The sequence below is a fragment of the Sturnus vulgaris genome, chromosome Z, assembly GCF_052056855.1.
Source record: "Sturnus vulgaris isolate bStuVul1 chromosome Z, bStuVul1.hap1, whole genome shotgun sequence".
Lineage (NCBI taxonomy): Eukaryota > Metazoa > Chordata > Aves > Passeriformes > Sturnidae > Sturnus > Sturnus vulgaris.
The window spans coordinates 20,323,534-20,611,891 of NC_142283.1; the positions used below are offsets into that span (position 1 = coordinate 20,323,534).

The 288,358-nt window shown below is 37.8% G+C and overlaps 3 protein-coding genes and 1 long non-coding RNA gene across 6 annotated transcripts; all 4 read right to left on the reverse strand.

The window, feature by feature from the left end:
• Positions 1-1,594: 1,594 nt before the first annotated feature.
• On the reverse strand, positions 1,595-3,062 carry LOC148219728 (uncharacterized). Its single transcript, XR_015799702.1, has 2 exons — positions 2,940-3,062; positions 1,595-2,865 (listed from the first exon to the last, which is right to left on the reverse strand). It is a non-coding gene; the product is annotated as an uncharacterized LOC148219728 (long non-coding RNA).
• A 9,230-nt stretch (positions 3,063-12,292) lies between these two features.
• Positions 12,293-124,593, reverse strand: LOC148219729 (uncharacterized). Of its 3 annotated transcripts, XR_015799409.1 has the most exons (11): positions 124,332-124,593; positions 103,814-103,921; positions 102,830-102,930; positions 94,887-94,980; positions 65,422-65,593; positions 64,398-64,496; positions 46,024-46,184; positions 20,395-22,775; positions 19,377-19,481; positions 19,164-19,237; positions 12,293-17,778 (listed from the first exon to the last, which is right to left on the reverse strand). XR_015799409.1 is itself a non-coding variant. In XM_088156327.1 (10 exons), exons 4-7 carry the CDS (start codon positions 94,893-94,895, stop codon positions 46,099-46,101), a joined length of 366 nt encoding a protein of 121 aa, XP_088012453.1. In that variant the 5' UTR covers positions 94,896-94,980; positions 102,830-102,930; positions 103,814-103,921; positions 124,332-124,593; the 3' UTR covers positions 18,828-19,237; positions 19,377-19,481; positions 20,395-22,775; positions 46,024-46,098. The 3 variants fall into 3 exon arrangements, 1 of the variants encoding a protein (XP_088012453.1); XR_015799408.1 differs by lacking the exon at positions 12,293-17,778 and having other exon boundaries at positions 18,828-19,237; positions 124,454-124,593; XM_088156327.1 differs by lacking the exon at positions 12,293-17,778 and having other exon boundaries at positions 18,828-19,237.
• A 133,650-nt stretch (positions 124,594-258,243) lies between these two features.
• LOC106851981 (inositol 1,4,5-trisphosphate receptor-interacting protein-like 1) lies at positions 258,244-259,878 on the reverse strand. Its single transcript, XM_088156997.1, has 2 exons — positions 259,573-259,878; positions 258,244-259,482 (listed from the first exon to the last, which is right to left on the reverse strand). Exons 1-2 carry the CDS (start codon positions 259,876-259,878, stop codon positions 258,244-258,246), a joined length of 1,545 nt encoding a protein of 514 aa, XP_088013123.1.
• Positions 259,879-264,048: 4,170 nt separating this feature from the next.
• LOC148219730 (inositol 1,4,5-trisphosphate receptor-interacting protein-like 1) lies at positions 264,049-265,683 on the reverse strand. The gene is made up of 2 exons (XM_088156998.1): positions 265,378-265,683; positions 264,049-265,287 (listed from the first exon to the last, which is right to left on the reverse strand). The coding sequence occupies exons 1-2, from the start codon at positions 265,681-265,683 to the stop codon at positions 264,049-264,051; spliced, it is 1,545 nt and encodes a 514-aa protein (XP_088013124.1).
• Positions 265,684-288,358: the final 22,675 nt, after the last annotated feature.

Genomic DNA, 288,358 nt, shown 5'->3' on the forward strand with positions numbered 1-288,358 from the left:
ATAAGGTGTATTAATCACAAACATTGCACAGTAGAAAAGAAATCTTGGACTGCCACAGAAAATTTTGTCTACGGGCAAGAGAGCACTGACATCCATGGGATTAATAATTCATGTATTTTATCTCATTCAGGGCATTTCAGAAAGTCCATTATACTATACTTTCTGTATAGTCAGTAAATTTTGTAGCTCTTAAAACCCGTGAAATGAAAAATAGGCTCGAAAAGCCATAACACTATCAATACATTAATATTTATGTAGGTTTTTTTTCATGACAAACATTCCAAAGTGCTCTCCAGTCAAAGAAAATGAAATAAAGCATGAACAGAATGCAGATGACTGTAAGTCAAAAGGTCACTGAAACAGACAAATAAAATGAATCTGTTTGACCAAGGGACTGACCAAGTTCACCCAGTTAACACTTGGAAATTCTATGTTCTTTTCTAAGTGCTGTCTAGCCAAGTTTTAGGAATATTATCTCCAGAAGCAGAAAATAATCAAAACAACCTTAATAAATAAGGAGGGCATGTTGAGACCATTTCAATCTAGACAGAAAAGGTGTTATTTCAAATAAGTACTGAGCATGCATCATACTTCCTTCCCTGGTCAGACATTTATACAACTGATATAGCTAATAGGTTTTCAGTTCTTTAAAAGTGAAAAATAAAAAAAATATGTGGGAAGTATTTTTTTCACCCATAGTGGAAAATCATTGATATATATTAAGCTAATTTCTTTACCCTGTTACAGTCATTCATGAGGGAAAAATAAATGTAGAGGACAAGTGTTCTGTAATGCATAATTACTGATTCCCTAGCAGTAGCTTGTTTTCAGGTAATTTTCATCCTTCAGTCTTTTAAAGAGGATTGTGTTCCGTTATAAGATATCTTCAGATCTGATTAATTTCTCCACTGAATGATAAAGCTCATGAAGGAAGAGAAGATACAAATTTGGGACAAGTGAACACAAGAAAATTGAGAATATTTCATTAGATGAGATTAGAAGAATGAGCTGTTTTTCCTAGTTGGCAATACCACATTACAAAAAAGTTAAGTGGGATGTTGCATCTTCCTATTATTTAAATACTTACAGAGTAGAATCTGGGGGTTCTATGGCTGTTGAGGGTTGTAGTTGGCTTTTAGGAGCTAATTGCAGCTTTTAGGAGCTAGTTGCAAAAAAAAATAATTTAAAAAGTGATGCACTAATGAAATTGTTTGGTATGTTATTTTACCCACAGGGTAAAAAAAAACCCTGTTTTTTAATGGAATTAATAGAGTAGTAGAGAAAATTGTGTTTATGTTAATGGCTTTGTGTTTACACATTTTTGAAAGGGAAAAAGAAAAGAAAAAGAGAAGAAAAAGAAAAGAAAAAGAAAAGAAAGAGAAAACCTACAGACTTGTCTACTTGTATTTAGCTACTTCCAGGCATGTTTTCTGTTTTTAACTGGAACAGAAACATTTAATTTTTCTGTACCTATCTGTTATTAGTATTGAACTCTATTACCAATATAACTCGACTTTGTTTGAGTGGTTAGTAGACTTATTCAGCAAGTTCAGAAGATCCAACTGAAATTCACAGGGGAACAAGAGTCACTCACTTTAATTGAGAATATTTTAATGGTTCTTCAGCTACACATGGGCTCACACTAGTTTTCTAGTCCAGATGATGCAATACAGACTTTATAGCTTTCACAAGATCGTCAGAAAAAACACTAAATGTAATTTCTTTTGAACTGATGAAGACATATATTTGACACCCATAGACATTTTTTTTTCCTGTCACACTTTCCATCATGCAGAGTTTGTTAAAGTACCCAGAAAAGTACCTAGACTATGCAGTTTATCTGTGAAGAGTTTTAGAAACACTTTGATTTTGGTTAAAGTAGTATTTTCACTCATTCTTATCAGGATATCTTTATTTTTACAAAAATTATCTATAGAAGCTGTGCAATATAAGGACCATTTGGTACATTAGAATTTTAATATAGGTCTCAGCAGCACTATAAAACACATGCTGAATATTTCCTCTACTAGATGTATGGTTTATTGAAGTAACCCTTGCATCTGAGACCATTCAAAAGACTGAATGCTTTGGTTAGCCATGGTGAGTCAGACAGGAAACAGACAACCTTTACATTAAAAAAAAAAAAGTATATTTTTTTTACATAAAAACAAAATGTAATCTTTTTTAGAGAAAAGTAAATATTTTTTTTGAAATTGCTTTATACACGTAACAAAAAAGCCAAGAACTTTTTCTCAATAAATTTTAAATTACATGTGATCTCAGAGTGTCAAAGTTCTATATGAGGAGTTTTGTTTCATGCTTATAATTAGAAAACAATCTGAAATCTAGGAATAAGCTGTTAGTAGAAATGCTAATGAAAAATAATATATAATCTCTGATCTGGGCACTGCAAAACAGTAGTTATTGTGTTATATATATAGCAATAGCAATACAGCAATAGATAGGAGAACAGGTATTATCAGTAATACAGACTTGGGGCCAAGAGTAGAGCATGAAGAAAAATGAGGAAACTACCCCTTTTTAACACTTTGAAAAGACTTTGTCTCTATTCAACATTCATGCTTTTTTTGTGTTACAATGTAAAGATTTGACTTTATTTTTTTAGGAATGCAAAGTGCAAAAATTGCACCCAAAATTAGGAGGAAGAAAAATAAAAAACTGAGTCCATTGGCACAACACATTTTCCAAACTTTGGATTCCTAAAATTCTTTTATGAAGAGAATTATCCAGACCAAAAATGCTTCATCTTTAAGAAAGAGATGCTTAAAGGTGTCAATTTCAGAAGTGGCAGCTTCCCAGAATCCACAGAATGAGCCAGGAACCTCAGAATTGTTTCCCTACATGCTGAAAAGGAGTATACAATCATGTTAGCTTATATGAAGACTTGTAATTCCACCAATCTTCCAAGTTCCAGGTACCTGTCAAGAGGTTTGAAGTAACTCCTCCATCTGTTGAGGATCCAGAACTTGCATGATTTTTCAACTGTAAAGGAGAATTAATTTTTTTAGAATACTGATTGCTAGAGGAGACGTGGTTCTCACCTTTCTGCTAGTAATCTTGGTCCAGAGCACGTATTCAGGAAGTACTTTTAATCTCAGGCTGCTGGCTTTCAAATACACATCCTTTTGAAAAAATTCCCTTACTCCACACTTCTCCATCAGGACAGAAGAAGGGTAGAGAAGGTCTCCTCCTGTCTTGTACAAGTTTTGTAAGAGGGAATAGAAAGTTAATTCAGCTGTAATGGAAGTACAAGTAGAAATGGCAGAGTTTAGATAATTCCCAAGGGGAAGTTAAACTGAAAAAAAAAATAAAAAAAAGAAGTAAGACTTAACGAATGTCTCCTTCTAGGAAAATTTATGGAGTTTTTCACTCAGTGATTGTGTAACTTAAAGTGAAAAAATAGTCCTGGAGTAAAACCTTCAATTTAATGAAAATTTTACCTGAAGTCCTGAAACAAAAACTACAGTATATTGATATTCTTTTATTTGCTCTTTTACCCAAGTAAGCCAAAGTTTCTATTCTATGGAACTCTTAAAAGTGCTTTCCTGAGTCATAGAATCACAGAATAGGTTGGGTTAAAAGGGATCTTAAAGACCATACGGTTCCAAACCACCCACAATGGGAGGAACACCTCTCACTAGACCAGGTGGTTCAGATCCCCATCCCATTTGACCTTGAACACTCCAGGGATGGGGCAGCCACAACATCTCTGAGCAATCTGTTCCAGTGCCTCACCTCCTTCACAAGAAACTTCTTCCTTAGATCTAATCTAAACGTTTTCTCTTTCAGATTGAAGCTGTTCCCCCTTGGTCTGCCACGACATACACTTGTAAAAAGTCCTTCTTCAGGAGAAGGAGCCTTCCCTTCCCTTCTTCCCTTCCCTTCCCTTCCCTTCCCTTCCCTTCCCTTCCCTTCCCTTCCCTTCCCTTCCCTTCCCTTCCCTTCCCTTCCCTTCCCTTCCCTTCCCTTCCCTTCCCTTCCCTTCCCTTCCCTTCCCTTCCCTTCCCTTCCTTCCTTTCCAATCCCAATGCTCACAAAAGTCTTTAATCATAAGATAAAATCTTCATCCATCTAATCATGTTGGTGGCCTCCTTTGTACTCTCTCCAACAGTTCCATGTTCTTCCTGTACTAAGACCCCAGAGCTGGATGCAGGGTTCCAGATGGGCTCTCACCAGAGCAAAGGGTCAGAATCCCCTCCCTGCCCTGCTGCCCACACTGCTTTGGATGCAGCCCAGGACACGTTTGGCTTTCTGGGCTGTGAGTGCTCATGGCTGGGTCATGTCCAGCCTCTCACCCACCAGCACCCCTGAGTCCTTCCAGCAGGGCTGCTCTCAGTGCCTTCATGGCCCAGCCTGGACTGATAACAGGGGCTGCCCAAGCCAGGTACAGCACCTTGCACTTGTTGAATCTCAAGAGGTTCCCATGGGCTCACTCCTTGAGCTTGTCTAGGTCCCTCTGGAAGGCGTCCTGTTCTCCAGGAGTGTCACTGTGTTGCGGCGCATGTTTGTTTTATTTTATTCAGTTTATTGTTATAAAGGTTTGTTCCTATGTACCCCTCTGTTTTCCCCCAGTTGGTTTGTCCCTAAGTTGTATCCACCCCTAAAACTACCTTGTTTGGCATTCCCTGCCCCTTGCCCATCATTGTAACTCTGCCCCTTGCTCCAGTTCCTTCCTGGTCCATCATTGCAACCCCACCCCTTGTTCCAATCCATTCCCTGTCCATCATTGTAACCCTGCCCCTTGTTTCAGCACTTTCCTTGTCAGTCCCAGCCTGGGCCAATCCCTTGCTGCTCTGCCCCTTTGGAAATCCCCTGATACTGGATGCTGCATTGGCCCATGTGACCCTTTGTTTTGGTTTAATTTTGTTTCCCGGCCAACGCACCAAATAATGTCTTTGTTTTGATTTGCCAATTTAAATAAACTCATTTTTCTGTTGTGAGAGAGAACCAGGAGCAAAAAAGCAAGGCAGGCCTAAAACTTAAGAGAGTATAAAAAAAGAAATTTATTAACTACACAAACAAAGAGAGGGAAAAAACCAAATTCAGAATAAGAATTTTTTCAGACGACTCCTTCCTTCTCTCTCCCAACCTGCATAACAACAAAACAAACATACAACAAATACTTCGGTCAGTTCGTAACTTAGTCTTTTCAGTTCACTTCTGGAGAGAGAAGCCTCCTCTTGTTGAAACTTAGGGATTTTTTTCCACAAGAAGGAAGAAAACAGTCCTCTCGTGGTTTCATTTTTCACAATTTGCACCCACCTGGGAACCTGCAATCGTGACGCTCCTCCCAGCTCCACAGCCTTCCCAGAGCTGTGCATGTGGCCATGTCTGTCTCATGGGGTATTACTTTTAAGAATGAAATGTTCCACAGCAAAGGTTCTCTTCATTTCTTTTCTCTCTGTTCATGCTTCATCCTCAGAAAACTGAGATCACCTTCTTTCCTCGGGGCAAAAGATTCTCAATACAGGTGCTTTTTGGTCAAATCATCCATCAAATGGAACATCTCCATCCCCCCATGTCTTTCTCCATGGTTTATAGGAATATCAGTACATCAGTTCATCCCTACAATCTGACAAAAGGATTTTCAGCCATCCTGACAGCGTTTCCTCATTCTCTTTTCATCTACAAAACTTAGCTCTTGCATTACTGACTTCAGAAATCTTCTTATTCCCTTTCATATTCAAAGGAAAGGCTGGAGGTTTTGCAAATCTTATCTGAGCACTAAAGAGTTAAAGTTTAACACAACTACAAGAGTTGGGCCAGGCTCAGGCCGTGCTGGGGAGGGCGGCTGAGGTGTCACTCAGCCTTTCTGGGGCTGGGCAGCAGCCCCACACTGCTCATGGCCACCCCTGCTCCCAGACAGGGCCCGGCTGCCTCCCCCAGGCCGTGCGGGGGCTGGGCAGGCCTGGCCTTTCTGACAGCAGCGGGAACCGGCCCCCCCACACCAGAGCCGCAGGCCTGTGGAGGAGGAAGCCATGGAGGTCTTATCAACCCTTTCCTCCTCCCGGCCATCAGGTCCCCTCCTTGCAAATGGGGCCCAAGCGGCCTCCTGAGCCTCCCCCCCGCATGGGGGAGGGGGAAGCTCGGGTTGATATTACCTGCTTGGCCACCAGAAAGACAAAAAGAGACTCAGTTCCGGATTACTTCCTTCAAAATGGGTGTTCATGGAGCGAACTAACTTTCTCTAATGGGTTGTTGAAGGTGCCCCAACCCCCACAGAGGAAGCTCCTTTAGAGAGAACTTCTCTCTGAGTTTCTTCTTCCCAAGTCAACCCATCACACCCTTTCTCCTCCCCCTGCTCCCCACATTGGTTGTAACCCTGTAAGACCCTGCCCTCCAGTCCTCCCCAAAGGATTCCCTACTGGTCAGTTGTCTGTACCCACCCCCTGATCTGCCCCCATGTTTAATCCCAAGCACACCCATGTTTAGGGCTTTTTGCCTCTTTTTCCTCCAAGCCCCATAAAGTGTTTGGAGCCTCAGAAGCAGAAAGCCTCCCTCACCTCCTTTACCCAATTCTGGACATATGCCACATTGAAAAGCCATGGGGTCTTAAGGTTCTGCCTCTGGGAAATCTTACCCTGGGGCAGTTCCCCACACCTGGCACAGGACCAGTGTGCTCCTAAAGAGCTAGCATGGGCTCCTATAGGCTGTGTCATCACTGCATACTCGGGTGATGTCAACTGCAAAAGTAATATGGTAGACTTTGATGAGATCTACTTAGCAAATGTTTAAATGCAGAATCCACACTCTCAAGCTGAACAAAGTGAATGAAAATAGGAGTTTAAGGGTAGGATGTTCCCACTAGGAAAATACCAGCTCATGCCACTTACTCAAGAACCATTTCTTCAGAGTAACTGAGCCCTTCTGCTGCACCACCTTTCTATAGAACATTGACTTGTTCATTGCTGTAGGCTATGTGTGCTATGGTATATCTCAGTGAGCATGCACTGCTTTTCAAGAGTGGACCCAAACACATCCTTGAGGCCAAAATGGGTTAACTGCCATGTTCAGCCACATCCAATAGCAGTGTGATCAACCTGATTATGCATTGGTTAATGGTTAGTGGAAAACACTGGAAATTACTCACTTCCTGCTGAGAAATGCATTCAGGCATGTTCAAACTGTGAGTATTTAAAGTTATATGTGAATAGTAGAAGGGAAAATAATCTTTTTTATTCCTCAGTTTATCAAGACTGATCTATCTCACAGTAAAGAGCTGCAGGTTCCAGATTTTCTTGGAAGTTTTTCCATATTTGCTCTAGGAATAGATTCCTCCAGGAGGAATCCAAAAGGCTCCAAACCTGGCTCTGGAAATTAAAGAAAACAAAGCAAGGTGTTACTTGCTTTGGTAAAGAGTGCTTCTGGGAATTATTGAAAAAGTCTGCTTAATTTTCACAGAGACAAACTGGGAAGTCCCTTCCATTTTTGGAAATACCTGATTATTTCGCAATATCATCTGGAATTGATCTCACGCTCGTTAAAATAATGAATATATTGAAGACATGAACAGCTATTAGTGAAGTATACATCTATTCCTTGTAAGAAATAAAAGAGTAGGAGAGATACAACCTTTATAATGTACACAAAAATATCCAGCTGCCCACCTGTTCCGTTTGGAGGGACGTGAATTGCAGAATTATTGTTAAAAGTTGGCCTGGAGGGACTGGATAGAACAAAGGAAGTTTTAGAATCAGGAGACTCCCTGCTTACCAGTTAATAAGTTATAGTTTAGTGATTGCTCCACCAGCATCAGAGCACAGTAGGTGAGGTACTGACCTATTAATTTGCCTCTTAGCATGAAGCCTGAGCACACCTGAGCAGTAGATGAGAACAAACCCGAAATTCTTTACTCAGAGCCGTTCACTCCTAATTTCATATCTGTACCTTACATTTCATATCTGTACCTCATTTGGAATTTGAATGCAGAATAAAAAGACATCTTCTGCTGCAATAATATGAATGTCTGAGGAAGTAGCCTGCTGCAAAAGGCGTATGGTAATGGACAGCCTTCAGCAGTGGTGAGATTTCCAGGAGGTCAGTCAATCTGATTTCATCATCTCCAGCTTTTAACTCTGTGAAAGAGATGTAAACTCTTAATATGGAAGGAACAAGCCTTTTAAGTTTCTCAGCTTGTGTCTGTCTTGGTCTGAAGTCAATTTACAAACTCCATTACATTCAGTAGATACTGGACTGGGACCATAAAATTTAATTTTAATGGTTAAACTAGCTGCTTCAAAGTGATCACTTACTACATTATCTGTTAAAAGTTAAAAAGTTCCTTGTAAAGGGAGAGAAATGTGCTCCTTTTATGATTAGGCAGATTCATAAAGATCCTTATAAAAAGAGAATCTTTTATAAATGGAAAAAAAAGCAGAAAAGTCCAGTCAGCAATGTATATATTTTAGATAAAGCTCTTTAAACTCATTTTTAGACTAAACACTTTGTGCTGCCCTCCAGCTAACTGCTCTAGAGATGAAAGACCCCATTACAATCTAGTCTCTTTTGTCTTTGAAAGTACAAGAGTCCACCCTCTTTGTTAGTAGACTTAAACCAAAACAAAAAAGATAGAAATCAAAACACAGGACTACACAAATAACACATATTTTTCAACGTAGTGCATTCCTTATACTTAGTTTTTGTTTTTTGTTTTGTTTTGTTATTTTTAAAGAAAATGCCCTCTTCTTGTAGTGCAGACGACTATTGTGAAATGAGCCCAAAGCTCCAGAGTAATCTTTTTCAAAAGTCGTTGAAAAAGCCTTTGTGATTTCCCTTGACTATTGATCTATGTCCCTCTACTGACTTAAGACTAATACATATTAACAGGATTCGAAAGAGATTTTTTTGAAATGCAGGTGCAAAATGTTTAACATAACCTTGAGTTTTATTGCAAAAGACACCTAGTTCTGGGGCAAAACATATTTTCATGTATAAGCGATCCCCAAACCCCCCTTTTTCCTCAGACCTTTTAGTCATAAAAAATTCAGGGGTAAAGAATGCTTTCAAAACTCCCTGTGGCAGAGTAAACTAGAGCTGAACCTTCACGTGATTATTCCAGAGTGAGTCATTTAAGCATGGGACTGCTTCATAAACTTCAGGGACTTAATTTGCATGTGAATATTGATTCCTCTCACACAAACAGTTCATCCTTTCATGTTGCTTTTGCATGAATTTGCCCTCCAGAGAATTGATTTTTTTTCCATGCTTCAGCCGGGTGCTTCTGTTGCCCCAGTCAAAAACACTTCTCCTCAGTGAATCAAATGGAGCAATGAGAATGTGTAGATAACCCCCAGTTCCTCCTCTCAAGCATAAACAATTCACATTTCCTTCCAAGGAAAGACTGAACATTTGACCTCTCTTTTAAATCAGCAGATAACCAAAAGCAGTTGTATGTGTGTGGGGGTATAGATAGTCGTCAAACAATCTAAATTACCAAAAGTATTTAGGTGCAGTATTTCCTAAGTAAATCAGATCTCAAAGTAGTCTTTCATCATTCAAACAGGGGTTATATTTTGGTTCTTGTAATTCAATCTGGGGCTGTGTGTACCAGCTGCAAATAAAACTTACTGTGTATGAGTTTGACCCCACAGCCTCTACTTAGATGAGGAAGTAGTATGAATTTCCTACAGAAAACCCCAGAAGAGACAGCACAATTTTAGCCCATTTGCACAGGGGTGCTGCATGGGTTATAGAGCCATGAACCACAGAACCAGTCTCATACCTTGAAAAGTCAGTGAGCAATAAAGCCACCTGGAATCATCTCAACAGACCTTTCACCAAAGCTGACACTACAGTATTTGGTGAACTATAGATTGGTTGTCACAGAAATACAGTGCTTCCACATATCTCCTCAACTTTAATAGTACACTATGTTTCTGTTTTAATAGCATAGCAGAACACAGAAATGCCTTCCTCATTCTATCATACATTTATTTTACTGCAGCAATATTCTCTGTGTTAGATTGCAGTTGTATGAGATGCTGTGATAATAAAATAATTAGAGACATCATATTACCAGGACCAAGTCACATACAAAGAAAGATATATGGGAAAATTCAGTCACTTGCCAAGCAGTTCTGTTAACAGAAGGCTGGGATATGGCTGTTTCATAACAAAACTGAGATATATCAATTAAATTGTATGTAGGATGCATGGAAAAATAATGATCTCTATCCTAAGTTATACATTCATTGTTAATGTTTCACCTGTACCTTTTTCATGAAACCCAAAGTTCACGATGTTTAGAATAGTGTCGTAACATTTTTGATAATAGTGTCTATAAAATAAGTAAGAATGGCCAGGAAAAAGGATTGTTCTCAGCTTCTAAATCAGCTGATAGTGAACAGTATTTTGGCACAATAACACACCTTTTAAGATTTAGATTTCTTAAGGAAAATATTAGTAATATCCTATGGAAAGTTTTCATACTGTTTATAGTGTATTTGTTTTGGAGATCAGATCGAGAGATGTACAACTGTAAAAAATATGAACAACAAGTATTCATTGTTACCATTTGACAGGAGGATTTTTTTTCCCCTGCTTTTGACCTTTAACAATCTCCTAAACAACCAGTGTTTGACTTTATTTTTTGCTAAAAAAATTATAGGTTAGATTGTGAGCTAGGAAAAAATACCATTCTTCTCTGTATAGGATATGTTCATAATAAAATTGCCAATAAATCCCATCATATGATGAGGGTACAATAAATTACCCTGAATTCTCTATCACTGGTTATGAGGTTACTTACCTTTCTATTACAACTCTTTTGGGCATTTCTCCTGATTGGAATATATGGTTATGTGTGTTGTACTTGTTCTTCAGTGACATATGGAATGTATATGAGTGAGGTTAGATTGTAGAGACACCAGGTTCAGTTCAAGCAGCAATCTTGTCTGAATAAATGTTAATCTAATAGTGTTCACCGTGAGTACATTCAACAGTCCTTCCTACCTCTCAAACCTGAAGTAATCACTGTGTTCATTTTTGGCATATTTAATGTTTACAATATCATAGATTGACATTTATCTGACAGCTCCTGTATCATTTCCAAATGGCTTTCCTTATTTGCTAGTGACATTTCAGCTATTGATTTGAAATTCTATCACAATATTAAATTACTAATTGCTTCAAAATTTCCTGTAAACCTTAAGCTTAACTGAAAGGCATCATCATGTCTTATTTAAGAATAGTATTTTAGAAATATTATTGCTGCTTGCCTAATTAAGCAGACAGATATGGGACCAGTAAAAACCTGTTTTTCTACTGCAGTATTCTCCTAATGACAACTCTTCATTAAAATAAAGAAAAAGGATAAAACTCTATATACTCCAAATTATCTGGTCTGGAATTTTAATTGTGCTTCCTATTGCCTGGGGATTAAGAAATTTCAGACTAAATCCTCAAGAGGTTGTGAACAATTTCACAGTTTGAAAACTGCCATCCTAAGTGATGCATAAATTCATTTGTATCAGCCAAACATTTCTCACTTTCTATAAAGACTAATTTGGAGTCTAAAAACCATGTGCTTATTATGGACATCAGTAAAAGAGAATTTATTCCTCCTAATGTGTACAGGATGAAAGTAAAATCTGGATGGCATTTTGGACGTGAAGTAAGAGACCTCACGTAAAATCATATTCCCATGGCATTAATTCTAGATTAGAAAGGGTCGTCTGAGTAGTTCTTAAACTTAGCACTTTTCATATCTTGGCTTGTGATTTTTAGCATTTTAAATGCCAGCATACAGGTCGCAAGGACTTATTTGAAACTAGGTAATTTTGTGTCAACATTGACAGGTTAAAGTCTGAGATGAAAGACAATGATTTATCTTTGTGCTTTTCTCTGTGCTTTGGTACACATTTGAAAGGAAAGAGAATGTAATCATGAAAAAGTTGGGAAGTAACAAGGCAGATGTTATCCTTTCTAAATCAAATACCTTCAAGTAGTGAGACACAGTTTTAGGAAATTCAGCTGCTTCTTTCAACATGAAACAGCTGGGAAGTTTTCATAGTGTTAGGCATTACAAATGGATGTCCTAAAGATTATTTTTGTTTATTTTTTGTTTACATGTGTAAGCAGAAGAATTTCCATGATAAATCCAAAAAATGGTTCAACCAGTTTTATATTTCAAGGGAATAAGAAACTCAACTTTCTTTTTTCTAGACTATTAATACAGCAAGGAGTATGTGTATCTTTCATGACACACAGATAGAAGAAATCCAACCATTTCTATACTATTAATCATGACTTATCAATTATCTGATTTGCTCCACATTTTTTCTCTGGCTGATGGAGAGCAGGCTAAGGAGGTGAGAAGATGAGGACCCAGAGCTGACAGAGCAATACCAGCACACTTTTCGACTTGGTTAACACTCATCTGCCATGCCACTGTCACTTCAGCGGGTAAGGTGAACAAGAGCTCTGGCTGTGGGGCTGAAAGAACATTTGTTTCCACCCCCTGGGTGTGACTTACACAAACAAGAACCTCAGTAATATGCTATCAAGGCTACCCTTAACTCTAAATACCTCATACCATCTCATGACCATTCAATTTCACCTATTTGGAAAAGAATGATTGATGATGAATTGTCTTCTTTCTCCGTATTTCATTAGTATCAATCTGTGGATTTTAAAGCGTACTACAGTTAGAAATAACATTGGCATGTTAGAGATGACATGCCAATTCCTGAAAGCATTATATTAATTCTCCAGGGAATGTGACTGCAATTTTCTTCCATTTTCAGCAGTTTTATCAGCTCAAATGCAAGATGGTTCCTTCTCCTGTGCTGGTGTTTTCTCTCCCTTGGCCCATTTAGGGCTTGAAATTTTAAGTCTTCATTTCTCCAGTTTATGATTTTAATGCTATTAGGAAATTACTTTTTTTGCCCAAACCTACATTCTGGGAGTGAATCCAGGCTATTGGCATGTTCACAGTAAATGCAGAATATGATAGTAAATAGGAAAAATAATATTAATTCTCTTCCATGTTGATATTCAGGAACAGTTTTTCCTACATTTACTAGCGAGAATGACATTTACCTGAATTTAATATGCTACCTCTTTTTTTCATTTTTTTTATCCAAGTGCAATGCAGCTAGAATTGCCCAAAGAGAAAAGTAGAAGTAATTGAGAAAAATGCATACAGACACATATACCCGTGTTTTAATTGAATCTAAAAAGCAATCCTGTTCTGCAGTTCATTTTCTGATTGTTTTCACATCAGGGTAGCAAGCATAAATTTGTGCTGCATCTGCCCTGACACTTAAAAAATAACAGCTTTCACACATCAGTTCTTTTAACCCATTAATGTTTAAGTCACTACACTATAAATTCTCTGGTTTTATGTCTGCCTTCTAACATTCCTAACTTTCTATGTGTTCAAGCTTTTATTGTTCTAAGGATGAGCACTCCAGGTAGGCAGATTATAGGAGCTCCCTGGCAGTGCCCTGTTCTGTATTCTTCCTATACAAGACAGTATTAAGAGTGAGATATGACGCTCTAAAGATGAGGGATTCAGGCACCGTATGTCCCTGCAGCAGTCAGGCACAACAGGATGCTCTGGCACAACGTCAGAGAGAGAATCCTGCTGTGCCTCAGTTCTGGAGGACATGGCTGAGGTTTCACCCTTATCTGTGAGCTACCTGCTGCTTACACTCTTCTGTCACTGTTTTGCTCCTCATTACTGCACTTTCTCAATCAAATATTGACACTCTACCTGAATTAATCCCCACAATTTTTTTTTCATGGCAGGGTGTTATGAAAGAAGCCAGGCTTCTTCCTGAAAGCCACCCGGCTTTTTGAAACAGAGTAAAGACTTTCTCGTAGAAAGTAGCACTCGTTTATTAAATACAGCTACAGAAGACGGGAGACCCGGGATAAGCCCGGTCCCCGCGCAGCAAGTCGGAGAGAAACAATTCCGTGTGCCTCGGCCTCAGGCACACGGAGTGCTCCCTTGGACCCGAGTTCCGCAGGAGAGCCAAACACAACTGTCCAACAACCCCCTGGGTCCAGGATTGGTGGTGTTTGGATCTTCACAGCGACTGGTCCGTTTTGGGGGCTCTTATTGGTCTTTAACAACATTAATTCCTGTCCAAGCCTTTCTTCAGGGCGTGGAGAGATTACACAGGCCCTCTTACCAAGCCTCGCTCGCGGTGCTGGTGTCACTGTGCAGATTCACTCTCCCCATGTTACCGGCCCCTCACACCTCATCCTGGACCTCCTCCCTTTAAAACTCTTAATATTAAGGTAACTTATTATAACATTGCAATTAACTTCAAGAACAATTAACTTCTTCCTAAAGCCACAACAGGGCAACAATTAACTTAGAAAATTAACAACCTTACCAAATTTTACCCATAACAAGGGCACACTTCTAACTTTTGAAGAATGAAACCAAAGAAACACTGACTGGAAATAGAGACAAATGAGTTTATTGAAAATTTTACTTTGCCAAGTGCAAAATAAATGGCCATTGTAGAAAAGACGCATGAAGAGAGTTCTTTGCAGAAAAATCTGCTCAAAGACCTTTGTCAGTGATCAGTCACTGAAGAATGAATGCCCTTATTCACTGACAAGAGGTAAGATTTATTTTATTATTGTTGTTAAAAAGATGGAGTTAGGGAGAAATTGCTGCATTTCAATCAATCAATTTAATCTCTTTCTTCAGTGATGTCTCATGTATGATCTTTCAAGAGAAGGAAATACCCTTTCTCTAATTGTCACATATATTGTAATAATGCTTCATGAATGCTCACCAGGAGAAATGCCATTTCAAGACTCTGATATTTTATTACTTTTAAAATCCCTAGTATTATTACATGTGAAAAAATATTGAAGTCTCTTCTATTTAAATAACCTTATGGCTGTCTAAGAGGGTGACTTTAATGCTTAAGCATGCATACACATTTATTTGTGGTTAAGATAAACATACAATAGCCTTATTAAACAAAAATAGTTCAGTGTAGTTTAATCTAGTTCTACTTAGCCTGCTACCAAGTCAATATCCATTAGTGATATCTGCCCTGTTTCAGATATGTTAATTTCATCATATAAACTCTTTGTTCTTTGACGCTGCCCACCTCTGTCCACTCACGCTGGACTGGCATGGCGAGCTCGTGAGGCGGGGGAAGCGCCAAGAGCCTTACTCACTTCCAGGGCCTCCGAGAGCCCGGAATGTGAGTAAGGCTCAGGGCCTTTCCTGCAGCTACCAGCGTCTGAGGAGAGGCGAAGAGGCAGAGAGGGTCCAGGCACAATAAACCAATGAGGGGAGACATAGGCACGGTTCCATCTACAAGGTCCAACCACTAACAAAGGACATGTAACTGGCATGGAACTCTCTAGAACAAAAGGTGAGGCCGGGGGGGATTGGCAACTTATGGGGCTGGGACTGGGGTGATGGACAGGGAAGGGTCTGGAAAAGTGGGAGGGGTTTAGGGGTGATTGGCAGGTCTGAGGCTGGGAGGAGGGCAACTTGGAATGCACCAACAGGGGGGTACAACACTGGAATAAACCATTATGAAATAGGGGAAAACAAAGGTAAAAGAAGAAGAAATCGTGCACCACAACAGTTCTTGAAAAACATAGTCACAGTAAATGGTTTTATAGTTTGTTTTGGGTTTGTTTTTTTAGAAAAAAAAATGCTTCTGAAAACAGCTGATTACTAAGGTTCAATTAAATATAATTTAGTATAGCTGTTATAATTTAGTTTTATAAGACTTTTCTACTTCAAATTTAATTCCCTCTTTTCAGACCAGGAAAAACCTCGTTTGAAATAGCAATCTCCATCTAAAGAAACAATTTTAGAACAAACATATAAAAGCCTGGAAAGAAATACTCCACATGGAAATTCTGAGAGAACAACTACAGGATCACAGAAGCAAACTTCTTAATGTCTGGAGTTTCATAAAAATGAATTACTGGGTCAAAACTGAACTGAGGGTAACTAGCTGATGCCTGCATTGTCACGAGGCAGTGATAATTCCTGTCTCACAGCTGCTGACAAAGCTTCTACTGAAGTCATTAAAGCCTGTGTGTGCAGTGGGAATTCTCCTGGATATACACTGTAGGCTTCAGCCCTCAGTCTGTCATGCACAACGAGATCATCAGGTCTCAGGCAGAAGAATGACACACATCTGTATATAAGCATGAGTCTCTCAGTCAAAAACAACTGCATAGTTGGTAAAAAATCTTCCATCTAGTTAGGAGAGTGTCTATAAAAGTATTTTTAAATTAGTTTGTTTTTTTCCTAATATCCTGGAACCCCTCTGGCTTTCACATCAAATACATGTCAGGATAATTGGCATTATTATAAAAAAGGACATGAATATTTTAAATTGAAGAAAAGATGAAATGTTAATATTTTGAAGATATGCAAACCACCAGCATGGTTTGTGAATACTTACTTTCTATTTTTATAATTATTCTTTATTATCAAAGTCTATGAAATTCCTATAACAATAATTTCATCCTAAAAGGGTTGCAAGTAGTAAGTTGTAAATTAAGAACTTCTCTATAAAGCTTTTATTATGATTCATCCTTCTAATCAACTTGTGCAAAATGTGTTCAAAATCTTTGGTTTTTTTTAAATGCAAAATTTAAAAGAAAGATGTTTATTGTCTCAATTTCCGTTCTTCAGAGTCTGATTTTGAGTTACAGACTTCCATGCAATGCAGTGTAACAAATTCCAATGCCTTCAGATACATTAATTCAGAACGTTATTCAGAGATTTTTCCATGTACAAATTTAGCACCATAATGCTTTTCCCTAAGCTGGAGAAGATTTGAATGAAAAAATGTTAAATTTCTGCAGGCAATACAAAGTTCTTACTAATGAAGGTATGCACAGTCAGTCAGCTGAGCTTTGTGTTCCCTAAGCTCTTTCAGCTTTTCAGATGAACCTCTTTAAAATTTCATCTTAAGACAGAATGAGTTCATAATCAATAGCAAATTCATAATTTCTAACCAAATATTATCTTAACCATTCATTCTAAAATGCATATGCTTAAATACTTCCAGTAAATCTAACACAAATTACAAGGAATCCCCCAAAAGATAAAAAGACAAAGACATTTTGCAAATGGTTGTATAATTTTAGTACTTACTTGATTTTTAGTTAGGGTTCAACTTTAACAGAAAACATTTTTTTATTTTGAAAATTCACTGTTGAAATACATCAGTGTGGTTCCCAGATGTAATCCTGAATCTTGTGTTAATGACCTTGGGCATTCAAGTGTTTTAGCAACCTGATCCAACAATTTCCATGCAAAATGTGATTTGAAAGCAAATACTAAAGACTTTGGGAAATACCAAGAGAAAGAAACACTTTATTTACTGAAGACTTTAGGCATATATCACTGATTTCAGACCACTGCATAAGAGTCACAGCAAGCTTTTATAAAAACAGTGGGAGAATGCATTTTCAGATCTCTTTATTTGCGTATGTTTGTTGGTGGGAGATGATTTGTTTTAGCCATAGTCTTAATTGCCATATTAATTAGATTAAATAGGGATGAGTCACAACATCCCAAATTAGAACCAAATCAAATAATTTAAAAATTATTGTACATAGATCTTCAGATCTGGGCTGTTTTTCTGGATGCTGCAGCAATAATGATCAAGTAAAAATCAAACATATTTTCTTCTTGGTTAAGACTTGAAGTTCAGGACTGCAGATCTAAATTTTACCAGAACTCTTTGAATATTGGTACTTTTCCCTTTTGATGTAGTTCATATCCTAGAGTCTGAACCCGTGCTTTTCTTTCTAAGAAAAAAAAGGTGATATTATGCTGGATCTTATTAATTCAATTAGAGTCAGCAAGGAAGAACGCAAAACATATTTTTATGTATATGGTTAAACTCTGCTGTGTACAGTGTGCATAGAGTGAAAGTAACTGTCAATATGCCAAACTCATCTTAGCATGACAAGTTCTTGATGATGTCTCATGGCTCTCAAGTTTGCTATTGGACTTCAGAGCTTGTGAAATTTTCATTTATTCCCAGTCAATTTATGTGTAAAGGTCCATCTACATGTTTGGTGATTTTCTAGCATCAAGTAATTTGCTTCACCCAGAAAACATGAGCTACACTTTTAAGTCCAGACAAGTCCTGTCACTGCTATAAAGCAGAAGACAAATCTTCATGGCAATCACTGTCCATCAGCTTCCCCAAGAACTTTAAATAATTACTTCTGACTGTTTTGTAGTTTTTGTAGGTTGCATATAGTTTGTTTACTGCTATATAAGCGAAATCACCATGTTTCTTGCATTGCATTCTTAGAAATTACTACAAAGTATGGAATGTATCAATCCTTCATCAGGTCTTTCAGGAAATTAAAATGGGCAGCAAAGTCTCGTTCTCCTTGGTGATTATTACTGGACTTTATTACCACTCAAAAGGAATTTTTTTAATCACCTCAATAAGTGAATACTTTGGGGAGGGGTAGTTTTTATGTTTTTAATTTCTGAATATGCAGATGAGAGCAAAATATTTACCAGGGAATATGAAGCTCAAGATAGGTAGAATAAAGTACACTAATCTCTGGAATATCTCCAGGACCAAAGCTGGCCACTTGGCTCATATGAACAAATGGGTAGGAAAGAGAATAATTCCTTTATATACTAAGCTCTCTCTCTCTCTCTCTCTCTCTCTCTCTCTCTCTCTATATATATATATATAAGCTAATTTTGGCTTTGTGATTAACTGAATTGTTTGGGGAGTGAAAGATACTCCTCCTCAGGACTTGCTCCTGATAACTTTGTAATCCCATGCTATAATAAAGACAAGACACTAGAGTCCTGCACAGGTGAGAGCTCAGACGTCATAAGTGAAGTTTTATCATGCTAAAGTAGCAATAACATACACAAAAAAGACTTTGTAGAGCTCAGTATTTTAAGCTGTCTATATAAAAATAACACAATTGTTCAATATTAATATCAATAATTCAATATCAATAGTAACAGCATGCTCAGTCTAATGTGTGAAGGCCAAATCAAATCAAATCAAATCAAATCCCATCCACAGAAGTAAAAGACTAGTGAATCATTGAAAGACTCATCTTCCTTCTCTCATTCACCCATCTTGCATCCTTTCAGATCTGTTTTGGCGGATCACAAGCTCCTTGGCTGCTTGGTTGGCATGCTGACTTACCAGGATGAAACTCAAGCTTGGAAGCTGACAGTAGTTCATCCCAGGGAGTTGATTGTTTCATTTTAGTGTGAAATCTGACAGGGAAAAAGATTCTTGTCTTTAGTGCAGAAAGCATTATGGGATTGGAACTTGGCTGTTTTAAGTCTTTGCATGTACTAGGCTGCAGAATTTGGTAAGAATTTCATTAAGCTCTCTTAAGACTTGAAGACTCACCAGGCTTAAAAATTCTCTGTTTAGCTGAGACTTTCAAGGTTTTCACAGCTTCATTAATTTTAATCACCTTTTATTTATCTGGTCACACTCCGGGCAAAATCAAGCCTGTTAGTCAAACAGAAGTAAATTTTATTCCTGGCTATGGCCCATTCAAGTGTTAAATGACACCATTAAATATCAAAGATACGGTTTTTAAGCATGCAGTATTACACTCATGAAACTTAAAGACTTAAAATGTAATCTTCTTCACCAAGTGCCTACCAACAGATAAATACTCTGCAAAAGGATTAGCTTTGAGTTTTTCATAGTGATGAAGGAAGAAAAAATATTAATGTATAAAAATGTTGAGGCAAAATAAATACCATGTAATCTTCTTTTGGTGGTGTATATCCACCATTTACACAAAATTAAGAAAAAAATAGTTACCCCGGTTTTGTCTTGTAAAAGGATTGACAAAAAAATCTGAGAGGGGAAAGAGTCTCAGATGACACATTGTTACTTGAGTGTAAGAGAGGTGGGTTCTGACCAGGTTATTCTGCAAAAGTACAAGGCCTGTTGGTGTTAGAATTACAGTCAATTATATCTATCTGTAGATAGCATGATTTGATCCTGTCACAGCAGAAAAAATAATTTTTTTTCCTGCTCAGGCACTTGTATGTAATAATCGTATTTTGTATTGAATTTTTAAACACTCACTCACTGTTCAGAATAAATTGAAATTATCTTAAGCAAAATCATGTAAACAATAAACATAGATGATATAGAAAAATATAGAAAGTGTATGTGAATAAATCAGTAACCAAAAAATAGGTAAAAGTTCTAAAAAAATAACATCCAATCACATCTTGTTACAAGATAGGAATGTTGGCTTATGAATCAAATCACATTTCTCTTAATTCTTAATGTGTTTGTCCATGTATTCATATACAAATTTATGTAAAAGTATTCATCATGCTCGCAATAAGCATTTTTCCTTCAGAAAAAGACATTATGATTTATTGTCTTCAAAGGTATTTACCTTTGGATGGATATTTTGTCTTACTGGATGGATAAAGTCAGGTTTCTCTTAGACAAACGCTAGTCTTGATAGTAACTAAAAGGAGAAATTATCATCTGTATTAACGTATTAACATATACATTCTAGGAACTTGGTTTATTATATTCATTGAAAAGCAATTATTAACTTAATCTCTTAATCAGTTACAACTGGAAGCATTTCTTGTGCAACATGTTTAACAATGTGTTTACAAAAACAGCCTCATGGTACCAAAAGAGACCTGTTTAATGAGAGGTGATCCATAGGCAGGCAGAATTGAGGTGCGTTTAGCAACAGGTTTTGGAGAGTAATGTACTTCAGTAATAAAGTTGAAGACATATAAATCATCTTGGAATGAAATTATTAAGAAAAATTAAAATACCTGTGCATTTCAGTTTCCCCAATTTAGGAATAGTGCATTGCAGTTATCCCCAAGTTAAGAATATTCTTACCTCCTCTATCTTCTAATATATCATACCTTATCATTAACTTTTAATTCCACTGTGTACTTAAAAAAGAATGAAAAAAGCTTTAGATATTAAAAGGATTAGTTCAAATATTTCTGTGATTTTCAATATGAATTGAATGATAAAATTTGGTAATGTTTCAAGGGCATCTAATACTTTATTCAGATTAAGAATACTTTCACTTAAGATCAAGGAAGCAAAAAGGGCATACGAAAAACAGGAAAACAGAGTCAGCTCAGGAAGACTAGAAGGCTGTTGTGAAATTATTAAGAGAAAATTAGACAGTCCAAAGTCCATATAACTTAATCTGAGCATGTGTGTGAAAGACAATAAAAAGTATACTTGCAAATACATCAGCAGCAAGTCGAGGGAGGGCCAAGGAGAATCTCTGCCTTTTGCTGGACATGGCAGAAACATAGAGAAAAAGGATGAGAAAAAGGCTGAGATACTTAATTCCTTCTTTTCCCTACTTTAACAGTAGGCTCAGTTGTCACCAAGGTACCCAGCCCCTGAGCTGAAAGACAGAGACAGGGAGCAGAATGAGGCCCCCATAATCCATGAGGGAATGGTCAGCGACATGGACACAAGTCCGTGTGGCTGGGCGGCATCTCCCCATGAGTACTGGGGAGGCAGTGGTGGAGCTTGTCGAGCCACTTTCAATCATTTACCACCAGTCCTGCATAACTGGAGAGGTCCCAAGTGACTAAAAGCTGGTAAATGTGATGGGAAGGGCCAGAAGGAGGATGTCTGCATGACTTCAGTGCTGGGGAAGGTCACGGAGCTGATCACCTGAGTATGATCACATACAGAACAACCAAGGGATCAGACCCAGGCAGGTCTTTCTCGGCCAACCTGGTGTCCTTCTACAACAAGATAATCTGGTTAGTGCGACAGAGACAGGCTATGGACATGTTAGTCTGGACATCAGTAAAGCCCTTAATAGTGTCCCACAGAATTCTGAAGAACACTGGTAGCCAAAGGCTTGGATGGGTACACTGTTTTCTGAGTTAAAAACTGGCTGGATGGCCAGACCCAGAGAGTGGAGGTGAATGGAGCTGGATCCAGTTGGAGGCCAGGCACCAGTGGTGCTCCCAAGTGCCCTGTCCTAGAGCTGGCTCTGTTTAGTGTATTGATAATATGGATGATGAGATGGAGTGTCCCCTCAGTCAATTTTCAGATGACACTGAGTTGGGCAGGAATGTCTGCTGGAGGGCAGGAAGGCTCTGCAGAGGAATCTGGACAGGCTGGTTTGATGGACCAAGGCCAGTGGTGAGACTTTAAATAAGGCAAAGTACTGGGTCCTTTTCCTGGGCCTCAACAACCCCTGGCAGCACTACAGGGAAGAGTGTCTGGAAAGCTGCCTGGTGGAAAAGGACTGGGGGTGCTGGTTGATAATGGCTCAACATCAGCCAGGGTATGCTGAGGTGGGCAAGGGCAACCTGGCTTGGGTCAGAAATAGGGTGGCCACCAGGACTAGGACAGTGACCATCCCCCTGCACTGGGCACCTAAGGATGCACCTTGAGTGCTCTGTCCAGTTTTTGGCCCCACACTGAAAGAAAGACATTGAGGTGCTGGAGCAAGTCTAGAGAAGGGCAACAGATCTGGGGAACAGTCAGGAGCACAGGTCAAATGAGGAGGGGCTGAGGGAGCTGGGAGTGTTTATCCTGGAGAAAAGGAGGCTCAGGTGTAACCTTACTGCTTTCTGCTACTACATGAAAGGAGGGTGTGGCAGGTGGGTGTTGTCCTTTTCTTACAGGTATCCCATGACAGGACAAGAGGAAATGGCTTCAAGTTGTGCCAGCAGAAATTTAGCTGGGGTATCAGGAAATGTTTCTTGACTGAACAGTTGTAGAATATTGGAACAGGCTTCCCATGAAGTGTTGGAGTTACCATTCCTGGAAATGTAAATAAAAAATGTTAAAAGGTTAAAAACTTGACATGGTTTAGAAGGGGACATGGCGCTAGGTTGACAGTAAGATTTGGTGACCTGGAAGTCTGTTCCAGCCTTCGTGACTCTATGGTTATAAATACTGAGATAGCGCAGTTAGGAGCTCAAGGACCAAGCCTTTGTAATTCAATTTATCAAACTTTTTTGGATCACATGACCAAATATTCTGGTGTTTAATGTTTGACTGGAAATGCATGTAATAATTTTTTTTGTTAACACTGGTAAAGTCTATAAAGAATGGATAAATATTATTGATATCTCAGTAGATAATTTGCATAAATAACACATTGTAAATAATAAATGCATATAACATTTGAAATTTACTTTTTCTTGATATATTAATTAGATTACAGTTGCCTGCCTTATATAAAAATTCTATTTCCAATTCTATATTATTATAATACTTGCAATTTTGCTGATCTACAGACCAAAGCTATTTTATGGAGAAAATTAATGGATAATTCTGAATAATTAATATATTAGGGATATTGTGATCTCTTTTTAAACATTGAACAATAGCACAGAATACTGGGCTCTTTGAAAGAAGCTGAGCAAGTAAAAAAATAAACATAATTTGTTTTTCATGTTAGGAAAAGTTGATGCGACTCACCTTCACCACCCTGCTCTGACTTGCCCAGCTAGCCCTGAAGGTGAGCCCAGCGCTGAGAGTGGGCTGACTCCCAGCTTCTCCGGAGCAGGAGTCCAGCTAGGGCTCTCTGCCCTTATCGCGGCTGTATCCACACACGAGGGGAGGCAAAGGAACGAGGAGGAGACCTTTTCAGGTGCCAAGGAGAGATTTAGTGGAAGGGTGAAGGAAGGCAACTCGACGGGAGTGAAGGGAGCCCAAAAAGGCAAGGACCAGAGACGAGCAGCCACTTATATAAGGGACCTCCCCCGGGAGAGGGTACAATGTATTAATCAATTGGGAGAAGTCACGGGTGTAACATGAGGTGGGGCGACATCTTCACATAACCAATAGCAAATCATAGACCGAGAGGGGAATGACTGATATAGAACCAGCTAGAACAATGGGAAGGGCCAGGAGGGATTGACAACGGTTTGGGCTGGGATCAGGGTGAAGGACAGGGAAGATTCTGGAATGGTAGGCGGGGCTTAGGGTGATGGGCAAGGGCAGGAGCGGGAAAGGGAGAAACCATTTCATATCAACATAGGGGCATAACAGAGGGAAAAAACATTACAACCAGGGAATAACACAACTGATTATTGTTATGAATGATGTTCTATTTTTCCCAATTTATCAAGCAACAAGATTAAATTTAATAGTAAGTTTTTAATAGTAACAAAATGAATACAATCAAAGTATTGGAGATGACAATTAAAGTATTGGAGATGAAACAATCAAAGTGCATATATTTAAGAATATACAAAATTTGGCAGTAAGTAATTTAGTATAATTGAGGTTCGTATAAAGCATAAGCAAAACCGACCGGGGAGGGGCCCCCCTCCGACCGGGGATACGGGGAGTGGCTCGCCATTCCTCACGTATCAAAGCATCCAGGCTAACAATCCCACTTATATACTGTAGGCTACAGAAGTTTCTAGAAAGCTCCTCCTAGTTTCTATTCCTAAGATCTACGTAACTATACTGCACGGCGCATGCTCTACTAATGGGTTGGGGGTCTCTTATCCTTTTAAGGGTCTTATTTCCGGTGAAGGCCCATCATCACCTTCAGTGACCGAGGTGTGACCTGCAGGTAGCGCAGGCGCCCTGTGTGACTGAGCAGATGTTTTCCATAACATGATTTTAATTAAGTCCCATGCTTGTGATCATTCCATTTTTGACAGCTTCAAGGTTGAAGCTATATTTCTAGATGCCGCTTATCAGACCTTTGTCCTTCGACTATTCTTATCTGACTTTCTTCCAACCTCCTTCTTCGACTCCCAACATCTGTAAGATGTCTTTTATCCTGTCTCACCCATCTCCCCCTTCTCACTCGGTAACAATTGTCTTCTATTGATCTAAATACAATTTTGTTAATATAGTTACAACTTAATTAGCACGAATCACATTTATCACAATTCCCCCATTTCTCTTTTTGATTATATTGATTCGTGCTCTAAAAAGTTGCTACTTCGTATTGTCTATGTTTCTTTATACTAACTTTTAATTTTTTTTTTTTTTAACATTTTTCATGTGGCATCTAGCTCTTCACACTTTTTCTCAAATTTGGTTAACATTTCTCATGCCAGGGTATTCTCTTTGCATTCAGTCACTATTTTCTCGATTTTTCTTCTTCGAGTGCAAGTGGATTGTGCTTTCAGTACCATCAAGGAGTTTATTTTTCCTTTTGTTGTTAATTCTGGATCTATAGGTATGGCTGTAAGTTGCATTCCTTGAATTACTGAGTGTATTAGTCTGATTAGACATGGTATCATGCAAGGCAGAAACAATAGACCTATAACAAAACACAATAGCATGAATCCTAATTTTTTCCACCACACACCCTCAAAAAGATTATTCCACCAGTCAGCTTTCAGGATAGAATTCCATTTTTGAACTGGTACATGTGCCACTTTTTCGCCAGCAAGTTTGGTGATGGCTTCCCCGTGGTCATCCATTTCCACACAGCACTCAGATTCATTATACCTCCTACAAACTTCTCTTTCTTCTGCCAACAGATAGTCTAGGGCAATTCTGTTTTGATATACAAATGCTCGCATTTGTGAATGCTGTTTGGCCAACAACTTTAAAGCGTCTGCTGTGTGGTTTGAGACGACTTCTACTACGGCCTGGAGCCTTATCAACCGGTTTAATAGGTAAATTGGAGTTCTATACCCCCAAGACCCATCCTGAGCCCAAGTAGCAGGTTCATAGTATGCTATAATTCTTTCTGCAGGCCATTCTTCATCTTTCCATTTTTGGTTTCCTCCCGCCATTGGAAAGTCGAGATTTAGTTCTTTTTTTTTTTTTCTTTCTAAGGTTTCATAAAGTGGTGTTCCTAGTACATCGCCCTTAGACCTTGGTATGACAAAGAAGGAGGGTCGTATAATCCCTAAGGTACAAGTTCCCTCCCATTTTCGGGGTAGTTCACTATGCTCGTTGCCCACAAATCCAATATATTCCATCAGGGGCTTTCCATCTTTCTTTTGTATTTTCTGGTTGTTCCCAATAAGATTTCAAGTCTTTTATGGATTGGTAGGGGTTAGCTCCAGAACTGTTATGCCAGCACAAATTAGTTTGATTATTCCACTCGCAATTCATTTCTTTTGCTATTCCCCAATATCCAGTAGGACTCTTGGGTCGCCAGGTCTTTGTGTTATTGTCTGAATTTACTACTAAAGTAGATAGGCAAGGAGTATATCCTACCACTTCAGTGTATTTTCTCCCTTCCCGAGTTATACAAACTGTTCCAATGACTTGATGACTCAGGACCCAGCCTTCAGGCCATTTTAGGGTCTTAGAAATTTGTGTATGATTCCATTTTAAAAATTGTTCTGGAGCCAAACCCTCACCTCTCCATGGCCATCTTTCAGCCATCCTAAGTCCTCCACAAACAAAACATTTAGATAACCCTAATTCGGTGGCAATTTCTTGCATCAGATCTACAAACAAATTTTTGTTTGAAGTTGGCAAATCCCAGTTGCTATAGTGCTGTTTTAATTGTTTATACAGCTCATCCAGTTCTTCTAACTCTTTCTTTTTGATTATTTCCCTATCCTTCATTGTTTCTTTTTGTTTTCCAATTAGTTTTTTCTTTGACCCTTTTTCTTTTTCATCCTTTTCAAAACACAAAAAATGTTCGTATCTAGGACCGAGTTGATTATCATTAGGGTAAGGAGCTCGTCCCTTGAATCCCAAATTTTTTCTTACCCAATACAATTTTGAACTTTTTACACAAATTTCTAAGAAGCTGTTATGATCATAACAAGCTGCACTAATATATGGGTGTGCCACAAATACTGATTCCATCTTATTCTTGACCCACATGGATTGATTGCATTTGTCACAGGGATCAGGAAGGGTTCGTGTCTTTATTTCTGCTTCTTGAGTGGTTTGTCGTCTTGTAATTTGTTCCTGCATGGCCTGTTCTTTTCCGTTACATGCAGTCTTACGGTTCTGGCCAGCTGCTAGGGGTATTATTGTAAGCACCATGAAAAGAATCCTCAGGAATTTTAACTTTCTACCTGTCTCAAGGCCCCTTGGGTTGCAGCCAAGGGCCGAGATGTCCATCTTCTCGGTAGCAAAGTTTTCATCCTGGGATTTCTTTTTCTTTGGTACCCTTGGCCTCATAAGGTTCGCACGATCTATTTTAACTTTTTCTGTTCCAAAGATGGCACAAAATATTTATAGTTCTGCAGCACTGCCTTATCTCTTTCCCTAGATTGATTAGCTAATAATTTTTTTTTTTTTCCCCAATTTAGTAAAGCTCCGGAGATATGCCAACCACAACAAAATTACACTATTTCAATTAAATAATTCTTCTTTTTGGTTTTCTAAAGCTTTTTTTCCACCAATAGATATACTCGCGATGCCAATTTGCTGGTGAGACGTATTTACTACGTGGCACATAGACTTCTTCTCCACAGCAATAGCCAGTTATGATACTCTGATTTATAATATTTTGGATTGCTTGTTCTTTAGCCTGCACAAAAGTTAATATGGCAAGGAGTAGTTGGTCCTGATTCTCTATTAGTTGTATTGCGGCATAAAAGGTCCCGTTTTCATGTCTTAATGGTTTCCCATAGAAGTCACTAAAAAATCTTTCTGTTGTTAGCTGATCATGCATACGCCCTGAACAACTGAAACAAAGCAATTGTCTCTCTTTTTCTTTTGCCCTAGTTACTCTCCACCATGAATTAAAAACAGCAAGTGTAAAGAATACAAATCCATGGGCGGCATTCTAAGCCATGAGTACGACATTGCCAATGTTCTAATTGTTTTTGGGCCTCCTCAATAATAGGTGTTACCAGTCTCTTTCTCTTGAGTGGTAGTTCTTCAAATAAATCAGTTAATGTTGACTGTTGGAGGCTTTTGGAGAAATTTTTCAATCCTCCTGGGCTGTTTTCATTGATCAACTAGGTGTCTGATTCTTTCTCATCAGCGCTGTTCTGCCTTCAGGTTCAATGAGGTTGCAGCAGGCAGTTAATTCAGGATGTCCAGACTTTGATAATGCACCTTTTAAAACAACTTTAAACTGGTATTTCAAACAGCAGTAAAATAATATTTTTTTCACTGCACATACAAAAATCACATTCTCCCTTGGTCCCAAAGTACAGGGGTTCTATGCTAACTCTATATGGACTGTAGCTTTTGGCACCCAGTACTCTCCTTAGTTTCATTTGATTTATTACAATTTTTTTTGAGTAATTTGTTTTTGTTTTTTTTTTTTTATAAAATTTTACAAAAATGGTCACAAAGTGCTCTCGTGCCCCAGTGAATCCCCCCATGTGAGCTGTCTGGGATCTGTTGGGCCAAAAGTCCTGGCACCGCTCTTTTACTATTGGGCAGAAAAATTCATCCTTTTTTCAGGGTTACCCCCAGCTTTTTCACAGCCTCCACTTCTGCCAAGGAAAAGCATGTTGCCCCACCCTGTGCTTTTGCTTCCCGAAAAGCCACACTCACACTGCTGTTTTTTCCTAGGGCTCCCCCCTGCTTTATTATCAGCTAAATTGTTTCTTTTTATTTTATGATGCTTGTATCTTTAAATAGTCTGTTCAGTTGGTGTTGAATATTGAATTCTGCAGCTTTAAGACTGATTCCAGGAGTGAAAGAGGAGAGAAAAAGTGCAGAATTAGTTATCAGAAACTACACTGACTCCCCCGCATTCCTGCTCACAGACCTAGTTGTCTGCAGTGGACAGCGGGAGAGAACTCTCTTTTGCTTTTTGGTTAGGTGTTTTTTTTTTTTTTTTTTCTTAACCAATTAAAGTAAAAAATTCCCTGGAGTGTGTTTTTCTTCTTTTTTTTTCTTGAATTATTTAAATTTGCTCTGGACTGAAAACCCAAGAAAGCTCTGGAAGCTCACACTGTAGCTCACCTAGCCTGGCCTGGGCCAAGGCATTTCCCAGCACTGAAGGAACTGATACCAGACTAAGTAAGTTAAGCTGCAACTTACAAAAAAACCTTCTTTTGAATCTGTCATCTTTTTGAAACAATAAGAAGTTTTGTTGTTTAATATTGTTCATTTTTATACTGAAAAGTGTTTTGCCTGTTAAATAAATAGTTATTTTTTCCACTTCTCTCTGAGGAAATATTTTTTTTCTTTAACTAATTAAAAAAAGATTGCTTAAATTTGTTTCTCAGAAAAATTCTATTCAAAAGTTTCTTTCTAAATTTACCTTAAACTAAAACAAAGTCCTTGTGTCTACTAAAAATATGATTTCTTCATTTTGAGAATCTACTTTCAGCTTTATCAAGGGGTCTTCTGGTATTTTGGTTCATATTAAATAAATGAGCTCCTGACCCCCCCTTAGTTTTCTTGAATTAATATTTTTTTCCTGATAAATTCTTCGTGTTTGTGGCTGTTTGTATTTCTTGGATTGCTGGCTTTATTAGAATCCTGGCTTTAATTTTCTTTTCCTCATCTCTCCGAACATACGCTTATTGTGCTTTCTTTAACAACTCCTGAAGCTCCTATCCTGCTAATTTTTCAATTTTTCTAACTTTTTCCTGATGTCCCCCCACTAAGACTTAGCTACAAATTGTGTTTTCAAAAGGACCTGCCCTGCTGGTGTATCGGGGTCCATGCTTGAGTATAACTGCAAATCCTTTTTTTTTTAGTCTCTTTAACCATTCTGCCAGGCATTCATCTTTCTCTTGGTGCTCACTCAGACATTTCCCTATATTTTGTCCTCTGGGCATTGCTTCCTGAATACTTTGGATAATCATTTACTTGAAATCTCTCATATTTTGCCTATGTTCTACCTCCTGATTATTACAATTTGGATCTGCCATAGGCCATTTCTGATCTCTTTGGTTTGGCTTCTAATGATCTCTATTCTAAGCCTGTATTCCTGACTATTTAATCATTTCTCTCTTCCACTGTAAACAAGATTTCTAAAATAGATTGCAATTCCACTCAGGTGTAAATATTCAGTCCTAATAACTGATCTAGTTTCTTTGCTACCTCAATATGATCTTCTGGCATCCTGCCCATCTCTTTCTTAAATTTCCTAACGTCCCTAGTATTCAGGGGAACACTCACGTAACCAATAGGTCCCTGCCCTGGGGCCAGATTTGCCATTGGAACCTCTCTAAGAGGGTATAATCTATCTTCCCTTCCTGCTTCTTCACCCTCTTTGTCACTTTCTTCCTCTTGTTCCCTTCTGCCTCTAGTTCTGTGTGCTACTGGCTCGTCTTGAATAGGGGGTGCATCGGGGACCAAGGGCTGGACAGGCTGGACAGGCTGTCTGTATGGGGGTGGGAGGTGATTTAACGATTCCCGTGGCTTTAGCCAGTCCCTTCTTGCTGCCCGTCCTTTAGTTTGCAAAGGGTATAACGAATAACCTTCTTTTTCTTGCCTTTGAACTATAAATTTACCCCCCCCACACTTTTTGGAAGCCACAAAGCAGCATATTCACTTTTTTTCCTAATTAAAACGTTGTTTTGAACTCATATATAGATTTAAAACCTGACAAATCTAATCTTCAAATGATTTAAACTCTGGCCAGTACAAATTATTTGCACAAATCTTTTCTTTTCTCCACTCAAACATACAGTACTGTATAATTTTCTGCTTACTTTTTCTCTTTGGGATTCCCTTGTACTTTAGTATTGTAACACTATCCTCAGGGGGCTGTCCTGAGGAATATCGCTCCCCTTCTGGGAAACCCCTCTTGGTTCCCAGGCACACTGGGTTCTTGTGAATTTTTCTCACACTTCACAACCCCTGGGTCAGAGATTTTACTTTTCCTCTGACCCATCTCTGGCGGCAACATTTCCCTTGCTCTCTCTCATTCGTTCTGCAGTTCAACTCCTTCGCTTAATATACCAATCTCACTTCTTTTGCCAAACACTTGTTTCCTACCTAATTCCTTCTTTTCCTTTTATTCTCTCCCCAACCTCTCTTTCTGGCCATTCTCCACAATCCTTTCTTAATCACGTACTGAAACTTCCATCTATTATCCTCCCAACAGATAGTTGAACCTGGTTCATTTACTCCCTTCTTAAATCACTTCTTTCGAGCATCAGCTCCCTTCTCAAAGACTTTTCTCGTGAGTTCTCGGGCTGGGACTTTCCCTCCCAGTCCCTCCCGGGGTATTCACTCGCTCTCCCCTTTCAGACATTCCTCACTCACACACAAGCACACAGCCGCCCCCTTTACCCAACCCCATGGTACTCACACAGCCCGTTTTCACACAGGGTTCTTGTGCACAAGACGTTTTACGGGCACCTTTCCCTTTCTGCCGGCGTTCTCACGGGAGCCTTCTTCTTCTGGCATGCCTCCTTGTAGCTAGCTTCTTTTGCTTATGCTTTATTTTAATTTGGAACTCCTTTTCCAAGAGAGCCTGGTCTAGCCTTGGGACCACCTTAACAATTGGTGGGGAGCTCCTTCCCAAAACTACCCATTCTTCACTTGGACTGGAGTTCCCGGGTTTCGGCACCAAATTGTTATGAATGATGTTCTATTTTTCCCAATTTATCAAGCAACAAGATTAAATTTAATAGTAAGTTTTTAATAGTAACAAAATGAATACAATCAAAGTATTGGAGATGACAATTAAAGTATTGGAGATGAAACAATCAAAGTGCATATATTTAAGAATATACAAAATTTGGCAGTAAGTAATTTAGTATAATTGAGGTTCGTATAAAGCATAAGCAAAACCGACCGGGGAGGGGCCCCCCTCCGACCGGGGATACGGGGAGTGGCTCGCCATTCCTCACGTATCAAAGCATCCAGGCTAACAATCCCACTTATATACTGTAGGCTACAGAAGTTTCTAGAAAGCTCCTCCTAGTTTCTATTCCTAAGATCTACGTAACTATACTGCACGGCGCATGCTCTACTAATGGGTTGGGGGTCTCTTATCCTTTTAAGGGTCTTATTTCCGGTGAAGGCCCATCATCACCTTCAGTGACCGAGGTGTGACCTGCAGGTAGCGCAGGCGCCCTGTGTGACTGAGCAGATGTTTTCCATAACATGATTTTAATTAAGTCCCATGCTTGTGATCATTCCATTTTTGACAGCTTCAAGGTTGAAGCTATATTTCTAGATGCCGCTTATCAGACCTTTGTCCTTCGACTATTCTTATCTGACTTTCTTCCAACCTCCTTCTTCGACTCCCAACATCTGTAAGATGTCTTTTATCCTGTCTCACCCATCTCCCCCTTCTCACTCGGTAACAATTGTCTTCTATTGATCTAAATACAATTTTGTTAATATAGTTACAACTTAATTAGCACGAATCACATTTATCACATTATCCTACAAACCAAACGCAAACAACAACAAAAAGTCTAAAGCTAAAATTTTAAGGATGAAGGCTCTAATGTAGATATTGTATTAACATAGTCTGAAATAATGCAAAACTGCAAGCTATTTAAAGCATATGATATAAAAGTAAGAGACATTTGAGGAAAATGAAATAGGCTTGACTCTAAAGTGATAGTTAACTTCCATAATGGGGTAATGAGAAATATTTTAGGCTTATACAGACAAAATGACTTAGGATCATTGTTTCTTCATTTAAGATGCTTGAATGATTTCCCAAGACATCTTGTTGACTCAAATTCCCTCTCCTTACCTTTTTTTTTTAATATGTATAAATAACAGCGCATGATCATCAGAAGCAAGTGATATTTCTGATCAAAGATTTTGTGATAGGAATGAAATCATCCCTCCAGACCTGAATGGAGCTGTGTATAATTTTTCTGGTGATCAAAACCCAGACACTACCTTCATTAGTTTTATTGAAATTGCTGCATTGGAATTGCTGCATTAAAATTGCCATATTATGCTCCATTTTGAGTTGAAAAATAGTTTTAAATGTAATCGTTAGCTCATAAGAAAGTAATTTCAACTATGGCCATTTAATCCTTTTTGTAGAAATCTTGTTTGCAGTAAGTGGATAATTTTTGTTCACAGATAATTCACTAGAAGATATATGTCACCAGTTGAAATTATTAACTGACAAGATTCCATTTTTACATTATATGCAATACCTTCATTTCCATAAATTCATTAAAAGCGGCCTGAAGAACAAAGAAATTATGCACTTCCATTATTTTTTTCACAGAGATTGAAAAGAAAAATATACTTGCAAGCTCTGCCACTCTAATTATTTTATTCATCACTAGGATACTGAAATGAGAACTCTTAATGATGTTACTTTATACATGTTAAACAGCTGTATGCATACACAGACGCAAAAAAATCATAGTAATTCATCAGAACTATATACGTTTAAATATTTTCTCTTGCAGAATTGGTTAATCAGAAGTGTTCAAACAATTAGCTGAATAGCTATGAAAATCTTTGAAACTATAAAATGTACTGGTGAACTAATTTTTTTGGGTGACAGAATTTAGCAGGTTTCATTTAAAGTGTTCTTGCAAATTTCTGTCTTTCCTTGTATGTGGGGTTTGCATGACAAAGTCCTGGTAGTTTGGGGGTGTGTAGCAGTCACCTCAAATACATCTTCCCTTTCACTGTACACTCCATAGGTTTGGTTAGCACTTTCCCAGAATCAAAAGTAGCCACCTTGCTCTTTAAACCATCCTTAAAGTTTTTGCTGCAATAGAAGCAGAAGTTTGCCGGGAGTTGAGAAGGTCAGTCATAGCATATATTCTTGCCAACTAGTCTAGAACTGTGCTGAAAACCAGTTGAAGTTAGGCCAGGCTGCTCAGTGTTTGCCTGCTTAAGATGAGGGTCTCCACTCATGACCAGTCACTATTCTTATCTCACCTTAGAACTGTTGACCCTTCCTCTGCCACACACAACATCTCTGACAAAAACAGCAAGAGAATAGTGGTCCATTGTTGCAGCTTCTTGAGATTACCCTGGATGGCATTTGTCTGCTAAGAATGTCAATGGAAAGTTCATATTTCCTTATTCCTTGCATTGTTCTGTTTAAAAGTTTTGGTCTAATGATATGGTGTTATTAACACTATAATTTTTCTGTTTGTTTTTCTGTGCTCTGGCAGTCTATTTGTTCTGTCAGGCTTTTAGCTACTATGACACTTCAGCAGTCACAGTACAATGACACAGTGCATAACTATGGCTTAAAGTGTAGTACTAAGAGCAAAGTACTCAAGCATGTGAAAAGTAGTCATAAAAGTCTGTCAGAAATTACCAGTCCTTAACAAAAGGGGTGAAGTTGTATGATCATAGTGATTTCAGTGTATCTATTGATTTTTCATGCATTAAACTGAGATAAATCAAAATTAGGTGAACTTCCTGGAGAAAAGTTGCTCATTCAGTGATGCTATGAGAATACATGTTGTTTTTATTAAACATTTTTGTTAGGAGAAAAATAATAGAATTTATGGAACATTCAGAACCATTTTATTTGTCAAATGACTTTTTTTTATAATTTGCCTAAAATTTGCATTTTTATTGCAAAAGGAAAACGAGTCTCAATGAACTTTATACATTGAAAGTTTAATTTAGTTTGAAACTATTTGAAATTATAAATTTTCCTTTAAAAAAAAGATAAATTCTTTCTACCTGAAATTTGCTTCCCGCACCCTGACTTAACACAGCTATCTCAGTACAGTGCCACTTTTGTCATCTCACCATTGCCTTCCATATTCACACTGTTATTTCAAATCAACACAGCTCTCTACTAAACTGAAATAAGGGAATGAGGAGTTTTTTATAACACTGTCACCAATTTGCAGATTCATTCAAGAACTTCTTAAAACAGTTAGTGCTAGGAAGGCCTGTGGAACAGAATTTTTTTAAACTCTTCTTTAAAATTATCATTTTTGCTAGTACTGAGATATTTATGAAAACAGTTGTGAGACACTGATTTGCCAAACCATGAGGGATAAATTCCACCTTCAAGGGTTCAAGGAAAAAAAAAAAGAATTTATGGGTGACATAAATCAAAGGAGATGTTTCTTTATACAATGACAATGTACTCAAAGAAATAAGTATGAATGGAAAGCTGAGGGTAGATCTGAAACAACTGGAGTGGAAAACATGACTCTCAACTGAATTTATTTTCTTAAATGCTTCTAAATAGACAATATCTTTCCTATTTTTATCAGTGGAGAGCAGTGGCAAGCGATAGTTCTATTTTTTTATAGGCTTTTGAATTTTGTTACTACCATGGGAATGAAAGACCCTACAGGCCCAGATTATTGACTGTTTTTATTTAACAGAAAGTTGCTGCCAGTATCCCCATACTATGTACCACAGGAAATTGAATATTTCTAATTAATGATAGGTAAAAGAGCTTCTTCAAACTCTGTAAACCTCCATTTTAGACAGTGCTATGAAGAGGATGCTACGTCTTAATGAGATGATTATTTTATTCTTTCTTGTGCTCTATATGTACTAAATATATAAGGCATGAGAATATGTTACCTCAGAGATATTCCTATAAATACTTCTAGCAAGTCAACATTTGTTTAATCTAAAAAATATTTTTTTACAGGTTTCAACCCTTTATGATGATCATAAGCATGACTTGCAGTTGGCATTTCTCCACTCTAACACTGCCACAAGCAGTGAGTATCTGGTCTAATTTTCTGGGGCACAAATGTAAAGATAGGAAAAATACCCAAATTTATTCTGTAATTTTAAAAGCAGAGAAATACAAAAATATATAGAAAAAGAAACAGCGTTCCTATGCCTCTACTACCAGGTTGTCAACACCTGATGGAATTTAAAAGTAATTATATTCTCATTGTGTTAAAACCCCGAGTCTGTTTATTCATCCTATGTGATTTATCTTTTCCTTCAGTGCAAAAGCATAAGCTTTGTAACTGCCTAATACATGAAGCACATAAATCAACTAAAAACCAGTCTCAAAAGCAGTAAGAACAGAATAAAGCTAGCACTTAAAAGCTGTCCACGAGCTGGGTATTTGCAGACTCATGATGCTTTTTTTTTATTCCTGTGCTAACAGGGTAAATCTGTCTGGAAACATGCTTTCCACAGAAATTTATGTATATATATACATATAAAAACTTGAATTTTGGGTTTTTTTTTGTAAGAATGCTCAAAATTGAGGACAAACTTGAGGTGAGTACATAAAGCTAGTAATATTACAACAAAGTTTTTAGAAGAACATTGGGCAATATATATTGCAATACACTGAATCCAATTTTCTAATTGTCATCTCTCATTTTCTCACCTCAAACAAATTATCTGGTTTTATTGTTGGTGTAAGGTGTGCCTTTTAAACCATAAAACTTTTTTTTTACCATCTGTGTTTTAACACCCTTTAACCTGATGACTTCTTGCTACTTCTTTGTGCTGTTGTGCCTATCCCTTCTTCCATCTACCTGTGCTGACCATTCTCAGAAGTACTGCTCCTGGGCAAACTTCAGCATTCCTGCACTGTGGATGGTAGAATTGGTTCTGAAATATAATTAATCCCTATTCACCACAGAGAGACAAAATATGCATAAGATGAGACTTATTAAATGAAAAAAGATTAATTATATAATTCCTTCAGGATCAAAAGATATAAAAACAAGTGATGTGGAGGAACTAAAAAAAATGTTGAAGTAGTTGTGTCTTGTGAGATCTTATTAATTTTTCCAATATGTAATAAATTTAATCAGGAACAACTGCTTAAAAATATTAGAGATATAAAAGTTAAGAAGTTTCTGTGTAATGCCAAATTTCCAAATATTATTGACGTGACACAGGTTTCAGTGAAGTGTTTTCTATGAGAAAAGGCAAAAATGATAAATGCAAGAAACCTCTTACATAAAAATAGCATTTTATTTGCAGGAGTGTTGAAACCTTTTGTTTAGACCTTCTAGCAGTGAAAGGTATATTTCATATTATACTTGAAATTGTATCAATTGAATAAAAACCCTTCTTCATGTGCACCAAGGCAGGGCCAAGGCTGGGAATGGAGATGGGCAAAACACCTTATTGCACTGGGAAAAGCAATGTGCAATTTACCTGGTGGGTCCCTAAAAACCTGTCTTGAATTATTGTACAGTTCAAGACTGCTAAATGAAATCTTCCCCCGTTCATCCTTAAGGCACATATGTACACTGCTTCTCTTTGCATTTTGGCCATAATACAGATATTCTTAATGCTCAACCCTGAATCAAATCATTATGGACATAGCCTGCCTGCAATTGGTAAAGTCCATCAGTCCCAGTGGTTACAGAAACTCCCAGAATATATTAGGAGTCTACAAACTTTAGAAAAACCTTCTACCTTTAAATTGCTTCTTTTGATCATGGATGGCATTTTTTCCCTTACCATGAAAAAGTAAAGAAAGAAGCAGAAACAAATAAAATGTGCTATAGAAATGCTATCTCTGAGATATCCTGAATAATCTACTGGGGAAAATAGCTCATCCTAATAGCAGAAGACACAATAAACAGGTTTCATTATCTGGCAATAATCTCCCTTCTCCAGCTATATTAGTCATCATCAGACTGGGGGAATGAAGTGAGTCCCCAAGGGAATGAAAATATTATATTGTTCAAACATCCTTTCTATTTTACTTGTTTCATGTGAGTTTTCCTATTTAAACCTTTTTTTTTTTTCTTTAGGATAAGTAAGTGAAATGATAGTGAATCATAGAATATCCTGAGTTGGAAGGGACCTATAAGGATAATTAAAGTCCAGCTCCTGGCCCTGTACAACACAGCCTCAGAGTGCCTCAGAGTGTGGTGTGAATGCTTCTTGAACTCTGTGAGGCTTGGGGCTGGAACCAGTACCCTGTTCCAAGGGGAGCCCGTTTCAGTGCTCAACCACTCCTGGGTGAAAAGGCTTTCCTTATATCTAAAGTAGACCTCCTCTGACACAAATACATGCCATTTTCTCGGATCCTGTCACTGGTCACCAAAGAGAAGTGAAGCCTGGAAGCTGTGGACTACAATGAAGTCTGCCTTCACTCTCATTTTCTCCAGGCTGAACAGACCAAGTGACCTCAGCCTCTCCTCACAACACTTCCCTTCGAGGTCCTTCCCCATCCTCATGGCCCTCCTTTGGACACTCTCCAACACTTCAATGTCTTTTCTGTGTTGTGGCACCCAGACCTGCCCCCAGCACTGGAGCTGAGGCTGCCCCAGCTCAGAGCAGAGCAGGACAATCCCTCCCTTGCCTGGCTGTGATGCTGTGCCTGATGTCCCCCAGGACAGGGTTGGCCCTCCTGGCTGCCAGGGCACTTCTGGCTCGTACTCAACTCACCATTGACTAGGACCCCCAAGTCCCTTTCCACAGCACTCCTTTCCAGCATTTCATTCCCCAGTTTGTCAGTACATTCAGGATTGCCCTATTCCAGAATCAGAATATGTCACTTGTCCTTCTTAAACTTCATGTAGTTGTTGACCAATGATTTGAAAATCTCTCAAGGGCCTCTGCCTTTGAGGGACTCAGCAAATCCTCCAATTTAATGCCATCAACAAACTAATTATATATCCCTTCAAGTCCTGGGTCCAAGTTGTTTATGAAGATGTTGAAGAACACTGGGATTAAATCTATTGACTTCTGTTGTACACCCATTGGCAGGGGGGTTATCTTATAATAAGAGTAAATCAGGCTTGACAAGCAGGAGTTTCCCTTCATGAAGCCATTCTGGCTGTGACCAACTACTGTGTTGTTTTTTCAGGTGATTTTCAGTAACCCCCAGAATATCCTTCTCCTTAATTTTAATGGGCACTGAAATGAGTCTGACAGGCCTGTAGTTACCATGGTCATCCCTCTTGTGGTTCTTGAAAATTGGGACAGTATTTGCTAGCTTTCAGTTGACTGGGAACTCTGTAGATCTCCAAGAGCCTTCAAAAGTCATTGAGAGATGCTTTGTGATGACTCCAGCCAGCTCTTTTAGTATTCTTGGATGAATTCCACCAGGCTCCATAGATTTATAAGGATTCACCTAGAGCTGTAAATTCCACCTGAGTTCAGGGTTGACTGAGAAATTATAATTTCTACAGCCGTGGTCCTTCAGGTCAGGGCACTGGGACCTGCAGAACCCATCATCCCTGTTGAAGTCAGAGGCACAGAATGCATTAAACACCTTTGCCTTGTCTATGTCCCTGTTTATGAGGTGACCATCCTCAGCTTATATGGGCTGATGTTACTTCAGCACTGCCTTTTGTTATAAATAGATGTAACCATCCCTCGTCCACACCAGTCACAGAACTCGTCACACCAGGTTTTGTTTATGTCAGTGATGTAATTTCTCTGGACTGGGCCAAAGCTTCGAGTTTGTCTTGTTTGTTCTTCATGCTGCCCATGTTGGACTAGGAGCATTTCAAATGCAGTTCATTGTAACCAACACATCCTGGACCAAACTGAAGGATCACATTAGCACTGCCTCAAATTTTGCCATGCTGTCCCATTGATTATTCCAGGTGAGCCTGGTTTTGTTCCTGTTCCCCGGCCAATCTGGTCTAAAGCTCTACCAATCAGAGCTGCTTACTCCTGTGCAAAACCCCTTTTCACCCCCTGAGAAAAGTGCATTACATCAGGTGTTTTATAGATCATCCCAAGATCAAAATCCAGAAAATCTGCCCATAACATCATCCTTGTTCTGTTTTTGTTCTAGTTGGTCTACCTATTCCTTTCAATATTTTTCCCTCCTGGTGAGAGGATCTAGGAAAACACTATCTGTGGTCTTCATCAATCACCTCAAGACCATGGAATTTCTTTTGTTTGCCCTTGGACTTCTGCTTATTTATTTCACTTCTGACAATATAAAGAGAAAAAGCAGGTACTAATCAGACAGCCATACCTGACTAGAGAACTTGCTCATATACCTTATTCAGACCCCAGGGAGAATGAGCAGATTTCCTTATGGGCTGGCTTTGGTCAGCACTACTCTGTGATGCAGAATACTTCCAAAAGCTCAACTCCTATTATCAACTGGGAGAATGCCGGATAATTAATGAAGTAAGCTTATAGTGTTTATCCAGTTTATTACCTCTGAAATCCTTGCTGAGGCAATCACATAAGGAACTTTTCTGTTCAGGGTCAGCTTTCCCACAGATTTCAGTGCCATTTGATATAATTATCAATTTTGACCAAAAGGAAAATACAAGCTGCTGCTGCACTCAGGAAAAACAAGCCATCCAAACAAAGTTTTATATGATGCTGTCTTTTCTATACCCAATGCTCTGATTCATACATATACTGGAGTTCATTTCAGCTCTGAGGGGCTTTTGGTGGATATATTATAACCATCTCTGAATTTAATGGGTATTTGGCCCAACAAGCATAGATTTAGGAAGTAAAAGATAACAAACAAGCAGCAACAATCCACATGCTGCTCTTAATTTTGCATTCATACTGATGTTCTGTAACAATGATGGTTTAACATCACTCACAACTTTATGATGAAGTCTCCCATTTTAGTTTTATCTATACTGGAATGCACTGCTTAGCTGCAAGCCTAAACTCTTCTGCAGGCCTTGGAAAGGTATCTGGTAGAGAAAGGGTGGGTTTGAATCTCTTGTTTTCTTTTTGCAGAAGCTCAGCATAGTGTGGAAAAGCCATGTATGGTATGGCCACTATCTCAAACCAGAGACCCGTGCAGTGCCATCACATGGGCAACACAAGACAGGCAAGAACTTCCAAAAGTGTCCACTTGCATGGCCCTAATTTATTTCCTGAAGTTTTTACAGTGTATTTTGGACATAGTTTCAGTGCATTCAAATACATATCAAAGTAAGCATCTTTATCAATATGATGAATCCTCAAAAGTTTTCATCCTTCATTCTTGGGTACATTCTTGTTTTGTGAAGTAGTGAGTCACAAATAGGCACTACCAACTGAATTAGGCAGGACAGAAAAAAAAACAATCAATGAAAGGACAATAGTGATAAATGTTTGGGATGGTGATCTTGTGTTAGAGAATTTCTGACGAAAATTACTGGCCTGGTTTGCCTTAGTCTTCAAAATAAGAAATGGCTGAGTGAGGTAATCTAGAAGGTGCTGCTGGCTCTTACACATTTAACCTTTTATGAACTCTGATGAATTTGTTTTACTCATACAAAAGACAAAAAGAGCACTCTAGAAATCCATCAAAACTTTCTGTGAGGCTTGTTTGTGCTAAGTACTATTTTTCTTCAATGAGCACATGTTATTGCCAAAGAAAAAGATGTCAGTACAGTCCTTACTCATCTGGTTTCCTCATGGACTGTGCATTCATATTATCTGGGCTCTCTAATTTCAGGTTGCACTTCTCATACTCCCAGTTATGTTGATATTCTTGGCAGACTTCTTCAATTTTTTTTGCATTTGTCATGGTAATAACACTTAAATATTTCAAAGTAAATAAAAATAGAAAACTTTTTTTTTCAGTTTGCTAACCAAACTAATTTCTATTATTTTATTCTTTTTATTGGTTTCAGATTCTAGTTTAGTGGGCATTTCTTTTAGTGAATGCAGAAAAACAGGAAGAGCTAAACAGCAAAATCATGGATCTTGTTTAACTTTTGTCTGTTTCTCAGTCAAGTGACAATGTTAAACAGATGAAAAATCATAAGACATGTAGACAGATGAGAATATCACATTAAAAATCCAGTATTTCTTTCTACATGTGTAACTGAAATTACGGATTTAAGAAGAAATTTTATAAACATGAAATCTTTCCTGTTGCATCTTAGTTTTTGCTTTTAGGTGCCACATTGATATAAGCTGTAATGTTATTTCTATAAACAACATAATAACTATTTAAGAATGCAGTTATCCTATTACGCTGTCTATTAAGGGCTAAAATAAAGATTAGAATACACTAGAATAGAATATTTGTTTTAGAAATGAATGCAGAGTTATAAGTTTGTTATATATGCTGTGAATTCTACACAATTCCTTTCTTCCCTTCTCTCATAAAATTGAAGACTGATTTGTATATTTCTTTATGAGCCTTCAACAAGGGTATATGGTAGTTCAAATACCTTTATAGAAGTAAACCATTTGCTGCAGTATTTAATTGGATTTTCTAGTGGTTCCTTAAACTGTCACTATTTTGAAAGAAGTGAAAGCAGTAAAAGCTTCCAAATAAATCTCTGTGATATACAGATGTTTAAAATGCAATAATAGACATCAAGTCTATAGAGAAAAACAGGTAATCAAAGCATAAGTATCCTACATAACAATAAATTTTGTACTGCTGTCTATGTGGTTTTCATCCCTGAAGATTAACATTATTATAGCAAATTGCCAATGAGATAAAATGCCTTATTAATTTAGCGTTTTACTTACTAATAGCTATAAAAATCAGGAATATCAGTATGCAAGGGATATATTTTCTTTCTTTATATGCAAGTATTATATTCAATGATATCTCTGACTCTTCCTAGAAGAACTTACTTATCTTACTTTCAATTGAGGAGATATTAGTTAGTGTTCTTTTATCTTAAATAAAGCTTTGTTACTGACTAAAAAGAGTTTTTTTAAGTCCACAGCAATATTATTTAAATCCTTATTAATTTATTTTTTAATTTAAAGTTATACCGATTTTTCTCCATGCATTGCAGAAGGTAAATTTATATCCTATGACTTTGGTGAAGTCTTCATTCCACCAGTCTTTAAAATATGCATTAGAATGCACATTAAACTTCTGATCAAAATCTGAAGTTTTGATAAAAAAATTATTCTGTAAAATTAGAAAATTATTTCATCTAGTTTTAATTCGTAGATATTAATATGCATGTGCTGTCCCGTAGTACACACAAGATCCACACCGAGCAGAATATTACTCAAAATTCACACTTTGAGTCTGCTAAACAAAAGAAATATATATTCAACTGCCCAGATCTTCATCTTCGTGCAGCAGGAGATGAGTATTTTTCTCTGGACTATAAAATAAATTGAACAGCAGTTAGATTGAGGATAGGTGCAGTAAACGGTCTCTCTGCAGCTTTCAAGTTCTGTGGTTTTTCTTCTTCCCTGAAAGTAATTCATACTCCTCTAACTTCTCATCTGCACTCATTTATATTTCTCTAACTTCTCATCTGCAAACAGTTGTTAATTTTTCCTTCCTTTCCTTCTCACCATGCTCTCTCATAGTGGGCTCTCCCACACTTTCTAAAGCACAGTGCCTTAAAATTGCACTAGGAAAAAGTAATTTTGCTAGGCTCACGCTAATCTGAGTCTTCTTCACTCAGCATAGGAACACATTGTTCACGAGCCGTGGGGGAATACCACGTGAGCAGGTGAAAATGGGATTTGAGGGGTGCGAAGAGGGTTTTTATCTATAATGCATTCATCCCGCAGAGCCCGGCTGTAACAGCTATAACTAGCCTTTGTAGTGCTAGAAAATTGGTAATAGTTTTGTAAGAGAAGAGAAGGAAAAGAGATGAAGAAAGAAAGTGGCTGCACCTTGCCACATCTTAAGTCTTACAGTACATTTATGTTGGTTTTAATTCTTGTTTTCCTTCATCTTTTTAACAGGAAATGGAGCTCATTTTTAATATCAGTAGTGTGTGTTGGTAGGATCAATATGATCTCCTTCCAGGGCCTGCACTAGCCACCATGCAGAAAAGTGGCTGTTGAGTGTTGTTGGGAACACTCTCTATTACCCAGAGCATGGAGAAATATCTGCTTAAGTACCTTGCTAAGAGCACTAAGAAGAGGATTCAGCTATCAGAGATGCAAGAAAATACAATCCATGATTCAGCTTTCTAGAATGATTAAAACAATGCCACAGACAGTTGAACAAGAAAATTAAGAATTTTCCATATTTTATCATGACCACAGAACAAATTATAACCTGAGTTATCTATTAGAATATTACAAAAATTGCACTGAAAACTAGGGGAGAAATTATCTGCCAAATTTTAGAAAAAAGTTCAACTCTTATCTGGAACACTAAAATGCAATTATTTTATTGTATTGACAAGTTGAGAATTTAGAGGTTATTAAAGCCTTCCTGGTCTGTTCTACCTGAGACAGAAGCAGCCTAGAAAACTTTAAAACTTTTTGCCTTTTCTGCTTCCAGCTCAGAGCAGCCTGCCATGCTCTTGCATGACAGAAACTCAAAACATCAATCATCCTGTTAATGCATTACTCTTTAAAATAGAAATGTGCACAATTCATATCCTTAGAAAAGAATATAGATAACCTAAGACTGAAAGGCATCAGGATAGCTTACATAAATTAAAAGTATCTTAGCCAAGATCAGCTTCACTAAGCTTGTGCCATACTACATATGATTCATCCACATTCTTTTCATACTGTATCAATGACTTTTGGTGGTTGTGTTAGGAGTAATAACTTTCAGAAGAAAACAGGAATAAAACAGCTCTTCCCAGCAGAAATATCTGAAAACACAATGAAAACTACAAAAAGCTCCATTGATCTTAAGAGCTAGATTGTACTCATCTCCTGTGGTTGGAGTTTGGAATTTGTTGTTTCACTCAGAAGTCCAGCTCCTAGGAGCCATCTCCTTACCCTGTCATAGGCAGACACTGGGAAATTGACAATCCTGATTCCTCTTTGCCTACAGTGGTGAATTCAAGTGCTCAAATCAACTCTCCAGTCTTTTTTTGTCAGTGTGAGGAAGAGAAGAATCCACAAATGGTCAACATTTCTCCCTGTTTTCTGGTGCAGCAGGTCTCGCTATCAGGAGTGCTCTTTGTCTGCATACACACAACCAGCTGAGTGGGGCTTCTTTTGGGAGAAGCCCAGTAAAGAGACACGAGGAATTATAGCAAATCCATGTTGGCAAGGAAGGAGGTGCTGAGGTGGGCAGCAGGCTTCAAGTGCTGAAACTGCCCCAGGGAAAAGTGCTGGAACACTCAAGAGTCACCAAGACCAGCAGCTCCACTGTTCTGGGAGCAGATCCAGGGCAAGGACAAATCACAACTGGTGTGATCACTGTTGTTGTGACAGTGCCAGAGAAGCCACAGGCTGTGGTGGGAGGCCAGAGGAAATCTTGCTGCTGCACAGAGCAGGAGGGACAATCTGGGGAGTGCATGCGGCTGAGAAGGCATCTTTGCCAATAAAGGAAAAATAAAGAAGCTGGATATTAGGACCCATGAGTTATATAACAAATTTGGCTTCTAGAGAGACAGGTTTTAAAATCTGTGGTCATTTTAGGGAATCTCATTTGTTTTAGCTATAGGGGAAATAAAAATAAGAAAATATTTACTTTAAAGCTCAGACTTTTCATTGCCAACAGAGCTATATGGAGACAGTCATCATTGCAAAGTATTGAGATGAGTTTGGATGTTTGTGCCTGTAGTCAGACAAGACAGGAGTTGAAAAAATGGCATGCAAATCAAATTTGTTTCTTCCCAATAAAAGGCAATGAAGTGCCATGAGAAGAATTGATGGATTAAAAAAGAAAAAAAGCAGATTAGTGCTTCCTAATTATTACTTCTGGACTAACAGATATTAATTTGCAATTTTTGATACCTGTTTAGTACTAACAGAATATTTTGTCAAAAATGTACAGGTGTTCAGTTAACTACTGCTACTGAAACATTACTAGCGATGGAGTAGGAGATCTTGAAGTATCATGGGAGAAATCTCCAGATTCAGAAAAATCATGGGTAGATAAAGAGTTTTTTATAATTATAATTATATAATTATAAACTTCTTAGTGGTTTGATTTTTGAAGTGTCATCATTTCCACAAAAGGAGGAAAACCAATAAAATAACACATATTTGCCCCAGACATTGTGACCTACCCTTTTAGAACTCTTTTTATAAGTGGATCGCATTTATATTTACAATTTTAATGTGTTATATTTATTTGTTTTGTATATTATAAATATTTTTCTTAATTACAATATATATTACATTATATATATATTTATAAATTTAATCACAGTCTAGGTGCCTCTTGACTATGTCCTAAGAATTGGAAACCATTATAGATTATTTTTTCCTACTTTCAAATGTAAAACTGTGCTCACTGTCCTGACCACTGTTATGGTAACATTCTGCTTCTTTCTAATAGGGTGAGTATTTAAGTAGCCCATACAAAGTAGAGCCGTTTCAGCAAGAATAACACAGTGTGCTCAAACTCGGAGAAAATGAGTCAGGCTTTCAAGGCTTTGTCTCAGGAGCACAGGCTCAAACCCCATAAGGAAGAGAAAGACATTACAGCTGAGTTTTCCATAGTTTGAGTAGAAGATCTTACCCTGAGGTCTTGGCACAGAGTCACATCAATCCTGGCATCTCATTTTCTCAGTGGAAACCACAGCTCTGTGGCTCTTTATGTACATGGGTAGCTATGCATGTATATTCCAAATATCAGTGTGCGTGTGTTCCCTGTGAAGTTCTCTTTCATACAGCATGACTCTAGAGATAAGAAAGGTTATTGGGATCTAAAATAATAAGCAGAGGTACACTTTATAGAAATAAATTTGACAGAAAAGAAAGCAAAAAACTGAAGATAGGAAGAGACAAGACAATGATTAGGGGAAAAAAACTTTGATGGTGTGTGCAAGACAAAAGTGAGACATCCTGCATTGAGGCATTTCTCTCAGGGTTAAAATATTAAAGGTCTGAAAGTAGTAGTAAATATATACTTATGGTCTCCTGTGGATCTGTTACTTTTGGCAGAATTTAACTGCCTAAGAAATCAAATATATTCACTTCTACTTAAGTACATAGCAAAGCCCATTCCTAAAGGTGTCGCACTGCTTTTGATTTTTATGACTTGATGCATTCTTGTCATTCTCAGCAAGCCTGAAGTTACTGTGCCACTCATCCATCCATTGCTTGGTAACTTTGAACCTGTCATGTAAGAGAAATTCATCACCCATAGAAAGATGCCACAAGGTGTCAAGCCACAGATTTGTCTTTCTTATCCTTTTGCTGCAAATGAGATTCTGCTGTCAAGATGATAGAAAGTTCGAGGTGGAGGCGTCTAGCAAAATGTCAGAACCTCATTCACAGTGAGTTAGCACCTGTATTCACATCTGAATTGAGCTCTGGCCGAGGGTAGGACTTCTTGAAATCAACCTAAGGACCAGCTTTTCAAACATCCTTGATCATCTCCTACTCTTAGGTAAATGGCAGCAGGTTGATTTGCTACATCTGCCAACACAGAGTCCTGCAATACAGCTGAGAGAATGTTTCTGGTACATGCCCCCATGATTCAGAACCTCACATATAGTCTGTGAGAAAAAGATTAGGATTGAGGTCTCAGAATACCTCAGTTCCAATTCTCTCTTAAGAGACTGATAAATAGTGTTGGGTTTGACTTTTATTTTTATTCAGTCTAGAACATAAGCAGAACACCTAGGATGTAACTTAATGAAATATAGATCCTTGATAGTCATGAATTAAAGAGTGGGGAAAATAACAAAAGAGAGAGAAACTGGGAAATGGAGAGGTGAATGAGAGCAGGAAGAGCTTCTCAAAGATGGAAAACGTGAAAGATGGATGAAAAATAAGAAGAAGGGTTCTCTTCCAATGTAAATATCTAATTATTTGGCGGAAATATAAATTTGAGAGGTGTGTTGTATCTAAATAAAATGAGGAAAGTTTGTTTGTAGAGAAAAATGTACAGGGACAGAAATAAGAATGAAAAAGGAAAGTAAATTTCAAAGTTCAAATACTTCCCTTCACTGGCTTGGTTAAGAAAATAAATTTTTTGTGTGCTTATAATGGAGACAGAGGTAGACTGGAAGTCTTAAGGTTAATATCTTTTCAGGCAATTTTATAGTGAAACCATGGTGAATTAGAAAGATCAGCACATACTAACTTCCATCAGGCAAGATTGTTTGAAAAATAACTGAGGGCTGCTTTGCTGTTTTTAAAAGGATAAACCCCAGAAATATGCTTTTTGTATAAGTTCATGATGGCATAGTTTTATAGAAGTAGGGAATAATTCTGAAAAAATATCAATTCTGAGATGTAACCCAAACAATTTTGTTTTGAATTGTAAGCTTAAGCAGCATGATAGTGACTCTCTCCCACGAGGAATAAAGGAAATAATTGGCATTTCGTTATTCAAGAAAAGTAGTATGCTGCCATAGTTTTATATCTTTGTGAATCTTATAAATCATGTTTATGAAGACAATAAAAAGTTATAGATGGTTACTGCAGTGCAGAGTGGTTCATCTCAGACACTCAGTATGTCAACTTTATTTCAATGGTTAAGAAAGGTAATAAATTAAGAAATTGTAACTTATGTAATGTAACTTATTGTGAAACAAACAATGGTTAACACAAGGTCAAACGATACTCGTCAGCAGCTACATCAGCTATGTTTAGAAAAATGTGTAGATAAAGCTATTTTATAAAGAATTTTGGACCCCATATTCCTACCCTATCTTTTGTGCCACAGATTATTCAAAGAATGTATATGTAACAGTAAAATCTGAATTGAGAGAAACTTTTATGATCTTGCTTGATCATTTTTGACAATGCCTTCTGTTGATTTATTATAGACAGTAATTCAAATCATCTTCATGATTAGCACTCCTAACTTTTCATCATGCTAATGCCAGTCACTTTCCTTCAAGAAAATAATGACAACCTGTTACTGCCTATCATCTCTTCGTTTTTCATAAGCTAAGTAGTTATTTTGACTTGGGAAAAGTTTAAAAGAAGATGAAATGATGGCATCATAGGTATCCTCACTTTTAGTGTCACTATATCTAGTGCCTCTAAAGAGTACGGCCTGATACAGTACTGACTCAGGCTAAATCCCTGTGGGAGTACTGTCTGGCTTCCATACCAAAAGGAACATGTGCATTCCCAGAACTGAGAAATTATGTCTGCTTATTTAAATGATGGGCATGTTAGAAATTCTAATAATAGTCACTTTAACTCAGTAGTGAACTATGGGAAAGATGAGAGAGTACCCTGATATAGAATATAACTGGTTTTCTCTAACTTCACTGTTGTAATTTCAGAGAGAGTTAGTTTTCATCTTGAAAATTGATGTGTTAAGCACAAGAATTAATTTTGAAACATACAGGTTCCTTGTTGATACTGCAGACATAAATTATTTCTCTGTGGGAAAAAGAAACAAGACTGTCTCATAACTCTTTTCAGAGGATGAAGGACATGATATTATGTGTTGTTTCAGCATGACACTTGACTTTAAAACTTGGTGGCAAACAATGTTTTTCTTGAACATTTTGGTGCTTTTTTGAGTTGTATTTTTTGGTTCATTGATGGTTCATGTTGGTTGGTTTGGTTTAGTTTTTTTCCTCTTTTTCTTGTTTTGTTCTCTTTTATCATTATTATTGGAAAGTTGTACAGATTTTCTGCTTACATACTTCACTTGCATTTTCATTTGCTGAGACTCATTTCGTTCCTTTTCTCCCTGGTTTTGTCCTCCTTACTTTCATGAGCTTACTTATTCAAACATTCTTGATAAATGATCTAATACTGAAAATTTAGGGTCTCTTTGTTTTCATTGCAAATTGTAATCCATCTGTACCACCTGAGGCTGCCAACTGCTTGCAGCCCTCTCCTTCTATTCATACTGAAGTCTGGACCCATACAAGTGACATTAGGTATTTAAAGCTTTTACATGTGCATCTTGTTGCCAGGGATGTGCCCAATCTGTTGGACAGAGCTAAGATCCTGCAGGTTCACCTCAGACCTAAGCCACTCCTCAGCTTCCTTCTACCCATCCCCATCCTGCTTTTTATGTATAAAAATAGCATTCTGTTATCAACGTGCCAGCCCTTCTGCTCTCAACCGAAAAGTTTAATATTTAAATCTACAAACACTTCATCTAGCCAAGAAAGGAAAAAAAACCAAAACAACAAAACCAAAACCGTTAGAGATAGAAATAGACAGTGTAAGGCAGCACACCTTTTTCTGGGTCTTCTTCTCAGAGTGGCATTAATAAAAACATTTGTCAACACACAAAAGCATTCTCAGGTAGAGTAACTGAAATCCATTTATAGCTTCCAGCTGTTGTTCATTAAGATAGCTAAACTGAAGTTTTTGAAACAACTTCGAGGCTTCCTATTGTTTATACTGAAACTGACATTAAATTGCTAATCTAGCACCAGTTTTTTATGCTGAAAAATACATGTGATGATGGCCAAATTTCTTTCTTTCTCTGTTTTAATTTGCAACAGGCTTCTGAACCATGACCTCATAACACGTAATGCTGTTTTTTAATCCTAGCTGGCAGCTAAGCTTGTCTTTGTGGGACAGGGAAAAGAATTGGAAAAGTGTGAGAAGCTTATGGTCTGAGATGCAGAGAAAGTTTAATAGGTAAAGCAAAAATCACACACACAATCAATGTAAAAGGGGTTCATTCACCCCTTACCCTGGGCAGGCACATGCTCATCCATCTCCAGGAGAGCTGGGCAGCACCATGCATGATGGTAGCTTGGGAAGACAAACACCAATATTCCCAATGCTCCCCTCTTCCCTCTTCTTCACCCAGTTTAATGTGCTAAGCATGACTATGCCATGGGGTCTGGAATATTCCTTTGGGAAATTTGGGGTCAGCTGTCACAGCTGTGTCCTCTCCCAGCCCTTGAGCACCCCAGCCCACTTGCTGCTGGGGTGGGTGAGGAGCAGAAAAGGCTTTGGCTCTGTGCAAGCCCTGATCAGCAGTAAGGAAAACATGCCTGAGTTTTCAACACTGTGTCCAGGACAAGTCCTGAAACGACCTTCATACTACATAAATACACTGTGGAGAAAACCAACTCTATCCCAGCCAAAGGTAACACAATAATTAAGCAAGAAATGTATAAAACCTACATATATTCTCAAACACCTCATAAGGTGTGCACACTGTTTTAATCCAGTATTTTTAAATCTGTAGGTTGATGTGATTTGAAGCAGAATTGCTCTGAGCTTTTGACAGGATCAGGGACAAGAGATCACCTGAAAAAGCAGCTATCAACAGGAAATAAAATATAGCATGGCATTGTGTGCAGAGGTTCATGACCTAACTCTTGGAAAGCTGAAACATGCATTGCAAATCATTGCTTAGTAAAAATGAAGAACAAAAATATAGTGATTATTTCAGGGCCACTATATTTTTGCACCTGTATACAGTAGTATACAAAGCAATACAAGAGTGTTCCTCCTTTTTGATTTACAGCAGTATTAGAAATCCTAGTGCTTTTATGGGTAAACTGCTCCCAAGCATGGTCAGGCTGTGAGAAGAATACTGCCTTAAAACTCCAGTGATTTGTTTTGCTATTTCTCTAGAACAGAAATGAGAGAACTTTTCTCTGTTTTAAGGCTTTGCAGTAGATAATTGCAAAATTGTTTAAATGATTGCTCCTCTGCTTTATCTCCTGCAGATTTTTCTCTCTTTCCTCTGTCTTCATTTGACATGTTTTCTTCATTTTCCCACTGGTTCTTACACAGAAAATCTCTGCACTATCGTAGCATAGGTCGTGTTGTATCTCCGTGGTCTCTGCCATGACAATGCAAAGCTCTTCAGGGACTCTTTAAAATCATGAGTAGACTGTGCCTTTTCTTTACTAATTGCCTGCTGCAGAATAAAAGCTATCAAAAAGGAAACCTTTCTTTCTGCTTTTCAGAGAGTGCTTTACAAGTCTCTGAAGACACTCTTGGCTTATTTTTTTGCACCTTTACTATACAACAACAGTTGGAAACATCTAGTTTCACTTTTGAGATACAAAATCCAAAAAAGAGCAACCTGCACATCTCCTACAGGCACTGTTTATAGACTATGCCACCTCAGTATTAACTTTTCCTTGTTTTTCTGAGAATGATAAATGACTTTCTGTGTTGATGTATGTTAGTTGGTGTGAAAAGGAAGCATTGTAAATAAAAAATTGAATTGTATTTAATTTTCCTCCATCAGCTGGGGAACGTGATTCCCTTATCCATCCATTTTCCTAGCTCCCAATCCCAGAGATCAAGTGCTCTATTTCAAGCCTCTGTCTCAGAGTTTTTACACTTTAAATGACATTTTTCAATGTGGAACTTGTTGGGCCAAAATTCAGCAGTGAACAACTATATATTACGTAACAGAAAACCCCCCATAAGCAAAAAAAAAATACCAGCAAACCCTACAAACCAAAACACAAAAAATTTTCTGTTTTACTATTTAAAACAAAAATCAAAAACCAAAACCAACCAACCAAAAAACACCAAACCAAAAAAAAAAAAAAAAAAAGGAAGGAGTGAGGGGATACTATCCTAGTATCTTTCCCTATGCACAAATATATTTGTCTTTCTGTGTTATCTGCTACCTTCATGACTCCCTTTAGAACAGACTTGGGGCAAATGTTGACTCCTTGAACATCTCTAGAGATGTCTGTTCATGCTTGATTTTTTGAACAGAAACCCCATAAATTACTTGACAAGTAGAGGGAAAGAGGCAGCTTGCTCCTTCTCCAATAAGTAACTTTATAACTGACTGAGAAGTGCATGGTTTTAGTGACACATAAATGAGCTGCCAGAAGTCGTTTGGAGCAATGTGCACAAGAAGAGTATTTGGGTTGCCTGAAAAATACCACCAGGCTCCTTTCTTTTTCAAAGTAGTGATCATAATGTAAACTCCACCCAAACCATCGTGTCTAAACTAACCAGAAATCCATGTAGCTCTCAGTGGGGAGGGGAAATGCAGGAGGAAGGAAGGCAAGTCACTGCCATGTGTGACTTGAGAAGGCCATGCATGCGACGATGTGCCCATGGGATGGAGGTTGTATGGCTGTACTGTGTACAGCAAGGCTGGTTGGGATGGGTTGGAAGAGAGGAAATGTGTACAACTGCCTGGAAGAGCCAGGGAAGTTGATATGCTCCACCTGGTTTGGGACATACCTAAACAACAGCCTTGAAGAGAGAAGAAAGACCTTCTGCTGTGAGAAGTTATAGATGTTCCGGTCAATAGAAGTACAGTCCCCGAGGGAAAAGTTACACAGTCAAAAAGCAATCGCTTGCATCTTGCCAATGAAAAAGTTTAAGGGACAAAATAAAGAAATATACTTGATCCAATTCAGGTCTATAAAAGCAAATGGTAGCCACTGGTGCTTAATGCAAAAGTGGCTGCAAGTTTCCTTTTAAAAGGAGAGGTAATGGCATAGCTTTAAGATTGAAGCTCAATTTTCTTATGCCAAAAAGATTTTAAGATGAACAAGGGTGAAAGAAAGATTCTGCCTGTGGCTTTTAAAATGAAAGCCTGAAAATAAACTTATTTACAAGATTTCTCTAAGATAGCAAAGTTTTCTAGTGAAGTCTTGGTGAAGCTTTTTACATAATCTATTAAAAAATTATTTAAACAAACTTCCTGTTTAACTAGGTTATAATTTTTCCATCATGTAGTATAAGAGACCTGAAAGCAAACCAAACAATCAGAAAACTCCATTGATTTGGTGCAATAATCCTCTTTAAAAATATCCTGCTCTGGGCATGAATGTTCTCATCTTGCTCATCTCTGAGATGAGGTCCAGACATGCCACATCTCTTCCTCTCCCCCTTTGCAGACTTAGGGGAAGGAAATCCTGGTCCATGAGCTAGCAGGAAGCAGCCAAAAGCTTAGACAAGCCCTTCTGTGAAGACCTTTCAAAACAGGACTTCAGAGTCTATTGAAAAACAGATGTGCCCCATCTTACAGGGCTGACCATCCTTGCCAACCCATATTACAAGACTCAGGAGCTGACATTTCAATGAAGCCTTGTCTTTTTATCTTGTCTGAGGTGAATGAGAACATCCTGAACTTGTCCAGCTCCAGAGGTCACTTAGAAGTGTTACTATACTTTCCTCTCTTGGACTATTCCCAGCCTCTAAATTGGACCAAAAGACATCTTGAATAATAAAGATCTCATTCTGTGTGATGTGGAAATACAGCTGCCAGATATTTGGGTTTAACTTCACTGCTGTAGTCCACAGAGTGAGTCTGAAGTGCAGTGAACTTTATAATACCATGTTTCTTTGACAGAAATGTCCTTGCACTAATGAAAGAATTAACAGACCCTGGCAAGTATAGGGTAATATAGCAATTCTATGATAGCAGAAGAGCTACCAAGAAGAAGGCTGGAAAAAGTCATTCCATGGGTATTTGCCTTTGCAGGTGCTCTTAAATTTCATTTAAACTTAGAGAGATTGCCCTTGGAGTTCTGGGTAAAACATCAGTAAACATTGGCATTGACTTCACAAGGAGGTCGTATTGAGATCAGAGTTATTTATTGCTGCACTAAACACTCCTCCTTTCATTTTGTCCCTAGCAAGCTGTTTGATATTTCTCCTTCTGCTTTGAATGTGACTTTTCCTGCAGTGTAACACCAGTTTGCATTTTTGTCAGTGGAGTCTTGCATGTGTGTGTATTCTGGTGAAAACTGGGCTCTGCAGCACATTAAAGGGGAAAAATCCATTCAGCTGCTCAGCTGAAGTCATCCAGTGCTGCAGCGGTCAGCACATATTCAACTTCTACTACCATTAGTAAGTGTAACACTTGCAGATGGTTTGTGCAGAAATGATAACTAATGTTGCCCCCAGTCTCCAGCAGAAGAGCCCCTCCATGTCTCTGTGAGCACAGCATTGCTGGATGCCATATTTCTCCCCAAATCTGAAATACAAAGAAATTATTTTCTCACATAGATTGTGGATAACAACATCCAGAGGAGGGCTGCAGGTGACCAAAATAACTGTAGAGGAGGAAGGAAATGCCAAACACCAAACAAAGTGTGATCCCATTTAATTGTCAGAAGGAAAGCAAATGTTTTCCAATTTATTTTTAAAGCTAATTTATAATAATCTCATATTAATAGGCTGTCTGAGGGTTCAGAATAAATGACCTAGTATTTTTTTCTAAATAACAGATAAACATACAGCTAATAGAATGTAATGAATAAAAAGATCTCATTGATTTCCTGTAACCAAAGGTAATTTCCAGAAGAATTATTCTTGACAGTAACATGCCATCTTTAATTTTGAAATAAGATTCCCATCTTAATTGGAAGATTCTATTTTTGCCAGAGAAAATTGGTTTTTTAACCTTTTTTCTTCAGTGTTTCCTCATTATCTACTGAGAAAGAATTTGATTTTTTGTTTGTTTATTTGCCCGTTTAGCCACTTGGGGAAAAGGTATCATATTATAAAATGTTATACATGTGAATAAAGGATCTCTCCACAAGAACAACTGAAATGAAGGCTTTGAAGGGGGGGATTTCTTGTGCTTAGAAATTATTTTGCCAGTATCATCAAACCTGAGTAATTTAGAATACACCAAAATATCAGAACTACTCAATTAAAAAAAAAAAGCAACAACTTTTTCATGAATGTAAAGACACTGTCCTCTTGATTATATATGTTGACCTGATTCTTGAAATTCTTTATACATATAACTTTGTTCTGTTTTTTGTGGTCAGGAGCTCGACATCTTTCCAAATTTTACTGTGGTATTTAATAGAATTTAGCACTCATCTGGCAATTACAGCATGAATTTCCGTGATAGTGAACTTTTTCTTTGTAATTTATCCTGAAAGCAGAATTTGACATTATTTTTAATGCAGATTTTCCTGAATGTTTACAAATGCTGTCAAAATAAAAATTTTTAAACCTTAATCTTGATGATAAGTATCTTTACTCTCATTCCATACATCACTGGATAATTGGAATACTCGCCTTTCTCTGCACATTTCACTGTTCTAAACCATATTGACTGTGTGAGATCTTTGGTTCTGTCTGAATATCACAAAATCAGAAATATACCGTCTGGGTAGCTTGGAATTTTTTTGTTTGAGGGTTTTTTTGTTTGTCTTAGGGGGTTTTGTTGATGTTGTTTGTTTTTCTGCCTTTAAGCACAACGAGCTTCTGACAGAAACAAACCAAGTTTGACATATTTTCAATTGTAAATCTACTCTGAATTCCTTTATCAGCATGAAACCAGAATCGTGAGTCCACCTGATTGGCTGCATCTTCAAAATTAGGGAATATCGAGATTTTTAAGAGCATTATTCTACATTGACAGGAAATTTCTGAAAGAATGGAACAAGATCACCAGGTGGGGGGTGCTGTGAAAGGAAACCAGTGCATGTGAAGCCATTGGCACATGCTCTGTGTTTAGAGAATACAAATGTTGTTCAGGTTTTATGAGTGGCCTTGAAGTGATTGCTGAAGCTGCAATGAGAAAAATACTAATGAATTTTATGTATTTGCCTTCAGACAAAGATATTAATCAAAATTATATTTTTAGATATACACTAAACTGTTCTTGCAACTATTCTTGCATTTTTTTATTAAAAATGTAATTTTTCCAAACCTCAAACAAAATGACTGGTTTCATAGAAGTATTTTGTGATTCCATATGGTGACCAGTACAAATTTTCTGAGGTCAGTCTTCAGAGATATGAAGCTTTATCCCTTGTTAAGTAGTTTCTTCATGTTTTTGTTTTTCCTCTACATATGCTTATATATGCTTGTTAATTAGGAAAAAGGTCAGAAGGGTAACTGTGTGCAATGAGACATAATGTGAAACATTTATGACATACACAAAAGAAAAAAAATTATAAATAGTTGAAAATGGTAGTCTGTTGAGTGAAATCCAGAGTCTCATTTGGCATTTGTAGTTTTGGAATAGTCAATAGAAATACATCATCTCCTGCCTGACCCGAATTTGTCCCTAGGACATACAATTGCAGGTTTTTGGTGTTTGATCTGTAAATTATGTGAAATATGATGTACTAATTGCCTTATTATTACTTAGCAAAAGGATAAGCAGACTATTGGAAAGAATAATTAAAAAAAAGAAAATAAAGAAAAAAAACTTAAAAAACAAACAAAACTTATTAGGAGATGCAACGCATTTTCTGGGACATTTCCAGTCATGTCCAGAGTGAGAGGATGCTCCAGACTCTTGTGTCTTCTCCCACTAACTGCAAGTTTCCTCTCATGAAAATGGAAGGAATTACAAAAAGTAGGAAAAGAATGAGTGGGAAGTGAAGAGGTGAGTATACTAGCAACTTTTGGTTTTCAGGTCAGTTGGAAAATCCTCATATCTGAAACTCGTTGCAAACTTTTTTTGACAATGTGAACACAAGTGGCAAGGGTTTTTTGACAAATGAGTGAAAATTCCTGTTCTCTCCAACTTTGTCCCTGGATCACACTGTCCCCTCCCCCACTACACGATGAGGAATTGTTATTCCACAACTTCAGCCCAATGAAAAACACACAACATATGCCCACTGACTTTTTTTCTAGTTTGTCCAAAACTTCTGTTGGACAAAGGTTCATGATCCATGACATATATGACACATTATGCATATGGTATCTCTTTTCAGCTATACCTCTGATTTTCTTCCTACCTATGTCTATTTTATCTTTATTTATATTTATATTCATTAAAATTATTTTATGTTTTACTTTCTGCCCTTGCAAATAAAGAAAAAATTGTACTGAGTCTGGGATGTCAGTGTTCATTGTATCAACATTTTATCAATTTTAGATTTATACTCTATCACTCTGTTTAGCCACAGTGGTGATTCAATTAAAAAAATGTTGAGAATCAAGTCTTACAGAATGTAATCTTGATAAAATCCGTATTTGGTTGGAAGTATGTTTTTTTTCTAATTTTGGTTTTATTACTTTCTTTAAGGGGGGAAGTGGAAGTACTTTATTTAGGTGGGATAAAGAGTTTGCTCATTGGATGCTACACTTATGTGTTTATTTATTCTACATGAAATGTGCTTCAGTCTGTAAGTTATAAACATTTTTGGTACATAGTTGTGCAAGCGGCCTGCAGTTAATGTGATGAACAATTTCTAGGGTGAATTCTGTTCCAGTAACTATGCACTTTCTGAAATGTACAGTTTCTAATGCGTATATCTAAATTAAGTTCTTAAAAAATGGGAAGCAGTAGCCTGAAGGGTGCACATTGTCTTCACCACAGAAAGGAAGCAATCTCCAGGCTGGAACACACAGCAGTCACACTGGATGCCTCAGAAAACCACATGGCCTCGAAGGACAGAAGGTAGATCAGTGTGTAACTGTGAGTCTAAACCTACACCCTTTTGCTGCCAGTTTCAGACAGGTAGGATCATTATAAGTAACTTCATCAGGGAAAAAAAGGGAGATATGTTAAGGTGAAAGCAATGAGCTTCAGTTTAATCTGGTTTTTTTTTTTTTTATTCTCTCTAAACCATTTAGCCTGCCCTGTGTTTCAGCACTATTTAAAATGTGATATTTTAAAATATTTTAATGTTTTTTTCTACCATTCTGTATGTTCCTTGAAGAAAGACAAACTTTTAACTTTAGCTAAAATGCTGGATTGCTTGATTTGAAGTTCTTTGAATCAGTAAATATGATAGATGTGTAAGGGGACTAGAGCCAGAATGGCTTTAAATCTTTTTTTATTGTATCGTATAATATCTAGTTTTCTAATGTAGATGCTTTTCTTGCCCCATAGAGTTCTCAGTGCCTGTTTCAAAACTCTCACTCTGTACCTTAGAAATAATTTTTTCTGACCTTTTCTGTGAAAAGATTTTCCTGAAAGTCTATTAAAATTCAGTGGATAAATGTGTCCCCTGAAAGGTAGGTACATTGGTGGCCATGCACATAATCTAATATCCCTTAATGATAAATTATAGTGAAAGGAAGGGCAATAATCCCAAAAGCTAATTTTAGCCCAACTCACTATGTCTGTCTCAGAACCATCTTCTGAAAAGTATTTCTTCTCCTGCTGAGGCAGAAAGGATAATGTGGAGAATAACCATGTTGGTAAATACACATTTTGGTAAATACCCTCTTCTACCCCAGCTTGTGTACCCAATGGCTCAGCAAATATTTTTACAGGAGCAGTAACTTGATTTTCAGAAACCCTAATTATCTAAAGAGAAAGCATAAATCCTGCTTCTACCCTCACACCTACATGTTTCATGCTTTTCCCATACATTTAAGATGTGATTTGCTTCTCAGACTCTGCTGTAAGTTCACAGTTGTGAGCTCTGCATATATTTGATGATTGCCAGAGTTGTTTCCCAAAGTTTTCACGGAGATTGCATTGATATGAAGTTTAAGCTATGTAGTCTGAGGCTGGCAAAGGAGTCAAATCTCTCAAATCAGAAAAATTTAGAGTTCTGATCCATCATAGGTCTTATCTTTCATCTCAAAGCAGGAAATCAATTGGACTATAACCATGCCAAGGAAATTCTCACCTAGGAAGACATATTATGCTTATTTATAAAGTATACTATTATCTCAAATGTTGTCTTCAATATGTAATCAGCAGTTTCCACTTCCCTCTCTCAGTACGATTGTTCTTGTCAGTTTTTATGATGAAACCAAGCATAAATAAACCAGTAAATTGAGACAGAGGACAAGAAATTTCCAGAAAGTGCTTAATAGACAAGCTTCAAATGCTTTCTGTGATTTTTACAGGGTTGTAACCTTCCAGATGATGTAAGCATTTCAGGGAATATTTCCTAGACTTCTTACTTTCACTGACTCCTTCAATATTTCCTCTCATTTCGTTTACCTCATCATTTCTGATTCTAGGAACTAGGAGAAGCTGGCTCACTCTCTCATAGGTGTGCATTTCCTGATCCTCCTTCTCGCTGTCCACTTTGTTGCCATTTTCTTCTGTTTTTTCCATCCATATCTGGCCTTCTCTTTTCTCCCCTTTTTCTGTCCCTCAGATACTGATGGCTCTGATGCTGCTCAACCCATTACCTAATGGATTTTCCTGTTGCAGCCTTACCAATTAGATTTATGCTTAGTAAAAAGGAATAGTGAGCAGTTGTGTGGCACATGGCACACAGTGTCCCTGGCAGCAAGGTCCTCTGGTGACAAGTGGGCAGTGAAGCAGGCACAGTGAAACACACACCCGTGACTGACCACTTGGCACCTCTGCCTGGAACACTGCACTAAAACAAACTCCTGCTGGACCTTCAGGGCTCATGAGCCATCAGGCTACCCTAAGCCAGACTCAGGACTTTGATCCAAGGTCTTTGGGCAGTTCTGCTGTGGATCTCTGCACAGAAAGCAGCCCTTGCTCTTTCTTTTCACTCTCCCTTTTCCTGTCTAGTTAATTGTCAAAATAATAGAGAAGACAGATGTTTGAATTTTAAGGTTTTTAGAGCTAAAATTTGGTGTGTATTTGATGTAATTATATAGCTTACAGCTAACTAGTATTTTTAAAGTAAAATTATTATTAGAAATGTTAATTAATTAAAATTTTAATTTCTTCAGAGGAAAATTCCTAATATTTTTGGTGGATCCAAAACCTGTTGAACTCTGTAGGAAGACTAACTCAAGCACAATTTAGAAGAAAAAGTTAATATTTTTTTAGTTAGAGTGACTGATAAAGTGTGATTAATTTTTCTATGTTCATGTTTGCTCTCTGTGAGTAAAGTGGTGAGCTTGATGGAAATTTTTAGCAAGAATAGTGAGTGTTTTAATAATTATAATGGAAAGATTATTTTCAATTACTGTTTTGAAGTATTCATAGTGGAAAACTGGAAAAAAAGTCCTGATATGACTTAAGTTTATCCCAGCATTTCCACAAACTTTAACATAACTAAGATTGGGTTACAGATTCTAAGACTTACATTTAATTTCTCAAAATACAGTCATAGAAACACACTACTGTGTCTTTAAAAAAATCTTAATTATTTTTCTTGGGTCACCTGCAGTGCAGCTCTTAGAAGATGTGCAGACAGATGCTAGATAGTCTAAAGCAACTGAAAAACTTAAGATACAACAGAAATTTCATGATGAATTATAACATTAACAATACAGGAAAAAATAATTACAAAGATTCTACAGTGGAACAAGACCCCAGATCACAAGAGATATCAATCCCTAACGCTTGAACTCTGATTGAGCAGATAAAAAATGCAATGGTAGTATGCCACATGAAGAAAATGACAATTTATAAAAGTGTATTTCAGAAAGAAAATGTTTTAATCTAAAAAAGTAATCTTGCTGGCTTTGCCATTTGTGCTTAGCATGGAATTTCAGCTTCAAATAAACTGGTTAGAATCAGGGATGTGGTCGTGGGTTTCTGAATTTTCAGATAAAGTCTTTGCTGCTAGTATCCTTGGAAGTTCTCTTTGACCCTTTTCCCCTCAGTGGTTTGGTCTAAAATAGAACTACTAAATTTTTAAAAGAATATAATTCTTGTTTTTTGTGTCAGACTTCATGGAGGAAATTCAAGGGTCCTTTCATTCCAGTCTGGATTGAAGCACGTGAAAGAAAACAATTCAGCACAGCTTAGTTATGAGTCACCTCCTTGATCTGTTAAAATGAAAAAACTGACAAAATACAATCTTTAGAGAAATACGTCTTAGAGCTCCTCAGATAAAGAAAGATCCCAGTTACTGGGCTGCAGCATCCACACACTTTCATTGGGATTTTCATCCCCATTCAAGAATTCAGACCTCTAAGCCTCCCTGCCTCACAAAACATAAGGCTGTTTTGAAACATTTTCAAAGCAGTGAAACAGCATTTATTGTGATAGAGGGTTGGAACGTGCAGACAAGTGCCAGGCATCACGTGCAAGTTTACTACTTAATGGTCACAGATAACTTGTGGTATTTTCCAGTATTTTCATATCAAAAGTATGGCTGCTGATTATTACTTCACACTATTGAAAATGGATTTGGAGGGTCATGATGGGAAACAAAATAATTAAACATCATACTTCCTATTTAGACCCTGTTTTGTTTTGAGATTTAGCTTGTATGAAAAGCAATTACTGCAGTACATATATTGGAAAGAAGGCATACAGACAGTTTTCAGCTCCTTTCACTCATCACTTTGATTTCAGGATTATAAATTCTCTCTGATAAATAGAGAGAATTCTCCTTGGCTTTGAGATTTTCATGTGATCTTGGGAAAAATGGGGTAAAGGCAGCAGAGAGAATTCCCTTTTGTGTGCTAAAGTGAAGAGGTAGTGACAAAAGCTACAACTGACCTTTCAAAAGTGGATGCATCTAAACAGATTTAGAATTACTGTATAGATGTGAGCCTCATTAGAACAACCTTCATAATAGTGTTTTCTACTTCCTCAGTTCTAGCAGAAGCAGAAATCTGTAGAGATTAGAGAGAAATCTTTTGATCCTTCTGCCCTTTAGACTCAAGTGAAACCAGAAGTATAATGAAGTAATAAAGGCAAAAGAAATGTCATTTTCTTAACACTGGTTCAGTTTTGGATTAGTTGCATCATATTCCCTAGCTGCTTCTTAAAAATTAATCACTCTAATCCTCTCTCTTCTTCCTTCTTAATTTGAATGGTTCATTTAAAACTTTCAGTGAATGATATCCTTCTGTTTATTGCTGTCAACAGAGTTACTGCATTTTAGAACATCCCATTCTATTTGCTACTATGCCATTTTTTGGTGAGGTTTTTATTCTTTGGTAGTTATTTGGGCTCATAAATTACTCAAGTACTGCTTTTGTTCCACTTCATTCTTGCTCACCCTCTTTTCCCATTCCTTTAATGAATACAGTCATGTTTATCTTCCTTGTGTAGGCAGATCATATTTTCACCCCCATTTGCCTCCCTTTTCACCTGTTTGGAAGGCTATTGAGTACAAAACAGTGCACTGAAGCAGCCAAGGACTCTAAATGGGAAGTTAGCATAGCTGAGTAGGAGCAAGAGGTCTGAGGAAACAAAGGAACAAAGTTCAAGGAAGTTAACTGGATTGGAAATCCTGAGAGAAGAGAATAATTACTAAGAAGCAGATGCTTGGAGAGGTGAGGGAAAGAGAGTGAAAATGCGAGGCCAGAGCAGCTGTCATCCTTCAAGCTCTTTTTTCTGCCACAATTGACCCAGCCAGAACCTTTCACCATCTCTCTGACCTCCTGGTGCTCCAGAGTCCCTGGCTCAGGTCTGTATGAATCTGCTATGGGCAGAACCCTGGCTTGCATAGCTGAGAAAATTGCAGAACTGTAAGGAAAGGCTGTGAGCAAATCTGTAGGACAGATACACATATGATAAGGAAAGTAAAATCACAGCAAAATCTGGGACTGTGTGGTAAAGAGCTTGTTAGCTCAGAGGCTAAGGACAAACCAACAAAATTGAAAGGTGGAAAGTTTTTGTACACTATTGGGGATGAAATTTTGGTATGTAAGAAAAGGAGGAAGAAGGCACGTTCATGTTAAATATTGCAGCATGAGTAGAATGATTGAAGCTTTCTTTTTAAATTGGATTTCAAAATATGCAAAGAACAACACGTCCAATGAGGAAGGACAGGATACACTAAGAACTGTGTGAGGATCTCACTCTCATTCAATGTATTAGAATGATCAGGGCTATCAATGCCTCCTGAGCAGGGACAGAAGCAAACCTCACTTGTCTTTGAGGCCCTTGGGAAAGCCTAGGGACTGCTTGTTTTGTGGAGGACAGTTCAGAGTCCCAATGAGCAGCTCTCTGGAACAGGAATTGCACATACAGTAGATGAAGTGCATAGTTAAACAAAGCCAAACAATATGTCTTGAAGCTAAAGCAATGAACTTGTCACTTTGACGGAAGTAGAAAACAAATTTACTAATATCACATATCCCTGCAACTTCAGTGGAAATATAATGGGAACAAAAGGTCCTTTAGGAGCCCTCTGTATTAAGAGATTTGCTCCATGAGCTGTGTATGGGGTAATTTTGCAAAAATGAAACTGGATATATTGCATATATCACATGAAATAAGGTTTTTCTTCTTCTCAGAATCATTATATTAGATATTAACTGGCCATAATCTGAATTATTCTTGTTCTTTTTTTCAATCCCTAATAGTGTATGTGACAAGCACTGTTGCCCTTTTAAAAGAGATTTAATACCAAAGGACAATCTACTGAGGAACAAAGTCCAAGACCTCTATTTGGCATGTCTTCAGAGGTCATTTGAAAATTTTACGTTCAGATAAATTTCCCTTGGATACTACTGTGATAGAATTCTGCATAAAATCATTCTAAGAAGGCTACATGGAAAAAAATAAACCTTCTACAAGGATTAAGAATGGAACAGGAAGCATTTAAGATTTCAGTCTCAGAAAGGTTTTCTGTAGCCTGTGAATGAGGAATAAAATCGAGAGTGGTAGGTTAAAATGCTGCAATACCATAAAATGTGTTTCTAGCAGCTAAAGAGGCAAATTCATTTATGAAAAGCTTGAGCCTGTTCCCAGGGAACCTGGCTTCTTTTGAGAAGCAAAATTGCTTACATTAAAATTACTTTAAAAGTTTGACGATAGAGGGAATTCCATGGCAGAAGAAGGAAGAGAATAATTAGGGGAAAGCTGAAAATATTTGTACTAAGATTTACTTATGAAGTTCCTCACTACATTAAGTGTCTTGGCAACAGTTTTAGTTTAAATACCCCTAATGGACATGGGTTACCTGCACATTAGGTTCAATCCCCTCATTGCTTTATCCTTTTGCTGCAATATTCTCTGCTTGCTGTACCCTGCTGTCAGACCTAAGCCAGTGTTGCTCTGCCATTCCCACCTGTGATGTCTTCACAGATGCCATGGGGTGATGCCTACCATGGTGGACTTAGGATTGGACTCCCCAAGCCACTGCAGCACTTAAAAACAGATTTAAGGTTGTTTCAGCTTGCTTGGAGTAGGTGGCAATAGGTTTTCATTCTTGGGTCCCAAGGATATCATGGATTACTTACCTCCTTTCTTCAACCAGTTTCCACAGTAAATCTGGTCCCAAAGACTTCGAAGTACATTCATCCAGAAGGATACTGGGAGAGACTGCATTGGAAACTTCACTGAAATCCAAAAAGATTGCACCTACTGGCTTCTCTTGATAAACTAGGTAGTTTACCCTGTCATAAGAGTAATTTAGGTTTGACAAGCAGGACTCTCCTCTCATGAAGCTATGCTGGCTGTGACCAATGACTGCATTGTCCTTCAGGTGTTTTTCAATGCCCCCCACAATAATCTTCTCCATAATTTTACAGGTATGAATAGCAGTATCATATGCGAATAATATTGGCAGAAGTAGCAGTTTGCAGCATGAAGAGTATCCCCATTGAATAATATCAAAAGCATGGGTCTAAGAATTTTCATTACAAAAAAGTGTTAAAGGAACTTTAAGTTCTTCATTCTTACAAAGATCCACATTTTGGACTAAGTTGGGAGAAACCATTCCTTTTACTTCAATGTACTATACATATTAGCAAAATGAACCATAAGAATAAATGTCTGCTGCATTAGTACTGTCTAAATATCCATGACAAACTAAAAACTAAAAAATATTAAGTGTTCCTTATCATATCTGGAAGGCAGCAGCTGTTTGGGAAAAACAAAGCTTAAGAAAAATCAAAACACATAGAATTCTATATGTATAAATCAATATTGTGCCCAGTGATATTTGGCAGTAAAACTTTTCTGAAGTGTGATGAAACTTTCCAAAAGAATAAAAGTTCTATGATGAGACCAAACAATATCTTGCTGAGTTATTTCTATTTTTAATGCCTGGAGAGTCAGCATTGAGAACATGAACAAATGTCAGTAACCAAAAGATTAATAAATCCAAAATACACTCAAAACAAACGAAGAATTAAAATATCATGCATCAATATTTAAAACGTAAAAGCAAAGGACAAGTAGATAAACTATTCTATTAGGAATCTGTTTTATTATATTTTACATAAACTTTAATTACTTTTACTTCTTCCAGATAACACTTACCCAGAAACATAAATAACTCAGTGTAAAAAAACTGATGCAGCCATTTAGCTAGGTTCATAAGCACAAAGACATCACTGGCTTCAAGGGATCTTCTCATATCTTTAAAGTCAAGTTGATATGCTTTCTTGCTCTTCTGAGCAAGAAAATTAATTCTTCCATGAATTCTTCCACTCTTGGGAAAAAAAAAAACAAAAACGAAGGAATGTTTAAATGTTTGTGTAATGATGAAAAGGAAAATCAATTAAAATGCGTTTTGAATAGAGAATATGTGTTTCTGATTATTTGAATTATTGCTTCCAAATAACATAAAAGAACTAAATTTAATTTTCAGTCCTACAAAACACATACAACTTATAGATTTGTCCTTTATATTTTCAGGGCTGATAAATGACAGTGACTTTGGGAACCTGTTGCTTTCTAGATCTAACTTGAGATTCTTAAAAAGAGGCTGCATTTTAGAAAATATTTGACTTTTTTCTTTCTTGTAATTACTTTTTCTTGAAGTAGGTCACTATGAAGGAGAAGCACAATTTATTTTTTAAATATTGGCTATTTTCTCAAAATGCATTCCAAAATGTTTGCATTGAACTGTTTTGTATTCGAGCCTTAGATTGTTCAAAAGTGCTTTAGTCAGACCAAGACCACCAGACTGCCCCTCATGTTTTTATAATACTTTGCTTAAATATTAAGAATCAGCTCAAGTAATTCACAGTGATTTTCAGTAAATATAGGCAAACTACAGTATCTGGGCCAAAACCACCATGGATATTCTAACTTCTGTTAATGTGTGATAGCAGTCTGCTGATCCTTTTATTGATTAAAAACCATTGATTATGTTGTTTTGAGAGGAAAGCTCCACTAATGCTTCTTGGATATTCTCTTCACTTCTGCAGGTAAGAGACGAACATAAGTTCGTTTACAGGTACAGGTTACAGGTTTACATAAACCTTTTTGGGAAAGAAAATAAAAAATACAAATAACTTCAAGTTCTATTAAGCAGTTTGAAAAAGTAAAGTAAATAAAAATTTAAAAGTCTGGAAAATGAAGAAGGTTCTTTCCATTAGAAAGATATTTAATATATTTATATATCACAATATTTAATTATTTTCCACTGTTCTCATCTAATCTTGCTGGTCCTACCCTGGTTTGCTGCTAGCTTTAGAAGGCACTAGATTGGAAAGGTTTGCTTAATGTTATTTGGAGTGGCATGCAATTGAGGTGTAGAATTATTTGGTATTTTACACTTAGCTGGAGCCAAGCTTTACTTCCAGTAGAGAACTATTAGAAGCTGTGTCTAGCCTTCTGATTTGCCACTTATGATAATTTAGAGCAAGTTTAATGCTCTTGTAATGGATGACATTAAACATTTTCTTCTGAACTTGTATTACAAGACTTGTGCTGTAAAAAGATTTGATCTAGGCATTACACAGCACTGTCAGAGAGCTCCTTGTTAGCACTTCATTGTGGTTACAAGGAGGGGAGGAAAACAATTGTTAACACTGTACAGCACACAGTCTCTGTAGACACAATGTGTGATCACATGTAAGACTTGAACACAAATTAGTGTTTTTCAAGCCATCACACAACACACCTGAAGTTCACACCCTTAAAGGAAAGCCAGACCAGATGCAGCTAATGCATTTATCTTAAGACAGAGCAAGTCACCCTGTGGAAGCATGATCACCAGTTAAAGACTAAAAGTCACTAAATATGTTCATTAGAATATTCCATGTTTGTGTTCTGTATGAACATAAGGGATCTCTACTTTCCTGTCTGTGTTCTTTCCTCCTAAAACTGGGTGTAGATTCAGTCACTTTTTAATCATTCCCAGCACCTACAGAGGACAGAAAACCTTTCACAAATGCTCTCAATGAGAATATTCTTTTTATGCCTTTTGAATTTATTTCTGTGAATCAGAAAGATCTGTCCTCTGGATTCTAGTGGTTAAAAAATAAGTTTTCATTCCCCAGCTATTGCCAAATACGTGAAGGATCTCTATGATAACTAGGCTATCTTAAGGACTGCTTCAACCAGAATTTCTGTGAGAAAGTATGAGAATGTGGGAGGGGACATATGCTTTTCCTACAATATTTTTTTAAAGAGCTGGCCCAAATTGTAGTGTTCCCTATATGTAGAGTAAATGAGGACCACAAAGATGGATTTTGATAACACTCTATTTTTTTGAAAGCATTTCTTCACAATGTTCACAGGAAAGGAATTTAAAAGCCTTATGATAGGAAAACAAAGGACAGCATAAGCTTTGAATAAAGTGCTTGTTGATACTGAACAGGCCAAAGCAACAACTTGTGTAGCTTAGGGTGTGAGTGGAGACTGTCTCATGTGTGCTAGAAAAAGCAATTTTAAGAGATCCTGAGAGAAAAATAAACATTGATTTCATTTTTTCAGAACAGAGGAAAGAAAGTGAATCAGAATACTAGTTTAAGAGATTGCAAGCTTGGAAAGAGTCCCAAGGGTGAGATTTTATGCAAATGAAGGTGTTTCGCTCTTCTGCTTCCGTGTCCAGCTGTTAACAAGATTTACACCCATGAGCTGGAATCAAATTATGATTCTATATATTTCTGTGGATAGTGTTCAACATAATATCACCCAGGTTTGCTGGCAGTTTATAAAGAAGTCAATAAGCATCTGTTATTTATTGAGATGTGAAGTCCTGAAACATTGTGTAAATGGAAAGGTTAGTAAGACCTTTTACTCCTCAAAGACATAGAAGTCTCTTTCAGGAAACACTTCAAGGAGCTTAACTCCTGTAATCAATATATTTCTATATTTGTACACTTAATCAGAGCACATCTGCTTTTCAGTTGTTCAATAAGAGAGACATAGAATCAGTGTTACTAACTTTATTGCATTGATTTCTTTTATTTTGCATTTGACTCAGACTGCAAAATTAAATATTTTCACTTTAGTAACTAAAACTTGACATAAAATCATTCCTTTAGAAAACATTTTTCTCTCTCAAGACATCTTAAACTGCAGCTACTACAATTCATCATTTTAGCTATGAGAATTCAACTATTCTGTAGTTACTTTTTTCTAAGTATTTTCCTCACTAAGTCTGACATCTATTACGCAGTATCTCTACAGAAAAGCAAGTTGCAGTTGCTTGCTAACAAGATGTTAAAAGAATCTGATGGTGTGACACAGGGTTCAATGTTTTCTCTCCCTAAAATAATACAGATTTACTGAAGTAGTAAGGTCTTGCAGAGTGAGTTGCACTAGACTTCCAGAAAGTAAGAAACAGTTCTAAAACGTAAAGGACTTTAACTGTATACTGTAGAATTTGCTGTCAATTACTTTAAAAACCCCAAGACTAACACTTTGGAGATTAATAGAAATGCTTCACCTGGCAGGTCTTCACGTAGCCAAGAGCAGAGATGCTGCACGTGTTGCTGCAGGATGTGGTTTCATCACAGTGCTGTTAAACCCGTACCAGGAGAAACACCACTGCTCCCCAAACCATGGAGGGACAGTCACCTGCACCTCTGCCCTGCAAACGTGTCAGCACTGGAAAACTGCAGCTGGATAAACTCAGCTTAGGCTTTGCCCAAGATTACAGAAGTAGTTACTAAGAGTATTTTCCTCTCCTCTATCAAAATGCAGCAAATGACAAATCTACAACCAATTCATCCAAATTGTTCTTGAAACTGGTTTTATAGGCAAGCAGGGATGATCAACTTTTACTTTCATATACTCTGTCTGGATACAAAGAGATGCCACTGAGGTGAAGTGAAACTCACAGAGAGCTGAGTATCTGCAGCGTGGGGCTGTATTTCACAGCAGATTCTGCTTGGAGTTGATGGGAAGCTAAGAAAGCTTTTCCTTTCTCTTCTTGCCTCAACATTCTGGTCTCCAGTGGGAGTAGTTTTCAAGTTGTTAAGAAAGAGGAAATCTTTAGCTAAGATATCTGATTAAAGGATCATTCATCTTTTAACTGCTCTCTTTCACAAATTAATTGGTATCCTCTTTACACCCCTAAGAAAGTTTCCTTAGTGCTCAGCACTAAATTTGTTTCTCAATGAAAGATTTGCCCCAGCAAGAGCCTTCCATCGGGTGATTTGTTTGGGGAATGAGCCAATATTTCTGAAGTGTTTGAAGGGGCTCACAGGCAGATTGACTTATTCCTTTTTGCTTCCAGCATCTGGCAGAAGGTTGCACAAGGATGAACAAACTTTCTTTAATGAAACCTAAATGGTGAGGTTATTTTCATGTTTCCCTCTCAGTTCAGTTTTTGCATTAATAATGCCATTCTGTGGAAGGAAAATCTGAGTAAAAGTCTTTCCACTATATCTGAGTTCTTAGCTCAAAATCTTGATTTTTTTCATGATAGCTAAAGAACCTGTTTTATAACCTCAAGTGAAGAAATAAAATAAGACATATTTGGAGATTAGCTTAAAATTTAAACAAAAAAGGTCATTTTTTTTCTTCCATGATTATTGACTTATCCAAAGTGTTGCACAGCTGGTAAGCAATAATATCACAAAGTAGATTGTAATAGAACTGGATAGAATGTCTTCTTTTTTTCCAGTACTTTGTTCAGAACAGAAGGTGTAAGCTTATGCCGAAAAGTGTTTTCCAAAGTGTATTGGTTCTGGTGGATGTTTTATCACATTATTTGAGAGACATTGTCCTTGGCCAAAGGGAGTTTATCCAATGTGGAGAATTCCAAAGAGCAAAATCTCTTCCTAAAGAAATCTCTCAGAAAATATGCTTTGTTATTTCATGGAATCATAGAAATATTGGCTAGATCTCTGTCATCTAATCCAATCTCAGTATTGAAGCAGGATGGTAGCCAAAACTAAACCAGACGTGATGTAGCCTGGTCTCACTGTAAATGTGGAAGACATCCATGGATGGTGAGCCTGCAATCATTCTGCACAACTTGTTCCAAAAATGGACACTCTGCCATGAAGGATCCTTCTGCATGAGCTGATGGGAAGCTGGTCAATAGGTTTGGAGGGGAAAAGTGTTACCAGAGAAAAAACAGGCCATGGTAAGGGAACAGACATTCAAAGAAGGAAGTACACAGGAATTTCCCAAGGAGTGATAGCAAATTGCTATTTGTTTGCCCTTCCCTTTCCCCATTCCTCCACCATTCCAGATGTAGCCTAACAATTGCTATTTTCTTCCAGTTACAAGCTCTATTTTTTTTTAAACATAGTTTTTAAAAGATATTTCTTGGGCTTTAATTAACAACACCTGTATTGTATTAAACACATTTCTGCTGTTATTTAAAACCTCAGTAGTGTATCAACTTACAGAATATTGTGTGAAATCACACACGCTTGCTTAGAAAAACTGAAATTGAAAACAAAAGCATTTCCCAGAGAAATTGCTATGGTCCTTCACACAGGTCCTCCAAATGGCTTAAGAGCCTAAAGCATTTTCTGTCTCTCCCAAATGTGTTACTCATCCTTTCAGAGATTACTTTCTTGCCTTAGGAGACTGAGAATGTTTTCTCTGATGCAATCTCATCAATGGGTGCAAAAAAATATAGGGAACATATTCAGTGAGGGATGAAGAAATGGAGCTATGATTAGTAACATTAAATTCTAGGTTTTTTCCTATTGGGTAGTGAGAATAGCGTGGGATGTAGAAAGGAAATTCTAGAACTTACCTAGACTATACCTACACATCAGTTTCTGTGCCTATGCTTTATTTATTCCCTCTGTGACATCTTTCTTGAGCATTCCTGTTCCTAAAGGTATTCTTCAGCAGACATTTCACCAACCTTTTATTTCTCCCTGTCTTCTGCCTCTTTACAAGCATGGAGGTCTTTTTTGGAAATGACACCATTGTAATATGTTATCCAAGCAAATATGAGGAATCATTGGAGACGGCAGAAAAAGGAAGGAAAGCTTATGAAGTCAAAAGTCTTTCTCCCAGTATTTAATTATTTTTTTTTTGTTTTTTTTTCTGACAATTCATAAGAAACACTTGCAAAATCTTAGACAAACCTTAAGAAAATGGTCTTCCTGAGACACACAGTAAAACCTGTGAAGGATTTGAGCTGTGAAGGATTCTGCTGAGCCTCCCCTAGGCATGACTGACAGCTCTGCTGGTAGGAATCTGTGTTGACTTCAATCTTTGAATTTTTTTTGTTTGCGGTCACTTGAATGGCTGATAAGTTTTCTCGATATACAGAGGGGAGCCTAATGTCCTTGGGTGGTTAATATGTACTCCTTGCTCCAGAGAAACTCTGAGCAGTAGAAATAGTAGTTTATCGTCAGAATAAAAGTCTTCGAATTTCTTCAAAGAAATTCACCCACCCATAGGATATGACTTCTCAGAGGAAGTTGCTGCTCTCTTAGAAGGCTGATAAAGCAGTTTGTAAAAGACAGTGAGTAAAAGATGGGAGTATTGTTTGAAGTGAAAGATAATTCTTTATGTAAATTTCTTTCAGACAGTTTCATTTTTGACATCAGAAATTCTAACTGGTTTTGGCTAATTTTTCCTCTGCTTCTCTGAATTGATAGAATATAGATACTACATGAGCCCCCCATATATGTCACAGTAACAGAGAAGCCCCTACTGTGTTTTCCTTATGGACAAAGGTCTTTGCATGGAAACTTTGTGTGCCTGATATGCACAGCTACTGTAATCTCTCTTCCTTATATCTCTGTAACTTTGCCCTGGGAAAGCTGGGCAAGGCTGTTTTAGTCCGAGTGAATGACCATGCTGCATGGGGCTTTTCTCTCTTGCTTCTCTCATTTTATCCCTTCTCATGTTTCCCTTTCCTGGCATGCATGTAGGCTTGTATGCCGGCCTGCAAGCAGAGCTGTGGCAGTTGTGTTGATGAATGCTAACTAGGCAAAAGCTGGTACAGCTCCAAGCAATCATTTTGCAAGTAATTCATTTGGATACTGAATACCCAGCCTGAAGTTTTTATGCATCTACCCAAGGGATAGCTCTTCACATTAATTTAACCTGCCTTCCAGGAGGACATTATCCTCCCTTTCTATACTTTCTTTTCCTTGCTTTCTTTCCTATTTGTATAGTGCAGTATGACTGGATCTGTACCGAAAAACAATCTCTAGCCTGATTCCTTCTAAACACACAAATCTGCAGGCCCACATGTCATGCTGGCCAGGTTTTTATTAATAAGGGAAGTCCCATGGTCAGCATGCACCCGTCTCCTCACGTGTGCTTTAAACTTCTGTAGTTTAATTCAGGAAGCAGCTTGTGAATGCAGCAAAGTTTTTCTTAGGCAGCATTATCAGTCTTGAAAAGGATAAAAGGGTCTTGTTGCCCTGTTAGAACCTGTTTTCTTCTGCTTTCGTGAATAAGGCATGCACTCTCCTCTCTCAATGGAAAAGTGATATAGATAGATAGATAGATAGATATAGATATAGATATATAGATATAGATATAGATATAGATATAGATATAGATATATAGATATAGATAGATATAGATATAGATATAGATTATAGATGATATAGATGATATAGATGATATAGATGATATAGATGATATAGATGATATATATATAGATATATTAGATATAGATATACATACATATATACAGATATCTTATATATGAGATGTTGTGGATATTGACCTGGCTGTCAGGAGGCTGACACCTTATGGAGAGAGTGATGTGGAGACTTTAATGATGAGGACAAAAATCATCATGATCTGTCTCTAGACAGCCAGTAAGATAAGACAAAGCCTTCCTGAAATAAGACCATGTCACTTAAGTTGTTGTCTAAGTAGGATGCTTATGACCATGCAAGGTAGCTCTGTTATCTGGATATGTCATCTTGGATAGCATCTTACTTTGAAGACAACACCCATCAGACATCAGCTTCCCAGGAGACACTAAATGTCAGGTGTGCACCTTGGCAGCCAGTGGATATAGATGGGTCCCAAACAAGAAATTGCAGGGCCTAAAATAGATGGCAGAAACTGCTGTGTCCAGAAAGCTACTCTTATCGACCTATGCTTCAAGTACATAAAGTCCTTGCTTCTAAAATCTGGTCACTGACATGCGTCCCTAACAATATACTTCTCAGGTGTACTTATGACAAAGCCAATACAGTGCAGGAAAACAGTAATTTATGTGAAGTGTTTCTCTGCAATAGAACACAATGTCATGGGACCCATGCTTCATGTGAATACCACAGCTGTTCCTCACTTCTGTGTCCATTACTGTTTTGGTACTTGTTTTACAGATGCACAGTAGGATAGCTGCAGTTGTTCTTAAAAGTGTGTATCAAATGGAATGCTTCAAGAGTTAGTACAACGCAGTAAACAAAGTTGCTTATGTTAACACATTATCTCTTTTTGTAATTTTAATTAACCATTGATATGCCTCTCAATATTTATAACTGTTCTAACTACTAAAAATACTCACACCATTTTCTGGACATAGAGAAAATGTGAACACATGCAAATACTTTCCAGAACGTTTATTTTAATGTTTAGAGATTAAAGTCTAATTTCTTCAAGAATGTAGCTTCCCTGTACATTTAAACTAGCATATTCATGAGTGTTTTGCAGCTGCCACACATATTAGTAGCAGTTCCTGTATTTCATCTAATTTAACTTCAAGATCCAACATTTCTTTCAGATATTTGTCATCCTAAAAAAAAATAATTCTCTTTCATGATATTTTTCATGCAAGCATCATATTTTGCTTGAGATTACCCATTCCATGGTGACACAAAATTTGAAAAGCTCTTTTTAAATCCTTCCACACTCAAGACCAAGTAATAGCAAATAAGAATAGGATGAGAAGATATGGATCATTTCTTTGTCTTGAACAAAAAAAAATGTCACTAAGAGTTTAAGACCATGTACATTGGTCTGTAACTGAAGATGCTTATTCAACTGCTTTTCAATTTTCAGTTGCAAGCAAGGTTCAAGGACAAAATATGAATTTCTTGCATACAGGATTTTTCTCTTATCCTGGAACTATAACAAGAGGAAGCAAAATAAGAAATACACACTATTATAAAGTACATATATAAACTAATAAACTATAAACTAATACTACAATACTAATACTACAAAGTTAAGTCCTTGAAATTGACTTCAACAGTTAGTATAATTGTACTACTGATTCAGCAGTTGATCAGGACCTTACTTTATTTATATTACAAATCATAGAATCATATGACTCTAATATCATATGACTTTAATATCCAGAGTTTGAAAGGAACCAGTAGGATGAGTGAAATTCTGCACAGGACAGACCCAAGAGCCACACCATGTGCCTGAGAGCTTTGACCAAATGCTTCTTGAGCTCTGTCAGGCTTGGTGCTGTCACCACTTCCCTGGGGAGCCTGTTCCAGTGCCTGAACATTTTCTTTGGAAGAAGAACTTTTTTCTAATGTCCAACCTAAAACTCCCCTGACACAGTTTCAGGCCATTCCCTTGTCCCCTGTCACTGGTCACCTGACAAACGAGATCAATGCCCTTTTGCTTCCCCTCACGAGGAAGTTTTCATTGCAATGATGTCTCCCCTCACTCTCCTTCTGTCCAGGCTGAGCAGACCAAGTGACCTCAGCTGCGGCTCATATCACCTTCCCTCAAGGCCCTTCACCCTCTTCATTGCCCTCCTTTGGACACTTGATTACAGTTTAGTGGTTTTTTCATGTTGTGGCACCCAGACCTGCCCCCAGCACTGGAGCTGAGGCTGCCCCAGCTCAGAGCAGAGCAGGACAATCCCCTCCCTTGCCCGGCTGTGATGCTGTGCCTGATGCTCCCCAGGACACTCTTGGCCCTCCTGGCTGCCAGGACACTGCTGACTTATGCTCAACTCACCATTGACCAGGACCCCCTCATCCCTTTCCTTGGTGCTGCTCCTTAGCATCTTGTTCCCCAGGCTGTCTCTAATATTACGATTTTTTTTTTAATGTTTACCTGTTCTAAAGGTTCATTCTATTACAGTGCCATTCTTCTGCTGTATTTCTACTTGTCATTTCAGAGGTTTCTGCTCAGCCAAGAGATGCTGTTCTGTCACCTGTGTCAGTGTAGCCATGGCACGTTGTGAAGCACCCAGAGTGATAAGGCCTGAGGTGTGGCTCAGGTTTTAGATCCACACAGAGCTTCACTACACCCCATCTCCATTCACCTGTCTCTAAAGGATGATGTGAATTTTATAGACAACAATTTTATAGACAACTCAGTCCTAATAAAACTGAAAAAGTAAAGACAGAGGATACACTGATGAAGCACATGTACTCTGTCTCTCACACACACACACAAATTAATTAATTTTCATTCTCTTCTTAATTTCAATCAATTGCATAAGAGTTTCTTTGTAAACAGAAGGAAATATTAAGAACAGCAAATATTTTCTTTCCAGTCACTCACCATGATTACCTTCTTTCCATCCATCCATCCATCCATCCATCCATCCATCCATCCATCCATCCATCCATTTCACCTGCTAGTCTTCACTCATGGGCCTATAAAATATTTCTTTCCTCTAGTGTTTTGCTTCTCATCCCTTGCCCCAGAAGCCTCATTTATTCTTGCTTTACCTGACATTTCTCACAGTCTCTCTGCTTTCAAAACATAATTACCACATTAGAAAACCTCATTCAGTGCCACAAAAATATCTAGCAGGGAAAACTGCACATGAGAGAAAAGCATGGACAAAGATAGGATAAAGAAAAAAGTAAGGGAAGACACAGTCTTTTCTTTAGAGACATGTGAAAATATAGATAACGGCTGTGCTAAATATTTTCCATCCCAACTAGTCACCTGAGTAAGAAAATCCCAGCCAATACCTAGGTCTTTAATTTCCCACCTTTCACTCCCCTTCTCTGTTTTTTTTTTCTTCTCTTACCACACTGCACTGGGATGCTTTAAGCATCTCAGTCACCTCTATTTTCACTGAAGGGAGCAGATCCTGTTTTATATAAACCTCAGGCCTCTTCTGTTCTTGAGAGACTTTTTATACTTGTAGTATTGCAGTTTATAAAGAAGATGCCTTAGGAAAGTTCTCTTAGGCTTAAAAAAGATTATCTGATATTCTACTGACAAAGAATATCTTTCTTCCCCTCAGTAAAAGATGCTGAGAACAAACAAAAAGCTGCAAGAAATAGAACAGATGGTTGATTGTTAAAAAAAGACTGTCAGCTATCTTTTGGAGAGCAGGGGGCATATGATAAAGTCAGAATAGCCAGGAAAATCAAACTACATTAAGCCTTGCTAAGGAAAATCAAAAATATACACACAGTAGAGAAGGAGATTTTCTTGCAGAGATGGGAGAAAGGACAGGAAAAATATTCAGGGGCCAGGATGGAGTGTATAAGGGATTCAGATGTGGGACAAACGTGATGTGACCTTTGCTTCATTTTCCAGTAAGAGGGATGATGCAAAATCACGAGCAGAATTCTATTTACAACTAGAAATAGACATATCTACCTGTAGAAAGCCAGCATGCATAGATTGAGGTAGCAGATGAAGTCTCTGGAATATGGTCTGGTCTGCAGAGTCAGGTCCAGTAGAAAGATTTTAAGATTGATCTGCTTGACTGCAGAACACACGTGTAAAGGTACACGTCAAGGAAAGGTATTCAACAACAAGCATTATACAGTCTGTCCAACACAACTTTGTGAATAAATTTTGGAAGAATGACACAGGAGTATAGAAAAATATAGGTTTATGAAATATACTGGCAAAAATAATAAAAAATAAAAGATTGCCAAGGACAGTTTTAGTCACGTTAAATAGGCCCTTTATTAATGTGTATTTTTTTCAACAAAGGGTGAATGAAAGACTTACCTCACTTGATTTCAAGAAAACATATCATAGAATGGCAGCCCATAGCCAGGCTAAGATGATGAAAATGGTCATTCCTACAGAAGTCAAGAGAAAGGAAGAAATGGTGGCAGGCACTACTAACAGGACTGGGCAGAAGCTACTGGTGCAATCCTCAGAGGCTTGACAGACAGATCTCAGACAGTAATGACTTGGGAACAAGAACTGAGAATGTAATAATTAAATTTACTGATAGTGAGAATTTGAGAGGCATCATCAATACACAGGAGAATCAGAATAACATGCAGGAACAACTAAATGACTTGGTCAAGGAAACTAACTGAGAAGGGACAAAATTTAATCATGCAAAGTGGCATCTCATGCATTTGGCAAGATCCACTAATATAAACAGAGAACTCATCAACCGAAAATGACAGAGAAAAAGAAAGACTTAGTGTTTTAATCAATCACAGGATGTCTGTGATCCTCAAATGTTGCTGTTGTCATGAAAATAAATGTATCAGGTGAGGTATTCCCACTCAAGACAGGGAACTTATAAATCCTTCTAAATAAAGCTCTTGATAAGCTCCTGCATGGTCACACACATGCAAGAAAGATTAATTCAGGCTGCAGAAAGTGGCAATTAGTGCTACTAAGATGATCAGAGGAATGACAAACCTATCTTACACAAGAAGAGCAGAAGCACTTGGCTTGTTTAGTCTTGCCACACAAGGGAAGAAAATGGGGCATAATTGCCCTCTCTAAAAAGTACGAGGGAAGAGAAGAGCTATTAAAGCCAAAGGATGGTGCTGGCACAAGAACAAATGAGTGTAAGCAGTCATGAATAAGTATAGGCTTAAATTAAATGAAGGTTTGTGTGAAAGGAATGAGGTACTGGGACTGCAGTTACTGGATTGAATCAGAGGGACAAAATTTAATTAGGTTTGAGATGAAGCTTCACACATCTCTGAATGAGATTATGTGGTGTGTTTTCTGTTGTTAAAAATGGACCCGACTCAGAAGCTCTCTTCCATTACTGTGGTTTTTGCTGCTATTTTCGACAATAAGAACATATGGCGGATATTACAGTCATACAAGTTTTTAAGGGCCCCTTTATGTGTTATAGGAGTGTACAGAAGATTTTTATGTACTGTAGATTTCTTGAATGTGTTCATGGAGCCACAGAAAAAGCTTATGTGGGAAATTAATATGGACCACCTGTTCAGTCCATCCCATCTCCACTGCCATATTCTTCAATGTTCTGCACAGTTATAGTTACATATTTAAGGCTTCTGTCACTTTTTTTGAGGGACTATTTCAGGGTCCAGTTGATCGTTCTTAGTAGCAATTCCAAAATTATGCATTCCTGAGAACAATTCCAAATTTACACTTTCCTTTGCAGTCATTACTCTATTCTTAACTATTTTCTGAAGGTGAAATACGTTTCAGCTGCTTCTCAACATTTAATGAGTATTTAGTAATTTACATTTCCCTCATATCTTATCTTTCCATCCATCATTACTACAGCTCTTGCTATAGTTTTTCTGATTCTGTTGTGAAAGAAATCAATTATATTCTGCCTGATAGCCCTCAGAGAGTAGGAAAATACATGTGTCTAACGTTTCACTTTGAAAAATTTATAATACTTTGTAAAATATTATACTGGGACTTTTGCTTTTTCAAGTCAAATGCAAACCCTGGTGAGTTCTGAGACCAACACCTGCACCATTAATGAGAGTTTTCCTCCACAATGACCTATGTGACTTCACTAATGGAAGCCCTGGTCTAATATTGCCAGCATCTTTTCCTGAAATAGCTGGTGTTGACCTGAAAGCACGATTTTCTCACAGACACTGTGCTGGAACAAGTCAAAAAAACTGTCTCTTCTCATGATAATACTCTGAAAGGAAAAAGAAAAAAAGGAGAGTCTTTTATATGTTTTGAGGTCTTATATTTTTATCATTGCTTAAAAATACTATTATATTATGAACATAGCCATTCAAGGGCTCTGGGAAAGGGGAAGGGGAGCAATTCTTTCTTCCTTTATCTGGGCCATTGCAGAAGCCAGCACTGAGCTCACCTTCCACTTTAGAGACTGAAGCAGCAATGGCACCAAAACCCAGACACCCTCAAAAGGATCTCAAGTGTATCTTTTCATTTTTTCCCAGAAAACGGCTTTAGATGTTTATGAAGTAGATATTAAGGAGAAAGAATTCAGGAACATTCCTTTTACATTATCCTCTGAGTTTTATAAAGCACGATAGCCAACTTTTTTTTTAGGTCTCTCCTTAGAACTGTTCAGAATAGCTAGAAAATTAGTCACTCAATGTACTTAAGAATATCAGATAAATGTTGGTTTGCATGAAAAAATGATATGCTGCCACATCTGCATTTGCTGCATAGAATGCAGATTTTTATATTTTGTTTCCTTTCCTAGGGCCCTAGTAGGTACTTACTGCAAGTAAACTTGTAAAGGACACTTTTTCAGAAAAATCTGTTATACTTTCAGGTACAAATGGATGAATAGTAGTTCGACCTATAAGAAAATAAATTCTTGCAACATCTGCTCATTTTCATTTTTTCTAGCCCCAAACCTAAAAAGAACCTAACTTGTATGTAGAATGCTAGCAAAGCATTGACATGATCAATTGAGTTGCAAAATATAGGGGAACTAGAGAATTATGTATATTTTTTCCTTTAGAGAACAGTTGATCCTTACATAATGATAAGTTTTGTACCAGCTTCGAGGGATTAGCAGTGTTTAAATTTTCTGCTAAATTTGTTGCTTTTTTGTTTATTGATAGCACAATGGGAGAGGTGTCTCTGACAACCAGTGAGTCTCCAGGGTTTATGTAATAAGTACATAAACCTGACTGCATGATTTGTTTATCTGGAAAACAATATATGTGCAATGAATCAAGCCAGGAGTGTTGTGACCTAATTTTTTCAAAGGGAGTGCGTTAGACCTAGATTTTCAGTTAATGGAACATCTTGGGAAAAACAGCTTTACAGCAAGCCATCTTGATTGCTCCATTAAGGAGAAATGGTTTATTTATGCATATGTAGATCAGAAAGTGACTGCATAGCGGCTTTTGTTTCTGCATTGTTGATTCAGGTCCAACAAGCCATCTATGAGATTTAAACATCACTACTCTTTTTCTGAGATTTGTGGTAGCTTGCTGGATGATTCTGATACCAAAAACTCGAAGTGAGTAATTGCTCTGTTCTATCCTGAGCAAAAGATGGCTGGTCTGCAGTAGTCTGATAACATACAGTATCCAGAGGAATAGCAGCCTTCAAAAGATGGATATCTCCAAGTTAGAGACTACATTTCCTATTATGAAGTCCAGGTATTCATTTGAGGTGGTTTAGTGCTTGATTAGGTGCCTATGCATATACTTTAATAAAATCATAATTATTCATTCAGAAAAATATGAGCTATTCCTAAAAATTTAGTAATATACCTGAATATAAATAATAGATACATAATAATAAAAATATATTATAAATATAGATACAGACATATAGATATATATAATAAATATAGATACAGACATCAGATGTAATAGTGCTTATACAATGATATATTGTTGGTTGGTAGACACCTCTTTTTTAGACTTAATAAACCAGTTATCCTTGTGACTGTTGTTAGTCACCCAAAATCTTCCTTATCCTAAAGTAAAGACCTTAATTATCATTCCTTGCCAGAAAACAAAATTATCATTCTACCTGTGGAACTTTACCACATAAGCCATTACTATCAATACCACGTTAGTTTTTTCCAAGGAGAAAATTGCTGACCTCATGGAAGACCCAAAAATAACATCAAGATGTAAGAGGGGATTGGAAAAATCACAGATGCCATGCCCCTTAGTCAAAGAGTGGAGTGTCAAAGACATCATTTACACTCTACAAAGCTCATTGCTGACAGAAGTTGGCCTATGGCAATGCTGCCACCAGCACCTCTTCCATGTTTATCAGCAAGAGCCAAGTATTGCTATGAAATATTCATTTCTGGTAGATCCAGCTGCTCAACGTTGTCAAGAGGATGTCTGTCAGCCTTGGAGGCAGCTGTATGTGTAAATTAATCACTCTGGTTTTATCAACAGCAAATTCATCTCTCTACAACAACTCCCTTTTCTTTTTAAAGGAAAAAAATCTCTCTCTAGTCCACCTCACTAAACACAGGCATACAGTTGAACTGGCTGAAGCAGAATATTGCTGGAGACACTTTTCCATCACTTGGCATCAGAAAGGCTAGAAGCAACAGGACAAAAAGATTTCTCTCTTTAGGGGAGAAAGTAAAGCTGGTATGCAATTTTTTGGCTCATCTTGTGATTGTCTTGCCAGCAAGTATTTTGTTCAGATTGAATCAGATTGACTGAGTTCCTGTTGCTAATCCAAGCAAAGATTCTGGCACAAAACATCTTCTCCAGAAGTAGATATGAAAGTTCTTTTATTAGGAACTTAAAAAATTAGTACTCAGAAGTAATGGTTGCTACTGAGCCAAAAAACTGAACAAAACAAAACAAATTTTAAAGTATTCACTTCTGCCCTCATCAGCAATGATACTGCGTCAAAAGAACCTACACAAGCAAACAATCTTATTATTTTCCTTTGAAACTTAAAAAAAATTTCTAGTTCTTGATGATTTTATGTCTCTAGAACCGTGGAGAAGGTTTGAGACCTTACTGTAGCTCAGCCTATACAATAGGTTATTTGGAATGTGCATCTTCGCTGTGTGGATACCTCTAAAATCACACTGATTTCAGAGAAATAAGACAGAAGAACCTGAACCCTATGGCACAAGGTCTTTGCATCCTGTCTTCCCACCAGCAGCCTCTAGTCAATAGAAAAGTGCAAAGGGAAATTGAGTTACACTTCCCAATCATGTCATATAGGAGGAATTACTGGATCACTTCAGTTTCTTACTAGAATCTTCATGTAGGCAGTTTCTAAAACATCCTATCCAAAATGGAGAGCTGTGATACAAACAAGTCAGCAATGTGGTGAAAATTAATGTTTTAGTATGGAAAAAATAAATTCTGTAAAATAATAGCAATTGTGATCTGTTGGAGAAAAAGTATGAAGGACCAGATCTTTTAAATGTTGTTTGGGCTTCTTTTTTTTCCTGTGGTCCTCCTTTTAGACATTTTTTATCGGTAAGATTTTTTTTGGCTCCTCTCCTCTCCTCTCCTCTCCTCTCCTCTCCTCTCCTCTCCTCTCCTCTCCTCTCCTCTCCTCTCCTCTCCTCTCCTCTCCTCTCCTCTCCTCTCCTCTCCTCTCCTCTCCTCTCCTCTCCTCTCCTCTCCTCTCCTCTCCTCTCCTCTCCTCTCCTCTCCTCTCCTCTCCTCTCCTCTCCTCTCCTCTCCTCTCCTCTCCTCTCCTCTCCTCTCCTTTTTTCTTAATTTGTTTCAAATAAGAAAAAGTTGTCCACCAGATTTCATATGCCCTTAGAAGTTGTCCACCAATGCCCACAGAACATTTGCTAAAAATCCCTGAGTTAGACAGATTCTGTGCAAGAATTCATTCATTTTGTCTTCATTTATTTTTCCCTCTTTGACAAAACTCTGAATAGCTTCCCAAGTCTGAAATCTGTGCCTAGCAATAAGCAATAATCTTCCACTAAGATTTGAGGATAAAAAGCAGAGAGAGAGAGAGAGATCAGGGAGAGAAACTACTCCTGGACAGGCAAGCAAGCCCAGTAGGGTTCAGCAATTCTGAAGTGACTGCTGCTCAGGTACTGGATTCAGTGGTTGGATTTGTTTGTGGTTTCTGTTTAAGGGCTTTTTGTACAAAGGATACAAGAGTAGCAGGAACTGTCCTAAACACAAAGTTGTATCACGTCACTTTTGCTAAGCAGAAACAAGAGCTCTTTGTTCATAGATGAAAAAGTTACCAGGCTGCAAAAAGGTGAATTCTGCAAACTTATGGATGTACTCTTCATACAGATCACACCATTTTACACTCCTTTTCCTGCCCCCAATTTTCAAATTTATCTTTGCACACTCAGGCACTGGAGGTGGTTCAAGAGACTCTTTTGTGTTTTCACTGATACCATAATAATTGTGTTTTTATCTACTGGATTTGAAGTTACCATGTCAAGTATTGATTTCTAGCATCACAGCCTGAGTGGTAACTTTAACAATTCAATTGTCCTTAATAGCCAATTCTAAACCTTTCTCTGCTGTCTCTCTCTATTGCTGACTGCAGAATAACCCACCATAAAATTGCTAGCTCTTCTCTCTGGATTTACACAGCTCAAAGTGAAGAAATATGAATTCTTCAAATGCAGATTGCCATAACTTATCAAAACTGAAAAATGGGAAACAGTAAGGAAAGAAAACAACTTTCACATATCTCAGGTATAATGAAGAGGGTTATATATTCCTAGTGATTTTTTTTTTTAAGTAATCAGAGGTCAAAGTTCCAAAGGAGATAATATGATTTTCTAAAATACATCAATTCTCTAAAATGCTCTTGTTACACCAAACTGAATTGCACATGCAAAGAGGTTTATAGCAGCATTGCAGTTTCCTAGGAATCTGATACCATAATCGTATATTTTCACATAAATATAAACCAGGATTCTTAATCTCAGTGGCTTGTGTCTGAGTGGCCAGCCAACAGCCAATAGTGCTACACCTGTGTGCACAGCTGGGCATTCCTGGAAGGAAAAGTCATGGAGAACAATTATCTGCAGTCCCAGGACTCGCAGGCTGCCAGGTGAGCTGGATGCCTGTCAGACACTTGGAGCCCTGAGGTGGGCACAGGATCTGCATCCCCCTCACACACAGCATTGCACTGATCTGCTGTCCAGCACTGGGGAGCACACACCTCTAGAAAATAGACTGTGGCAGCTCGTTTCAACAACGAAAAGTTGTCTACCAGTTTCATATGGCCTTACAAGTTCTCTAGCTGAGAAAAGACACGTCAATTCTCCCAGCAGAACAAGGTCTCTTTCCACCCTTAAGTACTGCTGCTTCCCTGTTACCTTCCCTCAAGAACAAAGTGTGTGTATGTTATCTTTTTCTGGGTTTTAGTATAAACATCATTTTTCCTTCTATCTAGCAGACTTTTTAGTTTGACATATACCATAATATGACTAAAAACTATTTGAGATTCATGGGTGAATTTAAGGCAGAGAGAAATCTGATGGGAGGGAAATTTATAGGAAAGGTCCACAAGCGTCTTGCTATGGCATCATTCTTGAAATAGAGAAATTATTGGGCTGCAAGATATATCTTCACTGTCCACCTAACAATAGCCAGAGTAGCTGGGATCCAGTCTCAGTGTTTCCATAGGATTGTGTGTGGGCATTACAGACAGCCTTTACAACACCTGCAAAGACAAACCTTAATTCCTTACAGTGTAGAGTACTACTTGTTTTCCATTACAGCAAACAGCAAGAACAAACTAGTTAACAACTGGTTTCTTACCCTAGATAGATCCAGCCTGACATTTCCGTGGTTGATATCTGACAAAACACAGAGACAGCCTGGACCAATGTACTTTCAGACTGACAATTAAGCATAAATAACTGGTTTGATCAGAATGGTAAAAAACCCAAAAAAGTAATTTTTAAGTATATAAATGTCTCTTCTCTATGCTTATATTCTCTGAAAGGACTCTTTTTCTTTCAGTCTTCCTCATTTCTGTAGATGCTGTTATACAATCTTCCCCTCCATCTCTCTGGGGTCTTTGGATTTGCCCAGTGACTGGAGATTATACTGATTCTGGTGTTCTGTGGAAATGCTCCTTTCATATATATTGATTACTGCCAAACTTTAACTGATACCTACTGAGTTCAAACACTTATAGTGGGACTCTTGTCAAATTTTTCATGGACACATTATCTTTACTATGGGTATCTTATCTTTTATAGATGGTTCAGGCATCACTAAATAAATTGGGAAAACTTCTTAATTATCATGGTATAGGGAAGTGAAAAAACCATGCAAGCGGTGTCAACTTAAGCATTTTTCAGTGCCCTTTGAAGTTTAAGGAGCAATAGTAAGTTCTGAATCAAATCTGGTGAGGCAGGAAACGAGAACTCCTTAAAAGTAAAAGCAGAGAATGAAAAGATCAATAATAACCTATGCCAAGGAGTGACAGAATCCAGGAAGTTATTCCTCTGAGTTTTTAAACAAAAAAGCCAATTTAATGTCACCTATCTCACAGTAAAAGCCGCCTTGCTGGTGTTTCCAGTGGATTTTTGTTTGCAGTGTTTAGGTTTTAGTTTTATTTTTGTTTGTTTTGTTTGTTAAATCTTAGTGATTAATAGTGATTGCTGTCAGGAGTGGAAAACTCTAATGCAAAGCGGGGATAGTCCAATTGTAATTCAGAGCTGAAATGACCAAGTGACTTCAGCTGCAACTCAAATTTCTTCACTATCCTAATTTCCTTCCTTTGGACACTCACTAATGTTTTTTATGTTTTAATATGTTTAATGTATTTCTTATATTGTGACATCCAAAATTGCCTCATATTCTTCACACTTTTGTCCCAAGCCATAATACATTTCCTTGTAAAAAACAAAACAAAATGCCCTTAAATGTGAAGAAAATCAAATAAGCACACAAGTTTTCTCTGTGTGTTTGGAGGCTATAGCTCTGCTATTACTGCTGTAGCGTTGCAAAGTGCTTAGAGTACTTTAATTAAAACGAGTAGGTTAGGACATTACTTATGGAAAACCCACACATTCCTAGACACCACCTTCCTATTTAGACTGCATCTCAGAAGCATGTGAGACCTCAACTCAGTGCTTACAAGAAGCTTTTTGTGGCCATACAGCATTTTGTCTGCTAAATAATACATGTTCACAATCCCCTGTGCCCAAGACATTTCCGGGTAACTGAAAGATTACATCAGCCTAATCCGAAGATATTTGGAGTAGTATTGTTAATGTCTCCAGTGGGGGAAAGTGTCAGCTATTTCGCTAAAACAGATTCAATGTTTTCTGTCAGTTATTAATACATGGCTTTTAACTGAAGGAAATTCTGTGATCCCTACTAAATGAATTTTTCTTCTGTTTTCTTTTACAGAGTATTTTGAACGAACTCTTGTGCTCTCAGAGAGATCTGAACATAATCCTAGAATATTAGACCTGCTGTGTTTGGAACATCTGAAAAGTGTTTAGCTGCAAAGCAAGTTTAGCTTGAAAAGCTTTAGCTTCTTTTTACTTTTCTTTTTTTCTTGCATCATATGCAAAAATTACATATCTTTTTTGTGCTTTGACAACATACAAGATAAACCTGAGATATGGAAATAATAGAGTCAGTTTTCCTAGGATCACAAAGGTTGTGGAGTTTTCTTGCTTTCAGTTTTAGATCCAACACAGACCAAAGAAGTAATGTTCTGAACCAGAAAACAGGAAGGAATGTTAATCAAATGTGAAAAGGTTGCTGGAAAAAGAACAGCCTCAGAAAATGTATTTAAAGATCACTTGTCAAGAACACCATTATCTTTGGCCTATTTTATGCCAATTTTTAAAAGAAATGGATATTAAATTTCAGTTCCAGAGTCTATCATATTCATGTGTACTGTAGGGCTGCTTTATGGCTAAAGAAAATTACTTAATATTATCTTCTCAATGCAAATTACTCAATATTCACATATAAAGAGATCTTCAGTTCTCCAGGTAGTGGAATTATTTTGTGACTATTCAGTATCGTCCAAGACAAAGGGCTACTTCCATCTCCTGACTGAGGAGGATGATTGATAGAGCTGGGTTTCTGATGAACATTTTTTAATTAGTTGGAGGTTGTTATTAAGTGTCTGAGCAATTGTTGGCCTCAGAAGCTGACATAGTGTAGTGTGACTTCAGGACCCCCACAAGTGCCACGCCTGAAACCAGCACAAGCCACCCCCTGTGCACATTCCTGAGGCATCTGAGGGGCACGAGGTCCCACTCCTCAGACAACTGTAGCCTAGGGAGAAGCTTTGAGGTACAGAATGAGTGTGAAAACTCCATCTGATAGAGAGAGAAATTGGTCTTGCTCTTCTCATACAAGTTATTCCACCAAAGAAGTAAGGCTGGTAAGCCTTGTGTTTATAACTAATCGATGATTTAGTTAACAACAGAAGTAACAAGTTTGTGGTTCTACAGAAACAGATTTAGAAAGTAAAATTTGTGACATATACCCAGGCTTCAGTAAAATATAGGGCAAGAAAAGCATCACTGCATCCAGACTGTTTTAAGCTGATGAGGCATCCTATGGTTACCCAGCACAACTGGAGTATTTCTGACACCTTCCAGGAGACAAAGGAAATTTTCTTTTAGTGAGACAATAGCCCCATTTCTATATTTTTGTCTCACATAAGAATACCTTCCTTCCTCCTCTTTGTACTTAAAGGTTTTCCTACAACTAATAACTAAGCATTTAATAAAGAAAACAAGCACAGATAGGGCATTGAGTCCAGAAAAGAATATTTACTGTTCAATATCACATCTTGACAAATCTGATTTTTTCACATCTATGGACCTCCTAAGTTACTTAATAGTCACCAGTAATATTTGTTTATCTCATGTACCTAATAATTAGTTATGGACTTATAGGATTAATAACTTAAAAAGAGTAGCTTATAGGTTAAGTTTACTTATTCACAAAGTAGGGGGTAAAGTAAAAATGAAAACTGAAAAAATGCTTTCTACAACTCTGTCAGATGTCAGTTTCTGAAATCCAGATTTAGTACAGCTATTCTTCTTAACTTTCTTAAATGGAATTATGTTTGTTAAATAATACATCAGTTGTGCACCAAAAAGGATGCAAATCTCTACATCAGACTCACAAAATTAATCTTGGGTGATTAGAATTCTGATTTTGAGTTAGACTTATTTAGAAAGAAACATTATAGGTATTTTAGTTTGACTGCACAGCCATAATTCTTCCCACCAAAATCATTGTGTAAAGGTTTGCATATTAACTTATTTTAAATTTTTAACTCACAGCCCTCCAAATCTCTTGTGGTTTGCTGCATTTGCGAACCAAAATTGTGTATCAGTTATTCATGGAAAGGGAAAACAGTAATGAAAAAGGGATATTACTGATTTTACAAGTATTTTACAGTTTGGTCACTTTTCCAGCGCTTCTGGAAAATGAAATTAATTTTCAAAGTAAAGAAGACATTCTCAAAAAAAATCTACCTTTTTTTTTGTCCCTGAAGCAAAGCAAAGCAAATTTTACCATTTCTCATCGATTATGGCTAGTGTGGAAATACATTTTTCAGTGGAAATGTTGTATTTTACCACTGCATCATTGTTTTAATGTCAGACTATTCACCTTTGTGAAGCATATACACTTGCTTTAGGAACATCTATCCATTGTTTTACCAAGGCTCTTTCCTTCAAATAAGCCAATTTACTTTGCTGGTATGATTAGGGTATTTACTAGGATTATTTGGTACCAGTAAATCATATATTCAAACCTTCTCTGGACTGAGGTTTAATTTGCAGATGCACTTCCCATCTCAACAATGTTGCCCAGGACGTGAAATGTGAAATTCAGACCACTTCTCATTTTCCTTGTCCTGTTTTGGCATCCCTACCATCCATGGCTATACATCATCCACCAGCTGACAGCTTCTTGGAGAGAGCCCCCAGTGCATGCCTTGAACTCTGCTGTGCCCTGCCTGCAGCCCAGCCAAGTTCCTGCTCGGCTCTCTTGCCAGTGGATCGACTGTCTGCACATGGAGTGATGGCAGGCTGCACTCTCAGGTTTCACACTGGATTTAATGACACTCAAAGAGGTCTTAATGACTTTTCCATTCGCCAGCTGCAATACAACCTGTCTTTGTGCAGTCAGTAGCACTTAGAGTTGCTATCTTCTCTACACCTTTTTTGTGGTAGATTTTATATTTTTTTGGCACCTGTGTGTCAACAGGTGGAAGTAGAAGTGGTGCTTGTGATTTGGCACTGCCACAGGGCAAAATCTTCCTGCTGAAGGGGTAATTCCTTGACAGAAACATATGAAGCATCTTCAGATCTTCATTGGTCTTTCACCCATTTCTCAGAAAAATATGATGTCAACCTGTTCCTATCATCCCAAACCAGAATGGACATACCCTAGCCAGAATTAATACATTGAGTATGGATTGCTCTGCATATTTAGCTAAACATGTTTATCTGTAATATTGAGATCTTTGTAGATGTCCTCTGCTATCCAGTCTTTAACTGAGGTGAGATAATTTCATTGGCAAAATAGTAGGCTTGGTCAATATACAGGAGAGTGACTCCTTCTCTGCAGGATGCCACACCCATCCTATTTCAAGGCAAACAGACTGCCAAATTTCAATGGATAAGTTGGCAGGCTGGGGGAAATTTATACACCTCCTTCCCTGGGGATCTGAAAGCAGAAGGACTAGAGGCATATTTTCCTTCCAGATATCACAATTCTTCAATTACTCTCAACTTCAGCTGAGTGTAATTCTCAACTCTGTAACATGCATGTTCAGGGTTCCATGTGTTTTCCAAAGATATGCCTGTATAGAATACCAGTCTTTTTCCACCAGGACTTTATGTGTGTCTACCTACAAGGATTAGTTATGCACTGAATGGTTTGGGCTGCTTCCAGACTGTGGGGAGCAGTGCATGTCCAGTTGCCACAGCTTAATGCAAGCCATTTATTAAATTGTCAAAATTGGCTAAGTACCAAATGCTGACTCAAGTGCTGGATATTTTTGTAAGGTGCTTATAAGCTTTTGGTCTCGAGAACTGGGGACATTTGAGAATGTGAATACAGTGAAAGATGCTGCTAATGAATGTTGAGAGAGCAATAGACATGACTTCAGTAATCAGGAAAACCTATACGTAATATTGTAAATAGCAGCACCAGGCAATTTGAGAGAAACTTCACTGAAAATGTCTAGGGTTTTGTAAATGTTTGTTGAAGGCATGCTCAATTATTTTACTGGTAGTCAAGGATCTGAGTTAAATCTTTCAGCTTTATTATTAATAGCATCTTATCAGGAGTAGTATCTCCCATTTCCAAATCTTTGAATTTCAGAACTCCAAAGTCTCCAGAAACTCCAGCCTGCAGTTCTGAATGAAAAGGAAATGCTAGGTAGGCTACTGGACCAGAATCACCATACATGGATATCTCCCAACCTTGGTAAAGGTCCCTGTCTTTGGCAATTCTTCACTGAGCAACTGAACTGATAGAAAAAAACGCCAGCAATTTATTCAGCAAATTATATGTATAGCTTATAAAATCCATCATGAAACTCATATGAGCCAAGCACTTGATGTGTATGTGGTAGAGCTTTCAAACTTGTGCATTTTGCTTCAGAAATACTGTGTGTTGTATTTTTGCTCAACGATCTCTCATCACCTTAAAATTCCTAGATCAAAAATTCTAAAAAACTCGTTTTTTCATAACTTTGAAGGTATATATCAGAATAAATTGCTTTTACATTTCCCATTGATATGTGTGAAATTGTCATTTTGGACAGTCTGGCAACCAGCAGCCAATCTGTGAGCATTGTAACTGCAATGGATATTTCCCATTTTGATGGCAAACTAAGGTTAGACAATTCTGCCTGGTGAAGAGAGCTTAACCAATGAATTTTCTAGGTAAAATTTCCTTCTTACTTGAAATGTCAGAAGAACAGAAAAATAGGGACAGGACAAGAATTTTTAAATATTTTTCAACCTTCTGTTAAGCAGATATCTCAATAAAGTAATGTATTACTGCTGTAAAGGAATTTGAAATCAGTAGTTAATTGCTGTTTAAGGAGACTGATTGAATTGTGTTTCATTTAAATTTGCATGATATGCAAACATAAATCTCCATATTTCTTCTCTTTGTAAAACTGTAAGCAAATTAATGTCTTAAAATGCTGTAGGAGAAAGTTTAAATGCCAGATGAAGGAGAATTTCTTTTAATTTGCTGGCAGTTTTCCTCCAATTTTTTGTAGCTCAGATGTAAAGTCCATTACGTGAGTGAAAGCTGCATACATTTAAATTACTTGAACTATATTTAAGTTAAATAAAAAGGGCAAATGCATTTACTAAAAAGTAAAATACTATTATTGAAACCTTATAGCCAAATCCTTTACTCACGACAAGTGCCTAGTTGTTGGTATTAAGTGAAGAACAACTGTATGCCATGCAAGTGCCTTGAATTTATTAGCTAGGTAATAGGAAGATTCTAGAGGACAATGACAGGAACCTGAGATGTGGGTTTTACTTAAACAACCAAAGTAAAATTTAAAACAGAGAAGTATAATGAAAGCATAATCTTTCTTTCATTATAGCAATCTTGCTTTTTGATGTCTTGGACAGTACAAGAATGACTCATAGAAGAAATAAATGCAGTAAAATTCTACCCCACCTGCCCTCCCATAATAAAGGCAATGCAAAAATGTCATACAGATATTATACTTGATGCACATTAAGAGTTAGAAGAATGAAAGATAAACAGTATGTAAACAAATGCAAAGTCGCCCTAAACTTTTGGGTCTGCAACTTCTGGAGTAAAATTTAACGGTGGGGGATTTTTTATATAATTTTCCCAGAGCATTTGAACTAGAAAAATCTGAGCAAACCTTTAGTTATTAAGTGATCTCATACATCTGTTCGGATAGGTTTTCTAAATAGCAGATGTGGTTCATAAACATTAATAGACACTGCAGCACACAACAGAGACAGAAAAATGATGTTTAATTCTGAACTCAGTCCAGTATATGTAAGATTAGCTACTCAGAATGGAGTATATAAATTCCAGTGTAAAATCACAGCAAGAGCAAACGTGTTCCCAGGAACATCTGGATAAATATTGATCAAAACATATTTCTAAGGAAGGATGTGCTGTTGTCCTTCTGCCCTTTAGACCTTCTCTTGTCGACTAGGTGTATAACAGGCATACAGATTATTCATGGACCCTCTGGCAAAGCCACTCAGCTCTCAAACACAATCAGTACAAAATTTTCTCCATAAATAAAATGGAAGGCACAGAAGTGGTACAAAAACTCTCACAATGAATTAATCCTTAACAGGAAGATGTGGATATTTAAGTGCCAAGAAGACTGTTTACCACTGTGATTTCCATTACTGAAAACTCTGAAGAGAGCCTGTAACAGTAAGTACTTCTCTCAGTATTTCCAAGGACTGCTTATGACTTAACATTGTTCTGTTAAGACAACACCACTTTAAGTGCTTTGCTAACTCAGTACAAATATATAATTTATATTGAAATTAACCAGCTCACAGTGAGTTCTTTAGCTGTTAAAAATATCATTACATCTGCAGCTAAAGCAATAAGTTAAAATGGTCAGACTTTTTTTCCCTGCAACAACAAGACGCTTGTTTATTTTTTAATATTGCATAAATAGAGACTAGACCTGATCTGTTCAAAAGCTTTTCTATTAGGCACACTTCTGTTTTCCATTTGTGCCTCCTGCATTAAAGGGATGCTTGAAAGCTTTGGAAGTGCTAAATGGTTGCAATATTATGTTTCAAATTGTAATTGAGGGGAAAAATACTGTATTTGTAAAAAATAATGAAAATGAATTTTTAGCTACTGCTTTTGCAGAACATCAGTTAAATAATACATTTTTCACATTTAGTGCCAACTGATGAAAATTATGACATCCAGCACATTAATTTCTTTTTAAATTTCACTTTGGTTTACTAGGTCTGTTTTCCAGTGGGTGGTATAGCAATGCAAAACTTTCCAAAGCTTTTGTATTACTCCAGTGTCACAAAGAGTGGCAGCACGGTCTAATGGTACTTGATAATTCATACTCTCTCATTTGATTACAGAATATCCACCACAGATCTCATTGCTTATCTTAAGGTGACAGAAGATAATAGATGCCAGAAAACTCCTCACATGAGATGTGGTTTAGTCAGCTGTCCTCAAAGCATTTAAATTGAAATATTCCCATTATGTTGCCCCTGGCAGATCATTTCTGTGACAGCTTGGAGAGTCCCAAGATGCTTTTACCCTTAGAGGAAACCTGGTATCTGATCAGCATTGCCACAAAAGCTCTGGAAGGTGTCTCAGATAGTATCACAGTCTCTGCCTGAGAAACCCCTGGATAAACTTCCTCTCTTCTCACACTCTCAGGGTAGTTAAAGCTGATGCTTTCCTGTTTTTCCATTTTCCATTTCTGGGTGATGACACCTGAAACATTTCTAGACCACAGAACTGGAAAAAGGGATGTCACAGAACACTTGGTAGTCCCCAGGTGATGAAAAAGCAGCTAAGCAGCAATGCCTTCAAGAAAAAATAAGAGTAAATGAGCGTAACAAGTGGTCAGTTAGTAGATCACAAAATCATAGAATTATTTGGGTTGGAAGGGACCTAGAAAGACCTTCCAACACTGTTTTCTATGACATCATTCACAAGACAAGGTTGAAAAAAGCTCCAATCAAACTGACCTAAACACTTTCAGAGAAGGGACACCCACATTTTCTCTGGGCAATCTCATCCGAAAAAAACCACAATTTTTCTTTATATGTAAGGTCAACCTGCCCTATTTCAGTTTAAAACCATTAGTCTTTGTCCTGTCACTACATGCTCAGGTCAGAAGTCCCTCTCTAGCTTTCTTGTTGGCTTCGTTTGGTGCCAAAATCTTGCTGTGAGGTCTCCCTGAACTCTTCTTGTCTTCAGGCTGAACAACCACAACTCCCTTGGGTCTATTTTTCACAGGAGAGGTGTTCTTGCCCTCCAACCATTTGTTCAGATGATTTCATAGGAGATAGTACTCCCAATATCCTATTTTGTTGTACAGGACACAAGCTACAGCTGGAGCCTGTGTTTGTGTGGGTGTATAATCAGCAGCTGTGGCTTGCATCACCCTCCTTCTGCTGGAACTGGTCCTGGAGGTGTTTCCATCTCCATCTGCACTGGTGCAGCATTTATCAAGGATATTCGAGCCACCCTTATATCACCGTGAATTTATTAATGTGAGTGTGCTTGGGAAGGTTTAAATCTATGCTCTTCACAGAAAAATGGGATATCTCTCACAAGTGTACCAATCCTTGTATTAGTACCATGGAGTACTAGTACAATGAATTGAAAGCACTGTATGCTCTGTAACTCGCATATAATTCATAAGCTGAGCTGTTTAATGGACTTCTGTCAAATCTGATAAAGAACATTTTTATTCCCGTTTTCCCATATTCTAAAACATCTCCCTGCAGAGCCAGATTTTTCTCATATGCTCTGCAATATTTTGCACTATCTAGGACAGTGCACTTTGTGAATAGCAGGAAAACATCTATGACTAATAAATTAAGGACAAAAAATTCGCATTACTTAAAAATTACTAGATTGTTTAGATGGATGTACAGGTACAGGAAAAACTAAAAGCTATCAAACAAATATTCATGCAGTAGTTTGTTTCTTCACACTTCAAGACATTTTGATAGTACTTTGTTGAATCTATCCAATGATAAGTATCCAGTCGTGTTTTATTATCAAAGTGACACACTTTAACAAATATTAAAAAAATATTATCTCTCAAAAAAATATGTATAAAATATCAGGAAAATTTTTGGGGCATTCAACATTCTTCGTTGTGATTGCTTAGCAACAGACACAACAGGACACAACCACTGTTTTGCTGCAAATTACAGACCAAGAGGACTTACTCTGGAGGTGTAGCTTATGAGTTCTTAGCACACAACTCAAAAATAGTGACTCACGGACTTTTGCAAAGACACAGTGCAAGTACTGAGATGCAGTGAATGAAAATAAAACCAGAAAAGAGTATTGCAAAATACTTACAAGTACCATGTTTTTGTGAAAGCATTTAAAATGTGAAACCCAGATACTTTTTATTCCAAATTCTTCTTATTCACTGTAGATATTCAATTCTGGTCTATGAAAAAATAAAACAAGGAAAATAGAAGTTACCCATTACTCTTTGTACTAATAGCTTAATAAACTGAAGTTTGTGCTCAAAGGGTTTTCATGTCAGTATTTTGTACTATTGATCCTTCCCAAAATAACCTAACCCTCTCCTAACATACTGCAGTTCAATAGCAGAGGCATTTGCAATATTTTGAGCAGTACCTAACAGAAGGGAAAGCAAAGGAATACATTAGATATTGCCTAGAAGAGGATGTACATCTGGATAAGAGCTGCAGCATTACAGTGGATGATGTGGTGAAAGACTATGATGTGGACAAACCCTTTGCAGGGGAAACTCTGAAGCCAGATTCCCTAAAAGGCTATTATAGTTTCCTTAGCCTTCAGAAATTAATCACCTCCGAGAATTAACTGAGATCTCAAAGTAGTAAGTGAAAGATCAAGATGTCTTCTGTCCTCTGTTTGTTTGACTGAAGGATGATGAATGGAAGGGCTTTTCCGCCCCAAACCCTTGAACTGATAGGAGCTGGAAGAGAGGAATCTCTCTTAAGGATGGTTCTTTTGGAAGCCAAGGAGATTGGCACACCACAGCAGGGTCTGTGCAGAGGCACTGCTTCTGGCAGAGGTGACTGAGACACCATAAGCTGATCCCTGGGAGCTGGAATACATTTAAACATGTCAGAGGAGTCAATCGCCTTCATGCTTGAGAACTGACACCTGACTTTGCAGATGATAGCTCAGTTATTTGGCACTCTCATCAGGCAGTCTCTGCCTGCTGTTCAAGCTCTGCTCATTTATTATTGAACAGAGAAAGAGAAGACTTCAGCTAACTTCTGGGAACAGATCATAGACTGCATTATACATACAGACATGCATGCACATTCCAGCCGTGAAAATTTTAATTCTGAAAATAAACACCAATACAACATTTATGTAGATATGTACACTGTAGTTATGTGTATGCCTTATTAAAAATAAATAAATAAAAGCCAAATCCCAACTTTTCTAAATTGAAGAAGCAATATTAAAAATTATCAGGAAAAATTTTTAGTGCTGCTGGTAATTTTCCAGAGAAGTTATGTAAAAACAAGCTCACTGACAACTTTTGGAAGCTTGAAGGAAGAAAATAAGCAGCAAGGTCAAGCTAAGTAATTATTCAACTAAGACTAACTCTGTGGCTATGTTTGAAATTTTAGCAACAAATATTTTACAGTATTTAAGTGAAAACAATAGTATAGTTAATTAAGTTTGAAGAAATTCTCAGTTGCAGATCCAAATCCAAGAAATATTGAAGTTAACCTCTTTTTCCCCTCCTACTTTTTAGCAGCATGTCGTAAAATAGTAGAAGGTGTCTATTCCTCCCTGATTTAAGGCTTTTTGTGTACAAAAGGAGAAATAGAGAACCTATATGTGGAGAAACACAAGCCTTGCATAAGAAATCCTGATTTACATAATAAGGGAAATAAAAACTGCAATTTTAATTGTTCTTGTAATATTGCATGACTTGAAAAAAATCTTATTTTAAATGGTACACTCAACAAAGTAGTTATATAAGTGGGTCTTCAGTACCTCCTGATCTCAGACCAAAAATATATTCTTCTGTACTCTCCTGAAAGAGATGATTTCTGAACAGTGATTTTCCTTCTCTCCCTCTTTAATTCGGCCTGCTATTTATGATTTTGATATTGTTAATTGTGTCCATTCTAAATTATATTCGTAAACAAAAAAGAGAAGTAGGTCTAGCACCCCCTCATCTCGTATAGATGGGTTCTTTTTATTTCTAGGGAGTAAGGATGGCATGGGTACCACCCTGTACTCTAGGCTATCTCTCACACCATGCCGAGGCACAGTGAAAGGAAATGTGATTGGGTTCAATAGCATGCCTTCATCCTAGGCCATGCAAACCTCATGAAAATCAACAGGAACAACTATGAGGTTTTGTTGGGGCACAAGAAAGGTCTGGGCAGAGATCTAAAGGGTGGAGCACCTCTGCTTTGAAAGCAGGTTGAGGAACTTGAGGCTGTTCAGCCTGGAGAAGAGAAGGCTTTGGATGCCTTTCAGTACCTGAAGAGGACCTACAAGAAAGCCAGGCAGGGGCCTTTGCCAAGGATATATAGGACAAGAGGAAATGGCTTTGAAGTAAAATAAAATAGATTTATATTAGATATAAAGAAGAATTTTTGGTGACACACTGTAACAGGTTTTGTCCAGAGAAAGCATAAATGCCCCATATCTGTAAATATTCAAGGCTGGGTTGGATGGGGCTCTGAGCAAATTGTTCTTGTGAAAGAAGTCCCTGCTCATGGCAGGGGGGTTATATTAAAAGGTCTTTGAAAGTCCCTTCCAACCCAAACAATTCTCTGGTTCTCTGAAAATATATTGTTCTCTGCCCAGGACAGAAGCTGTACTAAATCTTATCTATGTGACCATTAGAAGATGAACACTGCTAAGCTAAACAACTTCACAGCTGGCCTGCTCCAGTTTCCTCTACAATAACAAATTTTCTATGCTTAAGGATAATGAAAATCTGCTGGTAGAGAAAAGTTGATTGAAAAATACATCTTGTATTCATGTGAGATACAAAAAAGCCCACCCTTTTCCAGAGTTCCAGTTTGGATTGCTAGAATGAAAACAAAATTTAAGAATGTTTGTGTACATTTTTTTGCCCCACATCCTTTTGCCATATTTGCCTCCCTCCATTAGCAGTAAAATGCTCCCCCCAAAGAGAAAAGATGCCACTGAAATCAGCTGGGCTGCGTGCAGGAAGAGCCATCCCTAGTGCATTGCCTGCTCGGGCAAAAAAAATGCCACCCTGTTGATGCCTTTATTTATTCCAATACTTATAGATAAATATAGGCAAACACTTAAAGATTCTTTAGTCTGCATGACACAGCTCTAAATGCACAAGTCCCTCTCTAATAACAACCCACAAATGCAAATCCAGAAGCCTAACTTACATACAAAGCTAGATTAGGCTGAAAAAATTGACAACTGCCTCTTTTCTGAAAAAAAAATGAGCTCTCACCACCCCTACACCAAGAACGGAGAAAAAAAATGCTATTTCTGGGTAGCAGTTTCCAAGGCTGTTTAATATTCAGTGAGGATCTTCTTAAAGTTAGCTCACATTTTAAGTATTTCACAGCACATCTGTGCATCATTGCATGTTTTAAGGCTTTTCTCGGACACCATAAGTTTTTTCTTAAAACTCCTACTTAAGAAAACAAATTCAAGGTTTTAATTGTTCTTCCTCCATAAGATCCAAAAATGCATTTCTAATTACACGCAATTGCAGCTTATCCAACTATTTTACATTGTACATTCACAAGATGTACTCTTGTCAAGAGCTGCTACTTGGAAAGATGTTCAGAAATAAGACAATTTAACATTTGATCCTCTTTTTCTTTATTCAACAGTTTATTATGACAGTATGATTTAGTTATGAAATATACTACTTTTATATTGCAAGTGTCTTTTAGTAAGTGCTTAGGATTGCTAGGATGCTGTAGCAAAGCAATATTAAAACTCTCAGTGTCTTCTATAACAAAATAGTTAAGTGAAACTGAAAATACCAACCTTAATTTTTTTTGAACGTCTAAAAGATATGGCAACACACCTACCCTGTTTGTATAATAGTCCTGTGACAAAGCACTGGACCACAGCACACAAACAAAACTGTCCCCACACTAATTATCATGGCACATTTCAGCCCAAAGGGAGTTTATCTGATTTATAAGCCTTTGGGAAAGTGTATGAAAATATAATTGAAATGTGACACACTCCTAATTATAGAGGCAACTGTATCAGTCAAATATTCTCAAAACAATAGCACGTGTAACTAACTTTGACAAAGTAATGGTGTTGTGAATTAATGTTGCTGACATTCATATCCAGCTTACAGGGAATTCAAGATATTCTGCTATGTTCCCCTGTCTGTGCCCCTGTTAAGATCCAACGTGATGATAAAACGAGGAGTGACAATCATAACTAAGATCTGTCCTCACTAAGGCAATCCTCTTTATGATCAGAGTAATTGAATATATATTCATGTAGACTGTTATCTAATAAGACAATCTTATAATAAAGATAAAACTTGCTTCATGTTTTCCAAGGACGAAAACTTTCTTCCTCTATGTCCTTACAGCAGTGACCTCAGCATGCACCAGAGAAATAAGGTAGTTATAGCAACTCAGGTAGTGAATAACTCTTGGCAGTATGTGACATTTCTCGGGAAAAAGCTAAATTGCAAATAGGCACACAAATTCATCCAATTTGACTTCCCGCAATTTCAGTTAAAAGGCTCTTAACAAACTTTTGTATGACCCAGCAGCACATTCCAACCTGGTGGGAGCTATTTTCTCAGATGAAGGAATCTGAGACCTGTATGAACATAAAGTCAAAAGAGCTGGAATAAAGAAGTAGGGGAAGAGAGGCACAGAATAACTGTGCAATTTCTGTCAATAGTCCTCATTGAGCATGGGCACAAGTGGGGCCCTCTTCAGCTGGGAGCACCCAGTGCTCTCATGGTGATATGAACTCTAGGAGTTCAAATGTCCTTTCAGAAAATGAGAATAATCTGACACCCCAGCTTTTCATGTCATGTGGCTGAGAATGCTGCACTAACTATTAGAATGTGTACCTATATCAAGAAGTGACTTGTGTGGCACCCATCTCCTCATGCCTGAGTACAGGCCATGACCCAGTCATGAAGATGCTTGTTCTGTGGCTTCTCAGGTGTGAGAGATGATTTGGCTCCAGTGTAGGAGAAATAGCCTCTGCCCTACACTTCAACAAGCTAGAGGGAGGAGAGTTAAAGCCACTGAGAAGTGAGAGCAGATGTAAGTGTCCAGTGCCCAGGCTTCCATGCGTCGGATATACAGAAGTCAAGGTGTTTCTAAGTGCCTTCTTTTATTTCATCTGGTCCCAGCAGACAAGTGCAGCTGATCTTGGAGAGTTCTTCCTCTCACAGAGTAGCAGGGGCAGGGCACAAAGCCATAGTGCCTACTCAAAATAGGTGCTAAGAAGCTGTTTTTATCTGGTTTTCACTTTTGTTTTAGTAAATTGCCTTATCTTAGCCTATGAGTTGTTCTCTGTAGTAGTTTCTCCCCCCTGTACAGCTGAGAAAGGGGACAGATAGGGAGATTTGGTGGGCACCTGACACCCAGTCAAGGTCATCCACCACAGAAGCAAAGCCAGAGGATGTCCTAGGTCAGGTGGGAACCTGTTGTGGACAGATTGGAAATTTTGCAGGGCAAATATCCGGTGAGATCACAGCTGGCTTAATCCACAGTATGAGTGGACAAGAAGAATGGATGCTCTGAGTTTAAACATAGAGGTGAGAAACATTCACACTGGAATTAGCTCAGGGCTGCTTAGCTGGCTGAAACACAGATACCCCAATGCTAGTGTTCTACACGTGCCTGTTTTAGACCTATTCAATTTGGTGACTCCTAACTCTTCAGCTGCAGTTAACATTTTACTGCTGGCTTGAATAGCTTCAAGACTGCATTGTAGATGTGTAGTTACTACAAAGTAATTAATGAATGAAAAACTAGAATCTCCAGGGAAGAAAAGAATTCTGGGTAGCAAATACTGTATCTGAACGATTCCTCCTAAGAATGTAAGGAGATGGGTCTCTGGTAGAATCATCATGGCAACTGCTGCCACTCTGCCATTATTGCCTTTAAGTCTTTATATCAACAGGATCTTCGTCCTGAAGAGAGAGACACAGAGGATGTGATAAACTGTGTACCCTTTCCTCACAGGCCAATGTGTAATTCAGATCATGGATTGAAGTATGCAATTGAGGATTAAAAAATGAAAGAGAATTCCACTTCTGTGTCACCGTCCTATACAAACCATGAACTTCCCGTTAGTTTTACTCCTGGCATTGTTCCTGGGCTTCTGCATTCACTTCCCCAGTACAATTCTGCTGAGGGCCAAGTTCTTCCAATTTCTTTCCATTTACAACCCCACAACTCCTATCTCCCTCCTCTTTGTGGCAAGTTTGGATGATCCAGCTGGAGAACCATTCTGCCAGCTATAACGGGGATACATTTTTTTCAGTGATCTCAGTTGAAATGAAACATTATAAAACCTATGCACCAGCAGGGAGTATCCCTCCCTTGTTTCCAAATTCTGGCAGGAAAACGGCCCTAAGAACTCTTTCTGAAAGCATTCCTATTCTACAGAAACAGGACTAAAAGCTGCAGAAGAGATTGAAAATAGAATACTAGAGTTCTATAATGTTGTGAGTTGGAAAGGACCCAGAAGAATCACTGAAGTCCGGCTCCTGGCCCTGCTCAGGACACCCCAAGAGTCACCCCATGTGCCCAGGAGCATTGTCCACACACTTCTTGAGCTCTGCCACTTCCCTGGGGAGCCTGTTCAGTGCCCAAACACCCTCTGGGGAAAGAACTCTGTCCTGAAGTCCAACCCAAACCTCACCCTACACTTCATGCTGAAAAGTACTAACCTCGTGATACCTCACTCACGAGAAGAAAGTGTAGACAGTGGGAAAGTGGGAAGAAAATGCTGAATACTTATTTTGGCCATCCTAAAAGTGGTTTGAAGTTGACATAATTTTCACTCCAAACCAGTGCTCATTTGAAAAACAAAAAAAAATATTCTCCTCCCTCAGACTAGCAAACACCAGCAATTCAATTTCAGTTAAAGATTGTCTTGACATACAGCCAAATTATTGCAGTATTCTATAATTCCTGATCATTAATCAATATAGCATTTAATGAGATCTATGAAGCAGACTAAAATTGAAGGTTTTTTAATTGAAAAAAATATTTTTATTGAGTATGTGAAATTATCATTATACTACTTGTTACATTGTGCCTGACAATTTTAAATCTTTCTTCAACAGCAATGATCAGCTTTTTTATTGATACTACATGCCTTTGTTCCTGACTGTGTGAACAAAAAGAGAAAAAAATGAGATGGGAAATAGCTAATTGAGGTATTTTTAGCAGTTGTCACCAGAAATTCAATATTATGAAGCTGTAAAATTAAGACCACTTTCTCAAACTTTAAACATTCCTATAATGAAATGAAGCATTTTCAAAATCTAAGAAAAAAAATACATTTACTCATGTGAACAAGGGTCTGAGTGTAGGCATTTGTAAGACTGAGGACATCTTTTTTCAGCATTCACTGAAACATATGATGAGCCCTCTTAAAATATTCCACACTGATTGTGTCTTTGAAAATTCATTCCAGTAAAGAACAAAGTACATGTTTTTTTCATGTAGAATATTTGTAATTTGCTTGCTCTATTTATATTTATGTTGCAAAAATACCTGCCTTTCCTGAAAGTATTAAAAAAATAAGATAAAATTCTTATTGCATTAATTGACATGGATGAGACTGGAAAAATAGGATTAACTATGGCCTAGTTCAAAAAACCAGCAAATTTGGAAGAAAATTGGAAAGTGAAAAGATTACACAAGATGATACTGACAACAGCTTTAGCAGAATATATTCACCACAGTAAACTTGGTCTTCTTTCCTTGTTTAGTGAAACTCTCATCCCTTTTACAGGCAGAAAATCCAAGCCCAGAGAAAACAGAATCTGTTTTGCATGGACATGATTAATTTTATAGGCATAAGTAGCAAACTTAACTCCACTGTTTGGATGATGAAGTATTTGCACAGTGTGGATTACTGGTGGTACTCAACTTTGGTGCTTATAATTGCATTTCATCATTTGTATATACTGGAATGATCCTACTTCAATTGTATGAGTACCCAGGGCATACCACACCTTTCTATTTCAATTTAGATAAGTGTATTAACCCCAGAGAGTAGAAACCAAACAGACACTGATAATTTTAGTGTTCTTAAATTCTACCAACCTGAAGTCCTGATTTTGCACAAGATCCTTCTACACAAGCACAGTAGCATTGATACCACAGCCAGCTTTATATATGCAACTCCATCCTTCCCTACCTGCAGGCTGAAATGAACATTCATCAGTGACTCTCAACACTTATTGTTCCTTGCATCTAATTTTTATGATAAGCGTTTATTATTGTGAACTTCAATTCCACATTTATTTTCTAACAAAGTAATTACATGTACAGTTTAACTGTAGTATTTATTTTTATTTTATACAATATCATAAAAATGTTATACATAGCACCATCTGTTGGCTAAGGTAGCTATAACAAATGAAAAATAGTTTATGCAGATTAGGAAAAGTAAACCAACAAGAAAACAGAAAAAGGACCATAAAAATTTAGATGACTAAACTGCATACTAAAATGATCTTACATGCACATTATTCTGTAAGTTAGGGGATATATTTCCAAAGAACACATTTAAGGCTGCTCTACTCAAAAATTTTTGATGGTTTTTGGAGGAAAAAAAGATGAGCATGAAAAAGCTATAAACATTAGTAAGAGAAAGTGATAAATAAATTCACCTTCAGCATCACAGCTTACTCTGCACTCTAGCATCATGCTTCTCTGCATCAGTGCTCTTAATGGCAGTGGCAACCCAATTAATAAAGAAATTAATGGTTTTCTGCAGACACCCATCTATGTGGAGAATTTCTGAGGCAGAAGGGTGTACTTCTGCCACGTAGCCTCCCTGAGAGCCTGTAAGGCAGAGAGGTCCACAGGGTGCTGGAGTCCACACTGTGTGTGTGGGGCAGGCAAGCAATCTGCTCTGCTGGTGAGTCTGTGTCTACATAAAGGCCAGCCACAGCTGCAGTCTGACAGCCCTGAGAACATCTCCTCAGAGTAAAAACTCTGTGAGGAGCAAGTCTCAGTGTGTTAGCACTTGTGTGAATGCCCCCTTTCCCACACTTTAGGCAGCATCATGCCTGCCACACCTACCTGGTGTGCTGACCTGGATGGGAAACTGGACAGGGACGGGGTGCTGAGCAACCAGAAAACATCATGACTTTTGTCTAGCAGTTCCGTGAGACAGGCCAGCAGTATTGCCTAAAAAAAATCAAAGTATTAAAAGTTGTACGTCCAGCTTTTTTGCTGTTCCAAGTAAGGCAGGGAGAAGAGAGTTCAAACCTGATTTTCTAGACAAGAAATCACAATATTCTGTTTCTCTGAATTTGGACGAATGGATCTTGAGATAATGAAATCAAAAATATTTTTTACACAGAGTTAATGAGGCAACTGAATTAGAGCTTAAATCTAAGAGCTGTCTTTTTCTACAAAAATAAGTGAAAAAATACTTGTGAATTAAGTACTTTTGTCAGGAATACCCATTCTTAGGTCCCCTGATATCAAATCAAGCAGCTGGTAGCTGCCTCACACAGAACATTTGATCTGATGCAAACCCACTTAATTCAAATTTGGTCAAAACATTTTGACACGTTAATTTCATGCAGGGGGGCTGCTTTGTGCCTGATGAGCTCCATATCTTGCTTTTCCTAATCCAACAGAAGTGCAGAATGCATTAGCTCTGGGTGGGTTCAGAAGTGCTGAGGGACCCAGTGTCAGGCAGGGGAGGCACTAATGACTTGGGCACCTTAGCTTCAAGTAGGTTCTGGGATTAACTTATGCAGAAACTGCTTCACAGAGCACACACGTTTCACCCCGGGCCTGCTGCTCTTGCAGCAAGAAGGAATCTGACAGTCTTTCAAGACTGACAACATATTTTATCTCCTCTGGCTGCCCTTTTACAGGACCAGAGGAAGTCATAATTTCCTCCACCTGCCACAGTGAAGGAGACATATTCACACAGCTCATCATTCAGGGAGCACAAGCCTCAGCACATCTACTACCCTGTAAATAGTCTTGGTGCAGATATAATAATAAATACAACTTTTAAGGGAGTAAAAGGCACCAGTGTTTCTAATGGTATGTTTTTCTTTTCTCCAAAGGATATTAGTAAGTCCAGTACTATTATGTTCACTGTACAAGACTAAAAGGCAGATGTCTTAATATGGTAATTTTTATAACGAAAAAAAAAGGATTAATAAAATATGTTTGTTACATTCGTTTGTCCATTTTTGAAATCTGGAAGATTAGTGGAGAAGTTTCTCATAGGAGTTGGGACACTAATGTTTGTCTTTTTAAGAATCTCATGGAGGAGCTGGTAAAGTTCTGGAATTTACACATTTGTTTCTAACAAATTTTGAAATTATAATTGAAAAACCAACCAAGGTTATTATGCTGGGAATGGATAATAGACAATAGAAAGAGCAAAAAGAAAAGCTGCAGTGCACGGAAGTTTAGCTTGATTTCTTAATAACACCTTTCATATTTTGTGGTAGATTGAAAAGTTTCAGTGCATATCTAACATATATAACATATATATAACATGTAATAGGAATTGATCAGTATGTGCTAGGAAACAGTTATAGCAAAAAAACCCTTTAATTCCTACACATTAGTTAAAACAATTTGTGCAAAACAACCATACCTCATTCTCCTACTATTCCACTCTGCTCACCCACTAGAACAAATGGATTTCTGTATTTATCTGCCTGGGGAAAATGCATGGAAACATGAATCATTTAGGTTAACATGTCCTGGCACAAATGAAACCATGAATATCTTGCTTCCCTGGTCCTAAATGTCAAACACTGAAGAATAAGAACAGGTCAACCAGGGAGAAGATCTCTAGCTGTCTTGCTCAGTGAATCTGTGGCTGATAATTTGCACTATTTAATTTATATGAATTTGAGGACACAAAACCTTCCCTGTGCATCCTTATAAGGCCTAATACACACTCTTTTCTCCTGTTGGTAAAGATCAGTGTAACCTCTACTGCATTTTGATTTTACTGCTTAAGGCAAAGGCAGAATATATTTCGGGTCAATGTCATGTAAGCTGACCTTCCTTAAATTTTCTGGATAGTTTATACATTAAGTCATTTTTTAATAAATCGGCATATATATGAAGGACAATCAGAAATCAGGAACTGAATCTGTATGCAGTACAGATACAATAAGTATCTCTCAATACAAAATTACACCTGATCAACATGGGAGAGTAGCTAACAGAAGATATCTTGACTTTAGTAACACTTCTGACACTGTCTCCAATGGCATTTTCATCTGGAACAAATAACATACTCTAATATTAATAGCCAAAAGTTCAATATCTGGCAATTAGTAACAAGAGAGGAGTTTCTGCAGTCTGATGGAGAACGAGTCCAGGGTTATTTAATAGCATACAACTTCTTTGGAGGATTTACAGGTATTACACAGCCAAACTCCTCAGTATTGGTGGATATCATAACAAAGGACAGATTGCATCTAGGGAAGTTCGGACTGAACATCAGGAAAAACCTTTTATTGGGAGGGATGCTGCAGCACTCGTTGCCCTGAGGCACTGTGAAGTCTCCATCTTATTCAAGACTTTATAAGATAGAAGTAGAGTGTTGGTAATAGTCTTGGTTTCAGCAAAAATTTGAAAATCCAGCGTTTCTGTGGTTCTGTGATTCCATGCGAGCTACAAAATTGGCATGATCATATGACAGCAATGCAGAGCTATTATAAGTGACCCAAATTCACTGATTAACTTCTGTAACGTTATAATAAATCTTCTGACACACTGGAGCCACTACTATGTTATTCTGAACAGGAGTAAAAGGCAAACAAAAGAGGAAACATGTTTTTCTTGCCCTTTCAAACACTTAGGTCCAACATTAACACTGCATTGGAGAAACACACACTAAAATCACCACTGGCAGTTGCACTGGAAGGTGGGCAGCTTCAGTAGTTTATGTCTTGTCCAAATGAATCAAAGACATACTGTCCAGATTCAGTGCACAATGCAATGAACAGCAATAGATGCAATAGATTAAATGAACTATGTTGTATGTTGTATGTCTTCTTGCTTTCTTATCTCCCTTAAAAATCAAAAGAATTTATATAATTCAAACCAAAGATATGACAGCGATAATGATGTTTGCTTTCTATCTTTCCCCGATTGCTTGCACTACACTCCACCCGACAGACCACCATTTGCAGACCCTGAGTGAAAGAGTGGCTGTAAATTGAGCAAATCTTTATTGTTTGGCAAGGTGGAAAATCCATTATTAGTTTCTTTTGCTTCTGCACAGGGCAGTTCTGCTTCACTTTAACTGTTTAATGCAGTGTGACTAAAAATCTGTACTCTGCAGAAAGCTTTCAAGCAGTAGCTGAGCTTGATGCATTTGTGATGCTCTGGAAGCAGTGAAGAGCAGTGAGCAGAAAAAGTGGTAGGGATCAGAGAACTGCTGAGCACACAATAAGCTATACCTTCCCCCTTGCTATTTTCTTCCTGCCCCTAAACTTAAGTTCTTGGTCATTCATCTATACTTGAGAGGAGCAAAGATTCTTCAACTGTTGTCTTTAAAAGCAACATATTTGTAATTAGGGACAGAGTGACCAGGCAGACATTTATGAGGTCTATGCTTCATTTCCTTTGCTAAGGTAAACAAGATATGGAAACTGCTATGAATATCTGGAGGACAGGAGAGTGGCCCGAGAGACAGATAAGGATACAACCTCTTTTTTTTCCTAGATGTCATTAAGATTTGTTGCACTCAGATTTCCTTTCTCCTGCCTCCTGACTAACATACTAGTTAGTCATACTAGGCATACCATCTTAGGGTCTTATTATGAGGGCTGAAAAATTAATGCTTTGAAGTTAATACTGCAGAAAAAGAAACAGGTGTCTTCCCTTCATAGCAGCAGATACACATATGCACGAGTAGAAACACAGGCTAGAGGAGAGGATATGATGATGGACATGAGACACCTGCCTGACCCAACTCCTTGCTGTCAGCGGCTCCTCCTTTCCTTTTTCCTTTATTGTGATCTGGAATGTGCTCAGGCTCCTGTCCTGTGAGGCAGACAGCTGAAAGAGGTGGGGGAGTACCCTACAGGAAGAGAGGTTCCCAATAGAGGTCAAATTTTGGTTTTAATTATTTGCATTGTCCTCTCATCGATTGCTTTCTCTAGAAGGATGAAGGGTGATGTGTTGTGTATCCTGTATAAGAATAAATAGGAGCTAGATAGCAAATACACTAAGGAATATCTTCTATTTGTTCCATTAGGTATGTCACTATATGTATATGATTTATACTTAACTTCCCAGGCCAAAAACATTTGTTTTCTATGAACATCTGGCTGGCATCTGCAAAATCTACAGTATGCATCATTAATCAGAATATCATTGTGAGGTTTGGTAATGAAAGATAGATCGGGTAAATTCACTATATTAATGTAATAATGCTTACTAGAATACCACAAAGCACAGCTTTTACTGTGCACTTGAAAAAAGTAATTGCTTTAATAACAGCCTAGAGTAAAGCATGGTATTTGTATTTAACAAAGTCATCTAATGAACATCTGTCTTCATTCCTACAAGTTTGCTCTGTACAAAGTAGATAGCACATTCTTCATTTCCTGTCATAAGCTGTTGCTTGCTGTGCATATCCTGGTAACTTTACATGGATATATGCTACTTGTGCATGTATACAGATGTGTAAATATGCGAATTTTTATATATATGTGTATATATAGATAAAGACAGAGGGGCACATGGATACCTTTTCCTTCTTCTGACCTCCTCTCATTTCTCTGTTAGCAAAGTCATTATAAGGGATCATTTGTACTGAAATTTCCATTGGAAATGATTTTGAATTGCATGCAGTGGGCCCCCTATTAATACCACCTACAGATTATTAAGATTTCTCTGCTATATGATTGTATAAGGATTGTATAAGTCACTTTTTTCCATATGTATAATATGGTGACAGAAAGGGGTTTTTGCCCTGCAGCTCTGCACTTTTAGTGAACCAGAGCTAGAGGGTATTTGCAATATGTTTCACACATGAAAAATCAGTTCATTTTCTGCCATTTAACAGAGCTGTGGGAAAGGTATTTTAGGCACACTTTAAAGTAACAATCCAAACTGTGCTTGAAACATAATTAGTCCACTTCACACTTTTCACCTGGCAGAACAGCGTCTTATATATTTCTTCTTGTCTTAGCAAGATTTTAAAGATCAGTGTTTTCCACAATTAACATCTCCATTTTAAACATAAAATACCTTCTTCTCGCATATGGGTATGCCTATTATCAGTTAAGAACCCAGCTAGAAACACTAAAGAATTAGAGGTAAATTTGTGGTGCAGTGTATTTTGTATTGACTTTGTCATTGTTTTTTAATGCCAAGAAAAATCAGTTGGGTTATAATTGGCTTTAACTGGCATTCACACAGAATGGAGCTTATTCTCTTTACCTGAAGCCAAGTAGCTCTCAGACAAAGGAGTTTCTTTGCAGCATTTGAAAACATCAAGGAAAATCTAATCTACACCATGCCGAGCAATCACTGATGAGGAGAAAATAGTTGGTGGTTGGAAGATAAATAGAAAAGAGACCTCATTTTTTATCCCCAGAAGTAGTCTCCACATTGTACTTAGATAGGAACCAGTATTTTTTTTCTAAAGAACTGTTTTTCTCACAAAGGTTGTTTAGTACCAAAGCTGAATAGTTCAGGGATCACAATGGTAGAGGACATTAGTCCCTGTCAGTCCAAACCTCCTAGTGCTATGTTTCCTTTAAGTACACAAGAGACTCTAAAAGCCTGAAAATACCTTCCTTCATAAAATCACTAGTCCTTCACTAAAGGTGAACAAAAATATCTCTGGTGCTATATAGGAATCTGATAATGTCATTCCTTCACAGGAATTATGAAGAGACTGAGCAAAATGCTTGAAAGGGCCTCAGTCTTTCTGTGACAGAAAGAAGGAAGCACAGTGACTGACTGAGTGGTTGTTTCAACATAGTGTCAGAAAGCAAAGTTAACCATAAGCTATCAAAGGCAGAGAAAAGATGCAACAACACAATAACCAGATAAGAGAAAATTACTGTCATTAGCCTGGATAGTCCCATACAACCTATCCAGAGTGAAAAGCTGCCCTTAGAAAGATGTTTTATTCTGACTGGTTCCAAAGAAAAGCTCTCTGTTTCCCAGTTCTCTTCTCTTATTATCCTTCCATGCACTGACTCACAAACATTGCTGAAAAATATGTAATGATCCTGTTAGCATGGCTCATAATTATCTTAAAATAGCGGGAATTTTTTTTTTTACCTGGATATTTGCTTATTTACATTCCAGCTTGTAAACAATCTAATCTGAAGTTTATGTCTAAGCTATTGCTATATGTAAAGTCCTGCACTGTTATTTGGCTTTGGGTGTTTAGACCGAGTATCTGTGTTGTTGCAGAACTATTTATTAGGAGTTTATGTTTTTCTATGCTTTTTTCTCTCATGTGTCAGTTATGTGTATCAGCTGCCAAATTAATTTCACATGTTCTTTCAAAGGCTTACTCTGGTTTCCTGATTTATAATGGCAATTGTATAACCGTACTGGACTTAGAAATTACTCTTTTCTTGGACAAGAGACCAAGGGACCAATGGAATGAGGTTAATACGTGATTTCAATAAAACAGAGATTTCTAAAACGAGATTTATAACTCTATGCCAAGAAATTCCTTTTCAATAAGCTAAACATTGCTCCTTATATAGTCTCTCATATCCTCATATTAAATACCTCTTGTTCCACATTTTCTTTGCAAGCTAGTGGTAAAATACACGTGTTTGTTACTGTAAGCTACTATTTTGAGAAGTGAATTTTAAAGATATTACATTAGCACTAGCCCTCCCAAAGTTATCATCTTTAAATTTTGTATGTGTAACACAAGTAATAGGAGAACCGGAATCTACCTCTGCAGAATTATAGACAAAAATCTAGCACACAAAGTTCTTAAGGTACAAAGTTTGTCAATGTTTAAAGTAATTTCTGACATAAACAATGATAATTAATAATCCTAATTGATATTTGCACCTTGGAAATTGTCCAATCCAAAAACTCCCTAAATCCAAAACCAAACATGAGGTGGTACAATAAATCGAATAGTAGCTATTGCAATCGTGATAAAGACTGCCAACAGAGGATTGTCGTTAAAATATGGAGCAATGGAAACAGAAGGATAGCCATGTGCCCCCAGCTCCGGAGAGGAAAGGGCTTGCAATGAGTCACTCACCCACAGCTCCATGGCACCATTATCCTAAAGCTCAAATCTATGCTTTCCTTGAAGCAGACACAAAAGCTTATGATTCAGACTTTGCAGTCTGAGATGAAAAAGATGACATTTTCTGGTTCTGGAAGGCTGATCACCCTGCGTAATATCCTTTAATATAGTTTTGCCTGCAACTGTAGTATTTATACTGCATTTGGCACTGCTGTCACTCAAACACTGCTGTGAATGCTCAGTAGAAGTTTCATTCCAAAACAAAAGTGCTGCATGGCCTTGTTAACCTAGTTTCTGCTCAGAATTAATATTTGCATGATGACTTGAATTATCTCCTCAGATAATCACAATATGGCATGCAATTTTGAATGTCATGTTTGTTTCACTCCTGGGAAATGGGAATAAAAAATTGCCTGGAGCACTGTGAATGCAAATAAGTTACCTCTTGGCAATGGTCACCTTATATTAAATTATGACATTTTTATTAAAGACGCATCTAAACTGATTAAATATTTCCATAGAATTCCACAATCTTTTACAAACTCTGCTATTTAAAATGGACATTTTACATAGGGTTGCTGATAGTCGTTTACAGCAATGAGGAGAGCAGGGAAAATGAGTTAAATTTTGTATAAACAAACTTAAATCACTTATTAGGTGAGAAAGTAATGTTGAAATTAATTATGAATTCACAACTGTATGTATCCTTTTGATTAAAAGCAAATATCCTAAGAATAATTCTACCATACCCTGAAACTTAATTTAATTGTGAAATTATAGTAATTTAATGAGAGTTACAAAGATTAAAATCATATTTTCAAGGTGGATGGATATAATTTTATGTTATACTAAATGGGTGAAATTCATGGAAGATTTGATGATAAATTTAAATTCTTTAAAATTACAACATTTGTGTGTCATTCTGATACTTGTGCTAGCTCTTGTTCAAATTCTATCTTAATATTTAAAAATTTCACTTTTTTCACTTGTACAATGCTGGATCAGCATATAATATTTGTGAGCACAGGTAGCCAATCTTGCTGTCAAATTCTGCAATGAGGTGGTTTAGGCTTTTGTGTAAAACATCTGAATAATTAAAATACTATTTGTTTTGTGGTGGCCACTGAGATTGTTCTGAAATCTCGCTAGGTTTGCTAGATAGTGGCATAGTACTGTCTGGGCAGTTACTAAAATCTTTATGGAATTAATATATTATGCACTGATATTTCTAACTTTATCATCAAAATACATAATAATAATATGTGCCTGTTGGAGATATGACGATTCTGAGAGTACAGACAGTTTCCACAGAGCATGTTATGGGAAAGGACATAATCACAAACATGTGAGGCTGAGGGCAATGTGAAGGCCAGAACAGGACAATCTGGAACGTCATCCACTTTTATATGCATAACCCATTGCACAGATTCACCAAACTTTTTGTTAAAATATTTCAGTGGAAGACATCCACAACTTCTGGATGTGCTGTGACTGTTTCACCTTTTAAGAGTTGGGTATTTGTGTAGCCTAAGCTCAGTCTCTTCTGTAAATCAATCCTGTATCTCCTATATTTCTCAGAAAACAACTGGGGATTCTGGGACAATTTTTCTGTATTGGAATATTATCTCAATACACTGCATTCTAGTAGGAGCACTGCCAGGGCTAAACCCACTGCATAAATTAGTATCAAAACCCAAAATAATTAAACCAGAACTACTGTAATCACTTCTCTCTTAGGTTTTATTTTCAATAAATAATAAAGGGCATCCATCAACCTCTCTTCAAAGGACATATATCCTAAATCTTTATCGTTACATTTTTTCTCTGACCACATTGCTGAAGTTTTTCAAGACTCAGTTGAATAGAGTGGCAGATAATCTCATCTAGGCTGTGTTCCCCATGAAAAGTTGCACCTGATCTTCTGAAGTCCCTCTCAAGGGACTGCTCTATGATTCCTATCAACCACTGTTTGTATTCTTGATAATATATATGGTTGGTCTTCATCATGCCAAGAGTCTCTTATGAATAATATTCAACTTTCTCTCAAAAAAGTCCTTTTTTCGGGGACTCTTTTTCATATCAAAGGTCAATATTTCAAAATAAATGTCCCACAACTACTTACTAAGGACAGAAAAAAAGTCAAGAAGATATAATTAGTTGTCATGAGTGCTTGACACATGTTTCAAGGTTTAAAAAATGCAATAGTGGGCAGTGAGAGTTATAGGCCTTCAAGAGGTCATAGACTAAGACTTTCATCACTTCCCTTCACCAAAAAGCTCAAATTGGAAGATGATTCTGGTTAAAAAAATTTTAAAAAGCTACAGTCTCTAATACACATAGACATTTAGATACAGGGTGAATGTCACTGACTGGTGTAAATAATCACTGTTTCATCAGTTTCAACAAAGTGATGCACTTTGTACTAGCAGAGAACACTGTGGGTTAGATGAATGATTAAGCTTATTTCAGTCTTAGCATTTTTCTGTATGAAGCCATGCTTAGTGTACTGTGGTGATCTCTGGTACCTGGTACACAGAGATTGTATCTCTCCATCTTTCATTGCTACAAGATAGCTCAAAGAACTTGAACAAACAAAAATTAAATAGCTAATAAATAAATCAATAAACCATAAAAACATTTTGAAAAATCTGAAGAAAAAAAGAAATAATGATGATTATCTGTGCAATCTGTGAAATAATGCTGATTTACAGCTCAGGAATATGGAACCACCTGGAAACTTTAAATACTGTTTCTAAGAACTTAAGGCCTGTAACTCTGCCATTCTAGACAAAACACAATAATATTCCTAGCTAGTTCTGAAGACCCCTACAAGCCCATATTCAAGAAGTCTAGATGGAAAGACATCATAATGATTTGAGATCAGAGGAAAGAGTTTTCTGAGCTGAGGAATTGGAAATGGTGACTGATAAACCAAAAATCAGAATCTTAATGTTAGTGAAGAGTTTCTTACTCTTGTTTTGAATCAAATTTTTTCACTGATTTTTAGTTTGTTCTCTGTTTTGCTAAAGCCATTTTATTATTATATAAAAATAAATACACAGCAGCAATTTATATTGAAATCTAGTTTCAGAGTTAGTACTAGATAATTATTAAATTATCTCTTAGTTTAAATGGAGCCCTCATGCTCAATTTTTTCCTTCTGCTTTACAACAAATAATCTTAGCAAGACCTTTCTTCTTCAAGTATCATGGACATAAACCCTATGCTGACCCAAAGAACATCCATTCACACAGTTTTTTCCATCCATGAATCAGAAAAAATAGAGTCATAGAAGCACAGAATGATTTAGGTTGGGAAAGACCTTTAATCTTCAAGTCCACCTGTTAACCCAGCACTGCCAAGTCCAGCACTAAACCGTGTACCTCAGTGCCACATCTTCACATTTTTAAACACAACCAGGGATGGTGACTCCACCACTTTCCTGGGCAGACTGTTACAATACTTGACAGGCCTTTCACTGAAGAAATTTTTACTAAAAGCCAATCTAAACCTCCCAGGTGCAACTTGAGGCCATTTCCTTTCGTCCTATTACTTGTAATCTGGGAGCACAGACCAACCTCCACTTGGCTAGACCATCCTTTCAGGTAGGTGTAGAGAGTGGTAAGATTCCCCCTGAGTCTCCTTTCCTTCCTCCAGACTAAACAACTCCAGTTCCCTATGTCTATCCTTGCACATTTTGAGTTACTCAGACACTTCACTTGCCATTTGTAATTGTGTTAATGCAATCTGTATCATATGTTCAAAAAAATATGTTTCTACGCTTCATTTATTTTAAGAAGAATTAATCGTAATTGTGAAGTAGAGCACTTAGTTCACTTGTTAAAATAAGACCAAATTAGACAGCAAAATTAGTGTTTAGATACTAAAATTATTTTTAGAATTATTAATTATGACTCACTTTTTGACTTTCTAGAGCTGATGGCTACCAGAATGATTGTTCATGGTTTTTATATGACCAAATGCATTTCTTGTTTGAAGTTTGAACTGCTTCTTTCATTATTCCTTCTGAACTTGAACAGGTGCCAGAAGTGTAACACTATGTCTGAAAAGCTGAGACAGTTATTATTTTACTTTTTTGTCTTGAATTGATATGGTTATAATACTGATTCAGACAGTTAAGTCTTAGCAAATCTTACCATTATTAAAAATGAGGGGTGGCGGGGGGAAGGTCTTTACAAGAAAAAGAACATTTACAATGGGCCTAAGGAATATTTACCCAAAATATAACCAGCATAATCCAAGAATGAAATTCTTTAATAAAATATTTTTAAAGGAGTGGGATTTTACTCTTCATAACTGTTCGTCTCTAGTCATTATATAAAAGAATTAGGAAATGGAATTATCATCAACAGCAAAAAAAAAAAAAAGACTGTTATATCTCAAAAAAGTACTAATATAGTTTTATTGTCTCATAATATCGTGAAGTAAGATCAAATGTAACTCTAGAGAAGAAGATGTACTTTTCATATATACATAAGCTTACTGCTGATATATTCTCATTCAGAATCTTCAAAAAAATTCCACATCAATATTTCCTTACTTGATTTATTACACTCATATACCTAAATATTTAGTATCTTTAGAGAACTACAGATAATGGAGTGGCCACTAACCCTTCAAGGAGACACAACACAAATGACCTCACCTAGTCTGCCAGTCTGGTAAGTAGTTGTGACAATTGCATTTCAGTAAAAAAAAGTCTCCATATTCAGTTATTGAATACAAGCTTGTTGCCTAGTCTCAGACGAGGACTTCATTCCAATTAATATAATATTGGTGGAGGCACGAGACTCCATCACTAATCCAGGAAATATCATGTCCACGTTACAAAGACCCGTGCCAATGTAGAGAGGATTTCCACTGATGATTAAATGGTTTGCCAAGAGGAAATTTGATGTCTAACAAGCAAAAAGAAAACAGTTAATTCTGGATGGTTGCATCAAGTTGCTGTATGAGAAGATCTTTTTCTCTTAGAAGTCTCATTTTAGCCTTGAAACAAAATGATTCGTCTTCAGCTGCTGGTAGTCGAGCCCAACCCCCTGTCAAACTAGGGCAAACCCCTGCAAAATTCTAAAGTATGTCCTACCTGCCATAATCCTACCAAATGGTAGGCTTTTTGAAAATTAATTCAAATTCTGGATCCTGTTATTTGGCATTCAAACTGAAAGCAATGTGAAAGACAGCAAGTAGGGAAAAGCAGCTGGGTGCAGTTTGATAGGGTTAACCACAGAACTACTGCTGCTGATTTTCAAAAAAAGGAAAAAGGTGCTCCTGAATATTTTCTAAAATATGCACTGACGTGTTTGTTGACTCCTTTGCTATCCTTCTTCTAGAACACATAATTTCCCCATGGTGTCCACCCAAATAATCAAAATAATTTATTCAGAATGATTGTTGGTCTAGTCTCTATTTTCAAGCCTGCCCTTCTTTGCCCTAATTTTATTAATTTTCCTATGGCCATTAAAGATGTAATCTTGGCTGCAACCCTTGCCCCTATTTTTAAGTTATCACTTCATCCTGACTACAGCCATCTAATTGCAAACCTTTTTTTTAAAATCCTACCTGATCATCATCTAAAATGATGAAGAGATTGGAAGTTTCTCATTTTATAAAGGAAAGAATATTCTTATAACCTGTGTCTGAATTGAACAGTCTTTAGGCTCTTCCCTTGGGAAATGCTCCTTTGGTACCTGTCCCATGACTAGTGGTAGAGCATTACACAAGTGTGGCATAATTCCATGTGCAAATCTCTCCAGCATTCAGAAACTGCAACCGAAGTGTCAGCATAGAGCAAAGCTAGTGGAAATTTTTAGTGGTAAATTTGGAACTGTCCCAGATGATTCTAGCTACTAAGTCTACCCCTCTGGTTATCTGTAGTACTATCACAGCTGAAAAATAAACAATAAACACATCCAAGATCTCGCTTTCTACTTACCTTAGGGCCTTTGATAAAATTTAACGATTTACGACTCTTGATATTGCAAACTTCTCCAAGGCAGAAGTATAACTGCTAAGTGCAATGGAGATCAATATTATCAATCCATTTACACTCCCAAAAGCATGAAATTAGGACCTTATAATATCTTCTTGTTCTTCTCCAGCATGAATGACTTCTAGTTTCTCAGTGTTTTCTTATACCACGCATCAAGGAAGTTGTGATGATATGACAGATAACAGCATTCTTGTGAGAAGAACTCTATGCCCTTCATAGTATTTATTATATGAAACTTTTCTCCAACAAATATTCCTGGCTCTTTTCTTCATTGAAGCTGACAGCTTGATATTTTTTAGTACAGCTTTTTCCTATATTTTAAATCTGTATCTTGGTTTATTACATGCATTTTTTTTTCATATCTTATACTCTTTTACTCTAGAAATTACCAATGTATTTGAGTCTGCAGTGAAGTCCATTTGCAATCTATTATGCAGGTACATAAATGACTCTAGTCATTTTGAATCTGATTGCATTTTACATTGTCCTTTATTATTTAATGAGACTTCCAGTTCAGTATCATCAACCTTGGCTATGACATTAGCTGCTGGATCTTTGCTCTGTTCTGCCTTTTCTGAGCAAATTGCTCAGACTAAGTGTCTTGACAGGTTCAAGAACCTCTTGTCTTACCAGAAATACTTTTCAGAAAAGCAAAGGAAAAAAAGCAAGTAGAATCAGACCCTAAATGTATGGAAACTGGAAGAGGACAAGTTTGCCTGGTCCAAATTTGGATTGCTGGAAATAAAGTATATTGCAAAATCTTAGTGCTTTATTATGAGTAATGTGTCCTGGAAATGAGCTAATTGAATTATGATAAAATGGGACTAGGTCATGAATTTATAAAAAACACCGTGAGCATACTCTGCTTTGTTCAGATGTGGTGGAAGACCTGGGATTAAGTGTCAAAGGATTGTTCCTTGTTGCAGAGGTTTGATGCTGCTTTCTCATTTCTCTGTTGGCATGTCATGCTTAGAGCTAACTGTCTTCAGTTGAATTTCCAAGTGGCAGTTGTTAGGAAGAAGGAAAGTGACAGAGAGAGAGAGAGAGAGAGAGAGAGGGAGGGAGGGAGGAAAGTTTTGTAGAACTACATGCTTTATTCCTAAGTTAACAGACGAATTTCTGCGAAATTTTAATTATTGCTATGCCTCAAAAAAATTTATGCCAATTAACTGTTACCACAATGCAAAGTAAAACAGTTCCTATGCTACTCAGATAATTCACAGTTTTGCAGTTTTCCCTTAGCAAGATCTCTGAATACCTGAATTGCTGACAAATGATCTATCTTATTTCTCACACTGATTGACAAACAAAAGTTTCCTGATCTGATTCTCAAATTTCCTCCCCCAGTAAACCTGAAAAGAACCAGAAGTCATCAGAACTGGTGTGAGAGTGTCCCTCCTCTCTCTGCCAAAGGCAGCAGGAGCCCACCTGTATAAACAGTGGGTGTATTCATTGCATTGTGCCAACACTTTCTGAGGAACATTGTTCTTATAAGATTCCAGAGACAAATACCCTTTTTGATTTTTTTTTTTAATGTGAAATTTCAGTAGAGCCACCACAAGGGCTTTTTTTCTTCCAGATTTCCTGTCTAGGAAATGAGACGTCCTGGAGGCGAGACTATTTGCACCTCTAATGGGAAAGGAGTTATGCTGGCTTCATGCCCTCATTGCCTTGAATTTTTTTCTGAGGTCTAATTGCCTCAACTGTAGGAGAAAACCCAAAATATGGCAGCCTTTCTCTCACTTCCTTTATACTTCTTGGGTTGCTGGGTTCATCTGTGTAAATTGTAATATTTTTTCATCCCAAGCGTACTAATGTATTGAAAACTTGCTGCGAATTCATATGTAATGCAAATAGAACATTTTAATTATAGTTTAATCAGCTGCAAAACGGCACTTCCTGTCAAAAAGATTGTGCAAGACAAAGTTAATGATTTCTTAGTGTAATGTTCAGTTTTGCAGGCCTTTCCTTTTCAAGACATTTAAGCCACATAGATTGAAAGTACCAAAAATTACTGGTCTTGGGTACCTTAGAAGCAGCTTTGCTTTTTTTTTCCTTCTCTCCTTACTAAAAATTTTTTAGATGACAGTGTCAAATTACTTAAGTGAGAACTATTAACTAAAAAAACTAAATGCTTGCTCACACTCTATGGATGATAGAGGAAGTTAGTAGCATGATTTTAGTCAAATATGCATTTTTTTTCATAAATTAATGGAATTTTTCATAATTTCATTGAATTAAGGATATTGTAATTATTATGCACACTTTTAAGAGCAAAATATTCATGGTTAGGGGAAAACCTTCATGCTGGATTTAAACTCTTCTAACACTAGTTTATTCTGGTGACTACAGAAGTCCTTAGCCCCTTCTTGGTGTAGATTGATGGGTCAGACAATATTGCTGAAGTCTAGGCACAGATATTTTATTTCTTTCATTTTCTCAACTATGCTGTAATTGCATTCATAATTATACTGTATATTTTACAGCTGAAACTAACATATGATTGACTTCTTCTACTTAAATAATAAGAAAAGTAAAATTATATCAATTATATTTAAGAATAAATCTTTGAAAAAAACTAATATGGGTACTGAATTATTAGTTATATAATTTAAAGGATAAACTATAATGTGATGTTTGAAAATTAAGTTTGACAGCTTGGAAAGCCTAAACAACACTGCTCATTAAGCTTTTTCATCAAAAGTGCACAACAATGTAGTCCATGAGTCTTATGGAGGATTCATCGAGCAAGTGGTGACATTTAGTCAACAGAAATATCTCTGTATCATCTTGTCAGACAAAAAAAGTTATAGTTGTTGCTTATTCACACCTTCTTGTCTGTTTTCGTGGCAAAATGACCTGTGGGGAGAAGACACACTGATATGTTTATCTCTTGCTTGATCTGTCTTGATCTGTCTCTTGCTTGGTGGGAAAAACTCTTTCTTTTTTGGCTGTGTAATATAAAAAGGAATTATTATATTTATCAATGAAATATGAGATTGTAAACTTGTAAGTAAGAAGAAGGACCAGAATGCATCGTGGATTTGAAGGGCTGCTTTCAAAATATCTTGAAAATGTCAAAGATGTTTTTAGGCTTCAAAAAATGGGAATGCTTGTATTTTCTGCTGACAAAGAAAAGGAATTAGAAAACACTGATTTTTCAATTTTTTTAAAAATTTAATTTCTTGAAGAAAAAAAAGGGAAAAACAGATCTAAAAAAGAGTATGTTTTAAAAATAGAAAAAAATTAATATCTGAGACTACTGGCGGTCTTTGGGAAAAAAATGCTGACAATTTCCACTGATTATTCTGGGCTCATTTTTCAGCCTGGCATTTTAACCAGTTGTGTTTGGAAAGAACCTCAGACACCCAGCTCTCTCAGCCAGCTCATGGGCAAGTAGCACTGCTGATGTACTGGCTAACTGGGAAAGGTAGTGGAGTCTTCCAAATACAAGTCAGGCTTCCCAACATTTACAAAGCAGCACTGAGTGATATCCCTTCGTATAGCTTTTTCAGTTCCATTTTTATTTTATTCTTTTATTTTTCCTCATATTGAAAGGATATCCTTGCCAGGCCCAGTAAAAAACAAACAAATTAAAATATAATAATGTGTAACACAATAATTCTCAGACGTATTCAACCTAAAATTAAGCTACAAAGTGATTTATGTATCTTTCTTCCTGTTTTAGCATACCTGAATTTTTTCAAACATCTACTCTAAAGACATCCAACCAAACCACTGTATTTTTTTCAGGGAGAATGTTCAGAGTGTTGGAACACTCACAAAGAAATTTCATGCAAACTGTCCCCTAAGTTTTTTGCAGCAAGTAGCTGCAAAACCATGCCAACAGCCCCTGCAACAAGAGCACAGGGAAAGATAGGAACCCTGGGACTCTTTATAGAGGAATCTACTGACCTAGTCTACTCAAACACACTAAGAAGACCTACATAATGCTTATATCTTGACTTCAAAATAATTTCAAAACTTTGGACTTAATTTATAGTACCAAGATTTTAGTAGAGATTTCCAAGCTATTTAGAAATAGATACAGTTCGTTCTTGTAGGAAAGTAAATTAATATCAAATCCAGGGGTCAAACTTTGGTGACATTTAAAATGACAAAAATCACTCCTGGCCTCCCCAATGGCTAAATGGCTCAAAAGAAACTCCATAAAAGTGTGCTGGCATCTGTCTTCATGAGGAGAGAATAATACTGAAAAAATCAACAGCTCTTTAAAGTATTTGTGCTGAATAGTATTATGAATTAAGATATGATATATGTTGATGGTGAGCCTGTTACTAAGCCTTCTATCATTTTGATTTCCTTATATTGACATGCTTATGTGGTGGCAGTAGATATTTTTCCCCCCTCATAACTAAGGCTGCTTAGAAAAGGTGAATATCCCATTTCAGCAGACAATTAGACACCTTAGCATTTATACAAACGCCTTCTTCTAGAATTTGTATCAGCTCTTGTTGGTACATTTGACCATCTGTTAGGCATTTTCACAGTTAAGTTTAGCAGTTTAGAGTCAAAGACTCAGCTTATTTTATAAGGATGATCCCAAAGGACATATATGCTTTATTTTGGCATCACGTTTTTATATTTTGCCAGATTTTATCTTCAATAGCTGTTCAATGTCTTAAGCAGATCCATGCTCCAAGGGAAGATGGGCTTTGATTTCATCAATAACCTGAAGTCACCCACTACCACTACAGCCAATGCACTTACAGCTAAATCAATTGAATTAGATCATAGCTCAAATAACTGCAAGTGGACTGAGACTTAAATCACACAATGTTGTAGCATTCATCAGTGCTATTAGTTTAAGGAAAAATCCTCTACAAGAGCAGATGAGCACTTTTCACATTGGAGGATTAGTATTATTAGTATTATTAGTATTAGTTTGCATTTTGTAGTTAGGGTGTTTTTTCTGCAAACTCCTCTATAGCAAATTAAAGGGTAAGATTGTTATATTGTCAATTCCCTGGTTTTCATGCAATCTTTTGAAATAATGAATAGACTCCTACAGTCCCTCTGCTCCTGAATTTTGAGTCTAACATACATCAGTAATTTGTAGCGGAGTTTAACAATGGAGAAGACTGACAAAAATCTCAACTGCTTTTGAGTGGTCTAACTGTATTTTGTGGTCAGTGTGGTTTACCATATGCACATGGTGAAAAGAACATGCACATTCTTCCCATGTGCAGCCCCTCTTATTTGTGTACTGGAGCTCAGATATGAAAGCAATGAAAGAATCATGCCCAGTGTCTCAGGCCCAAGACAGTGGGAATTGTTAAGACAATGTTGATTCCTTAGCCCACCTCCTATCCCAGTTTTTAATGTTGTGTGCTGTGGGCCATTAGAGATACCTGACTAGTGTTTAGGAGATGCACTTTGACCTTGTGAGCTGAAAGCTAATAACAGACTGGGGCTATTAGGCACAGCCTCATCCTGCTGCAGAACACGTGAGACTGCCACTCTGTACAGCTTGTCCTGCACCATTTGTAGCCACAGAAACAAGAAGTTGCCTCTCATTAAAACTATAAGGGAAATAATCACATTAAGAAAAAGGCCACATGTATGATGAAATCTCACTGGTGGAGTTGAATAACACATGACAGAATCAAATCTTTATCCTTGTATAAATGAAAGTACTTGAATTGAAATGCTTTTCAATGTACTCAAGCTGTGGTGCTCTTACTGCATTCATCTGAAACTAAGAAACTGTCCTAGATAATATTTTCCTTTGAAAAGATTGCTCCTTGAAAAGGTAGTCATGTATTCATTGCCAAAATATATCCATAGTTGCAACTATTTCAAAAAGGGGTACAGAAAAAGGAGCAAACATATATTTTCAAACATGGAAATATATGAGGTGGCCTAAGAGTAACAAGAAATTTTGACTCCAAAGTAAAGACCAGATGTTGTCTGTCATATGGTTAATTACTTATAAAAAGCATTACCTGAGATTTTGAAAGTTTCTAAAATTTTGCATGCATTTGTTTGTAGACAAGTGATTTTTTTTAAAATGTTAAAACCAGCAATGGATGAGAAATATAAAAATACTTGGAAGTCATCATATGATATTTCTCTCAGTGCAGTAACAAAATACCAGAGAAAAAGTAAATGGAAGAAAAAAATAGGGCAAAAATGTTGAGACTCTTAAGAATGAAACAGTTTTCTTTAGTTTAATAAAGCCTATGGTTCAAATTTTGAAGTATCTCTTTTTTCATATTCTTTTCCTTTGTCTCAGTGTAGAGTTCTACAAGGATATGGGGAGCAATTATTGTGTGCACACATAGTAACTAAGGAATAGTATTTTCTTGCCAGAAATATCCTTTGATTATATAAATCTATTTTCTACTTGTTCTTGAGTGTATAGACTGGGTGATTAATACCCCTGGCCCAGTGGTCATTTAGGCACTGGTAGATATCCAGATTTAGGGATTTAATTTATCTGTGTGAACAAGGTTTATATCAATTCTCCAAAAACATTTCCACTTTCTTGGAAATAAGATGGTGGGAAGAGAGAAGAAACATCTGCTGCATTTAAATGCCTCAATGAAGCCAGCCCCGCAGTTAATCAGCTCTGCCCTCACCAACAGATGTCACTGCAAGCAAAAGGAATTAATTTGTGAGGTTATTGGGCTCAAGGAGCAACAAAACTCTCTGAAATACAAATGTGAAAGAACCTCTCTTTCAGAGCATATGTTCATGTCTCTGTTCCTCTGCCACAAGCTGAGAATTAGCAGCAGGCAGACTGGTAAAAATAACAAAAAAGAGGAAGAAAAAAAAAAAGTAAAAAAGAAAGTGTTCAAACTTACAGCCATGTGAAACAACTGAAACACATCAAAAGAAAATTCAGTACCCTGCTTTTAATTTTATGAATTATTTAACTGAGAACAAAATATTTTAATTCATTGTGTATATTTCTGCAAGGCACGCTCAGAAAATTAGACATTCCAGTCACCTGATTCTGTGGGTAAAGATGAGAAAAAGAAAGTATTCATGTAGCAGTTAAAGCAGTTCTACAAATTTTTCAGATTAAAAAATACACATATACCAGAGCACACAAAACATTAAATATATTAAATACATTAAAGCTGCAAAGTAGAGACATTAAAGATTCTTGCCATCAGGATTATGCACATGCAATCTGAATTTCCTATTTTTTTTGCAGGCATGCTCTGGTACAACCTTTAATTGCACAGTCATATTCCTGTTTTGTGTTTCTGAAGACAGCCTTAGATTAGAGAGGAATATTAGAATTCTGCCACAAAAAGTAATTTTGCCTCATGTGTCAGCAGGAATTAAAACAAATGCAAGTCACAGCTCTCTCTTACCTATCCTACCACCAACACTGGCAGCAAGTGCAACCAATATCCCGGGAGGCCTGATACACATTTTCCACGCCTACTCGAGAGCAGCAAAGGCGTAAAGAAATCCATGGATTTTGGGACATTACCCAAAGCTTTGAGGGTACAAGGAAACATATTGCCACAGCACAAATTCTGTCCTGGCTCCCCACAGCTTGCTGCAGTTGTGGTGCTCTTGCCTCTGTGAAAAACCTCCTCCCAGCTCCTCTGTTTCCTCTGTCTGCTCTCATGCCATTCCTGTTTGTTTGTCTTTCTCTCTCTGCCCCGATTTGTGTTTTCCTGCTCCATGCTCCTACTTGTTAGCCAGGAGGACTGTGAAGGTTGGGTTTTTTTCCCTGCTCACAATTAAACTATCTTGGGTGCCAGTGGGAAGAATTGCAAGGCTTCTTGCCAAGCCCCAGTGCCCTTCTCTCTCTCACACAGCTTTGTTGCAGCAGGCATCTCTGGCAAATTTAGCTGCCCACTGACAAACCTCTGCTAAGCACTTGCAATTTGAGGTTTGTTACTTGCAAAGCCTTGCAGACTCAGCTCACATTTAGCTTGCTTTTTTATTATGATTGTTATTTTCTCAGGGAAAACCAGATACAAAATGTCAGTCTTTGCTGGAAAATATAGGAACACTACAGGTTTTTCATTAAAGCAATAAAGTAATTAAGGTCTACAGGCAAGTAGTTTTTTATCTCTCTCATCTGATTTGAGATTATCATGTTGATGGTGTATGGTTTCAGGAGAGGGACATAGTCATTATGGAACACACCCATCCATGTGGAGAAAATACTCAGTGTTCTCTAAGGCACATAAACAATCTCTCTACATGTGCTAAACGGAACATGCCAGAAAGATAATTTTTAAAACTGGAAATCGGTTCTCTCTACTTAGAGAACCACTGGCTTTGAAAAGCATCATTAATTCCCTAACTTACTGAGTTTTTTCAAATTCTTTTATGCTTTTGAAAATATGATCACCACCCACAAATTATTAAAGTTTTAAAGATAAGATCGTTTTGGTTTCATGAGATTACATGCAAAATAGTTGTGTAAGTCCTGTGTTAGGTTAATTTGCACCAAACCCTGATATCTGCCTTCTCATGCCCTCTGTCTGCTTTATTCAAGACACAGCAAAAGATTGCCTTCTTACTAAACAGCTGCTTTTTATCTTGTGATATGACAAAATAATTCAGTGAGGTTGTGGGGGCATGGGGTGGTGTGTGATCTCCATTTCATAGTCCTACATATTTCCCAGCTTGGAGTCAGTGGGGCTTGGCAGGAAGCTAGACAATTCTTTGCGTCTTTGATTTTTTTTTTCTTTATATTTGTTTCTCTCTCATTCTTCTTTCCCATTGCATTTTTCTTCCCAGATGACAGCTAAAAGCCATTCTGAAAACAGGGCAGCACAGCCTCTACTTTCTCCTTTCTGGTTTGTTTTTATCTTCCAAGTTACACAGGAAAAACTGTAAGCATTTCAGCTAGACCTCAGAAATATATTCAGTTAGAGTTACCTTTTAGCAAGATACTTTTTCCTCATATCAGCAAATATAAAGTGGTAGGTCAGTAAAAGAAAACCATCTTATTATTGTAGCCAGCATAAAGAAGTAATTTAAATACTGTACCCATTAACAAAAGATTGGGAGTTTCTGTCACATAAAGGAAGTCTCTCCTCCTCTGTATACAGTGTGAGGAAATGCAGCAGAAGTAGTAGATGGAAATCAGCAATACAAACAAGACAGCAGCATTTCTAGAGTTCAAAGGAAATCATAACACATCAAAGATTCCAGCCACTTTGAAAGATCCAGGAAAATACATAAACAATTGGCCACCAGCAGAGCTGTACTCCAATATCTTTGTTCTCCCATGGAGGCGGGAAATGCTGCATTTATTTCAACATATTTGCCTTCTACTTAACATGAAAAATCTGGCTGCACTCCACAGAGGCAAACACTTTCAAAAGTTCAGTGTTGACATGGGCTGTTTGGGTGACTAGTGCGTGCTGTGGTGGACTGGATTTTTGCCATTCTATGCTGAGCATATTTTTTAGTGTGGCACACTAGAGGAAGAAATTCCCTTCCATCACCTAATGAGGCTCCAGGCTTCCCAAAGCTAAAAAAACCCTTCATATCTCTTTTCAGATGCCGTGCAAAAATGCAAGCAAGAGAGGAAGCATATTCTCCCAATTCACTATTAAAACTCATTCAGTATTTTGAAAAAGAGATCTGGGGGAAATCTAGACATGATTTACACATAGGATGGAAATAACTGCTGTTGCACAGGATATGAAGTAGTATCAGTAAACCTAATACAAATAAATTAACAGGCAGAGTGAATTTGAAGTGATAAAAGATTCATTCCATGTATTACATTGTTACTGAAGTGCTAGTATGCTAAACTTTTGCTCAATTCCTCATTTTAAGCAATCCTTCTGAAGTCAGATAAGGCAAATCATTAATGCTGCAGCTTGAAAAGTCTAGGAGCTAACTAAGGAGACTGGTGTCAATTTTATTTTTCACCAATTTAATCATAGCAACCTCAAGTATGTTAGACAAGCACATGTTGACTTTGAATGTAGTGCTAGGTGCTGTTGCTACTTTTCAGTTTATACATATTATTGTCTGTATAGTAGATACATGCTGCATGCAAATTTTTAAAAACAAAGGAATCTGAATTGTCTAGAAAATTTATTTCAGAAAAGCCATTTATTTCTTACAAAAAAAATGTATCCACCTCTTAGTTGAAATTTTCCTCCCTATTTATCAATATGCAATAGGTACAAAATGGCCAAGCCTTACACTTTTTTAATACTTGAGACATGGTTACAACACTCTGACAACTGGTATTATCAAGTTTTTTACTAAATATCTTTTCACAGTATTTTATATAGTTTATATAATCCCCCATAAAACCAAAAACAAAGAAAACAAACCCAAAAACAACAAAAAAATCCACCAAAAATTGTCCCTCCAAAAAAACCCAAAAAAATCAAAAACAAACCAAAAAAAAAAACCAAAAAACCCCACCAAAACACAAAAAACCCTACAAACAAACAAACAAATGGACAAGAAAAACAGAAAATGAAACAAAACAAAAGAAGAAAATAACCACCACCACCACTCAAAAAAATCCCCCAAAAACAAAGAAAGGCAACACAAGATATGTTCATTTCTTATTCATAGGGGAAATAGAGTTGACATTTCCGACCTCCATGAATGGAAAGATTTGCAAATGCTCTGTTTTCTTATGTGAATTCACCATTTCTAGTAACACCAGCTGTTTGTGTCACTGTTTACACATACAATACGCAGTGAAATGTCCCTCCAAAAAAAATCAATAGCCATTATCATTGTTATTTATCATCATCATAACCCATCATCTGCTGTTGTTTCACACCACGTTTTCCATGCCAAGTGTGGGTGTGCACTACCATGTTTATGAATAGCTGAAAATTGCTGTGACAATTTGCTGAGTTTCTGCTGAGTTTCTGCTGGCTGGCACCAGTAAAAACTGAATTATTTTTTGCAGCAATATGCATTAATACGTGCTACAAAGTTCATCTCTCAGTAGAGAGTTTCCCAATTTTGTTGTGTTCTCATTGTAAAACGCTATTGTAGTTAGCCTCTAGATAAAGTAAAAGAAAAATTTATATTATAAATAACAATTTCGAATAGGATTGTAATATCTTTCTGTGAGAAGCATGAACATGTATTTACATTTTGATTTGTTTGTTCTGATAACAGACAGTAAAACAGAAAGATTAATGTATAAGAAACAACACATTGACTAAAGAAGAATAATAAAAATTCAGGATGATCTTTAGCCTCATCTTAACTTTTCTTTGGCACATTGCTGCAAACCACGTGAAATCACCTTACCAGCACTTATCTGTAAGAAGTGTATTGCTCTACTTTTCAACCTCTTCTCCATTATGGAAATTCTTCCAGAGGCTGCAGACAGTTTCCTATCTCCACAGCTAAATGGGCTAGATGTATGTGTTAAGGAGCTCCTAAAAAATTAATAGCGATAGAATTGTTTTGCTACTTTCTTAGATTGTTACCTGGTTCTAGTTTATAAAATATTGAAGCATGTACGCTGAAAATCAGTATGGAAAAACTCTTCATGGAAACCTGCAACCCCAGAATTGCTCAGAATATCCTGAAAATGCTTTCCATTCAAAAGTAAAGATTCTCATGCATTTATAGTTTCACATCTTGACATCTTACTTTCTTCATGGCCTCAGCAACTGAACACCTAGTCTTGCACAGGCCTCCTGATGAGAAGGCTAGGTACTCAAATGCATTTGATCCATCTACTGCACAGATGTGAATGAGTGCAAAAATGATAAACCAAGAGGTCAAGCTAATTTGAACACTCTCCTCTTGCAGAAGAGAATGCTGATTTTTAAAGAAAATACGTCTTGGCATGGTAGGGCTGTGTGTTCCGGCAGTGTTAGCTTCATGGTAGGACAATTTATCTCAAAAGCAGACAGATTCTTGTACCTTCTTCTCATCTTACAAAAGGTTCAGACTCAGCATCCCACAGCAGCCAGAAGGTTGAAACCTGATTTCTGTTTCTGTATCTCAAAAGGCGAACCTGGGTTTTTTGCATGGGGTAGTTGGAGTCCTTGTCTGCTGGGTAGAGGAGCTGCAGAGGAGCTCCTTTCTGGGCAGGGGGGCTGCGAGACTGTGACTCCTGCATCCTCTGCTGCTGACCTCTCCCTAAACTATTTCCCCACTTACTGTGTAGAGGACTTACCTGGTATTTCTAAAGTCTGTGACTTTATCCATGCATTATGTAGTCCGCTGGCCATAATATGGAACTTTAGAGAAAGATCTGAGGAACACAGTCTCTATATTGTTGGTTGGACTCCATTAGTAAGGAAGAAAGGAGCCAAACCCCAATTTGTGTGAGTGCAGACTCTGGCAAAGGAAAGCATATGAATAAGCTCATTTTTAGCAAACTTGGAAAACAATAACTTTCTGTGTTTCATACATGGTGTTGAATTTGTATAAACACTGAAAAGCTTTCTTCATTAAGGACTTAAATCATAGCCTGAATCATAAATGAAAAGTATACAGTGAGATTCCTGCCCCACTTAAACAAAAAAGAAACATTATAAAATTTTCCAAGGAATATATTATAGTCACAAAATATATGTTCTGTCTAGCTTACTATAGTTCATTGTTAACCAGAATTCAAAATGCTTTTCAGAGAACCCTAAGAAAACCCGTGTGGACCAAAAATGTGAGGACAACAGCACCAGTGTGTTCTCTTGTTAATATGCTCACACTCCAGTATGCATATCATTTTTAAAAAACATATAGCAGGCCATATTCATGAGTTCAAGACTGCTTTCTGGGAAATACTCACTTTTCCCCCACAATACTATGTATGTGACTGTGTGTGCACTGAATGGCTTGAGTTCATAGCATGCATTTTAAGGAAGAAATTTTGAAGTTTGGGGTAAATCCTCATTTTTCCCCATTGTAAATGGAATAAACTATAAATATAAAGAAACAGTGTGGGCAATATGGTGAGAGTAGGAACTGTATTGCTTTCTATAACTGCCTGAAAGGAGGTTGTAGTGAGGTGGGGATCAGCCTCTTCTCCCAGGTGACAAGTGATAGGATGAGAAGACACAGCCTCAAGTCGTGCCAAGAGAGGTTTAGTTTGGATATTAGGAAAAGATTCTTGACCAGAAAAGCAGTCAAGCATTGGAACAGGATGTCCAGGGAAGTAGTAATGTCTCCATTCCCAGGAGTGTTCAAAAACTGATATGTGGATATGACATTTGAGGACATATTTAGAGGTGCACCTGGTGATTGTGACAAGTTGACAGTTTTTGAGGTCTTTTTCATGATTCTAACATGTCTTGGTTCTGGCCAGGATAGAGTTAACTATTTTTAGTAGCCAGGAGGGGGCATGGTCAGGACCTGGAGGTTGTATTTTACCACCTCACATCCCTGCTGGGGGTGTGGGAAAGGGACTCTCCTCTGGGGAGGAAGGGTTACTTCCAGTTCAGAAAACATGGCAGGAGGAGCCATCCAGTATTTTATATTTTCAGTGAGGGTGTGCTCGGTTACTGTTAATTTTCCTATGCCATTTTGCAGTTTCCAGTAAATTTTTCTTATCTCAACCAGTGATCTTTGTTTTTTGTGCCTTCTCAGTCTTCACTCCATCCCCCAACAAAGGAGAGGAGGAGGGCAAAATTTGGGGAGCAAGAGAGACCAGTAGCCTGGTTTTGGTGAGGCTCTGAATTGGGGAGCACCATTCCCCAAACCTGTGTCTCCAGACATAGAAGAAAATAAACATATTGCATAGTGATGTCCTGCAAAGCCATGGCAAAATTCTGCATTCTAAAGACAGAAACATGTTCTGATTACAGGCTAAGTGGTACTCTCTATCCTAATTGCTCTAAATTTGGTTTGTAAGCCATCAGTGTTCATACTTGGCCATGTAGCTCTTTGGACAGGGGAAAACAGAGAAGGGTCTGCTATGTCTCAGACTGAAGTTAATTGGAAGGCTATATGTGAAAAGGTTAAATGATTTTTCTTGTCAAAAGTGGCTGTTGGCTTAGTATAATGAACTACCTCCTTAATGGCTGTAAATCCATCAGCCTCACTAGGGCTACCATGTTTATTTTATCTGTCAGACCGACTCTAATGCAGTCATAGAAAAAGAAAGTTTGATGCCTGCTAACATATTTATTACTTTTGTTCGGATCAGCAAATCAAATTCATAACATGTGTTCCACAATATGCTTAATTGCTGCTTTTTCCAAGTTACACTGGGCATTCAGTTATCTACATTTTCAAACAAAGCTTGTAAGATGAATGGAAAAGGAAAGAAAAGGGCCATTCTAAAAGGAAAACTGCTGGTTAGGCATTCACACAAGCACGTTTGGATGCAGTTCCTGAGCATGTAAACATTTTTTCTTTTTTTCATCTAAACAGCTTTTAATTTTTTTTAATGGAAGAACAGAGAAAGGAAATTGAAAAGAGGCTGGCAACCTGAGAAATGGAGGAAAAGATAATATCCCTTGGAATGGGCAACTTTGCAACTATCAACAATTCAAATAGTTTTACTTCCTTTGAAAGTTTTCCCTCATTCTTTCCTCTGAACACATTTGAAAGAAATATTTTTTCCCTCCTAGATATATTGAAATTATTTAGTTCTAGTACCATTCTCTTATGTTTTCTGAAAGTTTCTATTAATTTTTCTCCAAACTTGCATACCAAAATTACTGAATTGGATATGTCATCTTCATTACTTTCTGCTGTGTTTGCAAAGTTGCGGGGTTTTTTACTGCTGTATTGCTCATTAAAGTAAAGATAAGCTTAGTATTCTGGGTGTTTGGTGAATAAGTTGTCTGTTTCGCAGAAAATGCAGGTTGAAAAAAATACATTATCTGCAATATTTAAAAAAAAAATGGAAAAACAAAACAAACAAAAAAAAATCCCAAGGAGAACAATAAAAGGAAAAAACAAAAATCCCCCAATGCCACCAAAAACCAACCAAGCCAAACCAAACCAAGCTAGGCCAAAGCAAACCAAACCAACCAAAGCCAACTGAAGGAAACCAAGACCAGAAGATAAATGACAGTACAGAGACAGGCACAATCATATTAAATGCATAACATATAGCTGCAATAGTGTAATAATGCTTTCCTGGTAGAAGAAAGTACATGAAATGGATCTTCCACTTAAGCATTTTTTTCTCAATGTTGAACCTGATGAACATTGTTGATTTTTACATAAACTACGCTAAGAAGACTGGGTTGTAACTATTGTCTCCTGCAGAATTTATCCTCTTACTTTATGTGACAATACAACAAGTGCTATGTATAAAATCATAAAGTAGAGCCTTAGCTTACTACATGGTTACAACTTTTTATGAGAAATACAGTCCTATTGAGGAAGAAATCACAATCTGATTTTTCTTTGCAAACATCTATATTTCTTACCTTAACCAAAACCATTGAAATCCAGTTATTTAAGAAAACATTCTTACCATCTAGCTTGAATTAAAATACAGTATGTTACTTTTTTAATGAAAAAGATGAATGCAACGATTTTATATTCTGTATGTATTAATAAATAAAGAGAATTGGTATATTTTTTTACAGAAATAATACCTACTGAAAGCTTTTGAGTGATATTTGGAAGAAATAAAGATTTCTCTGGGTTTTGAGAATCAGAATTCATTAAAAAAAGAATCGATATGGCTATCAATTCAGAAATTGTGTCCTGTGTAGACAGCACACAGTGCAAAGCTTGTACTATTAGAAAAGGGAGTGAGAACCAGTGGAGCACAGTCTGCACACTGCCAGTCTTGGTATCAATATTGTCTGAATTGCATTGATCTTATGAACATCAACTCTTAGAACTAAACACCAATGGTCTTTCTTTTATTTTTTGTTACAATCACAAGAAATGAAATGAGAGAAAGAAGCTTGCGTCGTGTGAAAATAACACGCCTCATTTGACTGCATGATAATTCTGCAGTTAAAACTTCTTGATCACATCAAAGTATACAAATACTTCAAGGGCAATACACTGTATATTTTGTCTGTGTGTATAAGTAAATTATGAACCTTGCAATTCTTGTGTCTATCCCTTTTTGAAGTGTATTGTGTTTTTTCATCTCCTTATTTTTTTAAAAAAATTAGTCTATTTTCTTTCCCCATAAAATGAATTGTAAGAAAGATGTTACAATATATTTTTAAGACCCAAAGGCGAGAAAGTTATCTACTATATTTGTCTTTCTTCGTTGACATCTTTTCTTAGTAATTTATCCTCTCATGACGACTAAAGTAATTTCAAGAGAAAATGTCAGATCACTTTAAAAATTTAATCTTACTTATCTGGATATGAAATAAAATGTTCTCCTTATACTGTCTTTTTGTCCTTTTAATCTGAATTGAAAGCAGAATCAATTTAAACAGCTGTCACTTCTTTCCTTTTGCTAGCAGTGTTCTCCACCATTGTCTTGCAAAGCTTTGAAGCTCTCCCATATATTTCTATTTTAGTAAATTTAGCCAAAGGACAGCCTTCTCTCTTCTTCCTCCCCAGTACATTCAGGAACAAATAGTGGGAGCAGTCTGCCAACCCAGGTTCAAAACTATGTCATTTCTTTCACTTATTTCAGCCTTGTGAAGGTAATGTATACAACTCACTGTCATAGTTGCTACCTTGTCTGGTTTTACCTTACAAAACTAAGGTTGGCACAATAAAAAATAAATAATAGCCTTAACTTACTAAGTTAATTTACCTTTAAGTTATCCTCTTTATAGATTATGCTGCTGAAAGAAGTTAGAACTTCCTAAATATCTGATATATCCAAGTAAGACCATTCAAATGAATAAGACTTATCTGAAAATAAACTTTTGGTTTCATGCATGTCAGCTTCTGACACTTCAGTGTGATTTTGTCATGGCTAAGCATCTCTAGATCTCTTCTTTATAGTACTTTTGCTTTTGAGTATAAACAATTATGCCAAAGTATTCATTTTTTTCCTTCTTCCTTCCTGGTAGTTGGTTGTTTGTGAAATTAATATCTGCCAGCATGATCCTGACCTTCAGTTTTGGCCTTCCTATTCTTCCTGCCCACCCATCCGAAAGAAAAATCCCTTTCCTTAATGTGACTAACTCTTCCAGGAAGGTTGATTGAAGGAGTAAGACTATTTACCAGCTCCTGAACACTACCTCCTAAACACTGGAGAAAAGCACATTATTAAGCTAATCTTAAAGCCAGATACTGGCCAAAGCAACAAATCTGAGTAGCACGGCTTCAGGTTTTATGCACATTGTGAAGGGAGCAGGAAAAGAAACAAAACTGGAAAAACAAATGTCTTTGCCCTATCTTCCACAGTTTCTTCTAATTAACCATTTCATAGGAAAACAATGATATGAAACATTTATTTGGCATAACAGAAATTCAGCTACTCATCAGAGACTCTCACTTGGATTAACTTTAAATTTGAGAGAAGATGGATAAAAATTCTTTCTGTATTTTCTTCAGAGTTTGCTAATAAAAGTTTTCCCATTGCCCAGTGTAGCTACAATCTTAGCATCTGCAATGCATTTGGTATTATCCTACACATTAAGATAATTATACCTCATATTCTAGTAAATTATTCAGAACATAGTAAGGTAAAACAATGTCACATCTGCTTTGATTCTAGTAAATTTCAGCTTAAGGGTGTTAAAGCAATACTGTCCTGCCTGAGCTGTCCATGCCTTGTCTGGAAGCACTTTTTTTCATTCTCCATCCCTCTCTCTTGCTTCTAACTGATTACCAATTTGTAATATCCTGGGATACATCAAAATAAGTATGGCCAGCAGGGCAGGGAGGGGATTCTGCCCCTCTGCTCTGGTCTGGTGAGAGCCCTCCTGGAACCCTGCATCCAGCTCTGGGGTCCCAGGAGAGAGTACAGAGGAGGGACACCAAGGTGACTGGAGGGATAGAGCATCTCTCATATGAAGAAAGTCTGAGACAATGGAGCCTGGAGAAGAGGAGGCTTTGGGGTGATCTAGTTGTGAACTCCCAATACCTAAAGGGAACTGACAAGAAAGAGAGAGGCATGATTCACAAGGGCATGACAGGATAAGGGGGAACGGATTCAAACAAAAAGTTTTAGTTTTAGATTAGATGTTAGGAGGAAGCTCTCTATTGTGAGGATGGTGAGGCAGTGAGGCTGCCCAGAGAAGCTGTGGATGCCTCATCTTAGGAGGAGTTCAAGGCCAGACTGAAAGGGCTGAGCAATCTGGTATAGTGGGAGGTGGCCCTGTCCATGCCAGGGTAACTAGATGACCTTCAATGTCCCTTTCACTCCAAATCTTTCTATGATTTTGTGATGTGTTTTAGATGCTTGAAGCATGGGTCCACAAAAAGAAAATAACCTTCCATCTCCCCTACTTTTTCTTTTACTCCAAAGACAATTCCAGAAAAAGTAAGATATCCCTTTGCCTGCCTTAGCTCATCATTTTTATACTCCACCAAGGCAAAAAGTCTTTCACCTTAAACATCTTTCTCTCCATTATCAGGTCATAGTATAAAATGTAAAGTGAACATTAGTTATTTCCTGGCCACAAGTCTCAATGATATATCTTTCCATCTCTGAAATTATGCTGAAAGAATTCCCTCCACACCAGGAACTACGTATCTCTGCATTTTATTTTGGTGAATGAAATCTTCATCTGTGCTTTTTACCTTTTGTTTTAGATGCAAAAAATGTAGAGATGCAGATAAATTTTACGAATAGGTTGCAGTGTTCTAACTTCTGTCCCCTAAATGGATAACCCCTTCACCTAACAACGTTTTCCTACTCGTAGTATATTCCAGAAAATGTGCTGAGCTGAAGAGTCTTATGATAAAAATGTTTCTCAGATTTATCAAAAAATTCTCATTTTCTGAAAACATAAGAGAGTCTTCTGAAGAAACTTTCAGATAGTCTTGGAACATTTTTCTTGGATTATTAAAAGGAAATTAAAAATAGCTTACAGTCAAACTTTTGTTTTTGAAACAACTTTCACAGACATTCAGTATTTTCTTACCCTTCTAAATCTATCTCTACCATATTAAAAAAACATTTAAAATGCTGTAAATGTGCTACTGCACCTTCAAATAAAATCTTATCTGATGCCATGTGCTCATTAATTTTTCTCTTCCTTCAATGAAGCTTACCATGGAAATAAACGGGAAACTGCCTTTTGTTTAAGGACCAGTGGAAATGTGTTTTCTTGTGAAAGAACTCAACACATGACAAACAGGCAGCTGGTGGGAGACATTTAAGAAGGCCATAGATATGTCATTGAGAATTAGACGAATCTTCCTTCTCTGTCAGCTCCTTCCACAGCACAAAATTCTTGGCTTGTACATTTAAAAAAAATTAAATCCTTTCCATTTTTGCTCATCTTTTCTTATTTTCCCTCGCTTCTTAATTTTAGTTTCATGTCCAAAAGTACTCCAGATGTTTTAGTTTAGTTGTTAATTTTGCCAGCTGGCTCAAGCTGGTAAATGCATTAAATGAAGCAGATAGTGAGGCTAAGAATGGTGGAATTAGACTTCAACAAAATATTTTCAGTAGAGGTAGCTATTTATCAGCTTTTCTTTTCTTATGGCCATTTTATGTGTCCAAAACAACTGCCAATCACCATTTCACTCAGGAGACTCTGTTAACCAAAAACAAATTCATGAGGACACCATTCCTAGTTGACTCCCTTAGTATCTGAACCATGAAGTGATCATCCAAGTGTTTGAAGAATCCTCTGGACATGAAGAATCCTCTGTGCCAGCTGTGAGATGTTCCCAGTTAACCTCTGGCAAGTTGAAATCCCTGATAAGAGCAAGGAAAATTGATTTTGAGGTGTTCCTTTGTTCCTTGTGGAAAAATTAATTGTTACCATCACCTTCCATTCGCATTATTATATTATATTATATATTATATATTATTATAAGTTTGTCCCTTAACCCTTACCCAGACCCTCTCAGCTACAGAGAACCAGCACTGGTAAATGCTGGCTGTGAGCTCTGTACACTGCAGCCCCTCCTTTACACACGGTGCCCCCCACTACCCCACCTCTCTGCCTCTCCCTCCTGAGGAGCCTGTAAGCATCCCTCATCCACACCAAACACAGGATTCACTCGTCCCATCAGGTTTTGCTGGTGCCAATGATGTCATTTGTCTGGGCCAAATCTTTGAGCTCATCTTGCTCGTTTCTCAGGATGCATGTGGTGGTTTCAGGAGTACTTCATGGAGCAGATTGAGGGCTCGCACTCTCAGTCAGTTCCTCAAGATTTGGTGTGCCACCCCACTGCTTATCCCTGGCAATACTGCTTTTGTGCCTTTTCCCCTTTCAATATCATTTTAAGATCTATCAATGAGTCCTTCTAGCTCCTGTGCAAACTCTGTTTTCTCCCCTCTGAGAAAGGTGCATCCCACCAAGCATCAGTAGTCCAGGTGGTATATAGACCACCTTCTGGTCAAAACTCTACCAATGGCTCTAGCCTAAAACTCCTCTGTTGATTTGGTACAGGGCCTGCCTGTTCCTTTCAACATTCTTCAAATAGATGACAATGTCCTAATATTTGATGACAATGTAGTACAATGTTCAAGAAAAACATAGCTGTGCTTTCAGGTGATGAGTCTGTTCAATATCTGTTCACAAGCATCCAGATTGAATTTGATTTGATTGAACAGAAAGTAGAGGCAGTTTGCATGTTATGGAGGAACCCATAACAGTATTTCAGATGAAAGACTCAAACTTTTAAGTTAGTAAAAATGCTGAAATGCTCCAGAAAACATTTTTTCAAATTCTACTTAAATCTCTGTCTGGCCTGTAACATTAAGTTTAAAAGATCAGTAATATGTCACCTGAATTAATAGTACTACAGTGAAAAGATTTATATATTTGTTTTTCCACTTCTAGAGAACACTTCCTTCTTTCTGAGAAGATGATAGCAACATATTGATTAATTTCAAGTCTTACATAGTTTAAAAATCAAATTACAAATCTGTATGCAATTCAGGTTTTTTCTTGACAATCAGAAACATGTAATTTTGTCTCCAACTGCAGAGCAATGCTTTTTCCTCAAATCACTAACATTAGCAGGAGCAGCCAAGGTCTGTTTAAAGCCAGGTAATGCTTGATGCCACTTTGATTTTCTACCATGCTGGGCTCTCAACTGGCCCTGAATGTGTTAATAATATGTGACATGGAACAGAACTGTTCAGTTTAATCTTTCAAATTAGTTTGAACAAAACTCCCATTTTAAATCTGCTAACTGGAAGAAGGCTACTTAACATTGTTCCTCATCATCTTGCAGAATCTGTGTATTTTCAGGCCTGGAGTTCTTGATTGGGTCACACATTTAGGTCAACAGCACAATAAAGTAGGTGAGATTGTGGTCCTCCCATGAGGGTCTGACTTACCCTGCCAGCACAGTGATTTACCATTGATTTGAAGGGAGTTTGATAGAGGGTCATGAAGATGTAATTTCTGTTAATGCTGAGAAATCTAATCTTGGGAAAAAAAAAATTTTAAAAAAATCATTCTTGTCCTCTGTTCTAAAACCTACTTGGCTGTATTGACAGCAGAAAAGGCAATGCCGCAGAGATGAAAATGTTAGTTAACTAATAATATATGGATTTAATGCAGCTATTAGAGTGTTTGTGAACACTAAAATAGCTGCCTATTCTGTCTTCAGCGTTATGTCTGAAGAATAAAGAAATAGTGTATAAATACATACTCTCATTGGATAAAGTTGATCACACGTGCCTTCTATTATTCCAGTGCCAACATGTCCTTTATGATTCAGGCAGTAATTATATAAAGGCCTAATGTCCTGTAGAGGAGACAAAGAGGAGAAAAAACAAGTCCCTTTCTTACTGGTATTCCCACAAGGGCTTTCTTTTATTGGGAAAGAAAAAAAAAAAAAAAAAGAGTTGATAGAATTCTTTCTCTACTATGGTATGAACTATGACTTTTCTTAGAAAATTCTAAAACTAATTAATATCAAGCCTTTCACTTAAAGGTAATCAGAGATGTACCTCACAATAGACCACAATAAAGACATTTCTCAGTCCAGTGTGATCAAAAACATGTGAAAAAGTCGAAATTAATTTGTTCTGTGCAGTTTAAATTATTATTTTCTCTAGTCATCAAATTTGTTGATACTATAACAAGAGACTACCTCAGTTTTTATTGAATCAATGACAGTAAAATTTTCTTTATAAGGCTTAAGCAATGTATTGATACATTAGTTCAATGCTCTGTGGACTAAAAAGGGAAGCCAATGAAATATAATGGTTTCAATGGAGAAAAACAGTAAGAAATTATTTTCTGCCAAGCACTATTTCCTCTGCATTAAGCCCTTGTGGGAGGATCTTGCCAGAATAAATATTTTCCCCACATGAGGAATAGATTGAGTAACTGATGCTGCTGAATCAGAGTAACTGGGCTCAATGCTCCAAAAAAATCCCTCTCCCTCTCCCTTGATATTTTGTGTTTATCACAGACTCTGAATTTTACTGAATTCATGCCCTCCATGTTCAAACCCCTAGTTCATAGTTTTCATTGAATGAAACTGCTGCCAATGCCACTTACCCTTGAAGATGTACAATGTTTCAGGTGCCTGAAAAGCCTTTTTGTGGTGTTTTGCATTGGCTATTGCAGGCATCTCTCTTAGCTAATCAGGAACAAAACCCCTGATGATAGTTGGCCTTCCTGCTTTTGAATATGCTTGGCTATAAAGCTTTGAAATAGTCCTCACAGTATTCAAGAGATGTGAATTAAGTCTTTACACTTCATTCAAATATGGTCTTTCCAATTTGTGCTTATTTTTCCAAAATGCATATAGGCTGTGATCATTGAAGCCAAACTCCAGCGTTCTATTGCTTCCAGTTTTGAAAGCCCAATGGACTCTAAATAAATACCCACAGAAAAAGTCAAAATTGTCTAGATTAAGAATATATAGCCATAATGATATTTTTGCAGTTATTATGAAGCTGATGATCAGTTTAGCATGCAATTGCTAAATTTAACTACCTCTTTGAATGGTTCTGCTTCTGTGCATTTAGACCTTACAAATCATTTGCTGTTATTGGAGGGACAGAAAGTGTTAGAATTGCCCTTCATAGTCCCTGTTCTTTCTCCCTGAGACAAATGGATTTGGTGGCTTATATTGCTTTGGGTTGGTTTGGGGTTGTTTGGAGGGGTTTTTTGTGCAAAAGATTAATAGTGGTTTTATGTGCTAAAAAGGGTTCTGTGGGCTTATGGTCTTTGAAGATGAAACTTTCTATTTATGGAAATTTATTTATAGATGTTCCAAAGTGTTTTTTAACTCTCTTATCTGACCCTCTTGCCATATTTATTGATCAGATTAAATGACTAATAGCTGTATTGGGTAAAGTAATAAGGAAGAAGATAAGCAGTTGGGGATTTGCTCATTGTGTCAACTAACCTTCTCTTAACCAAGCCAAAGTTGGTTTATTTTTTTGAATTAAAGCAACACAGAAAATTTGGTAACTGTGAGGAGCGAGTGATTCCTGTTTTGAAAAATATTCTGAAGCAGACTGGTAGGGTTTATTGTCTCCTTCCTGGTTGTATAATCACCTAGGGGATCACATCAGGGTCTCTTTCACAAATACATCTCCCTAAATTACCAATATTTTCAGATAACAGGACCCATGATGTCTTCTAGAAGCTAAACCTAATGAAGAATTATATTGTGACTTGGTGTATGCCTTAGATCTCTATTCTTACTAATTAGTTTTCACATGGATGTCACATGGAAGGAAATCTGGCTTTTTGCTCCATTTTCTTCTGGGGAACCTGAAGTCCAAGGAGATGAGAGAGGCAGAGCAGAGCAGATGGTAAGTCCATGCCTGTTCCTGGACCATAATATGCAGGTTAGCCTGAAGAAAAAAAGGCAATAGTTTACTCTTAGGACAGGAGATCAGTAAACTACAAACTTTTTTTGGGCAAGGAGTGAGGATTGTCATTCAAAAATGGTGTCTGACACACTCTGCCTCCAGAGTCTAATCTAAGTGTAGAGTAAGCATCACTTCTATTCAGCACTGCTCCAAAGATTGACAGACTCTCCCAAATGTTCAATTAAAACTATTAATACAATGCTCTTAATTTCTTCTTATTTTTTCCTTAATGTTTCTTTAATGTCCAGCATTACTGATAATAAACTGCAATAATTTCTGCTAGTTTCATTAAAGGAAATACTTTTTTTTTTTCTAACAAATTGGTTTTGTCTTGTTTCCAATTTTATGTGTGAATTGTTTGAATCTGCCCATGACATCTCAATTTTGGAACGATTTGAAAAAACATGCCAGTGAAACAGTTGCTGCCCATTTTAAACACTTCAGCAGTTCATAGATTTCTATGCTTCTTGAATGCTGCACAAAACAATTTATAACAACTTGCAGATAAGTCCCTTGGTTCTGCAATTCTGATTAAGTGGAGATCTTGGTAGTCTCTTGACTACTGCTCCAGTCAACCACATTATATAGTGCATTAATGTTTCTATTGTTCTCACAACACACCTTGAGAGAATCTTTACATGTATTTATACATGTGTATACACTTGTAAGTCCTGTTTCAATCAGTAACAAATTGCCAACAAGCCTCTCTTTGCTTCTACTAAGAATGTTAAGTCAGTACTAATATTTTATTTAGTGACCTTTCTAAATTACTTTTTCTATTTAGGAAAATAAGGAAAACTGTGCATATTGAGAACTGTAGATTTTTTAGCTTTATCCTCTATGTTCTACTAACCATTGTTTGTAACAGCCATGCCTGGGAAAAAATATTCAGTATATTTACCTGAAAGACAAAACTACAAGCATGATTTTCATTGCACCTCGTTCTGTAAGTCCTTAGCTTATGGAGTAGAGTGTTTGTTATAACCTTTTATTTCACAAGCAGCTCTTGGATGTGTCCAGCCCAGCTGAAATGCTCTCCTTCCCCCTGATTCTTACATGTTGCTAGACCATATTTCACCTCCAGTGCTCCCTTAAACTTCCTCTGCAGCTCCTGCTCTCCTGAGCAATGATTACTCGCCTTTGGTAGGGAAGACCTGGGAAATCTGCTAAAGTCTGTACTGAGACAAATCTTCTTCAGCTTGCATAAATCAGACTAATTCCACCAAAGCAGTGAAGGCAGCAACATGGGTTTACACACGTGCAAAATCCTGCCCTGTAAATCTGCAGGGCCTGACATTTCAAGGGCCTTTGTATTCAATCTCTAGGACTAATTTAGTGCTGAAAGTTGAGAGCTTTGCTGGAGCAGAGCCAGGCTGCTCCTCAGGAGCAAGGACCCACATATATTTCCCATTAATCCATGATTTCTCTCTATATTCAGGATGTTAAAGTAAAATAAATAGTGCAATAAAATGTAAGTAGCTCTTTGAAATCTATTTATTTTTTGAAAGAATACGTCAGTGCTGAACTTGTTCTGTCATAGCACCAGAAGTACACTTCACATTGATCATTATCAATGCTTAATTTAAAAAAATATTTTTGTTGTAGTATAATTTGTAAACGGAAATGACAGAATTAAAAGAAATAAGAAAATCTGTTGCAAAATACTAACTTTTTTTTTACAGTCTCCTCCTTCTGTCAAATATTCATGGATGTTTCCCTCCACTTAATGTATCTTGCACATGCAATTTATTCTCAGCTACTACATCTCAGATGCTAAGACCTTTGAAAAAACCAAGGAGCACCTGTAGAGGAGGTGAATAGATACATTTTGATGAATTATTTTCCCCTCAAAACTCAAACTACTTTTTCTTTGTCTAGCCTGTAGTTAACTCAGTATTTCCTTTAACTTATACCTAATAAAGTTTAAAGGGTTGTTTTCATGGTCTTTTGGCTCACATTGGCATTTCCAGAAAGGAAATCACACATTATTTTCTTGTGACTCAGTTACAGCAATATGTGGTTGTACTCTCAGCCAGTTAATAGCAGAGGGTTTTTATGAAGACCACTAACTTAACTCAAGAGCTTTGGCTCACAATTACTTGGCTGAGGTCCACGAATGACATTTTTGTGTACACAGTCTCACCCCTGCACCTCATTAACAGAGCAGGCATTGGAAAATACCAATTAATGCTTCACACTGTGTATGAAAGCCAGAAGTAGGATATAGAACTTGAGGTTTCAAGACTTTCCAGTTCACTCCCCTGCCTTACAAAACCAGAAGAGCTGCACCTGGAACAAGGGATATCTTATCACCTTTTCTGCCTCCCAGGCTGGGAGGGTTCCTCTCTACACCTAGGAAAAAAAAGGGAAAAGCAAATAATCTTTATATTATCTGGGACTCCTCATATCATTCACAGCCCTGTATTTTAAAATGAAGGAACCATTTTATAGGCTAAATCCTGTATCTAATGGCTTCATTACATATCCATGAAAAGTACCATTTAGTAACAGAAAAAAATAGACCAAAAAAAAAGAAAATCTGAATTTATAACCAGACTCCAAATGAAACTTCCAGGAAGATTTCCTGCAAACTTATATGCAGAATCACTTTGGGTTTTTCATGCAACTCTGCAGTTGCTTTCTCACGGACAGTAATATTTTCCATTGGTTGATACTTTGATGACTTTTAAAAATTTTTAATCTACAGATCATATGAACCACGAAGCAGGAAGTGGAGGGAGCATTACTAAACATACAGCTAATAAATTTCTTCAATCCTCACCTGAGACCCCTAAGATTAACCAAAATGATGCCTAAAGATGAATGAAAAATTACCAGGCTGCATATAACAGCTACTTTACAAGAATTATTGGACACAGGATTCCAAAAATTTATGACTTTAAAATAAAAAGTAAATCAAACCAAACAAAAAATCTTTAAAGTCCTGTTAAAAATGTCATTATAAGCAAACTTGCCCTGCAGAAATTAGTTTTTTTTAAAAGAGCTTGACTTAAAACAGCCATTTCCACAAAGGGCACTTTAACCTTACCAACAAAAGAAGATGGAAAATTAAATTGTTTTGATTTTAAACAAAGCATAACTAATTTTTGCTGTCAATGTTCTGGGATGCAAATCAATAAAATCTATATTTTTTGGTCAGTAGCCAGAGTGAGGCAGGCCCACTAGTGCTGCAGTGAAAATACATCATGAAATCTAACGAGTAACATGGAAAGAGAACAAGAGTTTGGAGAACTCATCAACAATTTGAGCTTGAATAGGAGCAACAAGTAGTGCTGAATGAACAAAAGCTAAACAATTTTTTGTTTTAGTCCAGCTTTTAATAGGCAGGTGTCTATGTCAAATAAACCATCTCCATACCTGTCACTGATGGACATTGCTGGTGTCACTTCCAACAGAGAAGTCTGTGATTCCTGTGGGCCTGAAGGACTGAACCAATATGCTTAATCATGACAGATGCTCTATCTTATGATAAAAGAATCATATTTATAACAATGTGTGCCCAGTCCTGCACCCAACACAATAGGAATGCTTTTCAGCCCTGTGAACCCAAAGTTGCTCCACAAGATAGAGTGCAGCACTCATGCCAGAGCAGAGTAGTGCCACTGCTCATTCTAACTAACAGCAACCAGTCACAGGATTTTGCTTTGAAGATTGAATATGACAATATAATTAGATGGGCTTAGGTTTTTCTACCAGGTTTTTATACCTGAAGGACAAGGTAACATTGACACTACTACACTTTACTATCTCCCCTTCTGTAGCAGTAAAGCAATTATGGCATTTAGTGGAAGAGTTTTGAATTTCTTATTGTATATAATGAATATAGATCTGCAAAAATAAAATAAAGTCAGAAGACTGAAGGAAAAGTAATTAATATTTAATCCTAACATCTCATGTGCTATTCAAAAACTTGGACTTTACTGGTAAATGTGTCATTTGCTCATATTCTTTCAGCATTTATGTTATTGTGCATGTGTTAAGATATACACAGCCTTCATCACTTGAGTCCTACTTTTCTAGGTAAGTAATTTTTGTTCTGATTTACTTGATAGTATAATTTTAAGCCCTACGGATTTTTTTAAGCTGACAGTGCTGTTTCACATGGATATTATTTTATTCATGGAGATTCTATTTCATTCTTCAAAGTTTTTTTTCTTTCAAATAACCTTCAAATTTAGGAAAGTTATTCAACAGAACTTCATGTCTGAGATAATGTAATGACAGAATGATCGCTTGAACATGCAGCAGTAGTTCACATATGAATCTGAAGAAATTGTCAGCATTCATTAATAAAAAGCAGCTGGTCATTTATAATACATCAGATAGAGCCCTTCAGGAAAGGAATGGGGTGGGGAAGGTTTGTTTTATTTTTTATGAAATGAGATAGTGAAAGCCAAGAGTTTTTCTCTTAAACATGATTTCATTTTGGTTAGCCTTTATTTGCAGTCTAAAGTTTATTTTACATGGATTGATAATGAAATTGTGAATAAATCCTACATAATACACGTCTGTAAATTATATTCTTGAAAAGAATGAGTAAGAAATACTGTAGAATAATTTTATGTTGCTGTGAATAATATTTCACTATGAAGTACATATTGGAATGCACCAAAAGTAGCCAGAAGCCTGCTTGGAGAGTTTGTTTTTCAATCCTCTGATCACAAACAGCAGCTTGTAGTTGCTGTACATCAGTTGCACAAAGGATTAATTTAACTTAGAACACCAAGTCCACATTAGCTTGATGCTGTGCAAATGTAATAACTTATTGAGCTAAATGGAGTTGTACACTGGAATGGCTCTGTTTTGGTGCTACTGCTTCATCTGTTGTAAATAGTCTCAAATCTCACCAGGACATTGAGAGGAACATTGCATCCATCAGGTCAGGAAGGGGAGATTCTCCAAATATTATAATTGCTTCACCTCTGCATAAGAAATCACCACTGCAATTCTAGCCCTACACTCTGCCAAATAAAATCGAGACTTAAAGCCACGGAAGAGGTGATCAAGGCTACCATTTCTGGACACAGCATATTAATTTGAAATAAATTATTTCATTTGGGCTGCTGCTGTGAATATGCAGTACTAGAACACTGCCTTAATTAACGAGTTACTAATTTCCAGCTAGCATGGAATTGTAAGAGTTAAAATTATGACCACTCCTATGCAGTGCTCTCCAGAGCAAATATAAGAAGTACTTAAAATAAAGCCCTTTTCAAACACTTTCTTACCAGTTGGAAGACAAAAAAAAAAAATGTTGTTCAGCTGTTGGCACCTGGCTGAACCCATGTTTTTAGTAATTCAAACTATAATTAGAAACCAAACATTAACTTCAAACCAATATTAAATATTAACCTACCCCTTAGGTACTTCCTATTCATGCATTATGCAGCATTATGTGGTTTCCTATTTTTAGCCTTTAAAACCTAATTCAGCTATCTAAGGCTGTTAAAGTAATAATTTCTGCTATCACATTAATCTGACAACAAAGATAGTAAAGCCAAAACTAAATCTTGATGTGATTAATTTGAAAAATTAATGGAACTTAAAGCTTATGGCATTTGTATTCAGTGAGAAAATCCTGGCATGCTGACATCATGAGCATGGAAGAGCTTGATAGATAAAGAGTAAAATCCATTTCCTTGTCACCTTTAAAACAAAACCAAGATGTTTCTGTTTGAATTTTTGCAAGACACCAGTGGATACACATTCAGGACACATGATGGGTTAACCTCAACTAGCAGTCAAATGCCCACTCATCTGCTCGCTTCCTCTTGTCAGAAGGACAGGGAGAGAAAATAGGATAAGAAAGCTTGTGGACTGAGATAAAAATAGGGAGATCACTTACTAATTGTTGTCTTGAACAAACCAGTCATCTTGGGGGAAGTTAGAGTACATTTACTTCCAATTAAATTACATTTAGATAGCAATACATTAGTAGAAATAATAAAAAATTATTATTATTTTTTTTTAAATTTTCATATTTTTAAAAATATACTAAAGAACACATTGTCTCCTTTCTGAGTTCTGGCTTCCCTGCTGCACTCCCAGTTTCACCCACATCAAAAGGCTCACAGTGAATGGTGAATAGGGGATTATGATAAGTACGTGACTGTTTCTTAGTGTTACATTTTCCTCATCGCCCCTTTTCATGCTCCAGCCTGGGCTTTTCACAGACTGCATTTCCATCAGAAAATATACACTGGCACCAGTGTGAGGGTTCCCCACAGGCTGCAGTGTGGGTATCTGCTTCACCATGGAGCATCTCAATCTGCTCCTGGTGTTCTCTCTACTTTTTCTCATTTTCTCTCTTTCACCTACTTTTCACCCTCCTCTGCACTTGTCTGGTGTGTTCTGATCTTTCTGGAATGTGCCCTGGCTGATGGGCTCAGCTCTGTCCTGTGACATGTCTGTTGGAGACAGAATGATGTCTGGCACAGAGCAGCTCCTGTTCTCTTCCCACAGGTGCACAAATGCACACACATTTGCTGCTGTGTAGCATTTCAGAGTTTGTTGCAGTTCACTTTAAATGTGTTCCAAAATTTCCATGTTCAAAAGCAAGACAGAATTTCTACCAAATATCTATACCTTTGCTCCAATCATCCAGGTAGATTGAACTGACTAGCCCCTTAAATTTGGTATGTCTCTATCTGCATTTACTAGAGCCATCTCCAGACCATATCCTGTTGCCCCCAGCAGAGGAATAGCTGCTTGAGTGAGGACTGCTACTGCTTCATTCCCTACGCATTTTTCCTGGTTTTGGAGTAATTTGATCTGGGAGTCTTCCTTCACTGGTTTGTTTCTCAATGAGGAGTGTCACTACAGATTGCTATCGGGTTCTTTTGGGATATGACAGATGAAAAAGGTGTACAAGTCATCTTCTGGAAAGAAGTTTGGTCTCAGAGCTGGTATGGGATGATTGCAAGACCCATGAGTTGCAGCAACACCTTAATCATACTCCTGCCATTTTCAGTTGTGCCGAGGGAGTGAGCAGGTGGCAAAATAGCAGATTACTTTGAATAAGGGATATGGCCACAGCACTAAGGGGGATGCATGCCAAAACAACATTGGAAAACAATGTCTTAACAGCAATCTTTAACAATAGTCTTTAAAAATAATCAAGATACTGCGTTTTCTGGGGTAGCTTTCAAAACTCTCAGCTGCTGTTGTTTATTGCACTATCTCATGCTTCTTCTGTTCTCCTTTCCTTTAACAGATTTACTGCAGCCCTTATAAACAGGTCAGACAAGGAAACAGCAATAAACATCTTTTTCTAATCCACACAAAACTCCGTGTCTTTCTGTAAATGGATCAATTTGTAGGAAATACCTTTAGGCCATGTACAGTCACCTTTAACAATAAGGAAGGCAACAGCATGCTCTTTTGCATCAGAATCACTGTACTCCATCAGCATGTTTTTGTTAGACAGTATGTTCTTGAGGCATCAGAGTACAGAATTTATTCTATAGCTGAAGTTCATTCTTTATGATTCTGAAAGCATGATTTTACTAGGAAAGGGCTTATAGCTTCTAGGCTGCAACTTCTAAAGCAAATTACTGCAGTCCCGATGGACAAAGGAGAGCTACCCCAAAAAGAGGATCAATAAGCAGACAACATTCTTAAAAACATTTTTATAGAATATGCAGAATATATTAAAAATCTGAGAGGGAAGGAACAAGGAATATTCAGTACCCTCTGTCAGCCTAGGATAGCCTATATATTCCAAACCCACAGAAACAGAATTAGATTACAACATCATGTATTTTTTCCATAACCTTTCTGCCACTTTGAGCATGTTCAACCATGGAGGAGTTGTGTCCTTCGGTGTACTGTATTTATATGCATTAATGTACTTAATTTATTTTCTTCAAGCTCTGACAGAAATCAATAAATTTATTCTCAAGATTTATCAATTTTCTTAACCCATAATTGGAGATCAAAAAAGTGTTGATCAAAAGTATTTGGCATTTTTGTCAGATCATCCTACAGGCTAAATAAAAAGAAAATTATTATCAAATGGTCAAGAGGAATTATTTATTGTATTTTAAAGTGCATTTTATACTTTTCATATTTTGATTTTAAAGTATGCTTTTAATAAGAAGCTTTTAGATTCCTTATTGTTTTAGTAATCTGTCTATTTTTCATTGACATGTTTTATATCTCTGCTATTTAGCTAGTGGCAAGAAGAGATTATTTTTGCTAGAATAAGACACAAAATCAAATGCTGAAAACAAGCCTCTAAGCTTCTAGTCTTACAGTTAGAAGAATCACTTCTCTAAATCACAAACTGCCTATACGTGGTTATTCCAGCTCCTTCACAGATACTCATATTCACATATGGCATTAACTTTGAAATCCAAATCTAAATTCAAGATGATTATGTGAAGTATGATTAATTTTTAATGCAACAACAAAGCCAAATATGTAGGAGGGAAATAGAACATGCGGCTTGGCCAAACACTGAATTATTATCTTCTTTAAAAGAAAGAATAATCCTGAAATGTTTTGCAGTGCTAAAGTACTTATCATCATATTTATAAAGCATAAACTTTTACAGAAAGTTTTTGTAAAAGGAATGGCAAAATTCTAGATGTTGAGGAGTATTGATACCAAAGTATCAATACCAAAGTTAGTTTTTTTAAGAGGTATTCCTAAAGCAAGAAGGTACCACCTTCCTATTTAGTTTTTAAATTATTCTATCAGCATCATATCTGACAGCTAGTTTTTGGTTGGCTGTTTTGGATTTTTATCTGTCCATGTGAAGTGATAGTGGCAGCATAATTTGGGCTGATATGAGCAGAAGAGATTTTCAGAGAGAACTAAGCCCATCTGTTAGACAAGCAGGGCAACTTTCTGAGCATAAAGACTTGAGTCTAAAATGATAGGAGAATATTTTACACAGCTTCTGTTTCAGACCTGAAAAAGAGCTTTTGCATCCCAAGACTTTTACTGGTTTTCTACCCATATTCTCTGAACTAAGAAAATTAAATTAACTTTCCCTTCAAGCTGTTGCTTGTGCTTGCTGTGTTTTTTCTGTATCAGTTTAGATTTCATAATGTATTGTTTCCTTCTGCGTAAATTAATGCAATAGATTCTATCTGGATTCTTAACTACAGAGTATTTATGTATGTACTAGTCCATAAGATCTTGACCTCATTTACTCAAATCTCTGTCCAAAACAGAACAAAATTAATTTTCAATGAATATTTTAAAAATTGAATATATAGAAGTCTACATCAGACAGGGAAATACATCAACTAAACACTACTTTCTCTGAAAAGTCAGTTTTGTCTAGAATAGGTAAAATATATGTGTTTTTTTCCCTTAGGTGAAATTTAAAATAGAAAACATGGAAACAAAAGAGAGTGAATTACAGACTGGCACAGACTGTAATAGCTGAGATATTGTTAATATAAGAACTACTTAGTGAGCAGTGGACCAGTGAAGATTACTCTTTACAGTAAATATGAGTCCACACATTCTGGGTGTGGAAAAAACAAGAGGCAATTAGAACAGGCTCTTCATCATGTTACAAGTAGTAGAAAAGGACAGTGGATCTTCAGTTCACCAGCCGGACTTTTTGATGTTTCTCCAATTTTGCTTTTCCCTCCTTGGCAGGTCTGGGCTCTGAGACTTTTTTGTGAGATTGGAAGTGGGGAGCTGTGGCTGTGCTGGTGGGAGCAACCCCCCTCATATTTCTCCTTGCCCCATGGGCCCCTAAGGGTGCAGAAAGCATTGATTCACTTGTGTCCCTCTCCTCATGAAATACAAGGCAAATTAAAGAAAGTACTGTGGAGAGGGCTGGGTTTAGACTGTGAGCATGAATAGATGCAGCAGCCCCCGCCACAGTCAGGCTCATGCAGCAGGGCTAGACTGCACTAATTCACAGGACAAGGATCATTTAGTAAACAAGTATTGCAGAAATGGTTCACCTCTATGACATCCACTTGGTACCTCATCAAAGCAATGCTTATGAAGCTATGAGTTTTTTAGCTGTCCTTGCAAAGTACTGCAGAGTACTGCCCATCCAACTCTGGATTTTAACCTGTATTCATTTAGGCTCTGTTCCATGACAGCAAGTCAGATTTCAGACTTGCTTTTGCCAGGAATGATCTGTTTGGCATATTTTCCAGCTAAATTTTAGAAAGCTTGATTAGTGTATAAGTAATCTCATCAGTGAGTTTTGTTTGAATAATGATGCTTCTTATGATGCCTCAGTACTAACTAGATCCTTTTTATGGCTGATTTGTGTACATAAACCATTATTCAGTATTTCTGGGTTTTTTGTAGGTCTGTAGAGTTTGCTAGTGCTGAAACCTTTGTATTATTTGCTCTTTTTAACCTGTTGAAAGCCTCTACTCATTCTTTGAACCAGTACTTTTCATACAGTCATTGTATGTCTGCCTGTACAGAAAAGCATCAGACGCAGAGTTATTTATCGTTGCTCAGAAACATGGACTCAGCAGGTTAGAATATAGAGTATTTTATCAATATAAAATCTGAGGAAAGTCCAGCTCTTTCTGAGCCATTTTAGTCCCATGTCATTGTGCAAAAGAGGCCACCATGGAATTAATCTGTGCTTTTGTAAAGTTATGTTATGTATGCAGTAAATATTTTTAGAAATTTTGCACTGTTGAGGAAATAACGTCTTTTCTTTACAACATAAATAAACACAAAATAAATGAACAATAAACATTGAACCATTTAAATGGCTTTTTCAGAATTTTTCAAATAATATTTAGTGTGCATTTTCACTTTCAGATTTTGTCAGCTGAAAACAACTGCAAGAAGTCAGTGTCCCAGTGTGTAGGGATGGATCTAATAAGCAAGCCAAAATGTTTTTCCATCTGATTTTCCAAAGTGGTTTGGGACCATCTGGGGGTAATAGAGACACTCCTAATGCCCTAGACATACATGTGAGCCTACATCATCATTCAAGAGGTCCCATCCCTCTCTAGTCCTGATTCCCAAATGTGAACGTGAGTGGTTTCAAACCAAAGAGGACAGACACTTCCTGGAAAATAGACCAGATGAACTAAATAGCAGAGATGGCATAGTGAAACAACCTAAAGAATGAAAAACAAAAAAATTCAATATGTTGTAAGAGAAATTTCTATCTCTCAACTAATCCAGAGTAGATTCAGCTCATTTAGCCCAATGTTCCTAGGACAGTCTTAAATTCTTTGGTTCCTGCAAAAAATGCATTTCATCCTTTAAATACAGAATCAGCCAAGTATTTTTTTTTTTTGGAAGCAAGGTTAGCGTCACCTGATTTTTGTGTATTAAATATCACAGATTTCATAACTGGTCTGCAGCTTTGCTGCTTTACAGAGCAGAAACGATGTAAGGGTGATGTGACTTGTGACCCTGTGTGAGCAATAGGGAATGGTGATCATGCAGAACTCAGACCTGGCACTCTGTGCCACCTGTACAGAAAAGGAGTTGCAGTGTGTTAATATTTGACTCTGCCTCTTTCTTAACCTGTGAGAGGTACTGGTCCATTTACAGCATGCTTTACACATGTCCTATCAGTACCATCATCTTCACTCTTTCAGCTCTCCATAAATAGACACTCAGTGGAAAGCAATCAAGTTATGACTGAGAGGCTAAGAAAAATGAATCTTACATATTGTTGATTAGCCTTAAAGTCAGAAAGAATCTCTGAATGGCTTTCACTATTATCATATTTTAATTTCTGAAGAAAAGTTCACATTTCATATGCCTCCAGACATTGAAAATAAAGAATTGAATCACTCAATGCATTTTATTTGAATTTGTTTCATTTTGACTGTTTTTCTTCTGACTGTTTTTTGTACTCTTCAGGTGATTTCTGGTGCCAAAGAAAATTCTGTTCCAGTGAGAGTCCTTTTGCTATACAAAACCTTAAAACAGGAAGGTTATGCGAAATAAACCAAACTTATTTTTTCCAAAGCAGAGTACCAGAATTTGCTGATGTAAACAAACAAACAAAAGTAAAAATTTCTTAAGAATCTAGATTTTCTTGTCATTTATTTATCTGACCAGTTCATATTAGCCTCATTACATTAAATTAACAATTACTAGAACTACAGAGGGATATCTAGAGGATATCTGATAAAACCTGAACACTATTTTGAAATATTGCCTGAATATGCAAATATATCTGATCTGCATTATTAAAGCATGTAACTAAAAGGAGTTCATTAAATATTCTAGCACTACAAAGGCCTGCTTTTAAGCTGAAGGTTTCCAGGATGAGTGCCACTGGAATATAGAAAATATCCTAAGTCTTAGAGTTTTGGACTAATTAAAACAATTTTTTGCAGTGATGATAATTGCACAATGGAATGGGTTGCCCAGAAAGGCTGTCCGACCTCCATCCTTGGATAATTGCTCTGAGAAATGTGGTCTAAATTCAATATTGGCATTGCTATGAGCAGCAGGTGAGCAGCAGGTTACACCTCGAGATCCCATCAGAATTATTCTACAATTTTAAGTTGTAAGGGATTTTAAAAATTGATTATGTTTCTATGAGCTAGGTGCAATTCAATCTGTACAACTACTACTGACAACTTTGTCCTATTTTGTGTAATACGTGACTAATTTTGGACTGTCTACTTGGGAAATCAAAGTGTTAAATTGTGTTTTCTTTTCTGAACAGCCTCCAAGGAAACTTAATTGGAAGAATCAGGGAGAAAGTCAATTTTCTGTTGAAAGTGGTGTTTGTGCAGATCTATCCTTAGAAAATTTTTTCTCCTAATCATTTTTATGACACAGGAAGAGTCCTCAGCTTCATATTTAATATTAGAAGCAGATGATTCAGTAATCCTTTAGCCACCAAGGATAACTCTCTTTTAAAAATCATAACTCTTATTAGAGAAAATGCCTCATATTTAAAATAATTCAAAAGAACTTTTAGAAAGAGAGAGAGAGAAAAAAAGACTTTTCCAAATAACATGCGTGATATGATCTTGCCTCATGCTATTTGTGGTTTTCTGGGTACCATGACTCTACAAGTGCATGTAGAAACATTCTGATGGTATCAAATATCGAGAGACCTTAAGATGCAAAAGAAAACAAGGAAGAATTTCGAATTAAGGAGTAAAATAACTGCCTCAAGATTACTTATTAATGGAAGTTAGCAATGTTATGGCAAAACAAAAGGCAAGTAAAAGAGCAATAAGAAATGCAAGCTAGAAACACAGAACTGAGCAGCATTATATATACTTTGGAAATTACTGCTTAAAGATCATTCACAAAACCTTCTTACAAAATAAGTTTTTTGCTTAAATACATGCATTTTCAGCCAGAAAAGAGCATAACATCCTTCCTTTCTTTTCCTTCTTTTCCTGTTGGTGAACTGGAAGATAAAAATTATGATAATTGATAAACCCCTACACAACTTAATGATGTTCCAGTAAAAAATAGGTTTTATAACAATAACAATGAAAAAGAGCAAATATTTTTTAAAATTTTAAAATTCATAGTTAAAGACCCTTTCTGTCTCATTTGGTATTCAAGTAAGAGTATGCCTTCAAAAAAATTTCAGACTGCGGTCTCGTTGTGTTAGAAAAGAATCAGCAGCCATTGCTTGTAGGAGAAAGAATAGCCCACCAGGTTGCCTGGCCAAAATTCAAGAACAAAAAGAGGCAGTAATCTCCCCCAAAAATATCTTCCAACCTAAACAAAGCAAAAAAGTAAACCATAACCACCCCAAAAAGAGTAAAGAAGGGAGGGAAACAGAAATAAAGGCTATTTGTCAGTCTTACTTTGTAATAGCAAAGAAAGACTGGTTTATGTCTTCCATAGCCACTTGTGCTTAGGTAGCCCAACAACTACAATGGGCTAGAGAAGTACAATAGCTGCCCCATGATAGCACAGTCCTGGGAGAGCAAACTTTTTTTTCTTAAAAAGACTGAAAACCACATTATGACTATTATTATTTTTATCATTATTATTATTATTATGTACAAATATTTTATTGGAGGTCAAGACCATATTTTTCCTGCATGCATAACACAGCAGATTTACAACAGGAATATTAATTCTCTCACGAGGACTATCCCGCCAATAACAGAACTAGAATGGAAATTCACCAGCAAATTCAATTATTATTAAGCCCCCAAAGTCTTCTTTAATTTTCTCGCAAGCTCTGGGTAGAGTAGTCAGGACTCCAGTGATGTCAGGAAATTCAGGAGCCGTGGTAGGCTCTGCATGGTGAGGTGCCCCGTCAGTGGGGTGCAGGTGCCAGGGCTCCCTGCCAGCTCAGGGACCCCTGCACTGCCCAGCACACAGGCACAAGTGCAAAGCTGTTCTTGACCAACATCCTTCTATTCCCTTTTGGGGGAACCTGATCCATCTTAGCTTGCTGCTGTGACAAACCCCAGTTAGCTTTCTTGGAATAGGTTGCATTTTGGTCTAACATATGCCAGAGCAGTCAGTCTTTACATATTAAGTGAAAGAGAATCAGTTGCCTGAGGCATTTCCAGATAAGTTCTCAGGGTTTATTTCCTGTCTCAGAATGTCTTAATCTCTCAGCTGGTGAAATAGATGTCATTCACTTGTGAAACAAAATTGCTTCCTTGAGTGTGTATTTTCACATCTAAGGTAAATTACAATGTCATAAAACACACTTTTTAACTTATTAAGGTCTTTGAGGTCATCTGTATCCTAACTTGCAAGGAAGCACTGTGAGCACGGCTTCCAGATACACGTAATGTGATATATTTTTGTGTGCATTTCTGTGCATAGACACATTAGATTAGCATCTACATACCTCCAAGAGGTACCATACCTGATAGATATACCATACCTGCTTTAGGTACCAGAATGATAGATAGATTTCAGCTAAATATATAATGAAAGACTCGGTTCCATCTGAAACTAAGATGATTGTAAAATATTAGGCAACTTAATACAATTAACACACCTTGATATTCTCAAGTAGCATCAGGCAAAAAACATAATGACATTTATCTGAAAATATCAGAGTAGCTAACTATGCCGTCACTGTAAGGATGTTCAGAATGCTTCCCTACACTGGAATACCCAGTGGTCATTACATCTCCCAGGGATATGGGTACATACACGTGAATATCATTATCACTGTGCTGCCACATTCACCAGGATTTTCAGTGAATGCAGATAAACCCAGCAGGCAGAGCAAGCAGCTTCATGCTGATGCAGCAAACAGGAGAGAACAAACAGCTTCCTGCTGGTAGTGAACTTCCCTGACTTTTTAAACTAAAGAAGCTTTATTTAGATTAGACATAAGGAAGAAGTCTTTTGCAATGGAGTTGGTAAAACACTGAAACACTGGGTTTTTCAAAGACATGGTGAGTGCCTCATCCCTGGAAACACTCAAGGTACTCAACTGGTGAGGCCATGTTTGGATACTGTACCCAGCAGCGGGCTCCTAAGAATAAGAAAAACGTGGGCATGCTGGAGAAAGCCCAACCAATGTCACAGAAATGAGTAAGGGAATTGAGCATATCTAATACAAGGGAAGGCTGAGAGATCTGGGGCCATTGTGTGTGGTGAAGAGAGCATTCAGAGAGAGTCTTTTTAATAAATCTGAATACCTGAAGAGAGGGTGCAAAGAGGACAGGGCCAGGTTCCTTCCAGTGTTGCCCAGTGACAGGACCGAAGGCAATGGGCACACACTGAACCACAGGAGGCTGCCTCTGAACATCAGGAAGGTTTTCACTGTGAGGGCAACCCAGCACTTGCACAGGTTTTCCACAGATGTTGTAGAGTCTCTGTCCTTGGGAATATTCAGAAGGCGTCTGGACACAGTCCTGGGCAGCTGGCCCTGCGTGGCCTTGCTTGAACAATGAGGAAGGATCAGATGACCTCTTGAAGTCCCTCCCAGTTCATTCCATGATTTTGTGATTCTGAAATATTAAAGCTTAGCCAGATGTCTGTAAAACTGTCACAGGGAATGCAGAAGGGATTTGGGACCTTTAAATTTTCCTTCATTCCTTTGTGGCATTAGGCAAAATTAGTTATCAAGAGTAGTGTAATGGATTTTAAGGCCAGAGGGGACAATTATGATCATACAGGCTCACAACACAGACTGTAGAAAGCCACAAAGTAATTTCTTCATCAAAACTATGACTACAGGATAGAGTTTTGAAAGAAATCCTGCTTTTGGTAAGAGACTGATAAAAACTGATGAAAAGACCATCATGTCCCCGAAGCACACTCTTTCAATACTTAAATTTTCTAAGTTTTTAAAAATTTCTGACCTGAAGCTTAATATTGAATGACTTGCTGACTAAGCCAGGCCGTTCTGTCTGGCAGCTCCCTGACCCACATGCAGGAGACTGAATTTGGAAACTGGGCTCTGCTGCCTGTGCAAATCCCACCTGCATGTAGCTCAGCCTTATTACCAATATTTTCACACAACCTTTCTTTCTCTGTATAGGCATAATCTTTAGTACACAAATATGGGAAAGCACGAGTTTTAAAAGTGGGGAAGAAACACATGCCATATTCACAAAAATATTAGAGTATTCTGGATTGGAAGGAACCCACAAGGATTACTGAGTCCAGCTCTTAAGTGAATGGTCCATACAGGATTAAAATCCACAACCTTGCCATTATTAGCACCATGCTCTGACCAAGTGAGCTAATCTCAGTGTCTGCATCTCTATCTTAATTGACTTACTCCCCCAAATGATGACAAGAAATTATTAGGGAGTAGAGTATGAAGAAATTAGTAACCTATTGACCTGAATCTGGCTTTGTTTCCCCAGACAGACTGCATAACTTCCGTTATTTGGGATGCCAGGTCACCCAACTTTGAAACTACTGTCCAAATTTGGTAATAAATTCTTCAAGTAAAATATACAGAGTTGCACTGGCAGTTGAATATTCTCTCATCAATAAGTGGATGCAGAAAAGTTTAGACCATAAAAATTGTTGACACAGAAACTCACTACAATTTTCATTATACCTAGCCTAACATTAAAGAAAAACGTAACAGTATATATTCTATAAGTGCTGCTCACTGTTGCTTGGTTTTTAAATAATGAAGGGTCTTTTCATTTGTCCTTGAACAAAATACCAGCTCATCTAGTATTGATGAGCTATACAGTATACAGTGAATTTAATAAACATCCAAGTAAATAACTGAAACTGAGGTGATGTAAGAAAATGAAGGATGAAAAAGATACTACCTTCATTATTTACTTAAAATTACTTTTATTCTTCAAATTAGAAGAATTCTTAGAAGTACCCTGAGATAAAATTTTATTCTATAGCCTTTGATTTTAAACATTTCATTCAGTTTCCTAGCATAGAGATATTGTTCTGAACAAAGGGTGCCAGAAAAGAAAAGAAAAAAAAAGGAAAGGAAAGGGAAAGGAAAGGGAAAGGAAAGGAAAGGAAAGGAAAGGAAAGGAAAGGAAAGGAAAGGAAAGGAAAGGAAAGGAAAGGAAAGGAAAGGAAAGGAAAGGAAAGGAAAGGAAAGGAAAGGAAAGGAAAGGAAAGGAAAGGAAAGGAAAGGAAAGGAAAGGAAAGGAAAGGAAAGGAAAGGAAAGGAAAGGAAAGGAAAGGAAAGGAAAGGAAAGGAAAGGAAAGGAAAGGAAAGGAAAGGAGGATTTTTAAAAGCGTGCAAGAGAAATACTGAAACAACACAACCTACTCAGGAATTTAACCATTCATCTGTAGTCAGACTATGCATAATATTATTTGTTGTATATCGCAAGTCTTATTGTTAGAAAAATTATGATGCAGAGAATATTTACCATGCATTAATGTACTAACAGAGGCAGTTGTAAATTTTGATCATGGTCATAATAAAAAGTAACTTCCTTGATACATTTTAATATCAGTTTTAGTTATGTTATAGCCTTACAAAGTAGAATTGAAAGTTCAGGTTATTTATCAGATCTCTGTTCAAAATCAACTATTACCAAGTTTTAAAACAATTTCTAAAAATCATAGGTACAGTCTTATGTGTCTACACTGTTATAAACAAGCACAACGAGCACAGATTAAAGATCTTTTTTTTCTTGTACTATAAAGCCATCAAATCAACAAGGTTTAGAGTGTAACTTTCTCTCAGCAGCTAAATGCAATTCTCTCTGAAGATTTTGCTTGCCAGAAAACTCCTAAAACTATCAATGTTCTAAGCCATGTAAAACTGTGCATTAGAACAGAAAAAGAATATAGATGTTTAGAGGAGAGTTCATTTGTTAAAATATTTACAGTAAAATCACTATACCAGCACTTTGAAAGCACTTTTTCAATAAACTACCAACCTGTTATATGCGATATTCAAGAGAGAAAGAAAAGGAAAAAAAAAAAGGTTTTAACCCAGGACTGATGTAATAGACCAAAATACAGAGCCAGCTGTATTAGACCAATTCAGTTAGAATAACTCCCAGGTACACTTTAATTTCATCTCTCAATACCATATCTCTTCAGCCCACTGTTGTTGTATTTTGATATAAGAACACTTTAAATTCTAAAACCTAAGCTAACGTTCTTTCATATTCATTCTAAAGACAAAAGCTGACATACGAAGTGTTATATAGTGTCTATACTTCTAACAGGTGTGACAGACTTGCTGCACAAGTTTTCAAAATCAGGACAATCCTTGAAGGTACTACTAAAGAAACAATGTTTACCCTAGAGAATCAGAATTTTGGCCCCAGTGAAAGAACTCAGAACTGAGATTTGTTGCAAAAATTAAAGAAGGAGTCAAGACAAAATTCTACAATATGCAGGTGTCTGTGAGGAGAGTCACCCTTTCTCCACAGGGAAAAGTTTAAGGTTGGAAGTAGAAAAAATTATTAAGGCAGTCAAGACTCGTGCTTACACTGAGCCCATCTGTGTAGTTTACAAGAAGCTGCCCACGTGATTCACATGGGAGGAATCCTATCAGAAGTATCTTCCGTGTATACTAATCCAAAGACCTATTATCTTATGCTTTTGAGTGGTTTTTGGAAACCAAATATTTTTTTGAAACCAAATACAAAACTTTCTATTTGAAAATAAACTCTACATACTATTTAATCTCTAGCAAGATGTCTCACAAGCAAACACCCTGTACCCTTTTCTTTACTTCTGTGACCATCTCCATGTGAAATAACACCTGCATCAAGCACAGGTGTTTCTTTTTTTCCACCCATCTCCTTTGCAGAGATTAAAGTAGCTGTAAACAACCTAATCCTCTAATAATATTTTATTACCTTTTCAGTTATTAGAAGCTTCTGTAAGAGCATGTTCAGTGATGGATTTTTTACCTTTTTTATACTTCAAAGCTGCACGTGGTATGTGCTAATGGTTATACCAGGCATTTTGCATTAGGCATAGAGATTTAGGGAATAATGAAAATGGCATATGCTTACAATAAGTCTTTATGTTAACTTTCACTACTTCCACATCTGATTTTTATGTGTTACCCAAGAGACTCAGTGACTAAGTTTTAGCTTCTTTGCAATGGCAGAGAAATGCTGGGCAATGATTTGCCAAACATTTCAGACATGAGCAGAGAAAAAGAGAGGGGTGACAGTGTGGCTGGCTTGGCTGGTAAAAACAGAAGCTGTCTATGGAGGGCCTCAGGGGGCAGGCAGCATTCAGAGAAGGTATCAGGTTTTACAAATTACCAATATAACATCATATTCTAACCTCAGGTCTCCAAAACATACAATCAGGTATTACTTTTATTGGGAGAGTACTACTTGTGATAACACAGCTGCAGGCAGTATTTGCATTTATCTATATAGCTTTAGGACATCCACAGCATTTCAATCAAAACAAAGCAAAACAAAAGAATTTCTTTTTCTCTGCCAGAATTCATTTTTCTAAATATGAGGAACACCTGAACGTTTTTATTATTTTTACTAGAGAATAAATTGTGGTTCTAGTTGAAAAGTAAAGAAAAAAATTTAAACCAGCATCAGTTCATTTGAGAACTATAATTTCCTTTTCTGTTTATCATTCAAACCATATCTCCCTACTCTTCACACCTCTTGGTATCTGATGACTGATGTAACCATTGTGCAATCAGTGGGATCTCCCTGGCAATTATCTAACCCTCTTGAGCAGTTTCTAGGGTCATGTTGTGAAGTAGTTTAGCTGTTCCTCTTTACAAATGACATTTAGAATCCCCCATTGTGTCTGAGAACTGATAAGAGTTCCAGACTTGGAAATTCCTAATTTCAGTAAAGGCTTGTACAGAAAAACAACATTTTAGTCCACCTTCATTGCCCTGCAGAAGTCCAAAACATTTATGATTTTTATGGGGTAAAATTTAAAGTATATTTTTGTCAGTTCTGTCACAGAGAAACTTTCTTTAGATCATACAGTCCTTCCAACAAAAGAGGAGTAATATCTGTGTTTGTGTGTGTGTGTACATATGTATATATACACAGATATGTATATATACACAGATATGTATATATACACAGACATGTATATCTGTAGATGCATAAATGTATATGTAGATGTCTTTCCTGGTTAAGAAAAAAGCTACTGCTGCTCCAAAATTCTGTCTCAAGTCTGACTAATGTGAAAATCTCCATTTTCTTTTAGACAACATATCTGGTGTATTTGTGGTAAACTAGCATTCTAATCCAATTTTTTTTTATATCAAAGGGTTTTTTGACCATTTCTGATCCTATGTGCGTATTAGACTGGAATTTAAAATTTTAATATATTTTTATCAGATAAAATGAACTGATTTGAAAAATTTATCTAATTGGAGAGATAAGGGAGAATACCATCTCTTTTGGGTACAGAGATTCATCTGAGCTACCACACTCTGCTAAGCAGATTTATCATACTGACTTAGTGTGAAATACTACAAGTGAAACGGTGCACTGAGTTTTTCCACAGTCCTTCATATTAAAACAAAATCTGTTAGCAAAACTCAGCCGTCCTCAAGTTCACTTTGTTTTGTTTAACACCATGAGAAGAAGGAGGAGGATGTTGATGAGGAGGATGATGGAAAAATGCATCTTATCCACTATGCATATAATTTACCAAGAGATGTGTAAGTGAGCTCTACAAAGATGACATCTGAAAGCTTCTGGTGGATTGAAAGGTCCACACTATAAGAGTTCTGACCTCAATATACACAGCATGCAAAGAATTAAAGGAAGAACTTCTGCAAACCTCTTGTCTAAATCAAAAAGCACTCTGCATTTTCGTGCTCTCTGTTGATTTGATGTTAGTATCAGAATCTATAAATTTCTTTTTCTGAACTTATCACTGCGCTTAAACTTTTTTTTTTGTTGGTTATCTTAATTTCATTAACTGTCCTTCTATTGTTCTCCATATTTATTTTCTTGATGGCTTTTAAATTGCTGCTGTCCTAGCCTGATACAAAATTCCAACCAACGGAAAATTCATCAAGGTCAGACATGCAGTTTGTAATAGGAAAGACACTTAAATAATGATTGAAACTCCTGACTCCTGTTCTCAAGACACCTTACAATCATTTTAATTTTGCACACAAATAATGATATGATTATTTGTGCAGTACAGCAATTCTGAAACACTTTTTTTTAAAAAAAAAAAAAAGCTTTTTTGCTTCACTGCAGTCTATTTCCACTAAACAAGTGATCTGAGCTTGGTGTGGGAATATTATCTTGACAGAGGCCCAAATTAAAATCAGATCAGCCAGTGCCTCATTTAATGCCATACTCAGTGAGCTACAGGGGTATCTGCCACTTGGAGGTCAAGAATATGCACAAAAACCTAAAAAAAGGAATTGCATGCTGCATGTACCTATGACCTTCTCTATGGCAGGACCACCAAGCTTTCTTCATCATGAGGTTTCACACTTCAGTTGCTGAAATATTTCATGCCAGCTCTAAGTCTCCTGATAAGATCACTTGGACTCCTGACTAGACAAGTACAAAGCAAACAATATCTCTAGGAATAAGAATTTCTAAACCATTCAGGCAGTGCTCAGATTACTTTTACGCTAAGATATTTTGCAGGTTTTTTTCTGAACCAGCTCCCTAAAGGCCTATGAAAAATATCCCAAAGCTTAAAACCTTTCACTTTTAAACAGACTCTTATATGTACTGTGAACCTGTGCAAGTCTGTCTTTCAACTAGTTACAAGCCAATATGGATTACTCTTGCAGGAACTGCTACAACGAGAAACTTAGGCATCGAGTTTTTTGGACTTTATATTTTTTCTGTTTTGTTCCTCTTTTTTTTTTTTTTTTTTTAATGAGCATGTAACAATTCTGATTTGCACTGTCTTAAAAAAAATTTCAAAATAGCATGCTGACATTAAGATATAATAGTGCGTGAATTGTTCAGGTAGTTTACAGTATTATCAAGAAGAGAGAAATTCCCCTTTTTTTATTACTATGGATATCAAATTAGCTCCAACTACCTCTGATTACATGCTAGGAGCAGGAGGTACATGTTTTTGTTTTACATAAACACTGACTGCAGATGACTCCAGTCAGAGTCAGGCTGCTTCTTCTGACTTCTCTGTTTTTCTGCTCCCAGTAGAACTGCCTTTGGGATTGTCACATCTGGAAGCAGAGACTTCTGAAGCAGCAATGAGCAGGAGTATAAAGCTCTGGTATAAAGATTCAAAAGATCTGTAAGCCTTCCATTTTATTACATGTAATGAGGAAAAAGCAGTTTTATTATGCTTTGAGATTTGCGTTGAATATATTGCATAAAAATTAATTACAAATCTTGGGAGAAGAGCTAGGACTAGCAAAAGGTACTGATATTAAATCAAGTATTATCTAATTTTTTATTTGGGGAAAAATAACCCAAGAATTTATGCACCTGATAAATACAATGAAGTAAAGCAAGTCTGGTTAATTGGCTGTAGATGGTTAATATCCCTGTGTCTTCCTGCAAACCATTAACATGAAAGAGTTTAGGGATTGGAATAATAAAGGCAAATATATAGGGGAAGGTAACGGTGACATTATACCTTTATCCTATACTGACCTGTCAGCCCTGATGAAATACGGGGAACTCAAGTTTGTACTCTCAAGAGGAAAGCTGAAAGACAATTTTCTGCTTTTTTCCTTTTCTGTTCCTTTTTAACTGCAAAGCCACCTGAAATGTAAACAAATTGTGACAAGTAAATTCCTTATGTAAATTTCTCTTCTATAGTCATAGAACTTCTTAAGAATACCTAACAAACTTGAAAGTACATCTATAAAAATCTATTCTGTGTTATTGTAAAACAATGATTTACAACAGTTCGAGTTTAATTGAAGTTGAGGAGCTGAATGGGTTGACTATATTTCTAAATGCAACACATATGTGCTCCCTATCATTTCACTTGAACAGTTAGCTTTGAAAACTTTCTATCCTCAGGTAAGGCCTCAAAGAAAGTACTGTCATGGTATGCAGTCTTTTTGAGCTTCCCTCCATTTACTGAGCCAGAAAATCTTAGTTCACATGTGCCCTAAGCATCACTGTAAATTAGTTGCCCTGCTGGAATTAAAATAAAGAGAGTACTTAGGAGACATCTGTGGGAGTTTTCTAGGGCCCTTTTTTCCACTAGATGAATACAGTGATTTCAGTGGAAAACTTTGTATTTGGAAACCTCAGCAGGAGACTTTTTTCTCCTTGTGCACTCCCTCTGAACTCCTGCACTCCTATTGCTCATTCCTCTAATGTTTCTAATAGGACTCTCTTGCATATTCTTATATTCAAGGAGTGGTGCAGGCTGTTAATTTGCTGGACTTAGGGATCTTAAGAGACTCCTAACAGTTTTACAATGGCACATGTTTCAGAATAAGCCATGAAGGACTGTGTGCAAGGGAGAGGGCTTGGCAGGTTTTGCACATTTTTGTTTTTCATCACATCTATTTCATCCTTTCTACCTCTTACAATGACAAAAATTTATGGAGCCTGGGAGTAAATACAATGGAAATTGTTCAACGTTCAGCCTCACATCACTACAAGTGTTTGGACTAAATTGTGGGGCTTTTAAAGCCATAGGTAACAACAATTGTTTCACCTCTTTTTGAATAGCCGTCACTTTGAGACATTTCCGAGTTGCTTGTTTCACTAAAATGGCCTTGTCTATATTCTGTAGGGCATACTAGATGATGAACATTTTCAAATTACATGGTTTGCAGTTCCTAGTATCACTGAATTTACAGCTGCTTTCAGACTCAGTGAACTGCATTTGATAAGGCTGTATTCAGTCCAGAACCTTTCTTTAGGTACATAATTGAAACTATTCTACCAAATCTGTTTCACTTAGACTACAATCATGTTCTGCCAGCCACTCAAAAATCCCCATTCTGCCACGAGCAGTTAGTTAGTGGTGGGTGTATAATATCATTTAAACATTTCCCTCTAAAGCTCTGGCATGCGAGAACAATACTGCAATGATGATCAGGTATGCATCCAAGCAGTGTCTCAGGCTATTCCAGTGTGTGATCTTGTGCCGGGGCAGCTATAAATTCAGAGACACAGATGTCCCATTAAGGGACAGTCCAGGCTTTGTGCTGTCATTTAGAGCCTGGCATGTGGCTGGTAAAGGACTCAGTGGAGTCTTCCATCTGTTTGACCAGCTACAGCCTGCATGGCGAGCACTTCCCCCCTTCTCACTGCCATAGTACAGCTTGGGGGATATCGCTTTTTTTCAGTCTGTGCTGCAATAAAGGGGCTCTGAGAACACATTTTTCTTATACATTGTCAAAGTTATTTGTTTACTAATTTCTTCCCTCTGTCACTGCAGAATTAATCTTGCTTTACAGATTACTGCATCGCTGTGTCCACACATTTCTGTGGTAGGAGATTTCCAGTTCTTTCAGCAATCAGTGTGAACTGAAAGAGAAAAAAAATTACAGCGCTATTCACCTTACTCCAGAAACTTTCAAAGCAAAAGAAAAACATTGGAGTGTCTTTTTGTTTGCTTGTTTGTTTGAATGACCTGCTAATTAAGATACTTAAAGAAATGGGATTATGACTTTATGTAAAAGGGATTATGACTATAGGCAGAGAAGGAAATGAATGAAGATTGTATAAAACACTTTCTTTAGATAAAGATCTTCAGATATATTAAAAAAAAGGAGCAATCTTCTGAGTTGTAAATGAGAATCTTAGAAGTCTAAATCTGTTTTTTATTTTAAGAATATTGATACTTCTTTCATTCCATTTAAAAATTATATTTTTATTAATAAGCATGTTAAAGCAGCTCAGTTTATGTTTTATTTGAAAGACAAATATAAGATATGTTCTTGCAACACCACTAATTTTATATATTTCCAAGCTGTCATAGTCATACATTTATTATTTAATCCAAAGTCTGTTCAGCTTATCATTTTGTGTGGAGCAGAGGGATTTGTAAAAATTTCTAACTCACTTTAAACTCACCTGTTACCATTAGCAGCCACTGACAGTGATTTTCTTTTGAAGAAAGACAGGGCAGTGCCAGGCTCCCCCAAGGAAAGGTTTTCCTCTTTCCTCAAAAAAGGCTAGGGATTTGTTTTGGAATAGATGAAGGTACTCTGCTTCCAAAAAAGGCATTGCACTTCTGCTAGGGAGCAAAGACAAGGGGACATCACCTACATGGTGGGCCCCCCTGCATGAACTCCACAGGAAATCTGGACTCTTCATCTTGGGCAGAGATGACATTGCTGGCAATCAGGCACTCAAAAGTCGGACTTTAAGGAACAAATATCCTTTTCTGGAGGTATCATTTTCATAAGTGAATTTCTTCAGTAATATTCCATAAGAATTTCATGTGTGTATTCCTTATTGCTTGGGACTCTTTCTGCTCCTTGGTTGTTGTAAGTAAATGGAGTAAGTAGAACAGGAAATGGTCTAACCAAAGGGATAACTTTCATTTTCTTTCAGGAAATATTAAAATATTGCATCTTAATAAAACCCATGGGAATAATAAATAATATTAAAATTTTTGTATTGTTTACATCAGAAAACATCTGAAAATTAATTGTAATGGAAACAAAAATATATGTGTATAGATGTCTGATAGAGCCACCCTGCTGGTGGCTCTCAGTCTATAGTCAACAAAGAAAGAATTGTCTGCAAAACATTTCATTCTCTTGACAATAAGATGTTTTGAGAGAAATACATCTGGAAAGTTATAAAATGAAATTAATTTTATCAAACTTTCCACAAAATTAAAAGGTAGAAACGCCTCACTTGGGTAGTAAGTGTTTTTTTCTCATGAGTTTTACATAGTGGGTAAAGGCCCATCAAGCCCCTTACCAAGCCTGTAGATCCCATTTCAAACAATGGCATGGCTCAACACAATTCCCGCTCTAAAGGGTTTAAGGCACAAGAGAATGTATCAGGCTTTGTAGTGGCTGAAATAAGGTGCACCAAAGAAAATATTTCTCTACTGCCATTGCACTGTAAAAGAGCAAAGACAGGATGAACACTTCCAGAAAGATCAGTATTTCCTGTGGCTATTCTGAACCTGGATCATCTCTATGGCCATCACCTCATAGGTTAGACAGAAAAAGCAGATATAGATGGAAAGATATATACATCTGCACACTTTGTAATATATATGCAATGCTAAGGTCAGTTTTACCACACTTTTTTTTTTTTTACAGTCTTTTATTCTGAAAGTAGACAAAATAGATTTGTCAGATTTCTCTTTTACATCAGGCAGAAAATCAGGCCTTAGCTAGTACCTTTTATATAAATTTTACAAACTCTCAGATTCAGACATTCATTAGATATATATAAAAGGAATGGCCTCTGCAGACAATGGAGCAAGGGTGAAGAGGGTAGCAAAGGGCAAGGGAGCCTGATTGAGCACTTGGAAAGTTGAAAGTAGGATTTGATTGTTTTATTAGAGAGAAGGTTGGGGGGTTATAAGATGAGGAGGAAAGATAGCTCCTCTGATGGGAAATTTAGAGACCCACAGAGCCAATTAAGCATGTGGAGGACTTTCCAGGTGGGGGAAAAGCTGAGTGGAGCTGGGGGTTGGCACTAGGAATGGAGAATAGAGGAGGAGGAGGGAAAGGATGTGTGGTAGCTCAGCAGCCAGAGCAGGGAAGGCAGTGCTCTAAATCACATGAACTGCCTTGCTCCTACATAGAAAGCAAAGGAAAGGAGGTCAGTTGGATTTGCTTGGGGTTTCAGATGGTGTATTACCTCGGGTTATCAAATAGATCTAGAAACAGTGTCTGTTAGAACAATTAGTCACAGGCTTGTAAAGTCAGCTGTTACCCTGATGTTTACAGAGAGTAGGTTGAGGCTGAAAGGAAGATGAGTCAAGCAAACGTATCTGGAGGTACTCTCTGAAAGTAGATGTACCTCTTTGGGGTTTTTTAAAGTTATCAGAAAATACTCAAAACCTGCTTTCTACTCAGATTCTTTTCTAATCTAATGTATATCTTGACTCACCAGCTTTGAGACTATAAGCCTTAGTGCTTATAGTCCTCCCTTTATCGTTCAAAAATTGGTCTACAGGATACAGTGGGGAGCAGAAGCAATCCTAAATAACTAAATAAATACAACTGAATAGCCATGATCATCTGTGTGTGTAACTGCCCCATAGGGAGATCATATATTTCTGGCAGAATGCCTTGTGTCTGCCTGTTCCCCCTGTGGAGCAGTGATGTGTTCAGGTAGTCATGCCTATATCTAATAAAAATTTCAAATCAACAACTCTATTTCTGAAAACTTAATCCTGAGTCTAAAACCATACCAGAAAAAACCTTCCCAACACACACATACACAAAACCCATCCCACTAAGGAGTGCCCGTTGCATTTTACATGAATACAAATTATTTTGGAAAAGAAACCAAAGATTAAATATGCTTAAGACGTTAGTATTATTTTGAAAAGATCATAACCTGTGAAAGACTGGAAATGCCATAGCCAGTCTTCGTAACCTGAAAGTGCTTAACCCCAAGCCTTTGTGCACTTCTGCTCTAACCATAAGCTTCTCAACATGAATAAACTAGCAGCAAAGTCCCACCTTTGGGAAATGCCAATTTAAAAGTTGTGGGCAGACACTATATGACAATCTTGACGAGAAAATGCTTATATATCAAAGAGTACATAATTATTTAGGTTAAAAGATGGAAATTTAAGCAAAAGTTGATGAATCACATTATTATTTAGGATTAAAGGGGCTTCTTGAATTTTTCCAGTCCAATCTCTCTGCTCAAACAGAATCAGCCAGAGTAGGTGGTGCAGGACCATGTCCAGCTGCGTTTTGAGTATCTTCAAGAAGAACATTCCCCAACCTCTCTAGAAAATCTGTGCCAGTGTTTGACTGCCTGCACAGTGAAAAAGGTATCTTCTCATATTCACATATAGTTTAATGTGTTTTAACTGTCCTGTTAATGGGTGCTTCTGGAGAGAATCTGGCCCCCTCTTCTCCTTTCCTTCTTATCTAGTATTTATGCATGTGGACAAGATTCCCTTGAGCCTGCTCTTCTGCAGGGTAAAGAGTAGCTGCCTTCTTTGCTTATGAAAAAATGCTTAAATCTCTTAAACTTCTTTGTAGCACTGTGTGTGTCTTGCTCCAACAAATTCATATCTTTCTTACACTGGGCAGCCCAGAACTGTAGTCAGCATGTCAGGTGCTGGATAGGGAAAAGACAGATCTCCCTGGCCATGGAGGCTGCTGGCTTTCTTTACAGAGAGGGAGAGCTGCTTTCTCATGGCTAGCTTGTTGTCCACTAGAACCCAGGCGAGCCCTGCTGAGCCTTCCAGTGGTCCTTCCTGGGTCATCTGTTCCTTGTATTTACTGGTGGCCAGGTTATTCTTTCCAGGATGCAGAAATTTTCACGTCTCTTTGTTTAATTTCATGTGGTTCCTGTCCTTCCAAATTTTCTGGCAGATTTCTTCAGTTCTGTCTGAATGGCAACAAAACCCTCTCGTGTTTCAGCCACTTCTTCCAAGCTTTTTTTCTCAAAACATGTTGAGGGTGCAGTTGGCTCCATTTTTCCTCAATGTAGATATTAAAATAGGAAAGTAATTTAGGAAGATGTTATGATTAGCCTAATATTAGTTCAAACAGAAATTCAGCCACACTAATAAGGAGAACTGTTGGAGAATCATTGACATAAATCTGCTGAGGGTCAGCCATGCCTTACCCATATAATTACTCCTGTGATAATGTGACAGGATGATTTGTGGGTGAGGGGACAGCAGTTGGTATTTTCCTCAGTTTTAGCAAGGCTTTTGACTGCCTTCCATACAGGACTCTCAAAACCAAGGAAGAATTTTATTGTCTGCATGTGTGCACTACCAGATGGAGGAAACCCTGGATGGATGTTAGACTCAGGGGATTTTGGTTAATGCCAGTGTCAAAGGGGCTACTGCAAAGATCTGTCCTGGGATATGTCCTGATTGTTACTGTGTAACAATCTACTCTGTACTCATGTCATCCTTGAAGCTGATGACAAATTAGGGGAAGTTTAAAACAAAGAATTCAACAAGGAAAAATGGAAATTCTGCCCCTGAGAGGCATGACCCCTCCAGCAGACTGCTTGGTTGGGAGGAGCTCTGGCAGAAGAACTGGGATCTGAGAGGGCAGGAAGCTGAGCAGAAACCAGCAGTGTGCTCTGGCAGCTGTGAAGGCCAACTGGACTGTGTGAACTAACCAGTCAATTAAGGGACAGGATTTTCTCCACTGCCTCGGCACTCAGTAGTCTACACCAAGATACTGCACACAGTTTATGACCCCCAACACCGGGAAGAGATCAATAAAATCAAGCCAGATCAGCAGACGGACACTTAGGTTACTATAACAAAATAATTTCAGCAAACTCCAAGATTATATGTAGGGGGAAAAAAACTATACCACTATGTTATACAAAATGGTCATGTATATTCTTGAAAGCAGTGACCTGGAAGGATTAAAGGTCATAGGAGACAAACAATTTCGTGTGGACTTCTATCACTTAAATTCTGAGCTGATATTTACATGTATAAGCAGGGAAATAAAGAGTCAGAAGAAAAAAAGAAGGTACATAAACCTCTAGGTGTGAAGTATGGCATCACTGTCCACAAACATCATGTAGAGGATTTTTTCCCCATAGCTTTAAAAATAGGTGGAAAATTAGAGAAAGCAAATAATCATACTTTAGAGCAAGAGAAGTTGTTTTTTTAGTGTGAAACATACCGAGCTTAATCAATTTACTTCATCATATCAGTGAAGAGGCAGCTTGATTATGGTGTGCAAGTGCTTTAGGGGGACAAACTACCTGAAACTAAAGAGCCTTTTAAACTACCTGTGAAGTGCATAACAAGAGCAAATTGCTGCAAGTTAGAGCCAGTCACATTCAAATGACTAATACAGTACATTTTTAAATGATGCTGATTATCCAGTAAAATAATCTACCAATAAAAGTGAGGGATTCTCTATATTTGAGTGAGGAGCTATTCCTTTCTGGAAAATGTTTTTTTGGACTTTTGCATATGATTGCAGGTGTGAGACGTAGGACGTTTAGAGAAACTGAATCTTCATCTGGAAGGTGTAATGACACACAAACCAATCCTAAATCAGACCAATTCATTGCAAATGTGCTACAAAGTGGCAAACCCAAGGCGTTGCAATGGGCTAGGATCAATATGCTGTGGGATATGATGGCTTTTACAAACCAGGTAACTCACACATTTTTAACTATGTGAGCATATTCTTAGTTACAAAAAAAATCTGTAGTGGATTCCCTTGAGTGGGAAACAGATGAAATATGAGGGATAAACAGACAGGTGGTATAATGATCCTTTCTGGTCTTAAGACTTCCGAATTTGAAAAAAGCAAAAATTCTACATTACCTCTGTTTTAGGGTATCCAGCTGTGTGTTATGCCAAATAACAGCAATACAATTTAGTTGATGATTTTTAAGTCAGATCTCAGAACCTTAGATAAAGTCTGAGCCATAATTCTCATATTTATTACAAGTGAAGAATCTGTGTCAAACAAACCTTGGAGGGCAACATGGGGTCACCGTGGGAGCCTGTTGGGTTTTTGAGGAGGGTGTTTTTATCTGTACACCCTGGAAGTCACCTTTGCTGTGGCAGCATTTTCAGGGCAGGCTCACGGGGAATCTCTGCAAGGAGGAGGCTCTGCCTGGAGGCTCCAGCAGCTGAGCCTTGCAGGGAGAAGGTCACGATGGAAAATTGTCGGGAGAAAGAATCTTCACAGACGACACGCTTTAATCTGAGAGCTCTGAGACAATTTGTCAGCATTGAACACTACTTGCTCTAGCTGAACAATATGGGGCCAATTCACAGGAACTTCCTTGCAATTTAACAAATGAAAAGAGCTGGGATAAAATAGGTAAGGAGTGGAAGGAAAAAGCAACAGTAACAGGGATATAAAATCATGCTCATCCCTCTCTAAATCAGTCTAACATGCAGAAGGAGCCCTCAGGTGCCCTCCTAGCAGCTCATATATTGATGTCTTTGCCTTCTCTTGAATACATTAATTTCCTTTCTACTGTGGCTGTTTTGAACAAAGGTAATTTTTGTTCTTTGGAACACTTTCCTGCTGCCACCCCCACACCTGCGTTCCAGGTCCAACATTTTTCACTGCAAATAGCCCTCACACCAGCACTGAACAGGCAGGATGGTGCCTGGTGTCCTCACAACTTTGGAGAGAGATGGACATGGTCACATTGAAGACCATCGCTTGATTTACAGCTTTTGCACAAAAATAAATTTATTCTAGCTGAGAGAGTCAACCCCTCCCCATCAATAGTAGCTGTTTCTAACCTTTGATTTTTCACTTTGCATATTGGGTGGGTGGATACTTTCATATTTTATGAGGCATTTTTTATCTTTTTTATGTGCTGAAATATGCCCTCAAAAATATATTTAATATGAACATGTGAACAGGTGCATAGGTCCTTATTATACATAGAGCTAGATATATATTTCCTTACACCAGCAAAATTTGAGTAACATATTACCTAAGAGAAGACCTTAGTCAGAATTGTATCACAGTTACTCATTCTATCCCTATACTAAAAAGATATTTCAGAAATGCTGGGAAGCAAACATTCAATTAAAAAAAGAATTATAAACACTACATTTTAAACAGCAGGGACATTACTCTCCTCTTTGATTTCTGTTTTTCAGAGCATTATTACTAATGCAAATTTACAAAAGTTAGAGTTGAATCTTTTGCTATCAGCAGAGTGACTCTATCACTTTGGCTAAATAAAAAGACTGTGGGTGGTAAGCCACCTTTGCAATTTTAAGAAATATGGACTCACATTTTTACCTTTTGAGTATTTTAATGTTTGCCTATAGTTTGATAGTGATTATTCAAAAAGGTTATGTAGATAACACTTTTTAAAACAATCTTGTGTGCAATAACCAGAATATGCAACATTTTAATCAACTTCAGGTTGTATAGTGGAGGTGTAACCATGTCTGTCCCTTCATCTCTCTGAATTAGCAAGAGAAAAGGGGAAAAGTACTAGAAGCATTTTACCATTCTGTGCTAATGCACTTGAACCCTTGCCTACAGTAAATGCAGGAAGACGCTGAGAAGGTAATGGAGTTTATCTCTGCTCAAGGTCACTGCTCAGCACTAGTGCTACCTGACACGACCTGCTCTTTCAGAGGTGCAGGCACACGGCTGTAGAAGGCAAGGTGAGGATGGGATGGATTTATTCACTTGGGGAGTACTTATTGCTGAAAAACTAAGTTGGGAATACAGTAGCATACATTTTAATTTAATCACAAAAATATTTAAACAAATTGAACTGCTTTGGGGATATGGGGAGTGCAAACCTTCTGATCCTTAGAGGTAGCTGGAGGGGTTTAGAGGAAAAGAGTAGGTCAGAGTCCTGCATCTGCAGAGAATGCATTGTGTGTTTCAAATGTATGTAAACATCTCTCTTTGCAGCTACTCAGAGCTGCAGCTCTCTCAGCAGAACCACAGCAGAAAGAAGCAGCAATCAATCAATCCAACAAACAGACACCAAACGAAAACCCTAAAAAACCTCAACACCCCAAAAACCAAAAAACACTCCCAAAATCAAACAAACAAACCAAAAAACAAGAACAAAAAAACCCACCCAAAAAGCCCCTAGACCAGCACCATTCGCTTTAACAAAAAATACATGATACAAATGAACTATAACAACTGCTAAGAAAACAGACTACATTTATTTACAAACATGCAAAGGAGATTTTATATTTATCCTCCTTCTACTTGTTTTATTTCTAGAGCATATCACAGCATGAAGCGGCTCCACCCTGAAAATGGCACAAAGAGCCTTAGCATTTTAACAAGCCTAAATGATTTAGAGTCTGTAGTGATCTTGTAATTTGATTGGATGCAATTAGTATGAGAGATACATGCCTGAATGCACTGAGTTGTGCACTCTAATGGTCTGACCCATTAAGAGACTTCACTGTGAACTGTATCCTGTTGTACTGCAGACAAGTAGGGCAGTCGATTTCAGTTTTATCACTGAAAAAGGCAAGAGGTGAGAGGTACTCAGGTGATGCTGGCTTTCCCTTTCCCCACTGTGACTTGATCTTTTCTGACTGTTCATGTAAAACTTGTGAATAGGGAGCTGCCAAATAACATCACTGCAGTCAGAATCAGAAGTGGAGGAAAAGGATCAACAGAGACAGTTTATGGAAAACTATAAGATATTGCAAAAGATTATAAGAATAGGAAGCCAGCTTGCTCCTACTGGTAGGAATCTTAACCCTAGATATCATCCTAGCCAGTGACATGCAATGCTTTATTTTGTCTTTTTATTTTTTTTTTTTTTTAATTTTGAAAGAACGAAACTGAAAATGTCAAAGCATGTTAGGGGAGTATAAGTTCTTTGAAAATCAGACCTATTGAAAAAAATGAATCTTATGAAATTTCCCAGCCCACTTTGCCAGGTTTCAAAGTGTTTGCTTCAATTGATTTGTGCTTTTGGCACTGAAATACAAGTTGATGGCTCACTGAGAGCAGTGTTTCTTATTGTCTGTAACAAGTTATTGCCTCATATGATGATGATTTGGTTAACAGTATATTTTCATTATTCACAGTGCCTAGGCAAGACAGGATTCTGTCCCATGAATATAATTTCTATTCTCTGTCTTAAAACATTATATAAACAATTAATAAACTTTAGGCCAAACAAATGAATCCACTGAAATTATATTGATATGACCCCAAGACAAAAAGTAGTATTTGCTAGTATAGCTATTGATCTTCTGCGGTGTCAAAATAAAAACGCACAAAAAGGATGTTCATCATTCAACTGTTTTTCAGCAAACTACAAGTGGTTACAGGTTGGGTTGTAAAGATTCTTCTCCAGTTTGTACCATGGAGACTCTGGCGAGCAACTGAAATTACAGGTAGCTTATATTATTTTGAGTGTGAATAGAATATTCACAATAATAGCTGACAAAATATCTGACCAAAGCATTCACAATGCCTCCATGGACATCTAGAAATATTCAACACCATGACTGTGTTCAATCACTAGCTAAAGTACAAAGCTCAAGGCTTATTCCTTAAAGAAAAGGAAATAGCAAGCCAGAGTGTGCAGAGGGTGGGAAAAGGCAGGAGGGAAACAGATCCTCGTACAGGAGCTGATTTCATGGTAGTTTTAATGATGAAGGGATGGTTTGAAATACTTAGTTCTGCAAGATTCAGGACTAAACCTCAACAAAGAAATTAAATTATTGGTGGGAAGCCACTCAGCACAAACAGAAGATTCTGGAAGAAAGCATTGATGAAGGTGACATACCAAAATACTGCAGGAAGACAACTCGCTATAGAAAGAGACAGATTGAGTTTGAGTTTGAACTTTACACAGGAACAAAAGATATTGAGCAGGGCAATCTAAAATAATTTCCACCTCCCTAGGAAAAGAAAAAAATGGGCATTCTAAGGGACTAGGGCAATTTGCAAGCATTTCCTGAAGGTAGCACAGCACAGACAGGGAGGCAGTGCATGGGCAGTAGCAAGGTGGGATGAGTTCTCTGTAGACCACTGGACAAGATTACAAACAAAGGAAATCAGACAGCCTGAAAAGCAATAGGGCATGTATTGATTTTTAGCTGGAGAGAAATCAGTGCTGCTGCTGACAGTTATTGGTACTAGTGAAAGACATGGTGTGGAAAAAACATGAATCTTAGAAGAAGACAATTAAATGTATGTTAAAATGTATGTTAGAGAACCAGAAGAAAAGGGTGGAATGGATGGAAAATATTCATTTGGAGCTTAGAAACTCTTTTGTCTCCTTCCTCTTGTAAGGCTGCACTTCGAGGAAGAATAGGGAATAAAGATACTCAACAAAGTTTGGGAGATATCCTGGCCATGGAGTGGTCCTCAGGTGAACACTGATGGCTCATTCTGTTTTCTGAGCGTGGGTTGTATTTATATCGTTCATTTACATTGTGTTAATAGATTTTGGCTTGGAAAGTATGATAACAGGGACTGTTACATTAATGACCTCTGGAGATGACAGATGGAGCAGCAGGAAAATATCTGTTACAGACTAATAAAATGAGCCAAAATGAAAAGTCTACATATAAGAATGATAAAATAAATACTGAAAAGCCGTCAATTAAAAAAAAGAAAATCTGTAAAACTCAATATACCGTGGGAGATAAGTAACATTGGGAAAGCATGCCAAAATTTGAAGGAGGTTTTTGAGAAAAAAAGTGAGAAACTGATTTGACTGATTTCTGAACCTGATGAGCTTTAAAATATTAACACATTTCCCTTTCATTTGTAGGATTCTTCGGAACTGATCAAATAATATCTGTAGGGGATTGCCCAACAGAGAATGATATAATTTAGGAATTTGCTTTGGCAAGGCTACAGTTATTGCTTGGAGAATTTCTGTGAGAGAACTGGAGGGGAATTAGTTTTAATAAGATATTCTAATTACCACAAACATGTTGTGAGAATCTGGTGTGAGGGCTAAGCAGACCTGTACACCCTGCAGATCTTAATGTTTTCCATTACTTGTGAGAAAAAAAAAATTGCTTTGATTTTGTTAAATTATATAATTACTTAAATAGCTTCTCAATAGGCAACCTTTATGGTTGGTAACTTATTTGGATCCTGAAAGTCTTCCTTGGATAATGTGAGGTCCTGGGAGCATCAGAATTTCATCAACTGTGTTATTAATATTTGATTTTTCTCTATAAAATTGGTAATGCTGCCATGGATGATTTATGCAAATATGCAAGTCATCAGAAGAGCACATATAAAGTGATAAACCTGGGTAAGTAGCTGTATTTGAATTAGAAGATATTTTCTCATTTAAAACCAGGAGTACATCAAAGAGTTTACTGCAAAAGCGATCTACTAGCCCGCCTGTACTTTTGTTGTCTCTACATTGCCCCTAAAAGAACTCTTTTTATAATTGATAACAAATAGTAAAAAGTCAATGCATTTCAGTGGAGTTCCCATCAAAACCAAAGAAATCACCTTGGTTTTTGACTCTAGTTCTTGGCATTTATTCACAATTAAAAAAAAATCCTGGGTGCTGAAACTGATATATTTTGAAATAGCTCTCTCTTGTACAGCTTATGTGTTATCAAGGAAAAATGATAGTCTATGATTTTATAATTTGTAAACGGAAATCACCGTGTAGCAGGGTGCCTTGTAATTCCAAGAAGTTGACAAGATACTGATAGCAAGTAAAAGTTTCACTCTGCTTATGTTCCTGTGTACATCATGCCTACCTCTATAAAATGTCTGTATTTGTGTTGTGCCAGTGGACCTACCTTACTGGAAGGGACATTTTCACCAAAATATTCATTCAGTGAAGTATTACTTTCTACAGCAGTTTTGAAAAGCCCTGGAGCAATTATAATGCTGGTATGTGCTGTCACCATAGTGTACATAAAATTACTTTTAAACTTGATAAAATATGTCCTAGACATCCTTTCTAGGGCAAAACAATGTTGTTATGACAAGAAAAATTATGTAAGAGATTGCCTTCTAAACAGCTACTATGTTGACCTATTCATTTGCCCTTTGGAAAGGAAATAAAGTTTTATATGGTCGCAGCTTGAGTTGCCTTCTGTAAGAAGTCAAAATCAGAGCCTGTTTAAATGGGCTAAGATTTGATAGATAACATCAGTAGATGCCATCTAGAACCATTCCAGTTGAAGTGAAAGGTATCAAAAGTCAGTATGAGAAATTATGAAGTTGCCTTCTGTCATGCACATCTATGTTTTGACTGCTTGTAGAGTTTATTGCCAATTATTTCATTAATCGTCTTCAGGTTGTGAATACAGGCTGCTGTGTCCACCACAACTTTCTTCTGTTTGGCAGTACTTTGATGAACATAAGAGAGAAAGTGATAGCTGTTAATTTTTTAGAGCTGTCATAACACCTCTGTTTAGATAGGAAAATCACAATGATGCTAAACTCTAAAAAATTTCCTGTGGAAGGAGTTTAGTCTGTCTGTGCTAAAGCAGCATATGGTTGGTTGAAATTCTGGGAATTCTATACCAAAACCCCATTGCTATTTTAAAGTTATATCCAATTAGGCAACAGTCCAGAAGAATTCATGACACTTACACGAGTCCAGTGCAGCCAAAGGATGAAAAATTAAGACCCTCCTCACCCTGAAAGTTTTTTATCTGCATCCCAGCTTTTGCAATTAACACAGTAGCTGTCAAATGCTTTTTTTACTCATTTGACCAAGACAGAATTTTTGTTAACATGGAGCAATAGACAATGAGGAAATAGTAATATGAGTGTCCAGGAAGCAAAGGCAGGAAAAAAGATTAATAAACGGTGTGAAAAATAAGAGTTACTCCAGCATATGCTGCAGATGTATTGCAGCTATGAATTAGCTCCCACCAGGCAGTTTCTGGCAGTCAGGAGACAGGTCAGCAGTCTGTTCAGCAGCCTATCCACAGCCTGCTTTGCAAATGGGCATCAAACACAGAGGAAAACTCTTCCCTGACTTTTTGTCAATCTAGTCCTCTAAGCTGGCTTCATAAAAAACTTGAATCTGATCTGTCATTTACACCCCGCCTATACAGTTCTCCTGCACACAGTTCTTCTGCACAGTGATCCAAAATTATACAGAAACACTCTGCAGAAAGTATGATTCAAAAACCCAATAATCTGATCACAGCTTCTCATGATAAATGAAAGAGTTATAGGAACTGATGTCATTTACCTACTGAGTCTTAGTGAAATACAATATAATAGAGTCTCTATCTGCTGAAAATATTTGAATTTAAAGGACATCTCAGATGTTTTCTTATCAGCTCCTAATGTAGTTTAGCACACCCTCTGCAAAATTTACTGAAAAGTCATGTCTCAAACAAGACTGTTCAGCTTCCAGTGTTTTTGAGTTTTGGATGCAATTTGTGGAACAAAACTGGATGCTACAGCAATTATTGTAATATTCCATTGAATGTACCATAATTTTCCAAGTTGTCTCTGCCTTGATATCCTTTTATTGGAAAAAGGCAGCTTTCAGATTTTAATGTAAAGAATTTTCCAGAGCTTATCTGCAGAACCCTGAAAGTCATCATGAGTAACAACTGACAAAGAAAACATACTAGTTCCTCTTTTGGGGTTAATCTGATTTGAATTATTTAGTGTTTACTGAAATTTAAAGTAGGTACATGGGTAATTTCTGTGGATCAACCAAGATTCAATAGCTTCTCACTCTACAATAAGCAGTTTGTATATGTAAAACTATTATTGCTTGCTTTGCATGGCATCCAAACTCAGTGTTCCTTGGTTTTAATGTGGAATATTGAAGAACTGGTGTTCTATTATCTCCCTTGCTAAATTTGTACTGCTCATGAAATTTTTATTTGACCTTTGCTTTTTGGTTTTTGGAAACCTGAAGGGAAAATGATTTTCTGTTTCATGGAATTATGGAAACCTAGAATCATTAAGGTTTGAAAATACCTCTAAGAACATCAAGTTCAATCATTAAGCTGGCACTGCTGTACTCACTACATGTCCCCAGGTTCCAGAACTACACGCCTTTTGAACTCTTCCAGGGATGCTGATTCAACCACTTCTCAAGCAACCTACTCCAATGCTTTACAATTCTTTCAGTGAAGAAAATTTTCCTAATATCAAACCTCCCCCAGCACAAGTTGGGGCCATTTCTACTTCTCATATCAATTTTTACTTGGGAGAAGATGTCACTGCCCTGGACCTCCTGGCCACACTGTTGCTGACACAGGGTAAGATGCCATTTGCCTTCCTGGCCACCTGGGCACATGCTGGCTCATGTTCAGCTGCTGCTGACCAGCACCTCCAGTTTCTTGTCCAGCAGTGTCTTTACAGTCCCTCTTTCTCAAGCTTTTAGCACTGCCTGGGGTTGTTGTGATGTGAAATTCTGACCCAGCATTTCACCTTGTTGAACTTCATCCAACTGGCTTTGGTCCAGGAATCCAGCTGCCTCTATTGAGACTCCTCTGCAGAACCTTCTAGCCCTCCAGCAGATCAACACTCTTGCCCAACTCTGCAAATGAGAGGACACTCAATCCTCTCGTCCAAATCATTGACAAAGATATTGAACAGGACTGTCCCCAGCCCTGAGCCCTGGGGAACACCACGTGTGACTGGACAACACTGAACCAGGGCATCCAGCAGGTCTGTAACTCAGCCAGCAATGCACCCATCCAAACCATGAGCAGACAGTTTCCGAGGGAAAATGAGAGTGAGAGAGTGTCAAAAGCTTTGATGAAGGCAGGCAGACACATCTACAGTCTTTGCCTCTTCCAACAAGCAGGGTAGCTTGCCACAGAAGGAGACCAGGCTGGTCAAACAGGACCTGCCTTTCATAAAACCATGTTGTCTGAGCCTGACCTCGAGGTCATGCTGTGCATGATACAGGATGACACTCAAGATCATCTGCTCCATTGCCTTCCCTGGGACCAAGGTCAGATTGGAAAGTCTGTAGTTTTCTGGATCTTCCTTCCTGTCCATCTTGTAGGTGGACATCATATTTGCTAACTTCCAATCACTTGGATCTTCCCTGGTTGACAAGGATTGCAGCTAAATTATTGAAAATCGTTTGGCAAGCTTTTCTGCCAGCTTTCTCAAGACTGGTAGCTGGGTATTTATCACATTCGCCATATTCTGTTCCATTTTTTAACCATAAAAATAAAGACACATGTGTATGTAATGAAAATTAATTAAAGGAGGACTTCTGAGGAGGCTTAACATTTCTGTGACCACAGAGGATGTGGAGAAAAGTTTATCAGATTTTCAAGTGAAGATACTGCATGGATAATTGTCATCAGAACTAACTTCATCTTAAGGAGGAGTTATGGTGAACCCAAGTCTAAGACTAAGGTATATATTTAGCTCTGGCACTTGATTCATAAATTAATACAATTGACATCTGCAGTATCATGGGTTTGATTTTTTAAAACACATATTTATGAGTGACTGATATGAAAAATTTAATAGAAATTCTAAATAGATGAAAAATAAATGGAAACAATTACTCCTTCATAATTACTTGTTCTATTCAATAAGATGGTTTAATTTATAAACTGGTTTTTCATATTTACATCAAGATATGCATAGACATTATGTATATCAAAAGCATGATTTCACCAAAAAAGTAAATATAAGAGCAAAGCAAATATAATTTGCAAATCTTGACTGACCTGTTAAGTTTCAAAGCCATTCTTTCTCTTCAAGGCCTTCTGAGGGCTTTCAGCAAGCAGTAAAAAAGGGTGCAAATCTTGCTTTATAGAGCTAAGCCTGTAATTACCATATAGGCATTTTCATGAAAACCATACATGATCAGGGTGTGAAAAAACAGATAAAGAGGACAAGAAATTCCTCAGTGATTTGGTTACAGAGCTGCTATTGTCCTGTCATACTTGTGAGGAGCATGTGGGTGCTCTGGACAGCAAGCAGACCTTCTGGCAGGCCCACAATGTTCTCTTTCACTATGGCTTTGCAGAGAATTGCACCACCCATGAAATGGAAACAGGGTGAAGAAAGAAAGGTGATGTAGGTACTCCCCTTAATCTATGTTTTCTGTGGCTGCATCTGCAAAAAACACAAAGGGTTATTAACATCCACTTACGTGACTAAATTCATTCTAATTCCATCACAGAAATACTTGCAATCTGCTCGGGTTCTATACATGTAAAGTCTTAGCTAACCAGGTCGTCATCTGCACAATATACAAACAGATAAAAAATATCTTTAAAAGCCAAATGTATGCACACTCAAAAAATTTCCAAGATACTAGAAAACCAGTGAAAATATACTTGAATGCTTAGATGAGAGAACGTACAGCTGATTTATTTTTCAATGTTTTCTTGATAATACAGTGTACCTTGCTTCCAAATTCCGCAAATTCCGCCTTCTCAAAATGTCATTTTCATCTCCAACATGTTGAATAACTTCTGTTCTACAAGAAAACCCCAATATATGAATCTGTGAAGTCATATTATTCTGTCCTTCCCTTGGTACTAGTGGGTCATTCGGATTAGTGCATTTGAGTACACGTGCATCAATTTTGCTAGATCCAAACCAATTTCCAGCCCTTGAGGAGACAGTCCTTCTTTCTCTGTTTCAATGCAAATCACATTATTTGACCATTCAATAATGGAAGTAGAAGAGCTATCATCCAAAAAGCATAACAAGGTACTGGATGTGGATGATTATGCTAGGAAGTCCAGATTAGAAACCCATTTTCTCTTGATGTGCATGCACAAAATCAGAGTCGTTTTCCTGCATTAAAACTTTGAAGGTCACTCACTTTTTAGAGCATTTAATTTCTGAACGAACCAAACTTTAGGGTCTTCACTTTTTGTATTTTGTTAGCAGTAAATAGGCACACTGAAAAAGGAAGATTTTTTTTAGAATTCTTTCTAGTTTATATATCAAGCAACAACCAGCTCAAAGCACTGGCTGTTTTGAAATAAAAACACATAATCTCTTAGTGAAGAAATCTTACAGTTAAGGGAAAAGTAGATGCTGACAGTCTTATCAATCCTATTTGCCTAGGGATTATAACAGCCTTTAAATTCCATTTGGGCTGAAAGACAGTTTGTGATGATTTGCAAGTCAGTTATAAATTCAGATTTGAACTTTTAATGGTAATGACTGTTACAGTGGTCAAGTGATAAAGCCCCAAACAGACTTTGAGAAGCTTTAGTCTGCACGATGCTGATCCCAGGTCAAACAGGGTAACATCAGACATCAGATCCACTTTCACTGTGCTACAGACCTTAATCTAGTGGAAGAAAAGGCTACATCCCCCCGGGTACCCCTGCACAGTTCCTGCAAAGTCTGCAAATCTCTGCATGGCACAGATGATTTTGTAGGAGTCGTAACCATGCAGGAGGGAGCAGGGAAGGGAAAGGGCCTCACATCAAGAGAGGAGCAAAGTCTGTGCTGGGGCTGCATTATTTTGACCTCAGTCATGGGGCAAATCACTCGTCAGCCAAACACAATCATGATGGTCACTAGGCTGTTGAAACAAAAGAAATATAAGGCAAAAAATAAGGGAATAGATTCCTTTAAACACTACATTCCTGAAATACATACATATGTCTTTCATAATGTTTTTCATAAACATGTTTATCATAAGATATAAAGCCATTGATTTGGGTAATACTTTCAAATTATGAGGATAGTGGATTTTATTCCAAGTTATTCTCCTAATTTTGACATGACCAAATATCCTGAATTGCACTAGCTGTTTTACAAATCCCAGTAATTTATGAGTGTGTTTTTGGTTTTGGGGTCTTTTTGATTGAAATTGTTTCTGATGAAGCATCTGTAGGTTAGAACATATTTAGCCAATCAATTTTTGGGAGGCCTGTTGTGGGGTTTTTAAATTTGCTTTGTGTCTCCTTTTTAAAGAGAGGAAATAACTGCTTAGTTGTCACTACTGTTGACTTCATAGATCTTGAATTCTAATACCCGCTGTTGTGAATGAAATTAAGGTAGATGTAACTGTTTCTTGAAAAAGTTAGTTTTATGTTCTTATAGAGAAGTATGGAAGTTCATTTTAAGGAAGTGAAATCGAATTGTGATAACAGTGCATGTTTTCTACCATGAGCTTTAGCATTTCCATGATGCTGGAGGGTGGTCAAGTCTCATGATAGAGTCAGCATAAACAGCAACTTTTTTCATTATGTGTTAGAAAAATAAAGCTAGTGTGTCAAGCCAGGAGCAGGTGAATTTTTCATGGTAGCCAGAAGGGTGTATGTCCAGGAATAACCCCAAGGTTATTCTATACCACTTCACATCATTTTCTGGGGATGGAGGGAAGGCTCTCTTCCAGGTGGGAAGCAGCATGGCAGCAGAGAGCAGGTGGGTATCATCAGGGGTATTGCCCGTGATCATTTGTATCTATCTTGTACCCTCTGCCATTACTATTGTTGCTGCTGCTGTTTGTTTTCTCATCTCATTGCCTGTTCTTGTAAATTGTTCTTATCTTAACCCATCATCTTTCCCTTTTGTTCCTCTCATTCTCCTCTCCAGCCTGCCCCAGAGGAGGTCAGGGAGAGTGATTTGGAGTGATTTCAGTGGGACCACTAAATTGGAGAATACCATTCTAAAATACAACAGCTTTATTGTTTATCCATGTTCCAAGCAAATTGACACCCACTTTCAAACACTGAACGTGTTGAAATGCAAGGACTTGAAACTGGTAGCAGTTACTTCATGATGTGAAGTATTTGGGGCTCTCAGTCTGTTCTACCGAGAATTATGCAGAAGAAACTACTACTAATAATTATCCAGACAAAGGGATAATGTCTAGTCTAACTCTAGACAACATATACACTTTTTAAGGGTATATAAATTCATTCTGTTCAGTTAAAAAAATATGTATACAGCAGACTTACTTATGGAAATATAAAACCATTTACAAAACACTTCATCATAATAGTTATCTCTGCCTGAAGCTCAGTTTAAGATTCCAAAACTCTACCAATTTTTTAACTTTATTTGAAACAGTATCCTTCAATACCCTGTATATTTTAATAAATCATATTTCCATCAATTTTCTACGGCTGAAGACCCTGATAGAGATTTATCCATATATTAATAAAGTTCCTGGAAGACTATATTACCAAAAAGTTTTTCTTAAAAGCATTTATCATTTTAGAGATCACATTGTTTTTAAAATGTCATATTCCTGTATTGGAAAGACCAGGAAGTTATTGCATTAATTAGCTGATTTTAAAATAAAATGTAGCCCTTGTTATGACCTTGCTTTCTCTTGAGACTTTCAACTGCAGTTCAAGCAAATCAAAAATATCTCAGTTATAAGGGGTCTAGTCAATTGTCATGAACTCAGACAGTTCTACTTTTTCTCCTTCAGGAACTATTCCTTGCTGTCTGAAAGACTATTCTCATTCTCTTGTACAAAAAGGTGTAAAGCCTGAAAAGCTCTTCTCACTAGAAAAAGAGCCAGCTGTGGCTTGGCCTGTGGAATCTGGGGTCCCAAACAGACATGGCTTTTTAAACTGCTGCTTCTGTACAAGCCTGTGCAATTGGGCATGGACAAATTTCACAGTCTTGTGAGGGTTGCTTCACTGACGAAAACAGGAGAAATTAATACTTACCATGAATAATCCAAGTTAAAAAATGACAAGAAGTTGAAACTTACATTATCACTGGACTAAAAAGGTAAGGCAAGGATTAGACTGAGGGGTTTTTTTGTTGGTTTTTTTTTTGGTTTTTTTGTTTTTTTCACATCTGTCCCTTTGAGTGTACACAAAATTATATAAATAGAGCAAGGGCTGGCAGTGAAGAAGCTTGTTTGCCCTCCATAGATGGAAAACGCTACTGGAAGATGCTCTCTTCTATGTCTATTTCTACATTCACTAAACTTTGACATTAATCATGCTCATTTTTTTTGCCTTTTGGATGGCAGTAAAGAGAGCATCCATTTTCTTGCTTTTTTTCATGAATATATGCACCTGCAGAGCTCATCTGGTGGTATTGATAGAGCTCCCCTAGTCATTGAAAGGCTGTTTCCTATCAACTTTGAAGAGTAATTTCATATGCAAAAAATCCCATATGAGTGGAGAAAGGGAAATGTAAGAGAAACATCTTGGAAAACACAGGCCCAGCAGCTTCAGTTTAACCTCTGTCTCGAAGAAAATCAGGAAATAAATCCTCACAGAAGCCATCTCCAAACACAAAAGGACAAGGAGGCAATTAGGAACAGCTGGACTGGATTTTGCAATACCAAAAATAGATCCAAGAGCTGGATCTATAGTGCTTGGTCTACCTGGTTTAGAGATAAATTGGCTACAGTTTTATGAAAAAATATGGAGAACAAAGAATTTTTTTTTACATTGTTGTTACCAAGGGTCTCAAGGGTTTCAATAGAACAATAAGTTATTTCAAAGAGATACACTGTTCAAAGTGAGCAAAATAAGTGAATTTTTGAGTCTAGAGAGTAGCATAGCTGGTAGTTTTTATGATATTGCTCAAAGTTTCAAAATATGAACATCTTCAATGACCATTATAGGAATATTATCAAGTTGGATGCCAGTTTTTGGTGAAGAACTGATAATACAGGACATTAAAGCAACTTGCCTGCAATAAATTGGAGGTGGCCTAAAAGGAGCTGTGTAAAGTTTGTGATCAGTGTGGAATTATGGATCTAGGATGGACCAAACCCTAGATGAGTTGAGACAAGTGGGAAAGGGATTATTTCCCTCAATTTGACATTAATGAGGTTACCTCTGAAATGTTTGTGTCCAATTTTTGGACTTCCTGGTGCAGAGAAATTGGGATGAGACTTGTAAAGGGCCAAAGGAGTCTGGGACAGATGACACCTGAGGAGAGGACAAGGAAACCAGGTTTGTTTGGCCCAGAAGCTGGCTAATTACAGCCTTCCTCTGCACAAAGCTGAGTTAAGATAGAGCCAGACTGTACTCAGATCTACAAAACTAAAGGACCAGGGGTATCACAAATGGTTTACAGCAGGAAATGTTCTGGCTGGTTTTAAGGAAATCCATGGACAATGAAGGTAGTTAATCACAGGCTGTCCAGAGAGGCTAAAGCATCTCAATCCATGGAGACCTTTTAAACTTGAAAAGAGCCCTAAGCAGCTTGATGTAGCTGTCACATTAAACTTGTTTTGGAGACTGGATAGCTGAATTCCAGAGACCTCTTTCAACCTAAGTTTTTCTGTGGTCCTATTGAATCAATGGTAATACAAACTAGTACTCTAGCTATGAAGGATGAGCAATTATTTTCTCCTGACGATCAGGATTAAAGGCATCTGATCAGTGCAAGTAGGATGCATCCAGAGATGGAGAAAGAACATACGGAGAAATCTAATGTACGTATAAATCTGAGTAATTGATAAAACAAATTTGAACTTACTTGCTCACACTGCCTAGGAGGCTAAACTGAAGCCTCTATGAGTCATGGGATATTGTCAGCTACAGTTCTCTCCAAAAGACCCAGAATCAGGCAGACTACCTTTTTCTTGTTATTACTATAACAAGAAATAACAAGCACTTTTAAACACCAATCTTTTGCTGAGCTATACTTTACTAATGACTATGTAAGGCAGCGGAAATTACATAATGTATCTGCACAAAATTCTGATTGAAGGTTACCTTTCAATAGACTAAGTTTCTAGATGGATTTTTTGTTTAGCTACTTCAACAAATAGGCACTTCATTACAGTTTCCTTCTTTTCTAATGGAGATACCTGACTGTTAGATTATATTTTACCTTGGTGCACATTTCCAACAGTAATGACTGTGAGCAAAGTGAGTACATTTTTGACTGTAGTTCTAAATTATAAACTGGATCACATAGTATAACACACCTTTGATACTCTGAACTTCAACAAAGTACTTCAATAGCTTACGTCTTCATTTCATAATGAATAATAAAAAATGCTGCGTTTAAAAGGCTGAAAGTGAGAAAGAGAATATTTTAAGTTTCAGTGCTTGGGGAATAAACAAGTAGTACAGTCATGGTCATAATGAAGCAGGTCACCAAACCAAGACACAATATGACAAAGAAGTCATGACCTCTAAAGTCATTAAATCTTCTTTCTTGCTGTTTAAGATTGAGATGAAAAACCCAAGCTGAAATTAACTAATGGGCTTTGAAAGTTTCTCTGGAGGTTTAATGAACTCCAGGAGAGGAAAGGGCATTTCAAAGTTGTTACAGCTCAATATTAAAGTTTATCTTTCATACATTTACTTTTTAACCAGAAAGCCCAAAAAAAGAGTCCCAACGCACAGCAGAATTGTAATTCTATTATATAGATAACCTCAAATAATACATCATTTCAATTATAAATGGGTACTTCATGGGACCAGCAATTCTAGAGAACCTCCTCACTGAGAAAAGAGATGCTACAAAATACTTATCTGAATTGCAACCTAAAGGACTGTGGTCACATCCCAAACCCACAGCTGAGTAATCCCCAGTGTCAAAGGGCTCATTCAGCCTGTACTAGACCATGTAGCAAAGGTCTAGACAGAGCTCAGACTGTTCCCCATGCCTAGGGTTAGGGCACAGGATGTGTGAAAAATAAGTTCTTAACAATTGCATTTTCATTCCTTGCATAAATACAATCAATACTAATCGTCAGAACAGACCATCCTACGTCTGCCCTGAGCTGCCAGGGTATCACACAACCCTCAGACCTTGTAAAACAGCCTCGGGTAGATCCAGTATAGATTCAAAATTATTTTTCTTCTCCCTGAGCATCTCCAGTTTTTGAGTTTTCCAGAAGTCACTGAATGTGAAAGTGAGGGATGTTCTAACTCAAGATTAAAATAGGGAACGCTTACTGCAGCACTTGATGGATTTTATTACGGTTGGATCTTTTGTTCTTCAAAATCTATTTAATCCATGCACAAAAAAAAATCAGTTTAATTTCAGAGGATTTTGGATTATACAAAGATGGCTTATTGCAGTCACTGTAGCTGGTTTCTCATGATGCCACACATTCTTGTAGGCAGCACTTAGGTGATACATTTCCCATGAGTTGTTGGTTCTCTCAGTAGCAGAAGGACTTACAGACACGAGAGAAAAGATCCTGTTTGCTGCATTTTTTAGCAAGACAGATGCTTTCTCTCTGCTTCTTTTGTTCTTTGACCCTGATCACGATGGCAATGACTGTTTTTGCTTCTATTTATTGCAGCAACAATATCTGCATATTTTTTTTTCTTTCTTGATAACATTTGCTCTTGCCCATGTCGTGGTAATGGTGTACTAGCTTTATTATTCTGTTCACCTGCTCCTGTTCCAATTGAAGTGCTGACCTCTTTTGTTCTTTTACCACATCTGATGGTCTGGGTCCTATATTTATCCTCTGCTGTCCTATATTTATCCTCTGACACTTCCTGGTGTCTTCACCAATATGATCCCATTTTTTTCTCAAACAAAATTTATTTGAAGAAAATTAGGAAAGTGGAAAAGAGGTGGGAGATTTTTTTTCTATTCTTCACCTTGCTTTTTTGTATGAGCCTCCTGTATCTAGAGCAACAATTACACACTATTTTAAGTGGAAAAAAAAAGAAACAGGTAGGAGCAAGCCCAGTCCTGTTTGCATTTGTTTGGACTCATAATTTCAGCTTTTACTTCAGAATATCAGGAAGTAGTTTAATATTTTGATGAAAATTGAGAAGTTTACGCTTTTGAAAAAGCTGTTTCTTACAGTCCACCCAAAACTTTAGAGAAAAATTTCAAGAAAGTTTAGTTTTAGTTATACATATTTATTTCCTAATAGTGTAATTTTTTCTTAGAAAAATATATAGAATATATGCAATAAATATATATATATATAATTATGCAATTTAGTAGTTATATACGACAACAAAATTGACCCATGCTCAATTGGGATAAAGCAAGAAAGGTAAAATTCACCTATTTATGGCTTTTCTTATTTATGTGTAGAAAAATGTCCAGACAACTAATAGAACAGATATAAGTTATAAGAACAAGAATTCTCCAACAATATCCAATTTTACCACTGTTTTAAAAATATCTGTCAGTATGCTTGGAAATCTGAATTAAACGAGAAGAACAATCTGTAGGGTTACTGTCTCTTACAGATTTATTTAGCCTTTAGTCATTTTGTATCAGAACGAAAAAGAAAAAGAAATAACATGCTAGAAAACCATTGCTTATAAAATAAAGATCTGTGCCTTTAAAGATGGCTTTCTGTCAGTGTTCCATCCTTCCTGAAACAGTTGTTTAAAAATATGACTTACATAAAATAGGTTTACAAGGAAAAATTTTGCTTATAACGTAGTTTCTCCAGAGCTGAAGTTAATTGAATCTCAGAAGTGCCAAAATCACTAAATGTAGGCTGGAAGAAACATTGAGGGCTTCTCTACCTAAAAACTGGCCTAAAGTTTCAGTGAATACAGTTTACAAGTGCCAGCATTTTAACTTGTATCATAAAAAAAAAAAATTAAAAATATGGTATGACCAGCTGCTTGCCTAAAGATTTTACAGCCACTAGTAGCATTAAAATTTAAATTATGAAGAACAATATTTCTCTCTCTTCTGACTAAATCCTAAAAGAAAGTACTTCTTAATGCAAAAATTAAAATTGAAAAAACTACTGCTTAAACAAAACCCAATCTTATTAATCTTGACAGAATTTTGTGAACATTGTTGTTCTATTAAATAACAAGTATGGCTCGATATGAAGCAAGAGATATCTAATCCAGAAATAACATAATTTTTGCATGATCTGGGTTTGCATGTCTGAATTCTGCATCATTTTGATTCCTTGTTATAAAAATACATATTTTACAGAAGAAAGTATCTACCACATAGAGCATTTTAGTGTTTTAAAAATACATAGTTTTAAAACAAGGAAGGCTACTGGTAAAGATTACAATTCCATTTGTATAGTTTATATTCCTCTGAGAATCATATTTTGCAGTAGAACCATATTACCTTAGGTTAACAACCTAAATATCAACTATTTTCCTTGTATCCAAATCTTAGAAGGCATCGTTAAAAACCTGTCAAATCATTGTGATTTATTGTGAGTTATTCTCACCACCATAACTGGAATGGGTCAGAATCTTTGCGAGCCAAAAAGCCTCTGATTTATCTAAAAATGTGAAGTCTACTTTTTCATCAGTCTGAGGGAAAAATATTGTAAAGTGAAAAGTGTTGAAAACCCCTAAAGATAGACGAAAGTGATTGAACAACACTTGAAATTATTTTTCTAACTTTCAATTCACATAAATCTAATTATTGTTTTGCCTTTTGTTATTTTCAATTTTGATGTAATTTTGCAATTTTAATTAAACCTGACTCATCTTGCAAGGAGTAGTATAGTGGTGCTACTTCCCACCTTACAGAAAGAAATTGCTCGCATTCCTGCACATATAAGTTGAGAAACTAGTTATTATGTGTTCATTAAGCAATTCTCTGAAAATTACTGTAAAAGGATACCTAAAGACAGGAAATAATGTTTCCTTTTAGGTAAATTGGATGCATGTCTGTATTGGATACATATCTGTATTCCACCTTGCTGTGGAAAGACCAGATCAAAAGGGCTAGATTAATTGCTGAGACAAATATTTCACACAATTTCAATATATATTAGTCATGTGGCAATAGTAATCTAGTGATGAAGGCCAGAAATGTGAGAGCTCCTGACCTTGGCTCTCATCATTCGTGACCTAATCAGAATCATTCCTGCCCTTGCCTGCATCCTTGAATCCCGGCTGAATGGTTCAGCTAGTTCTGTGCTTACACAGCTATTTCCAGCTGGTTACTCAGTGATACATGAGCCTAGAGGAGGCACAGGAGGAAGAGTGGCTGTACATTTCAAATCTGACCTCGTATATAATAAAAGTCTCTTTTCCAGATAGAAAAAAAGATCATTTGAGTGGATATACTTAGAACAAGAATCACAGTTAAAATATAAAAACTGATGGTCTGCAGACCTACAAGTACACACCAAGCATTTGGTCAAGCACCTTTCAGACCTGACTGGGATGCAAAGGGACTTGCATAAAATTGTGAACGTTTAGAGACTTTTGAACCCAGACTATACTTGTAGTATTTATAACGACTGTAAAAGTCCACCAAATCTTGTCTAGAAAATAAGAGCCCCTGGGAATGTCTTTGATCTAACCTGAGAGGCCTTAATCTAGCAATGTCATGACACCTCAGCCTGTTAAGACTGCTGTTAAAATCCCGTGAAAAATGACTACCACAAATACAACATGATTCTCTGGTGTTAAAGGTTGAGGATGATTTTGAATCTCAACTTCTATGGGGTTTTTTTTGTACTGAAAGGCAGAGAAGATTCCTTGTTAAATCATTCCCTTCTCCATAATGGAGAAGAATTACAGGATCTTGAGAAGGGGCTACTATGCAACAAAATTCTCTTATTAGTAAATTATAAATAGAAAGTGTCTACTCTGTGTGTAAACCTCAACGTATTTTGTAGAAATATCTTCTCCCTTCACAGCATTTTAAGTGTTAGATTTTGGAGTTTGCACGGGTACAGATTACCAACAGCTGGTAATCATTGCAAATTATCTTCAGTACATATTTTAAGAGTTTACTATTAAAAAACCCAATGTAGTCTAGACAGGGAAACATATAAGGACAGCACAAGTGACCTTAACCATCTGGCCATATCCTACATTACTTTGCAAAATTCCTTTGTGGAATACTCTTAGCAGTGTTTGTGGAGGTGCATGGCTCGTTTTTTAATGGCTTCTGCTCTGACACCTGAAAAAACTTTTTTTTGTGTACATAATTAGCCTTCTTACTGTTGCATGGCAGTAGTTTGAAATGAGCTGCCTGTTCTAACATCTGGAAATTGAGAACATATAGCTGATAGTTCATAAATTAAGAATAACAAAAGCGTGGAATGGAACACCCAGGGTTTTTCAAGCAACCACACAGATCAAGACAAAGATGAATCATCTCAACCAGTTTTGCATGACCTCTGATACGCCTCATTACAATTAGCAAGGACGCATGTGAACTGAAAGACACCGAAAAAAAAGCTAATCAAGAACAACTATACTAAACCAACCTCTAGCTCATTAAAAATTATAGTCCTTTGAGTATTTGCAATGTTTTAAAGTAAAAGAAACTATGAGAAGATGCTTTTTTGGGAGGAGACATATGCAAGCATTTGAGAAACTTCACATGTGAGCACTGCTTATTTTCTGATCATTTGTAGAAGAAAAAGATATCGGAATTTTAATATTCCCTTTAAAAAGCCAAAACATTTTGTTTAAACTTTTGGCAAGTTCATTAAAAAGCAGGCTGCAAATTTTTACCAGTTTTTCTCTTGTAATCTACTACAGCCAGTTTACAAGAGTGTGAAAATAATAATTTTGCTGTTGAGAAGGAAAACCTTTACCCAGTTCTCAATGCTTCTTTGCTGGGAAATCTGCCTTCCTAAATCTTGCTACGACTGACCCTGTTATTCTCCTCTAAACAATCAAAGTTAATGTGTTGCTGCTCTTGCTGACAACGAAGATGATTTTATGAATTTATTAAGCTGAAAAGAGCAGCTCTGGAAAACTGATTTTAATCAAATAATCTACCTTTATTCTGCATTAATATCATGTCCCTTTAAGAACAAAAGACTTTCTAAATGTGAAGGTTATGCATTCTATTGCTGTCGGTTTGAGAAAATGTCCTGGTTTTGCTTTGCAGGTGCACAGCAGGGAGAATGCTGACTGCCATTTGCTAGCTCTACACAGCACAGACTGCCCATCAAGCAAGAGATGGAAATAAAGGATGCCAAAGTGAGCAAGCCCAGAACAGTGTTCTGTATCCAGGTCCTTTCCAGCACCTCACTAGGAGCTGAGGTGCATGCCTTGCACAGGTCCATCACCTCCTCTGACCATTGTGCCCAGTATGACTTTTGCATCCAGACTTGCATCTTGGATCACAGGAAGGCGTTTGACAGCTGATGTGACCATAGAACAAGATCAAATCAGCCTACTTCCTGAAGTCCTTCTCAAAAACTTTCCAGATGATGGATAGAAGAATAATGTTAGAACACCTGTTCAATGCATCTTCCTTATTTTTTGTATTATATGAATCACCTGAAGTAGTCAGGTGTGTTAGCAGACTACTGAGTACTGAATATTTGGTTAAATGGAGGTCACCTCTTTAAAACTCTGTGTACAAAATATGCCAGTAATCCAAATCCCTTAACTGCAGTAAGCTTAGGTTTATTTCAAATACAAGAATGAAAAAGCAAAAATTGATTTTTCTAGACATTAGCATTAAAGAGTAGCCAAAGAATGAAATTTGTTTGAAGTTTGTGTGAATAACAATTACAGCACCAGCATCAAGTTTAATCTTTTTTAAAGCCCATTTACATGGAAAATGAATTTATAACAAGCAGTTGAGTCCCACAGGATATAATAAATTATTACTTTCCTTACAGTTTTGGATGTTTTCTCACCCTTCATTGCCTTTAATATATAACACTCATAACACAAAGCCTTTAATAAGTTACAGAAAATGTAATGCAATGAAAGAATATATTAAGTGTTGTGCCTTACTAGAATATCAAAGGAACGCATTTTTGTTTAAAAATTGTCTTCCTGTCTTAGAAAAAAAATAAAGAATAGTCCTAATAATTACTGGAAATGTCCCCTCAAAGCACAAACTCCCTTTAGCCATCCAACTAGATGTTGAGATCAAAAGGTGAGTTGCATGCATTAAGGGCAGATGTTGAGTCAGCAGCTCTTGTTTAGTTTAACAAAGATGTATTCATGAGCATGAGATGAAAAGACCATTTTGCACATGATTACAATCAGTGGTGAAGAGTTCTTCTCATAAATAAGGACTTCCCCTCAGGCTGCATGGTAAACAGCTGGACTTGTGAAAAAAACAATTATTAAATCTTTCCAAGATGCTGAGATGCTACCCAGGATAAATTTTTTTCTGCAGATACTGCCTTTCACCCCTTGTTTTCTGTTTAAATAGCCCTATTGAGATATAGAGATCTCGGTCAGAGAACAATCTTAGTATAGTGTTTTGTGATATGAGGGCATATCATTGAGGAAATAAAAAGTTTCCTGTTCCCCTCTAAAACTGATTTCAATGAGTTATTCTTGTTACACCATGAATTATAACTAAGAAAAAGAAAAAAACCTGTTCAGAAGAAGAGTTAATCCTTTTGGCAGAAGCGGCAACAAAAATATTGCTCTTTCCTTAAATCCAGAAGGAGTTTTAAAGAGGGAAAAGGAGACTGTATAGTTAATTTCATTGAAAGAGCATATTTATGGGGTTTTTTCACTTCTGTTTGTTCTTGAAAATGCTGATTTACAGACATTTATTAAACCAGGAGATATTTATTTGTCTATATATGGCAGCTATAAGGAGCAGAGCAGGTCAAAGCCCCATTCTGCTAAGCACTATTTAAACTGATAGTAAATGACATTCCCCTCCCTGAAGTCATTAGAGTCTAAAATAAATGTTCATAGAATAACCTTCTAAATACAATTTATGTGCAGCATAAAGCATTCTATTTTAAGAGAGACATATGGGAAGGAGAAGATTGCTAATAAGGTTACATCTACACACAAGGTTACAAGAAGAGATGTATTTCCCCTGCTCATGCTCTCGGATGGATGTCAGCCAGCTCTGGCCTGGAGTGACCAGGCTCTGTCAGCATAATGCTGTAGTGGAGGCAAAATACCAAAATACTAAGTCTCTTAACAGGACCTGCTGGCCCTGAAGCTACTGGGTTTTTACTAGGCAAGGACTGGAGCAAGGCCACGCAGCCTATCCAAGAGAACTGAAATAGGAGGTATTCATGCAAGGGTAGATGACAGTAAAAGGATCAACTCAACACTGCTTTAATAGAAACCATGAATCTGTTGCTGACCTTGCAAATAAATGCCCCAAAGCTGTATAAACCTGTCTTCTTGGTTCTCTTTGCTAGAGGCTATATTCCTCTGGGTGTCAAAAAGGATGTCCAAAGGATGTGAAAATAAGTCTTCCCTACTTTGGCTTAATTGAGTGATTTTGGACTAGGACCTGTCTCTACCTTTACTTCCTTCTGTTAATAGTAGATGCACACAAGGTAATGATAAACATCAGAATAACCACGCTTGGGACTATGCAAGAATATTTTCTTTTTCCACAGATGTGAGAATGGATCTGTTGGCCACTAAGGACAACTCGTAGCACCTTAGCTTTCCATTCCTGTTCACCCTGTACCAATTCTGATTACAGAAAAAAAAAGCCACAAGAGCATAGGAAATGTTCAGCAGGAAGGAATTGCTTTCACATCAGGTGAAAGTAGCCTGTAAAGATCAATTACTCAAAACGCTTACTACAAAGAAATATGTTCCCATGAGGTCAATAGTGCAGTATTATCAAACAATTATTATTGAGATATATATTGAACTGAAGTCTAAGCTATACCGAGCTATCTTTGCTTGGTTAAAAACCTGTTTGCCAAGATCAAAGCTAATTCTAGCATTGCAATTTGCTGAATCTGCATCATGGTTATATTAGGAAAAAAAATTAAAAATTACAAAAAGGTAGGGGGGGAGGAAAGGCAGTGGCAAAAGAGAAATTAAACATTCTGGTAGAACCCAGTACATACAGATCAGACTTCTCTCTCCTTAAAAGAGACTAGCAGATAAGAGAATGGAACAGCACGCTGGTGACTTCTCTAGAACCACTAGTGCAGCATTAAACTCCTGCATCCAGATCATGGCTCCAAATATTACCCAACCCTGGAGGAAAGGCTGAGCTCTGAGGATTGGCTGGTGGCCACTGGTCACACGGCCACAGCTGGGCCACTGCTACAGAACAGAGCTGTGAGGCACAGTAAAAAATCATCACTAAATGCCAAAACCCCAGATCCTCTCAATTCACTGGGCAGGTGACCTTATCCTGGAGGAGACCGGATTGGTTAAACAGGACTTCCTCTTTGTGGACACATGCTGACTGTGCCTGATGGCTGTGCTGTCCTTTAAACAACTTTTGAAGGCACCCAGCCTCCATCTCTCTCCTTCATAATTTTTCCAGGTATTGAGGTTAGACTCACAGGTCTGTATGTTTCTGGGTCTTTCCTTATACCCTTCCTGTAAATTGGAATAACGTGGGCCAACATTCAGACAGCAGGGAATACCCGAGATTCCTCAGCCCTTGGTAGCTGATGGAGAGAATTCCATAAGGTCTCCTAGCTCCTTCAGCTCTCTGGGTTGCATCTGATCGAGCCCCATGGACATGTGAGCCTTCACCTGATACAGCTGGTCTCTGACAAACTCAATGTCGAAACAAAGGGGAAATCCCTGCTCCCACTCACACGGTCCTTTGGCTCTGAGGATTGGGCACTCGTTGGTCTATCAGGATTATTAGAAACTGAAGAAAAAAAGCATTGTCTCTGTTTTTGTCTAGGCTTATATAAGTGGATGTGGAGCATCCTTAACTAAAAAGAAGAGAGGAAGCAGGAAAAGAATACAAAAACATGGATTGCCCACCTCTTTTCCAAGTTCCTCCTATACTGAATCCATCATCCTTGTCTGAAACTCTTTTGGAAAATGGTAAATCTCATTATTGCTTTGTGGAGTATATCTCTCTTTTTTCTTTAATTTATTCACTTCCTATCTTCTTAGCCTCCTCCTACTCTCATCCTCTTACTCTTGTGATATCTCTGAGGTAGAGAAGCCTTTAGGTGCTGACTGTCAGCATTAACATCGAGTGCCTTAGAGATATTTTACATCTGCCCAATAGTGACAGACTGTTCCCTGTGACCTGAGTGTCTCCATTTCCTTGAGATGAAAGTAAAGAGGGGTCTGGTAAGGATACTACAAGTTACACATCAAAAGCAAGCATTCAGTCCCAATTTACAAGTAGACATGGTTACCGATGGTTATATTTCAGTTAGGCCAGCAGTACAAAGTTGAGTACTGCATAAATAAAGGGTCTGCATTGCCTTCTTTGTCAGTACTAACCACTCTCCTGGGAAGTCTTCTAAATTCCATCTGAAATATTGGAGAAATATTACCAGTGACTTTGGCGAAATTTGCATCAGACAACTTATTTTAGATATCTTTTTTTACATACTAAAATATATTGTTGTTTTCCAGACATTGTCTTCCCCCTTACACCTCCAAATCCAAGGAGAATTATTGAAATAGAAATCTAGGTTCACCAAGTATATAGGAGAGATAGAAGGCCCAGTATGTTTTCACTGTTATGCAGACCCACCACTGAGATCACTATTTCAGAGACAGTTTGCAGGTGGAAAGATGCCTGCTGGGGCAGATGTGCCTGTATCTAAATTCTATATTAATTCTGGTTTTCTTCTTCTGGGACTTCAGTAAGACAGGCTGTAGGTTTCTCTGTATTTCAAAAATTTGGAGTCAGACCTAGGCAATCATTTATGTCTATGTCATCTTACTTAATTTGGTCAAGTAATCATACCTTTTCTCATACATAAAATTATCAGGGATCTAGGGAAGCAATTTCAGTTTGTCAAACGAGGCCTTGCTGTCACAGAGTATATTCATTCATTTTCAGTATATTCAGTATATTAACAAGAACATACCCTCTTTCAGAATTACATTGTGATTTAAACTTTCATATGGTTTTTTACTCATAAGGAGTTCAAAGAAACTACAAAACCTTTTAGGCATTGCTAACTTTTTAGTAATCCAGTCACTCTTTTTAGTCATAATAGATTCAATTTAATTTTGCATCTTTCTGCCTGCCAGAAAAGTCTACTTTTAGTCATCATGAATACTGAATCAGATTAAAGCTCTAACATAAAGAACATAACAATGCATAATTACTTAAAATGCCCATGAATGTTGGTGTAATTCACTGTGACAATATGAAATCAAATACTTCCATTAAACTGTTATGCAAAGTTTTGAATTCCAGCATTTTACAGCAAAAAAATAACAAAGCATCAAAACATCCTGAACAAGGTAAATAATTACCTAGCTGCTTCAAATCCATGTTAGAAAGAAACAAAACAAAACAAAAAATCTATAAATAAAAATAACACACAAAGCTTAATGATGATTCCTCATAGATTCCTCATTCCTACATACCTAGGCAAAGAAAAGACTAATTAACAATACATAAGCAGAATACAGAAATTAATGCAAGATTAATTTGGCTCCATTTCTTCAAAATAATTGAATACCTGATATTCATGATGACACATCTGACTTAGTAATTTGCTTCTCGTGAATGTAACCCTCGGGAAAATAACTACTTTTTGTTAGGTGAGCACTTTCAAATAAATGAACCCTGAAATATCTTTACCAGAACCTCTGTATTTTGGGATAATTTCATGTTCCACGTAATAAAACATTTTACCAATTTTCTACTGCAGAGTAGAGAAATGTATGCATTTGTGGCTTCAAGCAAGCAGTCTTTAGTATCCTACACAGAACATTTAGGTCCCTTGTGTAACAACATTCTTTTTCTGAATTGTTAATCTGCCCCATTATCCAATTTCTGATGCTCTCAGCTGTTTTGTGCAATATGTATGGAAACAGACCTTTTCAAGGCCAGATATTTAGGTTAGTTAGATAGACTTACTTCTTGCTGGTGGTACTTGTGTCACTTTTTTTTTTAATACAATATTTTTAATTCTGTAAGGCAGTAATGATAGTAGACTTGCCCTTGACACCAAGCATAGAAAGACAGACTTGGTTTTATTATGCCCATGAGAATAGATTCTGAAATCACAAAACACATATACACATTTATCTCATGTAAACCAGATTTTGGTGTTTCTCCTCCTGGGCATCCAGGGCTTGAGTTAGCCTAATTTTGATCTAATTATTACATGAAGAGGGATGATACAAAAAGGTAAGAGTTCTTGACATTGAGTTTATGTAGTGCTCTCACTAGATGAGTTAAGCACACAAACAAATTTTTTACTCAGGCTAACACTGAAGCTTTGATTAAATGTCTTTTCTTTGAATGATTCAGAGTAAAAGCTAAAAAGCTAAAAAAAATTAAACACTTTTAAAGGGACTTTGTGGTATCTCGGTTTTCCTTTTATGACTAGTTAAAACAATAACATTAAATTAAAAAATGCTTTCCATGTTTTGCAAGATTTATGCCACTGAACCTTGATTGTCCATTTGCAAGGCAGATAAGTAGATATCATTATCTAAAATATAGAACTGTTCTATGAAGATTTAAGAGTAAACATGCCGTACAGCATGAAACAAAGTCAGGTAGCTGATGCTTTTCTTTATGTTATCCACTCTTTTGAAACACAAAATATTTCTACCAATAATCAGTGAGAACACTATAGAGAAACAGCTGAGTTCCCTTTACAACAGAGTTTCTTTCCTCTCTATCAAACAGAATTGCAGCTACTTACCTATTTTGAATTCCAAAAAAGAAAAATGAGTATGTGTCTGGAAGTTAAATGCAGGTGAATATTTCAGGGGCCATGTCTGTGATGCAAAAGCTTTATTAACTTTTCAGTTATATATCCATGCAGTGAGAAAGTCATCTCCAAGAAAGACAACTTGTTCTTTACATGAAATCCTGCCAATTTACACACTGTGAAATTTAAATGTTTTCTGTTTCTCACTAGTTTACTTTTCTCCAGCTTCTTCTTCTCTTTTTATACAGAAATCACACTGTAATCAATAGGCAAAGGCATTTCCAATCTCACATGACACAAAATATGTTTTAAGCCTACACAAAAAAAGTTCACAACGCATCAGGCACTGTAAATATATCGAAATAGTAAATATAGGAGTACATAAGATGAATTCTTGCATCTGTTGTAAGGATTTTCAGAAATGCAATGCCAAGCTACTGGGTTGCCCAAGTCATCAAAGGTTTGCTGTGAGACCGCCCACCCGTCTTAGAAACTGAGCTGTTCCAGTCTGTGCCCCTCTCAGCATACACTGAACCTCTCTGGAAATGAGGAGCAATGGCTGTCACTTGCCAGCTCCTCCAACCTTTTTAAATGGGCCCTTAAAGGAGAAGGCATTCACGAAATAAATTTCTCTGACATAATGCAGCAAGCATCCTTATTCGATTTTTGTTCTGCTGTGTCCTCACGTTCCACATGAACTCAAGCAGACTCAAAAACCAGGAGCTATATCCCAATTTTAAACATTTTGAAATACTTCAGCTGTGATCTGACAATGATATAGAACTCCAATTACAAAGATAACAAATATGATTTTTCAAGTTATTTGACCTTAAGTCTATGAGAGAAGGAAATTTTCTTAAAAGGAATTTTTTAAACTTACTTTCCCCTTCAGTTGTGATGTTTCAGCACTAGGAAAAGATGAATTAGTATTTATGCAATTCTCTTTAACCAAATATTTCAACACTCATGAAACTTCTGCTATTAATCGATTTATCTTAATTATTAGGCAGATTAAGCAATTTTCCAGTGAGAATGTAGAGACCTGGTGCTATTTTCAGTTCCATCTCTCTGATTAAATTGCATTCTGTGCTTTTAGGGACATCTGGAGTTAATGCTGCAGGTTTCACAACATTGCACCTCCATTCTTTGTATGAATTGAGGGTTCATCCATGCTCTGACCTTTCCCTTGACTGCCGCCTATGCATGTAGCACCAGCACGGCTCTTCCCTGCTGGAGACTGTACAGAAACAAGGCATTTCTCTCTGACAATGCAGCATTATGTCTCGGTGACAAAAGGGAAGGTGAAGTGAACCTTATGAGAAATGGTCTATCTATAGCCCCTGAAGCCAGTGGGATCCATGAGACCTCTGTGTGAATCTAGTCCAGAGTTTTATCATTGCTGTTAATGTCAAACAGATTTTTCATGCCTTTGTGTGCTAACCAGGTAATAAAATTCTGCTTTAATTGGTGCAATTTGTCCATGAAAAGGGATGTTAAATAAAATACTACCAGTTCCTTTGCTTTTTTGGTTTTCTTTTTGGGTTTAAATCTGCGGACTAGTAAGTTTATTTATTTTTCTTATTATCACTGGTAAAAATGCCAGCTAAAAGTAAGAAAGTTAACATTGCAAAGCTTCCTAACTATTAAAAGCTGAGATTTCTCAAGTGTCATTAAGGGCATATTTGAAAGTAACAAGATTGCATAAGTGAAAAGTCAGCGCTACAAAAAAACAATCACACATTTTTCCATTCCAAAAAAATCACTAGATTGACAAAAAATGAGCATTTATGAGTAAGCTAACTATGTATCACCTGAAAGTAACAGACCATTATTGAGTTTCATACTGCACTTGAAAGATTGTGTTTCCTAACACCAATGAAAGATATTTGTGCTGGTTTCAGTCTGTTTTTCTTCCATTTTGTCTTCCTGAGAATTGTCCTAGATATATTTCTCTGACTTTCCCCTTATTTAAAGAGTTATTCCGGGAAGAATGTTTCATACTTTTCCTGCTCTTCTTGTGAAATGTTTGAAAAGTTTGGATGCCTAAAGCTCTTGTTTTGAAAAGCTAGTACTGCTGGTAGTCTCAGCAATCTTTTTCTGTTTTGTTATTGGGCATGCTGTCACTGGCCAGGGCAGTTATCTGACCCTTAGCAGAAAGGAAGGTTACCAACAGGACATCAAGACAGTTGAAAAAACAAGAACAATTCTTTCAGTTTAAGAGAAGGTTATGTGCACATATATGTACATTGACAGGCAGAGAAACTCACTTGAAATCTCTCAGAATGATATCTGCCATCTACACAAAACGATTGCAATGAGGCTTAAAAAACAACAAGAAAACAGGTTCGATATTTGTCATTTTTCACCTCCTCCCATACAAAGCTAGGAGGATTTGAAGCCTATGTCAACACTGCATCCCTAATTTCACCTTCTGATGATGCAGTGGAGTGAAAATCCAAGCAATATTTCATGAGTTTTTACAGGGTGACTTTTAGGGCACAAAAACAGTTCTAATAAATTCTGATGGCATTACCATAAGGAGAATTTCCCTAACTGGAAATGTTACTGGAGAGTCCCTGCAGATTACCTTTTTTTGGTAGCAGAGGTGGCTGTCCTGATCTTTCAGTGTCAATCCTGATAAGCACTGACCTGTCAGTTGCTGATTGGTTTGGTGGAGCACAACCATGAATCACATCTGAAAACAGAACCCGGTTCAGTGAGATTTAAATGAGACTCACTAAAGCAAATGATAATGATAAATAGATGGAAGAAAAAGATAATTTTTTCCCCAGCAATGTTACAAAAGGACTTAAAAACCATTACGTTGATCATTCCTAAAGAGGTTTGCAGAAAGCCCTCATCTGTGTTACATCTGCTCATTGCAACGCAAATTGCTTATAAAGCTAATACTTTGCATTTTGATAACTTGCTAATTGAGGAATCCCTTCATCCTTTAAGAATATAAATTATAACTTGATGTTATATGCCTCGTTAGATAACAGGTGTTTGGAGGACAGTTGCTTTACAGAAACACTTGCTTAACTCTCTCATAAGAAATCTTGCAGTCTTAATGTACTCAATTGCTAACATTGTATAAAAGTCCTTCATCTGCTAGTCTGATAAAGTGTTCATCAGCATGTAATAATGATTTTAGTCTAAGCATAAGCTGAGTCAGTTTGTTGACTGCTTTGACTCAGTATGTCTAATCATATTATTTTTTTGGTTTCAGGTTACATGATTTGGCACTAACTGTTCTGAAATTGCTTTATTTTAATTGCTGATGTTCCTGATTTAGTGTATTTCAAACTGTATTTCCATTAATACAAATAGTAACTGAGTGGAAGACAATGGGACACCTTACCTCAATTAGGTGAGAAAAATTAGTCCAGATAAAATTATATAACTAAACAAATTTTATTAGATACTTTAATTTCATATATTATTGCATCATGCAAGTTGTTCATGTGGGTCAGCTAAGCTTTTATTGTCAAACTTAAATACAATACATTAATGACAAAAATAGGATGGGATTCTACATACATGCCCTGTCTTACAAACCAATTCCTGCAGGACAGGCTGAACAAAATATATGATCAAACCCATAATTTTAATAACAAAACAACATTCTGATAAATATGAATTCTATGTTGTAGTCCAACTAAATTAAGATTTCTCCCTGCAGTTATTGGGGAAGTGAAACCACATTTCCCACCTATCTTGTAATGAGGAATAATTTACAGAACAAATAAAGGAAGGTAAGATCCCAAACATTGACAAGTTTTAGTCTTGATTTCTGGAGTAGAAATTTTGAGTATTGGCTGTGCCCAATACTTTATGTAGTATGAACTCCTCATAAGATCTCTGCTTTGGCTAGATTAGATTAGTGTATTATTACATAATTTTTATTGCATATTATATTTACAATTTATTTATTTACAATATCTATTTCAGTTGGATGAAAATTTTAGGTATTTCCCCATCAGATTGTATGTTTCCATCAGAACAAAAGCTTTCTACTGCCTGCTATTATTCAGATTAAGTATATTACAGAAGACACAAAAAAACCCAAAATCAAAACAATTCAGTGAAATAAACTTTTTTCAGCCTTAATGGAATTAAATGCTTTGGCTGTTTTTCCACTCTCTGCAATCATCTCAATGTTTTTACATTTTACTGTAGCACGGGGGTGATTTTCAAAATGTGTATTTGCCATATAGTTCAATGAAAAGTCAAATTCATGATCCAAATCATTTTCAGATTAAAACAAGTAAAAAGTTGAAAATTGTTGGAAAATAATTAAGTGGAAGAGGAGGACTTGATTTTCTCAGTTTTCTCTTCAATTGGCTGCATATGATCTCCCTGTAGTAGTAGAAAATCTAGTAGAAAATGAGAAACTTCAGAAAGGGACAACAAGGATGATCAAAGGTACCAAGCAACTTCTGTACTAGGTCTGGCTGAGTGAAATAGTGCTCTCCAGCTGGGATTAGAAGAATTTTGGAAGGCAAGTCCACAAATCATAATGTCATGTAAGAAGTAAATTGATTTTCTCACTACCCCCAGAACATACTAGTAGGAGCCTGGTTCAAAACAACCAAAGGTGTCTCCTAATCAGACAAATAGCAAGCTGTGCTCTCTGTCAAGTTTGTTTTATTGTAAAGTTCACACGAAGGAATGAAATGGCAAGCTGGACAAGCTCTTGGAAGACCAACTTATTTAAAGACTTGGGAAAAACATATGGTTACCAAATATATGTGCTTATAACTCAGGCAGCCTCTGTGCAAAATATAGTTAAGTATTTAGCAAGTTGTGTTAGAAACCATGGTTTGCCCCTTCTCATTCTTTCTAAGTCATTTGCTCACAGATGCACACGGAGAAAGGGCACAAAAATATTAACCATTAACCTCTGGATTGATATAGGACAGATGCTGTGTTATAAAACTACAGCTCAAATTACTACAGATTAAATAAGAATTGTATCGTATGACTGAAAAGAGCTGTTGGTGAATCCATGCTGACCTTTCCCAGAAATGTGCTTCTTCTCACTTGTAACACCTCCAGGACAAATTGTTCTATGATTTTTCCAGGGAAAGAAGTAAGACTTATGGAACTAAAATTGCTGGATTTAAGCCCTCCCTGCAAATAGACGTGCCTTTAGTTTACTCACAGGTTTCTGGCTGTCCCCTAATCTCCTCAGCTTCCCAAAGATTATGGAATGTAGCCTCACAGTGATGTCAACCAGCCCACTTAAAACCCTCAGTTGGATATTGTCAGGGCCCATTGATTTGTAGCAGTCAAATTTCTGTAACAGCTCAAATACCAACTCTTCCTCCTCTACTGGCAAATCTGTGTTTGCATCAACCCAGAATATTCTTCCCAATATCTGAGACCCTACAGTGCTGGCAAAGACAGAGGTAAAAGGAGTATTAAGAATCTCACACTTCTCAGCATTGTTGGTGACTAATTTACATCTCCTGTTTAGCAGTAGGCCATTATTTTTCTTGTGTTTCTGTTTGTTGTACCTGAAGAACCCTTTCACAGGACAAATTTCAATTCAAGCTGAGCTTTTCCTTTTCTAACTGCTTCTCTGCACACCCTGGCAATGACCTTGTCGTTCTCAAAGGGTATTTGTCTATATTTCCATCTTAGTACCTGTCCAAAAATGGAAACACCAGAGTTCAGGGTTGGGCCAATTAGAAATAGTGGTAATATACCACAACATCCATGATATGAAGAAGAAATTGTACTTGTAATTGCAGCCAGAGAAGATCAGGCTGAGAATATGTGAGAGGAGAACTTGGAGATGCCAAGGTCAGTGGAGAAGGAAGGAGCAGGAGGTGTTCCAGATACAGCAGCCGTGGTTCCTCTGCAACCCATGGTGAGGCAGCTGTGCCCCTGCAGCCCTTGGAGGATCACAGGGATACAGAGATCCACGGGCAGCCCAGGGAGGAGCCCCACACTGGAGCAGGTAGATGCGTGGGGGAGGCTGTGATCCTGTGGGAGACCCGTGGAGAGAGAATCCCACAATGGAGCAGCCTGTCCTTGAAGGACTGCACCCTGTGGAAGAGTGACCCATGTTGCAGCAGTTTGGCAAGGACCGTGAGATGGAGCCACGCTGGAGAAGTTCATGGAGAGCTGTGTCCCATAGGAGGGGCTCCATGCTAAGCAGGGGAAAGACTCTTCTTCTTCAGCAGCCAGAGAAGCCACAGGTGATTATATGACCATAACCCCCATTTGCTGCCTTCCTGGGGCAGGAGGTACAGTTGGAAGAGAGAAAGGCGTGGGGAAAAGGTGTTTTTAAAGTCTTATTTTACTTCTTGTTATCCTTCTCTGATTTTGTTCACAATAGATTAATGACTTGTTCATAATAAATTAATATGTCTAATTCTAATTCTAGACAATTTTTGGTGAGTGATCTCTCCCAATCCTTGTCTCAACTCATGAACCTTTTATTACATTTTCTCTCCTAGAAGGGAGTGAGAGATGAGCTTGGTGGGCACCTGGTGCCTAGCCAAGGTCAATCCATTACAACATCAAAGTTTTCCCTTAAGATAAAGTGCTACTCCTATGCCAATTCTTCCTTGCCTACCTTTACAAAACAACTTATAGCCATCCACCATGATCCTCCAGTCATGTGAGTTGTGCCACCATGTTTCAGTTATTTCTACAATATATTTCTCTCACTATGTCTGATGTTCCAGCTGCTCCTGTTTCTTCCTTATCCTGAGTGCATGCACTTGAGGTGGCTGTTCTTCTGATTCTCATCCTGGGAGGCAGCTAAGTAACATTTTTTTCCAGCTCTGGTTGGCCTGGTCTATTCCCCAGTTTGTTGCAATATCATGAGTTTTGCCACTCTTGATCTTGTACCCCAAGTCCTTCAGTTTAAAGCCTGCCTTCACCAAGTTGATCAGTGTGCTGCTAAAGATTCATTTGCATCTTCTGAAAGGTGGATGCCATCCCTCCATGACAATCTACAATTGTGGTAGAACTCCCTGTTGTCATAAAAGGCCAAAACCCTCAAAAAAGCACCGGCCACAAAGCCAGAAGTTGGTGTGCATTATATGTCTATTTCTGGCTACACCCTCTCCTGTGACTCATAAAACAGAAGAAAAGGTAGCTTGGACACCTACACTTCTCACTTGCTCTCCCTGGGGCCTGAAGCTTTCCCTCATCTGCCCAAATTCCAGCTTGCGGTATCATTTGTGAAAAAGTAGCAAATGACAGCAGGCTGTGTTCTGAAGAAGTTGTGGCACCTTCCCAGCAGCATCTTGGACCTTAGCTCCCAGAAGGCAGGATGCCTCTCATGACTGCCTGTCAGCCCAGCAGCGTGGGTGCCTTGGTGACCCTTAACAGAGAGTCACCCACGAGTACTCCTCATTCCTTTCTGGGGTTTTCACTGTGCTGCTGCTGCACATTTTCTCCTTGCAGATCTTGCTTGTGGGTCTCTACAGCATTAAAGCTGTAAATCTATTTTTGGTTGTAATGCTGGAGGGTTAGGAATGATGCAGGGTCCCGATTTTGTGGTTATTTTTTCTAATAGTTTCATGGAACTTGCAAATTATATGCTGCTTTGTTAAATCCCCTGAAAACACCTAAGTAATCCCAGGAAAGTTGAAGAGGTATGAAAAAGGTAATCAGACTGTAAATGCCTATACCAAGTATTTCAGAATTGATAGCAGCATTCACTCATCATGTGATAAATTGGAGGTTTTCTCCATCCAGCATCCCAGACTGCCTTCACTTCCACCCTTAGTCACGGAGTTAAATTAAAGAGGTGTGATAGACACAATATCCTTCAGAGATTTCAGATGAGCAAATCTTACCAATATATTGTTGGCACAATATTAGCCTGGCCTCATACAGATTATTTATCACAGTACCCTCACACTTCATGTCAGAAGCTAGAAACTGATGAAACATTGAGATAGGGTCCTGTAAACCCTCAAAACAGCCAGGTTTGAGGGTTTACAGGAACTTTCTTTTCTGAGGACATGAACTCTTTAATGAAAGAGTTGGCTTTTCCAGCTCCATAAATTTCAGAGTCACAATCATTATAATAAGATATCGGTTTAAGTTCTAGGTAAATTAATAACTTTATCCTTTCTAAAAAAGAAAAGATCTCAGTCATACTTCTCATAAATGCAACACTTATAGTTGTCTCAGAATTTTCCACAGAATATTTAGTAATAGGTGTGTAGTCCCTGTTTATTTTCTTTTCACTCTCAGCACCTCTTACACCTTGTGGGGACAAAGGACAGTCCAGAAAGGGATTTTCTCCCTACAAATTCAAGCAGGGACTTCCTCTGTTGAGTAGAGAAAGGGACATAGCTTCCAGAAGGGTGTGAATCTAAAGCTATTTTTTTCTGTTCAGCCGATGCTGTGCTAATTTAAAAAGAGTTCCTTGATGTATTGCCAAAGAGACATAATTTCTAGGTTTTAACCTTTCTCATACTAGCTGTTCTTTGCTTTGATGGCTGTTGATTTCAGCAGACACTGTGGTGGCCAACCCTGTAAGACTTCACACTAAATCAACCCCAATCTTTCTCTCAGTCTAGCATAATACACTTCAGTGGTTAACCTGGACCATCTCTTTTCTGCTCTAGTTGTGAGCTTTCTAGGACAAGGACCATCCTTCTGTTCATGCTGTATGGCACTCTGCACAGAGACCTTTGGGTTCAGTTGCCAAGGCAAAATGCAGGTTAAACAGATGCAGGACTCATTGAGGCACCTATCTGCCAAGTCATGCTTTAAAATGCTTTTTTTGCATCATTTCTTACCTGTATTGAGATTTCTGAGATACATATTCAAAATGTGTTTCTAGTTAGCTGAAAGTTTATGTTTTGGAGCATAGCATGGTAGTGTTTTCCCCTGGTTTCCATGTGGTTGCTTTAATAGTTAGTTTTATTTCATAATAATACTATTTTAAGACAAACTCTATTTCAGAGATTTCGTGCTGTGTTCATTTTTCAAACTTCTTATGCTAAAGACTAACTGACATCATTCCAACATGAAGGTTTGATTTGAAGTGATGTAGCAAAAAAAAATTAAATCTACTTTTAATCACCTATTGTTCTAGTAAGTAATCATAATTTATTTAGTCCTGATTTCAATAGGGATGTTACCACATGGAATCCTATGGTTACATTTCCAACTAATAACATTCAGAAGCCCTGATATGCAGCATTTCACTATTCACTACTTAAAACTCTAAATTGTTTCAGTCTCTCTCTAGAGCTATAGTGAAGATAATTTAATCATTCTTCATGTAAATTATATTAATTATCATACATAACATTTCTTCCTTATTACATCTTAAGCAATGATTCAAGTGTTAATATAAATGTATCTTTTGAATTGGCTAGGAGATCAACCAATAAAGAATTTTTTTATTAAGAGATGGTGGTTTCAGATTCAAATTCCTTTTATTTAATGTAACTTTTAATTCCCCTGTAGCACTTTCTTATGCAAGTTTTCTATTCCTAATCTACTGAACTGTCATTTATGATTAATTTTAAATTAATTTTATTACACGCATCTCATACCCTTGATAGAAGAGCAGTGCAGTGTTTCACAGAATCATTGGCAGTTTATACTCAGATATATGTCTCCCTCAAATTGAGTCTTCTTCTCTTTAAATGGGGGGACAAAATTTAAAAAGATTCTCTGTTAACTGGATTTTAATGCACATTAAAGCTTTTTGTGTTCTATCTGCTTGCTTAAAAATTCAAGTGCTTAGCTGAGCAAACAAGTGAACTCAAATTTCATATTCTTAATATATATGATATAACAGCTCAAGTCACACAAACAGTGAAGCAAAAGGTGTTGAAAAGATGGAGATAAAAAATTGATCTTCAACACCTGCAGATCACATTTGGGTAGTAGCAACTCAGGGGCCTGAAATTCAAGGGCAGAAAACGTGATCCTCTTCTTGAGAGCTGAGGCAGCAGTCCACACCAGACAGAGTTCTATCTCTGAGGCTACCTTCAGAAGCCAAGATAGTTGATCTTGCTACTTCTGGGATCCAACAGGATCAAATTATCCCATCTGCAGAGCAGATTTTTATTAATTTCCCATCAAAGAAACATTTTTCAATCTTCGAAAAAATGCAACTTTTAAAAAAATTAACACGGACCTTTATATTTAAATAATTTTCCAGGCTAAAATATACAGTATGCTAATAGGGTAGGAAGTACTCTGAAAGGAGGAAAAAAAAAAAGCCTCTGAAAGTATTTGCCTTTGCATAAGGGACCCTCTGATTAAAAGAAGGCAAGTACACACCACCTCAGGTAATTTCAGTTCTAAAAGCCCGAATCCACAAGTCAGTGATTTCCTTAATGGAAGAGTTTTAACATTTCTTTTGGGAATATCATGTGCTTGAGCACTATTGAAGCAGAATGCCACTTACAGTTTAAGAAAAAATTACTGTCAAGTGAATAATGGCTGCTCAAGGCACATGTTATCTATTTCTGCAATTAGTAGAGAAATCCTGTTGTAAGACTCATTTAAAACATCAGTTTTACTGCCAGAGGAAAGCAGCAATGTGTGTTATGTTTGGCAGCACTGCTATGCTGTAGTTAAAGGCCTGTCAGGCTTACTGTTACAAGATTTTATTTTGAGAATTGTGCAACTATAGGATATAAATTTTCTCCAAACAAAGTCTGCATTCAAGATTTCCCCTGAGAAAGAATCTCTTCTTATAGAAAATGAGTCAGTCAAAGGGGATTTTTTTTTAATATTAAAAATATTAAAACCTTAAACTGCAATAAATTAAGCAGATATTGATATTCTTCATGAAGAAGTGGATATGAGACTTGTCAAACTCTATTTCTCTCAGAGCTAAGTCCTGCACACCTAGTGTACTCTTTCCCACATGCTATATACATTAAGGATCTGATGAGAAGTCTTTTCACAGAGAAATTAGAATAAAGGCTCAGTGACTATAGCTGTATTCTACACTCACGTGAGGACACACATCCCTGAAAACAGAGTAGTTCCAGAACTATCTCCTTTCTGAAGTAGTAGTAAAAAAACTCTCTAAATATATATATGTAAAAAGTCCAATGCCCAGGGAAACTGCTCTAGCATCATTGTTTTAACCTAGAAATGGTAATTGCAAGCATGTATTCACAACATTTCCATGCTGACAATTCCAAAATTTATTATGCTATACATAATTCATCAAGGTTGAGAACCTTCAGCCCGTTTCTTGCCCACGTGTAAAAAACCAGAAAAATTTGAATAAATGGACTACAGAATTAGAATTATTAGAATTATTAGAATTATTAGAATTATTAGAATTATTAGAATTATTAGAATTAGAATGCAACAGAATTAGACTGGAAAGAGAAAATAATGTTGAAATGAAGACATGGCAAAAAAGGCGTTTCCTGATCCAATATCCCACATCCATATATAGTGCTGTGTTAAGGTTTATGACTCCTCATTTGAGCTACGCCATTCCCTTCCCTTCCTTCTCCTTGGTGCTGCTCAGATCCAGGCCCATCTGACAAATATCAGTATTTTTCCATCGCATTCCTCATCTGGATGACATAAAGAGAAAAGAGCCAGGACATGCTCCTGTCACATCAAGTAAAAGCTAGGAAGAGATCTACTGTTCCAGAAGTTCAATCTGAAATACAGTTTCCTCCAAAAGAAAATTTGGAAGATCTTGCTGTATTCTGTGTATATTTATTTAGATACTTTGTGAGAAATAAAGGTCTTTGTGGCTTTTACCATAAGTCTGGATGCAGATGTTAGCTTCGCAAACACGACATTTTGTACTTTTAATGATATTTACTATCTGTCTACAACATACATGGCAAGTAATACCAAACACTTTGCATTATCAAGAAACACGTAGCAAACTACTTTTCCTACAATTTTCCACGAGTATAATACATAAGCCTTAATAACGTAGAGAGAACAAAAAAAATATGGTAGGTAAAGCTTTCCTGCTGGAAATGTCCTGTCTGGGACAGGAGATTTACTCTGGAGCAGATTTTCTCCACACTCTATCTTTGTGTAATTTGGTTGACTCTTTTCTTTGGAGCCAGCACTCAGCATATTACCTGTATTCAGGTTTCTTACTGTGGTTATTGATTTGGTGCTAAATAGCACACATTGTGCAAACAGATTGGAGAGAAGGAACATTTTTCTGGGATGTAAAACGTGGCCTGAGCATAGAAGAGTGTGCAGCTGATGGTTGTGCAGCATTCTTTTAGACGTTAATGAGATGTGATGTGACTTTCCCTGGGAGAAAGTCTAACACAATGTAATGTTCCCATATTATTAACTAGCATTACACAGTCTTAGAATTTCATACAATGTTGTTCACTGGTCTGGCATCTGCAAACATTGTCTCATGTTTACTTCAAAACAAATCAGATATACTTCAAGAAGAAAATCTCAAACAGCCCATTTTGTTCTCTTCAAACTCTATTTCTAGCGTTACACAATTCAAGTTTTGTTTTTAAGGTTATTACATCATATTCAACACTAACAGTTAAAACCAATAGCAAAAAATGTTGTTATAATGCAAGCCTTCGTTCTAGTGGAATTCTTTCTTTGCCCCATAAAAAAAAAAAAAAAAAGAGACGCTTGCTATCATCATGTTAATTTCACCTAGAAACTCATGCTTGCAGGGTCAAAAAATTTTAAAATTAAAATATTTTATCACTTATTCTATGAATTTCAAACTTGTATCACATCTTTGCTGATTGAATTTGGAATGTTCTCATGGTAAAAGAAGGTGTATCAGAAGGATTCAGCCCTGAGGCAGCCATGAGAGTAAGTGTAAATTTAAGTGCTCTAACACACTTAAAAGTTCATCTAGTGGAGACATGGGAAGAGAACAAGAGCATTAAAACAAAAATAAATGTCTTTTAACCACTCTGTTTCTGCAGGCATGAAGAGACTCAAGCAGTCTTTTCTCTCATAGTAGGAATGCCCTGTTCCTAGCCTTGTTTATATAGTCCTTATGAGAAGAGACATTTAATAAACTGATTACAAATTAAATCAGAAGTAATTTTGTTCCCTCCTCATACCTTTGTGGATAGAAATCTTTGTGTTTTGACTGTGTGCCAGCGAAGTGGAAGGTGTCCAAGATGAATCTGCATTCTCCAACATACCCTAAATATTGCCCTAAGGCACACACCACCTTTTTTCATTCATTCTTGATATATCTGGCATAAGATTGTAAGTTGAAATAAGAAATGCTAGGCTCTGCACAAAAAAATTATACCCATCACAACATAAATGACAGATTCTTGGTCCATTAAAACCCCAAAACTATATTTATTTCTCTAGGATCCATCCTTTCACTGCTGCATTTTGCTCTGGCATCCAGGAGCGAGTGTGGTTTTGCTTCTGGAGGCACCCAGTGGAGACCCTCTCCAGAGGACAGAGACCTCACAGGAATCCTTTGTCCTGAATCAAATGTTGCTGGCACAATCTGTGAATCAGCACAGAAGAAGGCCCTGTATACAAATATTTATGCTTCGTTTGTGCAGGTCAAAGCATTACAGCTTTGACATGAAGGCAAGGTCTGAGAGGAATTTTGGCAGAAAGATTGTCAGCTCTCTACTGGCCACAACTGATTTGTGGAAATTTCTTGACTGTGTATAGTTGCAGAAGTCACTTTAACCTTGGGGGGTGTTGTGGGTTAATAACCATGGGTGTCTGTTGCTGCAATTCTGGTTTCTTATTTTGTATGTCTTCCTTACATTATTTTTTCTAACACCTCCTTTCCCTGGCAGTAAGGTGATATATGTTGACAGGTTTAGCTTCAAAAGTCAGTCAAAAGAATAAATTGCTAGATTGACTATGCACTGGTTCCAAAGATATTCAATTTCTTTATCATTGAAGAAACTAAAATTCACTGTTGTAGCTGAGACATTAGTCAACAATATGACTCTGAGCCTAGCTTTTTATTTGCATTAAGGTCACAGGCTTATCAGAAAAACAAGGTTACTGAAGTGTGAGTTTGAAGACATATGAAAGTGACACCTGTTTGTGTTACACTCCTCCCAGGCTTTCCATTCTCTTGCTTTGTGAAGCCTTTCCAGTCCAGCAACTTCTAAGAGCATTTTAAAATGTATTCTTCCTCGACAAGTGCTTCTGTTTACAGTAGAGCTTTCAAGAGCTGACAGGTATGCCTTAGTGCACTAATTTATTTATCCTATTCACATGCAAAGCTGCACACAGCTTCTTAGTGCTGTCTCAGGTTGAGAACTGAAAGCACACTATAGCCAGTTAGATACTGAGTTTTGACATGGAGCTATCCATGTCAACTCAACTTACAGATCAGGGTCTCCAAGGGAATAGGGCATGTGATTTGTAGACTATTTTTTCCAAAAGCACGTTTCCAACAAACCCTTTTTCTTGTAAAATGGTGTTTCAGAATACACCCTGAAACACTAGTTTTGATGAAAAAGCAAATTGACTTGCTTGAAGCTGCTGAAAGATAATTTTATAAAGTCTTTGTAAAATTAGCCAAGATAATAGCTTTTCTAAAAAAAGTTATAGATATAGAATTTAAAACACTTATTTTTATTATCACTGACCACAAAATAGGATATCAATCTTTCCATTAAGAGCAGAGAAAGCAGAGTGTGTGCTTTTCTATCTTTAAAACTATAAGATGGAATTAAGTTCTCTCAGGGTCCTAGATGTAACCGGTTTACCCTTTGTGTTAAACTTATCTGTTAAACCATTTGTTGACTCCATTTCTCTTTCAATTATATGCTCACAGCATTGCCTGATATCTTTTCTGAGTTAATGATAAAATTCTCAAAAATACAAGTAATCCTGTTTGACACTTGGGCATGTAAATTTTAGATGATATTGACCATGTTTTAGGGCTCACAGCCTAGATATTTTAGTCTGCCCCTGTAAAACTAAGAAATTCCAAACAAGCATTAATAAATATATCTCCTCAGGAAGGCTGCAAACAGAATATTCAAATATCAGAATACATTGTTTTGAATTTTTTCTCTCCCTTGTTGTCGTCTATAATAGTTTTTGCACGCACATCCTCTTTAAAAGATAATGTCAGGAGAAGCTTAAAAACTCTGCAGAAAGCTAGTAAGACCCCCTGCCGAGACCTAAAGCAATGCTCATGGAAAGTAAAACCACTTATTTTATCCTCATTTTTTTGCCCGCCCCATTTCACCCAGCGAAATGAAACAGGAGACAGCAAGAGCAAGACACCCAGTGAAGTGAACAAAGAAACGCAAGCAGAAAAACATCTGAAGGAAGAGCCGATTAAAAAAATGGCATGCCTCTCCTGAAACACCCCTGTCCAATTATTTCTAGTGTTTTCTATTATCTAGTGTGTTCAGGGAGGTATATTCTTTTCTGTTTAATGCTTTAGGTATGGTATTGTGCTGTAGCCAGTGTAACAATGGACACATTGTTATTTTCTTGTACTGAGCGTGGTTTCAGCTGTACCATATCCAGTGCACTAGGAATTCGTCTTCAAGTGAGTCTGGAGCTGCAGTCTGTCTTTGTGAGCAAAATGATGGTGTGCCACATAAACCAGAGAATGAGGAAGGTTTACAGTGATAATAGTGTGGTGAGGTAATGTGCCGCAATCACAAAATCTGTGGAAATAAAAGTTCATTTGATTCTTATGTACAATTGGTGAGCAGTCGAAACAAGCCCTGCTGAACCTATTTCCTCTTCCCATTATCTCTATTAACTGAAAGTCCAGAAAAGAACTGTAGAATTTAATATTATTATGAAATGTTTTGTTCAACATGGAACAAAATACAATGAGGTTTATTTATGAGTAAGACAGAAAAGTCTGCATACTCTGTAATGTTTAACTTTTTGTTTCACAGGGACTTCTCACAAGTCAGACTAAGATTAATAGATTAATTCAGTGATAGTTTTTTCACTTTTTCCCAAGTTCTGTTCCCTCTTCCCCTTTTTTGGGTTTTTTTTGTTTGTTTGTTGGTTGGTTGGTTGGTTGGTTGGTTGGTTGGTTGGTTGGTTGGTTGGTTGGTTTGGGGGCTTTTGTTTGGGTTTTTTTTCTGTGACTAACAGCGTATTTGTTTAGGGAGTAAAAAAAGTTTTCTTCTGCTGTAAAACCAGAGCTTGGGAGAGCAAATATGGGAAGTTTTCTGCCCATATTTCCAAGCAAGCTGAGCAGGCGTCCTCAGGGTGTACAGAACATCTACTCTGCTGTTCTGCTTTTTCCTGTTGTGTCTGCCTGCTATACTGAAGGACAACCACCAAAACTCAGTTCAGCAGTAAGGCAGGCAATGTAAGTCCCCACTCAGTGTATACTGTCCACTGAATTAATTTACAATTGCTGCAGCCCATAATATCTGCATTCTTATATCTGCATTCTTTCTTAACAGGCACTGGAAATGGTGGACACAGAGCACAGGGTATCTCTGGTACGTTCTGCTTTTCCAAAAGATAATCACAGCTTTGGTGCAATAGTTCACCTTATCAAACAAAGGCAAGTTTGTTCACAAACTCTGCTCTAGATCAGCAGCTTCCTGCTGCAGTAGGTGTGCCATGGACCCAGTGTCCCAGCAAGGCTGATGTTTGATGCACATGACTCAGGAGTAGTACACTGGTTTTTACTTAGGGCAAAACATTTATCACTCCTGTGGCAATTCATAGCCACAGAATGAAAGACTAATCTTTGAGAATTTCTGAGGTTACCAATATGATCTTTTCAGCCCTCATTTTTTTTAATTTCATAGTCTTCTTTATAACCTTCAATGTGCTTGCACCTTCCCTTCCTCCTCCCGTTCTGTCTTCTCTGCTTTTTTTAAGCACTAAGCAAGATATTGAGAAAGCACATTTTACTGCTAGAAAGGAATTTTGTGCAGAATCTTCTTCTAACCCCCCAAATACACTCATCTGTTTGATATACAGTGTTCTGTGCATCCTGGCCTGAGAGGCACTGTGTAAAAGTAAATAATAGTGTGAGACATAAGACCGCCAGGCATTCACAGAGGAGCACCCCCTGGCACACCATTCCTTCCTTTGTTTTCCAAAGGCAATCAATCATTTGTCAGTTAAAAACCTCCCACCTTTGCTGATTTTTCCCTTTGCAGAATATATTAGTTAAATCTTGCACTTTGCAGCCAAAGGAAAATCTCTGCCTGAAATGGTGTCCCCAATTGAAACACAAATTTGTCATGCCCATTTAATCCTGTAACGCTTATCTGCTTTACCACCTTTGGGGTGTACAGACCTTCACTATCATCAAAGTCCCAAGCCCTCTCTCCTCCATTTCCCTATTATAATCCTATAAATAAACATTTGAAGAACAAAAAGGACTACTTTCTATATGGGTGGGGGAAGGGGTTCCTAGGTGATTTTTGAAAGGACACCAGTAAGCTAATCACTCGCCTTGCAGATGTGTGCCCATCTTTTCAGGCTTGCCAAAAGTTGCTTTCATTTGTATGCTTTCATTTTGTGTCAGATTAACCTAACAAAGTGATTTGACAGCCAGATTCAGATCCAAAATGGGCTTGTTTCATAGCCTGCAAACTCAAATTATACCCAGGCTTTTCATATGTCAGCTGCTGTAAACATGCATGGAGATAACAGCAAATATCAGAGGTTTGACTGAGCTGGCATTGCAGCTCTCAGTGCCACTCCTTGAAATGTTTGAAGGTATCTTAGTAACACAACTTCATCTTTTTCCTAAAGAAAAAAAAATCTTAATGCCTTGCAGACTGTTAAAAATCAAAAAGACTTTCCAATGTGATCACTTATATGAAGCTACTTTAGAGACAAAATTCAGATGGTGGATATTTAACTAATGTGGAATGCAAGAAATTTTTAAAAGCAGTGTATATTTTTAAACATTTTTGTACACTTCATTTTTCACATAGGTTTCTTCCAAAATCCTGGTTCAAATTTAGTAATTTCAGACATTATATGGAGGTGCAATGTTCAAATGGGCATGCTGTGAAATCTAAACATAGGCCTAGACAAGATGTTAGAATTTGTGAGATCACTTGTTTCTGTTCACAAGAAATACTGCTGTGTTTCTGATCAAAATTAACGTGTTTTTTCTAAACCTGGGGAAAAAACCCAGGAAGGTTCATTCACTAAATTAAAAAATTAAAAACTCACATTCACTTCAATGGTCTCTAGATTTTTTTTTTCAAGACACCAATCATCTGTCAAAGATAATCTTACACGTACAGTTAAACTGCCATGAGAAAGCTGAATCAAACTCTACCATTATTAGGTTCTGTGAAGAAGATGTGAGATAAAATCTAAAACAATGGTGCCAACGTCTTCTTTTAAATGCCTGTTTGTGGTAGTTTGAAAAGTCCCTGTCTAGAAAGTCTTATTTGACAAGTAATAAAACTAACTTTAAATACTGGATGAGTTCTTCACAGACTACTCACTTCCACACAAACATACACACATGCACTATGTAATCTCAGGTTATCTGTAGCCAGAACATGAGTCGGGGAAGCCAGGATTGTAATACCAGGTAACACTGCGTCACACTGACCTGCACTAAATTTCAGGAAGAAGTAAAACCTAAAAGCCTTGATTCGAGTATCTCTTGCAATTATGTATTTCCCTTTATTATGAATCATAAGGTAAACTGATCCCAGAAACAAGAGAAACAACATGCCATGTATTATACAATCTATCAAATTTCCAACCATATTCCTTTCCTACTAACTTAAGATAATTAGCTACCACTAATCATTAGTGAAGAAAGCTGTCAGTCAGGCCAAATAGAACTTCATACACATTTTTCATTGACTGGAGGGAAAAAAACTGGATAGTAAAACACCTGCATTTAGTACTTTTCTACAGAAACTTAAAAAGACACCTAAAAAGATCATTGATCTGTAAGGTATAATCCATAAATTTCCAAGGAAAGCATTGAAGTTGTGAAAGGTTTTGATGTTCTTGAATGTATTTAAATAATTTTCGAATTGTCAAACCAAGAAGAGTTATACATTTTTACTATAAAATTCCATGCCAAATGTGATGGGATTTTTCTGTTAATATCTTTAGTGCACGATCAAAAGCTGAAGTATTAGCAAGTGCCAGAAACAATGTCATAGTCAACCCCTGCCTGATTAAGAGTGTTTCAGCTGCAACATCACTTTAAATGGATGTATAAATAGGATGGGGGGAGGCAAGTTCTGAATTAAACTCTTACTTCAAATTAGTTTATTTCCAGTAAAGTTATATCTATTTCAAATAAAGGTGGCAATTCTGAATAGTAAAGGGATATAATTAATGATTTGTTCCAGGTTTTATAGACAGAAGCAGATATATGTATAGGAAAGCTGAATTTGTATTCTTGCTCTAAACACTTCTGTCTTCAGCACTTATCTCCATCTGAATGACATTAAATTGAAATCTGGTATGTCAGACCAGATGTGTTTGGTGATTCCTTTATTTTGAAGGGAGATGATTGGAAGAGGTTTTGAAAAGGTTGTGCTTTTTCATTTAAGAAGGCAAAGCCTATCAGTGGGTAAAATTCTTGCAAATGCAAGAGTAGTGAGAGAGGAGAACATTAGACTTAAGAATTTGTTCATTCTCCAATGGTGTTAACATTTTTTTTTCCCCTGGAATTTTGAAATGCTGCCATCTGAACAAGTTAAAATGTATAAATTTTATAAAATGTAATTTTATAAAAATATATAAAATTTAGTATCATGAGCTTTTATAGTTATCCTTAGTTAGCCTCGTGCATTACTAATTTCCAGCTCACTTTAATGAAAATGAACAGCACCACTAGACTCAAAATGCACACCAGAAAGCTAAGGGTGACAGAATATTTAAGTGTCCACACGACATCTTCCTAGTGTGAGGCTTTTGTGACAACAAAGTCCAAATATAATTCAGAAATTTTAAAAATTCCCCTCTTGAGAGAGAATTTTGCAATAGTTGGGGTATATGTCCTTAGGGACTATATCATCATTTTCATAATTATTTTTTACAGAGTCTAGATGGCCTTGTGATATCAGACTTGTGATAAAGCATCTTCTGAGCTTTAGGTCTTTTGGTAAACTTCTGTTATTCTCAAACACACTGAAATCAAAATTGATGTTTCAGCACTACCTGAAGAAAGCTACCTGAAAAAAAGCTGACTGGAGCACATAAAAATCTGAAGTCAAACAATTGTAGATAAGTGCCCTGCAAAGGGAATCCATCATGGTTCTTAGGGCATCCCATGGAGAGATCTTCCTTGCTATATCCAGACCATCTGGGGACTCAGAGTGTTGATTCATATACTTCTTAGTAATTCCAGTGCTTTCTTTCAGGAAACACTTGCTTTAGGGACCACAGAGTCCTCCCATTCTTAACTTGGAGGCCACTTTAACACCTCAGCTCACGTCCTGAATCAGCCTCCTGGGGCTGTGTACCTCTGCAGTCTCTGCAACCCTGGACAAAAGAAGGTGCTGGCCAGCAGCACAAACATCAGTCAAGCACGTGTCTGTATACATGGTTAACCCTTACAATACTTTAATAGCATCCAAACAAGTAGTTAAGCTTGAAAATTTTCAGGTGCTTCCTTCAGTAGTCTTGTGTCCCAGAAATGAGGAAGAGGGCAAATGAAGACTTTACACTCTGGGGTTATTTAGAAGTTCAGTTTTACATTTAACAGTGCCTCATATAATAATTTTGTAATAAAGGCAAGGCTGGACATGTTCAATAGACAGAGATATAGACAGTACAAACATAAGAAAAATATTGACAGGGTGGATATTCCATTGTTGTCACCAAAATTTGTTTTTAAGGGAAATATATTAAACAGTCTAGATCTGTACACTCTTTATTATGAAAAGTTAAGTTTGAGTGTGGAATTGTTTTTCTTAATTTTACTATTTCCAAAAATTACATTTTATTTTAATAGATTGAAAATGCAAATTTTAGAGTTTCATTCACTGAAAAACAGATGTTGCTTTTTTTTTTATATGAGGAGAGATTTTTTTTTCCCTCACAGTAAACTGTGACACAGAGACACACAGTAAACCCACAAAGTCATGAACAAAGTATGTTTTTTTGTAATTTCTCTGCCTTAGCCACATCTTGTAAAGATTTACAAGAAGATTACACCTCTGGTAATCTACTTTTCAGTAGTGATGCGTATAAAGTGGAATTCTTATTCCTGGCCTAGACAGCTCTGTCATCAGATCTTGCTCCCACTTGAACAACATTGTATTAGAGTGTGGTATTTCAGTTGTAATAAAACCTTAATAGATGGTTAACTTATCCTTTCTGGGATCAAAAAGTCCAAGAGGGTCTTTGCAGAAATTTCTGGCAGACAAGTCAGTCCTACTGTTCAGACTGCATGTTATAGACAGAGAGGTAAGGTCAGCAAGTTTATATTTTTAGGTTTTATTCTATTGTGAATTTTAAACATTGTACTTCGTAATCTACCTATGTCCTAATTCATTGGAGCATTACCTTGATGCAGATGATTTGACTTTCTATCAGTCATTTGTGTCTGCTACATACACTCTCAAGTTTTTAAACACTCCCTCAGAAACCATCACTTGCAAGTTAGATTGCTCTCCAGCAACTCCAGTGGAGAAGTAGTCTAGAAGAACACGAATGTCTCTTGCTTCTTGCAAAAATTAATATTAAAAAAGTGCCAGGTTTGCAGTGTTACTATGGGATCCTTTCTAGTAATAACATAAAAGTCCTGTCATTGCTTACTGAAGTATCCAGTGAAGTTAAGCTATTTATTACTTTATTATATTTGTGAATTATCTGTTCTTTTTCAATATATATTTTGAAATTATAATTGTCATCAAGGGTGCAATAATAATCTTTTGTATATATTGCATTTGCATACTCAAAAGTTAGTAACATGGTATCTTAAGTTAACGCTGACCAACAGCAGCCTATACCAGTGCTTAAAATGCAGGTGAAAGAAAGCAAGTAGTCCTTCTTCACAACCATTTTCCCCAGAGGCAATGGGACTAAAGAGAATATAGTGGGATTTACCCCTTCCAGAACCCGTTTTTGAGTGTTTTGGCAGATGGAAGAGGGTCAGAATGGGTTTCATTGTTCAATTCACTTAAATGGCCACTTAAAAACAATTTGACCACTTAATTAACTAAAATATAAAGAATTTATCTGTATGTGCCTGCCCCCCACACACACCCACTTGCACGTAGAATTGTATGCATGTAATTGCATGTAGAAGGGACACTCCAAATTCAAGGTCAGCCAGTCTCTCAGTCTCTTGGAATTACATCATGTACTAATTAGCAGTTCCACACATCAGTGCATCTTTACTCAAAAGAATGCAAAGAGCCTTATTTGGATTTATTGGTCCTACTTATGACATTTTATATGTTGAATTAGAAAAGAGCTCCACATACTGTGTTAAATTTGGGGAATAAAATATCATTCTATTACCAATTCCCAGAAAGGACCTTAAAACCATGATAAGGATTAATTTTCTGACACTCTTTAGCTTAAGATGGTAAAAATATATTTCTTTACCTAAATCAAACATTACAAACCATGTTAAACCTGGCTGTGGTGTATTGAAATCATAAAATTTTGAGCTGAAAAACTGATGTTCAGACTAAGGTCTGACTATCCAACTCAGCAATCCATCCTACCCCATACCCCTACCTAGAACACAAGCAGTTACAAAGACATAGCATTCTACCTTAGTCAGCTTTTACTGGGGAGATAATTTTCAGCTTTGTTTTGATAAGAACTTCTCCAAATGGTTCATATTAATGCCAGAACTACTCTGAACTCTGTGTATATTTGTACAAGCCCAAGATAATTTGTTCACTGAGAGCACTGGCTGAAAGACAGCTTTACTGGTGGGTTTGAAGTGAAGCAGTCACATGAAAGAACCTATTTCTCTGTTTTGTGTTAGACATCCTCTACTGCATTCTCAGAAGTGAAAAAATCCTCACATGTGAATAAGGAAACTAGAACTAAGCCACAATTGCAGGCACTTTAAAAGCATGCTCACTTTGCTGGCTTCTGCTGACTGACATATGTGCCAAGATTTACCAAAAGCAAGAGACACATTTGTTCATCTCTTGCCTTCTTAGCCTTTCTCCCGTACCTTAACCCCATTTCACACATAGGTATACCATCAGCAGCTATAAAGTATTTTAAAGTCTGTTTGTGTGCATTCTCCAAGGAACCTGCTATGCAAAGCACCTCATACATAGTGTATAGATTGTCTTTGCTTACAAAGGAACAAAACTAAAGGAATACAGTTTCTCTTCTGATCAAGACACAAGACCATTCATGCAGAAATTTAGGATAGGTGTGTTGAAAAAATCAGCAGAAATTGTAAAAATTATATCTAAATATCACCGAATAAGGAAAGTCTGTCCAAAATCTGGACTGTGGAAGATAGATGGAGAGAATTATTCAGGATATCCCATCTATTTTTCCATAGACTGCCAGCTAGAAATTGCCTTTGAAGTTTCCTATTTATGGTTAGAGGCCAAGACTAACAGATTTTATTTTGGTTTTAATAAAGGCTCATGACATTTTATGTATTCACATAAATTTGGTAATATCTTAAATAAAAATAAAGTCGTTATTCTTCAGCTACAAACATGGTACAAATCCCAAGTTTTCCCTCATATGGGCAGAAGCTCAAAGGATTGTAGAAACATCTCAGCTGTGTAGCCCAGGATTTCACTATTAATTGCACACTCATCAGCTCTCTTCCAAGAAATCGCTGAAGCTAGGCTGAAAATCAATACATGGACTCACAAATTTCACCTTCATGTGCAAATCCTCAGCAAAATCAGCTATGTGTGGGCTTTAACTGCAGGATTTCACCCAGAGTAATCCAGATCCAAAGAACCATAAGAATCCAAAACACAAACTGTGACAAATAAGCGAGCAGAAACAAGCCTACACCACTCCTCTGGAAAACCTCCTTGGAGCTCAGCTGCAGTGACACAAGCTATTCATAACCCTCATTGTATGTGCTGCAGTTGTCAAGGGAATGTGATGGTGAATCATACAATCATCCAAGTCATAGCAATGTAAAAATCACCTTTTTTGTCTTTCCCAGGGGTTATCTCTTCCCTGCAAACCAATTTTTTGAATCCCTACTGAATGCAGGAGAGCTGACATGAACACTTTCAGCTGTGTACAAATTGCTAGGAATGGCTCACGCTCTTGAAAGCTTCCAAATTTAGCAATATGACTCATATATTGATAATTTAAAATATCGTCATTATTTCTAGTTCATATCATTCTGAGCTACTATATATAAATTGAGTATCTAGAGAATTAGAGAGACCACTTCTAAAAACCTACTGGCAAAATATATATATATATATATATATATATATATATAAGATAGGTTGACCACAGCAATGTACAGTTTTTCAGCATTGGCTAACTGTGAGGAGAGTACCAGGTGAAGAACAATGAAAGGCATTTTTCATATTACAAAGCAATTCTAAAAATATGAAGAAGGTTTTGTTCTATAATTAAAATTTACTGCATAATTAGAATTTTCAAAAGGTCAAGACAAAGTATTTAAAATATTTCTGCCAGATTTTGCTTGAAGAAAGGATTCGTTTCCAACAAATTGATTTTTAAGCATCCAAGGTGCAATCAACCCTCATATAAAATTAAGAACAATCAGTAAATAACAATAGAACAGCAAGAAATACAAGCAAATAAAAATACAGAACTTTCTTTCAGGCTCATCTTAGGTGTTCCATCACCATCAAAAAAGTGATAAGTAAAATGCATAATTTGAATGAGGATCTGCCCAACAAAGAAAATAATACCAGAATAACAATTGAAGAAAATTCCATCTCCAGAAAACTGTATTAGGAAATGCTAAACCAGTGGAAGGAAGAGGCACCACTGAATTTGATAGAACTTTATTCTGCTAACACATTTTCTAGTTCTAGTAAACTTTGAAGATTTTGAAGTTTTTTTGGTTTTCATCTAAATTAAATGCTTCACTGAATTATTCTAAATTTCTGGTCTTTTGGTTCAGAACTCCAGAAGGAGTTACTACAATTTCTATCAGGATTATAATAATGAATGTTTTTCAAGTTATTGCTTGCTATGCCTATGAATTTAAACAATTTCTGCAATCTCATCTTGAAACTCAGAGACATATTAAAATATTAAGCTAATGGAACAAGCGTCTTGGTTCTGCAAAGTGTTCAAACTGTGGGGTTTATCCTATTATTATGTGATATAGCATGTGTTCCCTCTAGAAGGGTATAAGCCCTATAATTTGTCTTTTACTGAAACTGCTCAAAACACATATTTTTTTATATATATTTATAACTACCAATGAACTGGTAATGGTATAGAAAATGAAATTCTCATATACTAATCACAGGTAATGGACAGTTCTTAAGGTCACTCTATTCCTGGTTACAGTTTTGTAAGCTCAGAAATGATACATTGCCTCATGCTGCTCAGATGTGTCAGCTACTGAACAGATTTTAACTAGGAACAAAAAGCAAAGGATGTTTTGAAATGCAAATTCAGAGCTCGTATTTTCCTTCTGTGCTTACTATTTAATCTTTCCAAAATGTCTGAATAAAACCACAAAGCATCACAGCCCTACTTAATTTCGAAGCATCAACATCTTTTAATTTAAAAGGGGGCTCTATTGTTATTTGTTTATGGGAAAGCTACAAAGATATACATGATAATCATTCACTGAATAAGTTCCAAGCGTATAATTTTGTTTCTGTACTTTGAAATGATGAGTAGTCCATTCTGGCTATGGAGAATATAGTACTATTCAGTGAATATTCTCCTTGTTCAGTTTTCCCTCTTCTAGTATTAGTTCATAATAGCTAGTTAGATTCAGCTTTGTTGTGGGTTGCATTTTTTATGGTTATTGTTGTTCAATTCCATGCCGACTTGCAGCAAATGTGCTCATATAGCATAGATAATTATGTGTGATTTTCTCCCTTAATGAAAGATAAATAATTTGGCAGTCTTGCCTCATGTATTTTTTTCTATTTTGATACAACTCATTATTTGGATTAGGTCTTTTTTAATACAGCTTTGCAAGCAGAATGAAACGTGTTTCTTAGATCAATTATGTAGCTTTTAATGCAAAGTATTTCTATTTGTATTAGAGATTTGCATATGATCATTAATTTTTAATACTAATTATTTAATCATAATTATATAGTTCTTTGTCTACAAACGAAATAATTTCTGTTAAACAGGCAGAAAAAATTCAAAAGAAACATCAGAAGGCACATTTATAGCAACCAAATAGAATGAAAACAAGTAGTCATTTCTAATTTTCATTAGACCCTATTCCTTCTTGTCAATAACCCCTAATGCACAGAGACACAAGTCAGGGCAGGACATCACTGACAAAGACAGAAATATTTATGTAATAATTTACATTTTCAAATCAGATTGCAGTTCAACGTGTTAGACTTACAAATCTCAGGCAGTTGTTGCAGTTTCACACCTTAGAAAGAAGTGCTTGACAGAAATTTTTTAACTGACACCTGTATATAAAATTATGTTTTCATGAAAAATCTTTCCTTCTATTTTTTTAATTGCTGGGAGGAAGTTTAATAATCTGCCAGAAAAGTCAACATCTCTACTTCAGTGCTCCCCAGTGACCATGAATGATGCACAAAGATGTTCAGTGTCACCCAGAACGACCAGACAAAAAGGATAACAATCAGCTTGGTAGTTTTGGTTTTGTGCTCTAGCAATTTTTCTGCAAAAGTGGGACACCACAAAACGAGGAGAACAAAGGGGAAAGAGTGGTTTATGCAGCTCAGAGTGCTGGTTTATCATACTACATTTATTTAGCTGCTGGAAAAGAAAGTTACAGGAAAATCAAACACCGAAAGAAGTGGAAGGAGGAAGAAATTAAATAAATGAGTTTCCAGTTAATCTTCTGCTTAATAATCCTTGCAAAGATGAATTCATTAATAACAACATTTGGTTCCAATAAAAAGAGAAGCAGTTGCATTTAGGGAATAATATGAGGAAATCAAAATTAAACCCAAGAAATTAACTATTTGCAAGCAAAATATATTTATGGAGAAATGGCAAATTTTAAGATAAAATAATAACCATTGTATAAATATCCATGTGACCACTATACCTGGTTATGATGGTGTACTTTTGTCTGAACAAACTGAAGCAGATATCAGCATAATTCTGGCAGCAAAAGAAACAAGTCTACAGGTGACAGAGTGGATATGCAGCTGAATAAACCATTGGATTAGAGTACTGCTGTGCAATAGTTTTTTTATGTTAAGTCAAGCTGTGTTGCTCAGGCTGGGAAAAGGAAATTCCACATGTATCTGCTTGGGACCACCACTGGAGTAAAACATTTAGGTATGACAAGGTCAAGAAAGAGTCAGAGAAAAAAAAAAAAAAACAGGAATAACAGTTAAGTACTTGACCAAATAAAGGTTAAAACTTCTTTCCTCCTGGTAGCTAAGTTTAAGGCAGGATTTCCCACAGTGGAAATGAATGAGATCAACATGGACAAGGGAGAAAAGTATCAAGCCTACAAATTAAATTAGAATTAAACCCAACGCTCTATCGCCAACAGCCAAAATTAGCTGCATTTGAAAGAATCCATATCTATCCTACATATATTTTTGTAGACATGGCATGGTTGCAGAACACATCCAGGAGATGGAAGGTACATGAAATGGTGAACAGTTCCAGCATCAGGCACCCAGCACAGTAATGCAGAGTGCATTTCAGATGGAGCTGTAGACTCAGTACAGGTGGGGTTTTCTCTGTTCCAAGTCTGCAGTAACTTCTTCCTTTAAAACTAAGGAAGATAGAGAATATGTTATCAAATCTGGAAGATCATATACATCCAGAATAGGAGGTGTGATAAATTCACTGTTCAAATACAATAGTGAGGTTTACATAGTAGACTTTGGGGGACCATGTATTGCCTTCATATATGGCCTTACAGAAAAGTCTCCTGAGTGCCCAGAAGAGAACCTTAAGGCATCAGGTTGATGCAGAACACATTAATATTAGTGAGCGTCAAAAAGAGCAGATAGGCAATAGATGAACGAAATGGCCAAGGAAAAAAAAAAAAGAATGTGTTGAGATTGAGAAGAGAAAGTCAGAATGGGTTTACATTTTGAGTCCTCCTTTCTCTTGCAATTTTGTTTCTTTACTGTTAGGAGTTGAAACTCTTTATAATCATAACTGCTACCTTGTTCTGAAATCTGGAATACTTTTAAAGAAACAGCCATTATATACATATCATTGATCTTCTGCAAGACTGATGTTATGTCTATCTGCCTACTGAATGTCAGGAAGGACATGGACTAGATTTGCACAATCTATTGATGTCCGCATAACAGTTTTCATTATTATTAAAAAATTCTTTTAAAGTCATAGTTTTGTTTGTATAAAATTTTTCCTTTTGCTGCCATTATTTGCAGCTATGACTGCTCTCCTCCTGCTTCTCAAAGTAGCAGTTTTGCTTTCTCAATTTGGCCTTCTAGCTGTTGAAAATATAACACAAATAAACTAGGTAACAAGCAATATAAACAATGAACCCAAAATGAGATGTAACACAAAATTGCAGGAAGGAAACATAGAGGGCAAGACTCAACAACTAGGTACAAATGTGTTAAAAATATTTTCTGTTTGGTATAATAATACCTTGGGGTGTGTTTTCACTGTAAACCAGAAAGCATAAGAGAGTTTAGACTGTTTCTGTCACTTCAATGAATTGAGCAGATGGATTCATTGTTTTCAAAGGCTGCATTGTAAACAGCATATAAACCGTGGTGTGCTCCATACTGTGTCACCACTTGTTCTGTCTAGCCTATGTGTCTTATGCCATCTTGCAGATCTCCAATCCCAACTCTTTTTGGAAAAGCCTTCCCACCTGCCTTTCTCCTTTGTCTTTTATCCAGCACACCAGAAAACAACCTATTTCTGCAATATTTCACTAGAATAGCTTGTAAGAACTCTTTGCCACAGCTTCCAAAACCTTTGTGGCACCTCAAGCAGCTGAGCATTGATTTTGATTGAAGCATTGCTCTGCAACAGCAGTTGCTTGGGCTCCTTTACCTCCAGTCCTGATCTGACATTTACTCTGGGACAAGAACAGCAGTAAGGTCACTCACATTTTCTGTGATGCACTAAGGACACAGCAGAATGTAGGAGGCAATAACCAGGCCAGAATACAATGTTTTCAGGCAACATTTAAGGAATACTTGGATCTTGTGCCAGTGCTCTGCACAATAGCAAATTTCACCTGCAATGACTATGAAAAACATTGTGAACTGGGCAGGAATGTGAATTTCCTGTTATCACTGTGAAGCACAATTTTTCATTTAGCTGGGAAAAAAAACCACCAAACAGGAAAAAGGAAGATGAAAAAAAAAAAAAAAGTGAATGTATGCTGTTTCTGAGATATAATATTTCACACTTAAAAGCAGAAGAATATGAAACAGCGTCCATAGTACCAGAATGAATCCTTTATCCTCTGCAAGTCTTTAATATTTAGGCCATCCTTTCTTAAACTCAGAAAAGTTCTTGCACATTGTGGGTTATAATCTATCTAATAATGCAGAGGAGATCTACCCCTATTCACAGACAGCTTTTATGCTACAGAGGAAGACAAACAGAGGAAGAAAAACAAATCCAAACCAGAATTGGCATATAACATGTAGGATCAAAATTAAAGGTGACCTTTTCTCTTTTGATACTAACCAAGCAGATTTAAAGAGAAAAGACTATGACTTTCAAGATGAAAAAGATAAATTTTTTTTAAGAATGTCACTCCAGAAAATGTATCAGGAAAATCATGGCTCAAAGGCTTCTGTTCCTTGTCTATTACTGTAGGAAGGTTTTCTCTTTTCTTATTTTACACAGAAAACCTGGCTTCAATTTTAGACACACGGTTTGCAGGAGAACAAGGTTGGGCATATCTTTGAGTCAGAGCTTCAACCTCATAATTTTTGTAACATTAGAAACAGGTCAATTGGTTTTTCTTTCAGGAAAAACCTGGCTCCAAATCACCATCTTTGAACAAGTTTCTCGCTATTATTTTTGTCGTGTACAACTTTTTTTCTTTTTTTTAAATGCAATTTTCCACCTACTACTCAGAAGTCTTCGTATTACTGAGAAGCCCTTGTTCTTAGAGCGCATTTCAAGTTCAAAGGCTTTCCAGCAAGTTTTACTGTACTGAAAATGCCTTTTTTTAAAGACTGCCATGTCATTGTTAGCAATATGACCTTGGGAACTTTTCTGTGGCAGAAAAAAGGTACTTCTTGAAAGATTGGAATGGAATTCTTGCACAAATATCCATAACGTTTTCAGACTCCTAAACATGGAGAAAACAGAACTTTGACAAACACTTGTTTTTCACAGTCCAGGATTTTATTATCACATAATTTTTCTGGGTTTTCGAAAAATACCTGATTTTGTATGTAGTTTTAAACCTCTGTGTCTTATGCAAAGAGGAACAAGTGAAAGAAAGGTGAAGGAAGTCTCAGCTCTTGTGCTTGACAGAAACAATGACCTTTGCTTGGTGTGTTTGCATGACTGCTAAGTACTCCTGGTGAGAGCAAACGTATTCAGATATTCAGGAGAAAGACATCCAACATTTTAGCTCTAAAAAGTCAGCAAACCCCACTCTCCATGTGAATCTTCCCACAATGACTCTTCATAGCCCTAGTACATTGAAAGTGTCAGGAAGAATATTTTTCATAAGCCGGGGAAAAAAATTAGACTCTAAAGACTGCAGAAATTCTTTCTGTCAAAATATAATGGTAATCTAATTGAGGCACAGTAATTTATTATTTTATAGCGTATTACTAATCAATTAAGTGGTCTACCCCATGCTTTCATGTATTTACTCTATATTTCAAGAGTTTAGCCCCTCAAGTTTTGTTTTTCTATTTAATCGTTTAATTACATGCACACCCACACACATATATACATATATATATACGTAACCTTCTTGAAAACTCCAGAGGAATATTCTCAAATACCCACTGAAAATTTAGATTTTCAACTAAATAATTCAGTCAAATCAAACTTCCTTACAGCAGTGTAATAAATAATTAAATAATTCGTCATTAATTTCTATTTCACTGACAGACCATATTTTTCGGACTAAGCTGTTTTATCTGAAGGAGGATTTGCAAAAAAAAAAAAAATAAAAAAATTTAAAAAATTAAAAAAAAAAAAGACATTACATCTCAGAAGCAAACAGTAAGAAAATAAATTTTAGATATAGAAATGTTGCCTCACCATTTCTAGACTCAGCAAAAAATCCAAACTGATTTTGCTCAAACAGGTATAAAGGAAGGGTTTTTTCACAGAATCTTGAGATTCTTAGAGAATATACACAGCAATCAAATAAAGATACTGCTAACAAAATTGTGTCCTTATTCCATACCATTAAAACAGTCTACTCTGCAAGCTATAAAAGATTTAGTTGAACAAATCTTTTTATTTATTGTGGCCATCATTTGCAGCTATGATTGCTCTCCTCCTACTTCTCAAAGTAGTAGTTTTACCTTCTCAATTTGGCCTTCTAGCTGTTGAAAATATAACACAAATAAACTAGGTAACAAGCAAGATAAACAATGCACCCAAAATGAGATGTAACACAAAATTGCAGGAAGGAAAAAATAGATGGCAAGACTCAAGAAGCTCTGACAATATATTTTTTTGAGGCAGGGAGAGAAAATATTTCTTTTCCATCCCTTTCAAGAAAATGTAATTTTAATGTACTGAGTTGCAACGGAGTACAGGGCTTTAATAATTTACAGTTTCTCATTAATTTGATATATTCAGAAGCTAACTGATATAAATTGATTTTGCTGGTTGTTTACTGGTGGATGATTTTTTTATTTTGTCACTGCTAGAATATCTGCCTCAGAGAAAACTGTTGTTTCTGTTCTCTGACCAGTCTTTATCCTTTAAGATGCACTATTGCTCTCCCACATAAACTAGAGAAACTATAGTTTTCCAGTAAAACGAAAAAAACTTTCTCTCTCCTGCCAATTGCAGTCTCCAAGTGGCAGAGCAATGTAGTGGTGGATCTGCACAGACCCTAGAAAAGGTCTTTTTGGAGGAAGCATGTTAGAGATGGGAAAAGACAGACAGGGTACACTAAGCTCTGGCATTCCCCAAGCAATGATTAACAGTGAACATATGTTGCAACAACAACAACAAAAAAGCTTAAGCTACTCTAAACCAAGAAACTGTGGCAAGAAATAATAACAAAACCCAAAAACAAACCAACCAAAAAAACGGACGGCCTCAGAAAGTCACAAGGATCTTCTCTGTGAAAATCTTACCCTAACACTCAGGTGGCCCCTCTTCCCACTATTCCATGAAAGCTACTCCTTTGACCTTAAAAGAAGCTGTTCAAGACAGACCTCAGGGAAATTTTCTCTCATTTGAATTATATGTGTTCAAATAACCCTACTACTTTTCAAGATATAAGTGAGCATAGCAGTTTCCCTCAATGCATTTCACTGTCACATTTAGTGGATTTAAATAAGTTTTTTGTGGGGCTTAGTGCAGTTTATACCTGAGGAAATTGTGTCATATTATTATGATATAATTACAAATCAGTACATGCACTTCATTCGTTTGTATATGCAATGGAGAACAATGTAGACACATTTCTGATTCATTACATCTTCTCCCATCCCCATCAGGAGGAGAAACAATCTAATTGCATGGCTCCAACTCAGCAAAAACCATAGATGCAGAGAGACAAACAAGAAACAGAAGAGTCAGCCAGCTTCTCAACAATAATATTAATTTTGAGAATGCTAAGCTGTAGGAATCAATTTAATTTATGTGACTTTCAAGAGAAAATTATTTTATTTCCTTTGTAATTCCTTGAGAAATTATGTATTTCATATATACGTATGCATATGTAACTCTCTCTATATATACTATATAAATTACATAAACATATTGAAACACTTTGAGCAAATGTGTTCATATAATCTTCTACCTCAGGAATGTCACGACAGCAAGTTTTTAATTAGGATAGGATTATTAGCAAATTATGTATTTCCTTGACAAAATCCCTCAGAGCAGTGCTTCACATGCAAAGATCTCCAATGTTTAGAGAGTGACAGATAAACACAAAGCTACTGGTTACTGATATTTGTACTTGTACAGTGAAGATTTCTAACCACTTTCTGTGCATAAAGGTCCTTTGGTTTTTCAGCAGAATCGCCTCCAAAATTTTAAAATTTGCTTTTTCACAGAATAGTATAGGAGTTCAGATTTTATAAGGCTCTTTTTTTCCTTTAGATTTTGTAGAATACTAAAATAATTAAGCTTGGAAAAGACCTTCAAGATCACCGAGCCCAACCACAACCAAACAACACCATGTCAAAAAAACCCACGTCACTAGCCCCCACATCCCATCATTTCTTGAACATCTGGTGTTCAAGAGTGACTGCACAGCTTCCCTGGGCAGCCCATTCCAATGCTTAACCACACCTCCAGTGAAAAAAGCCTTCCTGATATCCAAACAGAACCTTTCCTGGCACACAACCTGACACTGTCCTGTCCTGCTGCTGCCTGCCTGGCCGAGGAGTCCAGCCCCCACCTGGCTACAGCCCACTTTCAGGCAGTCTGAGAGAATTAAGGTCTCCGCCAAGCATCCTGTTCTCAATGCTAGACAATCCCATCTCCTGCAGCTGCTCCTCACAGATCCTGTGCTCCAGACCCTTCACCAGCTCCATTGCCCTTCTCTGGACACTCTCCAGTACCTCACTTCCTTCCAAGCCCAAAACTGGACACAGCACCCTAGCTGTGACCTCACCAGCGCCGAGTACAAGGGAAGAATCGCTTCCCTGGTTCTGCTGGCCACACCATTCCTGATACATGCCAGAATGCCACTGGCCTTCTTGGCCACCTGGGCACAGTGCCAGCTCATGTTCAGCTGCTGTTGACCCGCATCCCCAGGTTCTTTTCCATCAATATCTTTTCAGTCCCTCTTTCTCAAGCCTTTAGCACTGCCTGGGGTTCTTGTGACCCAAACTTCTGGCCCAGCACTTCACCTTGTTGAATGTCACCTAACTGGCTTTGGCCCATCGATCCAGCCTGTGCAGATCCCTCTGAAGATCCATCCCACCTTCCAGCAGATGAACAATCCCACTTGTGTCATCTGAAAACTTACTCAGGAGACACTTGAATCCCTCCTCCTGATTACAGATAAAGATGTTAAAGAGACCTGGCCCCAACACTGAGCCATAGGGAACACCACTGCAGACCAGCACCCAGCTGGATGTAACTCCATCTTCACTCTCTTGGTCTGGCCATCCAGCGAGAGTCTCTCCCAGGGCAGAGTGCCCCTGTCCAAGTCATGAGCTGCCAATAGGATTTCACCTGCTTTCAAGAAACTTCATGTTCCTCAAACTATCCGTTATCTAAATAAAGACTTTTCTCATCTAATATAGTGTTCCAGTAAAGGAAATTTTGTAGTACAATACATTATTAAACAAATTAATTGAAATCCAAGCAAAATTCTGCAGTTTTAATTTTCTAATCAATGTTTCTTGCTTAGCAAACCACTTATATCATAAAGATTAATCCACAAAAGAAAATCTTAGGGTATTCTTATCTAGGATCCATACATTATACTTAAAACCCAAAATGCATGTGCTAAAGTAATATAGAGTTTCCAGCTGGTCATCTAAAAGAAAACAATGCAGATTCTTGTCACGGTGTATTGTATTAATGGTCTTATTTATTATATTTATTTCAACCTGGAAAAAAGTTTTCTTCCCGTCCAAACAGAGGTCAACAGGAGGTGAAATTGTGCAGGCTACTCATCAGTTATTTTTATGGGGAGTCTGACAATTGTAACACAAACAAGGCATAAGTATGTTGATTTAGTTTATTCATCAATATTAATAAAGAATTTTATCGATGGTCTCTTTGTGTTGAGAGCAAATGCAAGCTCATTTCCATGCACCAAGTTAGACAGTATTCATAATACTTCTCATCCATTCACACATCACAAAACAAAGTATTAAAAGGCCTGGCATATCATACAGGCATAAAATAATACACTGTGATGAAACAGTAGCTGACAGTTTTTGACACCACTAACTTCAAATAGATAATGCAAAGAAGGAAAAATCATGACAGGAAATAGGCATAAGAATGTATAACATTATGCCCTGAAAGAATTGCTGTTTAAAAGTTAAAAGGACAGTAACATGTTTATGAGGATCTTTGTTTTTCTTTCATATTTCCAAACAGTGATCAAGCCTGCCTGATACCTTTGAAGAAAAAAAAAAATACAATACACCTTGCTCCTACCATAAAGAATATGGAATTTTCTATATTTGAGCTCTTCTCTTACATTCACGTATAATTTCCTACATTTTAAAACTCCTTTAGCTTTGCAAGTCATTCATGGAACATATATTTTATAAGAATGATGTTTCTCAAAGGAATTAAAGGATACAAGTTTCAAGAACCACAGTTCTTGAATAAACACATATGGATTTAAAGGAGTTTCTGCATTCATGCTTTGACTCTACTCAAATCGTCACTTTTCTTTCATGTCATACAAAAGCAGAAGGACATCAAACAAAGTATAACTATAGGACAGAATTTGTTTTTCTCAAGAAGGTTGGCTAGTTAAGTTGTAGCTCCTGTTATCAGACAAAAATCTAATAACTCTAAAAATAAATAATAACTCTAAAATAAACCTACACTCTTGGAGGTATCTATAGAAATAAAACCTTTACAGTACAATAAAAGATTAAATATGAAAATAGTTGTCATTGTTCTGTGTGTCTGTGTATTATCACAGATGATTTATATCCAGAAAAATATTTCAAGACCAAGAGTATTTCACAAGTATGATTTTGAAATATACATGTTAAATACATGTAAAAACTTCAGCATCTTCATTACCATTCAATATGTTGAATCACTTCTTACCTCTCTAGTATTAACACAATTACTGTCTTTTACTGCAGTTTTTCATTATAATCATGGTAAAATTTCTTTTTGAAGAATTGATTAAATTAATCAATATTCTAGATTAACAATATCTTTGATGATATTTCAAGATAATTTTTCTCCTGAAATGCTGTGGAAAAAGCTCTGGGACATACTATGGAGTCACTTTGAGACAACAGAAAAAACATCAGTGGAAAAGCAGCAAAAGGATCACTGGGGTTGACAAGACAACTTAAACTCTTGCACTCAGTTGTACCTTCCAGTAAGGATATGTCTCATCTTCTTAATTTTTCAGTATGTATATCAATTAATGAAGTAGACACGATATCTTTTGGCAGTCTTGAGTCCTGGAAAGCAAAAGAAAAATGCTAAGAGAACTTGTGCTTGTGATTCCTGTCACCATTAAACTCTGCTCAATATCTCTGAGGAAGGTAAGAGAACTGTTAACTGAGCACTGCAGAAAATAGGCTGACATCTCATGTTGTAAGGTGCAGTCTGGAAGGATTCTTCAAACATAAAGCAAAGAACCATTCAGTGATATCTATGATCCTCTATGACTAAGTGAAAAGCAGCCAGAGAGGTACTAGAGCTTGTATTTGCTAGCTACATGCATTTAATACTGCTCAGAAAACAAGTGCTCTGACCAATGTTTTCTAATGTCAAACTGATCTCTCTGGAGTTTTCTGTTAATGGCACACAATGAACACAATTCTCCCTACTGCAAGTGAAATAATGAAGTGTATTCATGGAATTAAAAGACCAGCAAGCCTGGTAAATCTGTTCCTTGACTACCTGGACAGAACACAACAGGTGTGCAATGAACAGACAATTCAGAGAAGCAAAGTGGAGCACTGGTAGTATGTTAGCTAGGGGGAGTGGGGAGGGAAAGGAAATCCTCCAGATTTCTCTTCTCAGAACCTGGAATTCCAGTGTCCTCTCTTGAAACATCATCTAGGGACTGTGAACTGTGTTTCCCATCTGTATCTCATTATCGATAAAGATATGCAATTCCTTCATCACTGTCGACTGACAGTTTGGGAACATAGCGCAACAAAAGAGAATGAAATCACAAGTGACACTCTCAGCTACAAGGAAAAGCCACTCAGCACTTCCCATTTCTCAGGAAGAAAACCCCAGTGACACTAGAAATACGCAGATACTATGAGCAAAAATTATTATTGATAACTTCCCCTTTCATCAAAGTACAATTCTCAGCTGACTGTAGGTTAAAATTTTAGTTCATCCTCCTCTTTTGTATATTACAATTTCATTCTAAAGACTTAACAGAAATTCAACTTTGCATGCCAGACAGCTCAAAACACATAAATACACCATATGTTAGAAAACATTCCCAGCTGTTGGAAAAATGATTTGCTTAAAACTGAAAAATCCCAAAAACTGCTATTCAGCAAATAGCTTGAAATTGCTATAGAATTGTATTGTTATTTAAATGCTTATTATAAGCACATTTTAAAGGTGTCAAGGTGGTTATATACTAAGGGATTTTCTGGTCTTCCAGTACTTGACACAAATTTTGAATGCAGCCTCCACAAATAACCATCTGAGATGTATAATGTAGTTCTTTAAAAACTGCCTCTCTAAATCTTTATCGGGCTGAATGAAACTAAACATAACAGGACCTAACTGGTTAGTTACTTCCCTCTGTTAAAAAAAAAAATTAAAAATTAAAAAAAAAAATTAAAAAGCTGTATCTCTTCCAAAGTGACATATAAACAGCCTCAACAGACTTTTCTCAACACCCATGCACATTAAAAACACTGGCCAGGGAAGTAAAGGTGTCAGCCTATTTGGCTTAGCTATAGCCACAGAGTAATAAGATGGACTGACAATGTATGTTACAGCTCAAAATGACACTTGCAGGACAAAAGCCAATGCTTTGCTGTAAAGAATATCTTATAATTTCCCATAAATTAGCATATGATTAGAGCAGAATAAATGAGAGTCATCCATTTCCTCCATAGTTTTGGAATGATATAATTACAACCACTTAAGGGAAGTGCATGGAATAGTCAAAAAGAGCTTTATCAGCAGCCTGGCCCAAATTACAGAAACAGGACATCACCACTGCCAGACAGTCTAGATGAAACACACTTCTCTGATTCTGTCCCCTGTAGTACAGGAAAATATTCAACTGTTACTAGAGGTGGAAATAAATACACTCTTTAGCTTGACTCAAGGATACTGAGGAACAACAGGAGCAATGTAAAAATTTAAAGAACATAAAATAACCCCATGGGAACTGCAGTCATTTTGGCACTATTTTTCATAAACAATATCAATATTGGCAAACAATGTAATATTTATACATGCAAATTGGTGCATAATGCAAGTTGTAAGGTGTGTTTTCTGACCCTCTTTGAAAGAATATTACATTTTGGAAAAAATAAGTGAACTATTTATACAAAAATTTTATCAGGTTGATGTACTAAACTAATACATAGCTTTTGTGGTGCAGTCATCATTGATTGACATATAGTTTTTTTTCATTTAACAAAATAATATATGTAATTAATGAATTTAAAGTGCAAGATTGCTTTAACAATAGAAGGTTTTATCTGGTTTTAGAGGTAAACACAGTGGGTATACAGTACGTCTAATACATCAAGATTGTGCACAAACTGGGGTAGTCTTTGACCATGAGAGTTTCCCAGTACAGTTAAGGATATGGCACCGACAGAAGGCACATTTCAAAGCTCCATCAAAGTTTGTGATAACTGGATTTGTCACAATATCTTGTGAAAAAAAGCTAATTAACAGTGTACTGAGATGTGGAGGATGAACATATAAACAATACCTAGCCACTAACATGAGTAATAAACGTGTAATAAAAACTTTCACTAATAAAGAAAAGAAGGATGATGTCATGTGGAGCATATTTAATGAACTATTCAGCACACAGAGTCTGCATTTATACCTGTTTCATGGATCTTACAGCAGACAAGGGAAATTTAGAAATATGGCATTAATTATTGTTTAAAATCCAGTTAAGAACAAGAACATAACAGAATATTCTGAATGGTAGCAGCAAGGGTTGTCATTTGTGCTCTTGAGCATATGTTAGAAAGTCTTATAAGTGAATATTAGAAGACATGAAAGAACTATTGTTCTTTAGATTCAGACTTGGGGAAAGTATGAAGTAGAAAAGTAATTGCATAAAAAGCCTTGCAAAAATCATGCTTTCAATATTTTACTGTCAGTCTTCTGATAGTAAGAAATAAATAAAGAGACGGTAGTTTGGAGCACAAAAACAATCACTGAAGCAAAGATAAGGACAGAAGCAGAGCACCATAGACTGCTGAGGCTCCCTGGCCAGCATATCATTAAGCAGGGAATTGTGGAATTCAATTGGGTTAGGGTCGGAAGAGACCTTAAACATCATATCATTCCAATTGTCATGCTGTGGATAGAAACACCTTTCACTAGACCAGATTTTTCAGAGTGCCATCCAGCCTAGCCTTGAGTTTTTGTCGCATTACTATTCTTAAAGAAACTAAAAGCAAGCAGGCATCCTGAAAGAAAATTCTTCAGTGTATGAAACTCGATTATCAGATAACAAACAAATTTAAGTGTTCTAGATCTCTAATGCTACACAACACTCAGTGGAGTCAGTAAAATACTAAATATTTATTTTTTATAGGGTTAACTATGAAAAAAATCTCTTCGTTGTTCAACATTCTTGCACTAAAATTTGGCAGCAAAGCAAATTATACAGGAAATATAAAAGGAAATCAAAATATGGTTTCATTGCAGGCTGTCAATATGTACCTCCCAATTTTTATTTCAAGGCAACCAAAGAGGTTGTGCTTATCATAGGATCGTAGAAAGTTAAGGGGTTGCAATAGACCTCAAATATCACCTAATTTCAAGCCCCTCTAGATCCCATCTAGTCTGGCCTTGAACACGTCCAGGGCTGGGGCACCCACAGCTCCTCTAGGAAACCTGTGTTTCAGTGCCTCACCGCCTTCACAGTAAAAACTTTCTTTACAATATATAACCTAAATACAACTTGAAAAGATGGAAAACCAAAAAATGGTTTTTTACTGGGGCTTTAGCTTTGAGCTGCTGTGAGTTAGTTTGTTTCAAATTTTTATCTTATTACATTTTTTTCCATCTAGCTCTTTGTGTTAGCCCCAGCTCTGCTATTTTGTAACTTCTTTACAAATCTTACCATAGTGCCATTTTCTATATTGGCCCTGTTTCTGTCTCTCTGTTCTTCAGCAAGTACTACAGCTGTCAAAACCAGCCAAATTAATAATTGCTACCATTGTCATGACATGCAGTGTAAACCAAAGCTGCAGACACGCAAGTTACTGGCCAAAATGAATAGCTATCACTATTATCTTTAGGTCTGCATTCAGCAGTTTTATTCTGAGTCAACTTTCTGCTTGGCTTTGTTTTATGATGGACAGCATCTGTTCATCACACATTTGGACTGCATAATCCTTCAATATATTTTTCCTGATGAGGCTTGCAAATAGTGATAATCCTAAAGGGAAATTAGATGGGTAAGGTGTTACTTCTATAACTCATTAGCTTAAATAAATGCAAAGGATTTATCAAGCTGATGTAATTAATACCATAAAAGTCACTGTATTCATATGAATTTCAGGGAAAAATTTTTCAACAAAATTAAACTGTCCTGTTTCTTAGCAGTCTTTTCTTGATAGCTTAACTCCACATATAAGTAGCTTAGAACCACCATAGATCTTCCAGTTTGGCTAAATTCACATCTGTCTAGTGCAGCACCTTTTTCAACAAATGATTTGAACCTACCTTTGTCATCACTGTCAGAATCCAGATGAAAAACTATTATATACCTAAAGAGTTAAGAACTTTAGAAGCAAGAGTTGTCACACACGAACCCTACCCCATGTCACTTAAACAAGTAATTTGTAATATACACCTGCAGATCAACATGGCTTAAAGTTCGATTGAATATCACAGAATCACAGAAGGGCTGAGATTGGAATGGATCTCCAGACCTCATCTAGTCCAACCCACTTGCAAAAGCAGGACAACCTGGAGCAAGTGGCCCAAGACCATCTGGAGCTTTTGGATGTCTCTTGCAGTCAGTAAATATTTCCTGATATTCAGAGGGAACTTTATGCATTTTAGTTGATGCCCATTGCCTCTTGTCTCATTACTGTGGACAATCAGAAAGATCCTGGCTCCATCTTCTTTGTATCATCCCTCCAGGAATTTATATACATTAATAAAACCCTCCTTGAGTTTTCTCTTCTCCTGGTGAAACTGTTCCAGATCTCTCATAGGAGAGATTCTTCAGGCCTTTAATTGTCTTCATGACCCTTTGTTGGACTTTGAAACTTGTCCAATTGAATTTCTTTCCAGCTGGGTGGTCACTAGCATATACTGGTGCCTACAGTTGTTTCTCCCCAGATGCAAGACATCACATTTCCCCTTGTTGAACTTTATGATGTTCCTGTCCTCCCACTTCTCCAGCCAGCTGAGGTACATCTGGAAACCAACATGACCCTTTGGCGATTCATCCTCTCTTTCCAGTTTTGTGTCTGATGCAAACTTATTGATAGTACAGTCTGCAATATCATCTAAATCATTAATGAAGATGTTAAACAGGGCTGGATCCAGGACTGTCCCTTAGGGTACACCACTAGTTTAATCACCCTTCTACCTTCCCCCAGATCCTGGAGCTCCTCCTTCACTCAGCACACATCACTGCAGCAAGGCTGCCTCTGGAGTTTATGTACTCCTCGTGGGTGAGTTTGTGGTCCAGTGCAACATGTGTCCTTGCTGACTTCTCTATCACTTGGCAGAGGAAGTTATCACCAAAGCAGTCCAGGAACCTCCTGGATTGTTTATGTGCTGGTATGTTGTCCCTCCAACATATATTTAGGTGGTTGAAGACATCCATGAAGACCAGAACCTTCAAAGCTGAAGTCTGAACCACTTGTTCTTCATGGTCAGGTGGCCTATTGTAGATACACTATAATGGTACCTTTGCCTAATCCTAACATGTAAAATATCCATTGGCTCCTCATCCACATTAGGCAGATTTCCAGGATCTTAAACTGCTCTGTCACATAAAAGGAACTTTGTTCTCCTCATCATACTTTCCTGTCTTTCTGAAAGAGCCTGTATCATTCCTGTACAACATTCCAGTCATGGGGTCAACTCACTATAATTCCATCATCCCAGCAAGAACATAGTCCTGCAACTGCAATATATGTGCACATACACACACACACATAAATATCTGCAATATGAATGCTCTTCACTTTTGATTTTCTACTCATTACTGTTCTCTTCATGATCATCTCTAGAAATCTTATCAGGTAAGACTTATTTCAAACATGTTCCCTCCTGTCCTGTATCTGATGGGAGAGAATAGCAAGGGAACTACTGAGAAACCAGTACAAGGGGAAACATAAAAAAATATGATTAACAGCTAAGAAATAAGTAAACAAAATGGCAGATTCCTCTTCTACGCTTGCCCCACCTCCAACCTAACATTTAAAAGCAACTTAATTGCATTTCAAAAAATTACTCCTAGCTATTCCCAGGAACAAAAATCCACTCAAGAGAATGAGGATGAGGCTGCTGATTTGAAAAAGGCATTTTTAAAAAAAAACACATGCAGAAGATTTGTGAAATGCCTGCTGATCTAATCAAGAAAGGAATCAACAAGTATTTTCCTTTCCTGCATCTATTTCCAGATCTTTAAAATTATGTTGTAAAGCCTAACAAATGTTTACAGTAAATAATGCAATATTACAGTTTCCTCAATGATGACAAATATGTTACATACAGTGCACAACAAATAAAAATAAATAGAAAAGTGCATGGCCTATACACTCTGGAATCCACTTGAAATATGATGCAGGTAATAAAAGAAAGTAATGTGGTGATGCCAGTAGGGCAGGGTTGGCAAAGATTTGGTAAGACTGCAATAGATAAATCTGTGCTGTACATTAGACTGCATCCATAACATTTTCTGCAGTTCTAGTCTGTCTGCTGGGTGGAGAAAGGTATGTCTGAGGTCATTTCCTTTCAGGAAGGCATGACCTTAAGATGAGAAGTCTCAGAATGCCTCATCATATAGACTTAACTGCAAATATTAATTTCCTGTCTGTGTGTTTCATAAGAGAACAAACAGAAAGAATAAAGTGTCAAATTGAAAATATGCTGTATATTTAATTCTGTATATTACCACTTTGCAAAGGCATTCACTGAACTGGTGATAAAACCATGACAAGTTTCCATTGTAACAACACAACAATACCTACAAGAGCATTAAAACATTTTGCTTGGTTCACAATTATGTTCTTCCCCTATTGAGGAAGGTTCTGGAAGCCGAGTTGCAGTTTTGAATTAATTCAATATTAAGTTTTTGTCCACATGAACATGAAGAAAATAGGCTGCCATTTCCTGAATGTTAATACGTCTTTCAATGCTTTGGATAGTAAATATTTTTCCCACTTTGTCCAAACTTGAATATGTAATTTCAGTACAAGTAGTAGAAATATAGGCAGTCATACTAAGTAGTTGTATTTTTCACTCAGTATAATTTTACTGAAAAAAAGATTTCTTCCACTTTCAAGTAAATGCTTTAAAGTTTAAATCACTTGTAAATCTAGATACAAAGAATAGCTTCAAAAATTGTTAAACAATTTGTCTTGTCTTATAAACTTCAGATCTTTAGAACTGCCAAAAGTGACAGAAGTATTGAAATGTAAAGTAAGTAAACAAAAGTTAGCTGGAGATGTCGTCTGTCATTTGAAATCAATATCAGTATTAAGTTTCACCAATAAATTAAATTACTTTGTTTTAATAGCTGTATTAAGCCCAGAAGCAAATCTCATTTCTTGCAGGTAACTTATAGTGCATGTCAGAAAATATCAGCTTAGACTGCTGCATTCCTTTGTATTTTACTGCATTCAGAATTTCCTTTTCTTTTACCAATATGTGTTACTTTTGGGACAGAGGGAAAGGTGTACACCAAGCTTTACTTAGGATCAGGTCCTATTGTAGCACTTCCCCTTTTAAAATTAACAATCCCGTCCAGAAAAGGAACTGGGAAGGGAATTCCAAATGCACCTCTGATGCTAATTGCCCTTTTACACTTGATGGCTTCCTTCTGTTTAAATATGACAATAAGAAGTTAGCTTACACACTTATGGTGGCTAATTGTTAACATTAACCTAGAGCAAATTTAGGCTGTTTTGGCACAGATTATCTGAGTATCTAAAGCAGAGAGCTAAGATCAAGGCACTGGCATGAGGTTGAGTATAAACCACCTCCTTCTACTCTGGTAACTCAAAACATAAAGCATTATATCATTTTAATTCTTAAAGCACTATATTTTTACTGAAGACAAAGATAAAATGTATCCTGTCTTCCTATGTACCCTGGTAGATTTGCATACTTTGGCTGTGACCTGACTTACTGTGATAAGAGATCTGTTTTATATATAATTTTAAATAATTAGGCATTGAATTAACTTCTGAATAGGTGAAATTGCAATGTCTGCCTTTTCTAGAGTAAGAGCTGATAGGACTGCTGGAAGGAGAAAACCTTTTACCAATCCCAGTGGAAATGGCCTTGAACTCAGGAAATCATTAAGTGAAACAGTAAATGGAAATTACTTTAAAAAGGACATTAAAGATGAACAGGGATTTCTTTTTTTCCTCCACTTTTTTGCCTTGCCTTTTGAAGGTTGCTGAGCAAGAACCTTGTTTAGGCACAGACATTAACAAGGGTCATCCTGAGGGAGAAGTGAGCTCCTTACTCATCAAATACATTCTCGTGAACAGTGGAAAACAGAACATTACATTGGTGTTTATGTATATATACACATATAGGTATGTGTATAGACATATATATGTATATATATGTTCTTCGTTGACAATGGAGATGAGAGAGAACATTAAAGCCCTTATATAAGAACTTTAGGTAATTTTTCATACTCTGAAATAAAGTTTCTTTCAAATTTGTCATATCTTAGCACTATCAGAGTACTTTTCTTTGTATATTCTTCTGGAACATATTTGCTCAACATCTACACAGTCTGACCTGATTTTTTGCTGTTATTAAGGTCTGGATCAACCAAGCCTTAAGATTAACACAAGTAAATTTTCGTTTTTAAATCTGCCCTTCTCTTCTCCCTGGATTTTGTTGTGCTTGGATTTTTGGAGTTTTTTTGTTCCTATTCCCTCTACATCAGATCAAAATGAAAGATTTTTCTTCTGTGGGAAGAAATGATTGGAGCTGTGAGTTGACTGGCCAAAGCCACTGGGGAAAACAGTTACTGACTCCCAGAAAGGAGTTTAGAAGATGTGAAAGAACAGAGGGAGAACAGAAAATTTTCTGAGTAATTGCCTTACTGCATTTGGCGATTTCCTTTTTTTTTCCCCTTTTTTGTTATTTATGTGTGTTATATTTGTCTCCCTTGTAATGTTAATATAAGTGTTGTATTTTAGAATATGATCATTGATTTCAGGACGGGTCCATTAACTCTTCCTTAACTGACAATCAATAGATGCAATTATTTTGTTGTGGGATAATTCAGAATGGTATTCAGAGAATTATCTTTATCTTTTATTTATAAATATCAAAGATATTGACAAAATAAAATTTTATTTTGTTTGCTTTCAGCAGACATTTTCCTCAAAAACTGTATTTTTTTAGTTTTTTTTCAAATTATAGAAATAATTATGGGATTAAAAAGACATTCTGTTAAAAAAAACATAAAAATTCATTGCAGTCACTATGAGCACTTAGAATATGGTCAAGTTCTGGTAATCTCAGATCACTGATATTTTTTAATTCTGAAAATATTTTCAAAATATAGCAATTGTGAAATGATTTTAAATAATATGTTCCTTATCCTTTAAAAAAACTCAGTATGTATCTGTAATTTAATGGTGGTGCTAGAGAAGCTGTGCAAGTGACTTAGTAAAAGCTCTATTATTGCTTTGATTATTTGTCCCATATGATAAAAAAAGGTAAATGTACATTTAACTTCACTGTGACACATCCGCAGAAAAAGTTTAATGTACAGCTCCACAGTAGCTATTTTCCTGGGAAAAATGTCCTTCTTTATCTTGGACACATTTTTAAAGTAATATTTATTCTTCTTCAGTGTGAAAATACCAAGCACAGACCCATTTTTATGCTTCCAACCATAAGCTAACAGAGCGTTTATATAGATATCTCTTGCTTTTCTACAGGAGGGAACATGTAATAAACAGCAATAAGCAGCCAACCAAGGAAGGTTCTTTTGATTTTTTTATTGCAGTAATTCTTTATGACTTTGCTGGATTTCGTGACAAATTAATTCACTCACTGTTAATTCTTACAGATTTAAGTATTTCTTCCATACGCACTCCAACCAAGCTCACAATTGCCCTAAAAGTCTTCATTCTTTTTATATATAGTATCTCAATTTCTGATATTTGTATAAAGAATATATATGATATGACTTCTTAACAAGACGTGATTTTTGTGGTCCCAGTTAAATATCTTCGTATGTAATACAGAGATTTTGCTAATGCCTCCTGCCCTCTCAAAATGTCCCCAGAGATGTGATCAGTGAGAGACTGTGTTTGGATAGCCCTGTTCTGGAATTCAAAACACAGAAAAAAAACCTTTCCATCAATGGCTTTACAGTTCTGTCTTTATAACTGTCTGCTGCCTTGCATAAGGATATTCAGGAAAAACAGATTATAGCCCTTCCTAACTTCCCAGAAAATCATGTTTTTACAGAAGTAGTTTACGTAAAAAAAATCTTTGAAGCATCTATTGAAAATTTTACTAGATCAGTCCCTTGGGAAAACAGGTCTTTAAAAAAAAATCGGATGCATTTTAGAGGGTATCCTAAGGAACTGTTAGGATATGAGCATGGCAGAGCAAGGGCCAGGGCAGAGTTGAAAGTCTGACACCATGGGACCGGTCCAGTGGCACAGGAACAGCTCAAACTGTGCAGACCCCCTGCGAAGGAACTGCTATTCGACCTTAAATGGCACAGAGCTCATTTCTTCCCTCCCAATTCTGATTCCATCAGTTATGCCTCAGCTTAAGGAACAGGAAAAACAGAGGAAATAATGCTGTAGCTAAAGAAGGGAAAATATAAGCTGAATAATAGGAAATTAATCAAAAATAAAAATTAATTTAAAAAGGACTACAGGAATGAAGAATGAAACAATATGTACCTAGAAAGCAAAATATTTCATATCATAGGATGTTTTTCAAGATATAAAGATGTCTTATGATAACATAAATTGTTTAGAAAACTTTATGTGATCATGAAATTTAAAAAAAAAACCGTAACTGCTAAATATGCAAGAGTTGGAAGAGTTACAGTAATATTGTTCCAAATATATAAATTCACATATAGCTATGTTTATATTTATACATATACCTACATTCACACATACACAGAGGTATATGTATATTTCAAAGGCAGATTTTCCAGTATGAAGTCTACAACAAAACAAATTCTTACTAGGATCTGTTTGTTTGCTTGCAGTAGAAGAGTTTAGTTAGCAATTTATCTTCTAAAACAAAACTATGATGAAGTATCTATAAATAATAATAATTCCATAATTTTCAAGAAATTATAACTGCTACTATTATCCAAACTGATGTGTACTACTGTGTGAAAAAAAAAAAAAATTATACCTTACATGAATATCCCTTTTAACAAATTCTTAGGAGGAAGACAGAATGCACTTACAAAAGACTGCCAAAATTTTATATCATTTTATGTCATATTCAAATATAAGACCTGAACTTTTCAATTGCCAGAGGCGCAGGGAAGAGTCTGCTAATGCTCTTTTTCCTACTTCCCTTGATTAGCATCAGTTTTTATATAAAGTCAGACAAGTTAAATGATCTGTGGCAGTGTTTGTTATTGAATATTGAAAGGGACTAGATTTCATATATTCAGCAGTAGATTGAATGTGCCTGAAGAAAAACGTGAAATCAATAAACTACTAGGTTATAGTTTATGATACCATATGTTGTCATCAAAGCGGGTGAATAGCAGCCTGTGAAATTCAGAGTCTCAGTGCTGTAAAAGCCTGTTCAAGAACAAATGCTGACTTTAGAATTTAGCATGAGGTAAAATAAAAATAGAATTCAACACTTTTCAACCTAAAACCACCCCCATTAACATTTTCTAACAAAATGAATACAAAAAAGATGTCTTAATATAAGCTTGCCCATTTTTTTGTGTGTATAAGTCATTAAGAAAATAATGGAAAGAACTTAGAGAGAATGAAGAGTATGGTTTAATAACAAATATTTTACTTTGGATGAAAACAACTTTTCTATTGACAAGTAACTCAAAAAAATACAAAAGTTCCAACAAACTGTTCTAAGCTGTGGGCAGTTCAATAAGTTTGAGGAAACAGCTCAGCTCCAAAACAGAAATAAGTGTATTTTCACTACTTTTGTCACAAACAACAGTACCTTGTCATTAGACACATGTCAAACAACTTCATTCTGTCTGCCAATTGCATGTGGTTCCTTATGACAGATACACACATGGAATTATCTTCTGCTTGCAACTGTTTATTTCTGTGAATTTGTAATGTATCTTACAGGCAATAGACTTGTATTTAGGACACTGCAACATTGGAAAATGAAACAGCAAAGACTTGTATAAGGATACCACATTAAAATGTTCGTAGCTTTTGCAATAAAGTTGAAGTCACTCTCTTGCTTCTTGTTTGCAACATATCTATTAGCTACTACTGATATTTTGAAATGTTTTCCTTTTCTTCTGAACAAAAAGGTCACTTTTTCAACTTTTTTTTGAGTTGTAAGTATAAGATTGACCTACATATTCCCTTTGTCTGTTAGCTTAGCTAATATCTCTAAATACTGCAGCACAAGCACATCAAAGGCAGGATTAGTTTTATCCAACCTAAACCTGAACTTCTCATGCCAGTGAATAGAAGGCCAATACATACATGTGGATTTAACATAACTATCCTGACTGCAATCCTTTTAGTCATTTGCTTATGTCTTTCCTTTATATTTCCCAAGTATGTTTTTATTCCCTGTGTCATTCCAAGTCACATAAAAAATTTAAATGCAGAACTTAATGGAGCAGAGTATTTATATCTGGGAGAACTGGTCCTAATCCTTTTCTTATTTTTTTTTTTTCTTTTTTCTCTCCTAGTAGTGATGAGCCTATAGCAGCACTTCAGATTATTTGCTCAAGACATCGCAAAAGACAGAAACTGCAATTATAATTTTGACATCAATCAGCTTCTGAACTCCTTTCTTAAAATTTTGGAATAGGAATTTAGAATTAATATGTCAGAACAGTACTGCTGGGCAATGATCCTCTAATCTGAATGACTCTTCACTACACAGATAATAAATATTAAGTGTTGAATATATAAAAAATTCTTACATCTTGATAATTATTGGCATGTAATTGTATTTTATATTATTTACTTTATAGTGGGAAACCCTTAAATTTTTATCACATCTTTTTACTATTATTATAAGTATTTTTTATTTTTTATCTGAAATTAAGGAGAGTAAATCGTCTTGGAGAAATTGCTGTAACATATAATTAGATTATTTCCATGGTTAAGTGGTAAAATAAATGCTAAGTACTGATGCTAAGCAGTGGGGAATTAATCAAATATGATACCCACCTTAAGGTATGTCTGAAGTAACAGCTCAATTACATCAGATGATAGATCAAAACCTATGCAGAACCAAGTGCTCCATGTCACTCACCAAATTGTTAAAATGCAGCTGCTGCCCCTGAGAGAGGTGAAATCTTCATTGGACCTTACTTTTTACAACAATTTTCTCCTCTGTTAGCAAAGGCTGGTTGAAGTATTTTTTGCCTACTTGACTCAATTGCATTCAGTAACAGTAATACTTCTAACATTTCCTGACAAGGCTATGTCTTGCACTATGATGGTGTCAATTATCTAATAGGACTTTTCCACCTCAATCTTCTATGTGTTAGAATAACACAGTTTGTAAAGAACAAGACATAAAAGAGGAAACCAATGAAAATAGCATTCCGTAGTCTTACTGAGGGTTTCTTTTGGAAAACACACAGATTTTACTCAAGCTGAAAATTATATTTACTTATTTAATCAAGTAACTTTTTCCCTCATTTAAAAGATAATTTTTTTCCCCATTATCAAAGCTGATCTTGAACATAACAGCTGAAATACTGAAGCAGATGTTCAACAATAGCTCTATTTCTCTCATGAGAATATTGAAAGTGAATTTTTGAGGATTATGCTGGCATAATTTCTTTGCACAAAATGAAAAATGGCTTTTTTCATATCTTTGTTTACCAGAACTCAGAACACTATCAAGGCAACAGAGTTCACTCAAATTCTATTAGAGACACACAGTCTCTTTATGGAAATCATCATAGGTTGCCAAATAATCAAAACATCTTTAAATATAAGTTACCTTTTTGGTTTCTTGCGACAACCATGGAAGATCTGTTTCCATAATAACAATGACCCCTCAAGCATGGAAGAAAGTATATAGAAGACTCTTCAGATCACTTGGTTTAGATTTGCTTACAGCAAATTCTTGTGCTGCAATCATAGTAGAGCAATATTTAAAATGCTCTATAACTTTTCTTTCTCTTAAGATGAAAATTTAGCCCAATCAGGAAAATTTCTGGAATTTTTAAATAAAATACTTAAAATACAGTCCAACATAAAATATATAAAATAAATATTATTTAGCAAAACTATTCTTCAAATATCTGTATTGGTTTTGATTGAATTTGATTGAACTACAGTAACTTCTGGGTTATTGCTGAGATGAAGCAGAAAAGTAGTGAAGCTTACTTTATTGTCCCCATCCAAGTCAGAGCCGGCATGTCATCATGACAGAAAAGTCCTGCTTATTAAAGCTAAATTCACTGCATGACAAGGTAACCCACCTAACTGACCAAGGGTAGCCAGTGCATATAACCTTTTTGGATTTCAGTAAAGCATTCAGTACTGTCTCTCCCAGGATACTTCTGGACAAAACATCCAGCACACAGGTGGATAAAAACATCATGGGATGAGTGAGCAGCTGGCTCATGGGACTGGCATAAAGGGTTACAGTAAATGGGGTGACATCACACTGGCAACCCTTCACTCGTGGGGTTCCACAGGGCTCCATCCTCAACCCTGTTCTCTTCAATATCTTTGTAAACAACCCTGGCACAGGACTGGAAGGATTACAGTCCTGGGGTGACTTTATGATGCTGAACTGTATCCCCATTCATCTGTTTAGCCCAGAAATTAGTTTTGTGCCTTTAAAACTAAACCTGACAGAGAAGAGACAGAGAAGGAAAAGTGATGGAATTTTTTTGTGGCTGTATTCAAAAACATAGAGGTAAGAGCTTCAGATCTCTGTGTGTGTGTGTGTGTTGTCTGCAGCACAGAAAGGGAGTGGGAGAGAGCTCTCTTTTGCTTCTAGTTAGTTTATTTAGTTAGCTGGGGCCAGAAGTTTTTTAGAACTGTTCAGCTATTGTTCAGTCTAGGAGCACTAGGACTATTGTCCAGGGCCCCCCCAAGCTGCACTGTGGCTGGACACTGGACTAGAGTCTCAGAGAGACTGACAGAAAGCTGAGGACACATTCACAAAAAGGACTCTGAACTACAAGACTTTCTGAATTTGCCACCCCTTCAGAACAGCTAGGGGTTCCTTTGTTTAATATTACTCATTTTCTCAGGTTTGTGAATAGTTGGCTCGTTAAAGAAACAATTTTTTTCCACTTTTCTCAAAGGAGATTTATGTCTTCTGAACTGGCTGGGGCAGGGGCAGCTAGATTTACTTTATAGAGGAGACCACTTCAAAAGTTTCCTTCCAAATTTGCCCTAAACCAGGACAGATACTAAGCAAGTTCATGGCTGATACAAAGCTGGGAGGAGTTGTTGACCCCTCAGAGATAGAGAGGCCCTGCAGAGAGATCTCAACAAATTTGAGAGTAGCGCAGTCATCAACTGTATGAAATTCGACAAGGGCATATGTCAAATTCTGCACCTGGGATGGGGCAACCCTGGATATACAGACAGATTGGGGAATGAGAGGCTGGAGAGCAGAGCCACAGAAAAGGACCTGGGGGTCCTGGTTGATGGCAAGTTGAAAATGAGCCCACAGTGCCCTGGCAGCCAGGAGGGCCGAGAGTGTCCTGGGGAGCATCAGGCACAGCATCACAGCCAGGCAAGGGAGGGGATTGTCCTGCTCTGCTCTGAGCTGGGGCAGCCTTAGTGCTGGGGGCAGGTCTGGGTGCCACAACACAGAAAAGACATTGAACTGTTGGAGAGTGTCCAAAGGAGGGCCATGAGGATGGGGAAGGGTTTGGAGGGGAAGCCAAAGGTGTGAGGAGTGGCTGAGGGCACTTGGTCTGTTCAGCCTGGAGAAGGGGCACCTGAGGGGAGACCTCACTGCAGTTACAGCTTCCTTGGGAGGGGAAGAGGAGGGACAGGCACTGATCCCTGCTCTGTGCTGACAGTGACAGGACCCGGGGGAATACCCTGAAGTTGTGTTACGGGAAGTTTAGGTTGGGTATGAGGAAAATGTTCTTCACCCCGAGGGTGGTTGGGCACTGGAACAGAGAAGTGGTCATAGCACCAAGCCTGACAAAGTTCAAAGAGCATTTCGACAAGGTTCTCAGGCACATGACGTGACTCAGGGTGGCTTGTGCAGGTCCAGAAGTTGGACTCAATGATCCTCGTGAGTCCTTTCCAACTCATCATATTCTGTGAAAATTTATTTTGTAATAATTGGTACTAGAAAATACAGTGCAGTTGTGTTTCCTCTGGGCAGTCCTAATAACACGTTTAGTCAGAAGTGTGTCCAAACCTGGCTCTTTCTGATTTAGTAACGAAACCATAGCACCTGAAATAAAGAGAAAGAGAAAAGAGAAAGACCATATTTACATTATCTTGTAGATTGCAATGATGATTTCTGTTACTCTAAAAAAAAACAACCCAGTATCTCTAATGTTCCTCACAAAGATAGAAGATTAAATTTATCATTTAAACTTCCTTGCTTTACATCAGTTTCCAGAAGCAAAAATCAAAAGAAAGAATATATGAGATAAATAAGGGTAGATTTGGAAAATGGAAAGGCAGAGGTATTCACTTTGGGAAAAGGAGAAAGGTACTTTCTCCACCTGTGTAACATTATAACAAAGGAAATAAAGTGCAAAAACAAGTCTGAAGATGTGATGGTCCTTGTGAGGGACTCAACAGATCCAAGATAACCCATGGGTCAGTAACAATGTAGAAAAATATATTTAAATATATTATCTTTATTTTCAGTATCATCTATATGGGGTTTGCTCTTCTGAGAGAATTAAGAAATCTATGAACTAAATAGATGATTTGTATATGAGCTTTTTGACTTTAACTTGTTAATACAAATAAGTAACACTTCTAACTTTAACATATATGGCAACTAGCAATTCACTGTAAGGGTAAAATGAATTTCTCATTGTAGTACAAATTACACTATATTTATCTGTCAGAATAGAAAGGCTGCATCTCCTAATCTCTTTTCCCTCCCTGAGTATGTCTACTGAATAAATATTAAGCAACTATTGAATAAATATGTATCTTTTCTCCTCTTGTGAAAGACTGAATGAGATTGCACAGGTCTTATTTCTACATTCAGTGCTAGCTATTTTTCTTCCTTATTTCTACTGAGAGCTTTCATTTAAAGTCTATTACCCTTATGAAAACTTCACAGAGATATTTTATATGAATTAAGTATCTACTCTTTAGAAAGATAATAACACAGTGACTTTCTCTATGATGTTGAATTTATTACAGTTGATTTCAACATTCCTGTTACTTTGGATTTACTTTTCTAATACAGTAGCTACTAAGATGATACTACACAGATAAGAATGATTAAGAACATCTCAGTGCATCTTTTTCTGAAAAAAAACCCACATTATTTTCTTTTGTTTCCAGGCATTTTATAACCTAAATTAACAAATCACCAGGCACAGCTGGTGGTGGGTAATACGCACTCTGAGATGAGCCTCTTGTTGACAGTAGGTGATCTCTGCTGCAAACTTTGCTCCACAGCCTTTCTAAACTTTCTCTGCCTTTCACAGAACAGACAGTTGTGTTTCATCACATGGGATACTTCTAAAGTTGAGTGGAATAATGCCATCTTCAGTTTTTGTGCCCCCTTAGAAGTGGGGAACTTTTCATAAATTTTATATACTTAGGTTAAGCACAACTTCTCCTATTACCTTGGTTTTCCTATAGTCCTTTGGAAACACCGCATGCACAGCCTCAAGCTTGCAAATCAAAGCTTGAAAGTCTCTTTGCAGGACTCATGGAGAAAAAAACAAAAGTCTAAAGCAGCAATGATTATAATATTTTAAACAGAGATTTTTCCTTTAGCAATTTTTTTTTTAAAAAGGATATTCCATAAAATAGTTTAATTTAGGCACAGATCCAGAGGAGGAGCTAAACACTTCCAAGAAGCTGTGATTGGCTTTCAGCGTCAATTGTAAACCAGTATATGATTTTAAACTCATTCTCTCATATTAAAATGGAAGAAAAATTCTGCGTAGAGAGGAATGACCACCACTCCTGACCTGCTGGTTATGTTTTCCCAGTGCAGACCAGGAGGCTGCGATCTCCTCTTCATTACAAGGGCATGCTGATGATCCATCTTCAGTCTGAGTGAGATAATGCTGCCTTTCTTTTTCAATTCATGTATGCCTAATCTATTTACAGTTTTTTTGTAAACTGAGAACTTGGTGTAAGAGATTATAAAAAAATTTCACAGATTTCAAAATGTAAACAAAGGGCGAAGAATAGAGACAGGCAAAGGAAGAAAAAAGTCAAGACAAGAAGATGAAAAAGTATTAAATTCATCAAAACATCACATCTGAATAGTTGAAGGATTAAAAGCACAATCAGATTTTCAGCATATCCTGTGACCAGTGTTCAGTTTTGCATATGCTTGCATAAAGAGACAGAGAGTACAATAAGAGCCTATTTATAAACAGATATATTTTCATGTGAGTGACAAATCACATATAATGTACTCCTTCAGTGGATTTGTAGGTGTCATTTGACATTTTTAGCAGGGTTGATATGATCTGATAACTGGAACTACTAAATGATAGCCCATAGTGGCACTTTTGAGCACTTTCAGTCCATCTGCTAGTTCATTTATGCACTTCTGCAAAAACAGGAACTCCACTATATATATATATCAATAGAGCACAAGCGCTCAAAAGATCCTGTTAATTAACTAAATGAACATGATTTTCATAAAATATATTTGGTAACTGTAGCAAGAAAACACCCTGTGGCTATAATTACCCAGCAGAAATAAGAAACCTCTCCCCATGTGACAGCAGTTGTAATGAAAGACGGGGTCTTCATGATTAGCTTGCATGGAGCCATGAAGCTGTTTATTGATACACAAAGCAGACTTCATATAACTTTTAAGTTATTGCTAAAAATAGCGCACCAATAATATTCGTGTAACTCGACTATATTGCTTAACCAAGTAACATTGCTTAATCAATGCCTCGCTCTAAGATACCCAGGTACATACAGTACTTCACCTGATTCCTCACAAACCTACATACTAAGCACCTCATACCAAGTATTTCCTTATCTCTTTCATTATTCCCACTTATTCTTACCAAGTCTTGAGGCCGACTAAGCCCAGCACATCATAGTCAGTTGTGACAAGCTAAGCAATGCTTGCAGTTATGCTCTCTGGTATTCCCACACAAGGGGCACTATCTGTTGTGACCCATATTAATATGGTTATAGCTAGAGAAGTGCACACTTCTTCATTTGCATGCCCATTTCTGACTACCTATTCATTTTCATCACTGTTTTCTTCTTCATATTATTCTCTCGTCAGGCTCCTTTTGCACTTAACACTGCCGACTGCACCAATTGGACAGGCCCCCGGATGCCACAGCCACATGACTTGAAAACTTTCTGAGGGTGGGGACTCAGCTGTTTCCATAGACAGCCAGTTCCCAAGCTTAATATCCTTTTTGGTGATTGGACAGATCCAATCTAAACTCTGCCTTTGCCCTTCTCTTCCTTCTTTTGTGTCAGTCTGAGGAATTGATGGGTCACAAAGTTTCTCTTTTTCTCACCTTGTGCTCAGGAGCTGCAAGAGCCACTGAACCCCCCTCCCCTGCCCCACCTTGACCCTGAAAGGGTTCTGCAGTAGGCTAAGATGGCATGTTGCCATTGGCTCAGCTGCCAGCACCGGTGCTAGCCAACATGGAAGGCTCATCTGTATGGCTTAAGTCAGCTCACAGCTGCCAGCACCTGGGCTGGGTCATGTCCCACATTGGTCCTGCCATCAAGTCAGAGGGCACAAACCAGACACTGACAAGTCCACCTCATAACCATGTCTCCAAGTGCCACATCTACACATTCCTGAAGTGCCTCAAGCAATGACAATTGCACCAATTCCATGGGCAGCCTGTCCCATTGCTTGACAGCCCTTTCAGAGGCAAAATTTTTCCCCAGTACCCAGTCGAATCCTGCCGTGGCAGAAATTGAGGCCATTTCCCCTTGTCCCCCGCCTTGTTTCCTGGGAGCAGAGCCTGACCTGCACTAGCCCAACTGGCATGTCTGGGAGTTGCAGCGACTGACAAGGCTCCTCTCTGCTCTTGACGGTGACTGCAGACACATGTCCCCCTCTCACCATGCCCGGCACTGCTGTCCCTGCTGCCCTGCTGTCAGAGCCGTGTCTCTGGGCAGAGCCATTCCCTCCCCAGGCACAGCCCCATGGGTGCTCCCTGCTGCGGCCTGGCCTGGCCCCAGAGCAGGGTCCCCCTGCGGGTGGCTCCAGGGTGGCCGCGTGTCCCCAGCCGGCTCTGCCTGGGCAGCTGCCTCAGCCGTGAGGGATGCAGAGCTGTGGGAGCCCACGGCTCTCTGCCAGCTGCACTCCAGAGCTCCCTGCTCCAGCTGGCAGGGCCTTGGCCCAAGCCCTGTGCCCTCTCGCCCCGACGGCCGTGCCAGGCCCCGCTTGCTGCCCCCACGGTGGCACTCCTGGCCCCACGGCTCTGCCAGGCCTTCTCCAGGGACACCTTCCTGCAGCCTCTCAGTCCCTGCACGGGGCCCAGCACACACCTGCAGAGGGGCTGTTTGCAAGGGCCCCCCCAGGGGCAGCGCCAGCGCCAGTGGCTTCCCAGGGCCACAGGGAGGGCTTAGGCAGGAAATTCTGGTCTCTGAGGCTGCTGAGGCCCTGGCCCACGCTGCCCACAGAAGCTGTGGCTGCCCCATCCCTAGCAGCGCTCCAGGCCAGGCTGGGTGTTGGTCATACCAACTTGGTCCAGTGGAAAGTGTCCCTGTCCTTGGCAGCAGGGCTGGAACAAGGCAATTTCTAAGGACCCTTCCAAGCCAAGCCATTCTGTGATTCTGAGATCAGAGGGGGCCGGGGGCACCTGGGCTTAATTTCTGATTAGAACCAGTTCAGCCCTGTCAGTTTGGTTGAGTTCAAGCAGACGTCTCACAAGCCCAGATTCATAGCTTGTGAGATCTACTATAGGTCTGGTTGAGATCAATAAGGTCTTGCATCGTCCAGATTCTGCAATATTGTACTTTATTGAAACAACGTCAAAGCAATTTCTTGCGGCATACTGCCGTTCATAAATGCACTAACTATATGGGTCGCATCAGATAGCGACCCTTTATATGTGCTCTATTACTATTATTATTATTATTTAAACATAATTACGTATTCAACTCTACAGAAAAACATCTAGATTCTTATATAGACAAAATTTCAGGTCAGCGCCAAGACTGTCCAACGCTAACCTAAAGGTGTCCTTGTCAGGCACAAGGTGATACACCATCCATTGACTGATCCCAGCCAAGCAGCACTGATTTTTGCTCTTGGTCTTGGTCTTTTTTGCCCTCTTTCTTTTCCTTTTTCTGTCCCACATTCCTGCTTCTTTCATGCTGTAACTCTTGCCACTTCTCAAATTCTGGGAAGAAGTGCATGTTGCAGGTGGGCACTTGGTGACTTCGCTCCTGCCCGTACGGCATGTTCACTCTTCACACACATTCTTAGGAGTAGCGAAATTCCAGCTGGGCTTTACACAGATCTGGGTGCTTTTTTTGGAAAATGTAATGATCCAAGGAGGTAGAATAAACCCTCCTGTGGCCCTCCACCTGCTGAGGCAGCAGGAGAGGCTGTGGGGCCTTTGCCAGAGCCTTTAGCTACATCTTGTTCTCCTTAAAGCACCAAATTCGTATTATGAGATGGCTCTCTGCTCCCAGCTGCGAGCAGCACAAGCACCCCTCTGTGCATTAGCACGTTCATTCAATGTTCACCGACAAGGATTCTTTTGCACCACTTTCGAAGAACCCGATACTCACTTATCGCCTGGGTGTGGGCAGCTGAGTCTTCTGCCAGGCGATGGAAGAGATTGTACGTCTGACCCATTTGAACATCTGGGGGCAAACGGATGTCCTGAGGCAGCCTCTGGTTACCCACAATGAAGTGGTTGAGGGACTTGGCTTGCACACATAACCACAGGCTCTCGCTTATATCCATCAGTCGCTGCAGAAAATCTCTCCTGCGCCACTGTGACACGGGCACAACATTGAGCAGGTGCATGACAATGGTCTTAATGGTGTAGGTGGAAAAACCCAAGCCCAGCAGAAGACGGGTGAAGAACTGCAGGCATTTTAGGTGCAAGCTGTCAGGAGGTGCCTGCTTGGCAACGTGTTTGAAGAATTCAGTCTCTGCCACAGTGTAAGTCTCAGGCCAGGTGGTGCTTTGGGTATGGGCCTCTCTAGGCTGGCTGCTCACAAAGACATGGGAGTCACCTCTCCGAACCCCAAACAGCATCTCGATCCTGAAGCTTTCTCTGCCATTGGACACCTTGAATTGGCAAGAGCGTCTGGAAGGCAGCAGCATTAAATGCCAATTGTGTGACTGAGGCAAAGCTGGCCAGATTGCTCTCACCAGCTGGTAGAACCAGCGGGCAGTCTTCTCCACATCGAGGTAGGAGTCAGTGCACAGGGTGTCAAGGAGGCTGGGATCCTGATTCCTCCTCAGCTCCTCCTCAGAGTGGTGCAGGAAGCACAGCATGATCTCACCCTGCTCCTCCGTGCAGGTGCACTCCAGCTGCACGCGGACACGGAAGTTCCTCACCTGCCTCTGCCCTGCAGAGTCCAGCTCCAGGTGGAAGCTGTGGCCTCGGGGAGGAGTCATGGGGATGAGCACCTGGTACACAACATCCTGCTCACGGGGACTCCAACCTTCAAAGGCACTGCCCACCCCGATGGCTCGTTGCAGGACTGGGTAGAAGCTGTTTGATAAGATGTGTCCAAAGTAAAGTGCATAATTATCCATGAGATTCGTTGTCCACTCACAGCCTTTCTGCAGGTCCTGTACAGGCCACTGTATGCGTTCCAGTAGAATTCTTCCAACATTATCAGCAAGATCATTCTCTCTGACTGCAATTGTAAGGTCATTGTTTTCTGCATTTGCAGCCTCATTGACAACTTCATTTTCAATATTATCTTCTCCATTTGCAGCAACATTGCCGTCTTCCTGTACATTGCCATCTTCCTCCCGATTTGCATCATCTTCTTCTTCTGCATTTCCAACATCTACTTCTTCATGTGCATCCCCATTTCTGACTTCCTCTTCATTTGCACCATAGTTTTCTTCTTCATACTCTTCTCTCCTCAGGCTCCTTTTGCACCCCATCAACAATAGGACCAAGGCAAGGACCAGGAGCAATGCAATAGCTAAGACCTGCAAGGGCTGCACCTGCTTCAGGGTGAGCTGCTCCACCTCTTGCTCCAGCCGAATCCTCTCCCATTCCAGGTACCTTGCACGCATTTCCATGCGCAGACGTGTTTCCTCATCCCATACATCACCCACCGGCTGCGGGTACTGGATGAGGTTTTTCAAGAGCATGAAAAGCAATACAATGGAATTCATGGTCTGCAGGAGGACAGAGAGAGGCCTTGAGTGGGGCTGTGAGGGAGGCAGCTGGCAGTGTGAGCAGCAGGAATGGCAATCTTCAGGGGTATGAGGGCAGGAAGGACAGGACCCCAGACAGCTGGCAGGTGGCAACACCTGTCCCGCTGCCCCAGCAGCAGCAGCAGCAGCAGCATGGCCTGCCTGAGGCTCTCCCATCAGGGGCTGTCCCTGCATGCAGGGGGAGAACCCAGCCCTGGGCAAAGCATTTCTGCCCCGGCCCTTGTCCCCAGCCCAGCCTCCCCACCACCTGTGCACTCACCGCTTGCCCAAGCAATGCAGGACCAAGTTACCTGCTGGGCAGAGGATCCTTTTATACCTCCCCGCATTGTGACACCTCCCCCGTGATGTCACAGCTGTCACACAGCCCATCACAACCCAGACTACCCCACCCTTTGTCCCCACCATGGCTTAGCCACTCAGAGTGGCCCTCTTGTACTGGTTAAGACTGCCTTTGAGTGGATCTTTTCCAAAGAACACCCATTGATCTTTCTCTTGCATTAATTTTCATTGGCCCTTCATTGGCAATCTCATAGATATCCATGTGGGAAGGCACACTTGAGGATCATTGAGTCTAAGCTTTGACTCCTCACTGATTGAGCTACACTTCAATCTCAGAGTCAGTGAGGTTGTGAAAGTCCCTGAAGATCACACAGTCCAATGGCGAACTTAACACTGCCCGCTGCACCAATTGGCCAGGTCCCCAGATGCCACAGCCACATGACTTTTAAACCTTTCTGAGGGTGCGGACTCAGCTGTTTCCATAGACAGCCTGTTCCCAAGCTTAATATCCTTTTTGCTGATTGGACAGATCCAATCTAAACCTCCCATGGCTCAACTTGACGTCATTTTCCTCTGGTCATATTGTTTGTTCCCCGGGCTAATGTAATGACCACTACATAGCTACAAACTCCCTTCAGGGACCATCTGCATTGTGTCAGGCCCTTGGGCTGAGAATCCCGCTCCTCTCAGAGGAGAGAAATGTGGTGCTTTTGCACCGTTCATCCCGTGATCCAGTGGGAGAAAATGGATTGTTGGTGGGCAGAAGAGTTTCAGGCTGCTTGGAAGCGTTTTCACGTGAGGAGAACCTTTGTGGCAAAGACATCAAAGGAGGGAATCCATCCCCTTCCAAGCAGAAGGAAAAATCAGAATGTTCCCACTAGAAAATGGAAAGGTTTGGAGTGAAAGTCAGTGCTGGAATGTCCCCGCATGTCCGTGTGGATTTTGCTAAGCCGCGAGGCCAGACTGTGAAGAGGGCACCCTGGCAGACAAGAAATGCCCTCTTACTCCAGGGCCTTCCAAGGCACCAGCAGCACAAGTGAGAGCCCTTCCTTGGCCTTTGCCTTCAGCAAGGCCTCAGTTTGGGCAAAGCCTGAATTCCCCGTGAAAGCAGCTCATATTTACACTGCCCAGCCTGAAGGAGGGATGCCAGAGGACAGACAAGCTCAACAAGGTGCTACTGCAATCCAGCTTAGGCTACAGCTTTCTGCCCTTGTGACTCTGGAGCCTTGGAGGCAAAGGCTGCGTGGACTGCAGTGACTTTCACCAGCTCTCCTGCTAACAGCACTGGGCACCCCAAGGCTGTTTGGTTTCAGCACAGGCAAGAGCACGAAGAAACCCTCACCTGCCTTTGTAGACCCCTGAGACAAGCAGAGATGAGGAGGGTGCAGAGAACAGACCATCAGAGCTGCACAGCAGCTTTTCTCAGCCATCAGTTACAGGAAATTCAAACGTTATTGTTTGGGTTTGGGGTTTGTGCTGTCTTTGGTTTGCAGCCATTTTTTCCCACAAGAAAACCGGTAAATTTTCAATGCAGATGACCTGGATTTGAGTGGTTCCCCTCTCAGTGCTGCCTACATGGAACTCAAAACTCTGCCTTTGCCCTTCTCTTCCTTCTTTTGTGTCAGTCTGAGGAATTGATGGGTCACAAAGTTTCTCTTTTTCTCACCTTGTGCTCAGGAGCTGCAAGAGCCACTGAACCCCCCTCCCCTGCCCCACCTTGACCCTGAAAGGGTTCTGCAGTAGGCTAAGATGGCATGTTGCCATTGGCTCAGCTGCCAGCAGCGGTGCTAGCCAACATGGAAGGCTCATCTGTATGGCTTAAGTCAGCTCACAGCTGCCAGCACCTGGGCTGGGTCATGTCCCACATTGGTCCTGCCATCAAGTCAGAGGGCACAAACCAGACACTGACAAGTCCACCTCATAACCATGTCTCCAAGTGCCACATCTACACATTCCTGAAGTGCCTCAAGCAATGACAATTGCACCAATTCCATGGGCAGCCTGTCCCATTGCTTGACAGCCCATTCAGAGGCAAAATTTTTCCCCAGTACCCAGTCGAATCCTGCCGTGGCAGAAATTGAGGCCATTTCCCCTTGTCCCCCGCCTTGTTTCCTGGGAGCAGAGCCTGACCTGCACTAGCCCAACTGGCATGTCTGGGAGTTGCAGCGACTGACAAGGCTCCTCTCTGCTCTTGACGGTGACTGCAGACACATGTCCCCCTCTCACCATGCCCGGCACTGCTGTCCCTGCTGCCCTGCTGTCAGAGCCGTGTCTCTGGGCAGAGCCATTCCCTCCCCAGGCACAGCCCCATGGGTGCTCCCTGCTGCGGCCTGGCCTGGCCCCAGAGCAGGGTCCCCCTGCGGGTGGCTCCAGGGTGGCCGCGTGTCCCCAGCCGGCTCTGCCTGGGCAGCTGCCTCAGCCGTGAGGGATGCAGAGCTGTGGGAGCCCACGGCTCTCTGCCAGCTGCACTCCAGAGCTCCCTGCTCCAGCTGGCAGGGCCTTGGCCCAAGCCCTGTGCCCTCTCGCCCCGACGGCCGTGCCAGGCCCCGCTTGCTGCCCCCACGGTGGCACTCCTGGCCCCACGGCTCTGCCAGGCCTTCTCCAGGGACACCTTCCTGCAGCCTCTCAGTCCCTGCACGGGGCCCAGCACACACCTGCAGAGGGGCTGTTTGCAAGGGCCCCCCCAGGGGCAGCGCCAGCGCCAGTGGCTTCCCAGGGCCACAGGGAGGGCTTAGGCAGGAAATTCTGGTCTCTGAGGCTGCTGAGGCCCTGGCCCACGCTGCCCACAGAAGCTGTGGCTGCCCCATCCCTAGCAGCGCTCCAGGCCAGGCTGGGTGTTGGTCATACCAACTTGGTCCAGTGGAAAGTGTCCCTGTCCTTGGCAGCAGGGCTGGAACAAGGCAATTTCTAAGGACCCTTCCAAGCCAAGCCATTCTGTGATTCTGAGATCAGAGGGGGCCGGGGGCACCTGGGCTTAATTTCTGATTAGAACCAGTTCAGCCCTGTCAGTTTGGTTGAGTTCAAGCAGACGTCTCACAAGCCCAGATTCATAGCTTGTGAGATCTACTATAGGTCTGGTTGAGATCAATAAGGTCTTGCATCGTCCAGATTCTGCAATATTGTACTTTATTGAAACAACGTCAAAGCAATTTCTTGCGGCATACTGCCGTTCATAAATGCACTAACTATATGGGTCGCATCAGATAGCGACCCTTTATATGTGCTCTATTACTATTATTATTATTATTTAAACATAATTACGTATTCAACTCTACAGAAAAACATCTAGATTCTTATATAGACAAAATTTCAGGTCAGCGCCAAGACTGTCCAACGCTAACCTAAAGGTGTCCTTGTCAGGCACAAGGTGATACACCATCCATTGACTGATCCCAGCCAAGCAGCACTGATTTTTGCTCTTGGTCTTGGTCTTTTTTGCCCTCTTTCTTTTCCTTTTTCTGTCCCACATTCCTGCTTCTTTCATGCTGTAACTCTTGCCACTTCTCAAATTCTGGGAAGAAGTGCATGTTGCAGGTGGGCACTTGGTGACTTCGCTCCTGCCCGTACGGCATGTTCACTCTTCACACACATTCTTAGGAGTAGCGAAATTCCAGCTGGGCTTTACACAGATCTGGGTGCTTTTTTTGGAAAATGTAATGATCCAAGGAGGTAGAATAAACCCTCCTGTGGCCCTCCACCTGCTGAGGCAGCAGGAGAGGCTGTGGGGCCTTTGCCAGAGCCTTTAGCTACATCTTGTTCTCCTTAAAGCACCAAATTCGTATTATGAGATGGCTCTCTGCTCCCAGCTGCGAGCAGCACAAGCACCCCTCTGTGCATTAGCACGTTCATTCAATGTTCACCGACAAGGATTCTTTTGCACCACTTTCGAAGAACCCGATACTCACTTATCGCCTGGGTGTGGGCAGCTGAGTCTTCTGCCAGGCGATGGAAGAGATTGTACGTCTGACCCATTTGAACATCTGGGGGCAAACGGATGTCCTGAGGCAGCCTCTGGTTACCCACAATGAAGTGGTTGAGGGACTTGGCTTGCACACATAACCACAGGCTCTCGCTTATATCCATCAGTCGCTGCAGAAAATCTCTCCTGCGCCACTGTGACACGGGCACAACATTGAGCAGGTGCATGACAATGGTCTTAATGGTGTAGGTGGAAAAACCCAAGCCCAGCAGAAGACGGGTGAAGAACTGCAGGCATTTTAGGTGCAAGCTGTCAGGAGGTGCCTGCTTGGCAACGTGTTTGAAGAATTCAGTCTCTGCCACAGTGTAAGTCTCAGGCCAGGTGGTGCTTTGGGTATGGGCCTCTCTAGGCTGGCTGCTCACAAAGACATCGGAGTCACCTCTCCGAACCCCAAACAGCATCTCGATCCTGAAGCTTTCTCTGCCATTGGACACCTTGAATTGGCAAGAGCGTCTGGAAGGCAGCAGCATTAAATGCCAATTGTGTGACTGAGGCAAAGCTGGCCAGATTGCTCTCACCAGCTGGTAGAACCAGCGGGCAGTCTTCTCCACATCGAGGTAGGAGTCAGTGCACAGGGTGTCAAGGAGGCTGGGATCCTGATTCCTCCTCAGCTCCTCCTCAGAGTGGTGCAGGAAGCACAGCATGATCTCACCCTGCTCCTCCGTGCAGGTGCACTCCAGCTGCACGCGGACACGGAAGTTCCTCACCTGCCTCTGCCCTGCAGAGTCCAGCTCCAGGTGGAAGCTGTGGCCTCGGGGAGGAGTCATGGGGATGAGCACCTGGTACACAACATCCTGCTCACGGGGACTCCAACCTTCAAAGGCACTGCCCACCCCGATGGCTCGTTGCAGGACTGGGTAGAAGCTGTTTGATAAGATGTGTCCAAAGTAAAGTGCATAATTATCCATGAGATTCGTTGTCCACTCACAGCCTTTCTGCAGGTCCTGTACAGGCCACTGTATGCGTTCCAGTAGAATTCTTCCAACATTATCAGCAAGATCATTCTCTCTGACTGCAATTGTAAGGTCATTGTTTTCTGCATTTGCAGCCTCATTGACAACTTCATTTTCAATATTATCTTCTCCATTTGCAGCAACATTGCCGTCTTCCTGTACATTGCCATCTTCCTCCCGATTTGCATCATCTTCTTCTTCTGCATTTCCAACATCTACTTCTTCATGTGCATCCCCATTTCTGACTTCCTCTTCATTTGCACCATAGTTTTCTTCTTCATACTCTTCTCTCCTCAGGCTCCTTTTGCACCCCATCAACAATAGGACCAAGGCAAGGACCAGGAGCAATGCAATAGCTAAGACCTGCAAGGGCTGCACCTGCTTCAGGGTGAGCTGCTCCACCTCTTGCTCCAGCCGAATCCTCTCCCATTCCAGGTACCTTGCACGCATTTCCATGCGCAGACGTGTTTCCTCATCCCATACATCACCCACCGGCTGCGGGTACTGGATGAGGTTTTTCAAGAGCATGAAAAGCAATACAATGGAATTCATGGTCTGCAGGAGGACAGAGAGAGGCCTTGAGTGGGGCTGTGAGGGAGGCAGCTGGCAGTGTGAGCAGCAGGAATGGCAATCTTCAGGGGTATGAGGGCAGGAAGGACAGGACCCCAGACAGCTGGCAGGTGGCAACACCTGTCCCGCTGCCCCAGCAGCAGCAGCAGCAGCAGCATGGCCTGCCTGAGGCTCTCCCATCAGGGGCTGTCCCTGCATGCAGGGGGAGAACCCAGCCCTGGGCAAAGCATTTCTGCCCCGGCCCTTGTCCCCAGCCCAGCCTCCCCACCACCTGTGCACTCACCGCTTGCCCAAGCAATGCAGGACCAAGTTACCTGCTGGGCAGAGGATCCTTTTATACCTCCCCGCATTGTGACACCTCCCCCGTGATGTCACAGCTGTCACACAGCCCATCACAACCCAGACTACCCCACCCTTTGTCCCCACCATGGCTTAGCCACTCAGAGTGGCCCTCTTGTACTGGTTAAGACTGCCTTTGAGTGGATCTTTTCCAAAGAACACCCATTGATCTTTCTCTTGCATTAATTTTCATTGGCCCTTCATTGGCAATCTCATAGATATCCATGTGGGAAGGCACACTTGAGGATCATTGAGTCTAAGCTTTGACTCCTCACTGATTGAGCTACACTTCAATCTCAGAGTCAGTGAGGTTGTGAAAGTCCCTGAAGATCACACAGTCCAATGGCGAACTTAACACTGCCCGCTGCACCAATTGGCCAGGTCCCCAGATGCCACAGCCACATGACTTTTAAACCTTTCTGAGGGTGCGGACTCAGCTGTTTCCATAGACAGCCTGTTCCCAAGCTTAATATCCTTTTTGCTGATTGGACAGATCCAATCTAAACCTCCCATGGCTCAACTTGACGTCATTTTCCTCTGGTCATATTGTTTGTTCCCCGGGCTAATGTAATGACCACTACATAGCTACAAACTCCCTTCAGGGACCATCTGCATTGTGTCAGGCCCTTGGGCTGAGAATCCCGCTCCTCTCAGAGGAGAGAAATGTGGTGCTTTTGCACCGTTCATCCCGTGATCCAGTGGGAGAAAATGGATTGTTGGTGGGCAGAAGAGTTTCAGGCTGCTTGGAAGCGTTTTCACGTGAGGAGAACCTTTGTGGCAAAGACATCAAAGGAGGGAATCCATCCCCTTCCAAGCAGAAGGAAAAATCAGAATGTTCCCACTAGAAAATGGAAAGGTTTGGAGTGAAAGTCAGTGCTGGAATGTCCCCGCATGTCCGTGTGGATTTTGCTAAGCCGCGAGGCCAGACTGTGAAGAGGGCACCCTGGCAGACAAGAAATGCCCTCTTACTCCAGGGCCTTCCAAGGCACCAGCAGCACAAGTGAGAGCCCTTCCTTGGCCTTTGCCTTCAGCAAGGCCTCAGTTTGGGCAAAGCCTGAATTCCCCGTGAAAGCAGCTCATATTTACACTGCCCAGCCTGAAGGAGGGATGCCAGAGGACAGACAAGCTCAACAAGGTGCTACTGCAATCCAGCTTAGGCTACAGCTTTCTGCCCTTGTGACTCTGGAGCCTTGGAGGCAAAGGCTGCGTGGACTGCAGTGACTTTCACCAGCTCTCCTGCTAACAGCACTGGGCACCCCAAGGCTGTTTGGTTTCAGCACAGGCAAGAGCACGAAGAAACCCTCACCTGCCTTTGTAGACCCCTGAGACAAGCAGAGATGAGGAGGGTGCAGAGAACAGACCATCAGAGCTGCACAGCAGCTTTTCTCAGCCATCAGTTACAGGAAATTCAAACGTTATTGTTTGGGTTTGGGGTTTGTGCTGTCTTTGGTTTGCAGCCATTTTTTCCCACAAGAAAACCGGTAAATTTTCAATGCAGATGACCTGGATTTGAGTGGTTCCCCTCTCAGTGCTGCCTACATGGAACTCAAAACTCTGCCTTTGCCCTTCTCTTCCCTCTTTTGTGTCAGTCCGACGAATTGATGGGTCACAAAGTTTCTCTTTTTCTCACCTTGTGCTCAGGAGCTGCAAGAGCCACTGAACCCCCCTCCCCTGCCCCACCTTGACCCTGAAAGGGTTCTGCAGTAGGCTAAGATGGCATGTTGCCATTGGCTCAGCTGCCAGCAGCGGTGCTAGCCAACATGGAAGGCTCATCTGTATGGCTTAAGTCAGCTCACAGCTGCCAGCACCTGGGCTGGGTCATGTCCCACATTGGTCCTGCCATCAAGTCAGAGGGCACAAACCAGACACTGACAAGTCCACCTCATAACCATGTCTCCAAGTGCCACATCTACACATTCCTGAAGTGCCTCAAGCAATGACAATTGCACCAATTCCATGGGCAGCCTTTCCCATTGCTTGACAGCCCATTCAGAGGCAAAATTTTTCCCCAGTACCCAGTCGAATCCTGCCGTGGCAGAAATTGAGGCCATTTCCCCTTGTCCCCCGCCTTGTTTCCTGGGAGCAGAGCCTGACCTGCACTAGCCCAGATGGCATGTCTGGTAGTTGCAGAGAATGAGCAGGTTCCTCTCTGCTCTTGACGGTGACTGCAGACCCGTGTTTCCATTTTAATGTGCCCAGCAGGGCTGGAACAAGGCAATTTCTAAGGACCCTCCAAACCAAGCCATTCTGTGACTCTGTGATCAGAGGGGCTGAGGGCGCCTGGGCTTAATTTCTGATTAGAACCAGTTCATCCCTGTCAGTTTGGTTGAAGTCAAGGAGTTTGTTCATATGCCCTGATTCACAGCGTGTGACTTTTATCAATACTATATCCCTGGCTGAGATTAATAAAGTCTTGCAGAATTCAGATTCCTCAATATGGTATTTTATTGAAACAAGATCAAAGCAGTTTCCAGGTTGCCACTCAGAAATGTGGGAAGTCCCATAAAAACATACATCTTCTTCACTACCTGCAGAAATAAAAAATAGCTTGCAACCTGTTTCCTTAAATTCCCAACAGACTTTTTGACTGTTTCAGGTTTGTGTTTCCAGTAAGAGAGACTGGTACTTGTACTTTTAACTATTGGTTTTGGGGATCAGATAACATCCATTTTCTTCTATATTTTTCTTCTAAGAAAATCTGTGGGTAACTAGGCGTTTTTCTTTGGCTTTTGAATAGTGAACCATTATATCAGAAAAATTATATTTTACCTTTTTAAGATATCAACCTACCAAATTCCTTCCATTTTGGAAAATGACAGACTATGAATTCCAGTGCAATACTGCCTTCAAAATCAGATGTATTAGAGGCCTAGGTTGTTTCCAGGATGTCAATTTGCAAGGGTGTAGACATTGACAAAAGTCAATGCAGAAGTTATGGGTGACTTCACATTATACCTTTCTTTGTCATAGCATAATATAATTATCAGAGGGACTGAAATTAGAAAAACAGCTTAATTAAAGCAAGTCATACAATCCACTGCATTCTTGGATTATCTTCTCCTACTAGTTTGATGATGCAGTCTCGCACTCAAATGGTTGTGCTGACAAACATGTGGTGTTATTGCATAGGAACAGCTCCAGGAGTTCCAGGAAGCATTAAAACAGCTTCCCCACTGAAGCCATCATCTCATGATGCATTTACTTCCTCTGGCCTACAAACCCTTTTTTTCCCAATTATCCCATTAATTCTAATGAGCTTTCTCAGCAAGAGTTGTCAAAGCTGGGTGTGAAATATATTCTCAGAGAAAGACTACATGTTCAAGAAATACCTTTTTAATAAGAGCAGCAATCAAAATACTTTTCCTCGAGATTTCTTTTTCATAAACTAAATTACACTGTAAACTAGTAATCATTTCTCTTTGTTCAGATATAGTCACAATCAGCTTTGATGTTTCTGTGAACAGCAGTTTATGTATTTACATGTTTAAGCGGGCATAGAGTATAAATATAAACATGCATCCTTATTTAAGAATAATGTACAAACAAGAATAGCTTTTGTGATACCCAACAGTCCTGTGTCTTAATAACAATGGCTTTCAGGGATAATTCAAAAGGCAGAATCTTGAAGTATCATAATAAAGTCATAAGTTCTAGTCTTTTGCACTTATAGTCCAGGAAAGCATACTCAACATACATAATTTCTGTATAAATTGTGTGATATGTGTATCTGCTGCGCTGCAGAAATGGCAAAGGCCCAAGTTACTGATTCTTTGCTTCACTGCTTTTAATACAAGTCATCCAACAAGGTAATGAGGTAGACAACAGGAAATTTAATATTAATTTTCCATGGCCTATTCAAACCTTTTTCTTGTAAGAGTTTTTTTGATTTACCTTAACTAATATCATCTAGTCAGACACATCATTATTTGGATCTATTTAAGCAGAACAGTATAACTTATTGCAACACAGAATTTAACATTGCTAACATTATACCTTGCCTACAGCAAGACAATAAAATCTTTGATTTCCAAAGCAAAAGCATTTTTATGCAATGCTGCAGTTGATTTCCTTTTCTACAACTGATTTTTATTATATTCCATAGCAAGCACTTTCAGCAAATTTAAAGATTTCTGCAATATGTATTATTGGAATAAACCTGCTATAGTTATACAAGGAGTTCTAGAAACTATTCCTGTAGATGCATCTTACAGTTTAATATTCTTAAATTAAAGAGACTATCACAGCATTTGATACGCTTGTCTTGGTTTGAAAGACAGGTGTCAGCTAAGGAAGGCAGGAGCCTCCCTTGGAATGGAAAATGTAAATCCCCTCCCTCTGAATTACTATAATTTTGAAATTAAGGGGCTGTCAGGCAAAGATAAGGATAGGAATAACAGTTCTTTACCAGTGTATAATAAAGCAAACAAACAAGAACTGCAGCACTGACACCAACCAGAGCAGGGACCCAGGGACCCTTCCTGGCCACGGGCTCTTTGCCCTTGGTGCAGTTCCGGGCACGGCCAGCAGGGGGCGCTGCGGGCTCCCGGCGGGCAGGGGGGAGACCGTGATTCCTCCAGGCCTGCAGGGGGCGCTGTGGTAATGGCGGCTGGACCCAGACAGGAAGGGATGCAGGAGAGGCCTTGATTCATAAACCCCTCTGGGGAACTCGATCCTAGAGCCCAGATGGGAGAGGATGGAGGAGAGGCCTTGGTTCATAAACCCCTCTTGGGAATCCGATCCTAGTGCCCAGATGGGAGAGGATGGAGGAGAGGCCTTGGTTCATATTCCTCTCTGGGGCAGCCGATCCCGATGCCCAGATGGGAAGGGATGGAGGAGAGAGAGGCTTTAGTTCACAAACCCCTGGGGGAGTCAATCCCGGTCCCCAGACAGGAAGGGATGGAGGAGAGAGAGGCTTTGCCTCACAAACTCTGGGGCAGTCGATCCTGGTGTCCCTGCAGGACTGTTGCCGGAATAAGCAGAAATGTTAGATGAGATGTATCAGAAGCTCCAGAGCTGTGGCTGGTACCATGGAAGGTCTCGGCAGGCAGGGCCTGTGGAGCTACAGTGCAGTGAAAGCTCAGAGCAGTGCTGAACAAGCAGCAGGAACGGGAAGCAGCAGCCCAGGTCCTGGCAGGGAGAGGAGCTCAGGGTCCTGGGTACCTGAGCAGATGGTGACAGGCCCCTCTTTTAGTGTGGTAGGTGTTAGGCCCAGCTCAGTCTCTGACAGCAGAGGCAAAATGCCTTTCCTCAAGCAACTGCTTTGAGTGTCTGCTTCTGACACTAAGTGAGAGAGCACCAATAGCTGATGCCCCCGACCCTTTACCTGCCCAATTTTTATGGTATCCCCGCCCCTCAGAGAGAAATCCCCAGATAAGGAAAAGCATAACCAGGTGCCCTCCTCCCCTGAGTTCCGCCACTTCTTTGTTTTCTTAAGTACCCAGTAGTTAGTGTTTCCTAGCAACTTCTGGGAGAAAATTCTATAGGTAAAAAGAAACAAAAAGAAAGAAACCTAACACACAACAATGCTAAGGCAGACCAAAAATTTACAGTGGGGCAAATAATTGTTAAATATTACTTTGAGGCTTGAGCATCCATGCCACATAAATCACTTCAGGACACAGTACTGAATCAAAGATACTAAATATACTTTTTTCTTTTCTTTTTAGAAACATCTTCATTTGGATATAGTCTCTACCACAAAAATGATCTTTCCAATGACCTATTTTTCTGTGAACATCAATTAGGCAACATGTGTTAACAAATAAACAGACAGTATTCTCAGCAAAAAGTTTCTCATCTCCCAGCACCATAACCTCATTGAAACATCTTTTTGAGCAACAGAATATTGGTTGAAACTTATGTGATAAATGTGATTCGTGCTAACTAAATTTTAACTATATTAGCAAAATTGTACTCAAATCAATAGAAAATAATTGTTACAAAGCAAAAAGGAGATGAGTGAGATAAAGCGGGTGAAATCTTCCAGATGTTAGAATGGAGTCATAGAAGGATGTAGATTTGACAAGCAGCATCTAGAAAGAGAAAGTTTTGATCTTGAAATGGGCCAAAATGGGATGATTCCAGGCATGGGACTTAAAGTCTTGTCATGAAAAATATCTACTCAGCTACATAGTGTGCATGAGCTACCTGCAGGTCACACCTCAGTCACTGATGAAGACAACAAGCCTTCATCAGAAATAAGACTCTCAAAAGGATGACAGACCCCTAACTACTAGTAGAGCATGCACAACACAACATAGTGACTTAGACTTTAGGAAAAGAAACTAGGAGGAGCTTTCTAGAAAATTCTGTATTAATATGTATTAGCATAGAGTATATAAGTGGGATTGTTAGCTTTGATGCTTTGGTACGTGAGGAAGGATGAGTACCTCCTCATACCCCCGGTCAGTTTTTCTTATGCTTTATACGAACCTCAATTATACCAAATTACTTACTGCCAAATTTTGTAAATTCTCAAATATATGTATCTAAAAATATTTTGATTGTATTCATTTTGTTACTGTTAAAAATTTACTACTAAATTTAATCTTGTTGTTTGATAAATTGGACAAATAGAACGTCATTCATAACACTTATTTCAGATGTGCATTCAAACAGTCTTTGAAATAATTACATACCCAGAGAAATGTCCTCTGATCTAGAAAGGCTGCTATTTACCACGAGTGAGTTGCATCATTGATTGAATATACACAAAAGTTGAAAAAACTTGGACAATGATAAAAGAGCTTGTTCTCTTACTCTACTGTAACTTGCTTCCAACATATTGCCTTGTGATGTTGGAGGTAGAAACTTCAAGGGTCAAAAGGTCTCTTGGCCATAGACAAATCCTGCATTCTCAGGTGGCCTGCTTGGCACAGGAGGAGCAGGGATTTGCTCTTGGACACACTGTGAAAGGATTGCACCCAGAGGCCATCAGAGTTCCAAACACACCCTTAGCAGAAGAACGTGATCATCTTCAGCTGACAAAGTTCCTGCCTTTGTGCAGGGAAAAGACACTGGCAACAAGGTGCCTCACCACCATTTACTGGTACATCATAGCTTGTGGTGACTTTTGGTATCTTGCCATTAAACAAGGTTTGCTATGGGTGATTTTGAGCTAGGACTGGTTATTTCTCTTGGGTATTTTCTGAACCAAAGGAGGACATACTTTAAATGCTTACTTCAAACATATCTAGTAAGGAAGCAAGCATTATGGTTTTTTATATCATTCTTGGCAGTGATGATAGCTTCTTTTCAGGGCTTAGGAAATATATCCTTTAGGACTAATAATTTAAAAACATTCCCTCTTTGTTCTCTGTTTTACCAGGTAGCTGTGCTTTTGCATTTCTTTAATTGCAGAGGTGCTGTTTTCTCAGTTACTCAGTTCATTAGCAGTGCAAAAGTCTCGAGGCTCTGGTGGCATACTGCTAGCATTATATGGATGATATTAAAATAGAAATCTCAACCAAAAATTCATTAATTCGAATTCATTAATTCAACCAAGCCTGATGCAAGCATTAAAAGCACTTCAGCTCCAAGTGGCACCAGAAAAAGTGCAACCACAACCGCCCTGGAAATATCTTGGATTCAAAATCAAAGGTCAGACTGTACAACCACAAACAATTCAACTCTCAACACAAATTCAAATTTTAAACAATGCACAAAAACTTTTGGGTACTAAAAATTGGATCAGACTGTATCTAGAATTGACTACATCACAGCTGGTACTCTTATTTGTAATTCTAAAAGGTGATCCTGATCTGAATTCCCCCAGAAAATTAACACAAGAAGCAAAAGCTGCTTTTGAAATAGTAGAGTAGACTGACACAAACAATCAAGCCTACCAGATATACCCCAAAATATGTATTACTGTGTTTATTTTCATCGATTTCCATCCTACAGCTATCATGCAATGGGTCTGAAACTTTGCATGTCTTAGAATGGTTGTTTCTATCCCATCAACCTAAAAAGATGGCATTCATTATATTTGAGTTAATCACTCACCTAATCATTATATGACATCAAAGATGTTTATAATTGGCTGCAAAAGATCCTTCCAAAATTATTATACCTGTGACTCAGGAACAATTCAAATGGTGCAATGCCAATAGCATATCTTTACAAAGTGCTTTACAAAATTTCCCAGGACAGATTAGCTACCATCTACCAAGTCATAAATTATTGCAATTAGGTCAGATTACTGAAATATCCCTAAAACCATTGAATAGTCATATACCCCTAAAGGGTATCACTGTATTTACCAACAAGTCTGGGAAAATGGGAAAAGACATTGTGACATGAAAGGAAGAAAATGAATGGCAGAAACTGGAAGTTTTTGAAAATTGATTCATCTCAGGTTGTTGAGCTACATGCAGTAGTTATGGTCTTTCAGCATTTTCCAGACACTCCTCTAAATATAGTCATTGACCCCACCTACATTGTGGATATAACACAAAGACTGGACCTAGCCCTACTCAAGGAGATTGACAATGCACGATTATTCAGCATATTAAAAGTTTGTGACATACCATACAGGCCAGAGATTGTCCCTGCTATATTTTACATGTTAGAAGTCACATAGATCTACCAGGCTTCATCGCAGAGGGCAATGCACAAGCAGATCATCTAGCTGTTTGGACAGCACCACAATCGGACATGCGTGCACAAGCAAAGATTTTGCATGTCTTTTTTCCATCAAAGTGTCTGAGCCCTGCAGAGACGATTTATGTTATCAGACTCAGAGGCTTACAACATAGTCAACTCCAGCTCTGACTGCCAAGGTCACACAGCTGGGAGTTAATCCCTGTGGCCTAAGAGTCTTACAGATGTGGCAAACAGAAGTGACTCATATTTCAGAATTTGGAATACTAAAATATGTGCATGTGTCAATTGACACATTTTCTTTGGCTATATGGAGAAAGGAGCCAGGATACCATTGCACATTGGCTAACAGCCTTTGCCTCTTTGGCTATCCCACATATAATATCCCACCATAAAAACATAATAATGATAATGGCCCTGCTTACATAGCACACAACAGTAGACAGTTCCTTCAACTATGGGGCATAAAACACCACACAGGTATCCCCCGTTTGGCAGCAGGCAAGCCATTGTCAAACATACCTGTGGCACTCTAAAACATATTTTAGAAAAACACAAAAGAAGAATGTGTGGTGAGGCCCCAAAAGGAGAGTACCCAAAGCCATCTACACCTTGAATTACCTAACAGTCCCAGAGAAATCCCGGAACCCAACAATCCTGAATCATTTTCTATCCTTGCAGTCATCTGGTGATGTTCAATCACTTAGACCTAATGTAATGGTAAAAAATATTATTACGAATAAGAGGGAAGGTCCTTGGGACCTCGGTACATGGGGACATGGGTATGGGTGCATTTCTAGGGACACCGGATCACAGTGAGCACCCGCCAGGTGTGTCCGTCCTGCCCTACTTCGTGCTCAGGAGCAGAGACAATATCCTCACGATGATCCTTCAGCAGATGTCGAGGAGCAGGGACTTAAACAGCTTGCACACCTGCCACACATAGAACTGGAATTTCTCGAGATGACAAGTCTATTTAAGATTTTGTCTAGTCATGAACATTAAGGTTTTGTACGTATCTAAATGTGAGAACTTGACTTGAAGGTCTAGAGAGAGATTGTTTTTATTGTTGGTTGTTTTTCCCACAGTTCTGAGAGTTTAAATGGTTCCTGTTTGTAGAGTTAAGTTGCAAATTTGTAACATTTAAGCTTTTAGCTTACTGCATGCCAATTTGATAACTTGCATGGTTAGGGCTTCTGCCTGACAGCTCTGGAGAGGGAATGTAACAGCTTCAAAGGGATATAGGAAACATTGCCAACTGTAAAGGGGCTGGGCCTGTGGAATTGCCTTGAAGGCCTCATTCAAGCTTTTCAAAGCCGAGGTCGAGGTTTTTACACAATGCTGTGTCTGTCATCTTGTCTGCAAGGGCCCTACAGAGGATGACAGACACGGCTTTTGTATTTAAAAACAAAAAGGGGGAACTGTGGTGGCCTACAGATGTCCTGGAGATCCCACAGGTATAAATAATCCCAACCTTATAATTAAAGTGTGGTTAATTGCACAATTATCTTGCTTTTGTAACTCTATCGGCAAGGCACCTTGGAGACCAGGCTGCTATTGGCTGTTGGGGATTCAGGCTGCTATTGGCTGGCTGGCCAGGTGGCGACCAGCTCGACCAATCAGGATCGGCCGCACGCGCCTCTGTTCTATATAAGCAGATGAGGTCTCAGTAAAGCGGGCTGTTGCTGCGTGGCCTGTGGGGTGTGTGTCACATTCCTGATTTCACCATCGGCAACAGTACAATTTTTAAGAGAGATACACCTTTCTCAAGGATCAATGGAAAAGCAAAGTCATGACATAATTTCTCACTTTATAATGGGGAATTTATTCAAACATGTTTTGGTTAACATTTATCACTGAGTACAACTTAAATTTAAATACTTTCATTTGCACATAAGTATCTCCAAAACATCTTTAATTCCCATGAAACTCGCTCTGGATTTTCCTTCTTCTTTTCTTCATTTTCACTTAGTCTCTCAGCTCTGTCCTGCAACAAGAAATATTCATGCGGATACAATTAACAGTTGTATGCTTGCATGTTTGAAGAATCGGTATTTAATTAATAAAAGAGGCTTCTGAAAGTTAAAAATGGTTTGTTTTCAAGGTGTATTTGAGAACATGGGGACAAAGTGAGTTTTCAGGATGGAAACTATCTTTTTCTTTTTCTCTTGAATTATCACTGTATGAAAGAATCGAAACAGTTGTCATGTTTTGCATAGCAGCCAGAAAATCAGACTCTGCTTAGAGTCATGGAGATGATTTATTATTAAGTGATATAGAATATTTTCAGATGAACATGACAATTCCCAGGAATCCAAACAAAATATATAGCCCAAATTCCCATATTTATACAAACTCACTTTGACACCATTGGCTGTCTTTTAAAGTCATTCTCATAACGGTGTTTTGTTACACTACTATCATTAAAATGGTCACATGAAAGTATTTTTCATACTTCTGTGCATTATTTCTCTGTTTATAGGTTGGGGGTTTTATAATTATGATATTAAAAACAAAAAAAAAAAAAAATAAAAAATAAAAAGAGGGAGAGAGAAAAAGAAACTGAAATCTATCCCTCTAGTGATTATTTCCTTTTGATAGTGGTTTGGCTGTGCAGGGATATCCATGATGAGAACTGAATTACTGACACATTAATTACAGTGTGAAGAGCACAGACGCTTTTTCTGTGAGTTACCAGAGAAGTGTGTAAGGACTCAGCTATACAGGAGCATCTCAGCTGAGACCACAGTGAAAAAAGTAACCTTACCAGTGTCCACATTATTGCAGTTCCTGGCAGCCAAACAAGAGTTAATTTGAAATACAATTCAGAAAAAGAAATGTGGGAATCTAACAGCTAGCAATAGAATTCTCCCTTTCCCACCACCACCCTCACTGTGCCCATAACTCTTTCTTCTTCTCTTGAATTACTTTTCTCCACACTAGGCCTTCTGTATAATATTGCAGCCTCATTTTTGCAACTATTTCTACCATCTCCTTGAAACTTATGCTCCATGTTGTTCATATATGTCATCTCCCAGTTTTATCTCAGCAAATGAGGAAGTGGCATTGCTCTGTGCTCTCTAGAAATGCCAGGAGATGCTATAACCCGTAACAACCCTGGAAAGCACTGAAGAGAGAACATTTGCAGACACTGGGAGCATGGAGCATACCAGACTACTGCTGATAGATCTCACGGTTATTGGCTCAAGATGAGATGGCTGACAATATAAAAAGAAGTATTTATTAATTTTGGCTTATCTATCTCAATTGTCAATATACAGTGTATTTCAGTTTGTTCAGATTTGTGTGCTATTTCACATAAGCTCATCACATGCTTCTGAAAATGCTGCGGTATCAATCATACTAATATTTATTCTACACTGTCAGTAAAGTAAAACATCTAATGAATAAAAATAGAGATAGAAGTGTGATTAACAAGACAATTTTCCATTAAAAAAACAAGCCAGGTGGACTGCCAGGAGCAGAGAAGGAGCATGTCTTTGCACCCTGAGAAGTAGCAAAAGCATTGGAAGTTCACTCCACAAAGCAGGAACATTTTTTTATAGGAAAGCAGAGAGATTTGATAACCAAATTTCCTGGCCATCTGCATGTTATTTGACATACCTCAGCCCCTCCTGCTACCCAGCCACTGCCCTAGAGCAGTAGGATGCTGCACACCCTGCTTGGTCTGCAGCTGCAAGCACAGAAACCTACCATCACCCAACAATACCAGAGTTATGGAGGGGAGCTTGGTCCAGATGCTTCTCCGAGGGAAACCAGTGGGAAAAAATATTAAAAAGTCACCTCTACTTGCCCTCCTGTTTCCTTTGTATTGTCCTCCCACAGACCTATTTCCTGACTTTCTCCCATGCTGTTCCTCTAACAGAACAGCATTTCCACACTCACACCTATTTCTTATTAAGCCTGTCTTCAGTATGCTTTCAGGGCCCTTACCACAGTAAGAAACTTCCATAGACGAAACTCTGCAGAGCACAGCATTTTAACAAAGTATAACAGCCTGACATTTGTGTCATATGTATGCAACTTATAGAAGATTTTATTACCTTCATTTTTCTAACACATGAAGATGTGTTTCTTTGATTTCATCCCTGCTTCTGTTAACTGCAGAGTACTTTCATGATGGGCCTGCCTTTTACATATATGTGTTAAAATATGTTGCACAGAAACAGTAGTATCTTTTTGTCTCCAGAAAGGTTCAAATGAACCATTTCCTTTAAAAAAATTATTTTCTCATTTCAACGGATACAATTCAGTTAATGCTTTTTAGGTGGAAAATCCATTTTGAATTTACACATCCAAACATTCATTTTGCTCTATTTCATTGTGATCAACAGGAACTTTTACCCTTTCTCTGTTCTTGTGCTTTGCAGTTCTTTTGGTTTTAATACAAATAAAACAGCACTAGCTTGACTGAATAGTCAACTGACCCTCACCATTTACTTCTAGAGACACAGAATAAAGCAAACATTCTCATTTATTTTTCTTGTGTACTTTAAGTTATGGAAGCATCTTTCCAGTCTTTGTGAAGTTTATTACTTTGTTTGTCTGAGCAACATTTCGAGTTATCTTGATAAATAAATAAAGTGAAAATTTTTAATATAGTTTTCCTTTATCTTTATTTTTCTTTAAGAAAAAGATACCTCTTTTTTTGTTTTTTCTTTTCTTTTTTACATTGTGAAAGGAAAAGCAAAAAGTAAAAGAAAAACATCAGTAAGAAAAATAAATTTCGACAAGGAACACAGAGTTTTCAGCTGCAGCCTGTAATGTAATATTTTAATTCAAACAAAAGCAAAAGAATTTCTGTGTAGGTGTAGACAAACAGTAGCAGTGCTGTGACCCATCATTTTTTGTTTCACGTGGGAAAGACATATCACTACAGCATATACAGACATCTGAATCTACTTACCAACATAAATAAACACAAGTTATAAAGAAAAAGGTCTCTTCACTAGATTACTTTTCACTGAGAACAGTAAGACCTCTGTTAATGTTATCTTTGAAAATTCAGTTTCATGCTTGATACTCTAAGAACAAGTAAAGTATTTTTTCACATAGTTCATTAACAGCACTAGAAAGGAATCAGTTCTGAATTAACATTTACCTGAATACAAAGATCCAAAAAGAAGAGACTTTTACATGTAAGTAATTTTTAATGCCTTTTTTTCAGAAAGACAACTGGCTGTAAATGCGTTTATTATATCAAGTTTAGGCCAAAACTAAAGTTGGCCAAATCAAGGAAATAACCTTTATCTTGTGAGAGGTTTAAAAAAGTTTTTAAAAGTTTAAAAGTTTTAAAAATATGTTTCATGCAAAAATCTATTAAATCTAGATTGGAACTTTAAAAAAATATCCAAAAACACACAGTACTGTATGAGTTGTTTGGGCAGCATTTCAGGCCGTCATGTGCAAAATATTTCTGTAGAAAAGCCTTTTATACAGCTTCTTTTGGAAAAAAAAACAACAAACAAATTAACTTTTCTCAGTTCAATACTGATGATGTGGTTGGTACTGTTATTTTGTTGTGGAAATTATATATGCATCTTTTTGATTCTGTTCCCCTTCTATCATATAGCAACTATTTCTAAGGAAAGTTAATGCTTTCTTACTAAAAAAAAAAATAAAAATAATTCTATAATTTAAGTACGTTGGTTTTAGTATGTTGATCCTGATCCTTTCTTCTGTAAGGAAAATATTAAATTATGAGATCTCGCTCAAGACCAAATAATAATGATATCATCTGATAATCATAAAAGTAAGTAACTGCTTTATGCAAAACAATCCACCGCAAATGCTCACTTTTGTCTTTGTGTCATTTTCAGTTATTTTAAACAGACTTATTCATTCAGACACACACCTACCTTTACCAATTTTGTATTCAACAAAATGTCACAGCATATAAGCAATACTCTGAGACTACATCTGAAGATTCACCATCCTCTTCAGTGACAGAACCACAGTCAAGGTCACCTGTAGCAAGGTCTGAATCTGACATTTCTGAAATGGCAGTGCATGAATAAGTACAATGAAAAAATAAGCAGAAAAGGCAGAACGGTCAGAAAGAGGGAGCTTACTAAAGGAATGAGAACAGTGAAGGAAATTAAAAGGAGTAAACAGCTGATCAATACCGCTCCACACAGTAGGGGAGTTTTGCTTGCTCACTTGGTTCCCAGGTTCTCATGCACAGATTTCTTTCAATTTAACTGTTACTACCTGTCAATTCCCATTCTGCCAAACTGAGAATATGTGGATTTGGTTTTTTTAATTGTTTTTATTCTTTATTTTATTATGACTCAGTCATTCCTTCCCAGTATTTCACTAGCATTTAAAATTTTGTGGCTACTTTGGTTCATGGCACAAAATTTAGTCATAGGGATAATACAAGCATTAAAGATCTGTCTATGCCTAAAAGAAACTTAAGCATCAACCAATACGAACTGATGATGCAACATTTTATTTATATGTTTACTTTACTAGAAAAAAGAGTTATTCAACCTTTACATTCAAGATAGATCTTGTAACTTATTAAAGACATCATTTTAAAACTAGGACGAAAGAAAATTATTGCCACAATGAGTGATGTTATATTTCTGCTACTGCCAAAGTTTATAACTTTCATCCTCACGAAACATGCAAAGCTGCATATTTGCTTCTGAAGCATTTGCCAGGTTGTACTTACAGCAATATGAAAAAAGGTACGTCTTTTGGAAAGTGTGTAAAGCTGAAATCATGTAAGGTGTATTTAGAACTGGTGTCTAGCACTCAAGGGTAACTTGAAGAATGGCATGATTACTTCCTTGTGCCACGATTTCTACTTGTTATTTACTCCTAGGATGTTTTTGGTTTTTTTTTCCCTAGGAAAAAACGTCTGCAGCACAGATGATACAGAAGCACCATATGTGCAAATGATATAATAAATAAAATATATAAATATTGAATAAAACAGTTTGTGCTGATATTGATATGTTGTTTACATTCCACAACTCTTTTATAAGTTTAGTGAGTCAGGGAACACTACCCTGGGTTTATGACGATGTTTTGCATAAACATATGTGTACATGTGTACATATGTACATATGTACATGTATACACAGTTACCTAAATGGGCTAATACACTTACTGAGTCTTCTCTGAACACAAAATATGTGCATAGTTTCTCATGGCTCAAAAGCAACAATCCATTTTCTTGACACTTTTTCTTCAGCATTTCATTAAATTTACAAGAACTTGCCATCTTCACTTTCTCAGCTTCTTCGTTTAAACTGACCTATGATTAGAGGTTTTTGGAGGATAAACAAGAAAAAACTTTTGAATCATCTTTGTTTACTCAGGAAACTGAGACCCTTGGTGTCGTCTTTTATTACACCTAGAAAAGTTCCTTTATGGAAATTCAGTGCAAGCAATAATAACTGTAAATATGCCTATTATTTACTACTACAGTAAAGGAGTACTTCTGTTATATATTTAATATATTATTTGGAAAGTGATAGCAACTAAGCTTTAAACAACCAGTATTACCATATATTTCTTAGAGACAGCTTTCAGTTCTCTTGTACTTTCTAATTTTCATTTAATTTTCTGTAGAAGATGACAGAAAATATCTTATATACAAAAGTATGCTAATTCAGAAATTCTGTATTTTCTTCTGTGCAAAGCTTAAACTTTGTTTTGTAAAACATGAATTGTGTTAGAATTCACAAAGAAACAATGGACATGGATAAAAGTAGAGAAAAATCTAGTGGAAAAAAAGTTGCTTTCATAATATTTTTAACACTGTTTACAGAGTAATATGAAACACTGGAAATTCCCCTGAGAAAGTAGAAGATTATTGCTAAGTAACAGTGTATCTATTCAGCAGTATGCATGTTTGGGAACAGATGTAAAGGCTATATATGAAGAGAAAGGGAAAAGGAGAAAGGGAAATTAAGTACATTCCATATTTTAGTGGCCCAAATTTTTTCTTGGGAGACAGAGATATGTAGCATGGCAGCTGCCCATTTAACCATTTCTGAGCTATGCTGACAGTAATAGAGACGTTGCAGATTAATCATGTTATTCCATTTACACTGAATAATGAAGCATCTTAGAGAGCTATCAGCATAGCTCTGAGATGGCAGAAGTCCTCTGGTGTAAAATTTCCCCCTTCCACTATGTGAGCTATGAAAATGTTATATTCTTGTACCATACATCCACGTAGTGTAGGGACCTGACCAGGTTTTCCATTCCAGCAAGTCTTTGGTCATCTCTGCAACATGCCTCGAGCAGTGTTAGCTCTCCTGCTGCACACAGGAGAGCTACTCACATGAGTAAAGGCCATGACACCAAGTTATTGTTGTACAAGATTCAGAGCTCTTAGTCTTCATGTTGTGGGACTGTCTAGATGCACTGAGCCACAGGTTAGTAAAAGATCTCTCTCAAATTCCCAGAATGAGAAGCCTCTTTTGAAGGAAAACCTGATTGTTTTGGTACCATTTGAAATACAAAAATGAACGACTTCTGTGTAAAAATTCTTTTTGATTCTGGGTAGCCAATAAGTCATTCTAAATCACTGTCCAACATGTTCAGTGTGTATTAAAATAACACCTAAAGTGATAGATAGCTGACAAGAGCACATCATCAAGAATAGAGGAATGGATCTTCAGGACTGAAAATAGTATAATTGAACTCTTTGTAAAGGGAGCAATCCAAGCTCATAATACTAATTTTTAGTGATTTTAAAAGAATATGCTGATAAAGTCAGCTTTTTAAAGTAATTTGAATGCTTAAAGATTTGTACTATTACTTAATTGGTATTTCAGCAGTACCTGATATCTGAATCTTATTTAAGCTTTTGAAAAATTCTCTGCAGGCATCCATCTTCATTCTGTTTAAAAGTCTGGTCCCAGTTCTACATTTCAAAGATTTAACAGATAATTAGGATAATTTTTAAATCCTTTCTTTGTGATCTTGAGTCTACTCTGTAAGTAGACTTCAGATGTACTTCTAAGGCCTTGTTTACATCTGTTTTTCTTTCTTAAGTAATCTACTGTGTCTGAAGTCTGAGCAAAACTGCGACAGTAATTTTCCTTAACTACACAATTGCTTTCCCATTTAAAACAAGAGGGAGTGAAATGTCACTATTTCAAACTGAAACCTAATTACAAGAGCAGCCATAACTGAAGATAAATGATAAAAGCCTCACGACCTCCACCACCAAGGCCATCATCTGCTAACATTAATTTTGTCACCAATTCTGGATGCAGGTATATCCAGTTGCCTGGCCTTCCTTTCCCCTCTCTTCACCCCTGACTCCCAGCAGTTATCAATACTGTATGGATGTTCTTTTCCAAGCTTGTTGCAGAGAGAGATACTCTAAAGAAAAGCATGGAGAGACTGGCACTGCCTAAGTCAGTGCTGTCCCAATGTCAGCCACTTGACTTCATGGAGTTTCGTAGGCATGCCTCTGCCCCTTATATTTAATTTTGCACTGACGTAATTCAGTGCAAAAATACGTTCATTATGATTTCTACGTTGGTCAAACTTATCTGTCTCCTGACAAAAAAATCTACAGAATAATTTTCTAGTAATTTTTGTGACTTAAATATGACATAAATTTATTTCTATAATTTCTATGCCAAGCTACATTCAGAATTTCAGTTTTACTTCTATTTCTGCTGGAGTGTTGAAATCATTAAAACATTAAAAAACAGTGAGAGGACACAGAATAAGGTATTTTCTTTGTGCAGTATCTTACTAGGAGATGTGATACCCTTCACTGGAGCTTCAGGCAAATAAACTTTAGACACACTGAATTACTTATTTGATTTCAAGGCAAATTAATTGAATATCAATACTACTGAAGACTCCTGTTGTGTTCCAGTAGATTTAACACATGTGGTTATGTCATCACTCTCTTTTAGGATCTGGCTTCCTAGTCTAGACTACAAATCCCATGAGGCCTTGCAGAAACCAGGGAAATGTAAGTTTACATCCAAAAGATAGACATAAGTACTTCATGTTGGACCAGGAAACTTCACTGAAACCTCTAAATTTGCAAATGTCAATTCCTTTTCTGATTTGTTTGTTTCTATAAAAAGATCACTTAGGGTTCCATAATAATTTATTCTGTGAAAATGATGTTTCAAATCACCAAAAAACAAATAATAAACCCATATCAAACAATCAGAAAGAAACCAACTTCAGTGCAGTCCTTTCTAATCAGCTACACTTCATCTTCTCAATTTACCAGGAAGATATTCAAACACAGGCTGCAGTTTTTAAGAGTGTGCCACACTCATCTCTCATGCACTGAACATAACATAGAGAATTTTCTCTTGTTCAGCTCAATTCTCATGAAACACTTCAACACTGCAAAACTTCTTTTCATCTCCTTATTTCTGTGCGAAAGGAAAAAAAGTGTTGCAGAAATTTTTCTCCAGTATCAGTAAGCACCTCTTTAGTGGCATGACCATATTTTATAATGGCAGATTCTGTTGTTCCCTCCAACTTAAAAGCGTTTTGCAGAACATCAGTGAATCTTCTCTGTTTGTTAATGGTGATAATGATTTTTTGTAGTGCTACTAAGCCTCATATCTTTCAGATAATGTCAAGATACCTTTCGAGTGTGATGAAGAATGTTAGGATATAGGTATTTGTTATTATCTCCAAAAGACTGAATTTGTAGATCGGTATTTCAATATTTGCAGATTATATTTCTTTTTGTCTAGTTGTTTTGAAAATTAGCCAGTTGTGCTGGTTTTGGCTGGGGTAGAGTTACTTTGTCTCACAGTGGTTAATATGAGCCTGTGTTTTGGATTTGTGCTGGACACAGGGTTGGTAATACAGAGATGTTTTTGTTATTGCTGAGCAGGGCTTACACAGAGCCAAGGCCTGTTCTGCTGTTTGTGCTGCCACACTGGTGAGAGAACTGACTGTGCTTGGGAGGCTGGGAGGAGACACATCCAGGACAGATGACTCCAACTGGGCAAAGGGATATTCCACACCATCTGACATCATGGTCAGTGCTTAAAGTGGGGGGAGAAGGAGGAAGGGGAAGATGTTTAGAGTAATGGCCTTTGTCTTCCCAAGTCACTGTCATGTCTGATGGGGCCCTGCTCTCCTGGAGATGGGTGGACATCTACCTGCCATGGGAAGCAGTGAACTGATTCCTTGTTTTGCTTTGTGTGTGTGGCCTTTGTTGTAACTGCCTTTATCTCAATCCATGAGTTTTCTGGTTTTTGCTTTTTTGATCTCTTCCCAGTCCTGCTGGTGAGGGACTGAATGAGTGACTGCCTAGGACTTGGTGTCAGCTGGAGTTAAACCACATCAGTAATGCAACTGGGATTAAGGTAAAGTACATGAAGAAATTCAGTTATGGCACCCAGAATGCACTACACAATCACAGAGAGAGCTTGCTTACAACTGCAGGTTTTTTTCCATTCCATGAGAGCCCTCACAAAGGAGGAAGCATCAATTCTGAATTTGGGATGTGCATACTCATTTGCTGAAACAATTTCCATAATCTCCCATTCACATCATTTTGACAGGCAATTCTTTTTCTTAATCTGAATGTTCCTTTCTCCTACTTGAGCTCACTTAGCTATGACAGGAGAAAGTTAAAGAAAAGAGTATTTGGTAGCCAGGCAGGTAAAATAACTACTGCCCTTTTTACAAACACATTAATATTTTCTCCATTCTTTGCAAAGTACTATTTGCTTATTAGTCGTTCTTATTTTCCAGAAACACTGTAACTGCCCTATGAGTTCATGACAAAGTAGCTTTCTGACACAGGAAACCAATGCAGTGGGAGTGAAATTCTGCAAACGTTAAAAGTCTCTTTTCATTTTCACAATATCAAAATACACAAATACATGCCTGTTTTATTATATGATAGGCAGTAATTATTCCCATCAGACTCCTAGAAACATCTTTAATTACAGAGAACATCTCCAAAATTGTCTATGTTTTTATTTCATATACCATTTATTTTCTGTATTAGTTTGAAAACTGTAAAGGTTCAGGAAATGAGAGCCCCTAGGGTTGGATAGCCCACAAATAAAAAAATAAATCCTCCACTAATTAAAAAAAAAAAAGGTAAATTAAAATAAAACTATTCAATTAACCTGTTACTTCATCTTCTAGTCATATTGTCATATTAACCATCTGGGCAAAACGTACAACATAGTAAGAAAAACATATTTATTCATTTATTTAGAGGATGAATGAATGAGCAGCTTTCTTGTCCAGCTTAGGTCCCATCTAACCTAAATTTTCTCTTCCATTTTCTTTAGATTTAGGTGTAAAAGAGAAAGAGGACTCTTTAAAAAAAAAATCAAAGCATTACATTTTGTGAAAAATTTTATGCCTGAACTTCCACCAAAACCAAAATATGACTATTCCAAAAGTGGATTTTATCAGCTAACAAATGTCAAAAAAATTCAATACCTGAAAGGGGAAAACAGACTGTACAAGTTCCATAACTTCACCTCAAAACAAAGTGAAATGGAAGAAATATCATCCCCTCCCACTGCCCCCGGACTGAATAACAGATGTGCCTCTATGCTGGAAAGCATATTTTCTGAGGAGAGGCTGAGGACTCTACACTTGCCTAATCTGGAAAAAAGGAAACTGAGGGGTGACTTCATTGTTTTCTGCAGCTTCCTGGTGATAAGGATGTGGAGAGGGAGGTACTGATTCCTTCTTCCTGGGTTCTAGTGACAGGGCATGTGGAAATGCCTCCAAGCTGCACCATGGGCGATTCAGACTGGGCTTCTGGAAGCATCTCTTTACTGAGAGGGTGGCCAAGCACTGGAACAGGCTCCCTTGGGAAGTGATTGATACCTCAATCCTCTCTGTGTTTAAGAGGCATTTGGACTGTGTTCTTAGCAGTGTGCTTGGTTAGCCCTGAAGTTTGGGTTCTTGCCTTTTTCTTATGTTTGTTTTCCTCCTTCTCTTGAGCAGAATAGCCCTCTGTGACCCTCAAGAGCTGTAGGCAGTGGTAATGCTGTAGGGGACAGAAGGTCTGGGAGGAGGACAGTGCTTGGGGTGGGTGCATGGGGCTGTGTCACCCCCTGCTGTGCTATGGGGACTGTGGCTGTCTGGGCTCCAGAGCAGCTCTCACCACCCCAGCTGCATCACTGCCGTAAGGATTGGGCTTATCCCCACTTCTGATGGTGTCGGTGAGGTGGTCTGAGAAACACTTTGGTCGGAGTAGAGCAGCTCCTGAGGCATCAGGACTGAGGAGAATTTTCAGAGGGGGATTGCAGCACCAGTGCCATCAGAGTCCTCAGGTCTGGAGCCACTGCCAAAAGCTTCTTGGCTGATCCACACCACCTCTGGAGTGCAAAAACTTAGGCTCTCTTTGAGAGGCACTTCTTGGGTCAGAGCAGACTTACCTGCCGAATTCCTGAGGCCTTGGCTGCTGGGAGACACATAGAGCTTTGGAAGGGACATTGCTGCCGGAGGATGTCAGCTCCTGGGAGTGCCCCTAAGGGGATGGCTCTGTTGAACATCATCAGCACTCTCCTGATTCTGCAGGTGCCAGCAGGGTCCCCAGCACAGAGATGTTGCTGGGACCCTCTTGTCTGACACTCACCATGTCCAAGGAGCATTAGGTCTTCATGGAGAAGCACCATCTCAGACATCCCTGTTGTGGGTGGCAGCAGAGGTGCTGGGGAGAGATGTTGCTGATATCAGGCATGTGGACTAGATCAGTGCTGTG

Coding starts and splice junctions, on each gene's coding strand:
- LOC148219729 (XM_088156327.1), bottom strand. Junction 64,497..65,421: donor TGAGTTATTTATGTTTCTGG/GTAAGTGTTATC, acceptor TTTGGATTTCAG/TGAAGTTTCCAATGCAGTCT. Junction 46,185..64,397: donor AAACTGGTTGAAGAAAGGAG/GTAAGTAATCCA, acceptor TCTTATCTCTAG/AGTCATGCTGTATGAAAGAG.
- LOC106851981 (XM_088156997.1), bottom strand. CDS start 259,878: ATGAATTCCATTGTATTGCTTTTCATGCTCTTGAAAAACCTCATCCAG. Junction 259,483..259,572: donor ATGGTGCAAATGAAGAGGAA/GTCAGAAATGGG, acceptor GGCAATGTACAG/GAAGACGGCAATGTTGCTGC.
- LOC148219730 (XM_088156998.1), bottom strand. CDS start 265,683: ATGAATTCCATTGTATTGCTTTTCATGCTCTTGAAAAACCTCATCCAG. Junction 265,288..265,377: donor ATGGTGCAAATGAAGAGGAA/GTCAGAAATGGG, acceptor GGCAATGTACAG/GAAGACGGCAATGTTGCTGC.